The sequence below is a fragment of the Erinaceus europaeus genome, chromosome 5 (genome assembly GCF_950295315.1).
Source record: "Erinaceus europaeus chromosome 5, mEriEur2.1, whole genome shotgun sequence".
NCBI lineage: Eukaryota > Metazoa > Chordata > Mammalia > Eulipotyphla > Erinaceidae > Erinaceus > Erinaceus europaeus.
In genome coordinates, this window is record NC_080166.1 from 113,622,983 (window position 1) to 113,911,340 (window position 288,358).

The following is a 288,358-nucleotide window of genomic DNA, read 5'->3' on the forward strand; positions in this document are numbered from 1 at the left end:
TATGAAAATGAGAATAAGAAAACTCTTAATACATGGGTTTCTAGTAATTTGGGGGATATACACTGACACTTTTGGGGAATGTCTGTGAATTATTAAATATAATTTAATACTCTAAAGTGTTTGGTGGCCTTTTCACTCTCATTTATAAATATAAGTAATAAATTACAGTTGTTCAATAAGCCACCAATTGTTTTATTCTTCAAAGCATGCAGAAAAAGGTAACTATAAAAATACATAATACACATGTCTTATTTGGAAAGATAATTATTTTGAGGTGTTGTGGGCTTCTTATAACTTTTGCATGAACTTTAGTTGCACTGAAGAACTTGATGATTTCTAAATTTTTCTTTCTTGTATTTTGCTGCTATTAAGAAATGATGGTCCATTATTGTGTTGTATTTGAAATTAACTTATCAAACAGGATATATTTAATTAGTCATAATTATTAATGTTTTGTGGATCTGTGGATAAGAAGAAATTTAACTTCCTAGAATGCTGATATGGTGTAGTTGCTCTGCACATGGGCTCTGAGGTAGAAATATAATTTCTTATTGTACCAACTTCACATATAAATGGAATAATAGAAAGAATAACAAAAAATATCATATGTTGAATATTTCTCTTGTGCCTGAAATCTTACCTATTATGTTATCCTCATTAATATAAACCAAGTGATTCATTTGAAGCTAGACACCCAGCATTTACTCATCTGTATTAAGGCATTTATGATTACCTGGGGAGATTACTATATCTGGCGCTGAAACACCTCTGTATAGTTCTTGTGATTAAAGTATGGAGCAGTTTCTCTTGGGCATACCTTTTCCTAAAATTATGATTGAATAAATGTCTATATCTTAAAGAAAATATTAAATTTTATATGTTTGTATCTTAATTATAATGAGGTGGCAACTAATATTCTGATAATTCTTTATTTTATTTTTGAAATATTTCTCCAGAAGATATTTAACAGTTTCAAAAAATGTGGTTCACTGGACATTTGGAAGTCTACAAGTATTCCAGATATCTTAAAACATATGAATAAAATCATCAATTTTATTCGTTAGCTAGCATTTTAGTTAATATGTCAAAATTAAAGCATTTGTTTAAAAAAATAAATACCTGCAATCAACCCTCAAACTGCATTGCATCCCACTTGATTATAGGTAGTTAGCTCATATTCAATATAACTAATAATAAAATTTTGGTGCAATGGCCTTTTCCCCAAGAGAATTGTATTGGTAACTCTGAGTATGAGATTATAAGCAGGAAATTGTTTGGGGGGGTTAATATGTATATTCCCAAAAATAGAAGTATAAAATAGTGTTGGCATATATTCTTCTTAGATAGATAAGCCCAGGGGAAATAATGGTCATTACTACAGCAATAATAAAATGTTACAGAATAAATGTAGTTTTACCTTTTTCGGAAATTATCACTTGCATTTATGTACCTATTTAGGGACTCTGAGATAAGAGACTCAATGCTGAGATGTGTGGCATCGCTTCCTGCTTGGTTTGACCACACAATTTTGCATCTTTTGAGTAATAAATTTATAAACCTAACCTAACCTGAGGGGCTTGAATCCAACTATTCTCTAGAATCTACCATGACTTTCCTGTACTAAATAAAGTAGTTGTTGTTCCCTAAACTTAACATTTCTCACAAGTCTCCATGTTCTCAAATGCTCTTTCCATTGTTTTGGAAGATTTTCACAACAGTGTCTACTTGTAGGACTTATGCTCATATCATAAGACTGACTCCAATTGTCGCTTTTTCGGTGAATGTTGATCCTTCTCTGGAAGCAAGGGTGAAGTCATGACACCTTGCAAAGTTCAAGGAGGCCACTGAATAGAGAATAGGTTGTGGACAGAATAGATAACATAAAGGTCTGCAAAAGATTCTTGTCTGAGGTCTCAGGTTCAATTTGCACCACTATAAACCAGAATTAACTGGTAAACTGTTCAGTTTAGCTAGCTAGCTACCATTTACCTATCTTTCTCTCTGTATCTCTCTTGTTGAAATAATAAAGTATTTAAGAGAGAACAGGTGCAAGTTTGAAGTGAGGCAGGTCTCATTTGGATCTATAGCTCTATTACATATTGATTTTGGAATTTTGGGAAAGTCATTTAATCTCTCAATTATAGTTTCTCTTGGGATTATTAGTTTCTTCCCTGCCCCCAGGGGAGCTGGTATAAAAATCAAATGAACTAGTTTTATAAGACATATGTATTACAATGATGAGATAGCAACACGAATTCATCAGTTTTTTTTTCTTTTTATTTGTTTTGCCACCATTCCTCCACCACAGGTCTTGGAACCGGAACCTAAGTGGTAATTGGTCATCTTCTCATCTGCCTGCAAGCTGCTTCTCCTTTCAACTGTGACTGCAGTATTTGGTAGGTCTTGAGAAAATGTGTGAAATAGATAAGCCAGTGAGCTGAAAACTTAATACCTAATGTAAAAAAAATGAAATGATCCTTTAGTTAATTAAAAATTAATTAATTAATTAATTAATTGGATAAAGACAGAGAAATTGAGAGGGAAGGGGGATATGGGGAGGGAGAAACAAAGACACCTGCTTTACTACTCATGAAGCTTTCCCATTGTAGGTGGGACCAGAGACTTAAACCCAGGTCCTTGAACACTGTGGTCTGCATGTTTTACCTGGTGTGCCATCACCTAGTTCCTCTTTTATTGATTTTATTATCTAAAAATTAGTCTAACTAGAAAATAACAGTTATATAGTGGTTGTACATGGGATTTGCATGTGAGAGGTCCCCAGGTTTGGTCCCCAGCACCACCAATAATCAAAGAAATATGAACAATGCTGTCATCAGAAGGCGAGAGAGAGGGAGAGAGAGAGGGAGAGAGAGAGGGAGAGAGAGAGGGAGAGGGAGAGGGAGAGAGGGAGAGAGGGAGAGAGGGAGAGAGGGAGAGAGAGAGAGAGAGAGAGAGAGAGAGAGAGAGCTCACACATACAAACAATAAAAAGAAATTTGGGGCCAGTCAGTGGCACAACTGGTTAAGCACTCACATGATAGTGTGTAAGGATCCAGGTTCAAGCCCCTGGTCCCTACCTGCAAGGGGAAGCTTCACAAGTGGTGAAGCAGGGCTGCAGGTGTCTCTCTGTCTCTCTTCCTCTCTATCTCCCCCTCCCCTCTCAATTTCTCTCTGTCTCTATCCAATAATAAATAAGTAAATAAAACAGAAAAATTAAAAAAAAACTCCAGCTACAGTTTGTGCTCTTCTCACATAGTACCTGATTTTTTTCTTTCTTATTAAAAGTAGCTAAATATTCTCTTTCACTGTAGCTAAATTTTATGTAAATAAAAGAAGGCATTACAGGGCAGTATTAAAATCAAATGATGTTAATAAGAAATTTAATTAAGAAAAATTTAATTAAGAAAATAGAAGTTTAATCCTCACAATGAATATCTTAAAATATATTGAAACTACTATTTTGTGAAGCTCTTGCTTTATTCTCCTGAAGATCCTGTATTGATACATTTATTGCATCAATGCATTTATGATTGGGAAATGAGAAGTTCCAAGAATAGCCATCAGAATCTTTAAAAGATTTGAAAGTACAAGTGAATTGCACCAAAGTAAAGGACTCTGGGGTCGGGGGAGTGTTCAGATCCTGGAACATGATGGTGGAGGAGGACCTAGGGGGGTGATTAGAGTGTTATATGGAAAACTGAGAAATGTAACACATGTACCAACTACTGTTTTTTTTTATCGACTATAAACTATTAATTCCCCCAATAAGGGGTGGGGTGGGGAATACAAGTGAAAAAAAAAAAGGCAAGTCCAGGTAGTGTTTGTGAAGACTGTGTGTTAGTTCTTGTATTAATTTATGTTTTTCATTTTCATACCTGTTTAACATACATTTATTACAAATTAGTGCATATCAGTGGGTTTTTTGAATCTAAACCATTTAACATTAGAATATGTCATACATGAAAAGACATAGAAGATCTTTCTATTTAAATGTGTGAACAAGTTAGAGATCTTCAAAATTAGGGATTATCATAACTAGCATCTTATGAAGTACTATAAAGCTTGATTGGTTTTCAAGGGAATTAAACCATAAAGGATAATGTGACAAGCTAAAATCAATAATGATTTCTAAAAATAATTGTATGTAAATTATTTAAGTAAATACATTTAGATGTAATTTATTTTAAAAAATAGCTGGTCCTCAAAATTGCTTGACTTGTAAGTATATATTACAAGCATGAATTCTGTAGCAAAATTCTTGTTCTTTCAAATGTCCTTAACACTTCACATATGTTTTTTTCTATTGCTTTATTGGAGGAAGGGTTGTGGTTTACAGTATTGTTGTTGACACAGAGGTACAATCTCTCATCTCCCCTGTGATATGTGCCTGCAGAACACTCTTACTTCAGTGTTAGGTCCTTTTCCATCATCATGCACCAGGACCTACCAACCCCCCCTTCATCATATCCCTTCCTCTCCTTCCCCAGAGACCTTTGCTTGGGTGCAATATCACATTCATTGCAAGTTTTATTTTGTGCTTCCCCTTTCTGTCCTTGCTTCATAAGTTCCACCTGTGAGTGGGAATCTCTTTTTGATTTATATCACTTAACATGATTCCCTCAAGTTCCATCAAGATGAAGTAAAGGAAATGACTTGACCATTTTTAAGCAGCTGAATAGTATTCCACATCTTCTTTGCCTCATCTTGGATGGAACCTTCTAAGTCACCCACATATTAGGCATCTGGATTGTTTCTAAATTTGGAGTATTACAAATTATGCTGCTTCTGTGAACATAAGTTTACATAGATCTCTTCAGATAGGTGTGTTTGTTTTCTTTGACTAGATCCACAGAAGATTTACTGGGTCATAGAGTAGGCCTATTTTTAGCATCCAGATTACTTTCCACATGGGGTGGACAAATCTGCATTCCATTAGCACTATACAAGAGTTCTTCACTGCGCCCCCCTAGCCTCTTCAACAGTTGTTATTTCTGTCTTTTCTGATGTATGAAACTCTCACAGTTGTAAAGTGGTGTCTCATTGTTTTTATCTACTTTTTTCCAATTGTCAGTGACTCTGAGCATTTTTTTCATGTCTGTTGGCCCTCGGCCCTCAGAATCTCCTTTGGTGAAAATTCTGCCACAATTCTCTCCCCAGTTTTTAGTGAGATTTTTTTTAATTGCTGTGTCTAGTGGGCCTTTATATATTTTGATTTTCAGCCCTTGTCTAAAATTCAGCATGCAAAATCCTCTCCCACTCCATATGTGTTTCCCTGTTTTGGTGATGGTTCCTTTTCCTGTGCAGGCTTTTCAGTTTGGTGTAGTCCCATTGGTATATTTTTGTTTTAGTTTACCTTGCAATTGGACTTAAGTTATTGAAGATTGTGTATTGTTAAAAATGAGGTGCTATATTAAAAAATATCTAAACACAGCTAGCAAGAGAGCTCACTTAGATAGTATTCTTGATTTTCTTGAGTATGACTCTATCTGTCTCTATCTCCTCATCCCACCCCAGTCATTTTACTGGGGGAAATAATTGCTTATAGGACATTGGTACAGCTTCTTATCTTCACATGGTAAGTGTCTGCAGAACACTGCTACCACACACTCAGGTTTTTAGGGGTAACATTTTTGAAAATGCCTGTCATGTTTTTGTCAAATTGATTCTTCTGTTTCCTGATACTACCCACTACATTCCTATTGTACACCTTGTGCTATAAAACCTTATATAAACCCATTCTGAAACCTTAACACTCTTTATTCTCCAGGCCTAGGAAGTTAAAAATAGTCATAAAGTTCCATCTTTGATTCTTTAGCATTTGGGTGCAGATCCAAAACAGCCAGTGAAGTGTTGAACTCCTTCTACCGGAAAAGGTTCATTATCCTTTCTCAGGTACATGAACGTACAGAAATAGAAGATGTGAAAGTATGCATCCAAGTAACTCTTACGTGTGTAAAGGGTCATTAAATAAAATGAAGAATTGCAAAGCATCTGCTAATGCAAAATATTCAATCTCAGTTCTCAAAGAGTTTGTTGTAATATAAATAAACTGTATCAGTTCCAAATATAATTTATTTATCATAAGTGCCAAGGGAAAAGCACATATTGAAGGATTAGTCTTGGCTAGGAAACTGGGAGACATATTCATAGAGGGGATTTGTAAAATAATTATTCATGGAGGTGTTTAAATTAAAGTTATTCACAAAATCCTAAATGCAGGTCTGCCTAGAGACAGAGAAGATAATTAAGTTATGTATGTTTTTCTCTATAAATTATTAGGAAAGCATCTTAGAAATAAATTTAAATCCAGATCTTCTGATTTTGAATATGTTCTGCTTTTTACCCTGTTAAGATGCATACAGCTCTATCAAAGACTGACTTTCTGTTATGGGATGGAGAACATTACCTAATTTTATTTATATATTTTCTTTAATGTTCCCAATTCAAGTTATTAAAAATTTAAAGTGAAGATTAAAGGTGCTGTTGTATGATTCTCAGTATGAGTACATGAGTATGGCTGAATTCTGGTTACCTGGAATACATTCTGTGTCCCTCGGTTTCCTTTGCATTCTCATTAATCATATGAGCACCTTTGGTAACCAGTGTATAAATGGCAGTGAAGTGGATCCCTGTCCTCTTGCCTTTGACTAACATATAAATGTGGCAATGAACCCTTTTGAACTACTAGAGTCACACTGTAGTAATGGGGTAAAAGCAAGCAGAAAGAGCCTGAGTTCTGCCAATTATGTAAGCTGTACAGACTTTATATATTTTTCATTAGGATATGTAAAAATGTTGAATAAGATTGTCTGTAATGTTATAGACGCAGAACACATACCTTTCGAGTCTGTCTCCAAAGAAAATGGGCAGAAGCATTTCTGATCTTTGGTGTAAGTGGCTACTTACCAAAAGCTTCGAAGAGGGGAACTCTGGCTACTGCTAGCCAGCCTGAAGCAGAGAAGGATTGCAATACGTCAAGAAGGCTCCTTGCCTATGACTTGAGCTCTAAGTTGACTGAAAGCCTAGGAGGATTCTCACAGTCACTGTATTGTGTCAACAAATATTTCTGTACACTGAAACAACTATTAAATATGATTTTTAAGAGGCTGCCTTAGCAGGAGATAAAATTGTAGCCCCAAGCCATATCAACCAAACAGTAAGATCCAGTTCAGGATTAAAAATTAGATTAAGTGTGTTGCCTTCACACCAAAAACAATTGTTTCACTTAGCCTCAAGCTGCTACTATTAAATTGCTATGTAGGGTAGTAAAGGAACAGAGCCCAAAATTCAGTAAGTAAAAATCAGGGAAATCTTGGTTTTAAAGATCTTGCCAAAATAAGATATTTAGCTGGATCAACTTGCTCATAAAACTGATCAAAAGCAAATATATTGAGTCTATTACAATGTTGAAAGAATTATATAAACCTGCCTTCAAAAGCTGTAATAAGGTCCTGGTGGTGGCACACCTGGTTAAGTATACACATTTCCATATGTGAATACCCAGGTTCGAGTCCCCCCCCATTTGCTGGGGGGAAGCTTCATGAGTGGTGAAGCAAGTACTGCAGGTATCACTCTCTCTGTGTCTCTCTCTACCACCCCCTCCTCTCTCAAATACTCTCTGCCTATCAAATAAAGGGGGGAGGTATAACAATATTTAGATTTCTAAAGCAAACCTTGGATCCTAAACTTACACCATCAGAAGGTATCTGCAAAAGCTGTGTAGTCACTCTCCCCACTGCCCACTCAGCCCCCAAAACTATCCCCTATGGCTATACAGATATAGCCATAATGGAAATAGGCCCTGGACATCAATTACAAGAATTTATTCCAAGCCTAAAACCAGAGACCATAGAGAGGTAAAGGATGTGCAGTTTCTTGAACCCAGGGCAGGAAGTTAGATAATTTGATAATAACCACGGTTATATGATTGATTAATTTATTGATAGAAACAAAGATATCTGCATATTTCCTAGTCTTTCCTTTCTACAGGGGTGTTAATACAGGGATGCTATTTGGTCTATCTTATTATTACCTATGTTAAAATATAAGGGGAAACTGATAATGTGCTTTTAAATTTGTAGTTCCCTCTGTACTTTATAGAGACGAACACATCACTACAAATTTGTAACCAACTTAGAAAGAATTTGAGTATTGAATAGATAATATGACAGATAGCCAAGTGTCTTATCTATAATCTGTTCTCTGCTTTCTTTATAGTAATAGAATCCCAATCTTTAGGTAATAACTGGCTCTTCAGAATGAAATTGCACATCTTAGCTTCCTTGCAATTACTATACCAAAAGAATACTTGCAATTAAATGTGAGCACACATGAGATGGGACATACTTTAAGATATACTTTAAAAGCTTGCCCTTTTTCCTCTTTCCACTGGTTGGTGGACATTGCAGTGATCTTTGGCCATGAATATTAGGGCAACACGAAAGCCACAGAGAAACAATAAAAACCTCAATCCTTTCATGACTTTATGAAACAGAACCTTAGTAACAGTTTGGACTGTTCAAGTGTAAAAGAAATGAAACAGAGCCAAAATAGCCATCTTTTGTTCGTCTGCCTGCCGTTTAATAAAAAGCCATTACCTCATTTGTGCTAGGAAAGGAAAGCCTAGTAGAAAATAGGCATTGTACAATGCAGATGGGAGGGGGGCACCTTGTCCCAGATCTCCTATCCTCCACTGTCCTTCTAACCCCTTTTGAAAGGTTCCCAAGTTTCCTAATTTGAGCTACTCCGAGTCTGGGAGGCTTATCTCATGTAAATAGTTTTCCATTGTTTTCCAGATGGAGGTGGAGAAGTCAGTTTGGTAAAGGGCGCCTACTTAACCCTTTTCTGCATTAGTACAGAAACGGACATTTACGCTAAGAATTTCCTGCTAACTCAGACATTCAACACACCAGTTAAAATTGTATCTTTACTAATATAACTAGCTTAATTAAACATCCTACTAAAAGTGGCAGAAATCACTGGCAAGCTTATCAAAGAACAGAGACATCTCCTAATGAATTTAGCATTATTTTGTTTTGGAAGGCACCATTATTCTCGAATTAAAGTAAAATTAGGAAATTGAGTATACATAATCACATATCTCTCAGTTTACAAACTCATCTATATTAAAAATTATTACTTCAAAAGGGATATTTATTATAGGAATGTATAAATGTATATTACTGACCTTGATGAAAGAAAGACAATATTCTAATCTTGATTTCACATAACTTAAGGAACAAAGAACTCAAAAATATCTAGGAATGAAGGGCTGGTTCTTAAAGAGATGGAAATGCTTTGAGTAATTTCTTACTTTCTTGTTATGATTTTATTTAAACATTTTTTTATATTTATTCATTTGCTTTCCCTTTTTGTTGCCATTGTTTTTTTATTGTTGTAGTTATTATTGTTGTTACTGATGTTGTCTTTGTTAGATAGAAGAGAAAAATGAAAGGAGGAGGGGAAGACAGAAGGTGGGGGCGAAAGATAGACACCTGCAAACCTGCTTCCAGGCCTGTGAAGCGACTTCCCTGCACGTGGGGAGTCAGGGGTTCCAGCCTGGATCCTTACACCAGTCATTATGCTTTGTGCCAGCCACCTGCACTTAATCTGCTGTGCTCCCTATTTAAACATTTTATAGAGTGACTAATTTGGAAAATAAATAAGAGAGCTAGATTATTCTGAGGTCAGAAGACATATAAAATAGGGAAAATAAATAAGAGAGCTAGATTATTCTGAGGTCAGAAGACAAAAAATAGCAATAAAAAGTATAATATTTTGAATAAGCAGAGAGTCCTGAAGGTTATACTTTAAAATATTTGTTTTTTAAAATATTTATTTATTTATTCCCTTTTGTTGCCCTTTGTTGTTTTATTATTATAGTTATTACTGTTGTTGTTATTGATGTCATCATTGTTGGATAGGACAGAGAGAAATGGAGAGAGGAGGGGAAGACAGAGAGGGGGAGAGAAAGATAGACACCTGCAGACTTGCTTCACCACCTGTGAAGCAACTCCCCTGCAGGTGGGGAGCTGGGGCTGGAACCGGGATCCTAGCTGGTCCTTGGGCTTTGTGCCACCTGCGCTTAACCCGCTGCACTACTGCCCGACTCCCAAAATATTTGTTATTTATGAGGAAAAGAGAGAAAAAAACAAAAAGAGAGCGCACAGAGCATTATCCTGGCATGTGTAATGATGCTGGAGACTGAACTTGGTACCTCATGCTTTTACATCCAATGCTTTAGTCACTATGCCTACCTTCAAAGCTATCATATATGGGAAAATAGAACCATAAAATTTGTTGAATTCAAGATTAAGTACAGAGTCTCAAAGCTGTAGAAGTGAATGGGTAACCTATGAAGGTAAGATGTTAGATGATTAATCATATAAATCCAGAATAAGGGAGACCAAATAAGACAATATGGAAGTTGATTGGGGAAGTTGTTTTAGAAATTAACATGTGGATGATTTTGTTTTTCATTTTTAACAAGTCTGCATCTTCTGTGCCTTTAATGTCTTCTTCTCCTTCTTTCCTTTATTGGTGGCGTGGGGTTTAATGGCTTACAGTCAACAGTAAAATACAGTAGTTTGTACGTGTGTAACATTTCTCAGTTTTCCACATAACAATCTAACCCCCCACCTAAGGTCTCCTCTAACATCATATTCCAGAACCTGAACACTACCCCCCTCACTCACCCCAGAGTCCTTTACTTTGGTATAATACACCAACTCCAGCCCAAGTTCTTGTTTGTGTTTTCCTTCTGTTCTTAGTTTTCAATTTCTGTCTATGAGTGAGATAATCCCATATTCATTGTGGATGATTGTTAAAAGATGGTATAGATAATCTATGGCCATACCACCCTGAACACGCCTGAGCTCATCTGATCTCGGAAGATGGTATAGACAGATTAAAAAACCCTTAACAATAGCTCTTTTATATAACAGTATAGGAGCAATGATTTGGAATAGAAAAGTTTAAAATAAAGATGAGACACCCAGTAGAGAACATATGCTAGCATGCATGAAGACCCATACATCTAGTAGAGAACACATGCTAGCATGCATGAAGACCCATACATCTAGTAGAGAACACATGCTAGCATGCATGAAGACTTAAACTTTAAACTTTCTTCCCCACCTGTTTCATGAGCTTCTTGAGCAGTGGGACTGTTCTCTCTCTCTCTCCCTCCTTGTCTCCCTCCCTCCCTCCCTCTATTCTTCCTTTTCTTTCTGTCTTTATCAGAGAGAAGAAAGAGAAAGAGGGGACATAGGGAGTTCCCACCAGGAAAGGTAGAATCAACATTTAGGCACCAACCCCCAGTGATAAACCTGGTGAGGGCGGGGCAGAGGAGAGGAGAAGGTAATGACACAGGAATTCATTTCTAAATCTTATGATAACATGACTTTTAGACAAATGAGCAGCCTTCAATTAAGTTCATTTCAGGGAAAGCAATGTCGCTATACAGAAAGCTGAATTTTAGCTGAAACACAGAATTGGAGTCAATGCTCTGTGATGAGTTTTCTCATCATAATGGTCTGTGATGGAAACGTTTGGCCAGGGAGGAAGTTTGATTTCTATAAGAAGCATGAAAAATTATCTAGGAGAGAGTCTAGAGAGGGATGAGAGTGGACTGGATAGAAAAAACAAAACAAACAAAAAACCAAAACCAAAACAAACAGCAACAACAACAAAAACAGAATTGAAAACCTGCAGCTTTTCCTGGAAGATCTTAAGAAGTGTAACTAGAGAACCTTCCAAAAAATCCTTATCTCCAATTAGGTAAAGAGTAAATTCACCTCCAAGAGTCCCTTGGCAAGAATGAGTGACTTTACCTAGGGTAGGATACCAGATGTAAACAACATGAAAACTGTTCCTGATATTATTATAGAGTAAAATGATTTCTCACTGTAAAAAAAAATTAATTCTTTTCTACAAAAATAACCATCCCAGTGTCAGCTTTATAGTTGGTCTTAAATGTCAAAAATGCCTGGTCTATATCGTTTAGCTACCTGTTGCAGGGAAAAAGAAAAGCATTGCCTTCATGGAACACAACTCCCATGAGATCAGTAAAATCAATGAAAAGTCCAATGTCTATTTGTCAGTAAGGACATGTTAAGTTTGATGGGTCTTTGGGGACTGAAACACTAGTTATAGATTCTACAGAAAAATTAAGTGTAGATGCCAGAAATCTCAAGGGGTCTTTGAAGAGTGAAATGCAAAACATGGAGATAAATTTGGAGAACTTCTGGCATAGTCCTGGAATTCCAGAGGAAGAAGGAAATGTAATATAATGCAAAATAAAAAGAATAGAGAGAGAGAGGTTATTATCACTCCAGTGCAAAATAGAATAAGAAAAAAATATTCAAAACAGGACTTTACATTTTTGTAAATGGATACATGAGTGAAATTTGAAAGGAATATTTGGTACTTAGAAAAACCAAGGGAATTGGGCAGTAGCACAGTGGGTTAAGCGCAAATAGTGCAAAGCGCAAGGATGGCCATAAGGATCCTGGTTCCAGCCCCCGGCTCCCCACCTGCAGGGAGATCGCTTCACAAGTGGTGAAGCAGGTCTGCAGGTGTCTTATCTTTCTCTCCCCCTCTGTCTTCCCCTCTTCTCTCCATTTCTCTGTCCTATCCAACAATGATGACATCAATAACTAGAACAGGAAAAAAACAAGGGCAACAAAAGGTAATAAATAAATAAATAAACAAATATAACCAAAAAAAGAAAGAAAAAACAATCTTTAAATACTACTACCTTATGATAGCCAAATCTTTTGATGAATATTCATTTCAAAATTATTATAGTCTTGTTATTATTCAAACAAATAGATATTTAAACTTAGAAATCATTTTCATAGTTAATGTTTTTAGAAGTTTGACTCTACTTTAACCTATGTGCATGTGGTCTGACATTGATGTTCCTAGACCTCATTATCTTTTTTTTTTCTTTACAACCTCCCAGATCAGTTATACATTGCCATATACATGTACACACAGTGACTTCTCTTAGGATCCAGTGTGCCTTAGAGACCTCTCTTTTTTATTCACAGGTTATAAACTATAGCTCTCTTTTGTTGGAATTATTATAGAAAAACTATTACGTACTTGAAGTAAAAGACCAACTTCAAGGTAATTCTTTCGTCACATAAAATGAGCTCACCCTAGCAACTCTAAAGTATTAAGAAATTTAGCACAGTTTAAAAGTGGGTAACACAGTTTGAGTCCAGATTTTACTAGGCAATTTACAAACTGTGCAGTCAGGATGTTACAGTGTGTTGGTCACATCTTTCTGGAGGCAGGAATAGTTGTATTGCATACAGTTCTTTCAGATTTTCTAGCCATCTTTCTGTTATTGCAGAAGACATTCTTAAACCTACAATAATGGCATGCCTGTTTTTTTTGTTGTTGTTGTTCAAATACCTGGGTAACTCTAAACATGGAAAAAAATCCAATAAAAAAAAAAGATCCTGGAAAAAAATATTCAGTTTGTCATCACAGAAGTGGTAATTATAGCACCTAAGCTATGAAAATAAAGGACAGTAAGATTCCTGAGGCAAAGACTCAGGATTCACTAAAATGAGACCATTATAGGTAGAGAGAAGTAAAAGAACATGAGTATGCACTTAGTTTTGCTTAATTTTATAGGATGACCTAATTCCCAACATTGATTGGAAATCCTTGGAAGTAAAAACTAATGTCTTATTTACTTGTATTTACTGTCATGCTTGCAATTGTCTGACAATTATAATGAAAGAAATTGAGGGGGTCGGGCGGTGGCGCAGTGGGTTAAGCGCATGTGGCGCAAAGCGCAGGGACGGGCGTAAGGATCCCGGTTCTAGCCCCCGAGTCGCTTCACAGGCGGTGAAGCGGGTCTGCAGGTGTCTATCTTTCTCTCCCCTTCTCTGTCTTCCCCTCCTCTCTCCATTTCTCTCTGTCCTATCCAACAACGAATTGCATCAACAAGGGCAATAATAATAATAACCACAACGAAGCTACAACAAGGGCAACAAAAGGGGGGAAAAAAAAAGGCCTCCAGGAGCGGTGGATTCATGGTGCAGGCACCGAGCCCAGCAATAACCCTGGAAGAGGAAAAAAAAAAAAAAGAAATTGAAACAGTAGTCAAGGATCTCTCCAAAACAGAAGTCCAGGACAAGAGGGTTTTACTAATGAATTTTACAAAACCTTCATAAAGGTCCTTTTACCTATACTTTTCAAGTTCTTCTAAAAAATTGAAGTTACAGGAATACTCCCTAATACTTCCTCTGAAACCAACATCACTCCAATACCAAAAGGTGACAAAGATGCAACAGTAAAACTACAGACCCGTATATGCTTGATGAATATGGATGTCAAGGTTCTCAACAAAATCTTAAACCATGTTTGACCCCACATGAAAAAAAAAAAAAAAAGAAAACTTATGCTCTATAACCAAGTGGAATTTATCCCAAGGGTGCCAAGGATGGTTCAACATACATTAAAATGATCAATGTAATTCAACTTATCAGTAATAGATTCTGAAGAAAACCTTCAAGATTCAACATTCTTTTTTCATTAGACTAAAAGAGATTGGACTTGAAGGGACATATCTCAATCTAATTAAAACTATAGTCAATAAACCAATAGCCAACATCTCACTCAATGGTGAAAACAAACAAACAAAAAAGCTTTTGTTCTTAGATCAGGATCAAGGCAAAGCTGTCTACTATCACCACTACTGTTCAATAAAGTCTTAGAAATTCTCACCATAACAATTAGGCAAAAAGTAATAAAAGGAATTTGTATTGGAAGATAAGAAGTAAAGGTTTCACTATCTTTCTTTCTGTCTGTCTTTCTTTCTTTTTTTTTTTTTTTTTAGTTTTCACTATATTTCACTAAAAGGGGACTATGTTAGAAGTGAAGAAGTAAAGTTTAAACTGTTTACATATGTTATGTTAGTAGTATACATACAGAACCCTAAAGAATCCAATAGAAAATTCTCAGAAGTTACTAGAAAATGAAGTATGGTAGCAGGCTCTAAGAAATAAAGCAATGGAAATACAGACTGACCCCTCAGTGGACTATAATCTTTTGTAAGAAATTCAAGGACTCAGAATGGAGAAGGGAGGATTACTAAAGGGAGGTTGGGGACTTAAGTTCCAGTGTTGGAATAAGATGATAGTTTGGTTGGAAGTGAAATGTACTGTTGCCACCTATCTTGGGGAAATGTGGAAATGTACCCTTGTGACAACAGCAGTTCTGTAAATCAACTTTTCCTCAATAAAATGATATTGGAATTGGGGGGGAAAGGAATATTTCACTTTATACCTTAGTACAGCTGGCATTTATAGTGAACAATAATAAGATTATATTACTATGAAAAATAAAAAGAAACATAAAATGTTATTAGATATAGCATATCTGTGGCATTAGACTAAATAGTTTAAAATGCTCATCTTAAAAGTGAGACTAATGGCCAAAAGGAACATTTGAATTTAACTTGAAGTAGTGTAATTTTTCATTTTTATGGAATGAGCTCAGTTGAGAGCATTAAAAACTAAAAAAAATTAGATTAAAAGTAAATTGAAATTTAAGAGTTGTTTTAAAATAGAACTACCAACAGACAATTGTAGTTTTTAGAGTCTATAAATGGTTATAATACAGCAGAAGTCTTCTGGGAAGCTATAGGAAAAGTGTGAAAATATGTTATATAAACTATTATAATAGCTGACTACTACATAATAATTAAATAAATAACCAATAATTAAAAATAATTAATTTAAATGTACTTTTTATTTTTGTACCCATAACTCATGCTTGTTTTTTTGTTAGAATTATGCTTTCATTAGAAAATTTTGGTATCTTCTTTAATGTAGTTTTATTGCTATACGATTCATATACTATAGATTGACCCATTTAAAATATGTGATTCATTTGATCTTAACTACAGTCACAGGTTGTGCAACCACCACTACTAATTCTAGGATATTTTTATCAGCCTACAAGAAACACCCCTTATTAGAAGTCAGTGCCTTCCCCTACACTTGCTAGAAGTCACTAATCTGTTTTCCGTTCTATGGATTTACCTTATCTGGACATTCAAATAAGTAAAATCAGATTATGGAGAATTTCTATATCTAGCTTCTCTTATTTAGCATGTTATAGTATGTATCAGGATGTTGTTCCTTTATATAGCTATAATTTTCTTAATTAACTGATCGTATATGCAAGCAGCTAACCTCAATATAAAAGCAATTCATGAATTAATTTTTCTGTACACCCTTTCCAACATTTTCTCAAGACTTTTGGTATAAGCTATTCTCACTGGTAACTACTTATTGTAGTTTGGTTTACATTCCCTCAATATTAAGTGATGTTAAACATTCTTTCTTATGCCTGTTTGCCATATGTGTATCTTCTTTGGAGAAGGGTCTGCCCTTTTTTATGTTTATTTTTCTTTTTCAAAAAAACTTGTACTTTTTAAAATTTTTTCTTACAATTATTTATTTTTTGGATAGAGACAGCCAGAAATTGAGAGGGAAGTGGGGCATAGAGAAGAAAAAAGACATAGACACCTGCAGCACTGCTTCACCACTTGTGAAGCTTTCACCCTGCATGTGGGGCCTGGGGCTTGAACCTGGGTCCTTGAACATTGTAGCATGTGAGCTCAACCAGGTGTATCACCATCTGGCTCCAGCCCTTTTATTAATGGATTTATTTTAAAAAGGAGATATTAACAAAACCGTAGGTTAAGAGGGGTACAACTCCACACAATTCCCACCACCAGATCTCTATATCCCATCCACTCCTCTGATAGCTTTCCTATTCTTTATCCCTCTGGGAGTATGGACCCAAGGTCATTGTGGGATGCAGAAGGTGTAACGTCTGGCTTCTGTAATTGCTTTCCCGCTGAACATAGGCGTTGACTGGTGGATCCATACTCCTAGCTTGCCTTCTCTTTCCCTAGTAGGGTGGGGCTCTGGGAAGCAGACCTCCAGGACACATTGGTGGGGTCATCTATCCATGGAAGTCTGGTCGGCATCATGCTAGCATCTGGAACCTGGTAGCTAAAAAGAGAGTTAACATACAAAGCCAAACAAATTGTTGAGCAACCATGGACCTAAAGCCTGGAATAGTGCAGATGAAGTGTTGGGGGTTACTCACTGCAGACTATTGTGTGCTTTTGCTTTCAGGTATATATTTTGTCCTAGTTTATGGATACGTGTGAACATATGCTCTATCTCACGGGACCTGGTCTCTATCAAGGTTTTGGGACTTTGTTAGGAAGTGAACTGCCTGGAATGGAATTAGAGAATCCTATGAAAGGAAAGGTCTCACCTGAGTAATGAAGCTGAAGGGTTGTCATTGCACACCTGAAGTCTCTGGACACAGTCTGAAGTGAAGCATGCTGAGGTGGTACTTGTTGCGTTGATTAGGTTGTGATCAGCGGTGGATGCAATATTATTTGGTATGAATTGAGAGAAGCATGCAGGAAAGTGCACCCCACCCTAAGGTTCCAGGAGTGGGGGAAATATAGGCTCTACAGTGGAAATGTGAGGTTCCTGCTGTCTTTTTTTAAATTTTTTTAATATTTTATTTATTTTTATTTATTTATTCCCTTTTGTTGCCCTTGTTGTTTTATTGTTGTAGTTATTATTGTTGTTGTCGTTGTTGGATAGGACAGAGAGAAACGGAGAGAGGAGGGGAAGACAGAGAGGGGGAGAGAAAGATAGACACCTGCAGACCTGCTTCACCGCCTGTGAAGCGACTCCCCTGCAGGTGGGGAGCCGGGGTTTGAACCGGGATCCTTATGCCGGTCCTTGTACTTTGCGCCACCTGCGCTTAACCCGCTGCGCTACAGCCTGACTCCCTCTGCTGTCTTAAGGTTCAAGAAGACAATAGATAGTTATTGTTATAATCACATTATTTGGTAATTGGGCTAACTTTGAAAAGTCCCTTTGTTAGGATTTGCTGTATAATATCCAACATCACCATAATTTATGTCCTTTGACATTATTTGTACTAGCCCCTTTTTTAAACTATGTTTTTTGGTTTACTTCTAATCAAGTTCTATGAGTTGTTTACGTATTGGAATATTAACCCCTCGGCTGACATATGATGTGCCAATACCTTCTCCTAATCTGTACATTGCCTTTTGTTTGTGAGATGGCGTGTGTGTGTGTGTGTGTGTGTGTGTGTGTGTGTGTGTGTGTGTGCTTGTGTGTGTAAAAACCTTTGAGGGTCACTGAAGCAGTTTCCCATGCGCATGACCCAGGGTTGAGCCTCAGGATCAATGACACTAAAGGAAGGAACTTCTGTACTATGGTGTCTTTCTTGCTTTTTCTCTGTTTTTGCTTTTATTCCACATTAAGTCAGCCTGGATTGGTATAGCTCCTCTTATGACAAAGCACAAGCACACATACATACGCACACAGTTTCATTTTGGTCCTGTGGGGTGACTTTGTTGTCAGGTAGCATTGTAAAGGCTTCAGCATGGTCAACTCTGGCCAGGCAAGTGATCCTATGGTGGTAATGTATCAATAGTGAAGGACCGCTCTGTCACTGCTGGGTCAGAGTGTCCTCTCAGTATTAATTCTCTGTTCTTTTAGAGTGAATCCAGGGAATCTACTGTCATAAACCTGGAGAAATTATACTTGAAGTTGTGCAGCTTCATTAACTTTCCCATACATCTGGATCTGTACTCACAGTAACTTTTCTTGGTAGATTTCCCCACCCAGCTTTGCAGTTGTGGCCAATGTCCCTGCTTTCTACCTAGACCCTAAGTCTAGTCCCTACCATTAGGGGATGGTAATAGAAGGGCCAGAGTCTAGAACTGTTATACTGTTGGGTTGTTACAAAAGTCTTGATGCATTTTTGCTTATAAAAACAGAAAAAAAATACATGTCATGACTTTTCTGACAGCTCAATAGATCACTGAAGGAACAGGCATGCCTAACAAGAAGAAAATGGAAGGAGTTAGTGTTAGTGATATGAATTCATAATGAGAAGGAAGTGAATAAATTACTTTCAGGTAGACAAATCAAATACAGAATAGATTCTGTGTCTAGTTTGCAGTAGTGATATCCGAGTTGGATATAAAGATTTGGAAGCACAGGGTCATAGACAATTGTTGAAAGAAAATAGATACTAGAATAGGATTAACCACTGAGAACATACATGGATCTAATAGCACAGAAAAGAGTCAGACATTGAGCAGTGGTGGCAGAATCACTGAGAAATCAGCGGACAAGCTTATGTACAAAGAAGCTGAAAAATGATTAGAGGAGGTGGACAGATAGGCAAGACTGGTGTCTCTAATGCTAAGGTAAGAGTTAAGGAGGGAGTGGACATCAGTGTCAAATGCCACAATGAGGTCAAATGAGAACAGGACTTAAACTGTCATGGAGTCTGACACCTTTAGGATAAACGATGACTTTATGGGTTGATGTTTCAGGGACTAGAGTCTAATTTTAACAAAGTGAATGCATGTAGGAGCAGATGTAAAGGTAGAACCACTCTGAAATGTTTCTGTGAAGTATAGGGAACACAAATCTATCCGCCCCTCCCCCCCAATTTGTCTTTAGCAAAAAGATGAATTACATAGGAGGGACCTCTGAAGGGAAACGGAAGACTATCTTTGAGATGAAGCCTGCAGAGAGTTGGGTTTGTGGAGAAGGCACATTTACTGTTATCCAGAGCCACAGGGGTCAGATCTCACAAGAAAACTAGGAGCAGAACCATGACCCAGCACTGCCCTAGTCTATTTGAACCCTTCACTTCCTCCAGCAATGAAACTTGCATCAAGGTGCCTTCCTGGTCCTCTGATCTTCTTCCCATAGTGCTCTGTGTTAAAACTTACTGAGTTGGTGCCTGGGACCTGGTGCATAAGCTTTCTCAGAAACCATGGGACTTCCATATTTACAAGATTTAAATATATAATTGATAAAATCTCTCTTTACTTGTTCTCTTATTAAATCTGCTTCAGACTTGTGTATTATTTCCCTAGTCTTAAAGGAGCAAAGAATGATTTTTATTTTCTTCTATGGAAGGAAAACTGGAAGGGGGGGAGTGAAGAGAAGACAGAGAAGGTGTTTTGAGTGTGAATATTTATTCTGATCATGAGAAAAACTTTTTTTTCCTATACTGTCATTTTCAGTTTTGCAGCTTTGGTCAAATAAACAGGAGCCTTCTCCCCATTTCTAGACTATGAAAAGCAGTAGCACCTGCAGAGCCCTCTGTGACCTGTGGAGCATGAAAGACCTAAAGCATGAAGGTGAGGGCAGGTAGCATAATGGTTAGGCAAAGAGACTTTTATGTCTGAGACTCCAAAGTCCCAGGTTCAATCCTCCATACCACAATAAGCCAGAGCTAAGTGGTGGTCTGATAAAAAAAAAAATTCAAGGACCTACCTGATGAGATGGCAGTGCCAACAAATAAAAGGCAGTTCTTGCCTTTCACTGCTTCTGCAGCCACTCTCAGTTAGGAGAATGTGTTGGCTTTCTGTGAGCTTGAAATCAATTCTGGAGCGTGGCTGAGGCTGACTTGTCAGTCATCATGCAACCAGTGCTTCCCATGAATACATGGTCTCATTTACTAAGCGTATTAGGACAGACCACACTTGCAGGGTTATCCCTACAGTGCTCATGACCAGACTGATGACGTTAGCATTCATATCCAACTAAAGAAACCTCTCCAACTTATTCCTCTCCTACTATTGCTAGTGGCTGTTTTAATAATTTCTTATGTACCCTATAGGTGAGATAAGAGTTCAAAGCAAAAAAAAAATGACAGCAATTTATTAGTTACATATGCTCATAGCCCAGAGAGGGGGGCAAGGCAATGTGATGTTGTACTCAGGAAAGGAGTCAACAACCATCGTGGTAGAGGGCATGCTCTGTGGTATCAAGAGACTAAGGTGGGAGAAGGCTCTTGGATTATTTGAATAATCCTGTGGAGGAGCAGCTCTGAAGCTCAGGGATAAGCAGCAACTGTATTTGATTGACTATTTACCTGGTCTTCAATTTAAATTCAAAAGCAACCAGCAAATTTACTGGTCTCCACTGTGTTCTGACTGGATCAAATTTGGCCTTTCTGCTAGGAGGCGGTAATAGGGCTTGTCAAAGAAATGCCTGTGCAGCCATCAAAATAAAATGGGTTTTCTGTTTGCAGAGAGCTGATTGGTGGCATCCGATTCAGACTCACTATGTCCATTGTTAAAAGTTGCACAGGAGCTGTAGAGAAGGCTAAGTTACTTCCAGGAGAATGCTATATATAAGGCTGTTTCTCTAGAAGCCTTGTAAGTGACATTACCTTTGGCAAATTTGGCAAGACCCCAGTTTGACTCTCAGCCCTGTCAATTTCTCATAGCTGGAAAGCCTCAGGAAAGATGATGCATGGAAATCTATTCACAAGAGGACTAATTTACAGTGTGAGATATTCAGTTCTAGTTGCCAGAATGCATGTATTTCCCACTCAGGGTATTACTTTGCTGGGATTGGGACGCTCGGGAAGATAAACTAATAACCAGAGTGTTGATTAGAGAGCAAGGGGAAAGATTTTCATTAATCTGTAGCAAGACCTGATCTATCACCTCAGCTGCACTTCATGCTGCTTTCACGCTGACTAGAAAGTTCACTTTCAACACATTTGGTATTTCTCTCTGGGTTCTGTTGAATAAGAACTTATCAGTTCTCTCTTAATTCTTTATATCTTTTCGTTGAGTTAGACTTGAATGTAAACCCTATCCTTGGGCTCCTTTAAAGTATCCTGATTATCTAGAAATAAAAGTGGGTGTTAATTATCTGTTCACTTGACTATCTCCCTCTTATGACTGTAATGCTTTTAGGGTGGGACTGTAGAGCTGTCAACTTTCTTGACTTGATTACTCTGATGATTCTAGATTATTCCATTTTCATGCAACCCCCTTTTTGTATTTCCAATATCAACCTCCATTTTACTCTTCCATTCATGAGAATATCTTGGCCTCTGCTTCAAGGCTATTCTAGAGAGGAAAAGTGAAAATCTTTAGTTCTGTTCTATCCTGGGGAACATTTTTTACTCAGTGACTAATCAATGAAAGCCCTTCTCTACCAGCCTTACTCTCACAACACTTCAACTGTTTTTAAAAATTTTTTAAATATTTATTTGTTTGTTTTTTTGCCCTTGTTTTATTGTTGTTATTATTGTTGTTGTTGATATTGTTGTTGGTTAGGACAGAGAGAAATGGAGAGAGGAGGGGAAGACAGAAGGGGGGGGAGAAAGACACCTGAAGACCTGCTTCATCGCTTGTGAAGTGACTCCCTTGCAGGTGGGGAGCTGGGGGCTGGAATTGGGATCCTTATGCCAGCCCTTGTGCTTTGTGCCATGTGCACTTAACCTGCTACGCTAACGCCGACTCCCCCCACCCTTTTTTTTCTTACCATGCCAAGGACTTCCCACCATCTGGAATTATTTTCCCATTATAAGGCAAGACTGAGTCAAGTAAGAGATAGTCCTAGTAGCAGGTCAGAAGTTGAGGAGACAAAGGTTAAGATGACCTGGAAGACAGATTTAAGAAGAAGAGGCATTGAACTTGAAAGTCTGGGCCACTGGCACAGTACTGGCACAGTCAACAAAACTATTGACATGATTGTATAAATGGAGACCAAGTGTTTTTCCAGAGCTGTTCATTTTATCAAATAGCCTTTGCTTGAATATTTGCAAATAAGAACTATTTTGCAGTGCTGCCAGCTACCTACAACTTAACAGAACTGGCAAATAGCTCCACATGGAAGTGGGAGAACATGCTATATGCAAGGCTTAGTTTTTTGCTGAAGCATGATTTTTCCCATTAATATCTCAGACATAGACATTTTGATACTTTAAATTAATTATATTTCAGTAATTGTTATAATATATTCAGAAGAATTCTGATTAGTGGATTTTAGCCATCAATATCATGTTGATGGAAAAGAGAGTTGGGAGTTGTGTGGAGAGGTTCTGTCATATAAACTCTTTTATAGATGTTTACAATCACATGTATGTCATCTAACACCAACTCTATTTACTCAAAGTTTATTTTAATCCTGAAAATTCAGAGCTTGCAGACCTTCCCTTATTCTGAATACTTTGGTATTGAATTTATTGAGTGGAAAACAGTGAATTAATGACTAACAGAACCTGTTTTACAGACTTGCTATTACTGTTCTATAACAAAATTTCTTCTGGATTTAAACATAAATGGGTGTGTGTTAGAAATATATTTTTAAATACTCAAAGCATTCTTTTGGAAGGTAATGTTTCTCAGTTATTTCCTTGGTTTCAGTCTCCTGAATCAAGTATTAAAGCAATAAAAATAATTAGGTCTTTTAGGTTGTGTTCCAGTGTTAACTTTTATTGTTACTCTTTAAAATAAAATATATGGACTTTTTATTAAAAAGTGCCTTATTTCTAAGGTGAAACTCATCTTGGTAAATTAAAATCAGCTAGAATATCAACAAAGAGTAAGATATTTAATGAGCTTAAACACAATTGGCCTAAAGTAATGAAACTGCTCTGAAATGTACAAAACTGAATGAATTATATCTTTAAATTTTTTTATGTATTTATTTATTTTTCCTTTTGTTGCTTTGTTGTCTTTTATTGTTGTTGCAGTTATTATTGTTGTTGTTACTGATGTTGTTGTTGTTGGATAGGACAGAGAGAAATGGAGCGAGGAGGGCAAAACAGAGTGGGGGAGAGAAAGACACCTGCAGACCTGCTTCACCGCCTGTGAAGCGACTCCCCTGTAGGGAGCCGGGGGCTGGAACCTGGATCCTTCGGCCTGTCCTTGAGCTTTGCGCCACGTGCGCTACCGCCCGACTCCCATAAATTATATCTTATCAGTCGCACTGTTATGCTAGATTGATTATCTTCCTACTTTTGCTGCCCTTGTTATTTTATTGTTAAAGTTATTATTATTGTAGTTATTGATGTCGTCATTGTTGGATAAGTCAGAGAGAAATGGAGAGGGCAAGAGAAAATAGAGATCGGGAGAGAAAGACAGACACCTGCAGACCTGCTTCACTGCCAATGAAGCGACTCCCCTGCAGATGGGGAGCCAGCGGGGGCTGGAACCAGGATCCTTATGCAGGTCCTTGAGCTTTGTGCACCACCTGCACTTAACCCGCTATGCTATTGCCCGGCCCCGTGGGGGAACTCTTCCTTCTTTAGTACTGAATATGGTGGGCTGGGGAAATAGCATAGTGATTATGCAAAAAGACTTTCATACCTGAGGTTCCAAAGTCCCTAGCTCAATCCCTAGCACCACCAAATGCCAGAACTAAGCAGTGCTCTGGAAAAACAACAATACAAAACAAACAAACAAACAAACAAAACACCTACTAAAATAGTAACTTGCTTAGTGCATCATAAATTACAAGCAAAGATACCTGGACATTGGTAGGATCCCCATAGTCATTGAAAACCAGCACCACATTCTCCCACATTCTGGGAAACTTGAGAGAAACACGCCTAAGCTGAAGATTGAAGATAGCTGAGGATATTTATTCTGCCCCAGTCAATACCATCTGTCATGGGGATATTCTGACTGAGGGACGTCAAATACATGCCTTCTATACCACCATTTAATATTAATAATTCAACACAGTCCTTTTTCTGATGACCCAGAAATAACCTTAAAATCCTAAACACAATGCATAGTTTAGTCATGGATAATAAATCAGAGTTGTCATCTACTTAGAAGTTATTTGCCATCCTTGCTTCATCTATTGTTTTAGACATTCCATCTCCCATGGGCAGCATGGGAAAGGTAATAATTGATAGCATGAAAGATTGTTCTTCCAGAAGTTAAAGAATGAGTGCAGTGCCCTCAGGCAGAATTTAGGCTGCAGACTGATTTTATTCTAATTCCAAAGTGATTTTGTTTGTTTTTTAGAATTACTGGTTGCCACCATGAAAGCAACAGGAAATTTTATGTGGATACTTAAATTTCTCTCCTTCCTTTAAAGCTCATATTGGACAACACTGAATTTTTATTATATTCATAATCTCTACCCAAGATTATTTCATGAGGTTGTTGTGTCTTCCACTTACCCAACTTGACTCACTTATATGATGGACTTATATGACTAACTTATATGATAGACTAGTTCTGTGTCTCTGAGACCCCTCAGTCCTTCACATTATTTACCTTACTGAGTTATGCGGCTGGAAAGTGTGAGAATAGGATCTGTAGACTTCTTTCATGCTGGTAAGGCAGCTTCAGAGATTAAGAGTGAGCAATCAGATCTCCAGTAAATTAGCTTCTTCCTCTATGGTTCAGGCAGTCAAAGTAGGTCATGAATTTCTCTGCCAAAACTGAAGAGTCCAGAAGGTCAAGACCACCCCCCCCCCATCAGGTGCTGAATGATTTCATTTTGGTGAGACTGGCATGAAGTCAGCAGACTTGCAGTTGCCAATGAGATGTTATGTCTAAACAATTAATAACATTTTTGTGTGTATAAAACTAGGTCCCCCAATTTTTTAAAATGTTTTTATGATCTGTAAGTTTAGAAAAAAACAGGTATGAAATAGTTGTTTTTTGAATAAACTATCATAAGCTGCAGGAAAAGTTGAAGAGTGCTTTAAGCCCTCTTAAGACAGCTCAGTGTTCTCAGTCGCAATAGGGGTCAAGAAGGCTTAAGAAAATTAGGAATCTTATACTCTAATTCTGTATCATATTTTTTTCTTGGTTGCAGAGACATATTTATCATGGGAGATCTAAGTGCTGGTTTCTGGGTTCTTACCTTTGGCCCCCTGCCTGTTCATGCTTTCATGGCCACAAATGCTTAGTCTCGGGACCTTGACTTGCTGCACTTTTTGCCTACAACACTTTCTTCCATTAGAACTTTGTGTGATAGCTCAGAGTTCACAGATTATGAGAAGTTGTATCAAGTTTTATAGATCTCATGAATTTTGAGGGGGAAAAAAAAAACTGAGGACAGGGATCACAGAATGTGATCTTTCTAATTTCTGAAATTTCATTATTCAAAATCTGCAAGTGTAAGGAAGGATTCCTCTCAAGAAAATTAAAAGCAGATCCCATAGAATCTGATTATTCTAGGGCACCAAAGAAAAAACCCAGTGGTGAGGGGTAGACATGTAGCTTTCTGGGCCAGTGGGGGGTGGGAATGGGCGGGAGGGATGGGTCACGGTCCTTTGGTGATGGGAATGGTGTTTATGTACACTCCTAGCAAAATGTAGACATATAAATCAGTAGTTAATTAATATGAGAGGGGGAAATCAATTGTATGTCTCAAAGGTTCTCAGGAGACAAACTGAATCTTTTTAATAGATAGGCTACGTATTTGATATGCGGACTCTCTCAAAAGCTTAGACCAAGTAGATTGGAGGCTTCCAATAGCACAGCTATGTACAAGATACTGGGTACTGTACAGCAAACCATAACAAAGGGACTTTTCAAAGTTAACCCAATTAACAAATAATGTGATGATAATATTAACTATTGATTGTCTTTTTGAACCCTAAGACAGCAGGAACCTCACATCCTCACTATAGAGCCCCTACTTCCCCCAGTCCTGGCACCCATGGATAGGGCTCACTTTCCCGTATGCTTCTCCCAATCCATACCAAATAATATTGCATCCGCCGATCACAACCTAACCAAAGCAACGATTGCCATCTAAACATGCTTCACCTCAGAGTGTATCCAGAGACTTCACGTGTGGAATGACAACCCTTCAGCTTCATTGCTTGGGTGAGACCTTTCCTTTTATAGTACACTCTAATTTCATCTCGGGTGGTTCACTTTCTAACAAAGTCCCATAGCCTAGACGTACACCAGTTTCTGTGAGAGAGAGCGTATGCGCACACGTGTCCATAAACTACTGCAGAATATATACCTGAAAGCAGGATTACACTGGAGTTTGCAGTTCCAGATGCCACCAGGATGCTGGCTAGGCTTCCCTGGATTGAAGACCCCACCAATGTGTCCTGGAGCTCAGCTTCCCCAGAGACACACCTTACTAGGGAAAGAGAGAGGCAGACTGGGAGTATGGACCGACCAGTCAACGCCCATGTTCAGCGGGGAAGCAATTACAGAAGCCAGACCCTCTACCTTCTGCAACCCTCAACGACCCTGGGTCCATGCTCCCAGAGGGCTAGAGAATGGGAAGGCTATCATGGGAGAGGGTGGGTTATGGCGATTGGGTGGTGGGAATTGTGTGGAGTTGTACCCCTCCTACCTTATGCTTTTGTTCACTAATCCTTTCTTAAATTAAAAATTTAAATAAAAAAAAAAAAAAAAGAATCTGATTATTCCTACTTCTGGGTCTTTACCTGAAAATCACAAAAAAAAAATTGAATTTGGAAAAATAGGCTCACCTATGTTTATTGCAGGATTATTTGTAATAGTCGAGAACTGGAAACTACCTAAGTGTCCATTGACAGACAAATGGATAAAAGAAAACTGGTGTATACATACACAATGGATGAAGAAACCCTTCCATTTGCAGTGACATCTGTGAACCTGGAGGGTATTTATTATATTAATCAAAATAAACTAGAGGCAGGAAGACAAATTATGATGTCTATATGCATGCTATATATAAATAAGCAAACAGAGGAACTCAGTGAAATTATAATAAGCTTTGGACTATAAGACTAAGTAGTGGTTACTACAAGAGAAGGGAAATGTGGAATGTGGGGGGTGGTGGCAGGGGAGGCTGGCAGGTGTTGGCAGGTGGCAAAAATCAGGATAAAGAAGGTCAAATCAGGACGAAGAAGGGTGCACACTTTAATCTTCAGTGATACCTGAAATCTACAATACAGTGATGATTCAATTAACAAAGGTCACGAACAACCCTTGCTCTTTTGAAATATAAAACCTTTAAGAAGCGGAAGATAGAAACTTTATCTTGAAGATAAAAATGGGGGGCTGGGAAGTGGTGCACCTGGCTAAGTGCACATGTTACAATATGTAAAGACCTGGGTTTGAGCCCCGGCTCCCCATCTGCAGTGCGAAAGGCTTATGGTGGTGCTGAGTATTGAACCTGGGAGCTCAGAGCCTCAGGCATGAAAGTCATTTGCATGACCATTATATTGTCTACCCAGCCCCTCTATAGTTGTAATGAGGAGGAAAATCAACCAGTGGCAAAACAAAGCATCTTGAATCCCCACACTCCTTCCATATTGCATAATCAGTTAACTAGGAAATTGAATCTATATCTGTATAAGGATAAATGCTTAGGAACTTGCTTAAGAATATAGAAACTGTAACTCCCAAAATCAAGGTAGAGCGTGATAGATGCACTGTGTTTTAGTGAAGAAAAGTTGCTGGGTTTAAAAAAAATTGCCTCTGGTCTACTTGGAGCGGTCTGTGAACATGAATGATTTTATATTATAGGCCATTACCATTCAATGTCGAAACCTTAAGCGGCAGGTAATGGCTTTTGGAAAGATGAGAAATATTTTTAAGTGATGTGCATATCTATTTTAATATACCATGCAGTAATCATCATAAGAGGTTAACAAGAAAAAAATCAAGCATGACTATGAAAAGAAATTACTGTATTTGGTGGGACAAACTTCTGACATTCTGGAAAGATGTTATAAAAGAAGTAACATCACTGCACTAGTGTCTTTTTTTTTTTTTTTTAGTGAAAAATGTCAGAGAATAAGGGAAAATAATGAAATCCAATTATTTAAGTTACGAACACAAACAACCCTGCTTCACGACTTATAAAGTTTTCTCTCTGCAGGTATGGACTAATGCTTGAACTTTGTGTAATGTAATATGCATGCTTAACCAGATGCACCACTGCCTGGCCCCTCTTTCTGCCTTTCTTTCTTTCTGGGGGAAAAACAAACAAACAAACAAAAAAGGCCTAGAATGGTGTTCTGAGATGATGATAGATATTGTGTTTTTATTTTGTGTGTGTGTGTGTGTGTGAGAGAGAGGGGGGGGGGGGGGAGAGAACATTTCCAAATCAAACAAAGCAAGGATTAATAATGATCCTAGACTTACTTCACTTTTGGTTGTATTTTGTAGCTTTCTTTGGAAAACAAGATTTTCTGCAAATATCTTGGGATGGAAGAAACTAAAAGGAGAAAGTAAGTTGCCAAAAGATTATAAAGTATGCTTATCCTGCTGAGGAAGATTTATAGTTGGAGATTATGTTTCTGAATTTAAAGGAGCTAAGGAAACCTTAGTGGGAATATAGAAATGTCAGTCTAAGGAGGTTTCAATCTTGAGTCATAAAAAATACAGAGGAGATTCATAAAGAAAGACCTAGTAACAAGTCATAAGATGACATTTGCCTATATTGTCAACACATATGCTCAATAAAGTTGCTGTAAATTTTATGAAATATGCAAATTACACTCGAATTTGAAAACTAGAAATGTTAAAATCAAGATAATTTATGCTTCAAAATGTAAATATGAATTGTAATATGGTATGAGGAAAGGTAGAGCTATGACTCTTTTGTGTTTTTGCTCCAAAAAATAGCTTCAAAAATGATTTCTCTTGCTTGCCTTGGGTTGTGTTTTGCACCATAAACTAATGCTGTTCTCACAGAACAAGGAGCTTGACTGGAATCCAGAGACCTCATCTCTTTTCTGTTAGAAGCACGATATGATTCTGATCATTTGTGATTTTGAGTTTCAAACCTATAAAACAAAGAAATAGAGTAAGATGGCTTCTAAAATTCTTCTTGGATGTGATTCAGTGTGTTTTATTGTTAGTTTATTTGACTAAATTTAGGTAGATCTGTTCATTTTGTTTACATATAGTTATGGACAATAATACAGACTTGTTAGATTTACTTTATGAAACCAATCAAGAGATCTTCAGAAGGAGACTCATTGTATTGCCATCAGATGTCAATAATGGTTCAAGTACTTTCTTTTTAAAATCGAGTTCTAGGATATAATAATTTCAGAAATAAAATTATGGGAACTCTTCATTGCACTTAACCTAACCTTCTAGCTTGTTCAGAGGCAAACTTTTCACCCCTAGCTGCTTTAATCTCTCTAATCCTTAAGTACATTTAGTCTTTCCTATTGGAGCTCTCTTTTTTTAAAAAATAAGAACTAGACACTGCAATCATCTGAACATGAACTGAATTCACCACATACACCCTAAAAACAAAGGACTACACATACTGCCATCACCTGGATGGACCCTTTACTCTGGATCAATTTGTTTAAGAAGCATCTTTAATTTAGGCATGACTCTGGAAGCTCTAGTATACTGCTCCATTCTTGTTGGCCTTGGTCTACTATAGATCTTAAATTTATGTTGATTTATTTTTACTTGTCTTAAGACTACCCCCATTTATATGCACCCCAATATTCTCTCTCTCTCTCTCTCTTTCTCAGTCACGTTATCAAAAGCTTCCTGTTCTGGTGGTCTTAGAATCAACTACTGTCAATGACCTGTTTTTATCATAAAAAGATGAAGAACATAGGTCAAATGCAAATAAATAAAACTTAGTGTGTGGGGGAATGTCACTTAGAGACATGACTCAGCAAGTAGGGAAAAATGTCTTCCAGTACATGAGATCATTCATACAATTTCAGATACCACAGGTGAGCACCAAGAAAAGCATTAGGTATGAAAGATGGTAGATCTCCATGGGTACTGGAGCAATGTTTTAGTGTTTCCCTCTATTTAAAAATAATATTAATGGAATAAAAGTTAGGCTAGGGGTGGCTCTTTCATATTGTTTATATGAGAGACCCTGTGTTTGTTCCCCAGCATTGAAACAAAAACCTTAGTGTTCATTACACAAGCTTAACTATGAATTTGACTCTAAAAATCACATGCTTATAATTGTGCAAAGGGAGAATATATTGGATCTTTTTATTTTTATTTTTTTATTCTTTATTTTTCTTTTATTTAAGAAAGGATTAATTAACAAAACCATAGGGTAGGAGGAGTACAGTTCCACATAATTCCCACCACCCAATCTCCATATCCCACCTCCTCCCCTGATAGCTTTCCCATTCTCTATCCCTCTTGGAGCATGGACCCAGGGTCATTGTGGGTTACAGAAGGTAGAAGGTCTGGCTTCTGTAATTGCTTCCCCCCTGAACATGGGCGTTGACTGGTCGGTCCATACTCCCAGTCAGCCTCTCTCTTTCCCTCGTAGGGTGGGTCTCTGGGGAAGCGGAGCTCCAGGACACATTGGTGGGGTCTTCAGTCCAGGGAAGCCTGGCCGGCATCCTGATGACATCTGGAACCTGGTGACTGAAAAGAGAGTTAACATAAGGAGCCAAACAAATGGTTGAGCAATCATGGACCCAAAGCTTGGAATAGTGGAGAGGAAGTGTTAGGGGGGTACTCACTGCAAACTCTAGTGTACTTCTGCTTTCAGGTATATACTTTGCAGTAGTTTGCGGATACGTGTGAACATATGCTCTCTCTCTCAGAAACTGGTGTATATCTAGGTTTTGGGACTTTGTTAGAAAGTGAACCACCTGAGATGGAATTAGAATATACTATGAAAGGAAAGGTCTCACCCGAGTAATGAAGCTGAAGGGTTGTCATTCCACACGTGAAGTCTCTGGACACAGTCTGAAGTGAAGCATGTTGAGGTGGCAATCGTTGTGTTGGTTAGGTTGTGATCGGCAGATGCAATATTATTTGATATGGATTGGGAGAGGCATACTGGAAAGTGTACAAAGTATACAATGGTTCTAGGACTAGGGGAAGTAGAGGATCTATAATGGAGATGTGAGGTTCCTGCTGTCTTAGGGTTCAAAAAGACAATTGATAATGTTATCATCATATTATTTGGTAATTGGGTTAACTTTGAAAAATCCTTTTGTTAGGGTTTGCTGTACAGTATCCAGTATCTTGTATATAGCTGTGCTATTGGTTGCTTCTGATCTACTTGGTCTAGGCTTTTGAGAGAGTCTGCATAACAATTACACAGCCTATACATTAAAAAGATTCAGTTTGTGTTCTGAAAAACTTTGAGACATAGAATTGATTTTCCCCCTCTCGTATTAATTAACTAGTGATTTATATGACTACATTTTACTAGGAGTGTACATAAACACCATTCCTACCACCAAAAGACTGTGACCCCTCCCTCCCACCCATTCCCACCCCCCAGTGGCCCAGGAAGCTGCATGTCTACCCATCACCACAGGGTTTTTACTTTGGTGCCCTACTTACAATTTGGTCAGGTCCTGCTTTTAGTTTCCCTTTCAGATCTTCTTCCTCAACTTCTGTTGATGAGTGGGATCATCCTATACTCATCTTTATCTTTCTGACTTAGCTCACTTAACATAATTCCTTCTAGCTCTGACCAAGATGGGTCAGAGAGGGTGGGCTCATTGTTCTTGACAGCTGCATAGTATTCCATTGTGTATATATACCACAGCTTTCTCAGCCACTCAACTGGTGTTGGGCACCAGTTTTTGCTTCCAGGTTTTAGCTATTATGAATTGTGCCGCTATGAACATAGGAGTACACACCTCTTTTTGGTTGGGTGTTATGGTGTCCTTGGGGTATAACCCCAGGAGAGGAATTACTGGATCATATGGAAGGTCCATGTCTAGCCTTGTGAGAGTTTTCCAGACTGCTCTCCACAGAGGCTGTACCAATTTACATTCCCACCAGCAATGTAAAAGGGTTCCTCTGTCACCACAACCTCTCCAGCATTTGTTGCTGCTGTCCTTTTTGATGTATGCCATTCTTACAGGAGTGAGGTGGTATCTTAGTGTTGTCTTAATTTGCATTTCTCTGACAATCAGTGACCTAGAGCAGTTTTTCATATGTTTGTTAGCCTTTTGGATCTCCTCTGTAGTGAACATTTTGTTCATATCCTCTGCCCATTTTTGGATAGGGTCATTTGCTTTTTTGGTGCTAAGTTTGCTGAGCTCTTTATATATTTTGGTGATTAGTTTTTTGTCTGATGTCTGGCATGTGAAGATCTTATCCCATTCTGTGAGGGGTCTTTCTGTTTGTTTAATAGTTTCTTTGGATGTGCAGAAGCTTTTCAATTTGATGTAGTACCATTGGTTTGTTTCTGCTTTAGTCTTCCTTGCAATTGGGTTTGATTCATCAAAGATGCCCTTGAGGTTTAGGTGGGAAAGTGTTTTACCAATGTTTTCCTCTAAGTATTTGATTGTTTCTGGTCTGGCATCTAGGTCTTTGATCCATGTGGAGTTGATTTTTGTTTCTGGTGAGATAAAGTGGTTCAATTTTATTCTTCTGCATGTTACAACCCAGTTTTCCCAGCACCATTTATTGAAGAGAGACTCTGTTTTCCATTTAATGCTTTGAGCCCCTTTATCAAAGATTAGATGTACATAGGTGTAGGGATTTATTTCTGGGCTTTCAATTCTGTTCCACTGGTCTGTGTGCCTATTTTCGTTCCAGTACCATGCTGTTTTGATGATGATGACTTTATAATATAGTTTAAGGTCTGGGAGTGTGATGCCTCCATTTCTGTTTCTTTTCCTTAAGATACTTTTGGCAATTCTAGGTGATTTCATGTTCCAGATAAATGATTGTAGTGTTTGTTCTATTCTCTTAAAGAAGCTTGGTGGAACTTTGATGGGTATTGCATTAAATTTGTATATGGCTCTAGGGAGAATATTCATTTTGATGATATTGATTCTTCCAATCCATGAGCATGGGATATCTTTCCATTTCTTGGTATCAGTTTTTATTTCCTTCAGTAGCGACTCATAGTTTTCAGCATACAAGTCTTTCACTTCTTTGGTCAACTTTATTCCTAGCTACTTGATTGATTTTGCTGAAACAGTAAATGGGAGTGATTTCTGGATGTCTTGTTCTTCAGATTTAGTGTTTGCATAAAGAAATGCCACTGATTTTTGTACATTGATTTTTTAGCCTGATACCTTGCTATATTGCCTAATAACTTCCAGTAGTTTTCTGCTGGATTCTTTAGGTTTTTCTATGCATACAATCATATCATTTGCAAATAGTAAGAGCTTGACTTCTTCCCTTCCAATCTGTATTCCTTTGATTTCTTTCTCTTGCCTGATTGTTATGGCAAGAACTTCCAATACTATGTTGAACAGTAACGGTGACAGTGGACAGCCCTGTCTAGTCCCCAATATATTGGATCTTTAAGGAAACCTAAATTTTTGAAATTTCTTTAGTATGAGATCAAACTGGAAAAAAAAAAGTGTTCCCAAGTACAAGTACATTTTTGAGACTATTATTCCCTGAATATAAGTTAGTAATATGAAGCTCAAATGGAACATGGAGAAATAATTTCTTATATTTGCAAGACAAATATAAGCATATGGAGTTTTCTATTATCTGAGCTGGCCTAATCTAAGGAGAAATGAAAAGACTATTCTTCAAGCAATTTTCTATAGCATTACTCTCAACTAAAATTTTTAAATAAATTGGGCAACAAACCATTTGAAGTTACTCATGTATTTACTTATGAATCCTAAATACTATGAAGAGGATACAACCTTCTTAATATTTCTCTCTTTATCTTTCATCCTCTACTACAGTGGCTGCCAGACCACTCTCTCAGTTTTCCTGAAACACTTATTCTCCAACTTATATAATTTTTTTTAATGATACATGTGTTTACTTTATTTTTATTTTTTATTTAAGTTATTTAGAAAATATCAACTAAACCATAGAATAAAAGGGGTCAAAGTCCACATCTTTCCCACCATCACAGTTCCATATCCCATCCTTTCTACTGGAAGCTTTCCTATTCTTTATCTCTGGGAATATGTACCCAGAATCATTATGGGATGCAGAAGGTGGAAAGCCTGGCTTCTGTAATTGCTTCTCCACTGAACATGGGCATTGGTAGGTTGATCCATACTCCCAGCCTATCTCTCTCTTTACCTAGTGGGGTAGGGCTCCAGAGAGATGGGGTTCCAGGGTACATTGGTGAGGTTGTCTGCCCAGGGAGTCAGGTTGGTGACATGGTAGCATCTGTAACTTGGTAGCTGAAAAAGCCTTAAGATATAAAGAATAGGGAGTCAGGCGTTAGTACAGTGATTTAAGCACACATGGTGAAAGCGCAAGGACTGGAGTAAGGATCCTGGTTCCAGCCCCAGGCTCCCCACCTGGCAGCGGAGTCGCTTCACAGGCGGTGAAGCAGGTCTGCAGGTGTCTATCTTTCTTTCCCCCTCTCTGTCTTCCCCTCCTCTCTCCATTTCTCTCTGTCCTATCCAACAACAATGACATCAACAACAATGACATTAATAACAACAACAATAATAACTACAATAAGGGCAACAAAAGGGCATAAATAAATAAATAAATAAATATTTTAAAAAATGATATAAAGAAGAACAAATTGTTTAACAATCTGGAACCTAAAGACAAGAATATAACAGGTAAGATTTGGGGTCTCCATTTTGGAAAAAAGTAGGTCTATTTTAGGTATATTCCAAGGGTCCCATGACTTCACTAATTTTTGCCTAAGCCTGACAGTTAACATGTAGGTGGGCCAAAGGTATTATCTTGGGTTATGGTGTCAGAGTTGGAAATAGGACTAGAAAGCTGGATCAGGGAAGAGAGTAGCTCCCAAATATGGGGAAAGTAACTAATTACTGTAGTTAAGTAACCATTAACTGTAATATAGGCCCCATTGATTTAATCTGGGGCCTATATTCAGTGAAGGAGTCTGTGTAACCTCTGCATCCCTGTAGGTCTGAGCTCTCATTCTGTGGTCATAGCTAGGAATGTTCTACACTGTATGCATTGCCAGATCCATCTTCTTTGAGTGGTAGATAATTTTGATCCAACCTCCCTTCTGACAATGGGGCAGTCCCTACCATTGTTGATCCACATGGAGGGCTAGGTCCTATAGGAGCTCACAAAGGGTTCCATTATGTTGTTACTGATGGAGATGACCAGTAACAGTGGAGAGAGGAATCTATTAGAGGTCTAGGCCCATCATATCTGTATGGGAATCCCAGGATTCCCTGACTAGGGGTTGGGAGATGAGGTGGCCTGGTAGGTAGTAAGGCAAAGAGCCATCATTAAAGTATGCCAGTCTCTTGCCCTTATCCAGCTTTTTTAATCCTTACGTTGTCTGACAATGTTAGCCTTGGAGTGATTGAGGGAAGTGAAATAGGAAGTAAGTGGGGGAGAATATCTAGGTCTAAGTTGAAACTATCTGATTAAATATTTCATGCTATCTTTTATAGGTCTTTCTACTTGCTTGTTGCACTTATTAGGTCACTGAAATCTATTGTGTACTTTTGCTTTAAGGTATATATTTTTCCCTAACTTAAGGATACATATGTACATGTGATCTGACTCTTGGGCCCTAGTTCATATCTAGGTGTTGGGGCTTTATTAGGAAGTACACCACCAGAAATGGAATTAAAGAGTCCTATGAGCTAGGAATGGTCTCACTAGGGTACTGGAACTGAAGGGTTGACATCACAGGCCTGTCTTCTGTGTACACAGTCTGAAGTGAAACATGTGGAGGTGGTATTGGTTGCATTGGTTGAGATCAGCAGATGCAGTATCAGTTGGTATGGGTGGAGAGAAGCCTGTTGAGGAGCCATGCCCCAGAGGTTCCAAGACTGGGGAAAATATGAGTTTTATAAAGAAATAGGGAGGTTTCCTGCTCTTTTAGGGTTTAAGAAGGCAATAGATATTATTATAACCAAGTTATTTGGAAATTTGGTTGACTTTGAAAGTCCCATTGTTAGGATTTTCTGTATCATATAAGATCTCACTATGATTTATGTCATTTGATGTAATTTATATATAGCTCTATCTAATATAGTGACTCAGCTAGTTGCTTCTGGTCTCTCTGGTGGTTTTGCTTCCTTCCTTTGTTCTGTAGACTCCTTTATTCTGGCCTATAGGTTATTTATAATTTTCCACTTTGGTTCCTTTTTGACCCCTCCTTTATAGTTTATCTCCTATAGGCCTGAACATCTTGTTTCTGCTTAGAATTCCCAATATGTGCATCAATTTTGGGGGACAGTTTGTCTCCTTGCTGCTTTCAGGTCTCCATCTTGACCCCCCTCCATATAACTCTTCTATCCATTCCTCTGTTCTGATTCTGCACCATCACAATAAACCTGAGAAATAAAAAAAACAAACTTGGGAAATGCAAAATTCTCCTTGAGAGATAGGGAAGGTGATGACCTAGAGAGACTAGATCCCGTTGTTGTTTTATATTTTAATCAGAACACTTGGGATGCATTGGATCGACCTTCCCGTGGTGCATCCCATGAGTACCCATTCATTGGGGAAACTGACGATCCTTCCTAGCCGACTGAATCCACATGGATCCCAGTCACTTTCAAAGCCATTAACTGGCTACGGAAGAAGGGCAAATGCTAGAAGAAGAAGAAGAAGAAATCAGAACACTGCTTAGTTCTGGTTTATGGTGGTGTGGGGGATTGAACCTGGGACTTTAGAGCCTCAGACAACAGAGTCTTTGCATAACCATCATGCTGTTTATTCTTTTCTTATTCATCCCTTTCTACTCTATACTATTCTTTTCCCTATCCTATCCTATCCTATCCCATTCTATTCTATTTTTTTCTTTCTTCCTCTCTTCTTTCACTCACTCTCTCTTTCTTTTTTTCTTTTCTTCCACTAGCATTATTGCTGGGACTTGGTGACTGTGCAACAAATCCACCACTGTAAGCAGCCATTTTCTCTTTCTTCTTTTTTTTTTCTCCATTTATTTGACAGGGAAAATTTGAGAGTTGGGAGGGAGAAAGAGAGAGAGAGAGGGAGAGAGAAAGAGAGAGAGAGAGAGAGAGAGTGAGACACATGTAGTACTTACTTCACTACCCATAAAGCTTTCACCTTACAAGTGTGAAGCAGGGACTTGAACTTGAGTCTTTGTGCATGGTAGTGTATACATGTAACCAAATGCATCATCACCTGCTCCTGTCATTCATTTTGTTACAGTTCAGTCAAGAAGAAAACTTAATAAGTGCATTAAACTCATTTATTATTTCAAAGTTCATTCAGCAATTAATCAGCACCTACTTTGTGCCATAAAGTTAGGTTCTTCTTTAATCTCTCTAATCCTTAAGTACATTTAGACTCTCCTATTAGAGATATCTTATTTAATACTTTGGGCCCCTTTATCAAAGATTAGATGTCCATAGGTGTGGGGGTTGAGCTATCTTATTTATAAATAAAAACTATACAATGCAGTCATCTGATCATGAACTGAATTCATCACATACACCCTAAAAACAAAGGACTTACACATATTTTCATCACCTGGACCCTTTTCTCTGGATCAATTTGGTGGTAAATTTAGTTGATTGAAACTGGAGGCATAGCTCAGAGTCTCACCAATTTCAGTGACTTACTCACAGATAGGCTTAAGAAACTTTTAGAATACATAATATGCAGCAGAGAAGGGGAAAGACACAATGATCATACATACCCTCAACAGGGAATTAATTTATCACCATCATACATTTTCAATCCAAGTATACATGAACAAATAGTTAAGTATTTGAGGGTCTCCAAGATTATTCTCAATTATTTGCTGAAGGGCTCAAGGAATTCAGAGAAGCTGTTATACTTACTAATATAGCCAAAGGACACATATTTAAATAAGCAGTGACAAAAAGCTCATAGGTTACAGTCTAGGAGAAAGCAAGAATAAACTACCAGTTATTCTTTCCCAGTGGAGTCACAGTGCTTAATTTTTAAGGAAAGGTTGTGACAAAACATGATAATTACCATGTAGGGACAATAAGTCTTTGGCATCCAGATTAAAAAAAAATTATTTTATTTATTTTAAAAAGGAGACATTAACAAAACCGTAGGATAAGAGGGGTACAGCTCCACACAATTCCCACCACCAGATCTCCATATCCCATCCCCTCCCCTCCCCTGATAGCTTTCCTATTCTTTATCCCCCTGGGAGTATAGACCCAAGGTCATTGTAGGGTGCAGAAGGTAGAACATCTGGTTTCTGTAATTATTTCCCCATAGAACATGGGCATTGACTGGTCAATCCATACTCCCAGCCTGCCCCTGTCTTTCCCTAGTAGGTTGGGGCTCTGGGAAGCGGAGCTCCAGGATGCATTGGTGGGGGTCATCTGTCCAGGGAAGCTCACAATATGCCTCTTTTGGAAAAGAAAACAAAAGGTAGGGTGGGGACTAATGGTAGCCAGAATTAGTTGAGAAAAAATGAGGTCAAACTACGGTGAGAAATATGTATGTGTATGGGGTGGAGACTTAGATTTATATAATTGATACTGTTAGGAGAGCAGAGAAATATATACGGAAAGAAAGTTTTGTGAAGACAGGAGAGATAGGAGCACTGTTGTAGATAGTCATTAAATACCAAGGAATGCAAGCATACTCCAGAAATTCAAAGACCCATGAAGGGAGTCTTCAAAAAGATTCTGGGGAAAAAAGTATGAACCTCTTGCCACCTTGATTTTTAAATTTAATTTTATTTATAAAAAGGAAACATTAGGGAGTCAGGTGGTAGCGCAGCGGTTTAAGCGCAGGTGGCGCAAAGCGCAAGGACTGGCGTAAGGTTCGAGCCCCTGGCTCCCCACCTGCAGGGGAGTCACTTCACAGGTGGTGAAGCAGGTCTGCAGGTGTCTCTCTTTCTCTCTCCCTCTCTGTCTTCCCCTCCTCTCTCCATTTCTCTCTGTCCTATCCAACAACAATGACATCAATAATAACTACAACAATGAAACAAGGGCAACAAAAGGGATAAATAAATAAATATTAAAAAAACTTTTTAAAAAAGGAAACATTGACAAAATCATAGGATAAGAGGGGTACAACTCCACATAATCTCTACCACCAGAACTCCGTATCCCCTCCCCTCCCCTGAAAGCTTTCCTATTCTTTAACCCTCTGAGAGTATGGACCCAAGGTCATTGTGGGATGCAGAAGGTGGAACGCCTGGCTTCTGTAATTGCTTCCCTACTGAACATGGGCATTGATAGGTCAATCCATACACCTAGCCTGCCTCTCTCTTTCCCTAGTGGGGTGGGGCTCTGGGGAAAGGAGATCCAGGACACATTGGTGGGGTTATCTATATACCTTTCCCATATTTGGGTGCTACTCTCTTCCCTGATCCAGCTTTCTGGTCCTTTATGCAGCCATGACATCATCTCCTCAGACAATAACTTGGACTCACCTGCATTTCAGATTTCAGGTAACATTGATTTTAAAAATCAAACTTTCTGTACTGGAGATAATACATTTTGATGTTTTCAGCCAATCAATTTGTAGTACTAATAGTATGGTAACCTTGGGAGATAAATGTAGCCATTACTCTGAACTCATCCTGCTGATTGGAAAGGAATACCAAAAAGGTTGAGCAACTAGAGTAACAAAGTCTTTAGCAATCAACTTTACAGCTGTTTAAAAAATTATAATTGTGTTTTAGATGAATTAGATTCATTTACCCACAGTAACATCTCTTTATGAGTGTATTTCTTTCTTTCAATTATTTATTTGTTTTAATAATAGAGATACTGAGAGAAAGACCAGAGCACTGCTCAGCTCTGGCTTATGGTTGTGCTGGGAATTGAGCCTGGGACCTTGGAACTTCAGGCATGAATGTCTTTTTATATAAATTATGCTATCTCCCCAGCCCACTATGATTGTATTTCTCTATCTCCCCAGCCCACTATGACTGTATTTTCTAAGATACATATACATATTATCGTATCATTATTTTGTATAACTTAAATGTATATGGCTTTATTTGTCAAGTGTAACTGAAAAAAAAAACTGGGATGGTGGTGGTAGGAAGAAATAGCTTAGCTGATAAAATGAGACACTAAAATAGGCAAGTTGTCTTTTAACCCATTCAAGCATTCAATCTTTACTAATTTTACTGTAGAGAAAAACAAAAAATCCTTGAGCCAGTCAGCTACTGCTCTATAACTATGTATCCTACCAATCAGAGGCTTAGAAAAATAATTTATTATGTGTATCTGTAAGTCAGCAGGAGATCGGGTTTAGTCAGTGTGGCTCTGCTTCAAGTATTTTACATACTGACTTGTCAGCAAGATAGTTTTCGGGCATAGTTTTCTTATAAATATGGAGGAGAACCAATAGAAAAGGGTGAAGTTTCTTTAAGCCTAGAGTGGGGATTGGCACATTGTTACTTTTAGCAATGCATCACTAGGCAAGCAAATCACATGGTTTATTAGTCTAGCAGAGCTGCTGTACCACTTCACCACATACTAGGGGGCTTAAACCAATAGAAACACGTTCCAGAAGCTTAAAGTCTGAAGTCAAAGTCCAGCTGGGTCCCTGAATAATGAGCACCATGAGAGGGAGGATGTGTTCTTAGCCTCCTCTCTCCTAGCTGCTAGATGACCTTCTTCATATTCATACCCACATGTTATCATTCCTATATGTAGTTTTGTCTTCAAATTCTCTCCCTTTTTTTATTCCCTTTCGTTGCCCTTGTTGTTTTATTGTTGTAGTTATTATTGTTGTTGTTGTCATTGTTGGATAGGACAGAGAGAAATGGAGAGAGGGAGGGGAAGACAGAGAGGAGGAGAGAAAGATAGACACCTGTAGACCTGCTTCACCGCCTGTGAAGGGATTCCCCTGCAGGTGGGGAGCTGGGGTTCGAACCGGGATCCTTATGCCGGTCCTTGTGCTTTGCGCCACCTGTGCTTAGCCCGCTGCGCTACAGCCCAACTCCCTCCCTTTTTTTTTTTTTAAGTAAGGACACCTATTGTATTAAAGTGGAGCTCACTCTAATGACCACATTTTAACTTGATTACCTCTGTAAAGACCCTGTTTCTAAATAAAGCCACAATTTCAGCATCTATAGTTAGGACTTTTAATATATGAGTTCTCTCTCTCTCTCTCTCTCTCTGTCTCTCTCTCTTTCTGGAGATAGTGCATAATTCAGCTCATAATACATATTCAAATATAAAGTAAAGGGATGATAAATTGTATTCATAATAGAGACATGCAAATGCATGAGTGCAAGAAGGGGTGGGGAATGAGACTTTTAATTGTTTGAGCTTTAAATCAAGCAGAAGGGTTGGTAAATTATAGCCATGGGCCAAACTGGGCCTGCTTCCTGGTTCTTCTTCTTCTAGCGTTTGCCCTTCTTCCATAGCCAGTCAACAGCGTCAGGTTGAGCCTGATGTAAAGTTTCGAGACCTCCTTTGAATCTGGAGAGGTGGTAGGATAAAATATTAGAACACGGGAGTCGGGTGGTAGCGCAGTGGGTTAAGCGCATGTGGCACAAAGCTCAAGGACCAGAGTAAGAATCCTGGTTCGAGCCCCCGGCTCCCCACCTGCAGGGGAGTCGCTTCACAGGCAGTGAAGCAGGTCTGCAGGTGTCTGTCTTTCTCTCCCCCTCTCAGTCTTCCCCTCCTCTCTCCATTTCTCTCTGTCCTATCTAACAATGATGACATCAATAACAACAACAATAATAAAACAACAAGGCAACAAAAGGGAAAATAAATAAATATAAAAACCATAAAAAAATATTAGAACACAACCATGCTTATTAAAACATGTATTGTGTCAGCTTGGGAAGTAGTAGTTCAGACTGTAGAGCATAGGACTCGCAGGTTGATACCTGGCACTGCATATGCCAAAACAGGTTTCACTTTCTCAGTTCTCCTCTCTCTCATACACATGTGTACTCTCATAAAATGAATAAATGGAAACAAATCTAAAAATTAAATAAAATGCATTATTAGCAATGCCTGCTTTTATGCTACAAATGTAGAGTCAAGTACACATTATAGGATGCTCAGTGGACTGACAAGTCTAAAATACATATTATCTGACTCTTTACTGAAAATGTTTGCTAATACTTCATTATGTTAGAGCAGCAAGGACCATAGACAAAGAACTAGTATGCTAAAAGAGAAATAGGGGAAAATAACATTTGGAGAATGGAAGGTTTTGTCTTATAATATCAGTTTTGCCATTTGATACTTTATGACCTTGAACAAGATGTTTAACTGTCCTGTTTCTCTCTAGGAAATCAGGGAATGAATCATGTTGCCTACCTAATTTTCCTCCTTCTTAATTATACTCAGTTAATAAAGCTCCAGTTACTAAAAAGCATTGCATTACACTTTTCAAAGAAGAAACTGGCATAGTTGTAGAAAATAGTAATTTTTTTCTCAAGGGTAATAGTAATTTTAAAAATTACTATTAATTTTAAAAAATAGTAATTTTTTCACAATCTATTATTTTAATGAAATAAAAGACTTTTTTTTTTACTGAATTGGCAATCTTGCTTACAATGAAATTAAATGATATTTAAGTTCCTTTTTTAATTTTTTTAGTAATAGGGTACTACAAAATCAAATATAAAAGGCATTGAATATGTAGCATTTTTAGACAGAAATAAGCTTCAGTTGTGACAGAATTTTATTAGACCACTATTATATATTTTGGCCACTCTGAGCATCAGAATCCTGATAAGTCTCAGAGAGACTATTTGTCCTGCTATCTGTACATAATAATTAGAAGGACTTAGAACTTGTGAATGAATAGAAAACTACAACTCCACCATAAGGGAGAAATTGAGAAACAGGACCCTTATATTCTGGGAGTATCCTGGTACAGGGAGTATCTAATTTCCCATCTCTTAGAAATTTTCCTTTGTGCAAATTCTAAACCTTAGACCTTAGCAGCCTTATAGCTTTGGATTTTGCTTTTTTGGAAGATTCCCAAAGTTCACTATCTCAGTCAAATAGTCTAGGATGTTGGAGGATGAGCGATCACATAGAGGAGAACCAAGTTTGCTCAGCTGATGGCACCATGTACTGCTCTTAAGTGTGGTTAAAGAAAAAGTTCCGGTTCATCAGCGTAACTTTAAAGATGCCACATTTCCCTAGTTGCAGAGTAACTTCCCCCAAAGCTCTGCTTCAGGATTTATTTTATTATGGGTTCTCAGAAAATTCATGACTTATTTTTGCATAGGAAAACACAAAAACTTGTCATACTTTTTTTTTTTTTTTTGCCTCCAGGGTTATCACTGGGGCTCAGTGTCTGCACTACGAATCCACTGCTACTGTGGCTATTTTTGCATTTTTTTTTGGATAGGATAAAGAGAAATTGAGAGGGGAGGGTAAATAGAGGGAGAAAAAGATACCTGCAGACCTGCTTCACAGCTTGTGAAGCGACGCCTTTGCCAGTGTGGGATCCAGTGTTCGCACTAGAATCCTTTCGCGTGTCCTTGCGCTTCATATTATTTGCGCTTAACCTACAGTGCTCTACCGCCGGACCCCCAGATATGTCATCATTTTCCAACAATACAGTATAAATTGCAAGGAAGTTCTAATACCTTTTGCATTGGTTCAGATCAAGGTCTTTTTTTTTAATTTTTTTTTTTTTTTTTTTTTACCAGAGCATTGCTGAGCTTAATGTTATGGTAGTTTGAGGGATTGAGCCTGGGTCCCAGAGCCTCAGGCATGGTTTTTTGTTTTTTTTTTTTGCACAACCATTATGTTGTCCCCATTAGCTCAAATCAAAGTCTTTTAATAGTAACATTTGTATCAGTTGAAATCTATGAGAATCTTTGCTTTCTTCTAAACATTCTTTGCGAGATGCTGACTACCTGCTTGACTACCTGCTTTGTATAATCTGTGATTCACTGCAGTTCTGTGTCTCTCTAGCACAAACTCTGTGTTTTAGTTCTGTGTTCCTGTGATGAGCTGTGCACCCCTCATTGTGGTGATAAGGACATGTATACCCTTGGAGAGAAGAATAATTTCCTGCTTGTTGTCAGAGCTGCAAACACATCTTCCATTGTGCTCAGAACATCACATAAGATATCATCTTGTCTGATAACTCTGATTTGTGGTGACTGCCTAGAGCAATATTAAGAAATAATGCAAGGTCACAACCAGGCTCAGTTATAATTGATTGGTAATATCTCTAGTAGAAAGAAAAATGGCTCTACATATGGCAAGCATTGCCTACCCTTGACCATAGTACTCTCTATGAAAACAATTAAACAATTCTTTTCTAGTAGTAGTAGTTCAAGGGATTTTTCTGTATTAGCACTTCATATCCTATAGGATGGCTGAAAAAGTTATATTAACTAGTCTGGATAAAGTTTAATGGAATTAAGTAATAACCAGCATCCTTGAGGATAGCAGTCTCATCAAAAACACAGTGGTCATAGCTTTGGTTATTATTATTTGTCCATTTTTTTAAAAAATCACATATAGTGGCTATTTAATCCATGATTTTGCACTAGATATTTGAATATTTTTAAGCTATAAAGTAGGATTATTGAAAGAATTATTGGCAAACTACAGTCAACTGCTGGAAGGCCAAGTCCCATATCCTCCCTAATTTTGTAAATAAAGCTTTATTGAAATATTTCACATGTTCCAATTTTTGTCTCACCGATATACCTCATGATTTCCCTGTGGCTTTTCATGCTACAATCACCTATAGTGATAGCACTAAGTCACTATGATGGTGGCCACCTAAGTTGAGCAGTTGTGACAGAGATGTTATGATTTTATCACCCGAGATGTTCTGCTATTCAATTTTTTTTTTACAAAAAAATCTTGCCACTCCCTGGATTGAAATAGTTAATTATCAAAAGATTATTCTCCAAATTCAGAAAACTATCTTAAATATAGATAACTCTTTGAAGGACTCTTTCCTATTTAAAAAGAAGTAGAAAGGCTTTACCAAAAGTAGTGATTTTTTAATTCTGCCTGCATATTTAAACCAACTGAACAGAGTTCTTAAAACAACTAATACTGGGGCATGACTTGTGCCGTGTGGGATGAGAATAGTGAATTTTTTTTTAATGTTACTCAGCTGAATCAAATGTGTAGTATAACTCTAAAGCATTGATCAATTATTACTTTATACTTCAGTTATTTGCTCTTCTGGAGGTCAGAGGGTTTAACTGTTCAGTTTGACTTCTAGTGATTTAGATGTGGTAGAAAGTAAATCTACAAAGCTTAACAAAAATGAAAGGTCAAGGAATGTTGGGTGTTAGTACAGAAAGAGGGTGATCCCATGTTAAGTTGCAACCTAAATAGATTTCTTTCTTTCTTTCTTTCTTTCTTTCTTTCTTTCTTTCTTTCTTTCTTTCTTTCTTTCTTTTTTTTCTCTGCTAAATTTTTTTTTCTGGGGCTTTGCACATGCATGATCACACTGATCTTGAAGGACTATTTCTTCTTTTCCTTCTCCCCCTCCTTTTAGCAGGTAAAAGAGAGGATGAATGAAACAGAGAGGGAGAGCAGGGCAGAGATAGAAGGAAAGATACCATAGCCCATAGCACTGCTCTACTGCTCATGAAGTTTCACCACACAGTTGTTCCTATGTGGTGGGCTTGAACCTGGGTCCTCATGCATGGTAATGTGTGAAAGCACTACCAGGTAGGATATCTCCCAGTCCTTAGCATTTTTCTTGCTTAGTATTAGTACCAGGAAATGGACTCAAGATCTCATACATATGTAATAATGCTAAGGTGTCCTCCTGTTGTCTCTGGTGCCTCCTGAGCCTATTAAAAATGCTATTATTATTATTGCTATTATAATTATTTAGAAAGACAAAGAGACAGAGAGGAGAACCAATACAGAACGACTCCGTCATTCATAGAAATCCCTTGTTGCAAATTACGTCAAGTGAGATAAGTCAGAAACAAAAGGTTGAATATGGAATGATCTCACTCATAGAAAGAAGTTGAAAAACAAGATAAGAAGGGAAAACTCTAAGCAGAAGTAGGTGTAAAAGGCTCTGGGGTTTGGGGGAGTGTTCAGGACCTGGAACATGATAGCAGAGGAGGACCTAGTAAGGGTTGTATTGTTATGTAGAAAACTGGGAGATGTTATGCATGTACAAATTATTGTATTTTACTATTGACTGTAAATAATTAATCCCCCAATAAATAAATTTTAAAAATTCCTTATTGCCATCCATGTTACTCCCATGTAGTGTCAAGACATGGTAACACCTGTGTGTTATACCAGGTGAGCTATATCTTGCACCCCAGACCCCAAAGCATTCTTGTTGGTAGCAGTTCCTTATTTGTGAGAGATCAGCGTCTTTCTCCACAGGCCTCCAGGTTGAAAACAAATTGTCAGATTAACAAGAAGTTATTTAAGTCTACTATGTGTGTGCCTACTATCTTTATACTCTTAAATCATCCACTTCAGAAAATAAAATTCCCTGTAACTATAACTATATATTTTTGTCCTGCTATTAGAAATTTTGCTCTTATTGCAATACTTAGAGCATAGTTGGGAAATTGAATGAAATATGAAATTAACGTTTGGCTAGTTGGAAAAAAAATGATCTATTCCAACTCTAGTATCACTTTATTGAGGAAATGCTGTTTTACAGGATTATTATTGTCACAAGGATACATTTCCACATTTTCCCCCGATATCAGTATATTTCACCCCCAGGCAAGCTATCCTCTGTTCTGCTATCAGGTTTTGGTTTCCTAGCCTCCCCTAGTGCTCCTCCTTCCCCCCTTCTGAGTTTCTAATTCTACTGTGACAGAACACAGACTAGTGAGGATTCACCCAGTATTCTTTTTTTTTTTTTCATTTGTTACTTAGAGTCCATCTGTGAATGAGATCATTTGGTATTCATCCTTCTTCTGGCTTCTTTTGCTCAGCATGATTTCCTCTAGTTCCATCCATATTGTAGTGAAGGAGAATATATTCTTCTTTCTTATAGCTGTGTAGCATTCCATTGTGCATATATACCACAACTTCTTTAGCCATTCGTTTGTTGTTAGACACTTGGGTTGTTTACAGATAGCACTGCCATGAACATGGGTATGTGTAGAGCTTTTTCTTTTTTTTAATATTTATTTTATTTATTTATTCCCTTTTGTTGCCCTTGTTTTTTATTGTTGTAGTTATTATTGTTGTTGTCATTGTTGGATAGGACAGAGAGAAATGGAGAGAGGAGGGGAAGACAGAGAGGAGGAGAGAAAGATAGACACCTGCAGACCTGCTTCACCGCCTGTGAAGCGACTCCCCTGCAGGTGGGGAGCCGGGGTTCGAACTGGGATCCTTATGCCAGTCCTTGTGCTTTGCGCCACCTGCGCTTAACCCGCTGCGCTACAGCCCGACTCCCGAGCTTTTTCTTAATTTTTTAACATATAATATTTTAATATCATAGTTTAAAAAATATTTTTATTTATTTATTTATTATTGGAGATAGAAAGAATGAAACTGAGAGGGGAGGTGGAGATAGAGAGAGGGAGATTTAGAGAGAGAGAGAGAGACACCTGTAGCCCTGCCTCACCACTCATGAAGCTTCCCCTTGCAGGTGGGGACCAGGGGCTTGAACCCGGTCTTTGTGCACTGTAATATGTGCAGTTAAGTGTAGAACTTTTCTGTTGGTGAAACAGACTGGAGGTGGTGCCTCAACTGGTAAACTGCCAGACTGTTACCAGCCGCTTAATCTCTCCTTAGGCTCCTCTCTGTCCATGAGCCACAGGTGTTTGCACTCCCCGGTGACTTGGTGGGTTCCTAAAGTCCTTCTAGTCCTGTCTTACTGTGGTCCCAGGTGATTTCTTTTGGTATTCCTAGTTGAGCCGGGAGAGGAGAGCAGAAAAACACCAAGTGTAGGACTTTTCTAATAAATGCTTTTGTGTTCTTTAAATAGATGACTGGGAGAGGAATTGCTAGATCATAGAGTAAGTTCATTTTAATATTTTTAGGAATCTCCAAACTTTTTCACAGGGGTAAAAAAAAAAAAGGACTTTTGTTGTTTTTATTTTCACATGGGTGCTAATTATGATGGATAACCAGAAAGGAGGGAGTCAGGAAGTGCTTTCACAGCTCTGGTTCTAAGTATCATAAGAAAGCACTTTCTTAGTATCCTGTATTATTCACTGTTGGTGTTTATGGAATTAAATAATCATTTTAATAAATCATATGCTAAATGTTTCTATGGACACCTGAAAGTAAAAATTATATAAATGACCAATATTATATGTGGGCAGACATTATTTATGGAGAATCTCACACTTTGTGATATATTTTTCTACATATATCAATGTTTTATGAATGCGATTGAGAAAGCAAACACATGTACACAAAGCAACATTCCATTATCCAAATAGTTCTAATCTTTAAAAACAAAAAACTAGATTGTTTTGTCCTTGCTACTTTCATAGGGTGCCAGGGATTGAACCCAAGGCCTTACATATGCAGGACAGGTGCTCCATCACTGAGGTACTTCCCTGGCACTGACAGACTTATATCTTGAGAACTACCAAAGAAGATTATTGCACCACTAGTAAAGACCATGCATTTATGTTTTAATATTTTACCAATCCAGCAGCTAGTCTGAGCATATGTAGAGAAGAAAAAAATGCCACCCATTTTGCCAAAATCACACGTTCATCAGTCTGCAAAATGTGCCTTGGCCCCACCCACCTAGTCTAGTGCCAGTTCTCTTTCCTTTACTATCATCACTAAGCCTAAAATCTTTTATCAAAGCAGAACTTGGAAATTGCTCTGCTAGAGGAACTTATACAGATCCTTAGCAAAATGCACTTCAGGTAGATGAGATGACTGAATGATGAATACACATTTAATACTCTATGTTCTGATTTTTACTTTTTTAATTATTAGGGTAATGCTTGTTTTTTTACTTTGGAGAGAGAGAGAGAGAAAGAGAGAGAGAGGTGCTGATGGAATAGTTCTTGGTTAATCTGCTGCTTTGCCATGTGCGCAATTCAGGTTTGAACATAGCTTTTACTACATTGAAGGAAGCATTGATTCTATGATGTTTCTCATTTCTCTCACTCTTTCTCTCTCTCTTCCTCTCCTTTTAGAAAAGTAGAGCACTGCTCAGTTCTGGCTTGAGTTAGTGTCGAGGCCTGAAGCCGTGGCCTCTGCTACCTCAGGCAAGCAAATTGATGTTCTAGTAGATTATCTCCCCAGAGTCTTTTTCTATAGAATTGTCAGTATTACCATAGAGGCCTTTGTGCTTATCATGACTGATGAATATCTCTCCTTTTGAGACCATTTTTTTCTTTCTTTAAATGTCACTAATACTTTCTCCTTTGCAGAATAGTTAGTTTTCTGTCTGCTTCCCTCAGTTGTCCCTGTCTTGGAATAGACCACAGACTACACTAGAAGTCACATTCTCCACAGTAACATACTCTTATTCTTATACTTAGTACAGAAGCTACAATGCAAGTAAGTATGATAATGTTCACAGGAAAGAAATGAATATATCTATCCCTTAGCTTCTAGTATATGCAAAGATTGGATACACTTATTACATGCTGCTTTATCATAGTAAGAAGCAATTAGGAGGAAGATACTATTCCTACTTTGATGAGTAGATGAATTTCTCAAGGTCACACAGCTAGTAAATAGTCTGTTTTTATAGACGTACATAGCTTACAAGTAACCAGTTATAAATCAGTAGATTCAAAGTTAATGAGCTCGTTCTCATTACATTTAGATAACACTTTAATGTCCACGTGTGTCTCAAAATACGTTATTTCCACCTACACATGAGGAATAGTAGTAATTTTCCACAAATATTTACGCACAAAGAGTAGCCTCCCACGACTTCTGGAGAGAAATTGGGATCTCCTTTATGAGTTCAACCCTGTGAAGCTAGGTCTTTTTTCTTTAGTTGAAAGATGCAACTTTGAAAATGACTGCCGTCTAATGCTGTACAACTTCTTGTAGTTATTTGCAAGTTCAGACATTTTCCATAGTGAACAGTGAGTACAAATGTAGCTAAGTGTTAATTAAAAAGAACATCTTGAGTGTAAACATTAAAAATTGATCACCTTCTGTGAGCACTTTAATTTATGAGCATTAACATATTCTAAGCTGATGTCTTGAATTTTACTAGAATATCTCTGGGTGCATTAAGGGAGGGGGAGATAGACGAACCTTGAACATGAATATCTTTGCATTTCTCTTTGCTCTGTCATGGGGAGTGTTCAGATCCTAAGGCCAAAGAGACAGAGCTAGTTCAGCATGACTGTGAAGGCAGCAGCTGCAAGAGCAGCAGCAGCTCAGCACCTCCCAGCTGGCTCCTGCCATCACTCCTGCACCTCTGTAATCGATTCTGGCAAAGTGGGGGACCTGTGGCATGTCTCTGGCCAATCTTTTTCCCTTTTGGGTTCTACTAAATCATTAATGAATGCATTTATTTATTGAATGTTCAGCTTGTTCAGTAAGGTGTAGCTGAGTGTGGCGTATGAGAGAATGGAAAAACAGGATAAATTAGATTTCATAGCCAAAGTCAGCCAACTATCTCCATGAGCTTAATTAAGGGAATATTCCCACCCCCAGCCTCCACCTTAGTGCTAGGGTCTATTTTCAATGTCATGATCCTGATATTCCGTTTTGAAAATGTGACTGAGTAGTTAGTGTTGTCTGAAGGTGAAGTCAGTGAAATTTCTCCTGGGTTTCTTTTTAGGTTTTTTTTTTGCCTCCAGGGTTATCTCTGGGGCTCAGTGCACTACAAATACACTGCTCCTGAAGGCCATTTTTCCAGTTTTGTTGCCCTTGTTGTTATTATTTTTTTATATTTTTTATTTTATTTATTTATTCCCTTTTGTTGCCCTTGTTGTTTTATTGTTGTAGTTATTATTGTTGTCGTCGTTGTTGGATAGGACAGAGAGAAATGGAGAGAGGAGGGGAAGACAGAGGGGGAGAGAAAAATAGACATCTGCAGACCTGCTTCACCGCCTGTGAAGCGACTCCCCTGCAGGTGGGGAGCCGGGGTTCGAACCGGGATCCTTATGCTGGTCCTTGTGCTTTGCGCCACCTGTGCTTAACCCGCTGCGCTACAGCCAGACTCCCGCCCTTGTTGTTATTATAGCTGTTGGACAGGACAGAGAGAACTCAAAAGAGGAGTGGAAGAAAGAGACGGGGAGAGAGACACCTGCAGTCCTGCTTCACCATTTGCTAAGCAACCCTTTGTGCCTGTTCTTGTGCTTTGCACTATGTGCGCTTAACCTGCTGTGCTACTGCCCATGCCCTCCACCCCCCTTTTTAGCTCTTTTAACACTAACTTCCTTTACTTGTTTCAGGAATCTTCTGGCTCAAGGATTTTATGGTATTTCCTACCCACTCAAAGCTCTGTGGGATCTTCTTCCCAACTCTCTTTCCTTCTATGCAAGCTCATTGTTCTTAATTCCATTCTTACCTTTTTCATGACAAATGAGCCTGATTTGTTAACCCAAGCCTGGGTGCTAAGAGTGGATGATGAAGGAGCCGGGTAGTGGTACACCTGGTTTAGTGTATGTTACAATGCTCAAGATCTGGAGTTCAAGACCCTGGTCCCTAGCTGCAGGGAGAAAGCTTGGTGAGTGGTGATGCAGTTGTCTCTCTGTCTCTCTCCCTCTCTATCACCTCTTTCTCCTTGATTTCTGGCTGTCTCTAGCCAATACATAAATAAAGATAATAATTTTTTTTTTAAGAAAAAGTGGATGATGAAGGTGTAAGGAAGTAAAAAGTTCTCTGTTTTCAGATGGTACTAAGTGATTTCAACTTTGAGAGATAGGAAATATTCAAAATCACATTGTATAGGTAGTTATATAGATGGCACACAGAATGAAGCCTTTGCATGTTTTTGTTTTATTTTTTTTAAGAAAAAAATATTTTCTTACTTGATAAGATGGATAGAAATTGAGAAGGGAGGGAGATAGAGAAGGAGAGGAATAGAGAGAGGCCAGTAGTGCTGCTTTACCACTCTTGAAGTTTCTCCCCTATAGGTGGGGATCTGGGGCTCGAACTCGGGCCCTAGGTGCACTCAACTTGTGTGTCCCACTCCGCTCATTTTTATTTCATACTTAAACTTTGTTTAGGTGATATGCTCATAAGCTCAGAAAAATCATTAAACAGATTTATCTTATAACAACCAAATGTGAGTTTCTAAATAGGCTTAAAGTATTTATATATTTTTATATACTAATGAGGGTAATCTTTTAATTGAAACATAGAAGTATTTAATAAGCAATTTCAATCTATGTTCACGTGTAATAAACATCAGTATTTGTATTTAAAGTGAAGTTTTTTTTTGAAATTCTTTTTATTTTATTTTATTTTTTAATTACCAGAGCACTGCTCAGCTCTGGCTTATGGAGGTGCAGAGGATTGAACCTGGGACTTTGGAGCCTCAGACATGAGAGTCAGTTGGCGTAACCATCATGCTATCTATCCCTGCCCTAATGTGAAGTTTTTATTAATAGCTCATGAAAGTGGAAGTAATGGTCTTAGGCTTATTATAGCAGGTTACTTAGATATAGGTTTGCAAGTAAGTTGTTAGTATTATTCTTCAAACACTGATACCAAAATAGCAAGAGAACATTCAAATGGATTTTTAAAAAAAGTATTATATTTGTTTACTTATTGGATAGAGACAACCAGAAATTGAGAGGAAAGAGGGTGGTAGAGAGGGAGAGAGACAAAGAGACAGCAGCAGCCCTGCTTCACCACTGCAGGTGGGGTCTGGGGGCTCAAACCTATGTCCTCACACACTGGAACATGTGTACACAAACAAGTGTGCCACCACTTGGTCCCCTCAAGTGGATTTTGAAGAGATTAAAAATATAACAAAACTGAGAGAGTTAAGTTTTATTTGGTTGTTAAGAAAGTAAAGTGCAGTGATTTATTTTAGCATAAATATAATCAGTGAAATTTAAAGTATATTTTAAATGGCTCAATTCACTTGTGACATTTTTTTGGAAAGAGTTCTTTCTTTTTTCAGATGTGGGAGCATAACACTGAAATTTCCTTCACTGTGGTGATGGACTGGCCTCAAACCCGGGTTGCACACATGGCAAAGCAGCACACTATCTGAGTGAGCTATTCTGCCAACCTGCAAGAAATTACTTTTGTCCCCCCAAATCCTATAGCTTTAATAACCAATCTTATGGAAATACAAGTAATTTTTCTTTTTTAAAAATTCATTTATTTATTTTTTACCAGAGCACTGTTCAGCTCTAGTTTATGGTGGTGCAGGGATTGAACCTGGGAATTTGGAACCTCAAGTATAAGAGTCTCTTTGCATAACTATTATGCTGTCTATCCTGTCCTAAGTAATTTTTCTTTAAAAAGTAAAAAGTTTCAATCTTCTGTGTTTTATTTTTATATCAGAACTCCTGTATATTTAAGAGGAGAAATTTGAATAATAACAATCTTTCTGTCTATCATCTGATGGACATCTCTGTATAATTATTGCTGTGACTATTTCTAGATATTTTTGCCATATTAAAATACCATGCCCCCACTGCATTAAAAATAACGGCATGAATTAAAATTCTTGACAAATATGAGTATGCTGTTATCAATAATTTTCATCTGAGAATTAAGATCTAGGTGGGTAATAAAATTTATTCCATGATTCAACTCCTCAGGAAAAAAACTCGCAAAAATACATCCCTTTTTATCAATTTTCCTGATAGCAAGAGTAGGACAGAGAGGTAGAGAGAAATAGAGAGAGAGAGAGAGATAAAGAAACCACAGCATGGAAACTTCTTTCCATGCAGTGGGGATCAGGCTAGAATTTGGTTCATGCACATGGCAAAGTGGTACCATGTCCCTATCTGTCTGTCTGTCTATCTATCTTTCTATCATCTATCTGTATCCAAAATACCAATGTACTATTTTGCTATTTATACTTTCACAATGGGCATTTTCTAGTTGTCACCCCAAAACATGAGGGTTGGAGCAGGAGGCTGATTATAATCTCACTGTGAGAGAAACTCGATTCAGAGGGAGCAAGAATCAGAGATGTGGATTGGTGCCAGAATGACATTTGAAGTGCCAAATTATTCACTTTGCAGCTAATCAACCTTAAAGCATTACTGTAAAAATGGTGATGATGATAATACCTACTTCACAGAAATGGCAGGAGGGTTGTAGGAAACCACAAAGAGCTATCATATAAACTATCTGCAAATGAGTTATTATAATCTGGAAAACTATAGGGAAAAGAAAAAGGTGATCAGTTTTGCCTTTCCCTTTCCTTAGCACCTACCCTGCTACACCAACTTGTTTAGTCATCCTATTTTGTTTTCAATTTATTTATAAAATAAAAAACATCGACAAAACCAGAGAATAAGAGGGGTACAAGTCCACACAATTCCCACCACCACAGTTCTGTATCCCATCCCCTCCCTTGAAAGCTTTCCTATTCTTTGTCTCTCTGGGAGCTTGGACCCAGGATCACTATGGGATGCAGAAGGTGGAAGGTCTGGCTTCTATAATTACTTCTCCACTGAGCATGGGTGTTGGCAGGTCGATCAATACTCCCAGCCCGTTTCTATCTTTCCATAGTGGGGCTGGGCTCTGGAGAGGTGGGGTCTCAGAGTACATTGGTGAGGTCATCTGCTTCGGGAAATCAGGTTAGCATTGTGGTAGCATCTGCAACTTAGTGTCTGAAAAAGCATTTAGATATAAAGAAGAACAAATTGTTTAGTAATCAGTAACCGAAAGGGAAGAATATAACAGATGAGATTTAGGATCTCAAAAGCTAGTAAGTTTACTTTAGGTATATTCCAAGGAGTGCATGACTTTGCTAATTTTTGCCTCCTCCTGACAGTTAATATGCAGGTGGACTAAAGGTATTGTCTGGGGATATGTTGCCAGAGTTGAAAATAGGACTAGAAAGCTTGATCAGGGAAGAGAGTAGCTCCCCAATATGGAAGAAGTATATAAATAGTGTTAACTGTAAACCCCATTGATCATAGTTTGGAGTATTCTAGGCTGCACCCATTGCCACACCCATCTTCCTTGAGTGGTAGAGGATTTTGGTTCAACCTCCCTTCAGAGAATGGAGTAGTCTCTAGGGTTGTTGATTGACATTGAGGGAAAGGTCCTGTAGGGGCCCACATAGGGGCCCATTATGTTGCTCCTGATGGAGATGACCAGTGACAGCGGAGAGAGGGATTTGTTAGAGGTCTAGGCCCATCATGTCTGTATGGGTATCCCAGGATTCCCTGATTATGGCCCAGGGAGATGAGGTGACTGATCAGGCATTCTTTATGCATAGACCAGAGATTTATTGTGAATAGCCATGTTAATGAAAAGACTTTTAGTTGTGACTGGAAGGAACCTGTTTCATTTAAGAAAAAAATTGAATTTATTGTCTCCTGAAGCTAGAAAGCCTTAGAGATATTTAAAAAGATATCACTGGGGATTTTTCACATTTTAAAAATATCTCTTGATCATCTTCTGTCTTTATATTCAAACAAAGCCTCCCCAAATGATGCCAGCAATGGTCTTCAAATTGGCAACCTTATATGGTTTTGCTCGAGGCTTTAAGAGGACAGAGAGCCTTACAGTTCTTCTAGAAGGTCTCACAAAAGAATTCTGAGTCACCCAAGATAGATTATGTTCAACCCCATAGTAGGAAGAGAAGGGACAGTTCCTGAAATGACAACATCCAAAAGAGTGTTGGATAGACAAAATGCATCAGCTATATAGTATACAGGTGTCATGACTGCATCCTCAAGGTCTTTCAGGTATATCTTCATTCATTCATTTATTCAATTAATATATATTGAATTCTGAAACTTTAGTTTATATAGAAGCTTTGCAAGAAGCTGAGTATGAACCAGATAGACAATCCTTCTTTGCACAAAGCATAGTTTAGTAAGAATGGTAAATAATCAAGGTGATTATTATGGAATGTCAGGAGAGCTATGATAGAGAAAGAAGATATATGGAAGTGAGTAAGATGGAGATCAAGACTCACTAGTGAATTAGGGGATCTGTCCTGAGAAAGTAGTCTGAAAGTGGGCAGGGGAAGAGAGATTTGATAAAAGAATTAGGACTTGATGAACAAGTTGGAGAGAAGGATGTCCTAAATATGAATAAAGATCTAAGGTAACTGCACACACACACACACACACACACACACACACACACACACACACACACACTCCCCATTACCCCCTCTACTAGTAAATAGGGTTTTAGAAGTCACTCTCTTTTAAAGTAGATAATATAATGAAGCTCACTTGGCAGAGCATATGGCTCAGCATGTGTGAAGATCTGACTTTGAGTCACAAAACCATGTGGGAGCATAATGGATTGTACCAGGGGAAGCTCCACATATGGTAGAATGGTACTATGGTGGTTCTTCTCCTCCTTACTGGAATTAAAAAAAAAAAAAAAAGGAAAAGATAAAAACAGACTGAGGCAGAGATAGAGATAGAGATAGAGAGATAGATAGATAGAGAGAGAGAGAGAGAGAAAGAGATCACAGCACAGAAGTGTTCTCCAGTGAGATGGGGGCAGGGCTCAAACTCAAATCTTAAAAATACCATTTGTTTATGTATTTATTTTGCCACCACAGTTATCACTGAGGCTCAGTGGCAAATTCATTGCACCTGGTAGTCATTTTTTTTTCTCTTTCTTTTTTCTTTCCTCCCTCCCTCTCTTCTTTCCTTTTTTCTTTCTTCTTTTCCTTCTTTCTTTGTTTGTTTCTTTCTTTCTTCCTTTCTTTCTCTCTTTCTCCCTTTCTCGATAGGATAGAAAGAAACTGAAAGGGGGAGGGAAATAAAGATGGAGAAAGTGAGACATGCAGAGCTGCTTCATTGCTTGTGAAGCTTCCTTCCAGTAGGTGGGAGCTGGGTGCTTGAACCCAGGTCCTTGAGCATGGAAATGCGTGCTCTAAGCCAGGTGTGCCACTGCCTCACCCCTTAAAAATACCTTTTAGAATACTATTTCTAGCAAGAGTAGAGACTATCAACAGTAAAGTTATTATTAATTAAGAAATTGTTACTTTAGCTGTAGTTTCTGGATTTCTTTGGAGTTAAAATTGTCTTTGTATACAGGCTAGCCACTTGAATTGGACTTTTTATAGACTGCTGCATAATATATAATTTCCCTATTATCTTGTCTATATTATACATTTTCATCAGTCCTTTTTCTTTTTTTTAAATTTCTTTATCGGGGGATTAATGTTTTACATTCGACAGTAAATACAATAGTTTGTACATGCATAACATTTCTCAGTTTTCCATATAACAATACAACCCCCACTAGGTCCTCTGTCATCATTCTTGGACCTGTACCCCCCCCACCTCAAAGTCTCTTACTTTGGTGCAATACACCAACTCCAGTTCAGGTTCTACTTGTGTTTTCTCTTCTGATCATCATTTTTCATGGACCTGTATTCTCCCCACCCACCCCAGAGTCTTTTACTTTGGTGTAATACTCCAATTCCATTTCAGGTTCAACTTGTGTTTTCTTTTCTAATCTTGTTTTTCAACTTCTGCCTGAGAGTGAGATCATCCCATATTCATCCTTCAGTTTCTGACTTATTTCACTCAACATGATTTTTTCAAGGTCCATCCAAGATCAGCTGAAAACAGTGAAGTCACCATTTTTTACAGCTGAGTAGTATTCCATTGTGTATATATACCACAACTTGCTCAGCCACTCATCTGTTGTTGGACACCTGGGTTGCTTCCAGGTTTTGGCTATTACAAATTGTGCTGCCAAGAACATATGTGTACACAGATCTTTTTGGATGGGTGTGTTGGGTTCCTTAGGATATATCCCCAGGAGAGGAATTGCAGGATCATAGAGTAGGTCCATTTCTAGCCTTCTGCGAGTTCTCCAGACTATTCTCCAGAGAGGCTGGACCAATTTACATTCCCACCAGCAGTGTAGGAGGGTTCCTTTGATCCCACAACCTCTCCAGCATTTGCTGCTGTTACCTTTTCTTCATCAGTCCTTTTTCAATGACATTATTAATTTACTGAATATGCACAGGTGGGCCAACAAAATAGCTCACTTGGATACTGTGATGCTTTGATCTTTGCAAGACCCAGGTTCAAGCCTGATCCCAAGAACACTGAAGGAAGCTTCAGTGATGTGGTTTTTCTTTTTCAGAAAAACAGCGATAGGGATAAATAGGTATGTAAATAGACAGACAGACAGACAGACAGACAGATAGGCAGAGCTGTATTGTAGGAAGTCACTTAAATTTATGGAGGCTGAGATGTCCCATGAACCCATGATTTGCAGAAAGTCAGTGATACACTCAGTGTGAGTTTAAAGGTTAGAATTTTCAGTGTCTGAGAGCAGTAGAAGGCAGATGCCCTAGATCAAGAAAGGAGAATTTTCTCTTTCTCTGATTTTTATTTTCTCTGTTCTGCCCTTTAAGAATTGGATGACACCTCCCATATTGGTGAGAGTGGATCTCCTTAGTAAGCTGCTTAAAACGCTAATCTTTTCCAGAAACATCTTTTCAGACCCAGAAATAATACTTAGCCAGATATCTGGGCATTTCTTAGTCCAGTCAAGCTGACACATGAAATGAACCTTCACACTTAAATATACTTTCCTTTACCGTTAGAGCCTCTAAATATGTATTGTATTAGAAATGAGTCTTCTCATCCCCCAGTTTCTACATAAAACTAAATTCTATTCTATGAACTAGTTACTATATTATTCTTTTTTACATGTGTGTCTTTCTTCCATTTGTTTCCAAATCATGTGAAATGCTTATTTCTTTAAGGTGAATAGTCAGTGTGCCAACATTATTTTTTGAACTATACTTTTCACAGAGTTGAAATACTATCATTATGATAAATTTCCCTACATATTGTTATATATTTCAGGGTCTTCTACTGATTTATCATTTCTGTGTCCATTCTACATTATTTAGAGTAATTATGATTATGTTTTAACATCTAGTTACACAAGCCGTCCTCATTACCTTTACAACTAATTTTCTTGAGTTAGACATAAGTCAGCCATGTTGACTGTAATATTACATTGCCCAAACTCTTCATTCTGTGAAAATTTGAGCAGTAATTTGAAGTAAATATCCTAATTATTGATTTGAATGAATCTGACACGTTTAATAACATTAAGTACTCTTAATTCAAAGGTATATAATTACTTAGAACTACATGTGTCATTTAGAAATGTTTTATAGTTTCTTTATGTATGTTCTGGTTAAATTTATTTCTGAGTGTTTTATTTATTAATTTAATCATCACTATGAATGAAGTATTTCTGCTAGCTTTTGCTAATGAAGGGGAAAAAAGCAATTGCCTTTGTTAAACTTATGAATTCAGATATTCTAGTAATTTTTTTTCTGAATTATAGCAGAATTTTTCAGACCCAGACTCTGGGTTTCAAAGTGTACAGTAATGTGTCACCAAACAGAAGCCAAGCTTTAGTTTCTTCCAATTCACAATGAAAACTTAAGTTTTGTCTTATTGCATTTTACAATGCTAAAACAGTATTGAATAATAGTGGTGCTATCAAGCATATTTATTTAAATGTAAAGAAAAAGGCTTTCATAATTTTGACATGATATTTTACAATTAAATTTTGATAAGTAGTGTTTACAATGTGTAAGTGAATTTTTTTCTACCACTATTTTACTTAAAGTTTTATTCAGATTATCTGCTCAAATTATCAAAGGTTTTCAACACCCACCCACTGATGAAATTATCTTATCTGTAAAAGAATTATACTATATAGCTGTTTTATTCCAAGTATCCCTTTCCTAGCATACCTTCTATACATCTCCAAGTATCATTCATTTAAGTTTAAATACACAGTTATGAATTTGTCTTCAATGCTGTTTCTTTTCATCTTTAGCTATTTCTTATTCATTTTCTGTGTGGTTGTAGTTGTGTCTCCAGTACTCTTGGGGGGCTTGCACAGAACTCTCGCCCTTTTTAGCAAATGTCTTTCCTTTAACTCAGTTGGTAAATAATATCTTGGATGACATCAGGATTTTTGGCTTGCTGTTCTTTTCTTTCTAAAACAGTGAATTGTTTTCATTTTCAGGGGTTCTCTATGTTGAGAGTCTTTTTGAATTTTATTTTTTTCAAAAACATATTGAATTAACTAACAATGGATCACAGAGTTACAAGATCTCAGTAGTACTGTTTCACACATGGGTGCATATATGTCTGTGTATGTCTACAGTTCACTGTACCCACTTCCAAGGTGCCTGAACCATCCCACCAATGGAACCCTGTTGTGTCTACTTGTCCCCCATGCTTTCTGGTAGCCACCTTTTTTTTTTCACAGTCTAAGAGTAAATTTGGATATTGCTATTGTTATTTTGAAGTTTGTTTTAGTTTTTTATATCCTATAGAAAAGTAAAGTTTATTGTAACTGAAATTTTTTTAACGCTGGTCTTGAGACACGAGAGCTTGATTATACTGCATCTATCCATGTCTTCCTCCCCTTTTATGCTTTGTTGTTATTTGTAATTTCAATCTGTTTTATGATGGGTAAGCTTGCTTAGGGTTTTGTTTGTTTTGCCTCCAGGGTTATCTCTGGGGCTCAGTGCCACCTCTACTACGAATCCACTTTTCCTGGTGTCTATTTTTTCCATTTTATTGGATAGGACAGAGACAAATTGACAGAGGAGGGAGAGGTGGTTGGGGGGGAGAAATATAGATACTTGCAGAACTGCTTCACCACTTGTGATGTACCCACTGCAGGTGGGGAGCCGAGGGATTGAACCCAGGTCATTGTGTGGGCCCTTGTGCTTTGGACTAAAGCAGGTATGCCACCGCCCAACCCTGGTTTCATGTTCTTTATATTTATTTATTGGATAGAGATAAACAGATAATGAAAGCGGAGACAAAGATGAAGAGAGGAAAGAGAGACAACAGAAACACCGCTTGACTGCTCATGGTGGAGTCCAAGGCCCTTGCTCATTGTAACATGTTTGCTCTACTAAGTGGGCCATCACTGGCCCCAAGGGTTTTGTGTTCCTTTTACTCTCTTTCTTGTGAAAACATTTTCAACAGTTCTTGTAATGCAGGGCGGATGGTGGCAATGTCCATTAGCTTTTGTTTGTCTGAGGAGATCTTTATTTCTCCATCATAGTGAATGTTAATTTTGCATGGGGATTTTTTGTTGCTGAACATTCTTATGTGTTATCACTTTGAATATGTCAGCTTTTTTCTTTCTTAACCTATAGTGTATCTGCTAAGGCTAATGAGAACTTTATAGAGCTGCTTTTCTTTTTTTATTCTTTATTGGGGTGATTAATGGCTTATAGTCAACAGTAAAATACAGTATTTCTCAGTTTTCTACATAACAGATTCAACCCCCTCAAGGTCCTCTGCTATCATGTTCCAGGACCTGAACCCTCACCTCCACCCCAGAGTCCTTTACTGTGGTGCAATACACCAAACCATGTTCTACTTTGTGTTTTCTTATTTTTCAACTTCTGTCTATGAGTGAGATCATTCCATACTCATCCTTCTGTTTCTGATTTATCATGATTTTTTCAAGCTCCATCCAAGATGGGATGAAGAAGGTGAATTAACCTTTTCTTTTCTTTTCTTTTCTTTTCTTTTCTTTTCTTTTCTTTTTTTCTTCATAAATACCATTCCCACTATCAAAAGACTATGTCCCATCCCACCCACCACCCACCCCATGAAGCCAAACATCCACCCTCACCCTCAACCCAAGGTTTTTACTTTGGTGCCCTACTCCAAGTTCAGTCAAATCCTGCTTTTAGTTTTCCTTTCTGTTCTTCTTTCTCAACTTCTGTTTATGAGTGAGATCACTCCATACTCATCTTTATCTTTCTGACTTAGCTCACTTAACATATTCATACTTAATAATTCACCATTTTTAATAGTTGTGTAGTATTCCATTATGTATATATACCACAGCTTACTCAACCACTCATCTGTGGTTGGACACCTGAGTAGCTTCCAGGTTTGGGCTATTACAAATTGCACCACTGTGAAGATAGGTTTACACAAATCTTTTTGAATGGGTGTGTTTGGTTCCTTTGGATATATCACCAGGAGAGGACTTACAAGGTCATAGAATAGGTCTACTGCTAGCCTTCTAAGAGTTCTCCAGACTGATCTCTACAAGGGATGGACTAGTTTACATTCCCACCAGCAGTGCAGGAGGGCTCCTTTGTCCCCACAACCTCTCCAGCATTTGTTGTTGCTAGCTTTTCTGATGTAGGCCATTCTCATTGGAGTTAAGTGGCATCTCGTTGTATTTATTTAGATCTACTTTAAAAAAAATTACTGTATTCTTCTTTCTCTATAGTCTTCAATACTTTCCTCATGACTTTTGAAAATTTTATAATAATGTGCCTTGATACAGATCATTTTGGATTTATAATTTGTAATTTCACTCTGCTTCCTAAACATCTATATTCTGATCATTCTCCAGATTTAGAAATATTTTTAGTTATTATTACCTTGAAAATGCCTCTGCTTCTGTTACTCCTGGTTTTTTGAATTCCTGTTAGCCTTATATTTACTTTTTTATTGATTTACTTATGATCAACAAGTTATATTTACTTTCTAATGAAGTCTGATAATTTCTCATAAATTCTTTCTAAGCCTTGTTTACTCTTCTTTTTCTTCTTAGGTAGATAGAAAGATAGAGATAGAAATACAGAGATAAATAGGTACATAATTAGATAGACAGACAGAAAGCAACTATAGCACCAAAACTTCCTGCAGTGTGGTGGGGCCCAGGTTCGATCCTGGGCCAAGCATGAGCCTAAGCCAAGCACATAGCAAAACACTGCACTATATTAGTGAGTTATTCTGTTGGCCCAGTTATCCCTCTTCTTTTTTTCCTTTTTCTTTTTTGTTAAATTTATTTATTTATAAGAAGGAAACACTGACAAGACCATAAGATAACAGGGGTACAATTCCCACCACCAGAGCTCCATACCCCACCCCCTCCCCTGATAGCTTTCCTATTCTTTATCCCTCTGGGATTATGGACCCAGGGTCATTATGGGATGCAGAAGGTGGAAGGTCTGCCTTCTGTAATTGCTTCTCCACTGGACATGGGCATTGGCAGGTCTATCCATACTCCCAGTCTGTCTCTCTCTTTCCCTAGTGGGGCAGGTATCTGGGGGTGCGGGGCTCTAGGACATGGTGGGGTCATCTGCTTAGGGAACTCAGTTTGACATCATGGTACCATCTGGAACCTGGTGTCTAAAAAAGAGTTAAGATATAAAGCAGAACAAACTGTTGACTAATCATGAACCTTATGAAGGCATAAGGTTTTTTTTTTCTTTTTTAAAAAAAATATTTATTTATTTCCTTTTGTTGCCCTTGTTTTATTATTGTAGTTATTATTATTGTTGTTATTGATGTTGTTGAATAGGACAGAGAAAAATGGAGAGAGGAGGGGAAGACAGAGAGGGAGAGAGAAAGAGAGACACCTGCAGACCTGCTTCACCACCTGTGAAGCGACTCCTCTGCTGGTGGGGAGCTGGGGGCTAGAACCGGTTCCTTATGCTGGTCCTTGCACTTAGTGCCACGTGCACTTAACCCGCTGCACTTTTTAAAGTGAGGTCTCCAGTCTCATGACCTTAAAACTTCATCAAAGGGGGTTTCCCGGAAGATGGCTGACTGAGCAGCTGCTAGTGGCTGAGCTCTGACCACATCTCCTGGAAACGGTAGGATTTTCTGCTTTTAGCAGGCCAGCCAATAAGGGGTCCTAGCGGTAACACCAAGGAGGTGACTATAACTTAATTTGGGTTAAGAATTAGAGTAGGGAAAAAAGAGGAAAAAATTTTTTTTTCTTTCTTTTAATTTTCAAGCATACCTCCTTCCCGCTCCACCCCCATAACCAATCCCTGGGGACCAGCTCCTAGCAGGGTAGGGGAGCTCATTTTGTTTACCAAATTCCTGCCCCACCAGGGAGTATCATTAATTCTAAGTCTATACCCTTGTGAAACCTCTGGCCTTTTTTCTTTCTAAGTAGCCAAACCCCCCACCTCACCCCGCATAGCTAATTAAATAATTAAAAATAAATACATTAAAAAAACCCCTTTCTTTTCACTGCCCTTTTATGACTGTTCTTTTTCTTATCTTTTTCTTTTCTCTCTCTTTCTCTTTTTTTTTCTTTTTCTCACTCTAGTCATCCCTTCTTCCTTAATCCTACAGCTTCCAAAGTCACAGCCCCCAGTCCCCACACCACAGTGTGCTTTTTTGAATTCACTGATACACATTTGGGAATTTCCTTTCACTGCTCCTTAATTACAGCTCTTTTTCTTATCTTTTCCCTTTTCTCTCTCTCATCTCTCTCTCTCTCTCTCACTCTCTCTTTTTTTTTCTCACTTCTTCCTTCTTCTTTGCCTTTCTGAATTTGTGAATTATTTTTGGGAAGAAAATTGACTCAGAGTGGACTCTCTATGTGTGTATCTGTGCTCTAGTTCCCTTTCCCCTCTTGTTACGCCTAGAATATACAGTGGATAGAAGATTTGCATAACTGTCTATTCTTGCTATCCTTTCTTTCTTTTCTCTTTCTTCACTGGGATTTGGTTACTATTTTTTCACGGATTGGAGAAATTGTTTAGCTAACTGATAACGATTAAACTACTTCAATACTTACTTCAGTTGCTACTGTAATTCCTGAGGTGGGTGAGTGCAATTGTCATAAAGGTATTTAGTACAGTGTTGCTTGTACTCAAGACACAACAGCTGAGGAACAACAGAGCATATAAAAAAAGGAAGAAAGAAACACATAAATAAAAAAATGGGTAGATCAAATACAAATAAAACTGCTACCCCAATGAATGAAGACAAGAGCCCAGAAGAAACTACAAATCAGCCAGAAGTAACCATAGATAAGAAAAGTATGCAAGCAATAATAAACTTATTAGTCACAGAAATGAAAACAACATTGGAAGAAAGGAATGGCAGTATTATGGAAACAACAGTTGAGACCCCCAAGGAAAATACTGATTATCTTGAGGCAATTAGAGAACTGAAAGCTGAAATAGCTGTAATGAAGAAAGAAGCTGAGGCAAGGGAAAGCAGACTAACAGAAGCAGAAAACAGAATTAGTCAGACAGAGGATGAGTTAGAGAAAATGAAGAAAGAGGTGAAAGAGCTTAAAAAGAGATTGAGAGACACTGAAAAGAACAACAGAGACATATGGGATGATCTCAAAAGAAGTAACATTCGTATAATTGGCCTGCCAGAGGAAGAAAGAGAGGAAGGGGAAGCAAACATTCTAGAGGAAATAATAAAAGAAAACTTCCCAGACCTGAATAACAGAAAGGACATCAAGAGTCAAGAGGCCCAGAGAGTACCAAACAGAATCAACCCAGACCTGAAGACACCAAGACACATCATAGTCACAATGAGAAGAAGTAAGGATAAAGAAAGGATCCTAAAGGCTGCAAGAGAGAAACAAAAAGTCACAACAAGGGAAAACCCATAAGATTATCTGCATGGGAATGTAAATTGGTTCAGCCTCTGTGGAGAGCAGTCTGGAAAACTCTAAGAAGGCTAGACATAGACCTTCCATATGACCCAATAATTCCTCTCCTGGGGTTATACCCCAAGGACTCCATAACACCCAACCAAAAAGAGGTGTGTACTCCTATGTTCATAGCAGCACAATTCATAATAGCTAAAACCTGGAAGCAACCCAGGTGCCCAACAACAGATGAATGGCTGAGAAAGCTGTGGTATATAAACACAATGGAATACTATGCAGCTATCAAGAACAATGAACCCACCTTCTCTGACCCATCTTGGACAGAGCTAGAAGGAATTATGTTAAGTGAACTAAGTCAGAAAGTTAAAGATGAGTATGGGATGATCCCACTCATCAACAGAAGCTGACTTAGAAGATCTGAAAGGGAAACTAAAAGCAGGACCTGATCAAATTGTAAGTAGGGCACCAAAGTAAAAACCCAGTGTTGAGGGGTAGACATGTAGCTTCCTGGGCCAGTGGGGGGTGGGAGTGGGCAGGAGGGATGGGTCACGGTCCTTTGGTGATGGGAATGGTGTTTATGTACACTCCTAGCAAAATGTAGACATATAAATCAGTAGTTAATTAATATGAGAGGGGGAAATCAATTGTATGTCTCAAAGGTTCTCAAAAGACAAACTGAGTCTTTTTAATAGATAGGCTACGTATTTGATATGCGGACTCTCTCAAAAGCCTAGACCAAGTAGATTAGAAGCTTCCAATAGCACAGCTATATACAAGATACTGGGTACTGTACAGCAAACCATAACAAAGGGACTTTTCAAAGTTAACCCAATTAACAAATAATGTGATGATAATATTAACTATTGATTGTCTTTTTGAACCCTAAGACATCAGGAACCTCACATCTTCACTATAGAGCCCCTACTTCCCCCAGTCCTGGCACCCTTGGATAGGGCTCACTTTCCCGTATGCATCTCCCAATCCAAACCAAATAATATTGCATCCGCCGATCACAACCTAACCAAAGCAACGATTGCCATCTCAACATGCTTCACCTCAGAGTGTATCCAGAGACTTCACGTGTGGAATGACAACCCTTCAGCTTCATTACTCAGGTGAGACCTTTCCTTTTATAGTACACTCTAATTTCATCTCAGGTAGTTCACTTTCTAACAAAGTCCCAAAACCTAGACATACACCAGTTTCTGTGAGAGAAAGCTTATGTGCACACGTATCCATAAACTACTGCAAAATATATACCTGAAAGCAGGATTACACTAGAGTTTGCAGTGAGTACCTCCCTAACACTTCCTCTCCACTATTCCAAGCTTGGGATCCATGATTGCTCAACAAATTGTTTGGCTTTGTATGTTAACTCTCTTTTCTATCATCAGGTTCCAGATGCCACCAGGATGCTGGCTAGGCTTCCCTGGATTGAAGACCCCACCAATGTGTCCTGGAGCTCAGCTTCCCCAGAGACACACCTTACTAGGGAAAGAGAGAGGCAGACTGGGAGTATGGACCGACCAGTCAACGCCCATGTTCAGCAGGGAAGCAATTACAGAAGCCAGACCCTCTACCTTCTGCAACCCTCAACGACCCTGGGTCCATGCTCCCAGAGGGCTAGAGAATGGGAAGGCTATCATGGGAGGGGGTGGGTTATGGGGATTGGGTGGTGGGAATTGTGTGGAGTTGTACCCCTCCTACCTTATGCTTTTGTTCACTAATCCTTTCTTAAATAAAAAATTAAAAAAAAAAAAAATAAATTAAAAAAAAAAAAAAAAAAAAAGATTATCTGCAGACTTCTCCACTCAAACTCTAAAAGCCAGAAGAGAATGGCAAGATATCTAACGAGCCCTGAATGAAAAAGGGTTTCAACCAAGGATAATATATCCTGCTAGACTTTCATTCAAACTAGATGGAGGGATCAAAACCTTCTTAAACAAACAACAGTTAAAGGAGGCAACCATCACCAAACCGGCCCTGAAAGAGGTTCTTAAAGACCTCTTATAAACAAGAACATCACTACAATACTTGCATTATATCAGAGCAAACAAAAAAAAATTTTTTTTGAACAATGGCACTACAATACATTAAATCCATAATATCAATAAATGTCAATGGCTTAAACTCACCCATAAAAAGGCACAGAGTTGGGGGATGGATCAGAAAACATAACCCAACCATATGCTGCTTGCAAGAATCCCATCTGTCACAACAAGATAAACACAGACTTAAAGTGAAAGGATGGAAAACTATCATACAGGCTAACGGACCACAAAAAAGGGCAGGAACAGCCATTCTCATCTCAGACACGATAGATTTTAAATTAAATAAAATAATAAAAGATAGGCAGGGACATTACATAATGATTAGAGGATCAATCAGCCAAGAAGACTTAACAATTATTAACATCTATGCACCCAACGAGGGACCATCTAAATACATTAAGCATCTACTGAAAGAATTTCAAAAATAAATCAATAGTAATACAATAATAGTGGGAGACTTCAATACCCCACTCTCACACTTAGACAGATCAACAAAGCAGAAAACCAATAAAGATACAAGAGAATTGAATGAAGAGATCGACAGACTAGACCTCTTGGACATTTTCAGACTCCTCTACCCCCAAAAACTGGAATACACCTTCTTTTCAAATCCACATAACACATACTCAAGGATAGACCACATGTTAGGCCACAAAGAAAGCATCAGTAAATTCAAGAGCATTGAAATCATCCCAAGTATCTTCTCAGACCACAGTGGAGTAAAACTAACATTTAACAACAAACAGACAATTATTAAAAGACACAGAATTTGGAAACTAAACAACATGCTCCTTAAGAACCACTGGGTCAGAGACTCACTCAAACAGGAAATTCAAATGTTCCTGGAAACTAATGAAAATGAAGACACAACCTATCAAAATATTTGGAACACAGCTAAAGCAATACTGAGAGGGAAACTTAGAGCCATACAATCACATATTAAACACCAAGAAGCTCAAATGAACGACCTTACTGCACACCTCAAGGACTTAGCGGAAGAGGAACAAAGGAACCCTAAAGCAAGCAGAAGGACAGAAATCACTAAAGTTAGAGCAGAAATAAACAACATCGAAAATAAAAGAACCTTATAAAAGATCAATGAAGCCAAATGTTGGTTCTTTGAAAGATTAAACAAAATTGACAAACCCCTAGCCAGACTCACCAAACAAAAAAGAGAGAAGACTCAAATTAATAGAATTGTAAATGATGAAGGAGATATCACAACTGACACCACAGAAATCCAAAGAATCTTGCGAAACTTCTATAAAGAACTATATGCCAGCAAGCTAGAGAATCTGGAAGAAATGGAACAATTCCTAGAAACATACGCCCTTCCAAAACTGAACCAAGAAGAACTACAAAATCTAAATGCACCAATCACAGACAAAGAAATTGAAACCATTATTAAGAATCTCCCCAACAACAAAAGTCCTGGACCAGATGGCTTCACAAACGAATTCTACAAAACTTTCAGGAAACAGTTAATACCCATACTTCTTAAGCTATTCCATAAGATTGAAGAAACAGGAATACTCCCTTCCACCTTCTATGAAGCCAACCTCACCCTGATACCAAAAGCTGATAGGGACAGAACAAAAAAGAGGAAAACTACAGACCAATATCTCTGATGAACATAGATGCCAAAATATTAAACAAGATCTTAGCCAACTGGATACAACAACATATCAAAAAGATTGTTCATCAGGACCAAGTGGGATTCATCCCAGGAATGCAAGGCGGGTTCAACATCCGTAAGTCAATCAATGTCATTCACCACATCAATAAAAGCAAAGCCCAAAACCACATGATTATCTCAATAGATGCAGAGAAAGCCTTTGACAAAATCCAACACCCATTCAGGCTCAAAACTCTACAAAAAATGGGAATAGATGGGAAATTCCTCAAGATAGTGGAGTCTATATATAGCAAATCTACAGCCAACATCATACTCAATGGAAAGAAGCTGAAAGCATTCCCCCTCAGATCAGGGACTAGACAGGGCTGTGCACTGTCACCGTTACTCTTCAACATAGTATTGGAGGTTCTTGCCATAGCAATCAGGCAAGAGAAAGAAATCAAAGGAATACAGATTGGAAGGGAAGAAGTCAAGCTCTCACTATTTGCAGATGATATGATAGTATACATAGAAAGACCTAAAGAATCCAGCAGAAAACTACTGGAAGTTATTAGGCAATATAGCAAGGTATCAGGCTATAAAATCAATGTACAAAAATCAGTGGCATTTCTTGATGCAAACACTAAATCTGAAGAAGAAGACATCCAGAAATCACTCCCACTTACTGTTTCAGCAAAATCAATCAAATACCTAGGAATAAAGTTGACCAAAGAAGTGAAAGACTTGTATGCTGAAAACTATGAGTCGCTACTGAAGGAAATAAAAACTGATACCAAGAAATGGAAAGATATCCCATGCTCATGGATTGGAAGAATAAATATCATCAAAATGAATATTCTCCCCAGAGCCATATACAAATTTAATGCAATACCCATCAAAGTTCCACCAAGCTTCTTTAAGAGAATAGAACAAACACTACAATTATTTATCTGGAACCTGAAAACACCTAGAATTGCCAAAATCATCTTAAGGAAAAGAAACAGAAATGGAGGCATCACACTCCCAGACCTTAAACTATATTATAAAGCCATCATCATCAAAACAGCATGGTACTGTAACGAAAATAGGCACACAGACCAGTGGAACAGAATTGAAAGCCCAGAAATAAATCCCCACACCTATGTACATCTAATCTTTGATAAGGGGGCTCAAAGCATTAAATGGAAAAAGGAGTCTCTCTTCAATAAATGGTGCTGGGAAAACTGGGTTGTAACATGCAGAAGAATGAAATTGAACCACTTTATCTCACCAGAAACAAAAATCAACTCCAAATGGATCAAAGACCTAGATGTCAGACCAGAAACAATCAAATACTTAGAGGAAAACATTGGTAAAACACTTTCCCACCTAAACCTCAAGGGCATCTTTGATGAATCAAACCCAATTGCAAGGAAGACTAAAGCAGAAACAAACCAATGGGACTACATCAAATTGAAAAGCTTCTGCACATCCAAAGAAACTATTAAACAAACAGAGAGACCCCTCACAGAATGGGAGAAGATCTTCACATGCCATACATCAGACAAGAGACTAATCACCAAAATATATAAAGAGCTCAGCAAACTTAGCACCAAAAAAGCAAATGGCCTCATCGAAAAATGGGCAGAATATGAACAAAACATTCACTACAGAGGAGATCCAAAAGGCTAAGAAACATACGAAAAACTGCTCTAGGTCACTGATTGTCAGAGAAATGCAAATTAAGACAACACTAAGATACCACCTCACTCCTGTTAGAATGGCATACACCAAAAAGGACAGCAGCAACAAATCCTGGAGAGGTTGTGGGGACAGAGGAACACTTTTACATTGCTGGTGGGAATGTAACTTGGTCCAGCCTCTGTGGAGAGCAGTCTGGAAAACTCTCAGAAGGCTAGACATGGACCTTCCATATAATCCTGTAATTCCTCTCCTGGGTTTATACCCCAAGGACTCCATAACACCCAACCAAAAAGAGGTGTGTACTCCTATGTTCATAGCGGCACAATTCATAATAACTAAAACCTGGAAGCAACCCAGGTGCCCAACAACAGATGAGTGGCTGAGAAAGCTGTGGTATATAAACACAATGGAATACTATGCAGCTATCAAGAACAATGAACCCACCTTCTCTGACCCATCTTGGATAGAGCTAGAAGGAATTATGTTAAGTGAACTAAGTCAGAAAGATAAAGATGAGTATGGGATGATCCCAGTCATCAACAGAAGTTGACTAAGAAGATCTGAAAGGGAAACTAAAAGCAGGACCTGATCAAATTCTAAGTAGGGCACCAAAGTAAAAACCCTGTGGTGAGGGGTAGACATGCAGCTTCGTGGGCCAGTGGGGGGTGGGAGTGGATGGGAGGGATGGGTCACAGTCTTTTGGTGGTGGGAATGGTGTTTATGTACACTCCTAGCAAAATGTACACATATAAATCAGTAGTTAATTAATATGAGGGGGAAAATCAATTCTATGTCTCTAAGTTTTTCAAAACACAAACTGAATCTTTTTAATATATAGGCTGTCTATTTTATATGCGTACTCTCTCAAAAGCCTAGACTAAATAGATTAGAAGTATCCAATAGCACAGCTATATACAAGATACTGGATACTGTACAGCAAACCCTAACAAAAGGACTTTTCAAAGTTAACCCAATTACCAAATAATGGGATGATAACATTAACTATCGATTGTCTTTTTGAACCCTAAGACAGTAGGAACCTCACATCTCCACTATAGAGCCCCTACTTCCCCCAGTGCTGGAACCCTTGGATAGGGCCCACTTTCCTGTATGCGTCTCCCAATCCATACCAAATAATATTGCATCCGCCGATCACAACCTAACCAACGCAACGATTGCCACCTCAACATGCTTCTCCTCAGACTGCGTCCAGAGACTTCACGTGTGGAATGACAACCCTTCAGCTTCATTACTCGGGTGAGACCTTTCCTTTTATAGTACACTCTAATTTCATCTCAGGTGGTTCACTTTCTAACAAAGTCCCAAAACCTAGATATACACCAGTTTCTGTGAGAGAGAGCTTATGTTCACACGTATCCATAAACTACTGTAAATATATACCTGAAAGCAGAAGTACACTAGAGTTTGCAGTGAGTACCTCCCTAACACTTCCTCTCCACTATTCCAAGCTTTGGGTCCATGATTGCTCAACAAATTGTTTGGCTTCGTATGTTAACTCTCTTTTCAATCACCAGGTTCCAGATGCCACCAGGATGCTGGCCAGGCTTCCCTGGATTGAAGACCCCACCAATGTGTCCTGGAGCTCAGCTTCCCCAGAGACCCACCCTACTAGGGAAAGAGAGAGGCAGACTGGGAGTATGGACCGACCAGTCAACGCCCATATTCAACGGGGAAGCAATTACAGAAGCCAGACCTTCTACCTTCTGCAACCCTCAATGACCCTGGTCCATGCTCCCAGAGGGACAGAGAATGGGAAAGCTATCAGGCGAGGGGGTGGGATATGGAGATTGGGTGGTGGGAATTGTGTGGAGTTGTACCCCTCCTACCTTATGGTTTTGTTAATTAATCCTTTCTTAAATAAAAAAAAAAGAATAGGAAAGCTATCAAAGGAGGGGATAGGATAAGGAGTTCTGGTGGTGGGAATTGTGTAGAGTTGTACCCCTCTTATCCTATGGTTTTGTCAGTGTTTCCTTTTTATAAATAAAAAAAAAATAATCCTAATAATAAAAGAAAAAAAGAACATCAAAGATTCTCTTCTCCATTTAATATCAGGGTATCAGGATGTCAACATGTGCATTTGTGGGTAATGCAAGCATTCAGATCAGTGCTTTGGGTTAATAGATAACAGAGCACCAATTGTGTTTGAAGGACCATCATTTTTTCTTATCATGGAAGCTCTTGTGCATATAGCATGCTCTTGTGAATAAGTAAGCAGTCTGTAGTGAACCCATTTTATGTTAGATTTCTGTTTCCATCTAAACTATATTCTCCTAAAACTTTGTTATACCTTTGTCTCAGAATAAAATAAATAAAGAAGAAAAGCAATACATGATATGTTTTTTTCTAGAGTGCAAGTATGTTTTATATAGATTAGTTCGAATATAAAGTCTGCTGATTACTATTTTATAGAGAGTAGGAAAAGGCAGAGTATGAATTTGAACTCAGCTTTTCTGATTTCCATGTCATGTTCGTAGTAGTTTTGCAGTCATCCAAGTCCACAACAGTTACCTTCCTGACTGCCTTAGACTTGCTCTCTAATTATTGTTGTATATCTCCCCTCACTCAAACTTTCATATATCCCTCTTTCACCTTCCTTTCCTTCACAAGCAAACTTAGTGACTACATATCTATACTTGGTTTTTCCATTTCTTGTCTTCTTTCTTTCTCTTCAGGACACTGATTAATATATATATATATATATATATATATATATATATATATTTTTTTTTTTTTTACAACACTGCAATTTCAGACTTTGGTGGATCATATGGTGACTTATACACACCATATATGGTTGTGAAAATATACCTCTGAAATCTTATCATTTTGTTGAACAAGATTAAATCTCTAATAATAGAAATTTTTAAAAGATGCTGTAGTTTCTTGTCTACTCTCACCATTTCTCTGAAATTGTTTCCTCCAAGGTCACCAGTAACCTTTATAGCCCTAAAACTAATGAACTCAATAAGAGCAATTCAGTAATTTTCTTATTTTACTTCTTGGCAATATTTTATAGTGTTTGTAACACTCTCCTTTATATCCACTTCAATGAATTTTACTCTTTATTTGTCTCCTCCTTCTCTTGTAAATGTTCCTACTCTTCCTTAATTTTTTTCTTCTCTAATTTGTGGAGGGGGGGGATGGAGGGTGGTAGGTGGTGTTTCTTTGTCCTGGTTACTTGTGCTCAACTCATTCTCCCAAGGAAATTGTACCTTTGCTTTCTATATTCTGATGAGATTGGAAACCAGTCCCCCCCTTTTTTTTTAATCTAGTGCTCAGAACAAATCAAGAGTCGCCCAAATGTGCAATACCACCACTGAGCAACTCTTGGACAATCTTTTAATTATTTAGAGAGAGAAAGAAAGAAGAGGAGAGTGAAGGATAAAGGAGAGACAGAGAAAAGATACACAACACAACACTACACACATAGAGGGCCCTACTCTCTACGTATTTGGTGTTAAGGATTGAACGTAGGGCTTCAGGTACAACAAAGCATACACTCTTGATCCTGGGTCATGGAGCATGGTAATCTGTGTACTCTACTAGGCATACTACTGCAGAATAACCTGTGCAGTTTTACAGCCTCCCTGGCACTTAAAAGCCTGAAGCCTATTGTGTTCATCTTCTAATAGTTGATTGAGCTCAACTGGTGCATTGTTGATGCATTTTCAGGTCAGCTTGGACTACAGTTTTAACCCTTGGTTCAATTGAATGCACCTGGGTCTTTTGGCAAGCGTGATATATCACAGAAAAGAATATAGTGTGGTCACTGTAAACCAATTTTGGAATCACTTGTGACTTGGTTTTAAGATTACCTAAGATTTCTGTCCTCCTTGACAATATAATTAAACTTCAGTCGCAAAGGAATAGTTACACTTTGGACAGAGAATCACATTAGAGCAATTATCTTAATTTTATGTCACATTCCACATTATCTTGTCTATAGAGATTTTTGGTGGGTATTCATACTAGAAAAAGAGAATTTAAATTTCTTCATAAAAAACTTTTCATCTGTTGTGGAGAAACAGAATATGGTTAGAATGATATCACACAAATATATATATATATATACATATATATATATATATGCAGATAAATATATAGCAAGATTATTTTCATCAAAAATTTAAGTACAAAGCAAAGTTCTTCATACTTTGGGGGTATTTGAGCTTAGATACTTGTGTTTAAGTCCACCACTTTCTTAACCACTCATGTGTCTTGAATTGTACCCCTGAGGAAACAACTACCTTATAAAACATTACTACCCCATCAGGTTCTTTTTTTTTTTTTTTAACTCCCACTGCTTGGAAATAGGAATACCTCCAAAAATGATGTAATGCAGTCCATGATTGCATGTTGTTCTTTTTCCATACATAAGTAGGAGGGTATAAGACAATGCCTGAGCAGAGTATGCATTTGTCAAGTGCCTCCAGATATAACCATATGAGTAAGGAAGGACAGACAGACAAAAGGGGTAGTGTACTGACATGATAGAGGGCCTGTTAGTTTTGAGGTGGGGACACCCTAGGTATATTTAGTATTACCCCTAATGGAGACAAGCTATTGAAACCCTATCAAATAAATATTTATTAGACAAAGAAGATCCCACTCTGGGTACTAGTATTTAATTTTCCTTTTACACTTGCCTCAGTTTCTCTGGGAACATAACAATAAATACATGTTGAAGGAGCAGAGGAATGTAACATAGCAAGGTACCAAATTTACTCAGCAGTGGCCAATTTATTTTTTGTATATCCCTGAAAAACAAATTTATTGAAAATAAATGAGATTTTAAGAGGAGAACATGAGAGAAGCTAGCACATACATAGACAAACATACAAGATTGTTTCTTTTTTATATTGTTTTCTTTTTGCCACCAGAGTTATCACTGAAATCCAGCATCCAGTGAGGCTGGGGAGAAGCTATTGACAGTCTCTCCCCTAGATACATTGTCCACTACAGAAATGTGAGACAACCCCACTTAATTTACTTTTAACAACTCAAGTATTGCTGACTTCCTGGCTGCTCGTTAACATCCTAATTATCAGTTAACGCTGTAGGAGGTCTTTGTACTCTGTCAGCTGGGAGAGAGACCCAGTAGGAAGGCTGGCCTCCTGCTGGCTTATACATCCTGCATCTTTTACTCAATTTATCCTTCCAGATCATGCCCTAGAGGACAGTGGCAGTATATTTTCATATTACAAATGTGGAAATTCTGAAAGGGAACAGAGAAAATGACTTGTCTCATGTCATGGAGCTAATTAAAGGAAGAACTGCTTCTGGGCCCTGTGTCTCTGACTCCCTGAAGCCTGAAGCTTCCAGTTCTGAGACTCAGATCTCATAAGGTGGAGGAAATGCAGTCCTGAAATCCCTTCCTCCTTCTTTATCTGGTAATTGCTCTCTGAAAAACAAAATTGGAGCTTTGAAAATATCCAAATCAGTCTGAGGAATGAGATGACTCAGCAGTATACAGGTTAGTAAAAAAAAAAAAGTGTCATGCATTTTTTTTTATTACTTTAAAAGCTCACTATTAATACTGGCACTTTCAAAGACGGTCTTATTAATTCTAGGCCCCTTGGCTATTTATACTGTCAGAAATTGATTCTTTTTTTAGCTCATTCACAGAATTCTTCTTTCAAGTGCTTGGATTTCCATAGGAGACAAAAAGGTCACATTCTTATTCATAACCAAATCTGAAGTGATTTTGTGCTAACCTGTGCTGGGCAAGATAGTCCTAACTCTAATAATACATTTACCTCTGGAAAAAAAGAAATGTAGGCATCTACAAAATCTCTAAAATTGGACTGTGCTCTTTCCTCACCTCTGCCACCTTCCCCAGTGCGAATGTAACAGTTTAATAAGAGAAAACAGCAGGAACAATTTAAAGTCCTAAAAAAAAATAATAATAATACAGACAACTTTTGCAAAATACTCAGATATTTCTTACACACACACACACACACACACACACACACACACACACACACACACACACACACACCCCAAATCAGTGTGGCACCACAGTCTAAAGAATCATGACTACAATGCTTAATGATTTGCTATGAAAGCACCTAAGTGCAGGAAAATGAGGAGACCCCCCCCCAGTTGCCACTAAGCAGGGGTATTGTATTGGGGAGAATTCAGGCCAATATTGTCCCCACCCCCAAACTTTATTCAGAAAAATGGGGAACACGCACATGTTGGAGTACACATGGGTCATGAGAGAGAGAGAGAAAGAGAGCCTGAGGGCCCTTTATTCAAATGATGGCAGGCCCACCTAGCCACGCCCATAGGTCTAGTTTATATAAACATCCAAGTCTTCACCTCCTTTCTAAGCCACATCCACACCTGTTACTATGTCCATTTCCTGTGCTTGAGGAACATGTGTTCTGGCATGGTGCAGCAGTGTCTGTGTTCCCCCAGATACATCCTGTTATTTCTGATATCAATAGTATGTTCTCCCACCTTCTGCACCTGTTGGAGGTTTTAGTGATCACGTCCTTCTTTAGTGCTGAGCCATATGCTACTGTAGAATATTCTTTAATGCAGGATCCCAGAAAGCCACTATCAAACCATTTCAGATGTCATCTCTGATAATTCCTGTTTGTGTTATTGTCAAAGAATTCACAGGAACAGCTGCACAGAAAAGAAGGGGTTTGGGGCTGGGTGGTGGTACACCTGGTAGAGTTCACATGTTACAATGTGCAAGGACCCTGGTTCAAGCCCATCATCCAGGGGAGAACTTCAGGAGTGTTGAAGCAGTGCTGTGTCTCTCTTTCTCCATCTTTATATCTTCTCTCTTAGTATATTTAAAAAATATATTTATTTATTTATCTATTTATTTTAATTATAGATAGATACCAAAGCAGTAATCAACTCTAGTCTATAGCGATGCTGTAGGTTGAACTTGGGACCTTAGAGCCTCAGGCATGAAAGGTCTTTTGCATAACCATTATGTTGTCTCCCCAGCCCTCCTTCTCAATTTCTGTTTCTTTTCTTTTCTTTTTCTCCCACCACCTCCCTTGATAGCTTTCCTACTCTTTATTCCTCTGGGAATATGGACCCAGGATCATTATGGGGTGTAGAAGGTGAAAGGTCTGGCTTCTGTAATTGATGGCAGGCCCATCTAGGCAGAGACCAAACCAAAAAAGAAAAAAAGAAGATAGAGAGAGACTTCTGGGAGTACCGGATTTGTCTTGTAGGTACCTGAGCCTCAGCAATGATAACCTTGCTGGCAAGAAAAAAGAAAAAAAAGGAAAGAAAGGAAGGAAGAAAAAGAAAGGAAGGAAGGAGACAATAAATAAATAAATAAATAAATAAAGAATAAAAGAAAGGATGAATAAACAAAAATGAGAGAAAAGAAGGGGCTTATTACTTGGGGAAAAAAAACCTTGAGAGAAGCTGGGTGTTAAATTTTAAAGAAAAGGAAGTGGGAAGTCTGTTTTAGGGTAGCATAATAGTCTACACATAAAATTTAGAGTTTTCCAGGGAAAGTCATGCATACTTATGAGAGGAAAAGTAGAGCAACACACAACGATCATACAGCACAGGTATAGAAAAATGGCAGGGAAAATGATATCAGGGATGTATCCCATATGCTTCACTGAGTAGCCTCCACAGGCAAACCCTTCCCAGCCCAGGGTCTGGGATCCTTATCAGCAAAGTCTTTTTGTACTTGTCAGGCTAGTTTGTACTTCACTTAATCCAGAATTCATGTCAGTTTAGACAGATGAAGAATGGGAAGAGAGTTATATAAACTTTAACAATATCTTAACTATTTTCCCCAAATCATTAAAAATCACTTGAAAATTTTATCCAATGTATGAAATTCCTAAGTATGCAAAACTATTTTAACCTCATTGTTGAATATGTGTTTTTCTGCAAATTTTGTTGTTATAAATATAACCAGAGTAAGTATTTGTTATAATTCAGCTTTTGACCACAACTCTGGTTATTTCCTTGGGAAAATTTCTAAATTTCCTTAGAAGTGAGCTCATTAATCAAGGACTGAAAATGTTTATGACTTCTCATTTTTGTAGTTAAAAAAAAAAAAGAACTACTTTTATGAGAGGGCATTAGAGTTTTGTTTTTAGTGAACCTTTTAGCATCAACATATTTCAAAATATCAACTTTTATTTATTTATTTTTTTGGTGTTAAAAAAGGTATACCCAGTTCCTGCCTATGGGGTGGGGAGTTTCACAAGCAGTGCAGAAGGTGTCTTTTATTCTTTATCATCAAAACCAAACCAAACCAAACAAACAAACAAAAAATTAGTGGGTGTGGGGGGAGATAAATAAAATATGGCTGCCAAGAGTAGTGAACTCATACAGACCCTCCATGATTAACCTGGAAACAAAACATAAAAGTAAACAAACCAAAATAGAAGTGCATAGTTTATTTTATTTTTAAAATATTTATTTATTTATTTGGGGTAGAGACGGAAATTGAGAGGGAAGGAGGAGATTGGGAGTGAGAGAGTGAGAGACACCTGCAACACTGCTTCAGTGCTTGCGAAGTTTCTTCCCTGCAGCTAGGGACCAGGTACTTGAACTGGGGTTCTTGTGCACTATAATGTTTGTGTTCTACCAGATGAACCACTTACCTGACCCCCTTAAAAGTGCATAATTTAAACTTGCAATTCTTTCCCTACTGATTGGGCACATTATCTGTGCATATTTTAGGCTTTATTCCTACTGGGGTACTTTAGTTTTATTTATTGACTTGTATAAATTATTAGTATATTGTGAATGTAAATACTTTGTGAATGATGTTATTCCTCAGTTTTCATTTCCGGCATGCACTATTTCAATTTTTATATGGTCCAATTTGTATATATTTTGCTTTATGATTCATTTAATTTAGAAAATATTCATCCAGAGAGAAGATATTTATATTTTCTTTCAGTCTCCTAGTAGTGTAAAAAATGAAGTACATCAGATATAAGAACCAGTTTTAAAGATAATTTGGTCTATGCTGTGTAAAAATCATAGTCAGTTAACCAACCTTGGGAGAAAGTAGCCTCATATGGGCTACAATTTCACCGAGCTGGGAAATTCTTGCATTGGAATGATACTGGCCTCTCTCTGGGTCACATTACTCTAGTTTTACTCTGTGGAAACCTGAAGGATCTTTGCTTTTTAAAGACGTTCTCATAATTAAATTATCAACTCAGAATTACTACCTAACATAGTCGTTATTCATTAATACACCAAATATTTTACTATCTACTTAACAACCCATAAGCCCTCCTTCATCAAGATCATCTTATAATAACCTGCCATTTATTTACCCCCTTTTGCTTACTATAACAATCACCCTACAAGCTAAATAGTGTTTTTATGGTTTTGTAGGTAAAGTTCTAATTCTCAGAGTGGCAAAAATGCTCACCTAAGGAACATAGCATTTTATAAGATATATATATATGGAGTGTCATCATTTTCTCAGCTTCTGTTTTTAAAAACCTTATCTCATTTAGTGGCCACAGCAATTTCTTGTACATTCCAGTAATGGAGATACACATAGCTATAAGATGGTAGTCCTGGGCTGTAAACCCTGATTTCACAGTTCTCTCCCCCCATCCACCAGTTGTATTAACATGTAAGCAGCAGAGGTGAAATTCAGAGCCAGCTTGACTCTGGTGCATGCTCCTAAACTAAGAAGCTTCCAGATGTGGTGATCAAATAGAAAAATGTTTGCAACCACTAGTGAGCTGTGCTATCTCACCTTAGGAATTAAAGATGATCACTAAAGCATGAACTTTTGTGGCTGTTATAAACTTTAAAAGACAATTAGCATACACTAAACTTTTCTTACATTGTCATTTTACTTATTTTAATGCTGATGTACTTTCTTGAATGGGAAATAGTGGAGTAATCTGCTCATAAGTTTTGTGGGTTGGGCATTTTGACAGGACAAAGCTAGGCTGATTTGTCTCTGTTCAACAATGTTGGGGACTCACTGGTTTTTGGCGTCTCAACTCCTCTCACAGCAGTGATTCAAGGAGGCTAACCAATAGCTTGTTCTGTGTGCAGCAGTTAACCTTAAGTCCTGTTTAGGTAATGAGGTGAAGCACTACTATTACATTCTTTTTATTAGTTAGCCAATGGTCTTATTAGGCTATGTTTGTTTTCTAGTGAATAGGTTTTTGTTTGTTTGTTCAAATAAAGCACTGGTGTAGATCATTCCCTTGGCTTTCCTTTCTGTAATCTGAAAACAATGCACCTCTGTTAACTGGGTACAACTCTTCAATTCTAATACGTGATTTATTTCTTGTATCTCATATTTTAATGTTTGCATGTATGTAAGAGAAGACACAGGATAACTCTGGAAAGATACTGAAAGGCAAAATATATATATTTTTAATATTTTATTTATTTATTCCCTTTTGTTTCCCTTGTTGTTTTATTGTTGTAGTTATTGTTGTTGTCATTGTTGTTGGATAGGACAGAGAGAAATGGAGAGAGAAGGAGAAGACAGAGAGGGGGAGAGTCAGATAGACACCTGCATACCTGCTTCACCGCTTGTGAAGCAACTCCCCTGCAGGTGGGGAGCCAGGGCTCAAACCGGGGTCCTTATGCTGGTCCTTGTGCTTAACCCTTGCGCTTAACCCACCACGTGCGCTTAACCCGCTGCGCTACCACCTGACTCCCAAGGCAAAATATTTTAAATAGTCTTCTGAAGGAAAGGTAAATTATATGGATTAGAGTTGAATTACAGGGACTTTATATTGCAACTATTATGGCACAGAAATGGGTCACATGCGTTAAAGGCACACTCCCTGCCTAGTGAGCTATTTCTTGGCCCCAAAGATATTTTTAAAGATAGTAAAGAATTCAATGCATAGATTTGTCTCCCCATGATTTTGGCATTCAGTTCTTCTTGGGTTGTGGAGCAATGCAGATGCATTGTATTTCAATCATAATAGCTAGTAAGTTGTATTGTTTATACATATTATAAATTCCCTATCAATTTCTGCTAATTTCATTTAGTATAGTTCTTGTACTTGGCCAGGGTTAAACTTAGTTGTAAGGCCTATGTGATATAAAAGTACATATTTAAACATTTAAATGTTTAATATTTGGTTTCAAAAGTCTTACTTTCAAAGCAAATTAAGGGGTGTAGAGTTATTGCACTTGGTAAAGTGCACATGTTACAACATAGAAGGATCTGGGTTCACACCCCTGGTTCACACCTACAGGGGGAAAGCTTCCTAAGTACTGAAGCAGTGCTTCAGGTGTCCCTTTTTATCTCTCTTTCTCTATCACTCCTTTCCCTTCTGATTTCTCTGTCTCTATCCAATTAATGTTTTTTAAATCAAACCAATAACCTTAAAAAAATACTTTAGACACTAAGGACTAGAGGGTGGCTTTAGCCCTTTTACATTTACCCCATGTGGAAAGTCTTTTCTTTCATTCACTAACTAGTTAGGAAGGATCTTGTTGAAGATATTTACACAATGGTCAGGAAGAGCCCAGATTGTCCAGGGAAATTTGGCACACAATGTAAATGCCTCCAGACTTTGATGATTGAATTTCACACTGAGAAGGTCAGTTTATTTTTTCCCCTTATTTTATGATGATCAAAATGAAGAAGCAAGCACACACATGATTTCACTCTCTCTTGAAACTTGAATAGTTGCTGATTGCTGTTAGCTGAATTCTGTTTTATTTACCTAGTATTACTGTTGTTACTAAGAAACCAAGCTTCATAGTTTATATTTTATTATGGAAAATAAAGTGTCCAATTATTGCGAAGACATCTTGATGTGTGATTAGCCTTTTATGTTTGAAGTCTCTGCATGTTGTCCTGAAAGTTCTTTTATGATGAATTAAGGAACATATTTTGTTCCTTTTTGAGGCTATTGGTATCAGCCTCCTGAAGCTTATTTATATTTTATAACCTAGATAATTGATCTGTTCTTTTAAAAAGTGAAATACAAAACTATTCCAGGATGAAGATATTTCTTTTGTGAATCAATGGATGGGTCATTGTTACATGCCTCTTCACATGCTGCTGAACTGTTTAGTTATAAACCCTAAGTGATCTTCTTTGATGAAAACTGTGAGCCCTAATGCATTCTGTGTTTAATGCAAAATTTATCCTTTGTATCTGATTTACAGTGATTTTTTTTATCCTTACAATATAGCAGAGCTCTGGAAAAATACTTTATAAACGTGCATTAATTTTCATATCTGTGTTGAAATGTTCTAAAATATTGCAAGTGAATCTATGTTATTTTCCAAGCCTTTTCCTTAGAGTGAAGGATAAAAGTATCCTAGTACAATAGCAACAACAATACTTATCACTTAGATTTATATTGTTCTTTTTTTTGCCATTTTTTCCATTTTATTGAACAGTACAGAGAGAAATTGAGAGAAGGGGAGATAGCTTTCCTACTATCTTTTTTAAATTTTTCACTCCAACGCTAACCTCATAAAAGCAAGGACTGCAAAAGCTGAATAAGGGCAAGAGACTGGCATACTATAATGATGACTCTTTAGTCACTATCAGGCCACCCCCATCAGCTTGGGTCCTAATCGAGGAGGTTAGCTTTGGAGTGAGTGAGAGAACTGTAATAGAAGTAGGTGAGGAGGGTATCTAAGTCTAAGTGGACACTATTTCATTATGAACTTGATACTGAATCACTCCAGACTATTGTGTATTTTTGCTTTCAGGTATATATTTTGCCCTAATTTATGGATACATGTGAACATACGCTCTATTTTACAGGACCTGGCCTATATCTAGGTTTTGGGATTTTGTTAGGAAGTGAACCTCCTGACATGGAATTAGAGAATAGTATGAAAGGAAAGGTCTCATCCAAGTAATGAGGGTGAAGGGTTGACATTCCATGTCTGATGTCTCTGGGCACAGTCTGAGAAAAAAGAAAAAGAAAAAAAGGAGGTACCATGCTCCCCAACTTCAATCTTTATTACAAAGAAATAATAATAAAAACAGCATAGTGATTGAATAAGAATAGACACCAGATCAGTGCAACAGAATTGAGAGCCCAGAAATCATTTCACACATATATAATCACCTACTATGTGAGAAAGGGTCCAGAATCATTCAATTAAATAAAGAATGGAATAAACAAATGGTGCTGAAACAACTGGACAGCAACATGTAAAAAAATAAAACTACATCATGCACCAAAATCAAATAAAAATGGAGCAAAGATCTGGACATTAGACTAGAAACTTTAAAATATATAGATGAAAACATTGGTGAACACCGCAGGATCGAAATATCAGAGATGTGTAGAGATGAGTACATGGGCATGAAATGCAAACAAAAGTAAATAAATGGGACTATATCAAACTATATTCTGCATATCAAAAGCAATCTATCCAAGAATACCCAGGCAACCCAGTAACTGGGAGAAGATATTTGCACATCACACAACAGACAAATGATTGATAACAAAGATCTATAAAGAACTCATACAGCCCAACAAAAGGAATAAAAATAATAAGCCAATAAAAATGTGGGCTAAAGAGCTAAATAGGCAACTTTTTAAAGAAGAGATACACATGGCCCGCAGACATATGAAGAAATGTTCCACCTCACTTATTATCAGAGAAATGCAAATCAAAACTACACTAAGATACCACCTCACACCTGTGAGAATGGCCTACATCAACAAAATAAGAGATGATAGGTGTTGATGAGGCTATGGAGAAAGGGACTCTATTACACTGCTGATGGGAATGCAAACTGGTTCAACCCCTCTGGAAGACTGTATAGAAAGTCCTTAAGCAAATCAAATTAGAACTACCTTCTGATCCAGCAATACTATTCTTGGGTATTTACCCAAAGGACACACAAACATTTAACCAAAAGGACATAGGCACCTATGTGGCTATATATTCATAGTTGCATTATCTACCATAGGCAAAGACTGGAAGCACTTAAATGTCTGTCAAGAGATGACTGGTCAACGAAGTTATGGAATAGATGGGATATATCATGGGATACATTGGCAGATAAAAAAAGGTGACATTATGTCCTTTGGGACAAAGTGGACAGAACTGGAGTTCACTATGCCTAGTGAGATAAGAGGTGAAAGGTAACTAACTACTGGATGGTTTCACTCCTATGTGAAATCTAGAGAACTGGCATACATGACTGAAAAAAAAATAAAAAGAATAAATTGTCTCTAAAGACTGTGAAAACTATGGTGGTTACCTTTGGAAGGGAAGGTGGGTGAGAGCACAGAGTTTTGGTGGTGGGTGTGTTGTGGAACTTATAGCCTGTAACCCTCCCCCCTAAAAAAAGAAAGAAAGAAGAAAGAAAGAAAAGTAAGAAAAAGAAAATTTGTTAAGCCTCTAAGTTTCTAAGTGGTTTACCCTGGCCACAGTGATAATTGGAGCAGGCTCTGGCACCTGAAAGTGTGGGCAGTGCCATAATAAACTCTTCAAATATGTAGTATTGACTGTGGAACTGGGTGGCAATTGGTAGCCAATAGGAAATGTCAGTGGAATCCTCAAGTGTGGAGGCTAGTGTATGCAAACGTCTATGGGGAACAGTGGGATGGTGGTAAAAGAATACAGTACAAGAACATTCTTTTCCAAATGGTTTTTATTCCAAGTAGAGAAAATCACTTAGAAAAATCACTTAGGTTTCTTTTTGGTGCTTGAGAACAAAAACAATGTTATTCTTTGAAGATTGAGCAAAATATCTTAATTTTGGTTTACTCCTGATTTTTCATCATTGCTTTTAGCTTTTCAAAAATAGTTGCACATCTTGGATCCCATATTGTAGCTTAAACAGCCTGTTGAAGTAAGCTGATCAGTCACTACTGTGTGATCCCATTTTGAGATAAGTAGATTATTGGGTTAAGTGGCAGGCAAAAGTCGTACAATTATTGTGGACAGAAGTAATGCTACATCTGGCTTTCCTTAGTTCTGATTCCAATGAGGCTGATTTCCTGTAATGGATGGTAAAGTAACTCTTGCTACTATTTGCACAAGGGCAGGGATAGAACAAAAGCCAAATCCAGACAGAGCTCTGTATGACTCCCTTCACAATTTTTCTATCAAAATGCACGTCTGGGAGAAACAGAATGCTGCACTTGTATTGACTTGTTTTTCTTTCCTGTCCTGGGTCTTTATAGTCTGAATGCAGTTCCAAATAAATGTTTCAGGTTCTGGAGGGTTGGTTTTTGCTTCAAGAGCTTCAATATTTGATGAATTTAGAAACTGAGAAGGTGAAACACTTTCAGTAAAAGTTGCTATTAGACTGCTTGCTTTTATATTGTTTCCCTAAAATTCTTACTTAGCTCTGAATTCAGAGTAGAATAGAATACTCTGGCTCAGTTATATGTCATGTGTCTTTTCTAAGTAGAAAAAGACCACACATTGGGAGAAAACAATAATTTTTCTGGGTGCCTGATTCTTTAAGATAGTTGTCAAAGGACTACAATGTACTTTTTCTACACTTGAGTTGAGGTTAAATATTGTTATAGTTATTTAACATTTTTAGTCTTAGTGGAAGACATCATGCTGTTAGAAATAAGACAGATGAAGAGATAACTTCTTGGATCATCAAGGAAATATAGGATAGTCTCTGAATTATATTAATGTCTTTAGTTTTCTTCATTAATTTGCAATCAGGCCAGTCTTCAGCTCTATTTTTCAGTGTCTCCACCCTGTGTGGATTGCCTCTAGTAAATATTGGCATCACCTGTGGACTTACTCTAATCAGTAAACAAATTATATCATAAGTTATATGCCCAACAGTCTTGTGCCTTATAGCAGCATCCATAACACTTGAGGCTCAGGTGAGCCACATTCTGGTCTCAGGGCAATGGAAAGGCAGAAGAAATAGGATCACAAGGCAAAACTTTGCAGTGAACATGGCCAGCACAGATTATCCCTGCAAATGATGTTCTCAGGTCAATGGCACCTTGTAAACAGACAGTGTTCCACAAATGTGAACTACCAAATAAGTTGGTTTCAATAGGATGTTCCAAGGGTTGTGTGATGCCTCACCCAGTAGAGTGCACATGTCAGTGTGCAAGGACCCAGGTTCAACCTTCCCACTCCCCACCTGCAAGGGGGAAGCTTCATGAACAGTGAAACAGTGTCATTGTTCTCTCTCTCTCTCTCTCTCTCTCTCTCTCTCTCTCTCTTATTCTTTCTCAATTTCTCTCTGTCTCTATCCAAAGTAAATAAATAAATATATTCCAAGAATTCAGGCTATATCTGTGTAGTATGAAACCAACTTTTAGATATGCTTACATTGCAGTGAAGAGCAAATAGGAAGACCATGACCATCAGTAATCCCAACTCTTTGAAATGAAATGAGTCAGAAATATTTTGTTGAAAAGCACTGAAGGGGTGGCAAGCTAACTTACCTAAATAAGTATAGTTAATGAAGAAGCCAAGGGTGTCGATCCTAAATGTCAAAGCAGATTTTTCATACATATCTTTGTAGATGAGAAAGTTAAATGAAAGGGGTGTATTAAAGACTTGCATTTTTTGCTGCCTCATTATTCCCTGACTCCCTGATGAACAGTTGCAACTGCCCATGTAACCACCAGCCTCCTGGTTACAGGTGTTGGGTCAGGTCCAGACTCAGGACTGGCCCACTAATTGCTCACTAGTGACTACAACAACTAAATTGCTTTTCCTCTCTGGATGTGGAACCAAAAAAACAAAAAGAAAAACAAACAAACAAACAAAACGATAGGTCTAACAAAAAGTTTTCTTTCTTTTTTTTTTTTTTCAAAGTAGGGACAGAGAGAGAGAGAGACCAGAGCACTAAAGTTTCCTTCAGTTTGGTGGTGGCTGGACTTGAACCTAGGCTATGCACATAGTGAAGCAATACACTATCTAAATGGGCTATTTTGCTGGCCCTGAGGTTGCCATTTGTGATTATGTTTAATGTGGGCAACTAGAGCAGAGGAATGTATAATAAAAAGGAGAATGACAGAAAAAAAAATCTAAGAAGCACAAAAGTGATGAAATGAGAGATAAGAATGTGGCCATTTCTCAAATTATCATAAATTCTACTTTTGACCTATATAGTATTTTTCAGAGCTTCCTGTGATATTTTACTGAATTTGAAATAGATTCTCCTTTTCATTTTCCTCAAGTGCTTGAATGAAGTTTTAAAAAAATATATATGGCTTAAATGCAAGAGAAAGTTTATTGTTGGAGATTTTATAGCTTTTAACAGGGGTAAGGAACCAGGCACATAAATTTTCAAATCTCAAATTTCTCCCACTTTTTTTTTCTCTCAAGATACTTTTCAGTATTTACTAAGATCCTGAAAGAATGCATCAAGTTTTGTGCACCCCAAGCATCGTGGCACGCTATTGAAGAGAGCTTGAGGCAGCCTTCAAATTAAAACACAAAGGTAGCCACCTACTTTGTTAATGAACACTGCTGTTTCACTGATTTTAAGGCAAGTAGAATTTAGATCAATGCCTTGAAGAAACGTTGTAAATTATCACTTGGAGAGCTTTGTATTTGCTTTTCAAGGCAGCCCCTATTTGCAGTGTAAGAACTGTGTTTCTAGAGAGACTGTGCCTACAGTAAGTATTCATGTATAACATCATGAGCTCTTGTATCACTTGTGTTGTAATAGAATCCAGTTCATGTTTATTCTATTATACAATTAACTTGGGGGAATAAGAGTAGTTGAACCACTAGAATAAATTTAATCTATAAGAAATTTCCATCTTTAAGGCATTTCTTCTGATGTACAATATTTTTTTCAATTTCTGACATATTTGCATTCTAGATTTGAGAATACCAAAGTCACTGTCAGTTATCACTGTGGGATGCATTTAAGGATATTTTCCAATTTGATGATCACAAAAGAAATTTGACATGCATTTAAAAATTGTCAGTTTATCAGTTTGTGGTTATCACTAGTGGTGAAATGCACTCTATTTTTGAGTGGTAGAATTTATGATAAAAAGCAATTTGGCACTGACTTTTGGGTATTTCAAATATAAAGATTATGTTAAGATAAGAGACATATAATCTGATAGCATAATTTTATGAGGAATTATTTGATAAATCGGGTATGTGAACATGAATGACATGTATGTCAGATATGTGACAGAGTTTATTGGATGGTAGAATCATGCTAATGTCTTTAATTGCATCTCCTACCTTTCCATTCATTGGAAAGAATGTGGAAGGTGGCCATGATCTGTTATTTTACAAGAATGGTTTCAGAATCACAGTAACTGCAGCCTTTAGTATATGAGCATAGGAAGCTACAAAAGCATTAAATTGAGATTCAATATATTAAGTGTAATTTTGCTTGACTTTTTCTTGGTGTAACTGGAGTCTAATGCATGTGCAGTTTCACTGCCGTGCACAACTTTTTTTCATTAAGATAGAGAAACAGAGAGAGAAATAACAGTAGCACCAAAGCTTTTCCTTTATCACAGCACCTCCTTTGTCATTCTGGGCCTCAAATCTGGGTCACACACCAATGCAAGCAGCCTACCAAGTGACCTGTCTCTCCAATTCTGTTATATAACTTTTGAAAAATAGGCTGAAGTAAAATGTATGTGTGTGTGTTTTCTTAACAGGTGCTATTACTTTATGATTATTTTTTAAGAGTTCCAACCTTTTAAAAGATGGTTTTTAATGTTTTGTTTATTTTATTATTTATTTATTTATTTTTAATGAGAGAGAGAAAGAGAATGAGAGAGAGAAAGAGGAGACTGGAGCACTGCTTAGCTTTAAGTTATGATGGAACTGGGGACTAAACCTCAGACCTTACAGCCTTAGACGTGAAAATCTTTTGCATAACCATAATTCTATCTCACCAGCCTTCCTATTTTCTCGGAGATCCTTCTGGATTTGACTCGTGATAGAGAAGGAAGCATTCCTTTATTCATGTTTCCAACTAGATGGCATGAAGATGCTTCTTAAAGTATATAAAACTGAATAGTCATCATAGAGAAAAAGGTGAGACATGTTAGAGCCCATTAGAAATTAGGCAACCTGTTAGAGAATTACTGAAAAATTGAAAAGAGGAGGGATGACACTAAACTGAAGCTAATCAGCAAGCTAAACTGAAGGCCAATCAGCTAACAGAGGCACTCAAGTCTGAAGTGGAGAACTATCCCTTCTGGAGAAAATAGTTCCTTACTGCTCAGAGGCAGCATGAAGACCAAAATCACAAGGGGAAATCATTGAAATAGTTAGATGAAAGTGCATCTTCAGAACAGACACAATAGTCTTCTCTTTACCATCTTTCTTTCCTGCTTCCTTTTATCAAGTGGTACTGCAGAAATCCTAGTTTTATTCTCAGGTCAAACTCTTAGACCTGCACTTTAAGGAAATCAGAGAACGGGTTGGTAATAACACATAGGATGTACCTATCTTTTCTTTCTTTCTTTCTTTCTTTCTTTCTTTCTTTCTTTCTTTCTTTCTTTCTTTCTTTCTTTCTTTCTTTCTTTTATTTTATTTATTCCCTTTTGTTGCCCTTGTTGTTTTATTGTTGTAGTTATTATTGTTGTTGTTGTCATTGTTGGATAGGACAGAGAGAAATGGAGAGAGGAGGGGAAGACAGAGAGGGGGAGAGAAAGATAGACACCTGCAGACCTGCTTCACCGCCTGTGAAGCGACTCCCCTGCAGGTGGGGAGCCGGGGTTTGAACCGGGATCCTTATGCCGGTCCTTGTGCTTTGCGCCACCTGTGCTTAACCCGCTGCGCTACAGCCCGACTCCCTCTTTCTTTCTTTTATTTATTTAAAAAAGGAGACATTAACAAAACCATAGGATAAGAGGGGTACAACTCCACACAATTCCCACCACCAGATCTTCATATCCCCTTCCCTCCCCGATAGCTTTCCTACTCTTTATCCCTCTGGGAGTATGGACCCAAGGTCATTGTGGGATGCAGAAGGTGGAAGGTCTGGCTTCTGTAATTGCTTCCCCACTGAACATGGACATTGACTGCTCAATCCATACTCCCAGCCGGCCTCTCTCTTTTCCTAGTAGGTTGGGGCTCTGCGGAATCTGAGCTCCAGGGCACATTGGTGGGGTCATCTGTTCTGGGAAGTCTGGTGGGAATCATGCTAGCATCTGGAACCTGGTAGCTGAAAAGAGAGTTAACATACAAAGCCAAACAAATTGTTGAGCAATCATGGACCTAAAGCCTGGAATAGTGCAGATGAAGTGTTGGGGGATACTCACTGCAGACAATCATGTGCTTTTGCTTTCAGGTGTATATTTTGCCCTAGTTTGTGGATATGTGTGAACATATGCTCTATCTCACGGGACTTGGTCTATTTCCAGGTTTTGGGACTTTGTTAGGAAGTGAACTGCCTGGAATGGAATTAGAGAATCCTATGAAAGGAAAGGTCTCACCTGAGTAATGAAGCTGAAGAGTTGCCATTGCACACCTGAAGTCTTTGGACACAGTCTGAAGGGCTAGAGAATGGGAAAGCTACCATGGGAGGGGGTGGGTTATGGGGATTGGGCGGTGGGAATTGTGTGGAGTTGTATCCCTCCTACCTTATGTTTTTGTACACTAATCCTTTCTTAAATAAAAAATTAAAAAAAAAAAGAAACATGCTGAGGTGGTATTCATTGCATTGATTAGGCTGGGATCAGCGGATGCAATATTACTTGGTATGAATTGAGAAGAAGCATGAGGAAAGTGCACCCCACCCTAGGGTTCCAAGAGTGGGGGAAATATAGGCTCTATAGTGGAAATGTGAGGTTCCTGCTGTCTTAAGGTTCAAGAAGACAATAGATAGTTATTGCTATCATTATATTCTTCGGTAATTGGGTTACCTTTGAAAAGTCCCTTTGTTAGGATTTGCTGTCTAATACCCAACATCACCATAATTTATGTCCTTTGACATTATTTGTATATAGCTGTGCCACTGGTTGCTTCTGTTCTCCCTGGGCTAAGCTTTTGAGAGACTCAACATAGCAAAGACTCAGCCTATGTATTAAAAAAACTCAGTCTGTGCTTTAAAAAGCTTGAGACATACAATCAATTTTTCCCCTCTCATATTAATTAAATAGTGATTTATATGACTAGGAATTAATAGGAGTGTACATAATCACCATTCCCATCACCAAAAGACTGCATCCCATCCCACCCCCCACCCCTCACCCCCTATGCTGGTAAGCCGAATATCCACCCTCACCCTCACCCCAGGGTTTTTACTTTGGTGCCTTACTCCAGATTTAGTCATATCCTGCTTTTAGTTTCCCTTTCTGTTCTTCTTTCTCAACTTTTGTTGATGAATGGGATCATCCCATATTCATCTTTATCTTTCTGACTTAACTCACTTAACATAATTCCTTCTAGCTCTGTCCAAGATGGATCAGAGAAGGTGGGTTCATTGTTCTTAATAGCTGCATAAGGATGTACCTATTTGAGCCTGATAAAAGGACAAGATTTGGGTATGCAATAAGTGTACAAATCTTCTCCTTCTCTAAGCACCTTTGCGAAAGCTTCCTTGAAACTAGAACTCCCACTAAAGGAAACCGACTTTTGTACTTTCTGGGTGTGCCATCCATTTTCCTTCATTGATAAACATGAATGAATATTATGACTGCCATACTCCCAGCCTGCTTCTCTCTTTCCTTAGTGGGGCAGGGCTCCTGGGAATCGGAGCTCCAGGACACATTGGTGGGGTTGTCTGTCCAGGGAAGTCTGGTTGTTAATCATGCTAGCATCTGGAACCTGGTGGCTGAAAAGAGAGTTAATATACAAAGCCAAAAAAATTGTTGACCAGTCATAAACCTAAAGCCTGGAATAGTGCAGATGAAGAGTTGGGGAGGGGGGTGTCTCTGTTTTGTAGATAGCTAGTAGACATATTTTTGTTATATTCCAAGGGGCCTATGGCTGAGCTCAGATCTATAGGGATACAGAGGTCACATAGGCTCCTAAGTTGAATATGGGCCCTAGATCACATCAAATCCATAGGGTTTACAGTCAACAATATTTATACACCTTTCCCATATTTGGGAGCTACTCTCTTCCCTGATACAACTTTCTGATCCTTTTTCCAGCCATAACATCATCTCCCCAGAGAATAACTGAGATCCACCTGCATATCAGACTTCAGGCTCAGGGGAAATAAAGAAAAAAAAGTGACAATCTTAATGTATTTACCAAAATTTGTGAGCAATAAACATTTATTAAGCATACCATTTTTTTTGCCTCCAGGGTTATTGCTGGGGCTTGGTGCCTGCACTATGAATCCACTGCTCCTGGAGGCCATTTTTCCCATTTTTGTTGCCCTTGTTTTTGCTGTTATTATTTCCATTGCTGTTGTTGGATAGGACAGAGATAAATCCATAGAGGAGAGGAAGACAGAGAGGGGGAGAGAAAGAAATATAGGCACCTGCAGACCTGCTTCACCACCAGTGAGCCTCCCTGCACAGGTGGGGAGGTGGGGACTGGCATCAGTATTCGTGAGCTGGTCCTTGTGCTTCCTACTGTGTGCACTTAACCTGCTGCACTACTGTCTGGTTCTCCCATTTACCATTTTTTAAACAATGCAACTAAATCAAAGTGACAAAAAAAATAAAGAAAAGAAAAAATCTGAAATTTTTTCTTTTTTAGACATTGAGGTATTTCTTGTCCTTTTAGTGCATCAGAAACTGACCGTTTATACTTACCAGAATTCCCACTAGCAGTTCAAGCTATCCTGACAATAATTTGTATCTATAGTTACTGAATTACAATGGCTCCTAGGTACTAAACTTTCCTTGGGAATTTTGAGCACTTAATCTGATCATTAGTAGAGGAATTAACCTGATAACTATTCAGAATACTCTAGGTGAAAAGAGAGTTAAACTATCCATTTTTCTGGAGATCTTCTTAACTAGTGGATTACTTTAATAAAGAAGGCTCTGCCTTGTCTTCTACCTTCATCACTCTAGCTTTGAACATGCAGATTTCCTGTCTAATCACATTCAGACAAGATACTGGAATTTGTAATGTTCGCAAACTCGCTGAAGATTCAGAAATACAGGTGAGTTTAGAATCTTCCTCTTGGCCTAGATATAGACTATCTTTGTATTATATAATAGTGAGTATAGTTCAGAAATGACACTAGCTTGACCTTGAACTATATTTATGTAATCACAATTTCCAAATGTGTCTTTTGGAAGACATATGAAATAGTAGACTTCTCTCATTCTCAGGTGAGCTAGGGTCTCAGGTCATCTCTCTGGCTTGATTGCTGACAATTGTGCTGAATCTGATAGGATGAAGCAGCTTTTAGGGCTAGAAAGTCAACTTCTGTTTCTTGAAAGCATGTGCTCATAATATAGATAAGTAATTGCTATTAGCTCACAGCAGATTTTTACAATACATCGGGTAAATTAGTTTGACTTATAGGAACAGAAACTCAAGGATAGGAAATACATGTCAGAAGTTAATTTTTGCTCTGCATGCTAGCCAAGTGCATGCTGATATGGCTTCCTATATATAAGGGACCATTGCTACATTTCAATGAATTCCTTGATGTGATATAAAAAGTACATTTTGGTTATATTTATACTTTGCCCTATGCCCTCTGATGCTTTTGTTAAAGAGCTGCAGGAGAGTTTACAAAGATTTGATGTTATCTGAAAGTTGAAATCCAAGAACTAGTTGATTTGTCAGTATGCAATGGTAATACAAAATTATACTTAACCTAGCCCATGGATTTTTTGGGGCGTGGGGAAAGATCTACATTCTAGCAATCTTCTTGGTCATCAGGTTTCAGGCTGGGAGTAAAAATGGATGGGAATAAAATAATTCATGGTGAAAAAAATAATAATTCATAGTGGGCTAGTAAAATATCTCACTTAGTGGGCTGCTTTGTCATGCGCATGACCCTCCTCCAAGTCTGGCCCCATTGCACTGAAGGAAGAATCAGTGCTATGGTCTCTTTCACTTTTTTGCTCTGCCCCTCTATCTATATAAATTGAATGAATGAATGAATGAATGAATGAATGAATAAGCCACAACGACATCCTGTTCTTGACAATTTCTTCCACAATAGGGTCTGCCTTTCTGATAGCTGTGAATATAAAATTTCCCCAGCTTCAGAGTCTTTCAACATCCAAAATCCTATAACCTTTATGAAACAACAGACCTCCAATCTTATTTATTTTGATTACTGGATTTTTTTTTCTGTTCATAGCTAATAGATTTACAAACTCAAAATGGCATATTTGCAAGGCAGTAACTCTGTCATTTGTTGTTCTCATAGAGATATTTCTTAGCATTCTAAATAGTTGGGCAGCCAGATATTCTGTACCTCATGTTGTGATGCAATATGAAATTCACAGCATTGCCTAGGAAGCATTCTTGCCAGAAATACTTAACTAAAACAAACCAAACTTTTCTGATCTAACTACGTTTACAGAAAACACAGGGGGAAAGACAGTAAAATGACACTGTATCCACACCTCTTATAATCTGAAACTACAACATTGTCTTTCTCCACACCCTCAAACCCCTCCACTTTCCTTATTCATTATACTGGCTGACAATACGCAACTTTGGCCAAACCTGATTCTCCACCGTCTGGGCCATGTACATGTCTACATCGGAGCAGCTGTTTGTGGCTGGTTGAAAGTACATGATCGCACAGGTCAGTATTGTTTTGAATCTCTGACCGCAAACCTCAAGTGAGCCCTTGGGATTCTGGCAATTCTCTTCGCAAACCTCCAAAACCACTGTCTTCTTCCTCACTGTCAGCTGATCAGCTCATTTTTTATTTTACTGAGACAATTAAAGCAGTCATTAGGAGAACTTCCTCATCATTCCACTATGATTTTTTTTTTCTCCTGCCTTTATCTTTGCCATGAATCCAAGCATCCTGTTTCAAGAGTGAATAAACTTGACCCCTTCCTATCCAGGGCCTACTCCTATCTCATGTACTGGGAATCATCTCATCCCTCAGGACTTTGCTTCTGCAACTGCAATTTTCCTTTTCTTAATTTTTTTATTTTTCAGATTTCTTCATTAATTGGATCAGTGTCAAAAAGACCGACTAAGTCTTATCCCTTAATCCTGCTGCTTTGCTCCATATTAGCAACATTCCAGGAAAGCTTTGTTGAAATTTAGTGTGTCTGCAGAACACACACAAGGCTAGAAATGGGCCTTCCTTATGACCCAGTAATAATAATAATATTTTTTTTTTTACCAGAGCATTGCTCAGCTCTGGTACATGGGATTAAACCTAGGTCTTTGGAGCCTCAGGTATGAAGGTCTTTTTGCATAGCCATTATCTGTCCCCCCCTTCCCCTATTATTATTTTAAACTTTCTCTATTATATACTGAAGACATTATCTAATTTAAATTAGGAAGATCATTGTTTATTATTATTTTTTAATGTTTGTATTTTTTCTTTTTTTCTAGTTTTTAAAAAAAATTATTTATAAAATGGAAACACTGGCAAGACCATAGGATAAGAGGGGTACAATTCCCACCACCAGACCTCTGTATCCCATCACTTCTCCTGACAGCTTTCCTATTCTTTAAATAAACTCCTATTCTTTAAATAAACTCTCGTGTGGGAATTGGACCCAGGGTCATTATAGGATGCAGAAGATGGAAAGCCTGGCTTCTGTAATTGCTTCCCCGCTGAACATGGGCATTGACAGGTTGATCCATACTCCCAGCCTGCCTCTCTCTTTCCCTAGTGGGGCAAATCTCTGAGGAAGCAGAGCTCTAGGACATATTTATTGGTGGGGTCATCTGTCCAGGGAAGTCCGGTTGGCATCAGGGTAGCATCTGGAACCTGGTGGCTGAAAAAGAAATAACCTATAAAGCCATGCAAATTGTTGATTAATTATGAACCTAAAGGCTGGAATATTGCAGAAGAAGATTTGGGGTCTCTGTTTTGGAAATAGCTAGTAGGTCTATTTTAGGTCTATTCCAAAGGGCCCATGATGTTATTAGTTTTTGCCTGAGCCTGACATCTGATATGCAGGTGGACCCAGGTTACTGTCTGAGGGAGATGATGTCATGGCTGGAAAAAGGGTTAGAAAGCTGGATCAAGGAAGAGAGTAGCTCCCAAATATGGTAAAAGTGTATAAATATAGTTGACTGTAAACCCCCATCGATTTGATTTGGGGCCCATATTCAGCACAGGAGCCTATGTAACCTCTACCTCCCTGTAGGTCTGAGCTTGCATTCTGTTGTCATGAGTAGAAACATTCTGAGTTGCACCAATTTTAGGACCCATCTTCTTCAGGTGATAGATAGAGTATGTTATCCAACCACCCATTCAGAGGGTAGAACATTCTCTACCATTGCTGATCCACATTAAGGGCAAGGTCCTATGGGGGCCTCCAAATGGGTCCATTATGTTGTTCCTGATGGAGATGACCATTGATAATGGAGAGAAGAATCTTTTCGAGGTCTAGGCATAACTTATTTTTACCTTTCTGCAAGTATGCCATATACATATATATTCTATAAATTATTCATCCATTTACCTGTTAAACCATCTATAGCTTACTTGGAAAGTATACCTGTCTTATCATATGTTTAACCCAGGTTCAAGTTCAGCCTCCAGTGCATTTGTGGTAGCTTTAGTTCTGTGCTGTCTTTCTTCTCTATCCTTATCTTTCTCTCTGAAAAGGTCAGCTCAGAGTTGTGAAGCCCTGGTGATGGCAAAACAATAACAATAAATAAAATAAAATAAAGCTGAACACGACTGCTTGGTTCTAACCTTTTGCTATTGTAACATTGCAATGACCACTCTCTTAGTCTGTCTCCACTGCATACTCCTATAACATTCTCTGGGATGTGTAGAAGTTAAAGTGATGAATCATATTGTACGAGCATCTTTGACTTGACCAGGAATTATTTCAACTCCAAAGTGGTTTCAATTTTCACTCCTAATAGCATCAGTGAGGTGTTACTTCTTTTGTACATGCTGGTCATCTTTTTGTAATGTCATAATTCTTGGGTTTATGATAATATAATTACTGGAAAATATCTTAGTATGGTTTTACTATTTATTTCCATGATTACTCATGAGATTGAGCATCTTATTATATGTTTAGTGCCACTTTGGATCTCCTCTTCTCCAAAATACCTATTTAAAGCTCTTGCCCATTTTTCTAAGTTGCTTGTCTCATTGACATTTGGAATACTTTATATACTCTGGATATCATTTTTCTGTGAGTTATATTTATTATACATATATTATTCGAGTCCGTGACATGTTTTTCATTTTGTTTATGGTATCTTTGGAATCACAGAAGTTTAAATTTTAATGTAGTTGAGTCTTTCAATCTTTTTCTTTATGAATCTCTCTCTCTTTTATATTCTTCTGCTTCCAAAATTCTACTCAATTTTGAGGTATGTAGTATGTAAATATATTTTTGTAATTTATTCTAGTGTATTTAATATTTGTTTTGCATTTGGGAGCTCAGTATATGAGGAAGTTTTTTTTTTTAAGTGGGATTTTTGTTGCTGTTGTTTGTTTTGGTTATCTTTGGGGTTTTAATTTTCTTGGCTGACTTTTTATATATAAAGAAAGAGACATAGATAGAAATAGAGGGAAAGGCAGCAAAGCTTCCCCTAGCTCTGTGCTGACCAGGCTCAAACCTAGGTCACATGCATGACAAAGCAGACACCTTTATAGGCTGCAGCACACCATGCATTCTTTTGGGTTTTCTATGTAGGTGATTAATATCCCTTATGAATAAAAACAGCTCTTTGTCTTTCTAATCCTTATGCTTAGTTTAACACCTCTAGTGTCAGTTTTTCTCTCTCTATTTTTTCTCCTTTATTGCTAGTGATTCAATGGACTTTTATGAAATTATAAGATTTCAGGGACATATTTTCACTGACCATGTATATTTATTTTAAAAATATGTATTAGCACACAAAGTATGCTGCATGCCTGAGCTCCCAGAAGCCATAGCCCCACTTCCATCATTTCCTGACACCACTTATTGCCAGAACTGATCAGTGCCCTGGATTCTCTTATTATCTCTTTCATAAGAAATAAATCTTATGGTAATAAATGGATGTGAGGGGGATCTGGCTGCCATATCTGTCACCCTATTTATCGCCAGGATTGATTTGGCTGATCTGGCTGGTTAGGCGAGTATCCCCTTCCTCCCTCACGGCTCCATGTGCTTCCCTCGGGAAGCTGTGAGCTTGGTCGAAGAGGAAGGCCTTCCCTGAATAGAGATGAACCTGTCTTCGGTCTAGGGTATATAAGTAGCTGCGCTCCCCTGCTAGAACCTCCAAACAAGCTCTCAAGGTCCATAAGAAATATTTGTATTCACTCTCCAGGTGGTCTCATCAATTCAATAAGCTGATAATTTAGCTTTCTATCTCCTGTATTAGTCTCTCTTGAGCTATATACACTTTTATCTAATAGTCAATGCAACCTAATTACATGGATATTTAAAAGACATCCCAAATTAAAGACCCCAAACACATTAACACATTGATAAGATTCTCCCCAGCATGCCCCATTTATCTGATGCTGGGATCAAAATGCAATAGTCTATTTAAATTTCTTTTTCTCACACATTGAACATTTATTTAGTAATCCTATTGGCTTCATCTTAAAAAGGAGGGAGTTCAACTATTTTTCTGCTTCTTATTTCTTCCTTTATACTACACTGGTCTAAGTAAATATCATTCCCCACCCCCTTCACACATCTAGTTGGTCTCCAGTTTCCAGGTTGTCCCACCACCATCTATTTCCTACACAACAGTTGGATTAATAATAAAAAGCACAATATAGTTATTTATTTTTAAAAAAATATTTATTTTCCCTTTTGTAGCCCTTGTTGTTTTTTTATTGTTGTTGTAATTATTATTGTTGTTATTGTTGTCATCATTGTTGGATAGGACAGAGAGAAATGGAGAGAGCGGGGAAGACAGAAAGAGGGACAGAAAAATAGACAACTGCAGGCCTGCTTCACCGCCTGTGAAGTGACTCCACTGCATGTGGGGAGCTGGGGGCTCGAACCAGGATTCTTACGCCAGTCCTTGCACTTTGTGCCATGTGCGCTTAATCCGCTGCACTACTGCCTGACTCCCAGTATAGTTATTTCTTTCCTCAAAATGTTCTGATGACTTTCTGTGGGACTTTGACTATAATCATGTGTCTTGCTTTGGATTAATTAAGGTCTCACATTAAGAGGATATTTGGCAACTTTCTGCCCTCATCTTCTTTAAAATGATTTGTTTTTACCTGTTATACATGTTTTTTTTTTTCTTCACGAGTCACAGAAAAAGAGAGAAATGAGTTAGAGCACCACTCTGGTACAAATGATGCTAGGGATAAAATAGGTACCACAGATGCACCAGATCTCTGTATTCCATCCCCTCCACTGATAGCTTTCCTACTCTTTATCTCTCTGGGAGTACGGACCCAAGGTCATTGTGGGGTGCAGAAGGTGTAATGTCTGGCTTCTGTAATTCCTTCCCCACTGAACATGGGCTTTGACTGGTCAATCCATACTCCCAGCCTGCCTCTCTCTTTCCCTAGTAGGGTGGGGCTCTAGGGTAGTAGAGCTCCAGGACACGTTGGTGAGGTCATCTGTCCAGGGAAGTCTGGTCGGCATCATGCTGGCATCTGGAACCTGGTAGATGAAAAGAGAGTTAACATACAAAGCCAAACAAATTGTTGAGCAATCATGGACCTAAAGCCTGGAATAGTGCAGATGAAGTGTTGGGGGTACTCATTGCAGACTATTGTGTACTTTTGCTTTCAGGTATATTTATGGATATGTGTGAACATATGCTCTATCTCATGGGACCTGGTCTATATCTAGGTTTTGGGACTTGGATAGAAAATCTGGGGAATTAGAGAATCCTATGAAAGGAAAGGTCTCACCTGAGTAATGAAGCTGAAGGGTTGTCATAGCACATCTGAAGTCTCTGGACACAGTCTGAAGTGAAGCATGCTGAGGGTGGTACTCATTGCATTGATTAGGCTGGGATCAGTGGATGCAATATTACTTGGTATGAATTGAGAAGAAGCATGCAGGAAAGTGCACCCCACCCTAAGGTTCCAGGAGTGGGGGATATATAGGCTCTATAGTGGAAATGTGAGATTCCTGCTGTCTTAAGGTTCAAGAAGACAATAGATAGTTATTGTTATCATCACATTATTTGGTAATTGGGTTACCTTTGAAAAGTCCCTTTGTTAGGATTTGCTGTCTAATACCCCAAATTACCATAATTTATGTCCTTTGACATTATTTGTATATAGCTGTGCCACTGGTTGCTTCTGTTCTCCCTGAGCTAAGCTTATGAGAGACTCAACATATCAAACACTCAGCCTATGTATTAAAAAAACTCAGTCTGTGCTTTAAAAAGTTTGAGACATACAATCAATTTTCCCCTCTCATATTAATTAAATAGTGATTTATATGACTAGAAATTAATAGGAGTGTACATAATCACCATTCCCACCACCAAAAGACTGTGTCCCATCCCACTCTCTCATCCCCCACCCCCAACCCCTGCCACACCGGGAAGGTGAATATCCACCCTCAAACTCAACCTAGGGCTTTTACTCTGGTGCCTTACTCCAGATTTAGTCAAATCCTGCTTCTAGTTTCCCTTTCTGTTCTTCTTTCTCAACTTCTGTTGATGAGTGGGATCATCCCATATTCATCTTTATCTTTCTGAATTAGCTCACTTAACATAATTCCTTCTAGCTTCATCCAAGATAGAAGGTGGGTTCATTGTTTTTAATAGCTGCATAGTATTCTATTGTGTATATATACCACAGCTTTCTCAGACACTCATCTGTTGTTGGGCACCTAGATTGCTTCCAGATTTTAGCTATTACGAATTGTGCTGCTATGAACATAGGTGTACACATTTCTTTTTGGTTGGGTGTTATAGAGTCCTTGGGGTATATCCCTAGGAGAGGAATTACTGGGTCATATGGTAGGTCCATGTCTAGTCTTGTGAGAGTTCTCCAGACTGCTCTCCACAGAGGCTGGACCAATTTACATTCCCACCAGCAGTGCAGAAGGGTTCCTCTGTCCCCACAGCCTCTTCAGCATTTGTTGCTACTGTCCTTTTTGATTTATGCCATTCTCACAGGGGTGAGGTGGTATCTCAATATTGTCTTTATTTGCATTTCTCTGACAATCAGTGACCTGGAGCAATTTTTCATGTGTTTGCTAGCCTTTTGGATCTCCTCTGAAGTGAATGTCTTGTTCATATCCTCTGCCCATATTTGGATGGGGTCATTTACTTTTTTGGTGCTAAGTTTGCTGAGCTCTTTGTATATTTGGGTGATTAGTCTCTTGTCTGATGTATGGCATGTGTAGATCTTCTCTCATTCTGTGAGGGGGTCTCCTTGTTTGTGTGATAATTTCTTTGGCTGTGCAGAAGCTTTTCAATTTGATGTAGTCCCATTGATTTGTTTCTGATTTAGTATTCCTTGCAACTGGGTTTGTATCATCAAAGATGTCCTTGAGGTTTAGGGGAAAGTATTCCACCAATGGTTTCCTCTAAGTATTTGATAGTTCCTGGTCTAACATCCATGTCCTTGATCCATCTGGAGTTGATTTTTGTTTCTGGTGAGATAAGGTGGTTCAGTTGTTCAGTTTCATTCTTCTTAATATTTCAACCAAGTTTTTCAAGCACCATTTATTGAAGAGAGCCTCCTTCCTCCATTTAATACTTTGGGCCCCCTTATCAAAGATTAGATGTCCATACGTGTGGGGGTTTAGTTCTGGGATTTCAATTTTGTTTCACTTGTCTGTGTGCCTACTTTTGTTCCAGTATCAGGCTGTTTTGATGATGGTGGTCTTATAATATAGTTTGAGATCTGGAAGTGTGATGCCTCCATTTCTGTTTCTTTTCCTCAAGATGGTTTTGGCAGTTTTGGGTGTTTTCTGTTTCCAGATAGATGATTGTATTTTATGTTCTATTCTCTTAAAGAAGCTTGGTGCAACTTTGATTTATTGTGCAACTTTGATTGTATTGTGTTAAATTTTTATATGGCTCTGGGGAGAATATTCATTTTGATGATTTTAATTCTTCCAGTCCATGAGCAGGGGATGTCTTTCCATTTCTTGGTATCATTTTCTATTTCCTTGAATAGTAACTCATAGTTTTCAGTATACAAGTCTTTCACTTCTTTGGTCAGCTTTATTCCTAGGTATTATATTGATTTTGCTGCAACAGTGAATGGGAATGATTTCTGGATGTCTTCTTCTTCAGATTTACTGTTTGCATAAAGGAACGCCACTGATTTAATACATTGATTTTGTAGCCTGACACCTTGCTATATTGAGGGGGGGAGAGAAAGATAGATACCTGCAGACCTGCTTCACTGCCTGTGAAGTGACTCCCCTGCAGGTGGGGAGCTGGGGGCTGAACTGGGACCCTTACATTGGTCCTTGTGCTTTGCACCACCTTTTTATGAGAGAGAGAGAGAGAGAGAGAGAGAGAAGAAGAATAAGAAGAAAAAGAAGAAGAAGGAGAAGGAGAAGAAGAAGAAGGGGAAGAGGAAGAAGAAGAAGAATGGGAGGAGGAGGAGGAGGAAGAGGAAGAGGAAGAAGAAGAAGAAGAAGGGAGAAAGAGAGAGAGAGACACCTGCAACTCTGCTTCACTGTTCATGAAGCTTCCTTCTGCAGGTGGGGATGTGGGGGTTTGAATTTCCTAAGATAGATGCGTATGAATATTTTCTAATTCAGAATGCTGCATGAGATGAGTGAGAATGAATTTAATCTATTTTTTTTATAACTTCCTGTGATCCATGACTGAAGTGATAGAAGGGAAATCTCTGTTTTATGGATAGTCATGTCCTCAGAATCCACTGCATAGTTGCCTGTATGTTTCCCACACTGCAACTGGAATGTGAAAGAAAAGGACATATGGCTCCCTATACAATTCCTGTCTCAAATATATCTAATCATTACTGTGAGCCCAACTATGCTGCAGAGAAAAAAAATTGAACTTGCCATGAATGCTGTCTCTGTGTTTTTCAGTTTAAAGTAACATTCTATCCATAGTGGTGTCTCTGGGTATGGAGTATGAGTTAATAATAGATGCTTTTATTAATTTTTTATTTTAATGTATTTATAAAATGGAAACACTGACAAGACCATAGGATAAGAGGGCTACAATTCCCGCCACCAGACCTCTGTATCCCTTCCCCTCCCCTGATAGCTTTCCTATTCTTTAACTGTGTGGGAGCATGGACCCAGGGTCATTATGGGGTGTAGAAGGTGGAGGGTCTGGCTTCTGTAATTGCTTCCCCGCTGAACATGGGCATTGACAGGTTGATCCATACTCCCAGCCTGCCTCTCTCTTTCCCTAGTGGGGCAAATCTCTGAGGAAGCACATTTATTGGTGGGGTCATCTGTCCAGGGAAGTCCGGTTGACATCAGGGTAGCATCTGGAACCTGGTGGCTGAAAAAGAGATAACCTATAAAGCCATGCAAATTGTTGATTAATTATGAACCTAAAGGCTGGAATATTGCAGAAGAAGATTTGGGGTCTCTGTTTTGGAAATAGCTAGTAGGTCTATTTTAGGTCTATTCCAAAGGGCCCATGATGTTATTAGTTTTTGCCTGAGCCTGACATCTGATATGCAGGTGGACCCAGGTTACTGTCTGAGGGAGATGATGTCATGGCTGGAAAAAGGGTTAGAAAGCTGGATCAAGGAAGAGAGTAGCTCCCAAATATGGTAAAAGTATATAAATACAGTTGACTGTTAATCCCCATCGATTTGATTTGGGGCCCATATTCAGCACAGGAGCCTATGTAACCTCTACCTCCCTGTAGGTCTGAGCTTGCATTCTGTTGTCATGAGTAGAAACATTCTAAGTTGCACCAATTTTTGGATCCATCTTCTTTAGGTGGTAGATAAGAGTATGTTATCCAACCCACTAACAAAGCCTCAAAACCTGGCTATAGACCAGGGCCCATGAGATAGGGCACATGTACATATGTAGCCATAAATTAGGGCAAGATATATACCTTAAAGCAAAAGTGCACAATAGTTTGCAGTGAGTCAATAAATGAAGCAAACAAGTAGGAAGACCTAAAAAGACATCTCAAAGTAATGAAATAATTTCTGCTTAGACCTAAATACCCTCCTCACCTACTTCCTATTATACTTCCCTCACTTACTCCAAAGCTAACCTTATCAAAGTAAGGACTACAAAAGCTGAATAAGGGCAAGAGACTGGCATACTTTAATGATGACTCTTTAGTCACTATTAGGCCAGATGGGGCCATAGTTTGGGAATTCTGGGATTCCCACACAAACACGATGAACCTAGACCTCAAATAGATCCCTCTCTCCATTATCACTGGTTATCTCCATTAGGAACAACATAATGGAATCCTTTGTTGGCCCCCATAGGACCTTGCTCTAATGGTAGAGAATGTTCCATCCTCCAAAGGGTGGTTGGATAACATAGTCTAATAATGGATGCTTTTTAAGTATCCTAGTAGTTGCTTTGTATAAGCGAATGAAAGGAATGTGATTTGCGGATAAATGTGAGACTTCAGTGTTCTCCAACCTAGATGAATATCTTGGTAGTGGCTGTGAGTTAGGTCTTTGTGCTGCTTTTTGGTGGTCCACTTATCTCTTCCATGCAAGTGTCCCTTGTTTGCCTGGCTACAGCTTGCACCTAAACTGTCAGCTGCTGGCTTCATCTTTGCTAAGTTGCTCCTCCTTACTGAAAGGCCCTACTTGAATTTCAAGTTTCATTGCCTTTCTGGAGAAGACTGCTTCTTTGTTATTGAGGTAGCAACTCTCTGTTAATGTCAGCATATACTTCTCAACTTCTTTGTTTAATTTCCTAGAAGTGAAATACCTAGGAATAAGTAAAACAAGGAGATGAAAGACCTTTTTAAAGAAAACTATATTGTTAAAAGAAATAGAAGATGACACACAAAAAAGTAGAAGAATATCCCTGTTCATGGATCAGAAGAATAAATATCAATAAAATGGCATTTCTGTCAAAAGCAATCTATAGATTCAAAGAAATCTCAATTAAAATCCCAATGGCGGGAGTCGGGCGGTAGCGCAGCGGTTAAGCGCAGGTGGCGCAAAGCACAAGGACCGGCATAAGGGTCTCGGTTCAAGCCCCCGGCTCCCCACCTGCAGGGGAGTCGCTTCACAAGCGGTGAAGCAGGTTTGCAGGTGTCTATCTTTCTCTCTCCCTGTCTCCCCCTCCTCTCTCCATTTCTCTCTGTCCTATCCAACAACGAAGGCATCAATAACAACAACAATAATGACTACAACAATAAAACAAGGGCAAAAACAAAGGGAAAATAAATAAATAAATAAATATTAAAAAAAAAGTTAAAAAAAATCCCAATGGCATATTTCAAGGAAATTGAACAACTTACTCAAAAATTTGCGTATAACTATAAATAGCCACAAATAGCAAAAGTGCTCCTGAGGAAAAAGAAGGAAAGTGGAGGCATCACAATGCCCCAAGTACAGGTTATACTACAAAGCAATAATAGTTAAAACAGCACAGTACTGGGACAAAAATGGACATATAGACCAATGGAATAGGATAGAGAGCTCAGAACCAAACCCACACATGTATAGGCATCTTATATACGAAAAAGGGGTCAAAGCTGCTGTACGGGGGGAAAGAAGGTCTCTTTCACAAATGGTGCTAGGGGAATTGGATAACCACAAGGAGAAAAATGAAACTAGACTACCAATTAACATCATACACCAAAATTAGCTCAGAATGCGTCAATGATCTGGACATTAGACCTAAAAGTATAAGATACATAGAAGAACATATTGGTGAAACATTTCATGATATTAAGACTAAAGAAATATTTGGGAGCTGGGCGGTGGCACAGCTCTGGGCGGTGGCACTGCTGTGAGATCAAGTGCACATGGTGATAAGTGCAAGGACTGGCATAAGGATCCTGGTTTGAGCCCTCAGCTCCCCACCTGCAGTGGGTTCATTTCACAGGCAGTGAAACAGTTCTGCATATGTCTATTTTTCCTCTCCCCCTCTCTGTCTTTCCCTCCTCTCTTGATTTCTGTCTGTTCTATCCAACAACAATGACAGCAATAACAACAACAACAATGATGATAAACAAGGGCAACAAAAGGGGAAAAATTAAATTTAAAAAAATGGAGTAAAAGATTAAAAGAGAAGTATTTGGAGACTATCTCATGGGCAAGGGAAACAAAACCCAGATTGAACAAATGGAACTATATCAAATTAAAAAGTTTCTACACGGGCAGGGGTAGATAGCACAATGGTTATGCAAACAGACTCCTGAGGCTCCAAAGTCCAAGGTTCAATCCCCTGTACCACCATAAGCCAGATCTGAGCAGTGCTCTGGTAAAAAAAAAAAATAATAAAAAAGTTTCTACACATCAAAATAAAATTCCATAAGGATAAACAGGAAACCTAGCAACTAGAAGAATATATTTGCACAGCATACTTCATATAAATGGTTGATATCAAACATCTATAAAGAACTCATACAGCTCAAAAAAAGAACAAAAATGTGGACAGATGATATAAATAGGCAGTTCTCTAAAGAAGAGATACACATGATCCACAGACATATGCGTAAATGCTCCAATTTACTTATTAGAGAAATGCAACTTAAAGTCACATTGAGATACCTCCTCACACCTGTGAAAATGGCCTTCATCAACAAAACAGGAGATAAGTGTTGGAAGGGATGTAGAGAGAGAAGAACTCTGTTATACTGCTGGTGGGAATACAAACTGCTACAACCACTATGGATAACAGTATGGAGAATCCTTAAACAAATACAAATGAAAGTACTTTATGATCCAGCCATTAATAAACAGAAAACAAAAAGTGGGCATATAGCTGATGAGAATAAGTATCTTGGGGTGGAAACCATCTAGGAAGTTTATTTTAGGTATGTTCTTAGGGACTTAGTGACTTTAGCAGTTTTTGCTTGAGTTTAATAGCTAACATGAAGATGGACTAAAAATATTGTCTGGGAGGATGGTGTCAGAGCTGAAAATGGAGCTAGAAAGATGGATTAGGAAAAAAAGAAAGTTGGATTAAGGCAGAGAGTAAACCCCAAACTTGAAGACTATCTATGGGTAAAATGAATTGTTTACCCCATCGATCTGACCCAGGGCCCATATATATTCCACAGGAGCCAGTGTGACCTCTAAGTCTCTGTCAGTCTGAGCTTGCAGGCCATGGTCACTGCTGGGAATATTGTAGGCGCTCTCATTCAGGACCAGTGTTTCTTGAGTGTCAGGGTGGGATCACCCAGCCTCCCTTCTGAGAGTGGCACAATTCCCACTATTGCCACTTTATAGTGAGAGCAAGTTTCTGGAGTGGACAACAAGAGGGCTTATGCTGTCATTCCTGATGGAAGTGACTAGTGATGGTGAAGAGAGAGATCTGTTAGAGGTCTAGGCTCAAGGATTCCATGACTAGTGTTCCAGATGATGAGGTGACCTGGTGTTAATCAAAAAGGCCATTATTAAGTGAGCCAATCTCTTGCCCTTATCCAGATTTTGCAGGTTTTTTTTTTTTAATCTGAGGAGCTTAGACTTTTTAGTTTTTAAAGCATCAAATGTCACTTTTACTCAAACCATTATTACGTTTATGGGGTCTGCCTTCTTTGGACTTTTTTTTTTTTTCCGAGCTTATTTGATTAAAGTCTGATTGGTTAGAGAGTTTGTGATGCCTTCTTTAGGCCATTCTACTAAAATGCAAGGCATATTAGGTCTAAGTCTAATCATAAAGGGCTATTAAGTACTTTTCCTTTAAGTATGTGATTACCTTTGCTTATGGATACATGTACACCTGTACCCAATAGCCTTGGCCCTAGCCAGTATCTAGAATCTGTAACTATGTTACATGATGTACCATCTGAAATGAAAGCAGGAAAGATCTCACCAGATTATCGAGGAGCTGGGAGGTTTACATCTCAGACTTCGTGTCTCTGGTGACAACTCACAGTAATAAATCAGTAGCACATAACATGGTATTGCAGCTCTTATAGCACTGATTTAGTTAAGGTCAACAAGGGCGATAAGGGATCGGAGAGAAGAAACACCAGGAAACATGGCCGTAGTCCTAGAGGTTCCAGGACTAGGAGAAATAAGGATCTTAAAGAGAGTGGGAAGGTTCCTTGTAGTCTTAGAAAGAGTTTAAAATAGCTATAGTTAATTATTGTTACAACCAAATTAGTTGGGGACTTGTTTTTCTATGAAAATTCAATGGTTAAGATTTACTGTAATATACTTGACCTCACTATATTTTGTGCCCTGTAGAGTATCTATTAATCATAGTATCTTAGAGACTGACAGAGCCAAATTGTGCCATTCTATCTAATCTGAGGTTGTAGGAAACTTAGATATGTAATGTATGTATGTAACATACACACATATATATGAATATGCATATATATACATATATATATTTTCAAGCTGCTTAAACAATTTGAGCCCAGTGTCAGAATTTGACCATATTACAAATCTGAAACATTAACTGCTTAGGCTAAAGAAAATATGTATGCTCAAAACTATGATCTAGGCATTTAGTACTTGAAGTATTAAATCTATTTGAAGTATTAAATCTATTTATTAAATCTAAGTATTAAATCTATTTCCTCCCTGACATGTTGAATTAATACTGATTTATGTAGTTATAAGTTAAGAGAAGTATAATTTTACACCATTCCCACCAGCAAAGGTCTCTGTCCCACCCCTACCCCCCTAGATAGCCCCTATAGTTTTCCCATAGTCTTGGATATGGGTTGACTTTTTATTTGTTTGTTTTCAAGTTCAGTTCTCTATATTCTGTGAATGGTTGGTATGAAATCATTTTGTAGTTGTCCTTTACCTCCTTACTTGCTTTACTAAGCAGAATCTTCTCCAGTTCCATCCATTTTATCTCAAAGGAAACAATATCATCTTTTTTTTTATTTCTGAGTTATACTTCATTGAGTATATGTCCCATAACTTTTTTATCTAGTCATTTGTCGAAGGGCATTTTGGTTGTTTCCATATTTTGGCTAATGTGAATAATGCAGCTATGAACATGGGGTACAACTATCACTTCAAATTAGTGTTATTATCTCTTTTTGGGTAAATGACTGATTTTGGATAAAATCCTTACTTCCCTGGGCAGACAACCTCACCAATGTGTCCCAGAACCTTACCTCACCTCTCCAGAGCCTTACCCAAACTGGGGGTATGGATAAACCTGCCAGTGTCCATGTCCAGCAGAGAAGTAGTTACAGAACCCAGAAATCCCCACCTTCTGAACTCCATTAATTTTGGTCCATACTCCCAGAGGGGGAGAAATATTAGGGCTATGAACTTCAATTCCATCAGCACCCAGAGAGAAAAGGAAAAAAGGAGGGACATTTGGAAGTAGTGATAGGTGTAGGTGTGACTTAGAAAGGAAATTAAGGCTGGACCATCCAAAAAATGAATATATATATATATATTAGTCAGTCCATATCTGTGACCTTGAAAAAACTACTATAATTTTCTAATAGAAGGAATGGGGACACAGAACTCTGGTGATGGTAATGGTGTGAAGTTATATATTCCTGTTATGTCATAATTTTGTAAATCAATATTGTCACTAATAAAAATTTTAAAAAGTAAAAAAAAAAAAACACCAGAATTCAATGGAAACAGCAGTGGATAGAGGCTAGGAGAAGGCCCAACTCATAGGAATTGACTTACAGAAGTATCTTATTGCTTCCCTCTCTTTCCCTAGGAGAGTAATAGAATATTATTTTTTTACTAAAGCATGAATTATTTTAATTATGAATGTTTTAAAATGTGTGTTATTAATTCTTTTCTATAAATGATTAAAAAAGCCGCCTCTTTACCCTGTGCACTTAGTTAAAAGCTTTCATCATTAATGTACGTTCTGCAGAAGAGAGCGTTTGAAAGGGAAATTGTGTGTGCAGGAGATGCCAAGAAGCTATTACTGGTTAAGTAACCTGATACTCAGTGTTATTAGGATCCACAAATGCTTTATGACCAACATCTTAACAGTCACCACATGCTTTGTCAGGAAGAAAATGCCTTATTTTCAGTACAGTAGGAAGTGAGAGAGAAGTTACATTTTTGCCTTAATCAAGGCAAATTGAATATTTGAACAGAACCTGTCTTTGTAGATTTATAATCTGTACCTTTTGTATTTTACTGCTATAGGAAAAATATTAAATTTGGCTTCCATTTGAACTAGAGAGGAAAGGTGATTATTTGAATCATTTTACAATTTAGGTCTGGGTCATGCTAATTTCAATTTTGATACTTAGCAAAAGTGCAAAAAGTCTGTAACTATCACAAGAAAGTAATTTTGGATAAGATATATTTCCTAGGGCTTGTATTCACTCACTTCTTCAGGCACTTAGTTAAAAGCATTTATAACTTAATGTAAGATAAAATTATGCACATTTATAACAATGTACAGATAAAACTGTTGGAAGAGGAATTGTGTATAGGAGATGGAATGTGGTTATTGTGAAGGAACAGCTCCAGGAAAATTGAAAGTAGCTTCAGAGATTGTAGAGTTTAGGAGAAACAGTGAAGGTATCTTACCATCTCTTGTCAATATTTTTTTTTCTTGGTGGAAGTAAATTGGGCTAAAAGAACAACAGACAATAGGGGATGGCTTGTTAAATCTTGCAAGGAAAGATTTTTCTTCTTAATTTTCATTATATTGAGGTGTTAGTGGTTTAAAAAATGGTTATTGACTTATGGGAACACCAACACCCCATGTACCTTTTTACTCCCCTCCCCAGAATCCTTTACTTTGGTGCAGTACATGCTGCCCAGTCCACAGTTCTATTTGTGTTTCCTTTTTCAGCCTTGTTTCTTAAGTTCCACTTGCTAGTGTGATCATCTGATATTTGTCCTCTTTTTGACTTATCTCACTTAACAGAATACCTTCATGTGCCATCCAGGATAAAGCAAAGGAAATGGCTTCATCATTTTTGATAGCTTAGTAATATTCCATTGTATATGTATACCACAACTTTTTTAGTCACTCATCTGGGTTGTTGCTAAGATTGGGCTAGTATAAATTGTGCCTCTATGAACATAGGTAGGTATACATAGATCTGTTCGAATGGGTGAGAAAGATTTTTTTTTTAATCTTTGTATCTGAAAGGTAAAGCAGGTAGTCTGGGAGGTGGCACAATGATAAAGCTTTGGACTCTCAAGCATGAGGTCCTGAGCTTGATCCCTAGCAGCACATGTGCCAGAGTGATGTCTGGTTCTTTCTCTCTCCTCCTTTCTTTCTCGTAAATAAATAAAATCTTGACAGAAAGAAAGAAGGAAAGAAAGAGAGAAAGAAAAAAAGAAAGAAAGAGAAAGGTAAAGCAGACATTGCAGTAGAGATTTAGTATTGTTACTTCTATAACATGAAAAAGAGACTGAATTCTCTTTTTGCGGGGGGTGATCTCTTTTTTTTAAAGTTTATTAGTGATTTAATATTGATATACAAAATTACATGTCAACAGGGGTGTAAATTCATTCCACCAGGGTTCTGAATCTTCAGTTTCCCCACTGCAAGCCACCACAGTTCCCCTAAGGTTGTAGACATGGGCCAACCATCTTAAGAGACTGATTTCTAATGAGTAGGATGGGTCACTCTGTTAAAATAATATAATAGAGTCTCATTAGTCAATCAACTATATTTTTTTATATTTTAAAAAATATTTATTTATTTTCCCTTTTGTTGTCCTTGTTTTTTTTATTGTTGTAGTAGTTATTGTTGTTGTTGTTATTGATGTCATCATTGTTAGACTGACAGAGAGAAATGGGAAGAGAGAAGACAGAGGGGCAGAGAAAGATAGATACCTGCAGACCTGCTTCATTGCTTGTGAAGCCAGGGGTTCGAACCAGGATCCTTAAGCTGGTCCTTATGCTTCACACCACATGCGCTTAAACCGCAGCACTATCACCCGACTCCCAATCAAGTATTTCTTAAAGAGACACCCTACTAATTGCTGAAAAGATAAAATAAGTGATTCCTTTGAGAACACAGTTCTGTATGTGCAAAGATTCTGGAAAAATGAGGTTGAAACACATAAGTGAGCATATCACTGACTTGAATAATTTTGTGATTTTTTGTAATAAGTTAAAATTGGGCCAGCAATATAGCTCACTTCGACAGTGTGCTGCTTTGCTATGTACACAGCCCAGGTTTGACACTGGCCCCTACCACATTGAAGGAATCTTCTGTTCTGTGATCTCTTTCACTTTCTCTACTTTTCTGTTTCTCTAAAGAAGGAGAAGCAAAAATGGAAGCAGAAGGGGAAGTTAAAACTTTGGGGTCCAGTGGTGGTACACTTGGTTGAGGATACATGTTATGATGTGCAAAGACGCTGGTTCGAGCCCCCAATCCCCACTTGCAGGGGGAAAGCTTTGTGAGCAGTAAAGCAGTGCTGCAGGTGTCTCTCTGTCACTCTCCTTTCTTATCATTCCCCTCTCAATTTCTGGCTGTTTCTATCTAATCACTAAAGATAATTAAACAAAAATAAATAAAGAAGTAAAAAGGGAAGTTAAAACTTTTCATAAGCGTGCTATAATTTCCAAACAGGGTATTTTTTATTATATCAAACCAATCAACTACTAGATGTAAGAGAAGATGAAGTTTCAATAGAACAATATTCAGCCAAACTGTTCTCAGTTTATATCACATGTTTAAGGCTGAGAATGTTTGCTTACTACTTAGTTTTATCATAGCTCACATTACATCAAAGCACTAGATGAGAAAAAAAAATATAATTATGCCTTCATATAAATGTTGTGTCATGACTGATTCCTGCTTGTTCAACTAGGAGATTTGAATTTTGAGGTGATTGTGACACATCTTGTCACCTGATATATTCTTTCATAAATAACCTTTCATAAAACTTAACTATACACATTAACTGCATTCAGGTATTATTCCTACATAAAAGGATATCCGTTTATTTAACAAGAAAGGACCACTTTCTTTTCCTCCTAGAAAACAAAAGCTTGGTATACTGAAAAGGCAGACTTTGCCAATGGACTTCTGCCTCTATAAATCATCATAGACAGTGATTCTTTGCAAAACAGGTTTCATGTAATATTTATGTAAGCTGCACATGACCTTGAATGAAAGCAAGGGTGAGAAGAAACAATGCTCATATTGTTCAACAGACTGTTTCTCTATTTTGTCAAATATTATTCACTCAGGTCATATGTGAATTTGTATTTGAATAGAAAAGGAGTTGTTTATTTTAAAGCTGGGTCATGGAGATATATGCCAATTCTTTTTAGAATTAATATTACCCTATCTTGTACTTGTAAGAATAGTTCTTTAAATGAGCAAAGAGGAGTTCCAGTAGCAAATCTGGGTTTAGAATAAATGTGGGCAGATAGAATACTAGAATATACCATTATCATTCACAGAGTTGTTTCCAGAGAGAATCACTAAAGCAGGTGGGAAATACCAGATGTCTGAGAGTTACTATGTAGATTTCTGTGTCTGATAAACATATACTCTTATCTAAATTTGTAGCTCTAAAGAAAATATGCATTTTTACGGATAAGCAATGAGACTGGATTCTACCCTGGCATGGAGAATCTGTTAACTGTGATTTGGGGTAATTCATTTAATTTCTCAAAACTTTTAATTGCTCATAAAATGAAGTAGAATCTTTACTTGGGTTACTTCTTTTGCAAGGTTTCTCCTGCTTTTCCTACTTCTTTTCTAGCATTCCAAGTTTCAGTCATATTCAATTTACATCACTTTTTATATATTAAAGAACTCTCTAAAATGATTCCCCCCCCCTCTCTCTTTGCCTCCAAGGTTATCTCTATGGCTCGGTGCCTGCACTACAAATCCACTACTCCTGGTGGCTAATTTTTTCATTTTTTTGTTGGATAGACAAGACAGAAATTGAGAGGGGAGGGGAAGATAGGGAGAGGAAAGGATAGATACCTGCAGAGCAGCTTCACCACTTGTAACGCAACCTCCAGCCCCTGCAGGTGGAGAGCTGGGGGCTTGAACCAGGATCCTTATGTGGGTTCTTGCACTTTGTACTATGTGCACTTAACCTGGTGTGCTATTTAACCACTCAGCCCCTCCTTCTCTCCTCTCTCTCTCTTTCTTTCTCACGTTCTTTTTTGGTTTTGTTATTCTTCACCAGAATTTATATTTCACAACAGGAGAGATCTTGAGAATTGTTTCCCCACATACCATGCACAAGATTAAAATAAAATGATGGGCACGATCTTCACAAACAATATTTTTGTCCAACTTCATATTAGCTATCAAACTCAAGCAAAAAGCTATGATAGTCATAGGTCCCTGGGAACATACCTAAAATATACTTCCTTAGCTTCATTCCACCCTAAGATCCCTGTTCCAATCTGCTCTCTTCCTACTTTTTGGTTCCAGTTCATTAATCATGTTGTCCTGCTTTATATCTTACCACCTTTCAGTCACCAAGTTACAGACACTATCATGATTCCATCCTGACTTCCCTGAGCAGATGACATCACCTATGTGTCCTGGAACCTCACCTCTTCTGAGCCCTGCCCAACTAAGGGAAGATAGAAACAGGCTAGGGTTATGGATTGACCTGCCAATGTCCAGGTCCAGTGGAAAAGCAGTTACAGAATACAGAATTCCCACCTTTTTCACCCCCAAAATACTTTTGGTCCATACTCCCAGTGGGGAAGAAATGATAGGGGGAAGACGACCAGAGGGCTTTGAACTTGAACTCAACTCCATCAGGACCCAGACAGAGAAGAGGAAAAAGGGAGGGACATTTGGACCTAGTAATAAATGTATGAGTAACTTGAAAAGGGAAGATAGAACTACAGAAAAAAACAGACAGGGGCTATGAGATGGTGCACCTGGTTGAGCGCACATGTTACAATGCTCAAGGATCCGGGTTCAAGCCCCTGGTCCCCACCTGCAGGGAGAAAGCTTTGCAAGTGGTGAAGCAGGGCTGCAGTTGTCTCTCTCTCCCTTCTCTACCACACCCTTCCCTCTTGATTTCTGGCTCTATCCAATAAATAAATAAAGATAATTTTAAAAATTAAAAAAAGAAAAAAAAGACAAATATATGCAAATATAGATAGATAGGTGCAGAAATAATAGTTAACCTGTATCTTCAGCCTTAAGAGAACTGCTGTAGCTTACAATGGAGGGAACGGGGATAGAGAACTCTTGTGGTAGGAACAGTGCAGAGTTGTATCCCTGTTATCTTGTAATTTTATAAATCAATATTAAATCACTAAAATAAAAAAAAAAGAATGTGCAAGGGCTACAGAGCCAGCATAATTGTTATGCAAAATGTGTTCTTGCCTGAGGCTCCAAGGTCACAAGTTCAATTCCTAGCTCCACCATAAGCCAGAACTGAGCAGTATTCTGATCTTTCTCTCTGTATCTGTCTCTTTAATTAAAATAAAATAAGTAAAACATATTTTAAAAAGAAAAAAGGGGGAGGGGCAGGCAATGGCATATGTTGTTACATGTACATTTTACCAGGAGCAAGGACCCAGGTTCAAGCTCCACTTGCAGAGGAAAAGCTTCTTGGGTGGTGAAACAATTTTGCAGATGTCTGTCTTTCTATCTCTTTTTATTCCCTTCCCCCTAAATTTCTCTCGGTCTTATTAAATAAAATAAATAGATATAATTTTTTTAAAAATGCATGAGTTACTTTTGATGATAGACAACAAATAACTGGATGTAGGGACTTGAGGAGACACTTGTATATCCAAGTTTGTAGCAGCATTAGTTATAATAGCCTTAAAGGTAAAAACAGCTCAAGTGTTCAGGTATGGATAAATGGATGAACAAAATGCATGCTAGCTTTGCATCCCTGAGGCCACGGAGGTCTCAGTGCAATCTCTGCTACCATCATATGCTAAGACTGAGATGGAGTTTGGACGGTCTCTCTCCTTCTCCCTCTCCCACTCCCCTCCCTCTCCCTCTCCCTCTCCCACTCCCCTCCCTCTCCCTCTCCCTCTCCCTCTCCCTCTCCCTCTCCCTCTCCCTCTCCCTCTCCCTCTCCCTCTCCCTCTCCCTCTCCCTCTCCCTCTCCCTCTCCCTCTCCCTCTCCCTCTCCCTCTCCCTCTCCCTCTTTCTCCTTCTCCCTCTCCCCATCCCTCTCCCCCTCCCTCTTCCTCTCTCTGCTTTTCTATGTTGCTCAGTCTTGCTCTTATAGAAATAAATAAATGAATCTTTAAGACTAAAAGAAAATGTGATATATACATACAGTGAGATAATACTTAGTCCTTAAAATGAAAGAAATTAAGACACGTATTATGGCATGGATAAACCGTGAGGACATTATCTGAGTGAAATAAACCAGACACAAGAGAAGAAAAACTGTTTGGGTCTAGTCATGAACACATCTAGAGTAGTCAAAATTCAGAGACATAAACTAGAATGGTGGTTGCCAGGGGGTAGAGGAAGGGGAATGGGGAGTGGGTATTTAATGAATACAGGGTTACAGTTTTGCATGGCGTAAGGTTTTGTAGTTAAATGTTTGTGATGGTTGTAAGCACTGAATATCCTTGATGCTTTTGAACCATACACTTGAATGTGGTTAAGTGGGAAATTTGTGTTATGTCTATTTTACAAAATAGTGATCATAGTAATAATAATCCCAGTAGTATAAACAATTTGTGTAGGAATTCCTCACTTAGCTTTCACTCCCTGGAACAGTCTCTAGTTACTCTTTCACCCCGAACCCACCCTCTAACAACCTCCAACCCAGCCAGTTTCTATTCTTAAGAAAGTTCTTAGCTTAGTTTCAATGATTCTGAACTGTAGCTGTGCTACTATTTTTGGACAAATAGTTATCAGTTGTGGTGGACAGTCTTATAGATAAGACTTGAGAAGAAAATTTAGCATCATCCCCATCTAGAGGCCAATAGATCCTACTATAGGTCAATAATACCCCCTAATTCCCAAACTGTGACAAACAGAATGGTTATCAGATATTAGGAAATCTTCTAAAGGTGGAGGGTAGGTAGAAGCAAAGCTGCCACTGATTGAGAACATAGGTTAAGAACCACTAGTTTAAATGTTCTTCATACTTGGTCTGAAAGTCTGGGCTAAGAGATGCTTTGTGTATCTTACATACTTTTGCCATTGTATTTTATATTTTCCATCATGGCACTTACTATGCTCTAACAACGCATCTATCACTAGACTTGTAACTCTAGCACCTAACACAGTACCTGATGTGCAAAAGATGTGTGATAGATTTGAATTCTTGTCTTCTTCTTCAAACTATCTGATTGCTTTTCACAAATACTGTGAACAACATATAATCAGAAAAACACTGGGGCTAGGCAGTGGCACACTGGGTTAAGTACCCATAGTATGAAGTACAAGAACCGGCACAAGGCTCCTGTTTCTAGCCCAGGCTCCCCACCTGCAGGGGGACTGCTTCACAAGTGGTAAAGCAGGTTTGCAGGTGTCTCTCTGTCTCTCTCCCTCTCTATCTCTCCCCTCCCCCTTTCAATTTTTCTGTGTCCCAGCCAATAAAAAAAAAAGAACGTAAAACACTTAAAAGCATTGGGTGTTACATAGACATGAATTCACTTTATTGTTGTTATAACAAAATTTTCAGTTGTATTTAGTTTGCAGTTTTATTCTTTTGACTTTTAATACTTCATATAATTTACTTACTATACTTAAATGTAAGTCCTTTATTCTACATAGTCCATCTGTATCCCTCAGTTAGTAAATTTAGTGGCTGAATTAGAATATAATAATCCTATTACTAAGCTTACTTATAGTTTTAGAAACTCAATCAGGATGTAAAAAATGTTGAGCTGGAAATGTATTATAAGGTTGTGAACTTAGGTCTTGATCTTAGATAAAATAAAGCATATGTTTTATTATTCACAATAGCCCCAAACTGGAAGCACTTTATATGCCCATTGACAGATGACTGGTCAAAGAAGTTATAAAATATATAAACCATGGAATAGTACTCTGCAGTAAATAAAAGATAGTATTGTCACCTTTAGGACAAATTGAACAGAACTGGATGTGACTATGCTTAATGAAATAAATAAAGAGATAAAGAGATGAAAGACAACTATCAAATGGTTTTATTCACATGTGAAACCTAGAGAACTGAAATATACAATTCTGAACAAACAAGCAAAAAGCAGAACAAAAAAGCCCAACTAAGCAGACAAACAAAAATCCTGAAACAGTTTCTAAGACATTGTGAGAACTACTGTAGTTTCCATAGGAGGATGGAAGCACAGAATTTTCATGGTGGGTGTGGTATGAAACTGTACCCTGTAACCTTTTACTCTACTATTTATTACAAAAAAAAAGTTAAAAACACATGCAAAACTTAGTTTGAGATTTTAATTTTTATAAGTGTTATATACCTAATTTACTGAAGTAGATAACTGTTATATATTAGTATGTTATAAAGTTTCCAAGTACAGAATGAGAAATTAAGATTGGGTTCTATGGCCTAGGAGGTAGCACAGTGAATAAATTTTTGGACTGGTGGGCACTAGGTACCGAGTTCAATCACCAGCATTTCATGTGCCAAAGTGGTGCATAATGCTTTGGCTCATCTCTCTCTCTCTCTCTCTCTCTCTCTCTCTCTCTTCTCTTCTCTCTCTTCTCTTTTTCTCTCCACCAAGGTTATTGGTGAGGCTTAGTGCCTACTACTTGATAATGATACTACTACTGGTGACCTTTCCCCCCTTTTTTTCCTTTCATAGAGAGTGAGAGAGGGAAGGAAAGAGAATGAGAGAGAGAGAGAGAAAAAAAAAAAGGAAAGACACCTGCACCACTCCACAGCTCATGAAGCTCTCGCACCATACCCCTGTGGAGTGGGGGACCTTTCTTGGAACTGGCTCTTTGCTCATGGTAATGTGAGTGCTCTTCTGGGTGTATCACCTCCAGGTTTGCTCTGGTTCTTTCTCGCTTCCTTTTTTCCCCTCTTTCCCTCATTAATAAATAAAAATAAATATTTTAACATGGGTTCTATTTATTTATTCTGATATAAGTAACAGCATGTTTTTACATTTGAAAAATTTTGTTAGTGTTATTAATCAGAGCCAATATGCATTATAATCAAAGTGTCCTTGTTTCTATGCAAATAAAAAGGAATACAAAATATTTCAAATCTCAAGTGGAGGAAACATGTAAATAACATAAGCACTAGGAAAAAATTTAAGTATATCATGTTCTAAAGATATCAAAGGAAATAAATGCCTGAAAAAAGTAATATACACTTGATTTTTGAAAGAATAATTATATATTTTGTTAATTAAAAACAAAATTTGAGGATACTTAGCATAATATAAAGGAATTAAGGTAATAATTCTGACCTTTGATTTTTATCCATCTATCTTTATATTGCTTCATCCTATTCTTAGGCATTTATGTAAGAGGAACTTTAATGTAGATAGTTTATTACCCACTCCAAACTTCATTCATCATGACTTTCGAGTAACTAAGAGAGGAAGGCTAAGGCTACATTTCCCAGACTCCTTTGCAACTATTATTCCATTTGTGAACTGTTTCTTTAAGGAAATATAACCTGTATAAAAAACGTCTCCCTATCTGGCTTTTAGACTCTGCATGAGTGATAGTACTCTCTGTAGTTGTACAGAATATTAATCATTTGCAGAAAAAAATTGGAAGGATGAAATAGTGAGGAGTTGGTGTAAGTATGTAAGAGTGTAGAATCTTTTGGCAACCATGGTGGTGAAATCTTGGATTCTTCCAAGCTGTGCGACCTGTGCCTCCCAGGAATTTTTGTTAGCTGCTAACACCTTGTTAAAAATAGATTTGCAACTGGTGAAGTAGCTTAAATGGTGGAGCATAAGACTTGCATGCCCGAGACTTGTATGCCTGGGGTTTTTGGTTGGATCCTCTGTGCCCCCTGTTCTAGAGTAGTGCTTTGGCTCTTCTCTGTGCTGTGAAACTTGCTCTATCTCATGTGAAGTAAATAAAAGAAATTCTTTTTAAAAAAACAATTTGTAACCAACTATTCATTCTTTCTCACTGATGTTCATCCTATAGGACTTTGTAGTAGTGTAGAGGGAAACAGCAATAACTATGTAAATGTACATAACATTTTTGCTTTAATACATGATATTATAGACTAGGCTCAACCTGATGCTGTTGACTGGCTACGGAAGAAGGGCAAACGCTAGAAGAAGATAGACTGGTAATCCATCTATCAAGCTATCCCGATGTAATAAAGGCCATTGGTTTTTGTTGCTGCTGTTGTTTATTTGCTTTTTTTTTTTTTTAACCTCTAAAGCATTTTGCTGTTGTTGGAAATCTTTTTCTGTGCAGGACAAATCTGCCTATATATTTCCCCTTCTGTCATTTTAAGTAGACTCTTCTGATTAATTATTAACTAGCAGATGTATCTCTAGAACATTGCACTTAACAGTAACATATTAATGAAGATGAATTTGAGGACCTAGTCACACTTCTTGAGGGAAGGCAGCTGGACTATGCCAACAGCCAATTCCATTAATCACTTTCTGTTAGATTTACTATGTGATTTAGTTTGTTTTTCCCAGGGATTCTTTTCTCCATTTGAAAATAGATACCCACTGCAGATAAAGGAAATGCCTGTAAGATTTACAGTGACAGGAGCCATACTAATTTATAGACAATGGCTACATGGGTTACTAGCAAGAATATTTATGGGTATTTAGGTCCATGTAAGCCATATTATTGGTCTTGGCTATCACTTCATAAAATGACTCAACCTGTCTCTAGGTGTATCAAATTAATTGAAGATACCTACAGTAAAGTACAACGTTTAATTGGCTTAGAGAGCCGTTTGTCTAGCTATAGAATGCAGCTTATTAGTGGGCTATTTAATCAATTTAGTGGGCTGTAATCAGAATTTTTAAAAGATGAAATAGAAGAAAAGAAGCAGTGAAAATAATGAGACTATCATACACAGAAAAGGCAAATACTATTCTGTAAAACATGTTCCATTATGTGTATAATATATATGTATATTGTTGTATATATGTATATAATTTAGAAAAGGACTTTTAGGGAGGAAAAGAGCCCTTTTCAGTTATATATCTCATTAATATGCCAATTCCAAATTAATTCTTTATAGCTTAAAGCAGTTGAAAATAATTGAAACTATTAGGAGGGAAATTAGTTTTTATTCTTAAATCTAAATGAATACTTGGTTAAATAAGAAAGTACAGATACTCTTGGTTTGATATAAATAAATATATAACATATATATTATATATATTTGATATAGTAAATAAAGGTGTTCTAAACTACCAGGCTTTACAAATTCACTTATTTAGTAAGAATTTTATTTACATTTAAGGAACTCTGAATCAAAGATATGAAAAGCATTGACTCATTTTTTTTTTTTTTTTGCCTCCAGAGTTATTTCAGGGGCTTGGTCCCTGCACTATGAATCCACTGCTCCTGGAGGCCATTTTTCCCATTTGCCCTTGCTGTTGCCCTTGCTGTTGTTACTATTGTTATTGTTGTTATTGCTGTTGTTGTTGCATAGGAAAGAGAGACCTTGAGAGAGGAGGGGAAGACAGAGAGGAGGAAGGAAAGACAGACACCTGCAGACCTGCTTCACTGCTTGTGAAGTGACTCCCCTGTAGTTGGGAAGCCAGGGGCTTGAACCGGGATCCTTGTGCTGGTCTTTGCTCTTTGTGCCATGTGCACATAGCCAGCTGTGCTTTTTTCAGAGCACTGCTCATATCTGGCTTATAGTGGTGGTGAGACTTGAACCTGGGATTTTGGAGTCTCAGGCATAAAAAGTCATTTTGTGTAACCAGTGTGCTATCTCTCTGACCCTGAATTATAGTTTCTTTTTCTAAGTATATCTATTGATATAGTCTTCATTTCTACCATGTGTTTGAAACAAAGCTATGGTGAATTTTTTGTTCCAAATAAGTGCACGCATGCTTTTCTAAATATATCACTATAATCATGCTCCAAAGACTTCTACTTTTCATTTCTTACCCATTACTTTTTGTTTGTTTGTTTGTTTTTGTTTTTGCCTCCAAGGTTATTGCTGGGGCTCCGTGTCTATACTATGAATCCACTACTCTTGGAGGTTATTTTTTCCCCTTCTGTTGCCTTTGTTGTTTTATCTTTGTTGTGGTTACTATTATTGTTGTTACTGATACCGTTTTTTTGGATAGGACAGAGAGAAATGGAGAGAGGAGGGGAAGACAGAGAGGGGGAGAGAAGACCTGCTTTACTGCTTGTGACACGACCCCCCCCCCCCCCGCAGGTGGGAAGCCAGGGGCTTGAACCAGGATCCTTGTGCCACTCCTTGCATAGGTCCTTGTACTTTGCGCCATGTGCGCTTAAGTAGCGCTACTGCCAGATCCCCTTACCCATTACTTTAAAAAAATCAAGTTTGATATTTTCACTCTTCATTGTCTGATCTAGAATTCAGTCTTGCAACATAACAACTAAATCTGATAAGCAAATGGCTATTTCTGTAAAAGTCCCCAGGTTTATTCTTCCCGTATAACAGACAGATCATTTCACGTGTTACAACCCTTTTAAAAAATATATTGCTTCATACATATTCTAGAAGGGGAAACCTTGTTGGCATGATTATGTCATCTATTCAGAGCTGACTGGAAAGGGGTGAAGTCAGATATAAGCTGAGCCAATCAAAATGGAGATAATGTTGAGTACTAAAATAATTTTCTTGGACTAGTGTGAGAATTTTTATCATAGAGAACCACAATCATATACCTTAAAATGATTCAGAAAAGAAAACAATGATAGTTTTAAAAAGGAACTTAGAAAACTAGAAATCAGAGTAGGGAAGCCGAAATGAGGGAAGCTATGTAACTGTGAAAGATGGAAAACAATCTTAGAGCTCACCTTCCATTCTTGTTTCTTGTCCTGTGTGAACAAGGCTATACTTGGTTCTCATTCCTGGGGACCTATGATATCCTTTATGTAAGTGACTGTGAGTAGATTTTATATTTCTAAATGTGCTCTGATTAAGACATTTTTCTTTGTTAGTTTACTGTTTTTTCTACCCCAATTGCATTTCTTTATGTACCTCAAATCTGATCTTTTCTCTGGGATCCACAACCATCTTATTTCTTCTGTTACCCTGTAATTCATGCCTCAAGTCCTGTTTCTTGTCAGACCTAGAATTAGTGGCAATTATAAGAAATCAAACAAAGCAGAGACATGATCATTATTTTAATAAAAATTAAACAAATATTTTCACATATTTGAGTTAGAGAAAGAGTTGAAGCATTTCACTTATTCAATATATGGCAGTCAACTTCATTGCTTATGTCTTGTTATTTCTAGGATTTTTCCCAGGTCTTTCATAAACACATTACTTTTTGTTCAACCAAAAAAATAAGTCATATTCTCTATAAAATTAAATTGTACGGAGCAGTATAATTTTCCATTGAAATTGATTACCCTCTAGAGTTTATGTAGTCTAAGGTTTTAATCTCAGTGAGCTAATTCTACCTGTGTGGAATGGTGCCACTTAAACTTTAGTTTATCAAGTGCAGTTACAATCGGGTTTATGGCAAAGATTAGAACTGGTCTTTTAGATGAATAAACATTTATATAGAATTGAACTTCATGTACATGTGTATATGTTAATTTTCAGTTATGCACAATTCACCTGAATCTTATATAATGTTATAATCTACTTCAAAAGAAAAACAGACAAAAACAAGTTTCTTCACAATCTTTCCCAACTCAGTTTTTCACTCTACAAATAGTTGTTAAGCTGCTACTAGAACTATAGTTGGTACATAAAAGATACAATAAACATCCCATTTAGACTTTTCAATGAAACCACTATTCAAGCTGGAATTGATAATAAAGATTTCCAGATCCCACCTGTAGATCTACTTATTTTAAATAAGTTGGCATATGAAGAGATTGATTTCAATCATATTTTGATATTCACCAGGAATTACCCTTTTTCCTAATGGTTTGACCATTAACATAACAAACAGAAGAAAAATAACAATAATAAAAAGGGTATAGGAATAAATAAATTTGACCTAAAAGTTTTTCACATTCATCCGGGGATCATACCACAACCTTTAGAAGTCAAATATTGCACTGATCCTATTTTTTTTGTATCATCATAATCACCCATCTTATCTGTAACCAGGCCATATATTACCTAAAATTAAAAAAGACAAAAATAGCATGCTACTATTTTCACTCTTGGATATAAACCTCACATTTTTAAACCTAGAGAAAGAGGCGGTAGATGCACTGACAGTTTCATTGCAAATGTATGCCATTAATATACCCAGGTTTTTAATGTCTAGAAATAATGCTGTTTATTATAAAATCAAATAGGAATTTAGTCTAATTATAGTCCTTGTGTCAGTCATTTTAAAATATATCAAAGTAGCTGTAACAAAAAAACAAAAAAGAAGTGTAGATCAATGGAGGTGGGAGGGCACACTTTAAAAGTGGAAGATTATGAACTATTAAGGTGAAGTTTGGAAGATCACCTTCAAAAGTTGCATGGGGGGTGGGTTGGGCAGTAGCACAGCGGGTTAAGCACACAGGTGCAAAATGCAAGGACCAGCCTAAGGATCCTCGTTAGAGCCCCCAGCTCTCCACCTGCAGGGGGGTTACTTCACAAGTGGTGAAGCTGTCAGCAGGTGTCTTTCTCTCCCCCTCTTTGTCTTCCCCTCCTCTATCGATTTCTCTCTGTCCTATCCAACAACAATGACAACAGTAATAATAACAACAACAATGAGAAACAAGGGCAACAAAATGGGGAAAAATGGCCTCCAGGAGCAGTGGATTCATAGTGCAGGCACGGAGCCCCAGCGATAACCCTGGAGGAAAAAAAATAAAGTTGCATTGGATCTATCAGAATTTTCCTTGTGAGTCTTTTGCAGTCATTGCCAAGATTTTGAGAAATCAGAGACACACAGGCCTGAAGTAGAAAAGTCTTTCAGTTGACTAAATTCAGGTTCAACATTTATATAGCTTTCAGAGTGCATTATGGAGCTACTTGTTATTTTTATTTTGGGCTTAGATCTCAGCGCTAATAGACTCTTATCTATCCTTGCCTCTAGTGCCTGTTTGTCAGTATCCTTGTAAACAAGCAGTTGCTTTCATTTTAAATTGCTAAATCTCTCCATTTCAATTACAACCACATCCTAGTCCTTCAGAATCGTCATAATATCAATGCATATAACAAAGCCAAATAGCTTTGGACAGGCCTTTGGCTTGAAAACAGAGTTAATCTCATATCAAAATTAAATGATCTGGGGCTGGTGAAATAATTCACTTGGATAGTGGGATCCTTTGCCATGTTCAGGCCCTGGCTCAAGCCCAGGTCCCCATCATATAGAAGGAAGTAGTTTCTTTCACTGTCTGCCTCTCTAAAAAATCTTATATCATCAGTATTTTAGAGTAAAATTTTCTTCTCAATAAGTAAGTAACCTTTAAGAAATATGATTTCAAAAAATAACTCAGTATGTTGACAGTTACTAAAGTAATTATAAATGTTAGCTCTATGGGAATTTTATTTCTTTTGATAAAAATATACTTATTATTATTGTTACTATTTTTTTACCAGAGCACTGCTCAACTCTCGATTATGGTAGTGCTGAGAATTGAACCTGGGAGCTCAAAATCTCAGGCATGGAAATCTGCATAGCCACTATGCTGTCTTCCCAGGCCACTCATATAACAATAATAATAATAACAACAACAGCAATAATAGTAGTTATTATTATTATTATTATTATTATTATTATTATATCCCCCTAAAATCAGGAACTAGGCATGGATGCCCACTCTCACCACTTCTATTTTATATAGTCCTAGAAGTCTTCGCTATAGCAATCAGGCAACAGAGGCTATCAAAAGAATTCAGATTGGAAAGGATGAAGTTAAATTGTCATTCTTTGCAGATGATATGCCTTTATACCTAGAGGACCCCAGAAACTCTGCCAAAATAACTTCTGGAAATCACCAATAAATTCATTAAAGTAGATTACAAAGTCAGTACTCATAAACCTGTGGCATTTCTTTACACGAAAGATGGGCCAGAGGAAAGGGAACTCAAGGAAGCAATTCCATTTAACAATTGAGTCCAAAAAGATAAAATATTGAGGGCTGGGCGGTGGCACACTGGGTCAAGAGCACAATTGTATACTGTGTTTCTTCTAAAGATTATCAAAGTGGTGATAATAATGCTGGTACTGTCAGAAGCGATTACGAGATACATCTTAATTACTTTCTTTTGTGTAGTTATTTGAGCAGATAGAGTGATGGTTGAAAGTGAGGGTAGGAGGTATGAGAGGAGGGTGGCTAGGCCTAAGTAGTCTGATTAGATTATTTATGGTGACTATTTATGATGACTTCTTTAGGCCTTTCTGTTTGCTTTCAGAGATTAGGTGCTTGAAGTTGAATCATAGCAAACTAATGAGAGCTTTTACTTTGGGTAAAACGGTTGCCTCTAACTTATGGATACATGTATACCTGTCCCCAGTACCCTAGGCCCTAGTCTATATCTAGTATCTATAACTTTGTTAGAGAACACACCCTCTGAAATGGAACTAGGTAGTCCCATGTGTTAGGAAAGGTCTCCTCAGATTATTGGAGTTGGAAGGTTGACATCCCAGGCTTGGCTTTGCTGGATAAAACATGCAATGAAAAGGCCATGGCAACAGAATGTGGCATGGTGGCACTAGCTGCGTTGATTTGGTTGAGGTCAGCAGAGGCAGTATAACAGGGTAAGAGATTAAGAGAGATGAGGCATCAAGAAATACAAGCAAAGTTGCAGAGTTTTCAGGACTGGGAGACATAAGGAAGTTAAGGAGACTGGGGAAGGTTCTTTGCAGTCTTGGAGTTTAAGAAGGCAATTGATAATTACTGTTATAACCAAGTTACTTGGGAGCTTGGTTTACACTGAAAATCCCATGGTTAGAATTTACCATACTATACTTGACCTCACCATAATCTCAGTCATTTAATATTATCTACTAATAACTATATCTTAAATACTGACAGAACCAGATAATTCTGATCTATCTGGTCTAAGGTTGTAGATAACTCAGTATTTGAAAAAGAAAAAAAAAGTTGTCTTTTGAAATGCTTTAATGATTTAATCCCAGTGTCTGAATTCAATCAATTTACTAATTTGAAACATTTAGTGCTTAGACTAAAGATATATATACTAAAAACTGAAATCTAGGTAGTTAACAAACTTGAGATACATCCTATCTAATTTTCCCCTGACATATTGAATGAATAGTGCTTTGTAAGATTATAAATTAATAGGAGTATAATTTAATACTGTTCATACTACCAAAGGTCTGTGTTCCCACCCCCATGCCCCTGCAGTGAACCTGAGAAACAACCCTCACTGAGTCTTTTACTTTGGTGCAATACTCCATCCACGTGCACTTTATAAATTGGAAGCTGATGCAGAAACAGAAGAGTGAGATAGTACTCTTTTTGGGAAGAGGAGCTCAGTTGGAATCTTCATCGTATCAGAAGGCAGAGTTGAAGGCTAAGAAGGGTTTGGTGCTGTCTTCGATCTTACATTTTACTAGTCAATAGGCTCCTCTTTGCATGATAAACATCTACAAAGAATATTTATGTTCTCAATGAAAGCCATATTGTCTTCCTAGGAGAAGGGAACTCACTGCCTGGTCACTTTTGTTCAAACGCTTCAGTTTGTTTCTGGATGCTGACAAGGCGGGCTTTAAATTTGTGAACTGAATGTACTTTCTGGTAACCAACATGCAAATGAGCACCCCAAACATTCCTCATTCAGTATGGGTTGCCTGGAGTGCTTATTTGCATGTTAATCCCTGTGTTCTTTCTCGATTTACCTGATGGTTCCATTTTAGTTCCAAGAGCAAACTGGTGATCACTGGATAGGTGTCTCCTCTTTACCATTTGGTGACCTGCTTCTTACTTTTTTACACTATTGTAGGCACAGTTCCTGAGAAGTACTGAGGAGTTTTAGATGTCTTGGGAAAATTGTTCCTGTGTTTCCTTCCCTTCATTTTACTGTCCATTAAAGTGTAAAAGTGTAAGCACAGCTCATGGGTATTTCAAATGGCTATGAAGCATACTTCTAGTTATATCTCCAATGATTGAATAGTCCCAAATCAGGTTATTAAATAACAATTATTTAGTCAGACCATTTATGCTCCTAGAAATATCAATGTATACATGCTAGTAAAGCTTTAAAGTGTCTGTTGTATTCATGCATGAGTCATTAAGTATATGTCATCATTCTTATTTTAATTGGTTTCTGGCATATTTTCATTATACCTTTATAATCCTTTCAACTAAATGTTTCATATATTTATGATATTGTAATACACTAAGATATGTATATAAAGATATATAAAACATATATATGTGTAAAGGGATATATATGTATATATCTTCCCCCCCCCCCCCCGGTTTCTGGCAGGGCTCTTGAAAATCTTTGTAATTTCCAGAGTGACAGGGTGAGAGAGCATCTTTAGTTATTCATCCCAAGCTCTTTCAACTATACCTAGGCTAATGCTAATGAGTGATTCTTGGAAGATGGAGGCCAATTGCCAAAGGAAACAGCCAGTGATTGAAGGACTGAAACTTGCAAGTCTCACTCACTGTCCCACCTTTAGGGGGAGGAGAGGAGCCAGAGACTGATTTAATTATGAATCATTAATGATCTCACCAATTGATGCTATATAATGAACTGTCCATAAGAAAATAGTAAACGTGATTAAGAAAAGGAGACTTCAAGTTAGTGAATGTTTCTGAAGGGTAATGCTCCTCAAATTCTGAGGACAGAAACACCTGAGTTTTTTTTTTTTAAGATTTTTATTTATTTATGAGAAAGTTAGAGGAGAGAGAAAGAACCAGACATCACTCTGGTACATGTGCTACCGGGGATCGAACTCAGGACCTCATGCTTAAGAGTCCAAAGCTTTATCACTGCGCCACCTGCAGGACCACAACACCTGAGTTTAATTGTAATTTTCCTTAGTTGTCTCATTAGATGTTCCTATGTAGTCTACATATTACACTTTCTAATAAACTGATAAATATAATGAAATGTTTTCATGAATTCTGTGAGATGATATAAGAAACTGATAGACCTTGGGAGGGAGTGTTGGAGGAATCTTCCACTTATAACTAGTTTATTAGTAGTATAGGGAAGACACAACTTGGAAGAAAAAAAATTCATTATAGTTGTATGCAGGATTGACATGATTATAAATCTTGATGATAATGGGATAGGGTTTATATTTTTTTAGTTAAGAAATCGAAGAAGGACCTGGGGAGGTCAAGGAGAGAGGAGAGGGACTCAAAGGATGAGAAGATGGTGATTCATATGCCAAACACCAGAAGTTCTCAATATTTACCTGGCTGTAAGGTGTGTTTCTCTGATCAACAGTTGTTTCTGGATAGCTGGCAAGATAACACCTGGAAGTGTGCCTGCTTTTTATGTACACAACCCAGGTTTGAGCCTAAAGCCTAGCACACTGGAAGAAGCTTTGGTGCTATGGTATCTTTCTTTTTAATTTTTTTATTAGTGATTTCTGTAGTATCTTTCTATCTCTCTTTGTCTCCTTCTACCTGAAAGAGAAAACAAACAAAAATCAGACAAACAAATAAACAAACAATAACCCTGCTGGGAGTGATGAAGGCCTGATGCCAACCATGACAAAAAAAAAAAAAGATAGTTACAAGAGATTAACTTAAATTGAGTAATCTTCATCCTTTAAGTAAAAGTAACAGGTTATTTTGAAGACCACAGGGCCTCTATTGACATTAGCACTATATGACAAGGTAATGCATATTGGTAAAAATGTCTGCCATATATATATATTGCAAAAAGTCTATCTGAATATTTTACGTATCTATTTTTTGGTCAGCTCTGAAGCTTTAGTTCTCTGAGATAACATTATTAGATAGAGACACAGAGGCAGAGATGTTGGGAGAATGGAGAAACCATATCATTGAAGCTTCTTTCAGTTTTTTTGCCGTGGCAAAGGGGTGGTGGTGTTGGTGTTGGTGGCTTGAACCTTGGTCCCCGACATGACAGAACAGTTGGCCCTATGTAAATATTTTTTGAGACACATCTTGTATAGGTATTTAATGAATATCCTTTAATTTACTGAACTTAGTATTTGCTCAATATTTTTAATTATAAAATATCTTGATAACTATCATATAAAGTATACCTGTTGTGGAAATAAAGTTATAATAAAATCTAATTTCATTACATACAACTTTACATTTTTCATAATCTAAACATTTATTGAAATAGCATCAGTTTATTCTATCAGTAAATCTGGATGGAAAATATTAAAGTAAAACAAAAACCTGATCTTATATAATAACTAGTGCTGATAACTAAGCTGTAACAATTTTTATCAAACCAACAGTACTAGTCTTTTTTTCTAACTATTCACTTAATTTATATCCACTTGAATTCCTAAAATACTGTATTAATTTCATTAAGAATACATTTTATTAACATATTGTAATTATTAGAAGTTCAGTTTCTGGTGTTTTCAGTTAAGTACTTGCCTTGTTGGTCTATTTAATCATTATTTTGTCTGAGACCCACCCTGTCTGCAGGGCACTGGTTTAATCCCCACTGGTTAGAACTCTCTTTTCGATCTGCCTCCTCTCCCAGTCACACCCTGTTTTCCACTGTTTAATCCCCATTGGTTTGCAGTCTCTTTTCACTCCACCCCCTCTCCTAGTCACATCCTGTTTTCCACCCTACCACTTCCTTCCTGGAAGCTATAAATGCAGATTCTTTTCTCAATAAACATTGCACTGCTTCCCAGCTCAGCCACGAGTCCCTGGTCATCTGTCTCCTGCCCATGAAGCTAGCCCAGCATCTGGCGCTCAAACAGGGACCAGTATATGGCATACCAACATGGGACCTAACCCGCCCATCCCCCAGATAAGTAAACACCGATTGGCTACCCATTCACCATGGGATGCCTTCCTGCCTATGAGGTGGTTTCTCAAACCCTCTACTATTTTTTCATGAGATAGTTTCTCTGTCTCTGGAACATTTTGCTCTGGGCCACACCTTGGTTCCTTATGACTGTGATCAAAGAGCTTGGGAGATGCTTGGAGATTTCCCCTGGGACTCTCTGGACTCCCTCTCCCATGTTTCCCGTGGAGAAGGACTACTCTAACTTGAAGAGCATTCTCCAGTACCCTGGCAGTCCCCAAGAATGGAGACACATGGTTAGTTGTACCCTCCTGATTCAATTCTTTCTTCGATGGGAAGACATTTTTAAAAATGGGTGCCTGCAACAATCCCACAGGAACCGTCAGAAGCACCCTAAATGGAATTTTGAGGAGCTTTTTGGACTAGGACGCCCTCCGGGGACTCATGATGCAACATAGTGAGATCTAAATAATCTGGTTCAAGGTGAAAAAAAAAAACAAAAACTACCTACCGCTTGCTTTTCTCTCGCTTCCCCCCTCGTTGTTCTCTCTGAATATCTTAACTTTGCTGTCTGCTTTCAGTTACATTTCATAAGAGAGTGATTTGAATGACTGAATTTTTGTATGACATTGACTTTACAAAAAAAAAAAATGCTGGATGCAGCTATGATTTCTAGAGATATCCAGAAAAAATCCAAAAAATTGCTTTTTCCTTTTTTTGTTTTTTTTTTACGTCTTGGTATAAATGAGAAACTTTTAATCCTGAAAACTGTATGAGTATGGGTGGGGTAGATAGCACAATGGTTATGCTAATGATTCTCATGCCTGAGGCTTCTAATCATGGTTCTTCTGTTTACCTTTCCACATTTTATTGAGTTTATACTGTTTAAACAACCTTGAAATCACACTAGAAAGACTTCCAAAATTATAAAGGTACTTAATCCAATTATAATCGAATTATCAATTATAGTAAACTTCTAATCTGCTATAAGTTTTGCTTCACAAGTAAGTGAATTACAGCTGTCAAGTCTTCACATGAAAAAGCATCTGTTCATATAGAATCCCTGGAAATCCATTTGGACCCCTGTCCTCTGACATCGCCCACAAGGTGGCATGACTACAACGCACCCCCTGAAACCAATGATGTGACCTGGCACGACCTGAAGAAACAGATTCACAGACTCCAAAGCTCACTCTCTACAGAAAAGCGGAATTCCGGTGGTTGACCTTCCCCATCAAGACAGACGTGCAGTGTTTTATCCCATAGCATTTCTTCCATGGTCATCTGCTTTGGACTGACGCTTCTATTGGACTTACTGATACCCCTCTTGGACACTTTACACAACTATATAGCAGCTTCCCTGTACGCTGCTGGGTTTCTCAAAGATTGACCGCAGCAGTCCATGGACTTTGCAACCAGCTGCCTTGGGACTCTATAGGCTATGCCCTCTCGCCTTCAGGCCCTGTCTCCAGAGGCAGGAAACCCCCCCCCCCTCCTTACTAGGTCCTGCCCCAGAGGCAGGAAATGCCCTTTGAGGCATGAAATGCCCCCAGAGGCAAGAGATGCCCACGGAGGCAGGAAACGCCCTTTGAGGCAGGAAACGCCCTTTGAGGCAGGAAACGCCCTTTCGCCTGATAGGCCCTGCCCTTTGAAGCAGGAAACTCCCACTCAGGCCTCCCCTTGGCATCACACTGGTTCTTGATACTCTCCTACTTGTTCCTCCCTGTCTTGTGCCAGTTCTTTTGAAAATGACTGCACGATATAGGTTTCTGTTCATCCCACACTCCTGATACTATGGCCATTAGTTAAAAAGAAAGGGGAAGATGTTGGTCTATTTAATCATTGTTTTTTCTGAGACCCACCCTGTCTATAGGGCATTGGTTTAATCCCCACTGGTTTGCACTCTCTTTTCACTCCACCCCTTCTCCTAGTCACATACTGTTTTCCACCACTTCCTTCCTGGAAACTATAAATGCAGATTCTGTTCTCAATAAATATTACACTGCTTCCCAGCTCAGCCATGAGTCCCTGGTTGTCTGTCTCCCGCATGTGAAGCTAGTCTGGCATCTGGCACCCAAACAGGGACTGGCATTGCCTCAGAGTGGAGGTTTATTTGTAGATGTTTGATAATCTACTCACATATAATCATATTAAACTTAAAGCTTTTCCTGAATTATAAATATATTCATATGAACATATTACATATAAACATATTCAGATGTCTGGAAAAAATCTTATGCTTGTGTTAATTTTAAAAATTTCAACCATTGCTAAGTATAAATGTATAAATATAAAATTTTTAAGTTCAGATACTCATTCCTCATTTGACATGAAATACCTGATTGATCTGAGTTTGAAACATATGAATGTCTTGAACTCCCTTTTCCTGGTGGACATCAGCAAAGTGAACCTACAAAGCCAGTGAAGCTAAGAAATATTTTCTTTTCTTTTTTTTAAATATTTATTTATTCCCTTTTGTTGTCCTTGTTTTTTTATTGTTGTAGTTATTATTGTTGTTGTTATTGATGTCATCACTGTTGGATAGGACAGAGAGAAATGGAGAGAGGAGGGGAAGACAGAGAGGGGGAGAGAAAGATAGAAACCTGCAGACCTGTTTCACCACTTGTGAAGCAACTCCCGTAGGTGCAGTCCTTGCATTTTGCGCCACCTGCACTTAACCTGCTGCACTACCACCGACTCCCACTAAGAAATATTTTCAAGCATTCAAACCCACACCAGAAACAATAATTTAAAACAAACAAACAAACAAACAAACAAAAACCCACAAGGCTTTTTATCCATAAGAGCCTGGTTTGTTTGAGGAGGAGGGAGGACTCTTCAATATCAAGTGAAGAGAGAAATTTGTGCCAGAACAATTTATTAGATAAAGAAATGAGACTCACTCTGTTCTTCCCCAGAAAGATATGAAGAAAGCTGAGTTGTGGTGTGGATAGGAGTAGGGGTGGGGAGGGCTTGGGGGTAGATAGCATAATGGTTATGCAAAGAGACTCTTTTGCTTGAGGCTCTGAAGTCCCAGGTTCAATTCCCCACACCACTGCACCATCATAAGACAGAGTTTATCAATGTTCTGGTAAAAATAAATAAATAAATAAATAAATAACAATGAAAGAAGTAGGGGTTGGGCGGACTGTCCTTAGGGAAGGTTACTGGACCTAAATGCAATAGGACCTGAGTGACTACTTCTCCAATACCCCCCTGTCAGTGTCTTGAACACTGGATGGTGTCTGCAGGTTACCAGTAATTGGAATGGCTACTTCATAGTGTCACAACTAGGGAGTCAGATGTACTGTCCTTCTCTTACTTGAGTGAGAGGCTCTCTTTCCATATTTGGCTCTGCTTGTCCATCCATCCACACAAGGTTCATCCCAGGATTTTTTGAGTGATTAGCCATTCAGATCTGAATACCCTTTCACTCTTGATTGTTTTTATCTGAAGTGCCAGGGAACTGAGGATCTTGTGCATGTGAGACACCACCATTATGCAGCCTCTTTGGCCAATTTTCTTTTGTATTTTCTTTTCTCTTCTTTTCTTTCTTTTGTTCTTTTTTTAATTTTAGAGAGACAGAGAGGGGGAGAGAGACTGAGAGAACAGAAACACCTTAGCACTGCTCTTCTACCCATGGGACTCTCCTGATACCACCCATGATGTTCCCATGTGATGCTAAGGTTTGAGACCAAGATTTCACACATGTTGAGACTCCTGATCCATGGAGGGAGCTCTCTCCTAGGTCAGCATCCCCCTCAGTTTAATGGCCCAAGACACAAGGGTTAGAAGTGGGCAGGGGCAGACTGCTTTTATGTTGGGTAGTATGCCAGCTCTCCCTGGCTTCTGCTTAACCAAGCACTGGTATGCCTGTATAGGGATTGATTTGATCCCATTCAAAGCTTTGCTCTATTTACATAAATCACTTTTACATTTACATAAAGCACCACACTCCCTCCATGGCATTGGTGGTTTAGTGGTAGAATTCTCATCTGCTCCACCCCCTCTCCTTGTCACACCCTGATCTTCCACCAGTCACTTTTCGCTCCACCCTCTCTATGTCACATCCTGTTTCCACCCTACTTGGAGAGTATAAAAACAGCTGCTCTTCTGATTAAAGACACTTGGAAATTGCTTTCCGGCTCCGAGGGTTCCAGAGTGTATCTCCTGTGAAGTTAGTGTGGCACGAGTTACTGATCCCTCTCCCACGCAGCAGCCTAGATCAGCTCCAGTTGAGTTCTCTCCAACCCAGAGAGCACTAGCTCGGGAAGAAGCACCCTCAGGCTATCCCAGCACTCTTCCTCCTCCTCAAAAATGATGGAACTATAGACAAATTGTGCATGCATGTATTTGTATAGGCACAACAGTAAGACTTATTCTCATTAAGTCTCTCTGGCTAAATGAGAATAATGAAATCTTTGGATAGTTATAGAGACATTGAAGTTAATGACTATAGGATACTTTGCACAGGACCTGGCACATCCTCAGCACTCAGTAAATGATAGCTAGTAATTTTATCTAAAATGACTGTTGAAATCCAGTTATGACAACAGAAAGGGAATGTCTGGGAAGTGGCTCTTCACTGACCCAGAGAAGCCTTCCCTCAGTTTCATTCCAGCTTCAGTCACCTAACCAACATATATTGTGTGCCAAGAATAGACTCTGTGGAGGAGACATTGGTTATATAGATCCATATCCTGTGCTGAACTGAGTGTGTGGGGGGGGGGGTGGGGGAAGCATTTTCTTCTTCTCCTTCTTCTCCTTCTCCTTCTTGCAACTAGGGTTATCTCCAGATCTTTGTGTCAGCACAACTCCAAAATTTCTGTGACCTTTCTTTTCCTTTCTTTTTGATAGTGATAGACAAAGTGTGTGTGTGTGTGTGTGTGTGTGTGTGTGTGTGTGTGTGTGTGTGTGTGTGTGTGTGTGTGGGGAGGACACCTGCAGCACTACTCTATTGCTCATGAAACTTCTTTCCTGCAACTGAGGGGTTAGGCTTGAACCGGGTCCTTTCCCATGGTAACATGTGGACTAACCAGGTGTGTCACTAATCATCCCTGAAATAAGGTTTGAAAGGGTGTATTTTGTGTTCTGGGAGATGCTTAGTGGATAGAGTATATACCTTATTGAGGTGAGGCATTTGATCTGGTTTTGATCTGCATATGACAGAGTGGCACTCTAGTCTCTCAAATTAAATTACATCTTTTTAATTAATTAATTTGTTTGTTTTACCAGAATAGTACTCAGTTCTGGCTTATGGGGGTGCTAGGTATTGAACTTGAGACTTCAGAGCCTCAGGCTTGAAAGTCTTTTATATAACCAATATGCTATTTCCCAGCCCCTGTATTTTCTTTATTAATTTTTATTAGTTGGATAGAAACAGAGAGAAGTTAAGAAGGAAGTTGGAGATAGGGAGAGAGTAAAAGAGACACCTGCTCACTGCTTCACCTCTTGTGAATCATTCATTCTTCCTGTAAGTGGAAACTGGAGGCTTGAACCCAGGTCCTTGAGTATTGTAGCATATGCACTAAACTGGATGCTCCACTGCCCTACTCCTACTTTTTCATCTTTAAGAAATGTAGATTAGAAGAAAAAAAAGAGAGATGCATATAATATAGTGCAAGATAAGTGCAGTAAAAACTACTTAATAAAATAATATTCAAAACTCCTAAAGTTATATTCCCCAGCACTTTCTATCTAGCTAGATTCTAATTTTCATTTTAATGTGTTTTTCTCAAAATTCAAAGCCAGTCTGCTTTGCTAGTGGTGATTAATCTATTTTATATCTTTTGAAAAGACTTATGGGTAGGGGAGATAGAATAATGTTTATGCAAAGCAACTTTTATACCTGAAGCTCTAAAGCCCCAGGTTCAATCCCCCACACCACCATAAGCAAGAACTAGCAGTGCTCTAGGGGAAAGAAAAATTATTTGTTTTTATTTTATTTATTTATTTATTTAAATTTTTTATTTAAGAAAGGATTAGTGAACAAAAGCATAAGGTAGGAGGGGTACAACTCCACACAATTCCCACCACCCAATCCCCATAACCCACCCTCTCCCATGATAGCCTTCCCATTCTCTAGCCCTCTGGGAGCATGGACCCAGGGTCGTTGAGGGTTGCAGAAGGTAGAGGGTCTGGCTTCTGTAATTGCTTCCCCGCTCAACATGGGCGTTGACTGGTCGGTCCATACTCCCAGTCTGCCTCTCTCTTTCCCTAGTAAGGTGTGTCTCTGGGGAAGCTGAGCTCCAGGACACATTGGTGGGGTCTTCAATCCAGGGAAGCCTATCCAGCATCCTGGTGGCATCTGGAACCTGGTGATTGAAAAGAGAGTTAACATACAAAGCCAAACAATTTGTTGAGCAATCATGGATCCCAAGTTTGGAATAGTGGAGAGGAAGTGTTAGGGAGGTACTCACTGCAAACTCTAGTGTACTTCTGCTTTCAGGTATATATTTTGCAGTAGTTTATGGATACGTGTGCACATACGCTCTCTCTCACAGAAACTGGTGTATGTCTAGGTTATGGGACTTTGTTAGAAAGTGAACTACCTGAGATGAAATTAGAGTGTACTATAAAAGGAAAGGTCTCACCCGAGTAATGAAGCTGAAGGGTTGTCATTCCACACGTGAAGTCTCTGGATACACTCTGAGGTGAAGCATGTTGAGATGGCAATCGTTGCTTTTTGTTTTTATTTTATGCGAGACAGAGATCAGCATCTCTCACCTCTAGCTTATGGTATTGTGAGGGATTGAATCTGAGACTCCCAGGGCCCTAAGCATTTAAGCCTTGTGCTCTAACATATCGCTGGCCCCATCTACTTAATATTTTTACTGATCTTATTGAAGTGATCTTTTTAAAAATTATCTTTATTTATTGGATAGAGACTGCCAGAAATTGAGAGGGAAGGGAGTCATAGAGAGGGAGAGAGACAGAGATACACCTTCACCCCTGCTTCATCACTTGCAAAGCTTTCCCCCTGCACGTGGGGATCAGGGGTTTGAACCTGGGTCCTTGTACATTGTGACATGTGTGCTCAACCAGGTGTACCTCCACCCAGTCCTTAAGTAACCCTTTTTGACCATTACTAAATCAGTCTTGCAAGTAAAAGACTATCGTGGACCAGAACTTCTTTTCAAAAGTATATGGATTGTGCTGCAGAGAACCTGCAAGAATGAAATATCAGGGACTGAGTGGTGGTACACCTGGCTGAGTTTAAACATTATAGTGATCAAGCAACAGGGTTCAAGGCCCTGGTCTCCACCTGTAGTGGGGAAGTTTCACAAGAAGTGAAACTGCTGCTGCAGTGAATGTCTAAAGGAAATTACAGTGTGACTCATGCTATATAGGATTACCCTTCTCTACTCTAAAAGGAATAGTTCACTGGAATACTATTTTTCCTGCCTTCCTTAATGTCTTCCTCTACCTCTACTCTAATTTGTTGTCTTTGAAATAATTTGTAGGGATTTGTAGACTATATAGGTTTTCGGGGTGTCTCTCTCCTTCTCCGGCAGGGTGGCCTCCAGGGGAAAGGTAACGGGCTGGTTCTTTCTCGCTCACGACAGGGGTGACAGGAAGTAAAAGACACCAGGGGACTCTTAGCGTGAATCTAGAATCTGAGTCCTTGAGTCCCAGAATCCTAGAGTCCGTTTATTAGCAAAGTGGACATGAGTTAAATAGAAAAGCAATGAAGTTAATTATTGTTGAAATATGACAGAAATTACAGGTTTCTTAACAGTCAGCATGCCCCTAAGGTAGGGGGTTGGTATGACAGGAATTGATGAGATACAAGACAGTTATTCTCCATAACACAAGCAACTTAATTATCCAAAGGTATTTGAGAGAAGCATAGGGGTTAAACCTGTAGGGTGAGACAGAAAGAAGATGGATATCAAAAGGCCATATAGTTTGGAATTTCTCTTGTCTGGGGTCTGAGGTGTGTGATGAAGTGTGTGATAAGGTGTGTTCTTCTGTGATCAGAAGGTGACTTTGAATAAGTGAATCTGCAGCCATGTGGCCTGCGGTTAATGGAGGGAAGTACTGGGGTACCTGTGGGCCTGAGAGTCAAGAAGGAAAGAACCAAGTCTGAGTTTCCCCCCTTATGCTCACCTCGGTTGAGAGAGACTTACCAAGAGGTTATCTTCTCAGACCTCCATCCAAAGATGGGGGTGGTTCTCCCTAAGCTCTATCAGGCTTCCACATGTTCCCAACAATAGGTGGCTGATAGATCTAGTCCATTAACCTTTACAGTGTCTCTTATGGCAAAAGCAGCTTTGTCCTCAGTTACTGATAGTTTCCTTTACTTCTGATAAGTACAGTTATTTCCTCTCAGCTGAGGTAAAGAACAAACACCTCATCACAAACCCCTGCAAGCGTCAACCCGGCTTTGACCTAGCACGTTATGATTGGGCCCTCCTCAATTGCTATTGAATAGGCCATGGCCGGTGTGCCGCTATGTTCCATCACTGGGGAGCCAGAGACGACCCGAACTGCCCCTGCGGCTACAGACAGACTATGACCCACATAGTCAACGACTGTCACCTCTCCAGATTCAAAGGAGGTCTCGAAACTTTACATCAGGCTCAACCTGACGCTGTTGACTGGCTACGGAAGAAGGGCAAACGCTAGAAGAAGAAGAATTTCCTCTCAGCTGGTTTGAGCCTGTCAAAACTTTATGAATCTTTGTATTCCTTCTCTTTCTGCATAAAACTGACATTGACTTTAGGGTTAAAAGAAGCACAAATGGATTTGAACCTTGTAGCTTGCGAGTGGCCACTCTTGTTACATTCTTTTGGTTTTGATGACAAAGACAGCACCTTGTTGATAGGACCTGAAACCTTAAACCCTGCTGACATTTCCCCACTGTTTTTTGTCCATGTCCATTATGATCATTGTATACCTAGCCATCTCCATTTTTATTGGAAGTCTCCTGTGTATATACTATTATGTTACCTTAACCACCATCTGAAACCAGACTCCTCATTTCTCTTCTTTGACGTTTACCACCCAGCTTCCCAACCTGACTTGTCTTTCAAATAAAAACCCCTATCTTTTTCCTTCCTTCCTTCCTTCCTTCCTTCCTCCCTCCCTCCCTCCCTCTCTCTTTCTTTCTTCCAAATTTTTTTTTCTTAAAAATTTTATTTATTGGGCTGAGGGTATATAGCATAATGGTTATGTAAACAGACTCTCATGCCTGAGGCTCCAAAGTCCCAGGTTCAATCCCCCGCACCACTATAAGCCAGAGCTGAACAGTACTCTGGTTAAAAAAATAAAACAAACAAACAAAAAATCTTATTTATTTTGGATAGAGACAGAAAAATTGAGAGGAAGCTAGAGAGGAAAGGAGAGAGATACCTGCAGGTGGGGACAGGGGGTGGGGGGGGAGAAGTCCTTGCACACTATATTGTGTGTCCTCAACCAGGTGTGTTACCACCTGCCCCTTCTCCACAACTTTTCTATATAGCTATTCTATATAGAAAATATAGAATATAGAATACTATATTCTATATAGTATTCTATATTCTATATAGCTATTTCTATATAGTATTCTTTGTCAAAAATACTCTCCTCTGTTAAATAAAACTATTATTCAGACAAGGGAAACAGTAAAGAAGATTTTATTTGGGACTGTTATGCTGGGCATCAAGATTTTCACAATTAGAGAGAAAGATCAGGTTCAATTCCAAATTCAGTAAAGAAAGATAATTAGCATACCGAGGGGGATCAGAAGATAAAAATTACTGTAAAGAGACATTAGGAATAGTCTCCTTACTAAATTGATTTAACAGGATTCTTGCTGAAGGCAAGTCAGAATCACCTCCCCAGGTTGACTTAGGAGGATTTTTGTAATATGTAGAGCTAGCATCATAAAAAATTGAGATTTAGTTGAAAATAGAAGCCAAAGGAATTTGACAAAATTTTGGTTACAGTAGGCAATGAAAACAAACAAAACAACAACAAAAAACACCTTTTAAAATTATCATCAGAGCTATCGCAGAGGCTCAGTGCTTGCACAACAAATCCACTATTCCTGGAGTTTGTTTGTTTTTTTTAAATAGAGCAAAGAGAAATTTAGAGGAAAGGCAACACTGCATTACTGTTCATGAAGAATACTCCCTGCATGTGGGGGCCTGGAATTTGAGCCAGATGCACTACTGCCTTGCCAAAACCAAAACATTTTAATGCATTTCTTTTTATATCTAAATGGCAGACATAATTTAATCTTTTCCTGAAATTTATCTTTTACCACAATGAAAACATTTATTATAGCTTACCAAACACATCTAGGACATACATTAACTGAGTTTTCTTTTTAAAAACTTTGAATTATCAACACAATGAGGAAAAGGAGATAAAGTCAGTTTGTTGGGCAGCCCCCCTGCTCCATCCTCCATTGCTGACACTATGGCCTATTTACATAATCATTGTTTTGCCTGATCTATCTTCTTTCTACCTTGAGACCATCCTGCCTGCAGGGTACATTAATCCTGCCAGTTAAAACCCTCGCAACTGTTGCTACGGAAGCTTTCTGCCATCCCGCTCTTTCCTTTTCTCCACCCCCTTTCCTAGCCATTTCCTTTTCCGACTTACCACTTCCAGTTCAAAATATATAAAAGCGTTGTCTCTGATCAATAAAGATGCATTGCGTTCCCACTTCTCCACAAGTCCGGTCTCTCTCCTGCGTCGCTGAGTAAGCAGCAGCCTAGGCTGGCACAGGTCAAGTTCTCTCCAACTCAGAGAACATGTGCCTGGGAAGAAACACTCTCACGCTAGTCCAGCATCAGTTTTTGTGTCAAATTGTGTCAATATTTTCATTACTTTTAATTTTTTAAATATTTTATTTTAGAGAGAGGGAGGGAAAGAGGAAGGGGAGAGAGAGAGAGAGAGTGGAAGAAATAATTGAAAAATAGACCGCTGCTCAGCTCTGGCTTAGGGATAGAACTTGGGACCTCAGAGCCTTATTAGTCATGAAAATCTTTTGCATATCCATTATACTGTCTCCTTAGCCCAAAAGTAATCATAATTCAATGAATTTATCTTATAGACAATGAACAAGTATACTTCACTATTTTCCTTAAATATAGTCAACAAATATAACAAATTAATTTTAGTAAAAGGAGAAGACAGGGCTTGTAATTTAAATAAAAGCACATTCACAGAAGATGAATATTTCAGGAAATAGAAGGTCTTAAATGTTGATTATGCCAGTTTCATTTAGTAAGAAAATAGTTGCCATGGAAATAGAGAGTGTGTTGGTAGTTTTCACTTCCAGATTAAGACAGCTTCTAAAAGGAATGCATTTAATGAACACCTGTTCTTGACAGTCTGAACGTAGAAGTGGCTCATATAGAATATGGTATTTCAATTTAGATTCATTATGTTGGTATAACTTTAATTTTTCTCATTTTATGGTAAAATAATTTGAATAACTCTGAATTGTTCTAGGGAATCTTCCTCCCTTCCTTCCTTCCTTCCTTCCTTCCTTCCTTCCTTCCTTCCTTCCTTCCTTCCTTCTTTCCTATGCTAAGGTTCTCACACTTAGACAATTTTGCCACTAATGGGCCAAATTTTGTATTTATTTATTTATATAACCAAAACACTACTTAGCTTTGCCTTATGGTGCTATGCAGGCAGAATTGAACCTGGGACTTTGGAGCCTTAGGCATGAGAGTCTATTCAAGTAACCTTTATACTATCTCTCCCTCTTAATTTTTTAAATTTTAGATAAAGTAAGAGAGAGAGGGAGGAGAGAAAGAAACAGAGAGGCAACACAGCATTGTGCTACCTGTAGAGCTTCCTCTGGTACCACAGTATTTTCATGTGGTGCCAGGGTTTGAACCCAGGATCATATATGACAGTGTGTGCACTCTGCCAATTGAGTTAGCTCCTAATTCCTTAGGGATGTTTATAGCCAACTTGTATGTTGTTTTGCTCCCATACTTAGGTCATATTACCCTGTGATCATAGGTTTTACTTTAGAATCTCAGGTTTTGGGGTTTACTCCAAGGTGGAAACATTCACAGATTAATCAGTTAAAAAATATCTGATGAGGGGGCCGGGCGGTGGCACACCCAGTTAAGCACAGATATCACCAAACGCAAGGACCTGCACTCAAGCCCCTGTTCCTCACATGCAGAGAGTCTGCTTCATGAGTGGTAAAGCACGTCAGCAGGTGCCTCTCTTTATCTCCTTCTCTCTGTCTCCCCTTCCACTCTCAATTTCTCTGTGTCCTATCTAGGAAAAATTAAAAGGAAGAAAAAAAAAAAAGGAAAAAATTGCTACTAGGAGCCATGGATTGGTAGTGCTGGCACCAAGTCCCAGTGTTAACTCTGGCAGCAACTAGGAAACAAAACAAACAGAAGAACCTGATGAAAATATTGATTGAAATCAGAAGAGGGCCTGGTAGAGTTGCACACATTACCACAGGTCCCCACCTGTAAGAGGGGAAACTGTAAGGGGGTGACTTCATAAGTGGTGCAGCACTCTGCAGGTGTTTCTCGTCCTCTCTTCCTCACTATCTCTCCCTTCCCTTCTCTCTCAATTTATCTTTATCTCTATTAAAAAAAAAAAAAAAAACCTCCAAGAGTGTTGCACTGAGCCTGGATGATAACCTTGGTGGCAAATATATAAAGTCAGAAGATACTTAGATTGCGGAGATACAGAAGGACAAACTGGGTTTTCTGAGGGTTTCCAAATTCAAGGCTGTTCATCTCAAGTGCTCAGTTCCTCATTTAATATCATCACCACACCTTGGGTGAACCAGGACACAGGTTTTGAGCATTGTTGGCCTGACTGAGGCTGATCTGGCCTGGCCCTCAGATTTCACTGCAGGCTGCCCCCTCTCCCCAGCCCCAATTTCCTGTCTATCAGCAACACTGGTTGTGCTCACTCCAAGTCCCTAATATGTCCCAAGACAATCATGTATTTTAGCCAAGGAATATATTGATTGTGGGTAAGTAAGTAACTATTAATTTCATGATTTTAGCTCTAATGTACGCCTGGGGATAAGGATGGGCTGCTTCAAGCATGGCTTCTCTGATGTTCTAAAAAGCTTCGGAAGGCTGTTTTAAATATTTGAAAGTAAATGTCAAGTTGAGAGGTCAGTGGTAGCATAACATGGCAAAGGGGACAGCTTTAGAAGCCAGAAAGGATTCTAGTTCTAGCTCTGCTATCAGTTGGCATTGTGACTGAGGCCAACCACTCTATACTTCCCACAAAAATAAGAGAAATGGAATACTTTTCTGATATATTCTATGAATGAAATAAAGACTCTAAGTAACAAAATAATAAAGAGGAAAAAACTCAGCATTTCATAAAAGCAGTTATGTCTTAGATTGTGAATAACATCTGAATGGTTAGGGAATAAAGGAGAAAAATGATTTAGCACTTAAATACTTCTTGAATCTGTCACTTCTAAACCCCTACTGTTACTGTCTTCCTTTAGGCATTCATTTTGCTGCACTAATTACAATCCCTTAAAGGGTCTCTATACTACTATGTCTTCTTATATTCTTACTTTAAATGATCATTCGAATGCCAGGTTTATATATATTTATCTGCCTCCTAGGCATCAAGTATTTATTTCTCAAAGTTGTCAGTATACTACTCAGCATCTTCCCTGACTTGACATCCTGCTCACCTCTCTCCCAACTCAGTGCAGAACACCAGTAGCACAAAAACTTGAGTTAATTTTGACTTCTTCTACACCTCAGCATTCTTTTTTTCTTAATTTGTAGTTATAAAATGGAAATATTGACAAGGTCATAGGATAAGAAGGATACAATTCTACACAATTCCCATCACCAGAACTCCATATCCAGTCCCCTCCCCTGATAGCTTTCCTATTATTTATCCCTCTGGGTATATGGACCCAGGATCATTATGGGTTGCAGAAGGTGGAAGGTCTGGCTTCTGTAATTGCTTCCTCACTGAATATGGGCATTGGCAGGTCAATCCATACTCCCAGCTTGTCTGTTTCTCTAGTGGGGTAGGGGTCTGGGGAGGTGAGGCTCCAGGAAACATTGGTGGGATCATCTGCCCTGGGAAGTCAGGGTAACATCATGGTATCATCTGGAACTTGGTGGCTGAAAAGTAATTAAGCTATAAAGCAGAACAAATTGTTGACTAATCATGAACATAAAGGCAAGGATATTGCAGATGAAGATTTGGGGTCTTTGTTTTGGAAAAAGCTAGTGGGTCTATTTTAGGAATATTCCAAGGGGCCCATGACTTTATTAGATTTTTACAGCTAACATACAGGTGGGCCCAAGTTATTGTCTGGAGAGATGGTGTCATAGATGGAAAAAGGACTAGAAAACTGGATCGGGGAAGAGAGTAGCTTCCAAATATGGGGAGAGTATATAAATATCATTAACTGTAAAACCCACCAGTTTCATCTGTGGCCCATATTCAGCACAGGAGCCTATGTAACCTCTGCGTCCTTGTAGGTCTGAGCTCACATTCTGTAGTCATGGCTAGGGACATTCCAGGCTGCACTAATTTCAGAACCCATCTTCCTTGGGTGGTAGGCAGAGTGTATTATCCAACCTCCCTTCAGAGAATAGAACAGTTCCTACCTTTGTGTATCCACATTGAAGGCAAGATTTTATAGGGTCCCACAAAGGGGTCCGTTATATTGTTCCTGATGGAGATGACCAGTGACAGTGGCAAGAGGGATCTATTAGAGGTCTAGGTCCATCATGTCTGTGTGGGAATCTCAGGACTCCCTGAGTGCAGCCCCAGATGCTGAGGTGCCCTGGTCGTGACTAAAGAAAAATCATTAAAGTATGCTGGTGTCTTGCCCTTATTCAGCTTTTGTAGTCCTTACTTTGTCTGAGAAGGTTAGCTTTGTAGTAATTAAGTGTTGGGAACATGTGTGAGCCTGATAGAGCTTAGGGAGAACCACCCCCATCTTTGGATGGAGGTCTGAGAAGATAACCTCTTGGTAAGTCTCTCTCAACCGAGGTGAGCATAAGGGGGGAAACTCAGACTTGGTTCTTTCCTTCTTGACTCTCAGGCCCACAAATATCCCAGTACTTCCCTCCATTAACCGCAGGCCACATGGCCACAGATTCACTCATTCAAAGTCACCTTCTGATCACAGAAGAACACACCTTATCACACACTTCATCACACACCTCAGACCCCAGAGAAGAGAAATTCCAAACTATATGGCCTTTTGATATCCATCTTCTCTCTGTCTCACCCTACGGGTTTAACCCCTATGCTTCTCTCAAATATCTTTGGATAATTAAGTTGCTTGTGTTATGGAAAATAACTGTCTTGTATCTCATCAATTCCTGTCATACCAACCCCCTACCTTAGGGGCATGCTGACTGTTAAGAAACCTGTAATTTCTGTCATATTTCAACAATAATTAACTTCATTGCTTTTCTATTTAACTCATGTCCACTTTGCTAATAAACGGACTCTAGGATTCTGGGACTCAAGGACTCAGATTCTAGATTCACGCTGAGTCCCCTGGTGTCTTTTACTTTGTGTCACCCCTGTCGTGAGTGAGAAAGAACCAGCCCGTTACCTTTCCCCTGGAGGTCACCCTGCTGGAGAAGGAGAGGGACACCCCGAAAACTAAGGGACATGTAATTGGAGGTAGGTGAGGAGGGTATCTATGTCTAAGTAGAAACTATTTCATTAGGTACTTTAAGTTGTCTTTTTAGGTGTTTCTGCTTGCTTGCTGCATTTGTGGACTCTCTACAAAGTATTGTGCACGTTTGCATTAAGGTACATGTTTTCCCCTAACTTATGGATACATGTACATAAGCTCTATCTTATGGGCCCTGGTCTATATCTAGGTTTTTAACTATTGTTAAGCAGTGAACCACCTGAAATGGAATTAAGGATTCCTATGAACTAGGATAGGTCTCACTAGAGCAATGAAGTTGAAGGTTGACATTCCATGCCTGACATCTCTGGACAGTCTGAAGTGAAACATGCCAGAGGTGGTACTGGTTGTATTGACTGGGTTGGGAGCAGCCCATGCAGTAAAAGTTGGTATGACTTGAGAGAGGCATGCAGGAATGTGAGCCCCACCCTTTCAGGGTCTCTCTCTGGCGGGTGATCTCCAGGGGAAAGGTAACGGACTGGTTCTTTCTTGCTCACGACAGGGGTGACACGAAGTAAAAGACACCAGGGAGCTCCTCAGCGTGTGAACTCAGAACTCAGAACTCGTTTATTAGCAAAGTGGACATGAGTTAAATAGAAAAAAAATGAAGGGAATTATTGTTGAAATATGTCAGAAATTACAGGTTTCTTAATGGTCGGCATGCCCCTAAGGTAGGGGGCTGGTATGACAGGAATTGATGAGATACAAGACAGTTATTCTCCATGACGCAAGCAACTTAATTATCCAAAGGTATTTGAGAGAAGCATAGAGGTTAAACCCGTAGGGTGAGACAGAGAGAAGATGGATATCAAAAGGCCATATAGTTTGGAATTTCTCTTGTCTGGGGTCTGAGGTGTGTGATGAAGTGTGTGATAAGGTGTGTTCTTCTGTGATCAGAAGGTGACTTTGAATAAGTGAATCTGCAGCCATGTGGCCTGCAGTTAATGGAGGGAAGTACTGGGGTATCTGTGGGCCTGAGAGTCAAGAAGGAAAGAACCAAGTCTGAGTTTCCCCCCTTATGCTCACCTCGGTTGAGAGAGACTTACCAAGAGGTTATCTTCTCAGACCTCCATCCAAGGATGGGGGTGGTTCTCCCTAAGCTCTATCAGGCTTACACATAGTCCCAACACCACCCTAGAGGTTCCAGGCCTGAGAGAAATATGGGCTTTATAGAGAAAGTGGAAGGTTCCTGCTGCCTTAGGGTTTAAGAAGGCAATAGATAGTTATTGCTATAACCAAATTATTTGGCAATTAGTTAACTTTGAAAATCCCATTGTTAGGATTTGTTGTATCATACAAGACCTCACCATAACTTATGTCCTTTTATGCTATTTACATATAGCTATCTTATAAAATAAGATACCACCAATTGCTTCTGTTCTTCCTGGTCTAAACTTTTAGGAGATTTAATATTTCAAAGAACATGTCATTATTAGAAATGTATTAACAATTTGAGCCCACTGTTAAAATTCAATCTGATTACCAATTTGAAATCTTAAGTGCTTAGATTGAAGGGACATATACAGAGCTATTTCTATGCATCAAAAAGTTTGAAACATTCAATGCTCTCTTCCCCTCTCATATTTATTAAATATTGATTTGTGAGACTATAAGTTAATAGGAGTGTATATTAACACCATCCCTATCACCAAAGGTCTGTGTGCTCACCCCCCCCCCCACACACAAAGTGAAGCTAAACATCTACCCTTAACCTCATCTTGCACCCAGAGATTTTTGCTTTAGTGCTATACTCCAAACTCAGTTAGATTCTGTTTAGAATTTTCCTTTCTGTTCTTCTTTCTCAACTTCTGTTTATGAGTGGGATCATCCCATACTCATCTTTGTCTTTCTGACTTAGCTCACTTAACATAATTCCTTCTAGCTCCATCCAAGATGGGTCAAAGAAGGTGGGTTCATTGTTCTTAATAGTTGTGTAGTACTTCATTGTGTAAATATACCACAACTTTCTCAGCCACTCATTTGTTATTTGGCACCTGGTTTATTTCCAGGTTTTAGCTATTACAAATTGTGCTGCTATGAACATAGGTGTACACAGATCTTTTTGGTCACACACCCCAACATTGTTTCTATTCTAGTCAACCATAAGTCCAGTTAAATCTGTCCATCCTTACGGACTAGCAGGTAGCTCAGATGGTAGGTGCTTTGCCATGGATGAAGCCCAAATTAGAGCCCTAACACACATAGAGGTATTATGACACTGAAGGAAGCTCTGGTGTGATATCTACCCTCACTTCCCCACCCCTGGTTACATTATTATTCTCCTTTCCCTTCTGTAAATATTCACAAAGGTGAACTCTCAATCTATTAGATATGATAGTATTAGAATACTCCTGCCATACTGAAATGTTCTGTGCATTGACATTGAAATGATTCTGGATAATGAAAAGGTAGGTGCCCATGAGGGTCAGTGACATCCCACTGAAACAAAGTTGGATCAAAAGAGAGATTAGATATCACTCAAAACCAACCACATGTTCCTGTAGATATGCAAAAAAGCAAGAATAGATCAAACCTAGCTGAGACACCCTGCCCCAATCAATAAAATCAATATTAACGAGGTGAGAAGATGGCATAATAGTGATGCAAAAGACTCATGCCTAAGTCTCCAAAGTCCCAGGTTCAATCTCTGGTGCCACCTAAAGCTAGAGCTGAACTTGTTTTGTTTTTTAATGGTAATAGCATACAAATAAACAAGTGATCCTGGCAACACACTTTTAAAATACATGTTATCAGATATAAACTTTGACATGGAAATGAGTCAAGCAGACAACTTTTGGACTTAGTACCCATGGTTGTCCTCATTTTCTTCTCCCTCTCCCTCTCCCTCTCCCTCTCCCTCTCCCTCTCCCTCTCCCTCTCCCTCTCCCTCTCCCTCTCCCTCTCCCTCTCCCTCTCCCTCTGCTCCTGCCCCTGCCCCTGCCTCTTCTTCTTCTTCTTCTTCTTCTTCTTCTTCTTCTTCTTCTTCTTCTTCTTCTTCTTCTTCTTCTTCTTCTCCTTCTCCTTCTCCTTCTCCTTCTCCTTCTCCTTCTCCTCCTCCTCATTCTTCTCTCTCTCCTCCTCCTCCTTTTTTTTTTTTTTTTTTTTTTTAATATTCCCACCACCTATTTATCTAGGATAGAGGCAAAGAGAAATTGAGAGGAGAAGGAGAGATAGACATGCACTGCACTGCTTCAGTACTCATGAAACTTTCCTCCTGCAGGTGGGAACTTGGGACTTCACACTGTAGCTTATGTACTCTACTGGTCTTGAAGCCGACTCTAAGTCTTAGTGAGAGCACTAGGGGATGCTCACACAGGAAAAGTGTAAAGAATCTTCTGACTGGATTACCACTACTGCTAGAGACTCTCCTATTTTAAGTGGTTCTAAATGGGTTATGTCCTCTCCCTCCCTCCTTTTACTGTAAATTGAGTTGGATGCTTATATTGTTGGGTGGGGATCTCTCAAATAAAGTCCCATTTATGCCATTAGCTTGAGTCAGTCTTTCCACTTACTGGTGGGAGTTGGTACTTTGAGATCTGAATTTTGTATGACCACAACCAAGATGAAGTTATTCCCGTCATCTACCTACTAAGAAATTGTCTATGTTGTCCTTCTTCCCAGTAGATGAAGTGCAATCCTCCAGGCTCTGGTCTCTTTCTGTTGTCCCTTCTGACCTTCCACCTTACTGCTCGTGCTCTTAACTCCTGGCTGTTCTTCTAAACACAATTGTTTCAGTTTTACCAGTGCTTGCTCACAAATACTTCCTTCTGTTCTCAGCTCAAGTGGAACAGCCTTCAGATTTCTCTTTGACCACCCTACTACCCTCCCTGAGATGCTTCTATTCATGCCCTTCTGTGCTCTGCTCACATTGCCAGCATCTCATCACTCAGCCTCCTAGGTTATATAATTACCTGCAAACTTATCCTCTCCCTGACTAGCTTGTGTGTTCCTGACAATAGGGAGTGTGTTTTGTCTTCTTGCAGAGGAAATAGCACCACATCTTCTGTTGGGAACTGGGAGTTGGTAGGACAGTGGGGCTACCTGAAATTCAGTCAAGAAGGAGCTGAGTATTGAGGGAAGACTTTGCAGGCTGAAATGAAGCTGAAGAATGAGTAATAGCCAGACACTGAAAACCTTCCAAGCTGTGGCCCTACATCTATACTATTTTTTTTTTCCCTCCTGTTAGTAGAAATTGTGGCTGTGTGGCTCCAGACAACAATGAAGTAGACAATAAATGGAATGTTGTTCTGTCTTTCTAACAGAGAGGCAAAGAAAATGATTTGCCTTTTCATTTGGGGAAAAAAAAAATCAGCTAACAAAAGGGAGTGGTGGTAAACAATACAATTAATTGCCTCTCCTAGGACTATTATTTAAGGCTACTAGGTTTCATTTTAATCGTGCTATTGTGTACCTTATTTACATATATTTGCATATGTGTAGGATGCATTTAAGTGGTCTAAGATAACTTCAGCAGGCTAACACTTGCATTATAGCCTAGCATCACTGAAATAATTGAAAGAAAAAAAACTCAGACATCAAAAGGAAGTTTCTTAGGGCAGTGATGTGACACAGAGTTAAGGGTCCTTCTCTTCTTTGGGGAAGACTGGAGAAAAGAACAGATTCAGGAGTACCAGGGCCTTATTTTCCACCTTTTTAGTACTAGACAGACACTAGAATAAGCCATGAGCTTCCTTTTATGACTGACTAGAGGGCTTGTTACTTCATGTTAATATTTTCTTCCTTTGGATCAGGGTCAAGGAATAAGCAATCTCAGTCTTGGGGGGTAGGGGGTTATGTGTGGATGCAGAAGCAATCCTTGGGGAAACCACACTCAGCTTAATGTGGTTTCTTAGTGGGGAAGAAGTATTCCCATTGGGATTTCTTACTGCTAATTTAAAGTCATCTTTTTGGGAGAATCAATTGAGAAATTCACACTTTATAAGACGAGCTTAAAAACTTAGAGAAAGGCTGACTCAGTAGGACAGGAGGATATCATAGTTGTCAGGAAACATAGTAAAAGGTTTGGAACTGAAATAAACAAACAAACAAACAAATAAATTATGGTTAAGTGTTTTGTCTAGCCCACATTTGAAGCCTGTCATTACTTTTCATTGACTTTGAGCTACTCACAAGTCAGTTGTAGGGGGGCTAGTAAACATCTCTATAGTCTGTTGTTAAAATTCGGAGGCTCCAGCTGGCCGGGCTAGCTTCACGGGCGGGTAACAGAGACAACCAGAGACACACGGCTGGGCAGGGAAGCTGTATTTCTTTATTCAGGAACAACGATTCATAAACTAACCCAAACTAATCACCAAACAGAACTCTGTTGCCTCTTTCCCCCGCGGCGGCGCCAAGCACTCTCGAACTCTGGAACTCTGGAACTCTCTCGGGGTTCCTTGGGGCGGGGACAAGCTGGCCCACGAAAACTAGCAGGACTGAACCAATTTTCTTGGCAGGGGGAGAGCTAGAACAACCCAATGTAAAGCATACAACAATAGTCACAAAAATACATTTTGTCTAGTTATAAGGCAATAGATTTCCCTTCCATCCTTCCACCCCCAAATTAATTTGCTTTTGTTTGCAAACTTACTTAACATTTTTCTCGTCTACAGATGTTCTTTGGCTTTTCCTTGGATGCTTTCTGTGTATCTTGCTGATTCTCTCATTAATGAAGATCTTAAATAAAATCTTGGATACATGGTCATTTTGTATTTGTCATTTTGTATTTTCCTTAAAACACACAATAAATGAGTATAGAGTAGGAGAATTTTCAAGTGTGACCCCAAATCGATATTTAATATTATTTGGCCTGAGTAAATTACAGTTTATTTATATAAGGTTAACAAATTTAGGCTTAAATGCTGCTGAACAAGACCAGAAACTATGTACAAGTTTCATAAGAAATCTCAGGTGGCATTTTCAGTCATCTCTGTTGTTCAAAAAACTACCTGGTCTTATATTCTGATTCTAAAGAAAACACTTCCAACAAACTAATCTCAACATTTTCACATAAGTATGTACACATTCAATTAAATTGTCTTTTCCTTGAATCTGCTTGGCTCTCTGACTTCTTGGTCCTGTTTTTTCAAGCCTGGGGTCTAGTGTCTTTATCAGTTCAATGGAATTTGTAAGGTATTTGTCCAATGGTATTTGGTATTTGTAAGACAGATCTGGGTCCAATCAAAGCTGAATAATATAACTGCATGGCTTTTCCTAATAAGCTCTGGAGGCTATTTTTTCCCTTTTGTTGCCCTTGTTGCTTATCATTGTTATTGTTACTGTTGTTATTGCTGTCCTTGTTGGTTAGGACAGAGAGAAATCGAGAGAGAAGGAGAAGATATAGAGGGGGAGAGAAAGAGAGACATCTGCATATCTGCTTCACTGCCTGTGAATCGACTCCCCTGCAGGTGGGGAGCCAGGACTCCAACCAGGATCCTTTACACCTGTCCTTGCGCTTTACGCCAAGTGTGCTTAATCTGCTGAGCTGAGCTATCACCTGGCCTGGAGAACCCTTAGAAATCTTTGGTCCATACTCCTAGAGGGAAAAAGAACAGAGAATCTTCCACTGGAGACTATGGAATACAGAACTTTGGTGGTGGGAATTGTATGGAATTTTACCCCTCTTATCCAACAATCTTGTCTATCATTATTAAACACTAATAAACAAAAAAGGAAAACATTCATTGTTTTTTGAAAATAAAAGTAACATAAATAAAAAAGAATAATTCCAAGTATATTCTCAAAACAGTCACAAAATTCCAAGTATATTCTCAAAACAGTCACAATTTTCATCACATTTATTTTCATCTAAGTCTTCTGCTTGCATCTTGGGTCAGCAAAATAATTTTCTTTTTTTTTCAATTTTTTTTTAAAAGGAGACATTAACAAAACCTAGGATAAGAGAGGTACAACTCCACACAGTTCCCATCACCAGATCTCCGTATCCCATCCCCTCCCTGATAGCTTTCTTATTCTTTAACCCTCTGGGAGTTTGGACCCAAGGTCATTGTGGGTTTCAGAAAGTGGGAGGTCTGGCTTCTGTAATTGCTTCTCTGCTGAATATGGGCGTTGACAGGTTGATCCATACTGCTAGCCTGCCTCTCTCTTTCCCTAGTAGGATGGGGCTCTGGGGAAGCGGGGCTCCAGGACACTTTGGTAGCAAAATAATTTTCTAAAGAACTCTTTGCTTTTGAATTCAAGAGCATCCAGAACCAGAATTCAACATATTAGCTCTCTAATATAGTTCCATGGTTGAATAAGTAATTCTGAGTTAAACTCCAAAACCTATACCCATGAATATCTTTCTTAAAATATCATTAGTTAAGAATACCTGGTCTGGGAGTTGGGCGGCAGCGCGGGTTAAGCACAGGTAGCACAAATCGCAAGGACCTGTGTAAGGACCCTGGTTAGAGCCCTCAGCTCCCCACCTGCAGGGGCGTCGCTTCACAGGCAGTGAAGCAGGTCTACAAGTGTCTCTCTTTCTCTCCCCCTTTCTGTCTTTCCCTCCTCTTTCTGTTTCTCTCTGTCCTACCTAACAACAACAATAAAAAACAAGGGCAACAAAAGGGAAAATAAATAAATAAATAAAATAAATTTAAAAAATGTGTTTTTAAAAAAAATACCTGGTCCAACTTTTTTCACAATTCTGAGGCTGTTTTACCAGATTTCTCTCTTGATCCTTGAGTCTTCAGATGGGGAAGAGCAACAAACAAACAAAAACCCACCTGTTTGATAAGATTAACTCAAGTGGGGCCAGAAAAATATCTCACCTGGATAGTGCTCCTGCTTTGTCAGGCACATGACCCAGGTTTAAACCTGGTGAAAAGTTGCTAGGGGAAAAGTTTCACTGCTGGGGTATGCTGGGGTATCTTTTCATCTCTCTCTCTTTCTCTCTCTCTCCTCTGTGTTATCCTGCTGGGGCTAAGTGTCTGCACTATGAATCCTGCAGCCATTTTTCCGGTTCCTTTTCCTTCCTTCCTTCCTTCCTTCCTTCCTTCCTTCCTTCCTTCCTTCCTTCCTTCCTTCCTTTTTTCCTTTCTTTCTCTCTCTTTCTTCTTCTCCTTCTTCTCCTTCTCCTTCTTCTTATTTTTCTTCTTTGATAGGACAGAGAGAAATTGAGAAGGGAGATAAAGACACTTGCATACTTGCTTCACCACTTGTGAAGCTACTACTCCCCTGCAGTTGGGGAACCAGGGGTTCGAACTTGGATACTTGTTTAACCTGGTGCGCCACCATCGGTCCCCTCATTTTATCTCTTTCGACTTGCAAAGAAGTTGGCAAAACTAATATTCTCTGTTGGATAATAACAGAGAATATCCTTTTATGACAACTTTACTTGATTTTCCCCTGGGCATAAGTATGTATTGTTTATATTGAAGACATCAACAAGTCTTCAAAGTACTCTAATTTGCTTTGCAAAAGTGTAATATAGAAAACAAATTTATACTCGTAGTGTTTTGCTTGTACCTAATATCCTAAGGAGGAATGAGTGGCTTCTTTTAGTTAACAACTTTCCCCTGCAGCTTTTACAATGATGTGGAGCTACTCAAGAAATATAGCATCAAGAGCTGGGGAGATAGAATGGTTGTCTAATGCTCTGAGGTCTCAAGTTCCATCCCTAGAACCACTATAAGCCAAAGTTGAGCAGTACTTTGGTTATTATTATGATTTTTAATAATAATAACCAAAAAGAGACGCAAAAGGCTCTGGGAGGGAAGAGAAGGCATTGTGTCTTGCCGTGTGAGAGTGGAAGAGGACCTAAGTCGGGGATAAGAGTGATCTGTAGACATCTATCATGGGGAGAAGAGAAAATGTGCCCAGGCATCAATAACCATATTGCAAACCATTAATCCCATAGTAAAATGATTTTTAAAAAGGAAATGTAGCATTTGTAGGTATCAAATTATTTCTGGTACTCCTGTTTTTAAAATATGTGGTAGGTCCAGCAAAGATCTTCATGTTCTATTTTTTTAATTATTATATACATTTTTTATTACCACCAGGCTCAATGCCTGTACTATGAATCCACTGCTCCTGGTGGCGCAACCCCCCCCCCCCATTTTATTCCATAAGACAGTGAGAAATTGAAAGGGGAGTGGGGGATAGTGAGGGAAAGAAAGACAGACCTGTAGACCTGTTTTGGCAAGTGGGGGCTCAAACATGGGTCTTTCTACATAGTACTATGTTTGCTTAACCAGGTACACCACCACCCAGCCCCCAATCTTCATGTTCTTGGGTTGGAAAGATAGCTCATGGGATAGGGCAACTGCCTTGTCATGTATGAAGTACAGATTCAAGACCCAGCACCACGTGGGAGGAATTATGGCACTGGAAGAACTCCCAGTGCTATAATCTCTGTCTCTCTTTCTCCCTCCACCCACCCCCATAGGAAAGTAGCCTAGAGCACAGGCATCAAGCATATGCCTAAAAAAAAAAAAGAAGAAGTTGGTGTCTTAATAGCTGAAACTTGTAGCACGTTATTTTACATGACAAAGGGAACATATTAATCACAATTGAATTCAGAACCTTTAGCTAGAAGATTGCTGTAGATGGTTCAAATGGGTCTAATATTACCATGAGGGTTATAATAGTTCAGCTAGCAGAAAGTAAACTGTTCCTATGGAAACTTTGCTAAACTGAAATATAAAGCAAGGGAAAAATTACTATGACTTTATACCAAAAGTTTTTAAAGTGTTCCTAGACCCCTCCTCCCCACAATAACCAGCCAAGTTATATAAAATAGCACACAGAAGTGAAAATAACACTCACATCTACTAAAGGCAAGAATAAAATAACAAAACAATAAATGAACAAGGCGGGTGGGGGGCAGTGAATAGCATAATGGTTATGCAAAGAGACTCATGCCTGAGGCTCCTAAGCCCCAGGTTCAGTCTGCCACACCACCATAAGCCAGAGCCAAGCAGTGCTCTGGAAAAAAAGAAAAAGACAAAGAGGAAGAAAGGGAGGGAGGGAGGAAGGAAGGAAAGAGAGAAAGAAAGAAAGAAAGAAAGAAAGAAAGAAAGAAAGAAAGGAAAAAAGAAAAGAGAAGGAGTGCCCCGGCCTGCGGGGTTATCGACGGAAACCTAGGGTAGGGGGCGAGAGAATGGAGGGGAGAAGAGACACGAAGAACGAGAGCAAGACAGGTTTCTGATCAAGCTCTGAAAATTTTATTTTGCAGCCGCATTTTAAGCACACATCATGAGGAAGTTCTGCTAAGGTAGTGGGGGAGGGAGGTGGGTGAGCAACTTTCCAAACAGTTAGATGGTAATCGCAGTTCCAATGATGGGAATGTCCGTTCACTGGTTATGTGAGAGACTTAGCTAAGGTTTTGGCTCCCGGCATGTCCTCCCTTTTTACAATTTAAGTGAGGTGGCAATTGAGGGTAAAAGCTAGGAATCTTATCAAGAGATAAGCAGGCATTAACCAGAGGGGAGAAGTATTGACCTGATCTGATTTCTCCCGCGGGGTAAATATAGAACTGATCTTCCCACATCTTATATGGCTCTTGGTGTCTTTTTTGGGAGGGGAGGAAGAGCCACTATTTCTAAGGTGAGGAAAACTCATGGCAAAGAGTTTTGATGAATGACACCAACCTCCATGCAAATCAGGTTTGCTTCACGGGGGACTCAGAGGTGGACTATAGGGTCCTCCCCCTGCAGTGCTTAGCCTTGCACCCCTTACCAGTGCCCACGCCATGCCAAGGCTGGCGTGCATAAATCTGAGTTTTATGCAGCTCCTAAAAGAGGTGTGTCACCCTCAGGTTCAGCCAAGCCTCTGTCAGCCAAATCAAGTCTGTGATAATATATTTGTAAGGGTTTCGATGCCAAGGAGTCAATTTGTTGTTTTATAAAACCAATAATCTTATTAAAAATAAAGGGTCCCAAGATAATCATTAACAAAAGACTAATCAGGGATCCCATAAGGGGCATCAAAGTGTCCTAGCGTGCCACCAGCAAGTCTAAGGGAAGCAGTCAGTGGATGTGATGTCCAGGGGAAGAAACAGCACGTCTGGTCCTCTGGTCGTCGTTGGCACCAACTGATGAAATTTTTCTTCTTCATAGAGGGTCAGCTGTGGAACAAGCAAAACTAGGAGGCAAGGACTAGGTAGAGAAGAATTGATATGAAAATATAGGGTGGTGTTGTACCAAAACACAGACAGAGGAGGTGCATACACATTAGGTGAGGTTCCTTGAACATGAGGAATATTTTGAGAAAAGCGAGCAGTCAATAAACATGTAAGGATGAAGTCAGCAGTGGTAGGTCAGCAGAAAGAGAAGACTTGGATAGGCTGGTCAGGTTAGCTGGACTATATACTGCCATGGTGTCCTTTGTGGTAAGGACTTACCAACAGGGACTGTGGATTTTGCAAGATCAATAATGTCATCCACCATAATAAAAGGAAAACAAACATGGATATCCAGTGTTGAAAAAAGAAAAAGAATATGTCTCTATGGCTGGGAGAGTGGGTGACTTTGTCAATGAGATATAATAAATGGACAATTTGAATTTTTGTAAATATAAAAAAGGCTTGGTAAAGTTACTTCATTGACACTTTAGCCAACTGAATACTGGGGGGTGCATTCCCCTTCTTTTTTTTTATTAATTGAGCTTAAGGGCTTAAGTTTTTCTTGTTTGAGCTGTATCCCACATAAATTTGGAAAAGTATCAACTGAGAAAAAAAAAGTTTTTGTTTACTAAACATGGGCAGGTGAATTACATCAATCTGCCAGAGAGCATTGGCTTTTATCAATGGGGATTAATCTTAAAAGTCTGAATAACAGGATCTTAATTAAACAATGAAGGAGCCAGTAAAGTGCCCTCACTATGGCAGGTCAAGCGTTAAAATTTTAAGAGGCTTGTAAAAAAATGAGAAAAAATTTTAGGATATGAGTGACTTTAGGAGTCATCACACACTCATAAATAAAAAATGAAAAATGTTTAGTTTTAAATCTTACCATATGAGCAGTCAGTTCTTCATGTGCAGATGTACCTATAATTATTTACTTAGGGGAGAGAACTTGTACCAAGTTAATTGATGATCTAATGGTTAGAATTGGCTTAAGTTCTTGTATATGATTTTAGAAGGCTCTTTATTAAAATATACCAGTATGTTATAGAAAGTCAATACCTAATGTGTTGACATGATAAAATGTTTACCATTTTTTAGCATTATTTTAAACTGATTAGACAGTTTAAGCACACTATTATAACTTAGTTTACTAAGATCTTTACTCATCACAAGGCTATCATGAGTAAGCATAGATACAAAACTCTTAATATATTTTGCTCTTTAGAACTATAATATGGCAACTTAAAAGGCTAAAATAAAACCTCATAGCTTAATTGTTAAAAGTACTAATTTTGTTAAATCAGGATTTGCCAAAACAAATCTATCAGACAGAAGCACCATGTATTACCTTAATTTATCAAGAATAAACCTCTGACAGTGTCTTAAAACAAGCCAGATAATTTTTTGCTCTCTAAAAGAACTGATTAAAGTTTGACATGTAGAATATGTACTCTCAAAAGCCAATTATTTGATAATTTTTGTAGTTTTTCTTAATAGGGGAGTTATCTCAGTAACAACTTTATTAGAAGGAGTAAGTCACTGTAAAAGCAAAAGTAACTAACTCATGAGTAAGATTTAAAAATCTCTTAACAAGTTTTAAAATAAAAGTTTTAACCGGAACATTTTTGTCTATATCAGACATAAAACTCTCTTAACTTTTTACCTAGTCTCTCATGTTTTAATATCTAGAGTTCTTTTTCAGGGAAACCAGGGGCATACTTCTTGAATAAAATGTAAAAAGATTAGCTAAAACATCTATACAGCTCTACATTAGGCCGCCCCATATTTATTTGATAAGTTTTATTTGGAAAAAAAAAAATTTTTTTTACATACCTTATTTAAATTAAACCTCATTTATCAGAGCAAAAGCCTCTGGCGTTAGATAATTAACATAACCATTGTGTTATCTTTTACTAACCCAAGCCAGTTTTGCCTGTTTAGTTGAGAAAGTATTTTAAAAACAATTTTAAGTAAAATGTTAAACTTTGTTTGTTAGGATCTTTGCTTATCACAAAGCTATCACACCCTTAGGGCAGCTATGAATAAGGGTGGGTGCACAACTTAATTGATCTTTCACTTTGATTTGGATAGGTAACTTAAAAAGCTAAGATAAACCTCATAGCTGAAAATGTTCAAAATAAATTTTTACTGTTAACATTTATTTTAGATGACCATTTTACTCTAAATAATTTTGTTGAATCACATCTACCAAATGAAAAATTTTTATCAGGCCAGGAATACCATGTTTAACCCATTTTTCCTGGCAAGGCCACTGCTCTACACTGACTGGGTTATTAGAAAGCCAGTTCAAACATGGAATTAACAAACTGTGGCAGTTGGTATTGGGGTGCTGTTAAGATTTACAATTCTCACAAGAGGGAGAGAGACTGCAGGGGCATTTTACCATGCCTAGAGATATCAGAAAATCTTTTAACTAATGAATTGATGCTGATATTAGCTATCAGAAGGACAAAACTGTCCTATATTTTACTCTGGTAAAGGTGTGCCAACTTTATGAGTCGGGATCTTTAACACCACATTTAGCTTAACTGAATCTTCTTTAAAACTTAAAACAACCTTTAGTTACTTAGGGGTTAACACACATTAATGGAAACAAGATTAGCACACAGACTTACAACAGACATTCTTGGTGAAAAGAAATATTTCCCTTTGAAAAACCGCTTTGGATTTTGGATTCTTAACTCCATCCTCTACACCCCCCCCACCAGGAGGGGCCTTTGTGGCTTAGGGGAATGATTGACTGAATTTTTTGCCAATCTGTGGAGCAGTAGCTCTGTGCCATGATTGGCTGCATGGACAGAACAGGTGGGCTTAGTTTACCGCGTGGAGAAAAATCTTTGAAATTCTTTTTTCTGGGCTAAGGTACATTTTTAGAGTTTTAAAGAAACAAATCATTAAATTTCTATCAAAAGTGTGTACTGGTTCTCTGATTAATAGTTTTTAAGTTAGAGCTCTGGTGGTAGCCAGAGGGAAAACCTGGATTTTTTTTTTTTTTTTGCTGGCTAGTTTTAAGATAATGCCAAATCAAGAGCCCACAGTTCTTTAACTAATTGTAAATGCTCTAGTTTTTCTTCTACTAATTTTCTAAGGGAAGCTGTTTTTTGTGCTAGTTGAGTTTTAGCCTTGGTGGTGTCGGCCAAGTCGAGGACAGGAGCACAAAACAGAGGGGTGGTGGCATAGGGAGGTGGTCTGGACAAAGAAGAGCAAAGGGGTGGCCAGTCAGGACTATGATATTTGGCCATCTCTTCATCAAGGGATAAGGCCTCTTCAGGAGAAAGACTATCATCAGGCCCATCTTTGGCAGGGGGTCTTAAGGTTGTCAAAGAGGGGTAAATCTTAACAGGAGGGGACTTAACAGGAGCCTCAGGGATGGGGTCTCCTGAATCAGGCATGGGAATAGAGACAGACTCCCAAACAGAAGGTTATCTCTTAAACAGTTTCGTACTCTGGCCCATCTTTTTTCATCAATAGTCCCTTCTAAGGGAAACTATGGACAAACATCATTCACAAAATCGAAAAACTTTTTGAGATCCTTTTTCTTAACCCTTGTTCCTCGTGTCTTGAGGGACTCTTTGAGGCCCCTAAGAAATAAATCATGCTTGCTCAATGCTTGTCCCATAATTGCGTCGCTCTTTCTTACCTTAAAACGGATCAATCTCACAGCCGGGTAAATCTGCGGCGATCACCACACGGGATCTTCACTCACTCTGGGCTAAAGTGGCGATCCTATGCGAACCTTCACTCACTCCTTCTCTGAAGTGGTGGTCCTATGCTCCTTGGTCGACCATCGGGGAGCGACGTTCTCTCGGACCCCAGACCCAAAAAGGTCCCACGTTGGGCGCCAGGTGCCCCGGCCTGCAGGGTTATCGACGGAAACCTAGGGTAGGGGGCGAGAGAATGGAGGGGACAAGAGACACGAAGAACGAGAGCAAGACAGGTTTCTGATCAAGCTCTGAAAATTTTATTTTGCAGCCGCATTTTAAGCACACATCATGAGGAAGTTCTGCTAAGGTAGTGGGGGAGGGAGGTGGGTGAGCAACTTTCCAAACAGTTAGATGGTAATCGCAGTTCCAATGATGGGAATGTCCATTCACCGGTTATGTGAGAGACTTAGCTAAGGTTTTGGCTCCCGGCAAAGGAGGAAGGAAAGAAAGAAGGAAGAAAGGAAGGAAAAGAGAGGAGAGACAATAATGAACACACACTTGGTATAAAATTATTCCTGGAAAAAAGCTCAGAGATGACACTCTGGATGCCTCTAGAGTGACTGCCACAGACAAACACTAAATGCTGTGCTTCATTTTCTCATCTAATTTCATAGATGTTATTCAGATTTCTGTGGTTAGTGAAAACAGGTGCTAATATACATCTTACATGAAATCAAAATGGCAGAATGTGAACTTTTAATAAAATTTAATATAATTATATTAGTGATTTAATAGTAGCCAGCAAGAACAGAAGATTTTAGGAATATTGTTCTATAACACACCCACCACTAAAGCTCAAATAAGCCTATAACCAGCATACTTCTCAATACCTTTTGACTTCTCTGGCTTCTTTTTTTGCGAGTTCATGCGCTTTAATTCTTGATATTTGAGCAAAACCTTTCAATACTTGTCTTTCACCTCCTTACTTCACTAAGCACAGTCACCTCCAGTTCCACCCATTTTGTCTCAGTGCAGAATAAAGGAGAATATATATAAGGTGGAGTGGTTGGAATGTGTGTGTGCTTGAGGTAGAAGACAGGGATGCGATAATGGAAAGCAGCACTGGAATGACTTGCTTTGAAGAAGGAGGAAGAGCCTGTCACGTGTCACGCCAAGGAACAAAGGTAGACACTACAAATTATGAAAGGAAAAAGAATCTTTCTTCCCCTCACAGCTTCCAGGAACCTGTCCACATCTTGATTTCATTCTACGGCAGCTCATTTTTCACCTCTTGCCTCTGTACTTCAGGGAATACATTTATGCTATTGTAAGCCACTAAATTTGTGGTGATTTGTTGCAGTGGCAATAGCAAATGAATACAGAAAAAGCCCAAATCTTTATTTCCTTAGAGCTCTCTGGATGATCCCCAAGTTAGAATAAGTACAAAAGATACCTTGAAAATTGTTTTTCTCAATTTTAGAAGGCTAATTTTGAAAAGATAAAAATCAACAGTTGAGGGAAAGCTGGGCATTTAGTAAGAGTAAATGTCTGAGTGGATGAATACTTCTAGCTGTATTACTAGTCAAGATGACCACAGATGTATTAACATATATACAGAAATTTTCTGACATTAACTGTTTCCGTGAGGTTTAAAAAATAAACAAGGAGACTTATTATTTGTCATCACTGGAGTTTCACTGCTTTGGGTAAACTTCCTCCCTCCCTCTTCCTTCCTTCCTTCCTCCCTTCCTTCCTTCCTTCCTTCCTTCCTTCCTTTCACTCTCTCTATCCCTTTCTTTCTTTCTTTCTTTCTTTCTTTCTTTCTTTCTTTCTTTCTTTCTTTCTTTCTTTCTTTCTTTCGAAAACAGAAACAGGAAATGGCACCACAGTACTGAAATTTCTCCCAGGTGGTAGAGGCCAGGTTCAAACCTGGGTCACAAACATGATGAAGTATGAACACTTCCCTATCAGCTATCTCACTGGCCCTTAAGGACATTATTATTATTTTATTTATTATCTTTTTTATTAGATAGAGACAGCCAGAAATCAAGTGAGTAAGAGGAGATACAGAGGGAGAGAGAGACAGCTACAGCTCTGCTTCACCACTCGTAAAGCTTTCCGAAATCCTACAGGTGGGGACTGAGGGTTCAAACCCAGGTCCTTGTGCATTGTAACATGTGCGCTCACCCAAGTGAACCACCATCCAGCCCCCCCTTAAGGATTATTAAATCAATGAACATACAAAAAATTATTCTAGAGATAGGCAGTATCTGTCAACAAATAGATTACATGGACGAGAAATGATCTTTCCTATTCCTCATTCAGAGCAGACAGAATAAATACCCTAAGACCAATTTTAATGGGAAGGCCAGATTATAAATTAACAAAATATTAGGCCACAAAAGATTAATAGTCTTTATTCTTTTAAACTTATAAATTATTTAATCAGAACTGAGCCAAATTTGTAATTTTTCAGCTTTGCTTCATTGATTACTCTTGTGTTCATGGTTTTGCCCTTATTATAAACTAAGGCAACGACACCATTTCCTGTATTCCTTTTACTATTTATAGATACATTCATATTTAACCTTTATTATTATTCTAATTCGAATTCTGCAACAAGGTACTTAATTTTAACACAATATTTTCTTTTCTTCTCTATTCCTTCAGGGTTATTGCTGGAGTTTAGTTTCTGCACTGCTCCTGGCAGTCATTTTGGAGGCAAAGACAGAGAGGGAGAGAGAAAGACAGATACCTGCAGACCTGCTGCACCACCTGTGAAATGACTCCCCCCGCAAGTGGGAAACTGGGGAGGGGGCTCAAACTAGGATTCTTATGTGGGTACTTGTGCTTCATACTGCTGTGCACTTAACCTGGTGCTCTACTGACCGGCCAACACATTTTTTTTTTCTTAGAGGGCCAGGTGGTGACACACCCTTAAGTGTACATATCACCACAATTTTTTTCTTAAAAGCACTTCATTACCTCACACACAGTGATATTTCTCTGCCACTCTTGTTTTCTATGAATTTTTTTTCTCCTAACATAGACTTAATCACCTTTTTATTATTTTTTTTTCCCCCCCAGAGCATTGCTTAGCTCTGGTTTAAGGTGGTGCAACAGATTGAACCTGGGACTTTGGAGCCTCCGGCATGAGAGTCTCTTTACTTAACTGTTATGCTATCTATCCTCTTCCCACCTTCTTTTATCTTTTTAACTGAAGGGACTTATACTTAACGGGGAGAAAATGGTGGGAGGTAGAGAACAGAACTGTCAAATTCAGCATTTCATCTTATTTTTGGAAAGATTTATGCATGCCTTTTTCTATTTTTTATGAGAGAGTCAGTTGAGAGCACTGCTCAATTCTGGCATATGAAATACTGGTGATTGAAAATGAGACCTCATGCATACAAGTCCTGTGCTCTACCACTGAGTATTTGAAATTGAGTATTTTAGAAAACCCAAGGAATAAATTTAATATGACTTTTAATTTGTTGTCACAAATATACATTTCCACATTTTCCAATAGTACATTTAAAGTATTAAGAATTCAGTTAGTTGTTTAACTAATTTGAGGAATCCTAGACTTATGTAGTGGCTTATTGTTACTTACAAACCAATCAGGACAGAACTCCTTTATGAAGACTTAATTAAGTTTGATGCCACCAAGGTTATCCCTGGGGGTTCAATGCCAGCATCAGGAATCCACTGAGCAAAGCAGCCATTTTTTTTCTTTTCCTGTTTTTCTTTCTATTTTATTATTTAACAGGACAGAAAGAAACTGAGAGGGGAGGTGTTGAAGGGGATGGAGAGGGAACAGAGAAGATTTCCTCCAAGCTTCATTTTGAGATTTTTAGACAGTCCTCAACTTGGAAGAATCACGAGGAGGCAGTCGTGTTGTGCGGGCTCTTGCTCTGGGTGCCCTGCTTCCCTGGCTGTTGGGTGATGGAGGGCAGAGCAGCTCCCTAGAAGTCCTGGGGTAGCTCTGGGTGACGAGAGCAAAGTGCACAGAGACAAGCAGTCAGCTCTGGGAGAGCCTCAAGGGGTCATCTCATTTATTAAGGGAAAAATCAGGCAGATATACCCATTGCTGGGGGGGGAGGTTAAAGTAATCATTAACCCAAACACACAACAACACAATGTATAGTCACATATTGACCTGTAAACTATTTGATCATAAGTGAAAGGTTACCATACAAAGTTTGATCACAAGCTTTACAATGTATATTTCTCCAGAGGTAAATTACAGGCACTTCAGGGCAGGAGGAAGGAAGGCAACTGAGCAGTCAAGATGTTTGCAGGGTTTTCTAGTTAGCCATACACAGTTATTCATGGCTTTTGTTTAAAAGGGGGGGGGGTGGCATGTGTAGAAAGGTGCCCATGTGTGTGTGGGGGGGTTCAGCCATTATAAATTCCAGAGGTCAGGTGGGACCTGCCCTTTTTTCGACCCAGAGTTGGGAGGGCCAAGGGTCTACCCACTCAGATCCTCATGGAAAAAAATGGCCTTGACTTTCCGGATAGTGGACCCACTCTCCAACAATGTTGTATGGAGCTGAGCCATTTATAGAGAGAGTATGGGCAGAAACACAGAAGAAAGTACATGCCAGAGAAGCAAGAAGACCCCCAGAGAGAGAGAGAGAGCAATAGGCAGTCAAAAGAGATCCTGAACTTCTTTGTCTCCCAGCTTTTATAATTGCTTTTGGGGACAGGCGGGATCCTGAGGCAAGGTGTTCTATTCTTAGTCTACAGATGCTCACATCTACATCCATCTGCATTTTATGGCCTTGCAAGGGGAGTGGTTGGTGTAGGAGCTGCCTTTTGGCCATTCCTTCTCCTAGCTCAGGTGCAGGGCAAGTGTTTGTCTTCCATAAGCAGATCCTTAATAGGGGGAGATAGGGAAAGAGAAGGCTCCAAAACCTACAGCTTGTGAAACATCCCCCCTGCAGGTGGCAAGTGGGGCCTCAAATCTGGGTTTTTATGCCTGATAGCTGTGTCCTCAACCAGTTGTGTCACTGCTTGGGGCCCCTGAAGCTTTACATTTTATTCATACATTTCATGCTTAGTTAAATGTTTCAAACTCTTGCAATAAGAGGGTTTTTTTGTTTTGTTTTGTTTCGCCCTCTTCTTCCAAAAAGTCTAGTATGTTCTTATAAAAAAGCTTTAAGGGGCTGGGTAGTGGTGCATGCACCTGGTTGCATGCACATGTTACAACAAGTTAGGATCCAGGTTCAAGTCCTTAGCCCCTATCTGCAGGGGGAAAGCTTCACAAGTGGTGAAGCAAGTCTGCAGGTGTCTCTTTGTCTCTCTCCTTTTCTAACTCCCCTTCCCCCACAATTTGTGGCTGTCTCTATCCAATAAATGAAGACAACAAAAATAAGTAAATAATTAAAGCATACTTATTAAGAACATAAAAATAATAATAAGGCTCAACACTTAAGTTCTATAATGTCAGTTGTAAGAGATGGTTAGGTCTTCTCTTCAAAAGAACATGAATAGAACAACTGTTTAGTATGAAAATTCTTTTTATAAATTGATATCAGTGAGACCCTGTGGCCAGTAGTTTTGTATTCTTTAGGTCAGCTCCTTGCAGTGCTTGCTAATTCTCCAGCAGAGACCCTCAGACTCTCTTCCTCTTTACCTTGTTTAGGCAATGGGGAGATTGTGAGCCCTGAAGCCCATCCCAAGGATAGAGGAGACAATTTTGCATCATGTATAAAAAATGAGAGAAGGGTGAAGGGAGCACACTGCTGCCTGATGGCCACTGTTGGCGGCCACTGCGGCACGCCCTTTTACAAAAAGAATGAGTGCCTTGCTTCATCTCCTTATTTTTTGCCTTGACAAGTAATTTTAATTGGACATCATTTACAACATCAGTCATAGACCAAATATAAACTAGAATCACAAAAACTGAGTTAAAGCATTTCTCATATAATTATTTACCTTTATAGTGGTGTACTTCAGAACTAATCTGTGTTGTCAGGACAATAGTGCTAAAGATAAAAAACTGTATCCTCAAGCATGAGATTCCCAAGTACAACCTCTGGCATTGTATGTGTCAGAATGATACTCTGGTTCTCCCCCCCAGTCTTTAATACATAGATAAATCTAAAAAAAAAAATCAAAAAACAACAAACACAAACAAATATCTTCTGAGCTCACAAATATTGCCTGAAAAGCAAAAAATATCAACTAGCCAGAATTTCTGCTTCTAATCCATTTGGTTATCTTGGTAGGATGGCCTCCCAAATGGTCAATACCTATAACATTTTAAAATATAACTGTCTGACAAATGTAGAATTAGCAAACATTCAAGATTTATTTAACTCATTGATGAAGAAAGCAAGAGCTCGGCAAAGCTTGTTCAAAATGCAGTGCTGAGTATTTAAGGGCAATAAAAAAAGGAGATTGCTAGGTTAGATACAAAACTGATTTATGTCCAACTGTGTAATAAACGTATAACTTTCAGGGTTATTTTTTCTTCTGCACAAAAATCATTTAATTTCTATCAGACCAAAAATCTCCACTATAACTTTGGAATCTGGACCCTAATCAATAGTAGACAGTATAATGAATAAAAGTACATTTCCCCAGAAATTTAAGTAGTTCTTGCATGGGCCTTTTAGAGAATGGTTCAGTATGACATTGAATCAAAACAGTCATCTTTTCCTCTTACTTGTCAGTTTTTGTTATTTTTTTCCATTTTATTATTCTACCATTTTTTAAAAATGTGGTGCCATATATCAAACTTATCTTCCTGCATGCAAAACAGCTGCTCTACTTCTGAGATACCTCTCTTGCCCCTGTTGCTATTTCTTAACACAAGCTGCAGTTGTATACTAAATCCTAGTGAAATTGCAATAGAAATGTAAGAAGCAGGAGGTCTTTCAGTCCTTTGACAAAAACATCTATTATGTGCCAGGCCATGGCACTATGTCCTGGGACTCCAATTAGAAACAAACAAATAAAAAAAAAACCTAAAAGGGCTAATAAGATGTGTTTAAACATTAAGTAATGGAAAGTACTGAAGAGATGAATCAACTGAGATGAGGGTATGGGAGGATTGTAACTTATAATAAGAAATACATATTTGGGGTGGGGGCTGGGCAGTGACACACTGAGTTGAATGTACATATTGCCATGTGTAAGGACCTTGATTCGAGCTCCTCCTTACTTGAAAGGGTGGGGATGTCACTTCAGAAGAGGTGAAACAGGTCTGTCAGTATCTATTTTTCTCTATATCTTCCTCTCGCCTCTCAATTTCTCTTTGTCTTATCAAATAAAATATGAATACTAAAATAAAATAGCAATATAAAAAAAGGAAAAATGACCATCAGGAGCAGTAGATTTTTTGGTCTTCAGGGTTATTGCTGGGGCTTGATGCCTGCACCATGAATCCACTGTTCCTGGAGGCTAATTTTTCCCCTTTTGTTGCCCTTTTTTTTTTTTTTTTTTATCCTTGTTATGGTTATTATTGTTGTTGTTCTTATTGATGTCATTGTTGGATAGGACAGAGAGAAATCGAGAGGGTGGGAGAGAAAGACAGACACCTGCAGACCTGTTTCACTGCTTGTGAAGCAACTCCTGTAGGTGGGGAGCTGGGGGCTTGAACCGGAATCCTTACGCCTGCCCTTGTGCCTAGTGCCATGTGTGCTTAACCCGCTGTGCTACCGCCTGACCCCCTCCAGTAGTAGATTCTTAGCACTGGCACTGAGCCCCAGTGATAACCCTGGTGGGAATGAAAGATAGATTGACAGGCAGACAGAGAGGAAGGAAAGTAGGAAAGAGGGAAGGAAGGAGGGAAGGGAGGAAGGAAGAAAGGAGGAAAGGAAGGAAGAAGTAAATAAAGAAAGGAAGGAAGGAATAAAGAGAAAGAAAGAAAGAAAGAAAGAAAGAAAGAAAGAAAAAGAAAATGCATGTTTTGGAACTATATTTTTGGTATAGAGCTCCTAAAATCCTTGGAATTTCCTAACTGAGGAGAGCCTTGGAGTCTTGGAAGTGGCTCCCCCCCAGCTTTGGTTGATGGTAGTGACTGAATCTGGGATCTTGGAGCTTCAGGAAAATTTTTTTTTTTTTTTTTGCATAACCATATGCTCTCACCCCAGGAGTGGGGAGAGCCTTTTTATGTTAATAAGATGATTTACAGACACATTTAAGGATGAGGATTGATTGCCAGTGGTGTAACCAAATAACTAGTGCAGAGATGGGGAACATCCAACCCCTCAGGCTACACTTGACCCTGAAAATCATTTGGCCTGTGACTACCAAGGCAACTGCAAGCAGGACTCAAAATTCAGTAAGTCTAGGAGCAGGTTTTTTCATTGCATCAATAAGTGCTGATTTTTAAGTTGATAATTTTTTCTGACCTGCGAAGGATGTTATAAACATTCAAATAGCTCTGGGCAGAAAAAATGTTCCCCACCCTTGGATTAGAAGATTAGAACATCTCCACTGGGACTAAAGACTGGAGAAAGGGTTCAGTCACCCTTATGATTCAGTCATCCATGTCAGTATAATGAAGTCTTCATAAAACTTGAAATGTCAGGGTTCTCAATGCTTTCATGTTGGTGACTTTGTGGGGAGAATCACACAACTGGAGAGTGTAGGGAAGTGTAATGTCTTGATCCCATTCTTTGTCTTACCTAGCTCTCTTTTATCTGTTCCTGTGTTATATTCTTTTTTTAGTAAATTGGCAACCTAGGAAGTAAACAAATTTCTGGGATGCATTGGATCGACCTTCTCGTGGTGCATCCTGTGAGTACCCATTTATTGGGGAAACTGACTCACCACCCGACCACTCGTCACCCGACCTGTGCTGGATTAGCACAGTCAACGGCCAAGCCTTTCCCGCTACGAGACAAGTTCTCAAGATCTTCCTGCATAGTCATCACCGCCCAGCTATCATCCACATTGGTCTCCAGCTCCCACTGATTCTGTGCTCGGAGAAACTAAGATGGAACTTTCGGAAAGCAAACTGGCATCTGTTCAGTGATCTTACCAACAAATCTATTCCTGCAATTCCAATTAACTCTATCCCCTCTGAAGATTCCTACAGGTGCTTCCGCCAAGCCATCTTCAAAGCAGCTTCCCAAGCCATTCCTCGTGGGAGACGTGCTAACTATACGCCTTGTCTTGATGCTGAATGCGAGCAACTACTAAAGCAGTATGATGAGTCGGCTGACCATCTCATTGCCTCCCTGGATGCAGCACGCCAAGCCCGCTGGCAACAACTCACGGAAAGTCTGAACTTCACCCACTCAAGTAGGAAGGCCTGGAAGCTTCTTCACAGACTGGGTGCCGGTAGCCAACCCCCTCCCGTCTCCCATCCTCCCGTATCTCCAAACTCAGTGGCCAGTCACCTAACTCAAGTTGGACGTGCTAAGATCGACCCAGTCTGGAAAAGAGAAATTTCCCATGAGTGGTCATCCCACTTCCGTTTATCTTGTCCATCTCCAAAAATCTCTCCCTTTACACTGTCTGAACTGGAAGACGCTTTGAAGAGGGTTAAACCAGGAATGGCTGCTGGCTATGATAACATCACCCCAGAACTCATTCTTAACCTGGGCCCCACGGCAAAGAAGTGGCTCGCTTCATTCCTGTCCCACATCTTGGAATCTGAGTCTATGCCCAAAGTTTGGCGTCGTGCGAAGATTATAGCGGTTTTGAAACCAAAGAAAGACCCAACACTGGCCGCCAGCTATAGACAAATTTCTCTCCTCTCCGTGTGTTACAAACTCCTTGAGAGGCTGCTTCTGTCACGTATTTCTCATCTTACAGAGAAATTCCTATCACCCGCCCAGGCTGGTTTCCGCCCAGGAAGATCTACCTGCGAACAAGCCCTGGCCCTCTCAACTTACATTGAAAATGGATTCCAGAAGAATTTAAAGACGGGTGCTGTCTTTGTTGATCTCACAGCAGCCTATGACACGGTCTGGCACCGTGGTCTCCTAGTCAAGATCTCAAGATGCCTGCCTCCATGGGTGGCCAACACTATATCGTTTCTTCTCCAAAACAGAAGTTTCCGGGTACATCTGGGTGACAAGTCTAGCAGATGGAGACTTGTCTCAAGTGGCCTCCCCCAGGGCTCTGTTCTGGCTCCTATGCTATTTAATATTTACATCAATGACCTCCCAGAAACTTCTTCAAGGAAGTTCATCTACGCCGATGACATCTGCTGTGCAACTCAGGCATCCAAGTTCGACATCCTCGAGGAAACACTCACGAAAGACATGTCTCTGATATCTGATTACTGTAAAAAATGGCGACTAATCTCTAGCACTGCAAAAACGGTATCATCTGTTTTCCATCTACACCATGCCTCGGCCTCGAGTGAGCTTAATGTGCAGCTTGGCGATACGAGAATCCGGCATGAAGCCCAGCCAGTTTATCTTGGCGTTACTCTCGATCGCACTCTGTCATTTCACAAACATCTCATAAAAACTGCAGCAAAGGTGGGTGCGAGGAATCACATCATTGCAAGACTGGCCAGCTCCTCATGGGGCGCAAGTGCTTCCACACTATGATCATCATCTCTGGCATTATGCTATTCCACTGCAGAATACTGTGCCCCAGTATGGTTCCGTAGCCCCCATGTCCACTTGGTCGATTCCAAATTATATTCCTCCATGAGGATAATTTCTGGAACCATCCGTTCCACCCCGGTTCCATGGCTGCCAGTTCTTAGCAACATCGCCCTGCCAGATATTCGTCGGGATGCGTCATCATCTAAGTTCATTTCCCACGTCTATGCTCGACTGGACCTGCCAATATACGCGGATATCTTCGCCCACCCTGTTCAACGCTTGACGTCTCATCACCCAATCTGGTCCCCTACGCCTACACTGAACTTCTCTGTTCCAGTCTCTTGGAAACAGAGCTGGCAGTCAGCTGAGGTAAAGAACAAACACCTCATCACAGACCCCTGCAAGCATCAACCCGGCTTTGACTTAGCACGTTATGATTGGGCCCTCCTCAATCGCTATCGAACAGGCCATGGCCAGTGCGCTGCTATGTTCCATCGCTGGGGAGCCAGAGACGACCCGAACTGCCCCTGCGGCTCCAGACAGACTATGACCCACATAGTCAATGACTGCCACCTCTCCAGATTCAAAGGAGGTCTCAAAACTTTACATCAGGCTCAACCTGATGCTGTTGACTGGCTACGGAAGAAGGGCAAACGCTAGAAGAAGAAGAAGGGGAAACTGACGATCCTTCCTAGCTGACTGAATCCACATGGATCCCAGTCACTTTAAAAGCCAGCAACAAGCAGACATCAGGCTCAACCTGACGCTGTTGACTGGCTACAGGAGAAGGGCAAACGCTAGAAGAAGAAGAAGAACAAATTTCTGTTTAGAAATTTTCTGTTAGCCTCCTCTAGCAAATGAATGGAGCCCAAAGACTGGGTAGTGGAACAGGTTATGAGCAGTCTGTAAAGTGGAGGGGTGTTAGTTACTAGGGAGGGAACTCTTCTAGAGTTCTGAGTAGATAGGGACAGAAATGAGTTAAATTGTATGGCACTCAACTAGTGTCTGCAACACTGTTGGTGAGGGCAATCTCCCCCTCACTCCCTTACTGGAAATGTGTTCTCAGAACTGCAAAATAGGAAAGATGACCAAGATCAACTAAAGATCTAATAGAGGTGAAGACAGAAGGTGGCCAAATGTCCAGTGGGAAGAGAAAGGTATCAGTATTGTTGTGGACACCCTGGTAGGAGAGAAGATTTAAGAAAGAAGGGTCCCAGGATTTCAGGCCAGACAGACTTGAAGCCACAAGTGACCTTAGCACTGATTTGTTATTGTGACCATTGTGTGGTCACAGATGACATCCATACATAGAATTCACGTCTGCTTCTAAAGATGCTTTTGAAGATTTGGGCTTGATTGTGGATAGCAGACTTGGGGTTCATATTAACAAGCTGTGATTTTTCATAAAAATTATACTTGGTAATTTGAAGTCATAAAAACATGCAAATGATAAATTGCATGTCATATTCTTTTAAGGGTTAAAACATTACACAATGACAAGGATGTTAGTCTATTTCCTGTCTTAAACTCTTTGGGGAAAAAAGAATAAAAAAGAATTATCTAAAAAATATATCTTAAACTACACTGTGACTTAGTCTTTTTTCCTTTCTGTATAAATCTATCAGGAAGGAAAGTGTACCTGTTATTGACTTTGCTTTCAAAAAAAGCCCAACTTTTCCATAAGTTTACTTCTTTATTTCTGCACAAGGAATGGGTCATTTATAATATTGGATATGTCATGCAGAGAAGAGTGGAAATATTAATTGTCAGTGCTTCAGTCCAATTTGTGTCTCTGAGAAATGTCAGCAACGGGCAGTGTGGACTTGTGATGATGGTAGTGAGTCAGCAGGGTGGAGACAGCTGAAATAGAAACAACCAAGCACATGGTAGGAAATACATGATAGAAGGGAACTGGCAGAATTGGGAGAGTACTGTACCAAATAACTTGATAATATATAAATAGCATAGCACAGAAGAGTATGGTATTTTATAAACACAAGTAGAACAAAGTCATATTGAAATAAGCCCTTTTCATCTTTCTGTAGGATTTTCAGAAGCATTCAGTCACAGCCTTTGCAGTGTGACAGTAGTAATTGGTCTGAATCAGCAGTCCAGGAGGTATTTCAATTTCATTTAAAATTCCTGCTGGACCTGGGCCTCTTGTCTCTATTTTGAAAGCCAGTTGACTTAAATTCTTTGTAGCAACTAGTTGACTTTAGTTGGGCAACTAGTATTTACTGAATGGAGTAAAGAGCACTGACTCTAGTCCCATTCATGGACACTCATGCTCCGGAGTGCCTTATGCATGTTGCCAGACATTATAAAAGGCACAGCACAGGGGTGCCCAGGTTCCTGGTTTCTCCAGTTCTTGTGTCTGTGCACCCTAGAGTGGGTAGTGGTCACCAAGTTCAGGGAAGACCAAGAGATTGAGGTGTTGAAGTTTTAACAGGGCAAGTTTATTAGAAGCAGAGTAGCCCTCCTGGGAGGGAAGGGACAGGAGAGAAGGTGAAGAGGTGCTCCCACAAAGAAATGGGAGGGGGCTCCGACAGTGAGGTGCCCATACTGGGCAAGAACCTGGGGTCTTTATAAAGTGCTCAGTTGCCTCTGGTCCAGCTGGAGGTTTCACAGGCTGCACCCATATTCACCCAGTCAGCCTCTGCTATGGTCCCTCTGAGAGTTGTGTGGAAATCTTGTCCTCTGCACACCTGGGTGTTTGGCAGCTTCTGCAGCTTCCCAAGTGTTGTTTGACTCACTAGGACATTTGGAGCATGGTGTCTTTTGATGACATGGGGAGCAAAGAGCTCTTGGTTATATGCCTGAAGCCCCTCTCCCTTTCTATCTCACTCTTACCTAACCTTTTCAACAACTTCAGGAGCTAGTCTTAAAAGTGGATTTGTGACTCAGAAAGTTAAGTAAATTGTCAAGAAGCTATGTGCCCCTTATAAAGCTTACGGTTGAGGTCTGAATTCTCTTTCTGCCACATGAGCGACTCTGACCTCAGATGATCTTGGCAGTTTTTCATAAACACCTAGCAAGGCAAAGCAAGAACAAATTTCAACATTCTTGGCATATTATTATCTTAGGCTAAAGCACCAAATAAGGTCACATATGGAAAGAACCTTTAGCTTGAAAAATGAGGACTTTTTACTGTGATAGCTGTGTCCCATTTAGAATATCTTTTCATCTAAAATAAGCAATTTCATGAAGTGCTAATTTTAATCAACTTGCATCTGCATAAGGACCTCCAGCCCTCCTCACACATTCTATTATGTAATCCCCCACTTTTCAGACTCCACTGGAAAGAACTATACCCGGGTTTGTAGGTCAACATACCAGTAAAAATATCAGACTTTTTTTTTTTTTTCCAGTTTCAAATACGGAAGAGCCTTGGTAAATGTAGCAGTACATATTACATTAAGTTAACAGCCAGAGTAAATCTCAGGCTGTTGGTACCTATGAGAAAAGCTTGTTTACTGCGACTTTTTTCTCTTAATGTGGAGAAGACAATGTGCCAAAGAGATTAAACATTTTATTCTCATGTTTTTGTTTTGTTTTGTTTTCCTCAGAGTACTGTTCATCTCTGGTTTATGGTGGTGCTGAGGGTTGGAACCTGGGACATCAGAAACTCAGGCTCTAAACTCTTTTCCATAACCATTATGTTGTCTCCAGTACACTTACTGTATAGTTTGGTGCATTTGTTTTTACTGATATATAATGACCTTTTCTTTCACCTTTTGGTTTCACTGGCTAGGGATCAGGTAAGTTCCCAGTAGATGTAAAGAAAAACGTCTTTTTAGAGCAGCATCCATCTTTTGTCTAAGATGCCCTGACATTCTGTTACATAATCGGAATCAGTGTTACGTCCTGGGTCTCCGGAGCATGCCAGCTGTTCAGCACTCTTCCTACAGGGTGTCGCCCGTGGTAGCTCTGTGCTCCCTGTAAAACAGTGGCAAGCCCGAGTAATTGAGGAACAATGAAGAGCTACATACCAGGGTATAAATAGGACTAGGAAAACCAACTAAAGCTGGGGAGACTATCAGTTGGAAGAGTACTCCCCATGACAGTGCTTGTAGAAGCGAAGGCAGGGAGGGTTATGGGGGCCTGTAAGAGAAGTATCTTGCCCCATCCCCAGGAGGAGCTGTGACTTCACTAGCAGAACCCAAGGTAGAACATCTTCTGTCAACAGTGGTCTGGCAGTCATGTAGCTGTGGAAGTCACCAAGTGAACTTTATTCTCCTATCAGGCTCTGATCCCATGCTGGTACTTCCCACTGGCTAAATCCAACCAGAAACCTGATGTGATGCATTTCAGCTGAGTCTCCTGAGACCCAGAGCAGGATGAAGGTGCTGTCACAGTGCCTGTATACTGAACAAGAGCAAGCCTTTTCCAGTTGGATGCTAGGAGCTGGCTAATTCTCTCTCCTGTCTCCTTTTGTCCTCTACTCCCTTCCCCTCTCCTCCCCTCTCCTTCTTCCCCACCCCCTCCTTTTAGCTCCCCGTCTTTTCTCCACCACCTCTCTCATTCTATTCTCCACCACCTCTCTCATTCTATTCATATCACCAAAAGTTTAGCAGCATCCATGGTCTCAACCCACAAGATGCCAGTTGCATAGCTGTCCTTTGTTGTATGCTTTACATTGGGTTGTTCTAGCTCTCCCCCACCAAGAAAATTGGATCAGTCCTGCTAATTTCGCGGGCCCGCTTGGCCCCGCCCCAAGGAACCCTGAGAGGGTTCCAGAGTTCCAGAGTTCCAGAGTTAGAGAGTTGGAGAGTTGCAGAGTTAGAGGGTGCTCGGCGCCGTCGCGGGGGAAAGAGGCAACAGAGTTCTGTTTGGTGATTAGTTTGGTTTAGTTTATGAATTGTTGTTCCTGAATAAAGAAATACAGCTTCCCTGCCCAGCCATATGTCTTTGGTCGTCTCTGTTACCCGCCCGTGAAGCTAGCCCGGCCAGCTAGAGCCACCGAATTTTAACAACAGTCCTTCTCAACATGTGACAAAAATGTTTTCACACGTTACCATGCACCATGTGGGATGCAAACTGATTCTAAGTAATACCTATCAGGTTAATGGACTAATAGTGAAATTGTTGGTCCAGGGGACCATTCATTTCCTTACTCATTCTGGGAAAACTGTCTGTCCCCCTTCCCAATCTGCTGGCAAGCTGTGATGATGATCATTGAAACTATAGAGGTAAAAAGACATGATTCTGCTAGTGTTGCTGGGGAGTCACCACTCAGGGTTGACTTTCAGATCAGAAGAGAAGGAGAGGGACAGAGAGACACCATAGACCCAAAGCTTCCCCCACTGCCACACAGCTCCCATGTCGTGTGCTGTGGGCTTGAAACTGGGTCAAGCACACGGCAAAGCAGGCACCCCTCTAAGGTGAGCTATCCCACCATTCCAGATCTTGCTTTCTTGAATTTTAACATTTTTATCAAGAAAGATAAATAATCAGGCAATTATCAACACAAAAATTATAATGGGGGGCTGGGCAGTGGTGCACTTGATAGAGTACACACTTTGCCATGCACAGGGATGGGGTTCAAGCCCCAGTCCGTATTGGCAAGGGGGAAGCTTCACAAGAGGCAGAACAGTGCTGCAGGTATCTGTTTCTCTGCTATCTATCGCCCCCCCTTCCCTCTTAACTTCTCTCTGTCTTTATCAACAACAACAGCAAAAAGTTATAGTATGGTGATATTATGGAGACTGAAATAAAATGGCATTGAATCACACAGCAAAGATTCATCAGTCCCCAGTTTTCTAAAAAAAAAGGTCTGTGGAAAACAATGCTTAGTTTATTAGATAGTCACACTCTCAGTGTGCAATAATGACATAATAGTTTTGGATAGTTAGTTAAGCACAGTTAGGTTAGAGTTCTGAAATAAATCTTGATGGGCAAACTGTCTTGATAGGTAAATTATTTTTCATTGGCTCCTAGCCATGTCTTTAGGAACAAATATTTTCTGAAGAAGCAAATCACTAAGTTAGTTATTTTTGCTTATCTCAGACTTTTCTTTTTTAACACAGGCAAAGGAAAATATGTTTGGTCCCAGGATTATTTAACAAAGAGACAGGAAATTAAACTAGTTTAAGCTTCAGAGTAGAGAAAGGAAGCTAGCATTTATTAAGCATCAGTTATCAACAAGGTATAACTATATGCTTTAATCTCCCCACTAACCCTGAGGAGTTAAGTATTATTATTCCTGTTTTATACATGAGGAAAGTGGGACTAGACCACCCAAGGTCACACAGCAACTGATGATGTCAGGATTTTACTTTCCTGTGAAGGAGATTTCCCAAAGATTCTGAAAGCAGAGAATGTTGTAGATGACTTCAAAGAGGAAGAGGATTTAAACAGTTGGAAAGCAAAGCTGGTGGAAATGAAGAGAAGGAATTAAGGGAAAGGGAACAGCATGAATGAACTGCTAAGCCACCCTCCTCAGTCCCCATAATCATGGTGAATTAGAGAATCATGTCTTAGAGAATAGGCTGTAAGAAGCCCTGGGTTTGATGCCCAGCAAAAGAAAAAGGTAAAAGAAAAAGGAAAACTCTTACTCTGTCCCCACAGAAAAGTGGGGTGACTTACCTTGACAGGCTGGAGTGAAATGTGTAGGTCTGTGGTCTCTCACTGAACATGGTGGCCTACATTCTCCCTTCTGCATCTACAGTCTCTGTTAGACATCTTTATCTGGAAAGGCAGGCTTAGCTGCTTGTTTATTATCTGTACCTAGTCTAGAATAATTATTTAGCAGGTTGTGTAAACATCTTCTATGATAAATTTTAATGGAATGAGTGAATCACTCTAGGCAATAAAGCATGACCATTTTTGATTGGGGGTTGCATGAAATAGGAATGGTGTAATTTTTCTCTCTTTTCAAACATATTTGTTCTCTTATTCAGCGTCCAGAGGACTTGATAAAATTGCTGTATTAAAAAACATTCATTTGTGATATTATTTCATTATAGTTAATTATTTGCTGGGACCAGGGCCTTGTGCCTGTAAAATTTCATCACTCTGGGACACTTTTTCATTCAAATAGATAGAAACACAGAGAGGGGGACACACCACAGAACAAAAAAAGCTTCCTCCACTACCATAGCAATACCCATGTGGTTCCAGAACTTGAACCTCCATCAGGTGGTGACCATGCAGCCACCCTACCCAGTGAGCTCTCTCTTCTGTCCATTATTTTTCACCATTAGTTTGCAGAGATTTCAGAGTTTTCTACAAATGTGGAAATAGAAAGAGAGTAACCTAGGTCTCAGAAATTAACTGTATTTGAGATTTATCCTGAATCTTCCTTTGAGTCAAATAATATAGTCTCTTGTTCAAAGTGGTTCTTTAACCAAGTTTGATCCTCCCCTATCTCTTGTCCAGTGGCCTTCTCTCCCTCCCTCCCTTCCTTCCTTCCATTCTCTTCTTCCTCATCTTTCACTTTCTTCTCCCCTTCCTCCTCCTCCTCCTCATTCCTAGTACTGCTCAGTCTCTGACTTATGGTGCTGTCGGGACTGAATCTGGGACCTGAGATCTTCAGACATGAAAGTCAGTTGCATAACTCTTATGCTACTTCCTCAGACACATAGAGAGATTAGCAGGCAGGTATTCAATCTTGATCCTCTCTCTTGCTTTCTTACACACACACACACACACACACACACACACACACACACACACACATACACACACACATACACACACCAGAATTGCCTGCACTAACAGTCAGAGTGAATCACCTTGAAGGTGATTAATCTCAATTTGGGGATAGGAGAGTTTGGGGTTTGCAGGTAGTTCTCCAATGGTGGATTCTACTGTCTTCAGAGTTGCTCACTATCTTCTTGTCTAAGTATTTTTTCAACCTTTTCTTAGACCAGTTTTTGTTCCTCCCTGGTAGGGTAAAAGAATATTTATAAAGCCACCTTGGCAGCTCATTTTCAATGTAATTCATCTGTGTTACTGGAGTAACCAAACAAACAAACAAACAAATAAAAAAACATTGATCTGCTAATTGCTGGTTGACAGCATGTATACCCAAAGGTGATTTAGTCTGGTTTCTTTTTATTCTGAAGGACTAGTCATTTAACTAGGAATCTCTTTATAAAGCTTAAGACACCAACATGGCAGGCTCTTCACTAAAATTCCAAGTAGATGATGTTCTGCCAGTGTTTCTAAAGGTAGTAAAAAAAAAAAGTTAAAAAAAGCCGTACTCAATTTAGCTAAATCAGGATGGATCATTTTGAGGCTTGTCTTTATATTAGTCTTTAGGAAGATAGATTTAACTCTCCTCTCTCAAAGTGTGGATTCTTACTATCTTTGTGTGCTTACTCCAGGTTCTTTCATCACTCAGATGTAAATATTTGGCATACTACTTAAAATATTATGTTTTTATTTTTCTGAAGTTATTTTTATATTATGTGAGAGAGCAAGAGGGAGAGATGGTACCGTGTTGAAGACTAAACCTGGGGCCTCATGCATGCAGGTCCTGGATTGAGCTCCCACTGTGGTTACATCCTGGCAACAATTCAGAAAGCCCTTTTATATTAGTTGAGTTTTAGAACTGTGTAAGAAATTTAAACAATAATTTGGTTATTTTGTTTACCAAAGCCACTGGATATAGCAACTTGTGAATACACTGGGAGATGAGCCATTTCCAATTTAAATGGGTAATCATGGATATTTGAGAAAGACATTTGCCAAGCTGTGATAGGAGGATAATAGCTGTCACCAAGCATCATTAAGCATTTACAGTTTTGTTTAAAGAAGACAGTAAACATGTGTTTTCTCCATACAAATATTTATGTAGAACAAACATATCTTCATTTGACCTTTAAATTATGTTGGGTATAACATGCATTCATTTTTTATTAGTGATTTAATAATGATCAATAGTATTGTGGGGTAAGAGAGGTACAATTACATACAATTCCCACCACCAGAGTTCTGTATCCCATCTTCTCCCTTGGAAGCTTTCCTATTCTTTATCCCTCTGGGCGTATGGGCTAAAGATCTTAACGGGGTACACAAGGTGGAAGGCCTGGCTTCTGTAATTGCTTCTCTTAGACATGGGCTTTGACAGGTCAATCCATATCCTCAGCCTGTTTCTATTTATCTCTAGTGGGGCAGGGCTCCGGAGAGGTGGGGTTTTAGGACACATTGGTGAGGCTGTCTGCCCAGGCAAGTTAGGTTGGCTTCATGGTAGCATCTGAAACTGAAAAGCTTTAAGATATAAAGCAGAACAATTTGTTTAATAATCATGAACCCAAAGGTAAGAATATGGCAGGTGAAATTTGGGGTCTTCATGTTGGAAAAAGCTAGGAAGTCTATTTTAGGTATATTCTTTTTGTGTGTGTGCCTCCAGGGTTATTGCTGGGGTTCGGTGCCTGCACTATGGATCCACTGCTCCTGGAGGCTATTTTTTTCCCTTGTTGTTTATTGTTGTTGTTGTTATTGATGCTGTTGTTGTTGGATAGGACAAAGAGAAATGGAGAGAGGAGGGGAAGACAGAGTGGGGGAGAGAAAGACACCTGAAGACCTGTTTCACCACTTGTGAAGCGACCCCCCTGAAGGTGGGTAGCCAGGAGCTCGAACCGGGTCATTACACTGGTCTTTGCACTTTGCACCATGTGCGCTTAACCCACTGCACTACCACCCGGCCTGCTATTTTAGGTATATTCTAAGGGTCCATGACTACTAATTTTGCCTGAGCACAACCACTAACATGCAGCTGGGCTGAAAGTATTGTCTGGGACGATGGTGTTGGAGTTGGGAATAGGACTAGAAAGCTGGATCAGGGCAGAGAGAAGCTCCCAAATATGGTAATGTACATAAATACTATTAACTGCAAACCCCATCTATCTGACCTCGGGCCCATATCTATTCATATTTAGCACAGGAGCCTGTGTAATCTCTGTGTCTCTGCATGCCTAAACCCACATTCCATGGTCACAACTAAGAACATTGTAGGCTGCACTCATTTCAGAACCTGTCTTCCTTGAGTGGCAAAGTAGGCTGACCCAGCCTCTCTTTGGAGAGTGGGGAAATTTCTACCATTGTTGTTTGACATTAAGGCAAAGGCCATGAGTATGTCTTTTTTTAACTTTTTTTTTTTTTTTTACTACCTTTAGAAATACTGGCAGAACATCATCTATTTGGAATATTAGTGAAGAGCCTGCCATATTGGTGTCTTAAGCTTTATAAAGAGATTCCTAGTTAAATGACTAGTCCTTCAGAATAAAACCAGGGTTTATGATATTGTTCCTGCTGGAGATGACCAGTGATGGTGAAGAGAGGGATCTGCTAGAGTTCTAGGTCCATCATATCTATGTGGGAGTCTCTGGTTATTGCCCTGGATGATGGGGTGGCCTGGTTGTGACCAAAAAATTGGGGGAGGGGTTATCTATATCTTCAGACAGTTATTCTTCCCATTTCCATTTTATAGATGAGAAAACCAAGGTGTGTATATTTTATTTTCTCCTTGGTCCTTGTTTCCGAGAAGTCACATCCACAATTTGGGATTTATTGGGGTCATATGTTGAATTCTACTTCCTAATGGAGAGAAAGTTTTTTCAATAGGGTGTCAGGAGGTGGTATAATTGGTTGAGTGCTGACATTGTTGAGCTCAAGAACCCAGATTTGAACCCCCACTCTCCTCCTCAAGGGGGAAATTTCACAAGTGGTGAAGCAGTTTTGTAGCTGTCTCTCTCTCCCTATCTCCCCACCCCTCTCAATTTCTCTGTTATGACAAAATAGAAAAAAAAAAGGGGGGGGGAATGGCTATTGAGAGTGTTGGATTTGTAATGCTGACACTCAGCCACATCAATAAACATAGTGGTAGTAAACAAACAAATAAATAAAAAGAAATTATGGAAGCATTAATCCCCCAATAAAGAAATAATAATAATAATAAAGAAATGATGGAAGGAAGAGAGGAAGGAAGGAAAGAAGGAAAGGAAGAAAGAAGGAAGGAAGAGGGGTGTGGGCCATAGCACAGTGGGTTAAGCGCACATGGCGCAAAGCTCAAGGACTGACATAAGGATCCCAGTTCAAGCCCCACATGCAGGGGGGTCGCTTCACAAGCGGTGAGGCAGGTCTGCAGGTGTTTATCTTTCTCTCCCCCTTTGTCTTCCTGTCCTCCCTTGATTTCTCTCTGTCCTATCCGACAATGATGACAGCAATAATAACAACAATAATAATAACAATAAAAACAACAAGGGCAACAAAAGGGAAAAAATAGCTTCTAGGAGCAGAGGATTCATAGTGTAGGCACCGAGTCCCAGCAATAAGCTTGGAGGCAAAAAAGAAGAAAGATTTTTTTGTGTGTGTGTGTGTGAAATGCATCCTGGAGCCCTGCTTTCCCAGAACCCCGCCCCACTAGGGAAAGAGAGAAACAGGCTGGGAGTATGGATTGACCTGCCAACACCTATGTTCAGCGGGGAAGCAATTACAGAAGCCAGACCTTCCACCTTCTGCACCCCACAATGACCCTGGGTCCATACTCCCAGAGGGATAAAGAATAGGACAACTATCAGGAGAGGGAATGGGATATGGAGGTCTGGTGGTGGGAACTGTGTGGAGTTGTACTCCTCTTACCCTATGTTTTTTGTCAGTGTTATTATTATTATTATTAAAATATTTATTTATTCCCTTTTGTTGCCCTTGTTGTTTTATTGTTGTAGTTATTGTTGTTATTATTGATGTCATCATGTCATTGTTGGATAGGACAGAGAGTAATGGAGAGAGGAGGGGAAGACAGAGGGGAGAGAAAGACACCTGCAGACCTGCTTCACCGCTTGTGAAGTGACTCACTGCTGATGGGGAGCTGCGTGCTTGAACTGGGATCCTTACGCAGGTCCTTGCGCTTTGTGCCACGTGTGCTTAACCCGCTGTGCTTCCACCTGAATCCCCAGTGTTTCCTTTTTATAAATAAAAATTAAAAAGAAAAAGATATATAGGGCATAGTTCTTACCCTCTAAGAATTTTCATTTAGGTTTTAGAGATATAAAAATGAAGAAATTTATACTTTATCCAAGGTTTTGTCTTTGGTGTATTAACTTTTGTTAAGGGCTATATACAACAAATATTGTTAAATAAGGGTAATTAGTGTCTATTTGGTTTATCTCCACCACAGTGTATTAAACATGGGGCTTATAAAGCCATATGAAATACTACAGAATAAATTCTTGGGGAGATATGAAAACTTACATCTGTGACAACAGTGCTGGAAATCAACATTTTTCCAATAAAGGGACCTAAAAAAAGGAAGTGGGGTAAATGAGGATTATTGGATCAGGGTACAAACTGATTAAAGGACCATCATACTTGAGCCTTGCGGTTCAAACTCATTCATTCTCTCTCTCCCTTGGGGTTCAAACTCATTCTCTCTCTCTCTCTCTCTCTCTCTCTCTCTCTCTATCTCTCCCTCCCTTCTCAGGCTGCCAGCTAAAGGTATGCTTTTTTAAAAAAATAGAATTCTTTTTTAAAGAAATATCTTATTATTTTAATGAAGCTTACATATAGAGAAAGACATAGAGACCAGACTACAGCTCAGCTCTGGCTTATGCTGGTGCTGGGGATTAAACCTGGGACCTCAGAACCTCAGGCATGAAAGTCTTTTTGCATAAACATTATGTTTTCTCCCCAATCCTAAAAGCTTGCTTTGAGGGTCAGAAATGAGGTTTGAGGTAAGAGCTCATAGACAGGAGGGGTCCCAGGTCAGTGATACCCCCTTGCTTGTCCAGAGCTGACTTTTTCAGATACAAAGAGACAAAGGCACAAAAACAGTCCCCAGTGCAATGGGGGCTGGGCTTGAACCTCTGGCATATCCTTAATCCTCCTTTACGGTCCAGCTGCAGAGTCATGAAGCTTTCCAGGCTTCTCTCTGTCAGAACTGAATGAATCATTTCCTCCTCAATGCTTACTCTTTCCACTTAATGTCGTAACTGTTTTTCTTTGACAATTCACGATCTCTTTGAAGACAAGGAAAATGTTTGATTCACCTTTGAATGCCTCGGACCTAACATGGCTCATACTAATGACCAACAAAACTAACATGAAGTTGATGAAAGTTCTATTTCATTTCATTGTAATGGGATATAAAAACTCACTTGTATAAAAGAGATGCATTTAGTGGGTGATGTTTTAGTGACTGATAGCACTGAAAATTTCTTCCAATAGAATATTTCCTAGAGATTTTAAAATGTAATCCAGTTCTCAAAGAATAGTTACAGCTATGTTCATGGATACATCTACTGAGTAACAGATTAATTTTGAAACAAATATCCAAATGAAAAATTCGTTTTAAACATGGATTTAGTTTTATTCTTTGTTCTTTTTCAAATAGATAGTAATCATATCACTCCTGGGAAAGGGGCTTCTGACTTCATAGTCTGTGGACTCCTGTTCCGTTCTCTGGGAGACAAGTTGCATATGAGTTTTAAATTCATGAGAGCCTCTTTGAGCTCTGCATATAAATGAGGACATCACATGAACACAATTACTGACAGTAGCCTTTCCTTAAAGTCTCCTAAGCTTTACCTCATTTGAATCCTTTATCAAGACCACTAATATTCTCCATTCCAGTAATTCATCCAAGGGAAGTTTCTGAGCACAGTGTTTGCTGCTAGCATGTGAGATCTTAGTGTGCTGGGGTGGTAGACATAGCACTTCCCTGCTGGCATCCATCTTTATACTACAGTCTGCAATGAAGGCACAGAGGTTGTGCCCTGAACAGTGAGTCATCTCAACCTGCTCCTGGAAGCACGTGGTCATGTGTCTGGACTCTGGAGCTGTATACTGATACTTGTCTGAAAGTCAGATCTACCTCTAGAGGTTGGCTGGGTTTATCTTCTACAAACTTTTATTGCCTCTGTTAATTCAAATACTAATGAAATTCCATGCATTACACTTTTCACTTCTGTTATTTCAATACCAAAAATCCAAAAAGCAACCCCCCCCCACACACACACACTCCACATTCAATTGTCCAATAAACCAAGCTGGGAGGTTCTGCTGCAGGTAGTTAAGTTGGAGATAGGAGGGTTATCTCCATGATTCTTAGTCTTAATTATAATGAATACCTTGTTTTGAACATGGAACTTCTTCCTTCCTCTCTCTCTCTCTCTCTCTCTCTCTCTCTCTCTCTTTCTTTCTTTCTTTCTTTTTTCCCCCCTTGGTCTCTCTTTAATTTCAAAGAGGGGCCAGCCAGCAAGATAATTCATCTGGAATGAACCTGCTTTGTCATGCACATGACCCGGATTTGAGTCTGGCTTCCACCACACTAGTGGAAACTTTGGTGGTGTGGCATCTGTTTGCTTCTCTGTTTGTCTTGGTCTCTCTCTAATTGATAAAAGTAGGCTTAGAGAGGTGAAACCTCAGTAATGGCAAAAAAAAAAAAAAAAAAAAAAAAGACAGCCCACTTTGATCCTTGTCATTACATGTCAAGTGAAGCTCTGGTTCTCCAATCTCTTTTTCTCACTTACACAAATAAGTCAATCTTTTAAAGAAAATCAGAACAATTAGGGGATGAGTGGTGGTGCATCTGGTTAAGTGCATGTATTACTATGCACAAAGACACAGGTTCAAACTCCCAGCCTCCATCTGCAGGCAGAAAGCTTCATGAGTGGTGAAAGAGTGTGGCAGGTGGCTCTCTGTCAGTCCTCCATCCCATTTTCTTTCTATTCTATCAAATAAAATCAAGCCATTTATTTTAAGTCAAAAAGTAAAGTTTGAATTGGGGGTGGGATATTTTTCTTATTTATTTGCCACTAACATTATCACTGGGGCTTAGTGTCTGCACAAGGAATCCACCTCACTTTTTGGCTGTTTTTCCCCCTTTTGATAGACACAGAGAAAACTGGAGAGGGTAGGGGGAGATAGAGAAATAGAGACACCTGAAGCCTGGATTCACCACTTGTGAAGGGCCACATTAGACCAGTGAGTTAGAAACAGAAAACTCAGTCTTTAAGTCTTCTGCTGACTTCAGTTGGAATGGTTATTTTTTGGAAATGACTATATAGGAATGTCTGCTTCAGAAAACTGAAATTACTTTTCTTTCTTTTTGGACAATTTAGACCTGATAAAAAGGATATTTCAGTGGCTTGGGGACAAAAGTAAGAAACACTGAAGAAAATGACACAGCTCTTTTCCTAGTGGCAAGGTTTGACATGGAGAAGGCAATGGGAGATGTTTATGTGGCCCTTAGGAGGAAATCCAGACTGCAGGATCAAATGTCTATCAATGAGTCAATCAAAGTAACAGGGTTGGCAGCAAGTGTCAACAAGGTTGTCAGCCAGCATATGCTATTAGCTGTTACATTCTGTTCTGTTATGTATTGATAAGATGTTTTTATAAGAATCGTGATTCATTGAATAAAATAGCTCACTTCAGGTAAAATTAGATGATCAGGAAAGCTACTCAGCATGTTTTTATAGCACTGTTACTGTAAAAAAATGAGTTCTCATGAGAAATATGATTATCTAGAGAGAGTATTATCAATAAAGAATCTCAGGAAGTAATGTGGTTTTTTCCTTCTGGAGCCTTTTCTCCATTTACTTCTGTATAAAGCCAGTACTTCAATAACAAAATAGAAAATTAATTACTAATACCTAGGTGTGACAAATGATATGTTAAAATAAAAATAAATGGAAGTGTAAGAGTAGGAAATATTCCTATCTAAAGAATAATATAAGGTACTATGCTGTTGTTCTTTATGAAAGGTTATTATTATTTTTTGTCAATATCATTCCAAGTGTAGTTATTATATTGACATAGGAATCATTTGCTTTGTCATTTCTACTCTTTTTGACCACCTATTTTCTTCTTAACTTGTAGCTAACACCACCTCTTAACTCTACACACGTATAAAGCCTTCCGTTTGGAATCAGTAAAATTAAAATGAGAAGAACAAGGAGAATGGGAGCATTTTCTAGTTAGGTTCTTTAAAGTAAAATCTGTATTTTGGGTTAGACAGAATTATATTTAAGTTTTATTGAAATGTCTAATACATATTTATTTTTATTATTTACCAGAATTGGTAAATATTTGTTAGATATTTCAAGACCCTCACTCAGGAGAAAAGTAATCAGAAATGTGTCACTGAGGAGAAAAGTATTCTGAAATATTCTATTCTAGAGCTATTCAACACACATACAATGTAAGCCTTTTAAGTAGTTTGATATCTTTTAGTTACTACATTTAAAAATTTAAAAGTACATATTTTAATAGGACATTTTGTTTAATCCAACATGTGTACAATTTCTTTTTATTATTTCATCATGTGACTGAAATTTTAGAATTGGAGATTTTATACTTATTTTATTAAATCTTCCCTGATCATCCTATATTTCATACTCATTTACTTTGAATTAGCCACATTTCAAATACCTAATAGCATTTGAAACCACATACTAATACTATACTAGATAACATAGTTCTAGAAAATGATAAACTTAATAAAATTAATACACATTCTGTTTTGTTTTGTTTTCTTTTTTTTTTTTTTTACCAGAGCAGTATTTTACTGCTCAGCTCTGGCTTATGGTGGTGTGGGGGATTGAACCTGGGACTTGAGAGCCTCAAGCATGAAGGTCTCTTTGCATAACCATTATGCTATACCCCCACCCACACATTCTAATTATAGAAAACTATAACATAAAAACACTTCACATTTCCAATAATGTTAGCTTTGGTTTCTGAACATAAATATCTGGAGTTTAATTAGATTTTGAATTTTTTTTAATTTAACCTGTCCTTTTTATTTTATTTTACAAAATTACATGTCAACAGGGGTTTAAATCCACACCATTCCCACGAACAGAGTTCTGAATCTTCAGTCTCCCCACTACAATCCACCACAGTTCCCCTAAGGTTGTAGGCATGGGCTAACCATCATCTCTACAATTACCTGTCCATATTTATACATAATTGCACCCTTCTTCCTCCTGATTCAATCCTCTCTTCCCTTCCAAGCCACTCATGATAACATAACTACCTCCATATGTCCCTTTCATTTTCCTTCTCTCTCTCTGGGTGCTGATGGAGCTGGAGTGCAGAGCCCTCTTATCTTCATCCTATCACTTCTTCCCCACTGGGAGTATAGATCAAGGTTGGTTTTGGTGTGCAGAAGGTAGCAGTTCTGGCTTCGATAATTGCTTCTCCACTGAGCATAGGTGTTGACAGGTCGATCTATACCCCAGCCTGTTTCTGTTTTTCCGTAGTGGACCAAGAGCACTGGAGGTGCAAGGATTCAGGTCGTCTGCCCAGAGAAGTTGGGGGTGGAATCATGGTAGCATCTGTGATTTGGTGTCTGGAAGGTGGCATGACCTAAACTGAGACAAAATGGTTAATGAACAAGGAACCAAAAAATGTAAGATTAGAGTGGAAGAGATTAGGGATTTTAGGGTAGAGGAAAGCTTGGAAGTCCATTTTAGGTATGTTCCTGGGGGTGCACAACTATGGTAGTTTTGCTTGAGTTTGATAGCTAGCCTGAAGTTGGATAAGAATATTGCCTATGAGTTGGGCAGTAGTGCAGCAGGTTAAGCACAGGTGACACAAAATGCAAGGACCAGCTTAAGGATCCCGGTTTGAGCCCCCGAGTCCCCACCTTCAGGGGAGTTGCTTCACAAGCGGTGAAGCAGGTCTGTAGGGGTCTTTCTCTCCCCCTCTCTGTCTTCCCTTCCTCTCTTCTCTCAATTTCTCTCTGTTCTATCCAACAATGACGACATCAATAACAACACTAATAGCTACAACAGTAAAAAAAAAAAAAAACAGCAAGAACAACAAAAAAGAATAAATAAATATTTTAAAAAATAAGGGGAGTTGGGCAGTAGCGCAGTGGGTTAAGTGCACATGGCACAAAGCGCAAGGGCTGGCATAAGGATCCCGGTTCCAGCCCCCAGCTCCCCACCTGCAAGGGAGTCACTTCACAAGCAGTGAAGCAGGTCTGCAGGTGTCTCTACCCCTCTCTGTCTTCCCCTCCTCTCTCCATTTCTCTCTGTCTTATCCAACAATGATGACATCAATAAACACAACAATAATACCTACAACAACAATAAAGAACATGGGCAACAAAAGGGAAATAAATAAATTATTTTAAAAAGTTATAAAAAATTAAAAAAAGAATATTTTCTGAAATAATGGGGTCAGAGTAGAGAGAAGGGCTAGAAAGTTGGATTAGAGCAGGAAGTAGCTCCCGTTCTTGGAGAAAAAAAATATTCTGTGACTAAAATTAACTATTTACCTCCATCCATCTGACCCAGATCCCATATATATTTTTATTTATTTATATTTATATTTTTTATATATATTTATCACCAGACCCTGTGTAACCTCTAAGTCCCTATTGGTCTGAGCTTACAGCTCATGGTCACATCTGAGGAACATTACAGGCTGCACTTATTTCAGGACAAGTCTTTCTTGAGTGGCAGGGCAGGATACCCTAGCCTCCCTTCGGAGGAGACTGGGGCTATTGTTGCTTTATAGTGAGGATGTGGTCCTGGGAGGGCCCACAAGATGGAAGTGACCAGTGTTGGTGGAGAGAGGTATCCATTAGCGTTCTAGGCCTATCATATGTGTGTGCTAACTCAAGCATTCCGTAACTAGGTCTCCAGATGATGAGATGGTGTAATATGGACCAAAACAGCCATTATTAAGTGAGTATATCTCTTGCTCTTATCCAACTTTTGTAGTCCTCTCTTTATCTGATGATCTTGGACTTTCTCTCAGTTGTTTAGACACTGAGTATCTTTTGTTGAGCCCAGCCAGAATTAGGTTTTTGGGATCTGTCTTCTTTGTGCCTTCTGGCTTGGTTGCTCAGCTAATTTGGTATAAGTCCAATCAACAGAGAATTTATGGTGCCTTTTTTAGGCACTTCAACCATTATTGAGCACTTTGACTTTAAGTTATATAATTGCCCCTTGCTTATGGATACATGTGCACCTGTACCCAGTACCCTAACTCCTAGCTTATCTGGTACCTGTTACTTAGTTAAATGACGTGCCATCTAACTTGGGTGTAGTTAGTCCCATGTGTTAGGAAAGGTCTAACCAGATTTGAAGAGTTTCAAGGTTGACTTCTCAAGCTCGGTATCTCTGGTTACAGTTCACAGTAGGCTTTCAGTAGCAGCATAATGTGGGGTGGCAGCACCAGTAGCAATTTGGTTGAAAGAGACAGATGTGGTATGGTAGTAAGCAATCATAGAAAAGAACTATCAAGAAATATGGGTATAGTCATAGAGGTACCAAGACTAGGAGAAATGAGGATCTTAAAGAGAATACTAAGTATTTCTTATAGTCTTAGAAAGAGCTTAGAATATCAGTAATTAATTACTATTATAGCCAGGCTAGTTGGGAGTTTGTTTTCTATGATAATCCAATGGTTAGTATCTATATTAATATATTTGACTTCAGATTCTGAAATTTCATAGGTGCTAAGACCGGCGTATTATAGGTGATGGGTTAATAAAATGAATTTAACTTAATGCAGTTAATATATAGGTAGGTACAACTTTTTAATATGGCTGTATGCACATGTTAGTTGAAGACCTGTCTTATTTTTAAAAAAAGGGTTTTACTTATTTATGAATGAGAGATAGGAGGAGACACAGAGAAAGAACCAGACTTTAGTATGTGTTGCCAGGGACTGAACTTTTGATTTGTTAGTATTGTCTGCAATCTTGATAATTTCCTATTGATCTAATATATCTCATTAAATATACATTAGCAGACAAGGTGGCTTAGAGGCCAAGCACAGGACTTACATGCATGAAGTACCAAGTTTGATCCCTAGCACTACATACTCCAGAGGTGAGTATTGCTGTTTCTCTTTCTCTTATTATATAAATAAGTGTATTTCAAAAGGATATGTGGAAAGTATAAACTCAAAGGCCCACAGTTGTAGAGCCAATATCACAATATTTTCATCTTTAGGTCTTTAGTTGGATGCCCACTATGACAGGTTTGGTTTTTAATCTGCATTTAGAAACACAGTCATTTATTTTTTCCTTTGATTATATGGTCACTTTTGAAACAGATGCAGCATATTCTTCATTGGTCACATTTTGGATTTCCTTTTTAAAAAATATTTTTATTTACTATTGGCTAGAGACAGAGAAGAAATTAAGAGGGAATGGGGGAAGTAGAGAGGGAGAGATACAGAGAGACACCTGCAGCCCTGCTTCATCACTTGTGAAGCTTTCCCCCTGCAGATGGGGACCAAGGGCTTGAACGTGGTGTACGTGCTTAACCAGGTGTGCCATTGCCTGCCCCCGGTCTCATTTGTTCATTTTAATTTAGCATTCGTTCAGGTCATTTTTGCTTTTTTTTTACTTCCCTTTTGTTGCCCTTGTTGTTTTATTGTTGTAGATATTATTATTGTTGTTATTGATGTTGTCATTGTTGGATGGGACAGAGAGAAATGGAGAGAGGAGGGAAAGACAGAGGGGAGGGGAGAGAAAGACACCTGCAGACCTGCTTCACCGCTTGTGAAGCGACTCCCCTGCAGGTGGGGAGCCAGGGGCTTGAACCAGGATCTTTACTCAGGTCCTTGTGCTTTGTGCCAAATCTGCTTAACCCGCTGCACTACCACCCGACTCCCAAGTCATTTTTACTTTTAAAAACTCAAACTGATTTATGTCTTAAAACTTTTGCAGATGTATACCTAAAATAACGTTCTTAGATTTAACATAAACATACTTACATTGTTTGAGTATTTCAGATATATTATTTATTGACAGTGACAGAGAATCACAGTTTCTAGATCCTTCACTGGCTCAGAAACAAGAATGAAAATATGTCTTTGAATTACTGGGAAGCACCGACAGTCAGGAGACTGTGGCTTAGCCCAATGGTTCCTCATTCTCACCTTTGTAGTGCACTAACTCTCCCTAAGAGCAAATTCCTCATTCTCAACTTTGTAATGTACTAACTCTCCTTAAGAGTAAATTCCCTCTCCCCCCTGCCTCCTCTCCTCCTCTCTCTCTCTGTGTGAAATGGCACTGACACTTGAGTACAATTACTAGGGAGAGTTGTGAGAATTGATAAATTTTAAGTAGTTCTTCAACAGCAGTTAATGTATTCCAACAAATTGAAGGTAAGGTGGCAATGCACCAGGTTAAGTGCACATGGTGCAAAGTGCAAGGACCAGCTTAAGCATACAGGTTTGAGCTCCCGGCTCCCAACCTGCAGGGGGTCACTTCACAGGCATTGAAGCATGTCCACAGATGTCTACTTTTCTCTCTCTCTCTCTCTCTGTCTTCTCCTTTCTTGATTTCTCTCTGTCCTATCCAACAACAACAATAGCAAATTGAAGAAAATGTCCTCCAGGAACAGTGGATTCATAGTGTAGGCACCAAGCCCCAGTCATAACCCTGGAAGCATAAATAAATAAGTATATAATAAATAAAAAGAAAAGGGAAACTAAAAGCAGGACCTGACCAAATTGTAAGTAGGGCACCAAAGTAAAAACCCTGAGGTGATGGGTAGACATGCAGCTTCCTGGGACAGTGGGGGGTGGGAGTGGGTGGGAGGGATGGGTCACAGTCTTTTGGTGGTGGGAATGGTGTTTATGTACACTCCTAGTAAAATGTAGTCATATAAATCACTAGTTAATTAATACAAGAGGGGGAAAATTAATTGTATGTCTCGAAGTTTTTTAAAACACAAACTGAATCTTTTCTCAATATATGCAGTGTAATTGATATGCAGACTCTCTCAAAAGCCTAGACCAAGTAGATCAGAAGCAACCAATAGCCCAGCTATATACAAGATACTGGGTACTGTACAGCAAACCCTAACAAAAGGACTTTTCAAAGTTAACCCAATTTCCAAATAATGTGATGATAACTTTAACTATCGATTGTCTTTTGGAACCCTAAGACAGCAGGAACCTCACATCTCCACTATAGAGCCTCTACTTCCCCCAGTCCTGGAACCCTTGGATAGGGCCCACTTTCCTGTATGCCTCTCCCAATCCATATCAAATAATATTGCATCTGCCGATCACAACCTAACCAACACAACGATTGGCACCTCAACATGCTTCACTTCAGACTGTGTCCAGAGACTTCACGTGTGGAATGACAACCCTTCAGCTTCATTACTCGGGTGAGACCTTTCCTTTCATAGTATACTCTAATTCCATCTCAGGTGGTTCACTTTCTAACAAAGTCCCAAAACCTAGATATGGACCAGGTTCTGTGAGAGAGAGCATATGTTCACACGTATCCGTAAACTACTGCAAAATATATACCTGAAAGCAGAAGTACACTAGAGTTTGCGGTGAGTATCCCCCTAACACTTCCTCTCCACTATTCCAAGCTTTGGGTCCATGATTGCTCAACAAATTGTTTGGCTTTGTATGTTAACTCTCTTTTCAATCACCAGGTTCCAGATGTCATCAGGATGCCGGCCAGGCTTCCCTGGACTGAAGACCCCACCAATGTGTCCTGGAGCTCAGCTTCCCCAGAGACACACCCTACTAGGGAAAGAGAGAGGCAGACTGGGAGTATGGACTAACCAGTCAACACCCATGTTCAGTGGGGAAGCAATTACAGAAGCCAGACCTTCCACCTTCTGCAACCCACAATGACCCTGGGTCCATGCTCCCAGAGGGATAGAGAATGGGAGAGCTATCAGGGGAGGGGGTGGGATATGGAGAATGGGTGGTGGGAATTGTGTGGAATTGTACCCCTCCTACCCTATGGTTTTATTAATTAATACTTTCTTAAATTAAAAAAATAATAATAAATAAAAAAAATTAAAAACAGTGATACTTGACACCAATTCAGTTATTGGAGGTTCCATGGCTATAAAAGTTAACATCCTTTAAGATAGAATAGGATGTGTTTCTGTCATGTTCCAGATAGTAATGTTAAGTACTGTAGGCTTTACTAGAGATGTGTCATCTCTGTCAGCACTTAATTGCCATATAGCTCAAGAAACAGACATAGGCAACATGAAAATAAGTGGACATGGCTGTATACAAATAAAACTTTGTTTTCTAATTCAGGTAGCTTGACCCATGTAAGCCCAAAGTAGGAAACTAACCTTTGCAGAGGTCAGATGGGGCACAGAACTTTGGTAGTGGAGTAATGTGGAATTATTATCTTATAGTTGTTATATTATATTATATTATATTCTTGTAAATCAATATTAGACTACTAATAAAAGTATATGTTAAAACAACAAAAACAAAGGTCCAGTTGGTAACTACACTGTTACCTTTACCCTCCTGTTCTTTTAGAAATATGTATACAATGGAGATGACCTCCCAAAAGTAGAGCATGTGTTTCTAGTGCCAATCCCTATGCCTAAAGTAACTATTTTATTAAATAATGCATGGTCATGGTTGCTGTAAAAGAGAAATGAAATAATAGTATCTTAAGCAAGAGAGAGGATTAATTTTGTCACATGTAATTTTGTGTGTGTAAATAGTTGAAAACTATTATCCAGGATGTCACCTACTGATCTTCTTCATGAATCACTTTGGAACCAATGTGCTTTGCAACTAGCAAGAAGGGAAAAACACAACCTGGAAGTTTCTCTCATTACTTTTGCTCATATCCCTATCTGAAGGTTAGGCCTAATCCTAGTGTCTAGCCTGGAATAGATGCCATCTTGTTTCTATTCTTTACACAAACTCTTTTCACTTATTTTTAAAAAATATTTATTTACTTATTCCTTTTCATTGCACTTGTTTTATTGTTGTAGTTATTATTGTTGTCATCGTTGTTGGATAGGACAGAGAGAACTGGAGAGAGAAGGGGAAGACAGAGGGGGCGAGAGAAAGAGAGACACTTGCAGACCTTTTTCACCGCCTGTGAAATGACTCCCCTGCAGGTGGGGAGCTGGGCACTCGAACCGGGATCCCTGTGCCAGGCCTTGCTCTTCTCACCATGTGCACTTAACCCACTGTGCTACTGCCTGACTCCCCTCTTTTCACTTCTGTCAACTCATATACTAAAAAAAAAAAAATGTATCACTTAGATTCACATCTCACCTTCATTTGGCCAAATACTATAGCATTTAGTCACATAGTCTCATCTATCTATAACAGATACCAAGAAATTGAGTATGTATTTTTGGAAGCCATGTGCCAAACAAAATTCTAGATTTTCTGCTGTTACAGAAAAGATGAGAGAGGGCCAGGGAAAAAGCTTAACTGTAGAGTACAGGACTTGTGAATCTTAAGTCTCAGGTTTGTTTCTCTATAATGCATAAGCCAGAATTGAACAGTGCTCGAGTTTCTCATAAAAATAAATCTTAAAAATAAAAGGTGGTGGGAGAGGAAATCATGTAGCCACAACTAGCTTTCTGTTTTAATCTTTTGAAGGATAGTCTTTCCCAAATTGTTTAGACTAGATCTTCCCAAAATGTGTTACTATGTCATGCAGATTATATTTATAAGAGGTCAATTAAGTTTCTTTACGCTCATGAGAAATGTTTAACATTCCCTTAGCTGTTCAAAGATTGATCGTAAATTGGTGATATTACTCAGTTAAGTTTTTTTTTTCTATAGGAGAAACCTATTTATATGGCAGGGTAAACGTAGTTACAGAATATCTGCTTTCCATCATCTACGTCTCTCCATCATATGAATCCCTTCCACCTCTCTGAATTTCCAGTTGCTTTGTCCAATCTATATCTCCGGGGATTTTCCCTCATATCCTCCTCATTGTTTGTAGGGCCTATATCTAGGTAAAATTTTACATATATGCAATTAAATTCATTCTTTTCTCCTACTAGCCTGTCTAATGTGAATTTGATTGCTTTAACAGCTTGAGGAGAATCTAGAAGCATAGAGGAAGATTTCCTATTTATAGAACAGCTAAAGACCCCAAAGAGGTTATTTAGACTTTAAAGTTATGTGGTAGATTATATGCTGTTGTGCTATTTGGGAAGAGAAACTATTCTAAAATATTCAGGCATATCTTCAGACACAAATAATAGGTATCTACTGTATTGGTTACAAAATTGTCTTAGGATTTATGTAACAAATAGTGTGTACTTGCCGCTATGCTCCCTTTCTGAGTCTATATTAAAAATCACTAGCAAACCACAGCACTTCTTCCTAGTGAACTCAGGCTTGAATTTAGAACCCTCTGAATTCAAGGGGCAACATGATGGCACAGCTGGTTAAGTGCACACATTATAGAGCACAGAGATCCTGGTTCAAGCTCCCCATCCCCTCCTGTAGAGGGAAAGCTTCATGAATAGGGAAACAGTGTTAGGGATGAACTCTCTTTCTTTTTTTCTATCTCTCCCTTCCCTCTTGATTACTTTCTGTCTCTGTTCAATAAGTTAATAATAAAAAAAATCTTAAGAGAGAAAAGAACCCTCTACATCCTGTTCAGGACAGTCTTTATCAATCAGTAAGCATTTACCAATCATTTATTGGCTTTTCGCCATAAAAAATGTGCTCTTCTTCATTGAGTTACTTTGGACACCAGTCATATGTATGGGTGATTGCATGACTGTGAATGTACTGAATAATATTGTTTTTAACATCAAATGCTCTCTCAACTTTGTCATTTTTTTTCTATTTCTTAGCATGTGATGTGTATTTTATTTTTTTATTTTTTATTTTTTAAGACTTATTTATTTATTTCCTTTTTGTTGCCCTTGTTGTTTCCATTGTTGTTGTAGTTATTGTTGTTGATGAGGTTGTTGTTTTTGTTGGATAGGACAGAAAGAAATGGAGAGAGGAGGGGAAGACAGAGAAGGGGAGAGAAAGATAGACACCTGCAGACCTGCTTCACCGCTTGTGAAGCGACTCCCCTGCAGGTGGGGAGTCGGGGGCTGGAACCAGGATCCTTACACTGGTCCTTGAGCTTTGCGCTGCATGCGCTTAACCTGCTGTGCTACCGCCCGGCTCCCGTGTATTTTATTTTTATATAGCTCACTTCAGTCACCAGAGCCCAAATGAGATAACTTTATTTAGCCTCTTAATTCTACAAATCAGGGAGCTAATGCCCACAAGTTGAGAGGATTATATAATGGGCAGATAGCTAGATAGTGGTAGGACTGAAGCTTCTGTGCCCCTGACTCCTGTTCTCTTGAGAGCCTGTCTGTAGGTTCTAGCAGGGGGAGCGCAGCTACTAGTATACCTTCGACCAAAGACTGGTCCACCTCTATTCGGGGAAGGCTTTCCTCTTCATCAGAAGGGACGCACATGGAACAGTGAGGAAGGGGACACCCTCCTAGTCAGCCAGATCAGCCAAATCAACCCTGGCGTTCAGTGGGGTGACAGATGTCACAGCCAGATCACCCTCACATCCGACTCCTGTTCTCTTATTCTCACTTTGCTGAGGCCAAATCAGTAAATGACAAGAGTAATTAAAATAATAACTGACAAGAAGTGGGTAAGAATAAAACCATAATTTGATTATTTCAAGTTTCTGCTTCTTGCATTTGTTGTCAGGAGTCAAAAATATTTCCTCTTTCCTGTATAAAAGAAATGGTACCCTGAGCAATTCCTGAGCCATTGTTTCACTGCTTTTATGACTCTTTCAGATTTTATAAAATATATTTGTCATTGTGAACAATAGGATTTGAAGATTGCTCTCTAGGACATCTTCATTTTGGTTAGGGTATAAGGAATGGGGCAGTTGTTCCTGTAATATCTTTGCATTCCTGCTTTAATAAGATGTCTTTATGTGAGATCCAAGTGTGCTGGTTTTATAGACTATTTTTCTGATTAATTTATAATAGTAACTGTGAATTCTTTTTGGTATGTTTCTCATGGGTCTACTAACTTATCAGATCTACTCGTCCAGCTAAAATTACTTATATTCTCTCAGGCTAGGTTGTACATTTCATTTCTCCCATGTGTAAACAGATCCTTAGCAGGTGAGCTACTTATAGCTACTGTACATAAGAACCCTCATCAATGTGTAGGTGGAGTTAGATTACCCTATTTTTTTCCAGGGAAGAAATAAAAAGCATCAGTAGAAAAGTCTAAAAGAGAGACCCATCTAGAGCAACTAAATCTAACTGCATTATGCATAGCTGAGATAGACTTAAAATACACACACACACACACACACACACACACACACACACACACACACACACACACACACACACCATACCTGAAGGAACAGATTCAGAAACAAGAGCTAAATCTTTCCATGAAAATATTCAGTCTTCTAAGAGTGAAGAAAAAATTATGAACTTTCACATGGCAGAGTAAATAGGTAGTTTAGTGCAACAGATCAAATGGCATTTCTTATTATAACTATTAATTAGATTTAAGTTTAAGAGGCACTAAACTGTGTCCTGATTTCATCATTCAGTTTTGAGGGCTGGGTTTGAAAATAGTTAGATTTTATGAATATAATCTAAAGACAAAGTATTGGGCTGTCGGAAAAGCGATGATGCATTATTTCATAAAAGAACATAGAAAAACTTGTCATGATTTTCTGGCAACCCAAATAGTTTCAATGTGATGACACTGAACCTTGAATATTGGTTAGTTAGTCAATCTCTTAGAACTCTGTACCTGCAGATACAGAGAGAATAAAATCATGCTCCAATTTTTATCTTCTCCCTTTCTTTGGGTGCCTGCTCCCAGCTTTTGTTTTGCTCTTCCAAGCTGGTTCAACAAAGCCATCTGAATGGTTATATAACTACTCATATACTCATGTGGTTCCTTTAGTATGTTCATATTTAGCAAACATTTAATGTTCATATGCTATGAGTGTGATAATGTAGTACTTATAGTTGAATAAAGCCAAAAGCATAGCTCCCATAAATCCACCAACTAATGTTAAATGAGCTAGTAGTTTCAGTGCAACATGGCCAATTGCCATGGTAGCATGGAGTTCAGTCCAAGTATTGAAAGAGAAGAATGTTGAAGCTGACTGGGAGACTGTGTAGGGCAGGAGTTATCAGCTGGATGGGGTGGGTGAGTCCAGGAATTCTGTTAAAATAGTCAGCAAACACTCATTCACCTGGACACTGTGCAGGGACTCTTGGGCTGCTGACATAAAGCCAACTTAGTCCTGGTCCTTGAGGAATTCATAAAGGAGATGTGTTATAAATTATATAAAAATGAGGTCAATGCAACAATGAAAGAAACATGGAGCCCATTTGCTGTTACACATTCATTCACTAGGAAGTGAATATCAGATTCCCTGGAGAGCTGAGCAGTAGCCTGCACCTCCTGCTTGCAAGTAGCACGTGGGGTAAATGGGCCACAGATATTTGCCAAGTGGTTACAGAAATATTATATGCCAGCAATTCTGACAAGTGTCATCCAGAGAGAACTTCTCGTGCGGGACTGGTTCTCACATGGAGGGAAGAGGAACTGTATTTACCACCTCTTACACAATAATTGCACAATGATCTTGCCATGATTGAATTCTTAATTTATTTTACCCCTTGGACATTTGAAGCTCAAATCAAATAAACGGAAAGAAGGTTACCTGGGTAATGAATTATCTGAGCATTTGCACCTCTGATAATATTTTCCATATGCTTTCATCAATGATCTACAATACTCCTGCAGGAAAGTCTTAAGTTATAATTCCTTGCCCTTACAACTTTCTAGGCTCTGAGTACTATTTGCAGTTTAATTAACAGATTAGGTCTTCCTGTTATCTTATGTCAGACTTACCTTTTCTGTATGAATCTTAGTTTTTGTTCTGTAGCAAAGCAATGCTAGTAATTTCTTACAAAACTATGTATACTCTTAGTGTACAGTTCAGCGATCACAATCCTTCATACGGTGTTTACTGAGAAGAGCTGAAAATTTATGTCCACACAAAAGTCTTCCACTGGAATGTTTATGGCAATTCTATTCATAATTGTCACATTTTGGAAGCTACCAGATCTCTTCCAGGAGGTTAACAGGCAGATGGGATGCATTGGACTGACCTTCTCGTGGTGCATCCCTTGAGTACCCATTCATTGGGGAAACTGACGATCCTTCCTAGCCGACTGAATCCACATGGATCCCAGTCACTTTCAAAGCCAGCAACAAGCAGCTCCTGACAGCTTTCAACCTGACGCTGTTGACTGGCTATGGAAGAAGTGCAAACGCTAGAAGAAGAACAGGCAGATGAACTGAACTATAGCCAATAGTGGGATATTTATTCAATGCTAAGAATAAATGAGTAATTAAGCCATGAAACACTTCAATGTACGTGAGGACTTAGGCTCAAGTTCCTGACACTATATGCGAGCACTACATACAGCACGAGAGAAAGCTCCATAAATGATGTGGTATCTCATTTTTTAATCTCTCCTTTGTCTCTGTCTCTCTTTCTAAGACTGAAAAGAAGAAAAAAGCAGAAGCATTGTATCATATAGACACAAGGCCCTTCTAGGTCAAAAGAAGGTCTAATTAGGCTCAGGAGATGACAGTGAGAGAAATACATGCCTTATATACACAAGACTCTGGTATAATAACCTTCATTATGATGCTATCTCCATATCTTTTAGTCCAATATTATATATACCAATAACACACATGTTTACATACATACCAAGAGCACACATGTTTATACACACACCAAGGACACACATGTTTCTATACATACCAAGAATACACATGTTTGAGTGTTGCCACAGCTTGAATTTATTTTCACTCTACTTACGAATCCTATAAGAAAGGGGACATTGAATATACAGCTCTCTCATATAACCTATGAATTACTTCATCATGTAATAAAAATTAGCAGTATATTTAAAATCAAGATCAATGTGTTCCTACAGTTCTTGTTGTCAACAAGTGAATTTTTATAAATTAGTGCCTTATGCCTACATGATTTCACCCACACTCACAGATTGAGTTTTTAGGTCTTTATATACATAGACAAGAGAGACGGAGAGACACTTCAGCACTAGTTTCTCCTGGTGCTGTGACACTGTCATGGACTATGTATATAACTATGTATATAACAAGGCACTCTCCTTCCCTGTCAGGTGAGCTATCTCAGGACCCAGAGAAAATATGTACTTTTAAATTTTTAAGTATTTTATTCATTTTATTTTGAGAGAGAGAGAGAGAGAGACCAGAGCACTGCTCAGCTCTGGCTTGTGGTGGTGCTGGGTATTTAACCTGGCAGTTCAGAGTCTCAGGCATGAAAGTCTTTTGCAGAACTACTATGCTGTCTCCCCAGCCCTGAAATATTTTGAGTGACATATCTTTTACCCTTTGCATTTTACCTGAAACCTTATAAATTTCACCTTGTAAAATTCAAAAATATGTGGCACTTGTCTTCCAGGCATTTCCCCCAGATTAACTTTGATATCTTTTATATTTATATTTATTTTTATGATATATATACATATATATATATATATATATATTTGAGCGCTTGCTCAAATCTGTATTATTATAGTACTGAGGATTGAACCTGGGCCCTAGGGTTGTTAGGTATGGCAATCTTATGTATAATCATTATGCTATCTCCCCAGCCTTCCTAATTTTAACATTAGTAAGTATACAATTCATATATCTTGAAATTTACCCTCTGTCTCTGCACATTTACCTGTTTTGTCTGTTTTGGTCATATTTCTACAAGTTTTTTTTTGCCTCCAGGGTTATCACTGAAGCTCAGTACCTGCACCATGAACCCACAGATCCTGGAGGCCATTTTTTTTTTTCAATTTCTTGGATAAGACAGAGAGAAATTGAGAAGGAAGGGGAAGATGGAGAGGAAGAGAGACAGATACCTGAAGATCTGCTTTACCACTTGTGAGGTGACCCACCCCCCAGGTGGGGAGCTGGGGGCTCGAACAGGCATCCTTGTGCTTCACACTGTGTTTGCTTAACCTGGTGCACCACTGCCTGGCCCCTCAGCCATTTTCTTTTTTTTTTTTTTTAACCAGGGCACTGTCCAGCTCAAGCTTATGGCGGTTTGTGGGCTTGAACTTGGGACTTTGGAGCCTCAGACATTAGAGTCTGTTTGCATAACCATTATGCTATCTCCCCCTAGCTAGGTGTCTCTACTTATATAATTTAATTCATGACAATAGAACTTTAAATTTAATAGGTTCTTCTGGAAATGTCAGAATCTATGACTGACTAATGACAGATACACAAAGAGTGTTGTTTGGAGTATATGGATCTTTACATTGACTGAAGTCATACATATTATGAATTAAGCTGAACTCTGCATTGAACACAAGTTTAGTTTATGTTCATGTCCTGGTTGTTGGAATATTAGAAATTAGATCTGTTGAAATATCATAGGCTTATTGTATACACAAATATTCTTGACAATGTTGCAGATCAACAATATACCATCACCGAGAGATATTGTATCACTTGCATAAATTCAAAGGACGTTTCTTTGAAAACTCATCCACTTGGGGACGTGGTTGAGACCTTTGTTCTCATTTCACTTCTGGGTACTATGACATTGACTGTCTACTTGTTTTTCAAGTCCCTAGTGATAAGACATGCTTGGTCTGTAAGGACAGATGGTTTTAAATAAATGCACTTCATTTACCAGCTTACTTTTCTGCATTGATGGTTATTCACTGTTATTTTGAAAACAACACTAATGACTAAGGTTAATCCCGAGTGGGTTAACACCACAAAAAAATAGACATATTCATGCTTTTTAAAAGTTGTGCTCTTGAGCTAATTAACTTGGTGCAACATGCGACATCTAATAAAATTATTCAGAAGCACAGCTGTAATTGTGCTTTGAGCTTTTACATTCCCCTCTTATTCCTTTGTTTGTAGGAAGGGCAACTGATGATTTTAAGGTGAGCATATTAGCAAGTCCAACACAACACTTAGATTGAACAGCAAAGATAGTTTATAATCTGTGTACAGTAGAGCCACCCCCTTCCCCTGCAGACATGATAGTCAAGTGGTATTATGCATGCAAAGCCATGTTCCTGTGGTTTTGATGTTGTGGGAAGCAGCAGAATGTTTTCTTAATTCTCATAAGTTAAATGTTCCCCTGAAGACTCATTATGAAACATGTTAAAACGTGTAGTGTCATTACAAGATTGTTTTTGCTTGACGACACAAAAACAAAAGGAGAAAAACATTCATGTCAGTTTCTGAAATGTGATCATTCGAAATCACTCTTAAATTAATGGGATGCCAGTTTTCATGATCAACTATTTTCTTACAACTGCTGCTTAATGAAAATAGAGTAGATCCACGATTATAAGCAGTGAAATGATTGCAGAACATTCTAATCTTGAGGAAATTATATGTGGTTAAACACCCAAAGCTTTAATTTCACTCTCTTAGGGATAGTCTCCCCACCCCCATGAAAAAGTATTAAAAAAACACCTGGAAGGTGATTCAAATAATTCAGTCAACTATTTACTGTGTCTTGTTTTTCCCCATCTGTCAACTCTTTGGTGTCTTTTCTGTTTCCCAATTCCCACCTGATCTGGCTCCAATTCTGATTCTTCATTTGTGTGTCTGTCTCCATGGAGACAGACTGCTCAGAGGGAGGAGCTCTGCATAGATTCTAGCAGTGAACTCTGTGTGCTCAGCCTCTCTGCGATCAGTGTAGAAAGGAGAAGCCAGTGTATCTCTAGAGGAGCAGAGTGTGTTTAGGACCCCCAACTGCCTCCCTCCATGTGATTCTTCAGATTAAGTCTCAATGACCCAGAAAGAAGAAATGGCGTGCCAAATATTTTCCTTTGCTTCAGTGTCAAGAGCGCCTTGACCTTAACCAGGAGAGCCCAGAAGGGAAGGAGAGAGACGGGCAGAAGAGAACCATAAAGAAATTCAAGGTTTTTTTTAACTCTCACCAGAGGTCTGGCTGTGCAAGGGGAAGGTAGTAAACCAGCGATCAGGGAAATGTAGATGATATAGTATATCTGTTCCTCTACAAAGTACATACTACTGAAAATAGTAAAGAACTAAAATTCATATAAATTTGTCTCTTAATGACTAGGTTGGTTCATTAAAAATGCTTATTTTATAGAGAAGTTACACAGGTTTATAGAAAAGCTTAAACTTATTGAAAGCCTATTCTGCAGTCTCTTACACTTCAGGTATTCCAACCTTTCTATCTGATTTTTAGTATTTATTTATTTTAACCAGAATACCACTTATGCTAATACTAGGGTTTGACCTGGGGCTTCTGAGCCTCAGGCCTGAAAGTCTTTTGTATAACCCTTATTCTGTCTCCCTGGCCCCTTTTTATTTGTTCCTATACAAGTAGTATCAATAATATTGCCACACAAGCATAGCTGGAAAGTGTAGTCACTAGATTGTTAGACCTGAATAACTAGATTTTGTGATATATTATGTTTTAATGTATTAAAAATAATAATAAGTGAATGTGATAGACATTGAGTAATGCTAGCTCTTATAATTTCCGGATGTTGAAAATCTCTCTGATATTAGAGGCACCAACATTGAGTGCTGAATTATTTAGTTTTCTTTACCGAGTTGTGCATCAGAAAGGCATCATTACCTTTCTGATATTTAATGATCTCTCTGTCAGCTGATCCAACCCAGGATCAGATTGACCATCACTTGCCACACTGGAATCCACTCTCAATTTGCAGTAATAACTCCTGGGGTTACTTATTTTAAATAGGGAGTTTTCCTGCAGTTCAGACTTCTACCTCCTAGATATGCAGAAAGAAGTAGCTACTCAACAATAATGAATAGCATGCATAATTTGTGCCAGAGAATATACGTGGCTCATCTGAGTCTTACAAAAAGTCTGAGAGATGGGAATAGACATGGTCACCAAGGTCCAGAGAGGTTAAATGATTTGCTTACCATCACACAGTTTATAAGCGCCAGATCCCAAACCCAGCAGTTTTTAATCCTACACACTCGTTAGCAGCTCCTTAGTGCTAAGCATAGTGGTTTTCTTTTTTTTTTTTCCAAGAGTCACTCATCAGCTAGATAGCAAATCACTAAAGAACAGAAACAATATTTTATAGCTTTCTCAGAATAGGACCCTGCTGTGTGTTCTTCAGAATAAAGAGAATTCCCAGCTGTACTTAACCATGTAAGATATAAATATTCTTAAGACTTTTCTAGGAATATAATTGAAAATTATATTTATATGTATATTTTATGTAATCAGTTTCAGTGATTTTTTTTCATTTATGCATTTCCCATCAACAGCAAGTAGCAAGAAATAGGTGTATTTTAGAGGCCTGAGAATCTAACAAAGCGACATTCTTTTCCTTTGTGCTGATAGGTGGTGAGCAGGTATTACTGGAGACAGTCTTGTACAGGCAAGTGAATGGCTTGAAGACTCTAAGAGCTTTTACGTGTTACTGTTTAAGTGAACGTGGACTTGTCATTCTCATTCTCTGCTTAATAATGTCAATGGGCAATAAGAAGTTTGGTCCAATCAGTGATTTGTAGGACTCATTCATCATGTTATTTTCTCATTGTTAATAATTTGGCAAATGTTAATTAAATATCTACAGCACCAAACATATAAGAAGAAAAATAAACAAAAATCATTATCCTTACCATTAAAAGGATTATAGCCCATTGTATTTGCTATCCATATTAATTTATATATTCTGCCACTAGTGGCTACGTAGCTGAAATTTTAAAAGTGAGAGGCTGAAATACTGAGAATTCATTAAAACGTGGTTCTTTGGAATCACAAGAGTCAGTGGCAGAGCTAGGGAAAAAGAAAGCTACTGTGTTCACTGGGTGATCTCCACCACTTCACTTCCTTTCAAAAAATGATTGCATCATTTTAGGGTAAAGAGTTGTACTGCTGATTGGTTAATTTTGGCTCACTGTGCTTCATTATCAAGTGCACTTCCTGAGCGTCCTCTATTTCCTGGTTTAAGTGTGGCTGATGACGTGCTTGTAACCAAGAGACTCAACTCAGTTCAAGTGCTTCTCTTTGACTAATGCCAGCATGCCAAGTAAACAAGACTTTATTGTGCTATGTCTGGGGTGAAGAAAGACAAGGTTAATTCACTGGCCCACATATCTTTTAGCCAATGATTTACAAACAAGCAGCACTGTTTGAATTTTGGTAGCTATAATGGTTTAATAATTGTTGGCTTTTATTAGTGCACAGTTAACCCTGTAGGGTGTCTACATCACAGTTAAAATTCTCTTTACTCAAATGCTCACAGACTGAGGTACTCTAAGTGTTTTCATTTCAACACACTGATGATTAGTGGTGTCAAGACTTGTGATCATGTTGACAACATAGTTTTAGGTGTACTAAATACATTTTTACAAAGAATACACATAGATATGAATGTGCACATTTAACCTTTAGCTGGCTCCAAGTTTTGGGGCAAAGCTGTTGGGCTGTGGAAACCATGGGGAGATGGCAATGGAGGGAAGTTGCAGGTGGCTCATCACACCAGAGCCCCCGGAATTGAAACACTTTCAGTTGGCCTGCATGGCTGTCATTTTAAGATTATCTGACAACTATGCTTCCTTCTCTGAGGTCTGTATGACTAAAGTCACCTCTCTCTATAACACTTCCTTCCTATCCCATGGTTGCCTATTCCTGAGCTCTGCAGTTTGCTGCTGCTGTTACTGCTGCAGTTTTAGCCACTAATCCCAGCTCTAAACCAGGCCAGGCCATGAATTCTTTGCTCAGCTGTGGGTGCTCACGGTTTGATGGCTTCATATGGTACCCAAACACCACCTTTCTTGTACACTGTAAGTGCAGAGCAGGGGTTACATCTCCTTAGCATGAACAATTTACACCTGGTATTGTTCAATGTCAGGGCCCAAGACCACAACAGTTGGACACAGGCCACAGGTCCAACTAGGTAGGCTACAGAGAGCCATGTCTTTTCATCCTCTCTCTTTTTGAAGCTTTTATTTCTTGTTGTAGTGGCCACTGACAAGATTATTTAATATCCCTGTAATCTATCTTCCTTCCAAATTCTTGAAACTTTACACAAAATATAATAATTCATTAATTTCCCAAATCTGCCTGACTTCTAGGTCACTCATACTGCTCAAAGGAAACAAGAGAATTTATTTTCTCCTGAACCACGGTCCCTGTTAAACAGTATGTAATATGCAGTTAATAGTCATAGACTAGAATGAATATTAATGACCTTGAAGGTCTTTCTTGAACTTGACTTTCATTTTATTAGCTTTGTGCTTGGCATGAACAGCAAGTAATTCATAGATCAGGCTAAAAATTATCAAATTCTTGAAGACTTTTGGGATCATTCGATAAACATGAGCAGAAAGAAACTCAAATTGTTTTGTGGGTAATAGATCTTGTTCAAAGCGTTTTTCCCTGAGTGCAGCTTGAAAACCACCTGACTGTAATTAAATTATTCTAACATCTCACTCCCACCTCCCACACACATTTTCCCCTTTTGTTTTGTTATTTGCTGGTGTATGCAATTATCTTCTTTTTAAGAAACAAGCACAGCCACCCACAACTACATGTGCTAGCTCTGAATCTGAACTGTGGCAATGGGAAGGAGGCATCCTTTCCCGTTTCCTCATAGGTTGTAAACTGGCTATTCACATTTTTTGATGAGAATTTCAAGCCCTGAATATCCTCTTCACAAGCACATGTAGCAGATGGTTAGGAATATTGTGTGGTAAGGAAAGCTGGCCAATTTCTTCACTTATTTTCACCTCCTGAGCACACTCCAAAAGAAATGCAATGACATATTTTAGGGAGTGTCTTTACAAGACCTCTTTTCTTAAATATGAATCTAATTTGCTGATGTGTTCATTTTAAGATGGATTCTTTGGGGGGAATGTCTCTGCCGTAAGTGATAGTGTAGTGTTTTATATAGAATTAGACTTCTCTTGAAAGCTCTCTTGGGTGCTGCCGCTTAGGAATTAACCCAGCTGTTCCTTCACTGCACTCAGGCAGACTATTAAATAGAAAGAAATGAAACAAGATCTTGACATGACCCTAATGACCTTTAAGAATGTTATCGGTGAGGAAATACTTGGTACAGAAGAGGAAAAGAGGTTTTCAGTTCATCTGACCTATGTGACTCCTCCATCTACTAGCTTGAGGGTATTCTGCATGTTCCTTAGACTCTATATCCTTCTGTAAAGTGGGGATTGCTACTACTACCTTTTTGGGTTGTTATGAAGATCAGAATCAATTAGTAGGGCCAAGCTCTTTTTTAATTTTTTACATAGTTATGCTCAGTAGGAAGCAGCAGAGTTAGACAGTCTTGTTGATCATTATTAAACCACTAATGAAATAAATTTTAAAAAGGGAAAAGGCAGAGTCATCTAGAATACGTAACAAGCCAACTACTTGGTATAAATAGTGATCAATTACTGATGCAAATACCAATTCGGAGAGAAATATGATCATGAAGAAAGTTAAAAAATATTTTTTATTAATAACAATTTTAGTTCCACACATATTAGCAAATAGATACTTATATTTGTTTGTTTAAGGAAGGTTTCATTTTATTTCATCTCAGAATCAGCTAAGGTATTTTTTTTTATTATTTTAATAATGACTACTGGATAAGAGGGGTACAATTCCACACAATTCTCACCACCAGAGTTCCGCTTCCCATCTCCTCCACTGAAAGGTTTCCTATTCTTTATCTCTCTGGGAGTATGGACCCAGGCTCATTATTGGGTGCAAAAGGTGAAAGGTCTGGCTTCTGTCTGTAATTGCTTCTCCGCTGAACACGGGTGTTGGCAGGTTGATCCATACTCCCAGCTTGTTTCTGTCTTTCTCAAGTGGAGCATGGCTCTGGAGAGGTAAGACTCCAGGACACATTGGTGAGGTTATCTGCCCGGAGAAGTCAGGTTGGCTTCATAGTAGTATCTGCAACTTGGTGGCTGAAAAGCATTAAGATATAAAGCAGAACAAATTGTTTAATAGTCAGGAACCTAAAGGTAAGAATATAGCAGATGAGATTTGGGGTCTCCATTTTGGAAAAAGCTAATAGGTCTATTTTAGGTATCTTCCAAGGGGCCCATGACTTTACTAACTTTTGCCTGAGCCTGACAGCTGACATGAGAGAACAATGAATGGATAGCTATATACCAACCAAAACACTGCTCAGCTCTGGTTTATAGTGGTTTTGGGGATTGACCCTGGGACCTTGAAGACTCAGGCATGAAAGTCTTTTATTGAACCATTAGACTGTCCCACTCCACCCTCAACCCATGAAAATCTTTTTGCATAACCAGTATGCCATCTCCCTGTCCCACTGAGTTTTTTTTAAAGATTTATTTTTTTATTTGTGAGAAAGGGAGGGAGGGGGAGGGAAGGATAGGGAGAGATGTAGAGAGGGAGAGAGGGAGATGGAGAGGGAGAGGGAGACTGAGCAGAGCATTACTAGCTCTGGCAAATGGACCCAAATTCACGACCTCCTGTCTGAGAGCCCAATGCTTTAATTCATTACTCCCCTTCCCATGCCACATATGTACAAGTGATTTAAAGTTAAGATTTGGGGCAGGAATCAAAATCAAACTGATTTTAGCATACTCAGTCCTCCAGCACAGCAGATGAGTCTTCCATAAGAGGCAGGAGACACATTTTTGCTAATTTGATCTCAAAAGGGACGTTTTGTAAAGGAGTTGGAGACTGCACTTTCTACTGTTTATGACCAGTGACTGGTGCTGTATATTAGACAAGGGATTGTATCTGATCTCATCTGAGAGGTGCTTTTCTTGAAGAGATTTGGATTTGAGGTTAGGGGTGGCTTAGAGATCTCGTGTTGCATTTTTGAAAAAGCTGGTGTGAATTTAGTTGACCTAGCTAAATTACATTCAAGCTAATCACATTAACTTTAACTTCAATTTCATTATTTTTCATAATCTCCTACAAGGTAAGAATTTTCAATACTCCATTAAAAAACCATGACATCTTGGGAAACAGACACATTACAGAAGTGAACTGGAGAATGAAGATTATTTTCTTGGTCAGATAACTGATTCAAAGTTGTTTTAATTACAAAGATAATGTGCTAACTGCTACAATTCCTTCCCTGCTAAGAAATGAATTCATTCTGTCTATAAGCATAAAATAAATTCTTTTAAAACTCTAGAAGAAAACCTCACACCTACCACTCTATTGAGATGTGAAGTCTAGGCATAATTAAAGAGGAGGTGCCTGTATTATTACATGGTAGAATTAGTGATAGGTTGGGTTTATGTTAACTTTAAATTAAAAATGAAAGTAAGTATAGCTCTCAATATCTGCTGTATCAACCAGGAATTCAAGAACTCACTCCTGGCCTGAAAGGGCAAAAGAATAAGCAGCTAGGAAAGGAGTGAGGAAAGACAGAGGGAAGTTACCATACTTAGAAGTGACTTTTTGAAGGAAGTCAGAAACAAAAGGATGAATATGGGATGATATCATTCATAGACAGAAATTGAAAAACAAGATCAGAAGGGAAATCACTAAGCAGAACTTGGACTGGAGTTGGTGTACTGTAACAAAATGAAAGACTCTGGGGCTGGGGGGTGGGGTTCAGGTCCTGAAACATGATGGCAGAGAAGGACCTAGTAGGGGGTTGTATGGTTATATGGAAATGTTATACATGTACAAACTATTGTATTTTACTGTCGACTGTAAACCATTAGTCCCCCAATAAAGAAATAAAAAACTGACTCTTTGAAAGCCACTCAACTGTTATTGGGCATATGGTTGCTTCCAAGTTTGAACTACTACTAACTGTGCTGCTCAGAACATACATGTACATGGGCCTCTTTGGATAGGTGTATATATATACACAATGAAATATTCTGCAGGGCCAGGGAGATAGGATAATGGTTATGTAAAGAGACTCTCATGCCTGAGGTTCTGAAGTGCTAGGTTCAATTTCCTATACCACCATGAGCCAATGCTGAGCCAATGCTCTGGTAGAAAAGAGAAAAGAAAAAAATACTATGCAGCTATTAAAAATGATGAAGTCATCTTCTTTGTAATAACGTGGTCAGAATTTGAAGGTATCATGTTGAGTTAGATAAGCCAGAAAGAGAAGGAATGATATTGAATGACCATGACCACACTCATGTGGAACTTAAGATAAAAGGATAGTAAAGAGAAGCATCAGTTGAAACTTGGACTGAGTGTGGTGTGTTTCACCAATGCAAAGGACTCTAGGGAAGGAGGGAAAAGGATGGGACAAATGGGGCATTGGAGCCTTGGTGTATATTGTAGGACCGTATATAGCTTTGGGAGCTACACCTAGACACCTATTATGGAGAGATGAGGGATTGTACATATGTGTCATCAACTGTACTGAAAACCATTAAACCTTCAATAAAATCATTTTACACACACACACACACACACACACACACACACACACACACACACACACACACAACTGTTCTGATTATCACAGAATGAAAGCAATATAATACTTGTTAACAAATTTAATAAATTCTGATATCATAGACAATTTTGTGGACTTTAGTGCTGGGACGACAGCTCAGTTGGAGGGTACACCTCATTTGTCATGCACCTGATCCAGGTTTCAGTCTGGCCTCCACCACAGTGGAAAAACCATTCCATCTTTCCCTTTCTTCTTCTTTTTCTGGATCTTTCTATTTCTATCTGGGAAAAAAAGTCAGTTTAGATCAATGAAGCCCTGATGATGGCAAAACAGAAAAGAAAGGAAGAAAATAAGGAAAGAAGAAAAATAAAAGGGAAAAGGAAGGGGAAAAGAAAGGGTTTATATGAGAGTTGAAAAGAGAAGTAGCAGGAAGGAGAGAAAGAAGAGAAGAGAAGAGAAAAGAGAGAAGAGAAGAAGATGGAAGAGGAGGGGAGGGGAAGGAAAGGAAAGGGAGGGGAGAGGAGAGGAAGGGAGGGAGGGAAGGGAAGGGAAGGGAAGGGAAGGGAAGGGAAGGGAAGGGAAGGGAAGGGAAGGGAAGGGAAGGGAAAGGAAGGGAAAGGAAGGGAAGGGAAAGGAAGGGAATAACTTGCATCCTTATATGTATATGCAGTGCCTAAGATTTAAACAGAGCCTTAGGCAATCGGGTCATGTGCTCTATTCTTCTTCTAACATTTGCCCTTCTTCCGTAGCCAGTCAACAGCGTCAGGTTGAGCCTGATGTAAAGTTTTGAGACCTCCTTTGAATCTGGAGAGGTGGCAGTCATTGACTATGTGGGTCATTGTCTGTAGCCGCGGGGGCAGTTCGGGTCGTCTCTGGCTCCCCAGTGATGGAACATAGCGGCGCACTGGCCATGGCCTGTTCGATAGCGATTGAGGAGGGCCCAATCATAACGTGCTAGGTCAAAGCCGGGTTGACGCTTGCAGGGGTCTGTGATGAGGTGTTTGTTCTTGACCTCAGCTGACTGCCAGCTCTGTTTCCAAGAGACTGGAACAGAGAAGTTCGGTGTAGGCGTAGGGGACCAGATTGGGTGATGAGACATCAAGCGTTGGACAGGGTGGGCGAAGATATATTGGCGTATATTGGCAGGTCTGGTCGAGCGTAGACGTGGGAAATGAACTTAGATGATGCCGCATCCCGACGAATATCTGGCGGGGCGATGTTGCTAAGGACTGGCAGCCATGGAACCGGGGTGGAACGGATGGTTCCAGAAATTATCCTCATGGAGGAATATAATTTGGAATTGACCAAGTGGACATGGGGGCTACGGAACCATACTGGGGCACAGTATTCTGCAGTGGAATAGCATAATGCCAGAGACGATGATCGTAGTGTGGAAGCGCTCGCGCCCCATGAGGAGCTGGCCAGTCTTGCAATGATGTTATTCCTCGCGCCCACCTTTGCTGCAGTTTTTATGAGATGTTTGTGAAATGACAGAGTGCAATCGAGAGTAACGCCAAGATAGACTGGCTGGGCTCATGCCGGATTCTCGTACCGCCAAGCTGCACATTAAGCTCACGCGAGGCCAAGCCATGGTGTAGATGGAAAACAGATGATATCATTTTTGGTCTATCAGTTGAACTATCTCCTCAGTCACTCTTCTCATATTTCTGTCCCTTTTCCATTGTGTATAAAAGGGTACTCTGCACCAAGTTATATTGAATGTTTGACTACTTCTAATTGTAAAGTCACACTTAATCAGAAATGCTGGATCCACACTAAAGTAATTGACTAGCTAATTACTCTTCTGGGAAGGTGGCCTTAGATTAATCATTATAAATAATGTGAAACCAGATAAGCTTCCTTTCTTGCTTCAGAGCTTGTGTCCAAAGTAAGCAAGAGGAAACAGTATTATTTTTCTTGTGGCTTTAGCTTTCTTCACTTTCTAGATGCTGCAGCTGTGTCTTCATTGTATTTTATAGCCAGAAAAAAAATCACCCCTCAGCAGTTCCTATAATTTCAAATTTATAACTATGTCCAGGGTAATTCACCCATAAGCCAACTCAAAATAAAATAGAGGAGATAGGCCCATCTGTTGGAGTGATTTCTTAACTGCAGAAAACATTTTCCTTTCTTTAAAAGCAAAGCTGTAAAATCTGTATAAATTCCAATTCGAAAACCATGAAACTAATTTTTCCACTTCTCTAGTCACTGTGAGTAAATGATTTTGCATATGTAGGATGTCAAATATCAACAAAATGGTCCAAGGGAGTATGTGAGATTGATTTGGGCTACACGAAAGTCTTTTAAGTGATAGCAAAAAGATTATTCAGGTGTATTAAGAACAAAAAAAAAAGTCTATGATACTGAAACATTCAGTCAGTAATTTTTTCTGCTACAGAAATAAGTTTGACATCTTATTTCTTTCTTTCTAGTTAATTTTATATTCCTGAAAAATTAACCTTCCCACCTAAGTGTTGTTATTAAAATAAGATCTCACTTAGAAATGCTGATACTTTAGCCCCACTAAAGCAATTATTTAAGGGGCAAGAATTCTTTATTCTGAATAATTCAGATAAGAGTTTTGCTTGACTACTCTGGCTATGATTCGATCGCATTTCCTTGTATTCTGCCTGTGTAGAATAAACTTCAGCTGACAAAAGCTGTTTTGTATTCTGTTGAGAGTGTGACCTTGATTCCTCACTTGATAAATCCAAGGGTAGTCATCTGTAGTAGTTAACAATCAGTAGGACCTCCTCTGATTGAAGCACACACACACATATTTTCTGTAAAATGAGAGTTTTTACCACAGAGCACCACATAATGGAAGTGCTTTCATTTCCCCCAAGCCAGTGAAAGCAAACACAATGGAACACAAGTGCTTTTCCAATAATGTCTTACACCTTCACACAATCTTTCCCCATCAGTCTCTCGCCTCAATTCAATGGACAAGAAGACTGAGAAATGCCAGACAGCTTGCACCATTACTGGATTCAGACAAAGAAGTGCCACTGTTTAACAAAACTGTCATTATCACACTGAGGCATTCTGATTCATGATAGTCTTATCAAGTGAAGAGCTCTGAAACAAAGGAAAAACTTTTAGTTATACAGAACATCCATAGTCACTGAACAGTCATTTATGGAAAATGATTTTACAATGATCAGATTATTTGCTTATCAGGATATTTCTCTTTCCTATGTTCTTTTTTTTTTTTTGTCCCTTCACCTGTTCATTCCATAAACATTCCAATGCCTCTGTAATTTGGAGAATCCAGGTTATATTAGTGGAATTCAAAATGATCTGAGAGGAATTGAATTTTTTATCAGTTTATCAAAAAGAATAAATGACTTATGCATAATTGACTTGACATTATGAATTGAGCTTTAGAAATCTACTGAACTCTATAAGAATATAAATACATATGCGTCAAACTATGTTTATTTAATTGTATTTTTATTTTTCATTGCCACCAGGATTATTGCTGGGGATGGTGCCTGCACTACCAATCCATGGCTCTCAGTGGCCATTTTTCCTTTTTTTTTTTCTTTCTATGTTATTTTATAGGACAGAGAAATATTGAGTGAACAGAAGGAGATAGGGAAAGAGAGAGAAATATAGACATCTGAAGATCTACTTCACTACTTATGGAGCATTTCCCCCATAGATGGGGAGTGAGAGCTCAAACCCTGGTCCTTGAGCATGGTATCTTTTTTCTTTTTTATTTAAGAAAGGATTAATTAACAAAACCATAGGGTAGGAGGGGTACAACTCCACACAATTCCCACCACCCATTCTCCATATTCCACCCCCTCCCCTGATAGCTTTCCCATTCTCTATCCCTCTGGGAGCATGGACCCAGGGTCATTGTGGGTTGCAGAAGGTAGAAGGTCTGGCTTCTGTAATTGCTTCCCCGCTGAACATGGATGTTGACTGGTCAGTCCATACTCCCAGTCTGCCTCTCTCTTTCCCTAGTAGGGTGTGTCTCTGGGGAAGCTGAGCTCCAGGACACATTGGTGGGGTCTTCAGTCCAGGGAAGCCTGGCCGGCATTCTGATGACATCTGGAACCTGGTGACTGAAAAGAGAGTTAACATACGAAGCCAAACAAGTTGTTGAACAGTCATGGACCCAAAGCTTGGAATAGTGGAGAGGAAGTGTTAAGGGGATACTCACTGCAAACTCTAGTGTACTTCTGCTTTCAGGTATATATTTTGCAGTAGTTTATGGATACGTGTGAACATATGCTCTCTCTCACAGAACCTGGTCCATATCTAGGTTTTGGGACTTTGTTAGAAAGTGAACCACCTGAGATGGAATTAGAGTATACTATGAAAGGAAAGGTCTCACCCGAGTAATGAAGCTGAAGGGTTGTCATTCCACATGTGAAGTCTCTGGACACAGTCTGAGCTGAAGCATGTTGAGGTGCCAATCGTTGTGTTGGTTAGGTTGTGATCGGCAGATGCAATATTATTTGATATGGATTGGGAGAGGCATACGGGAAAGTGGGCCCTATCCAATGGTTCCAGGACTGGGGGAAGTAGAGGCTCTATAGTGGAGATGTGAGGTTCCTGCTGTCTTAGGCTATATACAAGATACTGGGTAATGTACAGAAAACCCTAACAAAAGGACTTTTCAAAGTTAACCCAATTACCAAACAATGTGATGATAACATTAACTATTGATTGTCTTTTTGAGCATGATATCTTACGTGCTCAACTAGATGTGCCACAGCCTAGCCCCCAAACTATGGTCTCTGTAAAGATTTGATTTTATGTATAACTTGAATATCAATTGCAATCCTTTCTCTCTGAAACTCAAATAACTGATTCACAGAAGAGTTGGGTTTAAGATTATATATTATGGGGAAAGATTCTATCAACTTCCCAGTCAGTGTCAACATTACACAAGATCTCAAGCAGCAAATGAGAAATTTGTCCTCAGTGTCTCCCAAATGTACTTCTTTCTTAAAAAAAAAAAACATTTTTATTCCTATATTTATTTATTTAATAGACAAAGAGAAATTTACAATAATGGGGAGGCAGAGAGGGAGAGAGAGACACCTGCAGCCCTGATTCATTGCTTATGAGGCTGCCCCCCCTGTTTGTGGGAACCAGGGACTTGAACCTGGGTCCTTTGCACATGGTAATGTGTGTGCTCAACCGGGTGTGCCTCTGTCAGGCTCCTATGTACTTCTTTGCATAATAAATCCTTGAAGCTTCCCTGCCTTCCTTCCTTCCTTCTTTCCTCCCTTCTTCCTTTTTCTCTGGGGCTTCACTACTTTAGGCTAACATTTTAGATAGAAAGAGAGAGGGTACTGATATAGTTCACCTAGGGGTGCCTGCTTTGTCATGCTCATGGTTGAGCAAGCAGTCTTCCCCTCTCACATACACACACACACATAAAGAACTGGGGAACTTCTGTACGGCGATACCCTACCCTTCATCCCTCTGCCTCTGTCTAACTGAAAGAGTCTGCCCACAGTACTGAAGTACCAACAATGACCAAAAATGAGATGAAGGGAGAGCTACCACAGCACAGACACTTCTCCTAGTCCTATAGTACTCCCATGTAGTGTACTGGGAGTCTTGAAACTTGGTAGCAGGCATCACAAAGCAGACACCCCCCCACACACACACACATGAGCTATATCATCAGCATTGCTTGTAGGTTCTTAGGGTCAACTATGTAACAGGACTACTTCTCTCAGGCAAGAATTAGAATCATCTACTCTTTGACCTTTTTACTTTGGTGTCCATTTATTTTTTTACCACAGCACTGCTCATCTCTGGCTTATGATGGTGCTCGGATTGAACCTGGGACCATTGGAGCCTCTAGCATGAAAGTCTCTTTGCATAACTATTATGCTATCTCTTCAACCTATGCTGGTCTGAATTTAATTCTTTCAGATCAATTTGTATGATAACAGGAGTTTAGAATAAAAGATGACCTTGAAGGACATTATAAATATCTGTATGGGGGAGATATTTGGGAGGTGAGGGCTCATTCCTAACAGCAATAAAGATCCATTTAAGTTGACTGCTTTAAGACTAGCTCTCCATAAAGCACTGACTGACAAGCTAGTTGGTAGAATGGTGTTAATTGTTCTTCTTTTTGAAATGGAGTCAATGTTTGGGATCATACAACTAGTTGTGTCTTTGTTAAGGCAGTATTTGATAATTATCCACTAAAAAACATTTGTGAATTATTGAATGATATATTATTTGTCTGAGATCTAAAAATAGTGATGGGTGTGTTTACCAGAATCATTTTTAAAGAGGAAATGACTGATGGTAATTAGAAAACAAATCACACACCAAGTACTAAATCATCAAAGGTCTTATAGAAAAGGAAACCTCTAGTAGGACATTATTACACGTGGTGCTCACACACCTGTTATTCCGTTTATAGAATCGTGTCTTTTGGAATGAGACAGAAAAAAAAAAGTTAAAGCAGGAGACAATAGGAAGTGGTAACACTTTAGTTAGCAAATGCTACTGCTTCTCCTTTGTCTCCTCCACCTCTTCTTTTGAGACAGACAGCAGAGAGAAATAGAGACCATAGCACTGAAGCTTCCTTCAGTGTGTGGGGACATGGCTTGAATCTGGGTTGTGCACACGGTAAAGCAGCACACTGTCCAAGTAAGCTATCATCCCCAAATACTGCACAAAGTTAGTTTCCTGTCACAATAGTTCTGAAGTCATTTAACTTAACAAAACTTTCTCACATGATACTTCATAGTAAAAAACCAAAAACAAAACACCTGTGCCCTATTAATTTGTATCTTTGGTGCCAGAAATAGTGGCTAGGACTTAAATTGTCATCTGCTATCTGTTGAAAACAAAGTAAGTATGAATGCTGAAGAGTAAAGCAAACTTTCTATGAATCGTTATAGGGAGAAATAATATGAGGAAAACAAAAGAGGCAGGGAAGTAATGAAATGAAGGCAATAAATTCTACCTACCTCAAAATTTAATCTAATCTCCATCATTATCTGAAGTTCCTGAGGTGGAAAAATCTCAAAGCTCTCAAATAAATTGGCATCTTAGGGTGAATTCTGGGTAGGGAATGTTCGTAAGTAATTAGATTTTCAGTAGTCAGATTATTCTTTCTTCTTTTTCTTATACACACAATTTACTAATTTCTCCCAAGGAAACAATCAACTGCTAGGCAATCATTTTGTGTTTCCAATTTCTTTAGTGTGGCACTGACACTGTAGGACAAATCAGACCATTTGGAAAAACAGGAGTAATAGTGGTAGATGTAGAAAACATGAAAAGAGAAAGTGAGACTGCAGCGGAGAATGCTGCACTTCTGGACAACCCCACTATTTAAAAATATACTTATTTGTTTGTTTGTTTTTAAAGAGGTACATTCCATACAATTCCCACCACAGGAGTTTCACATCACATCTCCTCCATTGGAAGGTTCCCTATTCTTTATCCCTCTGGAAGCATGGACCAACGATCTTTCTTTATGGGGTGCAGAAGGTAGAAGGTTTGGCTTCTGTAATTCCTTCTCTGTTGGACATGGGTTTTGGCAGGTCAATCCATACCCCCAGCCTGTTTCTATCTTTCCCTGGTGGGGTAGGGCTCTGAGGAGGTGAGGATAACCCCACTATTAAAAAAATATATATCAGTGACTTTTCTAGATGTTTGATTCCTGGAAGTCTTAAAATAATTCGAGTTTTTGGAATTATTTGAGCAACAGTAACTCTTGGTTTTTCTGCAGTCAAATTTAAGTTGCTTCTTTATCACTATATGTGTTTGTTTACACTCTTATTACAGTTTCAAAGTAATAGAGTAAAAAAAAAAAGGAATACTTGATGTTATCAGATTGTGAGTGCTCATATACCCACAGAAGACATGAACTTCCAACTTAAAAAAAAATCTTATTTATTTATTTATTTAGGTTAGAGATACAGATAACTTGAGATGAAGGGAGAGAGAGACCTGCAGCACTGCTTCACCACTTGTAAAGCTTCCCACCTACTGGTAGGGGTCAGGGCCTTAAACATAGGTTCTTGAACAATGTAACATGTGCTCTCTGCCAGGTATACCACCACCACCCAACTCCCATCTTTTTACGCTAGCAAAGTTAGGACCACACAGACAAATGGTCTATTAAGATGTGATGTGACAAATGAATACTATAGTTTATTTGTAAATTACATTTCATCTCACTAGTAAGATTTACTGAATCTATTGATGCTATAGTTTGGATTCTTAAACTTTTAAATTTAGTTTAAGCACATTTCAGTTCATAGCAAAATTTCATGTTCTGAATTTTGTTCCAAATTTTGTTCCAGATTGTTTTATAGCTGATCAACAATTCTAGTAATTTTCTTTCAAGTCATTCTTTATATCTTCTTTTGTGAATGTGGCTTTTATTCATTTTAGTAGTTAGGAATATCAAAGTGGAGAGGAGATAACAAATTACTGAGGCACTGTGCCAAATAGTTGAAACAACATGAAATAAAGCACTGAATGTCTAAAGAAGTAGATTTTTCCTTTTGGTTGCACACTATTTCTCTGAGACAGTTTTTAAAATTTTTATTAGTGATTTAATAATGATTGACAAGATTGTGGTATATGAAGGGTACAATTCCATACAGTTCCCACCAGCAGAGTTTCATATTCCATTCCCTCCATAGGAAGTTTCCCTATTGTTTATCCCTCTGGGAGTATGGACCAAAGATCATTATGGGGAGCAGAAGGTGGAAGGTCTGGCTTCTGTAATTGCTTCTTTGCTGGACATAGGTGTTCAATCCATACCTCCAGCCTCTTTCTATCTTTCCCTAGTGGGGTAGGGCTCTGGGAAGGTGGGGTTCCAGGACACAATGGTGAGGTTGTCTGCTCAGGGAAGTCAGGTTGGCATGATGGTAGCATCTGTAATTTGATGGCTGAAAAGCATTATGATATAAAGTGGAACAAATTGTTTAATAGTCAGGAACCTAAAGGTAATAAAAGTACAGCAGATGAAAATAAACCGGTGGGAGTATATCAAATTGAAGACTCTGCACAGCAAAAGAAACCATCACCCCAAAAAAGACCCCTCACATGCCATACATCAGACAAGAAGCTAATAACTTTTTTTTTTTTTTTTTTTACCAGAACACTGTTCAGTTCTGGCTTATGGTGGTGTGGGGGATTGAACCTGGGATGTTGGTGCCTCAGGTATGAGAGCCTCTTTGGATAACCATTATGCTATCTACCCTCCTCCCACTAATAACCAAAATAAAGAGCTCACAAAACTTAGCAACAAAAGAGCAAATGACTGGGGGCCAGGCCGTGGTACATCTGGTTAAGTGCACACATTACAGTGCACAAGGACCCAGGTTCAAGTCCCTGATCCCCACCTGCAATAGGAAAGCTCTACAAGTGGTGAAGCAGGGCTGCAGGTGTCTCTGTCTCTTTCCCTTTCTCTATCTCCCCTCCCTCTTAATTTCTGTCTCTATCCAATAATTAATTAATTAATTGAAATTTAAAAAGTAAAGGGCTCAATTAAAAAATGGGGAGAGGACATGAGCAGAATATTCACTAAAGAAGAGAAACAGAAGGGGCAACAGACTTATGAAAAAATGTTGCATGTCACTGAGTGTCAGAGAAATGCAAACAAGGACAACAATGAGATTCCACCTCACCCCTGTGAGAATGGCATACATCAGAAATGACAATAACAACAAATGCTGGAGAGTTTATGGAGGCAAAGGATCCCTCCTGCACTGCTGGTGGGAATGTAAATTGATCCACCTCCTGTAGAGAGCAGTCTGGAGAACCCTCACAAGGCTAGAAATGGACCTCCCTTATGACCCAGTAATTCTCCTCCTATGGATATATCCTAAGGACTCAATCACACCTATTCAAAAAGATATATGTACACCTATGTTCATAGCAACACAATTTGTAATAGCCAAAACCTGGAAACAACCCAGGTGTCCAACAACAGATGAATGACTGAGAAAGTTGTGAGATATATATGTATGTATACATACATACACACACACATACTACTCAGCTATTAAGAATAATGAGCCTACCTTCTTCAACCATTATTGGATGGAGCTAGAAAGAATTGTGTTAACAGTACAAAGTTTTCTCTGCACACTATTAAATTGCTTATTTGGGCTCTGGGTCTTCAACTTTCTATGACATGAAACTTCAAGAACTCCTTGACAGAATGATAAATTTCTAGGAAATTAGCAGAGTCAAAATTCTACACTTGCTGCTAGATTTATATTTCTTAGCTTTTAGAAGAGAAAAACGCAGGAGTCGTCTTCTTGATCAAAGGTGGAACCTCTGGCCTATGGGTCTTTGATAATCCATGAAATCATCTCATCTGGCTGTGCCACAGCAAGCTTGAGATTTAATATATCCAGGACTTTTTTTTTTTTCATAGCAACATGAAGTGCTAACTTTTAAGTTGATAATTTTGTATTCAATGCTCATAGTGTTATAAATATTCAAATGACCTTTGGCAGAAAAAATTGTTCTCTATCCCTGGTCTAGATATTTTATTGGAAATTATTAGGCACCAAACAGTTACCAGCCATTCATTCTTCCTCCACATACCTATATCTTTAGTTGACATGGTGAGGGAAAGTCAAATCAGACTTTTTTTTTTCCATTGTTGTTGTTGGATAGGACAGAGAGAAATTGAGAGAGAAGGGGGAGATAGAGAAGGAGAGAGACAGAGACATACTTGTGAAGGGACCCCCCCCTTCAGGTGGGTAGCTGGGGAGCTTGAACTGGGTGGGATCTTTGTGTAGGTCCTGAGCTTGGCATTATGTGTGCGTAACCTGGTACACTACTGCTCACCCCTCCCAATCTGACTTTCTGTTGGTTACAACCATGTCATCTTTTGAGGTGAGACCTGCACAATGACATAATCTGGGAACAATTAATATAAAGCTGTGTGACACTGTATTTACACATTGTATTGGGGGGTCGGAATTATTATAATTTGGTGAAGTTAATAAACTGTCTCTGAAGAAAAGTTGCATTGCTAGTGACTACAGAACTTTGGTAGGCAGAAGGAAGGAACACAGGCATTACATGAAGAGAAATCATTAGTAAAGGCATAACAAGCAATAAGGGAAGGGAGTTAGGAAGCAGAGTGAAAAACATGCTAACTGAAGGGAGAAATTGTCTATTGGGTCTTCTGGAAGTTTATTTTAACTAGCAGAGATTTCCCTGACTATAGATCCTTATAATATGAGCTTAGGAACTCAGGATTGATGGCACAGTGTAAAAGAGACACCAAAACTTTATAATATTCAGTTTAGATCTCAAAAATGCTGACTTCTACCTAAGTGGAGAAGTTTCACTTATGATTCAAGCCAATCATATATAACTACAATATAATCTTATTGAGGAAGTCTATAATAGAACATAAGGATATTATTTCATTGAATTATAAAAGAGGGGTGGGATATAAACCACTTGACCTGTCTCTGAAGAGTTACCAGTTACTGTGTAAGTGGCCCTTACTGTCATACAGCACTCCTATCTGACTAGTATTGCTTTGCAGGGAGGGGAAGACCAGATGTCAGAGAGACTGTCCCAGGTACATTTTCCCAAACCTTGGAAAAGGCATCAGGATCAGGAACTTGGAGTCCAGAAGGCATCTCAAGTTGGCCCTACTAAGTACTAAATGTACTTCACATTTCAAAGGTGTATTATCAGGACCACCAGCTAAGTTTTTTCATTTAGACAGTGCCTGTATAGAATTGTTCCTGTTTTTTTTTTTTTTTAAGATTTTATTTATCTATGAGAAAGTAGGAGGAGAGAGAAAGAACCAGACATCAATCTGGCACATGTGCTGCCAGGGATCAAACTAAGGACCTCATGCTTGAGAGTCTAAAGCTTTACCACTGCGCCACCTCCCGGACCACATTTTTCTGTTCTTGCCTTTCACATCTCTGTTTATGTTCACATCTTTTGTATGTAAGCAATTGCATTCTTCTTTTTTGTATTTTTATTACTGATTTAATAGTGATTTGCAAGATTACAAGGTAATAGGGAGCAATTGCTTTTTAGAATTGATAGCCTAAGTAATTCTACTGATATTTTAATTTCCTCCACCTCCCTGTTAGTCAAGGTCATTGCAGTGTTAATACAAGTAACATATCAGTCGTGATCATTAGATACTTGTAACAAGGTTATAACAGGAAGGTGATATGATGAAAATCATGTATACAGGAGACCAGTGTGGTAGAAAAAAAAGATAACTAGAAATAGTCTATGTCACTGTTAACAACCATGTTACTTTTTATAATAAATATCAAATATACCACATGCACTAAGTATGTCCTTTGATTTCACAATGTTTTATTTAATAGACTACCAGTCTCATTTATCTAAAACAGAACAAACACTACAATTTCATATGCCATCTGTGAACTCCAAATGGTCATAATTAGCAATCCCAAATGTTCTACAAAGGTGATATGCTAAAAATAACCTTATCACACTTCTCAGCAGGCTGCTTCTATGACATTCAATGAAAGACCATGACATTCAGTGAAAGAATGACTACATGTCTTATGCTTTCATATGTCTATATTTCTTGCACAGATTATGAAGCTATGAAAAGGTGCCTTTCTAATTAAACATCGTGAGGTATAATATTGTGCCTAGTGGCTTATAAAGATGAAATAGGAAGAAAAAAGTGAAATGTATGTTTTCTTCAAACATGATCTAGCTGCTGTAGTGTCAAGAATATAGTAACTGTCCTCCAAAATGCTCATTGTAGGTAGAAAAAAAAGTTAATGACTGGTTGCAAATGTAAAGGGCTATTTCCTTTTTATTTCACCAGGCAGTCTCATTCGCCTTTATTCTTTAAGAACTGCATAAAGAAACTGTGATTTTGTGCTAAGGAAGAGTGACTGTCTCCACCTTCTCCCAGTGTGCATGCAGAGGTTCTAGAAAAGCTTGATGATGTCATCAAGTTAGAACTGAGACTTTGGAGTTTAATTTTCACTACTGAAAATGACCATCATTGTTATACATAGTTATGGCCACCTCTCCAGATTCAAAGGAGGTCTCGAAACTTTACATCAGGCTCAGCCTGACGCTGTTGACTGGCTACGGAAGAAGGGCAAACGCTAGAAGAAGAAGAATGGCTGTCTAAACTGTTACAGTTAAGTAGAAAAGCAGTGGGCAAAAAGTGCAGTGAATTTTATCAAACCAAAGATGCCACTGATGGTTAAGATGCACTAGTATTTTGTTTACTACTAAGAAAGATTAAATTAAACCACAGTTCAATGTTTCTGTCTGATTTGCTTAAAATTTATTCTATACTTAAAGGTATGAAAAAAAAACTTTTGACTTATTTAATGTAGCTTAATCAAGTATTGCTCTTCTCAAAGAAGGAAAATATAAATGATATGAACTGGTTAAAAGATTCCTAAATTCCTTTATATCCATGCTTTGTCTCACACCCACCAATACCTGTGCTCTCTTTACACACCCATCTGTCTCCCTGCCATTAAGAACCTTGATGATGCAACCTTTTCTTTTTTTAAATTTATTTATAAAATAGAAATACTGACAATACCATAGGATAAGAGGGATGCAATTCCAAACAATATCCACCACTAGAATTCTATATATCCCATCCCCTCCCTTGACAACTCTGCTATTCTTTATCCTTCTGGGAGCATGGACATCCAGGATCATTATGGCGTACAGAAGGTAGACTTCTATAATTGCTGTCTTTCAGTCCCCTAGGTGATGGCATTTTGTTGTTCTTGCTAGAACTTTTTAGATTTGTCTCATAAAACATCAAGAGGTAATTCTCTTCACAGGTTACTTAGTGCTGCCAGGCCTCTTTCAAATTTAACCTACAGTTCTCCACCTATTCAGACCTCATGTATCTTATTTGAAGGGATGTGATTTTTTTTTTTAGGGGAGTAGCAGGAGGGTAGATCTTATTCTTAGACTGTGTGTGTGTGTGTGTGTTTTACAATTTAAATATGGAGCCAAACTTTCGGCCACTGGTAACTTTGCATATTATCACAATAATGTTATATTTTACTGCCCAGATTAAAAATTTCGACTTTTTAGAATTTGATAATAGTAGCAATATATCTTAAAAAGTATATCAGTTTATTAAGACTTCATTAGTATTAATATTTCTGATTCAACTAGACCAAAGTTCACATTTTTCTTAATTAAATTATTTGTATTGAAATTAAGTGTCTCCCATTCAAAGTCAGAAGGGAGTCTCTGACAAAATACTGTTTGATTCATAAATATTAGTCCCATTGGTTGTATGAATAACTCATCTCAGCTTCTCATTTTTTGAAATGTATTTAATTTACTCTGATAATTTCTTCTGCCTTCATATACATTGCTTAGGTGTTATTGTTCATTCTTTTCTTCCTTAGCTCAGTAACAAAATCAACATAGGTACATTTTGTTTTGTGGTGTTTTCCTTTTTTAAATTTCTACAATGCACTTGGTTATTCGTTTTACAAGAATATATGGAATAGTTCTAATTCCATATTCTAATTCTAATAATTCTAATGACAGTATTTTGCCTTCCTAAGACCAAATTTATGTCCCATTGTTACTCCTGTTCTTTTTTCATAAACAATAGGTTTTCTTTCCAGTGCTGAATCACAACATAATCTTACTGAAGGCATTGTACTTGAAAATTTAACTCAACATGTTTACATGTAAGTCACTTAACTGAAGTTGATGACTACTGCTTGAACAACACTGATTTTCTTTTTTTTCTTATATTTATTAGTAACTTAATAGTGATACTCGATTATAAGATAACATGGGTATAATTCTACCCCATTCCCACCCCCCAAATTTCTGTGCCCCACCCACCTCTAATGGTAACTACCATTGCTCTCTCACAGATATGGGTTGACTATACACATTTCTTCCCCAAATTCACTTGCTTCAATTCTTTATATTTCATATGTGAGTGAAATAATCCACTAGTTGTTCATCACTTCTTCCTTACTTCACTAAGCACAGTTACTGGCAGTTCCATTCATTTTGCCCCAAAGCACACAATATACTGTTTTTAATTGCTGAGTAGGACTCCAATGAGTATGTAGCCTATTACTTTTTCCTTTCTATTCTTTTTTTTTTTTGTAAGAATCAGATGAATGAGTTATATTCCATTGTTAAAGGCTCTCTCCCCATTCCTCATAGGATTTTTTTTTAATCTGAAAAAACTTTAAATTTTAATCCAGAAAATGAAAAAGCACATACTAGAGAAGCACATGGGCCATTTGGGCAAAAGTGGGTGACCTCATTTGGAAGTTGATTGCCAGGCTAGCCTGCGGGTGTTTCTTCCCAGGCACCTGCTCTCCAGGTTGGAGAGAATTGGACTGGAGCCAATTTAGGCTGCTGCTTACTCAGCAATGCAGGAGAGGAACCAGGAACTCTCCTGGCTGAGCGGGGAACCAATGCAATGCTGGCTTTATTGATCTGCATTTATATCTTCCGAGGCAAGCCAGAAAAAGGAACTGGGTAGGAGAGTGGGTGGAGAGAAGGAAAAGAGCGTGAATTCCATTTAACCAGTGGGGATTAAACCAATGCCCTGCAGGCAGGGTGGGTCTCAGACAAAACAATGATTATATAAATAGGCCACAGTGTTAAGCAATGCAGGGGGCCTGGCATAATAACCAACAGGGGACATCTGTTATTTATTCATTTATTTTATTTCTAAGGCCCCACTTTCACTTCCTTTCTAAGCCATGCCTACATCTCTATAACTTCCAGGTGTGTTTCCTTTATTTTGTTCCCTATCAGGTAAGGGAAACTGGGCCTGACTTCCTCAGGTTTTCTCCAAATTCTCTTCCATCTCAGTGATGGGCCAAAAAAAAAAAAAAAAAGTTCCTTGTCCCAAAAATTCCAGGTCCCATTAGAATTAGGGTTCAGAGTCATCTTCCTCTAACATTTCCCCCTCTGAGAGTGTGGATCAAAAAATTCTTTTTGGGGTGCAGAAGGAAGGAGTTTTGCCTTTTATAATTGCTTCTCTGTTGGAATTAATGTTGGAAGGTTGAGCCATATCCCAGTCCTCCACTGACCAAATTTCTAAGGCACAGCTATACCACAGTTGGCCAACATTTGTTCTAAGTGATCATTGATGTCAGACTTACAATGGGGCCTAGGAACTTCCTATGGAAAATAAAGGCTGAACCACACCAAAGAAGAGAGAGTGGGTGAGTCCCCTGGGTTGAGAATATAAGTCAGGCAGTACAAGCTAGGCGACAGGAAGAGAGTAAAGTCCCTGTAAGAGAAGATCCCATAGAGCTTTCAAAATGATTTATGACTTCTTACTTCCTCTGTTATAACCAGACTTAATAGCAGGGAATAAGGGCTCAGTAGTGAAAATCTAGCAGCTCTGCTATATAGACACCTCCACTCTCCAGCACAGAAGCAGCTAAATTCCCCACATACTAGTATGTCAATAAAAGATAGATAGCAGCTGTGACTATAGGTAACCCAGTCTTTGCAGTTTCAAAGTGCAGGCTGGTAAGAGCATCCTGATTTAGGTCAAAGCAGGTCGGTGGAAGCCTTACTCAAGGATCTGGGTGGATATACAAATAATTATCTATTGAGTCTTCCTTCTGTGTAGATGCTCTGTTTTTTAAAAGCACCAGAATCCTAGGGAGTCGGGCGGTAGGGCAGCGGGTTAAGCGCACGTGGCGCAAAGCGCAAGGACCGGCGTAAGGATCCCGGTTCGAGCCCCCGGCTCCCCACCTGCAGGGGAGTCGCTTCACAGGCGGTGAAGCAGGTCTGTGGGTGTCTGTCTTTCTCTCCCCCTCTCTGTCTTCCCCTTCTCCCTCCATTTCTCTCTGTCCTATTCAACAACGACAACAATAAAACAACAAGGGCAACAAAAGGGAATAAATAAATAAAATCTTAAAAAAAAAGTACCAGAATCCCTACATAAACCAAATTCACTATAAATCTGGTGAAAGTAAACATATAATGTGTCCTTCTATGTAGTCATGGAATGGTGATGCTTGAGAAGAGCTCACTTTTTTTCAATATTAAATCTCAAAATTTACAGAGAGCAAAAAAAAAAAAAAAAACACGTGTCTTTATTTTCTTCTCAAAAATAGATTTGCAATTAAATCACAAAATTGTGTGCTACCTTTATATAGGAGGGAGTCATCACAGATTTATGGATAAATAAGAAATCTTCAGACTCCAACATGTCTTTCCCATTGATGTATTAATAAGTAAAGACCACAACTGATTCTCATGAAGTGTGAGTAATAAGTGAGTAATAAGCCTGTGTTGTAAGATTCTTTTTTTTTTTTCACTCAAGCATAACCTGGAGTGCACAGAAATTATTTTACTCTTGAAATTAATCACAAACCTAATGTTCACTATGTGTTTGCCAAAGGCTTCTGCCTTTCATCATTATCAAATTAGCTGTTATGATTAAGGAAAGTCAAGTTCATTTAAAAGTGTTATTGAATTCACTTACAGTGTCTTATCCTGTATTTTTTCTGAACTATTAATATTAAGATATAATTCCTTCATCTTGGGAGTGAGGTGAATGCTTGTTGTCATCTTTGAAAATGATCTATGGGTTTTTCTCACTTAATCTTTCCATGTAAATATTTTCTAATATTAGTGTTAACATTCTAGGATAAGCTTTATTTTGCCATAGTGTTTTATTATGTAACAGAAGGGTAAATTTAATTTATTAATGTTTAAATTATTTTACATTTTTACTACATTCATAAGTCATTTTAGTCTGTGATTTTCCCTCTTGTTCTTATCCAGTTTGGGCGTCTAGGTTGTGTTAATCTTGAAAACACAGTGGGAAAACTGTCTTGTTAAGTTTTATGGAATAATTCTTTTAAAGTATTTATTTATTTCCTTTTGTTGCCTTATTTTTGTAGTTATTATTGTTGTTACTTTTGTTGTCATTGTTGGATAGGACAGAGAGAAACGGAGAGAGGAGGGGAAGACAGAGAAGGGGAGAGAAAGATAGACACCTGCAGACCTGCTTCACCGCCTGTGAAGCGACTCCCCTGCGGGTGGGATCCTTATGCCAGACCTTGTGCTTTGCGCCACGTGTGCTTAACCTGCTGCGCTACCGCCTGACTCCCAGGGAATGATTTTTAATATGACAGAAGTGATCTATTCTTGGAGTGAGTTCCTTTGGATAGTTATTAGCTAGCTGACTTTTCTAATATTGTCGTATTTAAAGACCATTCAGTTTTCTATTTCTTTTTAAATCAACTTTGATAATTTGTATTTCTTAGCAGAGTCTGTAAATTGCCTTATAAGTTTGGTAGTTCTAATATGTAACTTTCTTGTTCATTTTAATGAAATGTTGTACTAGATTTCCTCTTTATTCCTAAAACTTCGTAGTAGAGTTTTTTTTTTTTTTTTTTTTTAACTCTCTGTGGTCTGGCCAAACTGCTCCATACCCCCTGACCTCCTGATTATTTTGTTTAAGACCCTGTGGTCTGATAATAGAGCCATCAATACTATAATAGAATACCTGTTAACTTTTCAAATATAAGAATTTCACTTTAATAATTAAGCAAATATGCAATTTTCAATAGTTTTATTTTGAAACTTGTTAAAGGTGGATAAGAAGACACTATGCACAAATTTAGGAGTATGTTTAAATAAATCTGAAAATGCTGAATCATAATAGAACCTAGTAAATTTATAAAATAGTATAACATATCTGGGGTAGTATTTAATCTGTTTACCAGGACCTGATCTTCATCTATATGCAATGGTTGTGTGACTTTGGATTCAAACTGACAGGTTGGAAACTGCTACTCCAGCCTCAAGGCTTCCTCTTTTTTTTATTTATTTTTTTTTTATTTATAAAAAGAAAACATTGTAAAACCATAGGATAAGAGGGGTACAACTCCACACAGCTCCCACCACCAGACCTCTGTGTCCCAGAGCAGAGATCTAGTCTTATCAACCCTTAAGTGTTTAATATGCTATTGTTAGCTGCAATCATCCACATTAGATACCAGAATCTGGTCGTCTTATAACTGAGAATGTATACCCTTTGCCAACATCAACTTAAACATGGCAGAGTGATTACCATAAAAATAATAAAGACATAACCAATGTAGACAAAAGGGAGCCCTTGTGTGCTGTTGATGGGAATATAAATTGGTATAGCAACACAGGAAACAATATAGAAGTTTCTCCACTATCATATGATCTGCCAATCACACTACTGGGTCTATATCCAAATGACACAAAATCAAGATCTCTAAGAGTTTCTGCACTCTCATGTCCACTGCAACAGTGGAAAGCTCCTTTTGTTTCCGTTATCTGTGTCCTAGGGGCCTTCTCAACCTATATGAACTCCTCTTAAAAGTCTTCTCTGACCATTTCAGTTAACCAAAACTGCCCACATTCCTGACATTTTGTTATAATCTATTATACTTAATCCAGAAAGTCAAACCATCTGGTATCAATAACTTTGCAGTGATTTTACAGCTCTATGTCCTGTGGGTTTAAAAAAAAAACTTTAAATGTTAACTATAATTATTCTTAGATTAAAAAAAAAATCAAATGCTGCAATAGTTAAGAATTCATGGGAAGGGAGTCGGGCTGTAGCGCAGCGGGTTAAGCACAGGTGGCGCAAAGCACAAGGACCGGCATAAGGATCCCGGTTCGAACCCCGGCTCCCCACCTGCAGAGGAGTCGCTTCACAGGTGGTGAAGCAGGTCTGCAGGTGTCTATCTTTCGCTCCTCCTCTCTGTCTTCCCCTCCTCTCTCCATTTCTCTCTGTCCTATCCAACGACGACAACAACAATAATAACTACAACAATAAAACAACAAGGGCAACAAAAGGGAATAAATAAATAAAATAATAAAAAAAAGAATTCATGGGAAAAGCTTCTTGCCCACCTTCAGGTCTAGCTTTTTTTTTTTTATTCCCAGATAATTTTGTTGGAGGTAGGGGTGGGGGTGCAATAATAGGCCTGGCTCTTCTTAACTTCTTGCCATCTACTAGACCAGAACTATGATTAGACTAGTTATACATAAAGGTTTTTTTTTTTTTTTACAGATTTTCCTTTGGTTCTGTAGTTTCTTTTATTACAAAATATTGATTTATTATTAGTGATTTATAAGATTACAGTGTATAGTTTTATACTGAAACCAAAATTCTGTGATGGATTCCCAAGGATAACCAACATATCTACTGAAATTTTTTATGCTTTGTTTTTAAATTTCTTCTAAGTCAGCTGGAAAATTTAGCCCATGGACCAAATCTTGCCTACTGCCTCTTTCTGTACAACATGTGAGCTAAGAATGGATTTCACATTTTTAAGTGACTGAAAAAAAAGGAATATTCCTTCTAGACACATGAAATATATATAATGCAGTTGTAGAGTCCAAAATAAAGTTTTATTGGAATATAGCCACACTCATTCCTTTACCTCGTGTCTGCGGCTGCTTATATACTATACTTCAGGGTTATATAGTTACAATGGAAATATATAGCCTGCTAAACCTACAATGTTTACTATCTGACCTTTTACAGAAAATATTTGCCAATGCCTGTTCTAAGCACTGACAACAAATTTCACAAACATCTCATAAAAACTGCAGCAAAGGTGGGCGCGAGGAATAACATCATTGCAAGACTGGCCAGCTCCTCATGGGGCGCGAGCGCTTCCACACTACGATCATCATCTCTGGCATTATGCTATTCCACTGCAGAATACTGTGCCCCAGTATGGTTCCGTAGCCCCCATGTCCACTTGGTCGATTCCAAATTATATTCCTCCATGAGGATAATTTCTGGGACCATCCGTTCCACCCCGGTTCCATGGCTGCCAGTTCTTAGCAACATCGCCCTGCCATATATTCGTCAGGATGCGGCATCATCTAAGTTCATTTCCCACGTCTACGCTCGACCGGACCTGCCAATATACGCGGATATCTTCACCCACCCTGCCTAACGCTTGACGTCTCGTCACCCAATCTGGTCCCCTATGCCTACACTGAACTTCTCTGTTCCAGTCTCTTGGAAACAGAGTTGGCAGTCAGCTGAGGTAAAGAACAAACACCTCATCACAGACCCCTGCAAGTATCAACCCGGCTTTGACCTAGCACGTTATGATTGGGCCCTCCTCAATCGCTGTCAAACAGGCCATGGCCGGTGCGCCGCTATGTTCCATCGCTGGGGAGCCAGAGACGACCCGAACTGCTCCTGCGGCTACAGACAGACTATGACCCACATAGTCAATGACTGCCACCTCTCCAGATTCAAAGGAGGTCTCGAAACTTTACATCAGGCTCATCCTGACGCTGTTGACTGGCTACGGAAGAAGGGCAAATGCTAGAAGAAGAAGCACTGACAACCATTAAACATTGTTTTTAAAATTAGCATCTCTCATGTGAGCTGACAAGGTTGCCAGACTCCCAACTGGTCTCTCTTCTTTCAGGCTTGCTTTCCACCTGCCCATTCTTCTCTTGGCAGCTATAGTTATCTCACTAAAACATCACAGAGTCATTCATGTTGTTCCATTTGAGATAAATGCCCAAAGCTGAGGAACTTTTTTGTAAAGAATATCCCCACATCCAGAAAAAAGTTCTAGTACATTTTTAGCATATGATGACTCACAAATTCAAGATAGAGGCTGTTAGTCTTGCTTTCCTGATCCTTAACATGACTTGCCCCACCTTATGCAGCATTGGAGGCATATTTTTCCTGGAGGGAAAATAGTTTGTTTATTTTATTTTGTTTTACCAGAGTACTGTTTAGCTTTGGCTTATGGTGGTGCAGGGGATTGAACCTGGGACTTTGGAGCCTCAGGCATGAGAGTCTGTTTGCATAGCCACTATATTATCTACCCTCCACCCAAAATAGTTTGATTATTTTTCTTTCATCATAACACAAAGGTTGACCAGCTTACCTTTCCTTGTTTGTTGAAATGAAAGCATTTTGTCTATGAAAATGGCCTTAGCAGAGTATAATTGAAATAAAGAAAATTTTAGGTCACTTCCAATTTTTTAAGAGTTCAGACACTTTTTTTTTTAAAGGGCCTGATACATAACAGTATGTATTTGGTCAAATTCTGTGGGACTGTAGAATACAAAGAGTGTAGAATGCAAAGCAGCCTAATGTAACCTATGGACTTATATTAATAGTAGTGTGTCAATACTGGTTAAACATTTGTAAGAGGCATGCTATATTAATGAAGAATGTTAATAATAGGGGAATTCTCTCTCTCTGTCTCTGTATCCGTGTGTGTGTGTGTGTGTGTGTGTGTTAGAAGAATAATGTATATGGGAACCCCATGCATTCTGATGAGTTTTTCAGTAAAACTAAACCTACTCTAAAAAATAAAGTCCATTATAAAATTAGATTACATATCCAAAGCAGGAAACACTCTTCTTAAAAAGAGATCTATAACTGAGTTACTGTGATTCTACATCAAGTTTAAAAAAATGACTGCATTCCATTACTTCTGTTGCAGGTGAGTGTATTTGACATAAGAGTCCAGCTCAAAGAGTTTCAAGTGGAACTCATTTGGAAGGAATAAGGGCACAGCTTTTTAAAAGGAGGGGAAACCCTGATGGCATCCTCTAGGTAGAATTGTTGCATGAAGAACCATTGTGTGACCATGAGTCAAGGCTAGGTAGTGTATGAATTACCAAAGTAGATTCCCTTGGGTTGCTGCACTCACCAACCTTACAGATTTCATGAGAAAAAAATAACCCAGTCCATTATCAAGCTGTTGTCAATTTTCCAGTGAGGGATCTGGGTGGTGGCTCATCTGGTAGAATGCACACATTACCATGCACAAGGACAAGGGTTCAAGATCCTTGGTACCACTTGCACATGGGGAAGCTTCACAAGTGGTGAAGCAGTGCTACAGATGTCTCTTCTCTCTGTATCTCTTTTCAGTTCTCCCTCTCTATCTCTGTAACCCTCTATCAAAAAGAGAAAAAAATAAGACCACTGGGAACAGTAGTATCATGTAGACACTGAACCCCATTGGTAATCCTGGTGGTGAAGCAGGAGGAGGAAAAGGAGGAAGAGGAGAACAAGAAAAATAAAGTGTTGTAATGAATTCACATATCATTGAAACTGTCTAGTGTTAACTTCACTAGTGTATCCCTGTGACTGAATGCAAACCTGTCTTGGAGGTGTAATGGGAAACCCTTTGTGAGCAATGGCCGTCTCCCTGCTTCAGGTGCACTGGCCCTCTCACTCACACATCCTCCGGCCACTGTGACCAGTGTGATGTGTGTCTGCTAATCCAGGATTCATATTTCCTTTTTGTAAAAATGTGGTGCCAAGACCTAGCACATATGTGACACACATAGAGGCTCCAGGGCAAACTTTTTTTTAAAAAAATAAGCCTTCTTTTTTGTTTTTTTAAAATCTTTATTTATTCGACAGACAGCCAAAAGTCTAGATGGAAGGGGGTGATAGAGAAAGAGAGAGACACCTGTAGCACTGCTTCACCACTAGCAAAGCTTTTCCCTATGGGGTCTGGGGACTCAAACCCAGGTCCTTGCACATTTTAACATGTGCAGTCAACCAAGTGCACCACCACCTGGCCCAGGTCAAATTTTCTTTTTTAAAATTGCCATCAGGGTTATTGCTAAGGCTTGGTGCCTGTACAATGAATCCACTGTTTCTGGTGGCCATGTCCTTTCTTTCCTTCCTTCTTTACTTCCTTCTTTACTTCTTCCTTCCTTTCTTTCTTTTTTTAAAATATATTTATTTATTTTCCTTTTTGTTGCCCTTGTTGTTTTTTATTGTTGTTGTAGTTATTATTATTGTTGATGTCGTCATTGTTGGATAGGACAGAGAGAAATGGAGAGAGGAGAGGAAGACAGAGAGGAGGAGAGAAAGACAGACACCTGCAGATTCGACTTCCGGAGGCGGAGCTACGAGCAGCAGATCGCTTTCTCTCCTCTCCTCTCCTGGATCAACTAGGAATACCAAAGGAGACCACCCGGACCGAAACAAGACAGGACTAGAATGACCACAGGAACCCAGTAAATCACCCGTGAGTACAAACACGCATGGCTGGTGACAGAGAGGAGAGAGGGGCCTAAGGAGAGATTAAGTGACTGCTAACAGTTTGACAGTTTGTCAGTGGAGACACCACCTCCAGTCTGCTCCACCAACAAGGGGACAGCTGAAGGGAGGAAAGGACTCCCCAGAGACTCACCAAGTGCAACTCTGAGTCTCCATTGCTACTACCCTCAGAATCTGGAGCAGCAACAGGGAGGGACACCAGGGTACAGAGATCTAACCGGGAAACTCAGGAGAAGACCTATACCTCGATGGCATAGCTGAGGGGCTGTGAAAGTCTCTTTGCATAACCACTGGATTATCTCTGCCACACCCTGCTTTATCTCTTGGTCAGGAGTCAGTGATTGAGCCAAGAAGCCTATTGATAGTTTAAAAGCCCTCAGGCTACCATAGCCTACAGGGGAAAAAAAAAAAAAAGGCTTTTACACCATTGAACTCCAACTCAGGGATTGAAAAAACTGTTAACTTATATAAAATGGTTAAAACAACAAGAAAAAATAATGGAGACTCGAACCAGGACAAGAATCCAGCTAAAAGTCCTCCAGAGGGCGAAGCACAAAACAACGAGTTCAACATCCAAACATTAGCTAAGGAAATAATAACAGGAGTGAGTAAAGAATTTGAAAAAATTGTAATCAGAACTGCAGGAACAACAAATGAGAATATGGAAGAAAATTCTAATTATCTCATGGTTATTAGAGAGCTGAAAGCTGAAATTGCTGAGCTAAGAAGGCAACTAGCTGAACAAGCTAAAACAGTATCAGAGCAGGGCAACAAAATAGATGAACTCCAGAAAGCAGTAGAGGGCAGAGAGAATAGAATCAATGAGGCTGAAGACAGAATTAGCAAGATTGAGGATGAATTAGAGACAACTAAAAAAGAAGTAAGAGATCTCAAAAAGAGATTAAGAGATGCTGAAAACAACAACAGAGTCCTATGGGATGACTTCAAAAGAAACAATATACGCATTATTGGCTTACCAGAGGAAGAAAGAGAAGGGGAGGAAGAAAGCGTTCTCCAGGCCATAATAGCTGAAAATTTCTCTAGTCTAGACAACACCAAAGACATAAAGATTCAAGAAGCCCAGAGGGTCCCAAACAGAATTAACCCAGACCTAAAGACACCAAGACATGTCATACTTAGATTGGAAAGGAATAAGGATAAAGAAAGGATCCTCAAGGCTGCAAGAGAAAAACAAAGAGTCACCTACAAAGGAAAACCCATAAGATTAGCAGCAGACTTCTCCATACAAACACTACAGGCCAGAAGAGAATGGCAAGATATCTATCGAGTGCTCAATGAGAAAGGCTTTCAGCCAAGAATACTATATCCTGCTAGATTGTCATTCAGACTAGATGGAAGCATCAAAACCTTCTCAGACAAGCAACAGTTGAAGGAAGCAACCATCACCAAGCCTGCCTTGAAAGAAGTTCTGAAAGGTTTCCTATAAACAACCAGACCACCACAAATAGAACATATATCAAAACACTCTAAAACTCTACAAGAATGGCGTTAAAATATCTTCAATCTTTGATATCAATAAATGTGAATGGCCTGAATTCACCTATTAAAAGACACAGAGTAGGAAGATGGATCAGAAAACACAACCCAACAATATGTTGTCTACAGGAAACTCACCTAACGCAACAAGACAAACACAGACTTAAAGTGAAAGGATGGAAAACTATCATTCAAGCCAATGGCCCACAAAAAAGGGCAGGAACAGCTATTCTCATATCTGACATGATAGACTTTAAAATAGATAAGATTAAAAAAGATAGGAATGGACACTACTTAATGCTCAGAGGATCAGTCAATCAAGAGGACTTAACAATTATTAATATCTATGCACCCAATGAGAAGCCATCTAAATACATCAAACTTCTACTGAAAGAGCTACAGCAATATATTAACAGTAACACAATCATAGTAGGGGACTTCAACACCCCACTCTCTCAACTTGACAGATCATCCAGGAAGAAAATCAGTAAAGACATAAGGGAGCTAAATGAAGAGATAGATAAACTAGAACTATTGGACATTTTCAGAGTCATTCATCCCAAGAAACTAGAATACACATTTTACTCAAATCCACATGGATCATTCTCAAGAATAGACCATATGTTAGGCCACAAAGACAGCATCAGCCTATTCAAGAGCACTGAAATCATCCCAAGCATCTTCTCAGACCACAGTGGAATTAAACTAACACTTAACAATCAACAAAAGATTAGTAACAGTACCAAAATGTGGAAGCTCAACAGTACACTTCTTAACAACTTCTGGGTCAAAGAGGAAATCAAGGAAGAAATCAAAATGTTTCGAGCGTTCAATGAAAATGAAGACACAAGCTATCAAAATATTTGGGACACAGCTAAAGCAGTCCTAAGAGGGAAGTTCATAGCTATACAAGCACACATTAGGAAACAAGAAAAGGCACAAATAAACAGCCTGATTGCACATCTTAAAGACCTAGAAGAAGAACAACAAAGGAACCCTAAAGCAACCAGAAGGACAGAAATTACTAAAGTTAGGGCAGAAATAAATAACATTGAGAATAGGAAAACCATACAAAAGATCAATGAAAGTAAATGTTGGTTCTTCAAAAGAGTAAACAAAATCGACAAACCTTTAGCCAGACTCACAAAACAAAAAAGGGAGAAGACCCAAATAAATCGGATAGTAAATGAAAGAGGAGATATCACAACAGACACCGCAGAAATTCAACATATCATGCGAGGCTTCTATGAACAACTATATGCCACCAAGTTAGAGAACCTGGAAGAAATGAATGATTTCCTAGATACCTACCAACTTCCAAAACTAAGTAAAGAGGAAGTGGATAACATGAACAGGCCCATCACAGCTAATGAAATTGAAACAGTTATCAAAAATCTTCCCAAAAATAAAAGTCCTGGACCAGATGGTTTTACAAATGAATTCTACAAAACTTTCAAAGAAGAACTAATACCTCTACTTTTAAAAGTCTTCCAGAAGATTGAAGACACTGGAATACTCCCTGCCAGCTTCTATGAAGCCAACATCACCCTGATACCAAAAGCAGACAGGGACACAACCAAAAAAGAAAACTACAGACCAATATCTCTGCTGAACATAGATGTGAAAATATTGAACAAAATTCTAGCCAACCGGATACAGCAGTATATCAAAAAAATTGTTCATCATGACCAAGTGGGGTTTATCCCAGGCATGCAAGGTTGGTTTAATATACGTAAATCAATCAATGTGATCCACCACATAAACAAAAGCAAGACCAAAAACCACATGGTCATATCAATAGATGCAGAGAAAGCCTTTGACAAAATACAACATCCCTTTATGATCAAAACACTACAAAAAATAGGAATAGATGGAAAATTCCTGAAGATAGTGGAGTCTATCTATAGCAAACCTACAGCCAACATCATACTCAATGGTGAAAAACTGGAAGCATTTCCCCTCAGATCAGGTACTAGACAGGGCTGCCCACTATCACCATTACTATTCAACATAGTGTTGGAAGTTCTTGCCATAGCAATCAGGCAGGAGCAAGGAATTAAAGGAATACAGATTGGAAGAGAAGAAGTCAAACTCTCCTTATTTGCAGATGACATGATAGTATACATGGAAAAACCTAAGGAATCTAGCAAGAAGCTTTTGGAAATCATCAGGCAATACAGTAATGTGTCAGGCTATAAAATTAACATTCAAAAGTCAGTGGCATTCCTCTATGCAAACACTAAGCTAGAAGAAATTGAAATCCAGAAATCAGTTCATTTTTCTATAGCAACAAAAACAATAAAATATCTAGGAATAAACCTAACCAAAGAAGTGAAAGACTTGTATACTGAAAATTATGAGTCACTACTCAAAGAAATTGAAAAAGACACAAAGAAGTGGAAAGATATTCCATGCTCATGGGTTGGAAGAATTAACATCATCAAAATGAATATATTACCCAGAGCCATCTACAAATTTAATGCTATCCCCATCAAGATCCCAAGCACATTTTTTAGGAGAATAGAACAAATGCTACAAATGTTTATCTGGAACCAGAAAAGACCTAGAATTGCCAAAACAATCTTGAGAAAAAAGAACAGAACCGGAGGCATCACACTGCCAGATCTCAAACTATATTATAGGGCCATTGTCATCAAAACTGCTTGGTACTGGAACATGAACAGACACACTGACCAGTGGAATAGAATTGAGAGCCCAGAAATGAGGCCCCACACCTATGGACATCTAATCTTTGACAAAGGGGCCCAGACTATTATATGGGGGAAGCAGAGTCTCTTCAACAAATGGTGTTGGAAACAATGGGTTGAAACATGCAGAAAAATGAAGCTGAATCACTGTATTTCACCAAATACAAAAGTAAATTACAAGTGGATCAAGGACTTGGATGTTAGACCAGAAACTATCAGATACTTAGAGGAAAATATTGGAAGAACTTTTTTCCGCATAAATTTTAAAGACATTTTCAATGAAACGAATCCAATTACAAGGAAGACTAAGGCAAGTATAAACCTATGGGACTACATCAAATTAAAAAGCTTCTTCACAGCAAAAGAAACCACTACCCAAATCAAGAGACCCCTCACAGAATGGGAGAAGATCTTTACATGCCATACATCAGATAATAGTTTAATAACCAACATATATAAAGAGCTTACCAGACTCAACAACAAGACAACAAATAACCCCATCCAAAAGTGGGGGGAGGAATTGGACAGAATATTCACCACAGAAGAGATCCAAAAGGCTGAGAAACACATGAAAAAATTCTCCAAGTCTCTGATTGTCAGAGAAATGCAAATCAAGACAACAATGAGATATCACTTCACTCCTGTGAGAATGTCACACATCAGAAAAGGTAACAGCAGCAAATGCTGGAGAGGGTGTGGGGTCAAAGGAACCCTCCTGCACTGCTGGTGGGAATGTCAGTTGGTCCAACCTCTGTGGAGAACAGTCTGGAGAACTCTCAGAAGGCTAGAAATGGACCTACCCTATGACCCTGCAATTCCCCTCCTGGGGATATATCCTAAGGAACCCAACACATCCATCCAAAAAGATCTGTGTGCACATATGTTCTTGGCAGCACAATTTGAAATAGCCAAAACCTGGAAACAACCCAGGTGTCCAACAACAGATGAGTGGCTGAGCAAGTTGTGGTCTATATACACAATGGAATACTACTCAGCTGTAAAAAATGGTGACTTCACCGTTTTCAGCCGATCTTGGATGGACCTTGAAAAAATCATGTTGAGTGAAATAAGTCAGAAACAGAAGGATGAATATGGGATGATCTCACTCTCAGGCTGAAGTTGAAAAACAAGATTAGAAAAGAAAACACAAGTCGAACCTGAAATGGAATTGGAGTATTACACCAAAGTAAAAGACTATGGGGTGGGTGGGTGTGTGGGGAAAATACAGGTCCATGAAAAATGATGAATGAAATAGTGGGGGTTGTATTGCTAAATGGGAATCTGGGGAATGTTATGCATGTTAAAAAAAAAAAAAGAAGTAGAAACGCAAAGCAGAAATTGACTTGAGTTTGGAGTATGGCACCAAAGTAAGAAAGCAGAAGTATACTAGAGTTTGCAGTGAGTACCTCCCTAATACTTCCTCTCCACTTTTCCAAGCTTTGGGTCCATGATTGCTCAACAATTTGTTTGGCTTTGTATGTTAACTCTCTTTTCAGTCACCAGGTTCCAGGTGTCATCAGGATGCTGGCCAGGCTTCCCTGGACTGAAGACCCCACCAATGTGTCCTGGAGCTCAGCTTCCCCAGAGACCCACCCTACTAGGGAAAGAGAGAGGCAGACTGGGAGTATGGACCGACCAGTCAACGCCCATGTTCAGCGGGGAAGCAATTACAGAAGCCAGACCTTCTACCTTCTGCAACCCACAATGACCCTGGGTCCATGCTCCCAGAGGGATAGAGAATGGGAAAGCTATCGGGGGAGGGGGTGGGATATGGAGATTGGGCGGTGGGAATTGTGTGGAGTTGTACCCTCCTACCCTATGGTTTTGTTAATTAATCCTTTCTTTAATAAAAAAAAAAATTTTATTATCTTTAAAAAAAAAAAAAAAAAGACTGACACCTGCAGACCTGCTTCACCGCCTGTGAAGTGACTCCCCTGCAGGTGGGGAGCCCGGGGCTCGAACCGGGATCCTTGCTCCGGTCCTTGTGCTTTGCGCCACGTGCACTTAACCTGCTGCGCTACCCCCGGACTCCCCCCTTCCTTCCTTCCTTCCTTCCTTCCTTCCTTCCTTCCTTCCTTCCTTCCTTCCTTCCTTCCTTCCTTCCTTCTTTCCTTCCTTCCTTCCTTCCTTCCTTCCCCCTCCCTCCCTCCCACCCTCTCTTTTTTTCTTTCTCCTTCCTTCCTTCCTTCCTTCCTTCCTTCCTTCCTTCCTTCCTTCCTTCCTTTCTTCATTTTTTTCTTTATTTGATAGGACAGAGAAATTGAGGAGGGGGTAGGTAGAGAGGGAAACTCTCCCTCTGCAGATAGGGAGAGTTTCCTCGAACCTGGGTCCCTATGCATGGTAATGTGTCCATTTCACCAGGTGCTCCACTGCCCTGCCCCAGCTTTTAATTTTAGATTGAGAGGGAGAGAGAGGGAGAGGGACAGGGAGAGGGAGAGGAAGAGGGATGAGAAGGAGAGAGCGAGAGAGAGAGAGAGAGAGAGAGAGAGCGAGAGAGAGAGAGATGATACATCAATACTACTGCCCATGGCATTTCCCTCAGTGCTATGGTACTTCCATATACTTCCATGTGGTGTCAGGACATGATGCTTGATAAAACCTGTGTTTATAACGTTACTGGGTGACCTATCTTCTGTCCTTTCTTTCTTTCTCTTCAGTTCTTGGGCTTGTTACAATACATTATGAAACATGCCGTTCTTGGACTTAATACCTTTGGTAGAACACGTTTTAAAGTAATATTTTATATATGTGTAAGGGAATTTTTATTGGAGTATATATGTGCTTGTATATGAGTTTTATTTATTTTAATTAACTAACTGTTTAGCTAGTGGCAGAGAGAGAATGAAAGAAACCACAGCACTGAAGCTTCTCTCAATGCGGTGCAGCCAAGTTTTGAACCTGGGCCATATGCATGGCAGAGCAGTGCACTATTCAAAACTTTTATTTTGTGTTTTTATGAGGGTTATACAGAAATTTAGTTTCAAACTTTCATTTTCAGAATGTCGAAGATTTTGTATACTAGTTGTTTGCTTCTTTTATTGTCAACATTGTTATCATTGGAGCTCAGTGCCAGCACTATGAATCCACCACTCCTAGCAGTTAATTTTTTTTCTTTTTCATTCTATTTTTATTAGATAGGACAGACAGAAATTGAGAGGAGAGCGGGAGACAGAAAGGGAGAGAAATAGACACCTACAGACTTGCTTCACTGTGAAATTTCCCCATTGCAGGTAAGGAGCAGGTTCTCAAACGCAGGACCTTTGCAAGGCAACTTGTGCACACTCAGCTGGACACACCACCGCACGGCCTCCCTATCAGAAGTATTTACTGATGCTGCAAGTTCCAGAACCCAGTGTTTCTGATGAGAATTACGACGTCAGTTTGAGCTTATTCTTTTGAAGAAATTAGTGTTTTCATCTTCTCACTGGAAGCTTTTAAATTCTTGTTTTATCTTTGATACTCTGAGATTTCATAAGAATTAGTATAGGATGCCTGGACTTATCCCCTAGCTCAAAACCTCCTTTTTTTTTTTTTTTTTTTTTTGCCTCTTGGCTCCAGTACCAGCTAGCACTTGAAGTTCAAGAAAAGTAGGGCACCACATACTGCCAAAGAAATAAGTAGCCAGAGATTTACATTTGCTTTGTGGTCAGGAGAGAGAGATATCAGTGAAATTGTAGGGACCCTTTCTGGAATTTGGCAGCACTGGGATTTAGCTGTGAGTGTTTTGTCTGAATCATGAATACCCACTGCTGAGTCTGCTCTGTGAATCAGGAATGACAGGTATTTTAGAGCAAGCCTAAGGGATAGTCTTGCAAAAGAAAGAACTGCCCAAGAAAAAAGATATCCAGTGGTATCCTATGGAGAAATCCAGTGAGACTCAGTGGACCCCATGATAGGATATCTTTTTATTTAAAACATTTTTAAAAATATCTTTGCTTATTGAGTAGAGACAGCCAGAAATCAAGAGGGAAGTGGGAGGCAGAGAGGGAGGGAGACTGAGAGATACCTGCAGCCCCGCTGCATCACTCATGAGGCTTTCCCCCTGCAGGTGGGGGATGGGGGCTCAACCTGGGTCCTTGAGCATTTGTAACATATGCCTTCAATCAAGTGCACCACCACCCAGCTCCCCCCACGCCCATGATAGGATTTCCTTTGCTTCCTGAAGATTCCTAATCCAGCTCTTCCTGATTGGGAGAAGTGGCATGCCAGGTTTCCCCTAGTAGGAGGACAGTTTGTTTATTTATTTATTGCCCCTAGGGTTATTGCTCAGTCTCAATGCCTATGCAATGTTTCCACTGCTTCTGGCAGCATTACTCCTTCCTTCCTTCCTTCCTTCCTTCCTTCCTTCCTTCCTTCCTTCCTTCCTTCCTTCATCCCTCCCTCCTCCCCTCCCTGCCTCCCTTCCTCTCTTCTATTTCTTTCTTTTCCTTCATTCCTTCCTTCCATTTTTATTTGGCAAGCAGAGAGAACTTGAAAAGGGAGGGAGACATAGAGAGACTTGCATTATAGTTTCACTACTTGTGAAACAGATAGGACCAACAGATAGGACCAGGGGTTTGAGCCTAGGTCCTTGCTTATGGCATATGTGTTTAACTGTGTGCTTCACTGACTGCCTGGTGGAGAATTAAAATAAATAAATAAATTGAATATTTATTACTGAAAGTTGGATAGTATGCCAGCCCCCCTCCCCTTAAAGCCTTTGTCTCTAATCCTGCTTAACTAAGCACCACCATGCCTGCAGGGCATTTGTTTAATCCCACTTAAAGCTGTGGTCTATTTACATAAACCACTGTTAACTAAGCACCGCCCTGCCTGCAGGGCATTGGTTTAATCCCCACTCGTTCATGATGTCTTTTTGCTCCGCCCCCTCTTGTAGTCACCCTGATTTCCACCACTCTCTTTTTGCTCCACCCTCTCTACGTTACATCCTGTTTCCACCCTACTTGGCGAGTATATATACAGCTGCTCTTCTGTTTTGTTTTTTCAAATTAATTAATTAATTAATTAATTAATTAATTTTTATTGGGGAATTAATGTTCTGTTTTAACATACTTGGGATTGCCTTCCGGCTCCGAGAGTTCCAGAGTTTATCTCCTGCGACGCTAGCTTGGCACGAGTTCCTGATCCCTCTCCCACGCAGAAGCCTAGGTTGGCTCCAGTTGAGTTCTCTCCAACCCAGAGAGCACTTGCTTGGGAAGAAGCACCCTCAGGCTCTCCTGGCAAATGGTGCCCTGAACAGGGACTGGCAACTGAATATATATAGAGAGAAACTGAGAGGGGAGGGGGAAACAGAGAGGGATAAAGACAGAGAGACCCTTGCAGCTCTACTTCTATTCCTCAAACTTTCTTCCTGTAGGTGGGGACCAGAGATTTAAACCCAGGCCCTGATTCACTGTTCTGTGTGCACTTAACTGCTGCCTGACCATTTCCCCCCCTTTTGTTGTCCTTGTTGTTCATCGTTACTATTGTTGTTGTTGTTGTTATTGCTGTTGTTGTTAGATAGCACAGAGAGAAATCAAGAGAGGAGGGAAAGACAGAGAGGGGGAGAGAAAGATAGACACTTGCAGACCTGCCTCACCTCCTGTGAAGTGACCCCCTTGCAGGTGGGGAGCCAGGGGCTCAAACTAGAATCCTTAGGCCGGTCCTTGCGCTTTGCACCACGGGTCCTTAACCCCAAAATCATATTTTTTAAGGGGAGTAATGTAATACTTTTTATATTTGCATCCACTATAGTAATGGCACCAAAAGTGCCATCTGAGACTTGGGTTTGAGTCTTAGTTCTACTGTTTGCTAGATATGTGGGTACAAATTATCACAATTTTGATTCTCAGTTTTTTATTTGTTTGTTTGTATTTTTTTTGTCTATAAAGAACAGATAATACCTGCTTGTCAATGATGTTTTGTGAAGCTGGGGTCTCATACATATAGGATTCCACTGCTCTAAGGGCCAACTTTTTCATTCAGGTAGAGAAACAGAAAAAAAAGAGAGGGAGAGGGAGAGGGAAAGAGAGCTATCACAACACCAGAGTCTACTCCAGAGCCATAGCATGTGGTGCTCAGGGGCTGGAATGGCTTGCTCACATGACAAAACATGTGACCTACCTGCAGAGGCATCTCTTGGCCCATTGATACTTTAGATGACTTTAAATTCCCAACACTAAGAAATTAAAAGGAAACTGCTGAGGATGATGGGTTTTTGTGGCAAAGCTTTTTCATGACATAGTGTGAGTGAAATTTCATCAAATTAATCCTAGAATTGATCATTTAAATTCTCTTGTACTGGGCTGCTGGGCTGGTGTTTTTCTAGGTATTTTCCAGTTCAACATTCCTGCCATTCCTAGCTTTTCTAGCCACATAGATGACAGTGAAAAGGTTAAATCAGACTTTTGTCTTCACTAGTTGAATTGTTTGCCTCCAAGTATATATAACCTTTCTTTTTGAAGAAAAAAAATTTCAATGAGGGGAGGGACAAGAGACAAGAGCACTGCTCAGCTCTGGTTTATGGTGGTGCATTGGGATGGAACCTGGGTTCTCAGAGCCTCAGGCAAAAAACTATTTGCACAACCATTATGCTACCTTCCCCAGCCCTCTTATTTCAATAGTGAATCCATCTAGTAACCAGTCAGCACCCTTTGAGTATGTGTAAAGTGCAGTTAGTATGGATAATAACTATCATTTTTAAACACTATGTGACAGGCACTCTACCAAGAACTTCAATTGTTTTTATTTATTTAGGATTCTGTGCTTATTTTTTAAAATAACAACTTTATTTTTTAAATTTTTATTTATAAAAGGAAATACTGACAAAAACCATAGGATAAGAGGGGTACATTTCCCACCACCAGAACTCCGTATCCCATTCTCTCCCCTCATAGCTTTCCTATTCTTTATCCCTCTGGGAGTATGGAATAAAGTATGGGTTGCAGAAGGTGGAAGGTGGAAGGTCTGGCTTCTGTAATTGCTTCCCCACTGAACATGGGCATTGACAGGTTAATCCATACTCCAAGCCTGTCTCTATCTTTTCCTAGTGGGACTTCAGGACACATTGGTGGGGTCCTCTGCCCAGTGAAGTCCAGTTCGCGTCATGGTAGCATCTGGAACCTGCTGGTGGAATAAATAGTTAATATATAAAGTCAAACAAACTGTTGACTAATCATGAACCTAAAGGTTACCTAAATAGTTTTACCTAAATAGTTCAGACGAAGAGTTGGGGGCGGGTCTCCATTTTGTAGATAGTTAGGAGGCCTATTTTAGTTATATTCCAAAGGGCCCATGACTATATTAGTTTTTTTTTTTTTAAATCTCTTTCAAATTTAGTAAATGGGGCTGCTATTCATCCCCATTCCATGGAAGAGAAACTTGCACATACATTGATAGAAAATATTATAGGAAGAAATAATGAAGAATCTTATTTAGTTTTTCCACTTGCATTCATTACATACTTTTCTTCTTTAAAACCTTTTTACTGAGGTTAAGTTGTTTTACGGGTCTTTTGTCTCAGTGGTACAACTTCACATCTCAAAATATCTATCAACTTACCTCAACCATCACTGAAATGCTTTTCTTCCCATCCTATCTCCATCAACCATGGGGTCTCCTCAAAATTTCTCCCCCTTCTTCCTTAGTAACCTGAGATCTTCAAACAGAAGTCAAGCATTTATATGTTTCACCTTGTTTACTCCTTTGCTCTATCCCCCCAAACCCAATTTAAGTGGAATCATATTGTACTTATTTTTCTCCTTCACTTAGTATGATTCCCTCTATGTTTTCTTTGTTATTAGCTTTATTTATTTATTGGATAGACAGCCAGAAATTGAGGGGGAAGGGAGAGATAGAGAGGGAGAGTGGCAGAGAAATACCTGAAGCCCTGCTTCACCACTTGTGAAGCTTTCCCCCTGCAGGTGGGGACCAAGAGCTTGAATCTGGGTCCTTGTGCACTGTAATGTGTGCCCTTGACCAGTTGCACCCCCCTACCCCCCTCTAGTTTTCAACAACAGTCCCATCTTGTAGCAAAAAACAATTTATTTTTTTTTCTGAATTTTGATCAATATTCCATAATATATATATCACAGTTGCCTTCTCTACTTATTTGTCTTTGGGCACTTGGGCTGTGAAACCAGATTTTTAAACTGATGATCTTATTCTAGATTCCTCTCTGTTACATATTTAATATTTTACTTCTGTTGAATGTATTGCCCTTGAATCACTTGCATTTGGGGTAATTAAGAGAAATAATACAATAACTATTTTTCTTTTTAAAAATATTTTTATTTCTTTATTTTTGAATATAGACAGAGATAAATTGAAAGAGGAGAAGAAAATAGAGAGACACCTGCAGTACTGCTTCAACACTGGTGAAGCTTTCCCCCTGCAGGTGGGTACCAGGGGCTTGAACCTGCGTCCTTGTGCACTATGATGTGTGTTCCTTAGTCAGGTGTGCCACTGACTGCTTTTCTTTTTAAAGTATTTATTTATTTGAGATAGACAGAGAGACAAAGAGAAATATGTAGACCAGCACTTCTCTGGCATATGTAGTGTCAGAGATTCAATCTAGGATCTAATGTACCCAAGTCCAGTGCCCTACCTGTTATGCATTACATGGTCACAATTTGTTTTATTTGCGTTGGGAGAAAATGATATTATTTTTCAAGGGATTGTCAAGACCAGTTGCTTATTCAGTTTGTGCTGATGGTTTTATAACCATAGCACCATTTTCTTTCCATACACCACGCTTGTTTCTCATGATAAATAGAAAAAGGTATTGCTCCCAGAAGGACTTGCATTATGCAGAGTAATGTGGAAATTTTTTACTTTACTTAGTCACAATTGAAAATAGAAGAGATAAATAAATTTGTTTTTTAGTTTTTAAAAAAAATCTTAAAAAAATTTTTTTTAATATTTATTTCCTTTTGTCGCCCTTGTTGTTTTATTGTTCTTGTAGTTATTGTTGTTGTTGGATAGGACAGAGCGAAATGGAGAGAGGAGGGGAAGACAGAGAGGGGGAGAGAAAGACAGACACTTGCAGACCTGCTTCACCGCCTGTGAAGCAATTCCCCTGTAGGTGGGGACCCGGGGGCTCGAACCAGGATCTTTATGCTGGTCCTTGAGCTTTGTGCCATGTGCCCTTAACCTGCTGTGCTACCACCATGTTGGTATGCATGAGACCCCTTCTGTTTCATTTGGTTTAAATCCCCCCTGCTTAACACTATTCTATTTACATAACCACTTCATTCTATTTACATAACCACTGTTAACAAGTTCCACACTCCCTCCAGGGCATTTGTGGTTCAGTGATAGGATTCTCGCCTAATCTGCCCCCTCTTTGTCACACTCTGATTTTCACCAGTCACTTTTCTCTCCACCCTCTCTATGTCACATCCTGTTTCCACCCTACTTCGCAAGTATATATAAAGACTGCATTGTGAGTTTTACAGTACTTTACCTTGAGTTTAGCTTAGCTCGGCTTAGATTGTGCTGTGTCCTGCATGAATAAAGAGATACTGCCTACAGCTCAACCATGAGTCCCTGGTCGTCTGTTACCCGCCCATGAAGCCAGCCCGGCAAAAACAACATAGCCCGGTGAAAACAACACCACCAGACTCCCATTTCTTAGGAGCCTGTTAATGCCATTGCTCTGCTTATACAAACACTACTAAATGAGATGATTCTGAAATCTTCAAATTAAAATCTTCTCACTTAACTCAGTTATTTTCCCACTGTTATGTTTGAAAACAATTCCCTTAGGTTTAGCCAGAAGCTTTCACAATCTAGCCAGATTTTTTATGATTATCTCATAAGAACCTTATTCAGTTTACCAAGTGGAAAATGGAAGTTACTGGGGATTTCTGACATGCTCAGGAATGGTCAGCATCTTGCTTTCTGAATTTTGCACACCAGAATTGTTTCTAAAATGTGGAGCATCGCTCTGTTGTATAGTGTTGACTTTCCTAACATCTTGTTTAAGACTTTTTACCAGCCATGCAAGAATGGGAAGGGGGAGGTTATCTTACAATTTTTTTTTTTACAGATTGAACAATAAATTAAAATGCCATAGTGAGGAGTTTTCACACTGGTTTCAATGAATAATTAAAGACACAGAGTGCAAATGAACAGTTCTATAGGTCAACAACATGCAAGTTGCAGAAAAAAACAACACAGTAAATTCTAAAGGGTATTTTTATAAAGAAGAGATAAATAAATTTGTTTTTTAGCTTTAAATTCAGTAGCCTTCTAGTTTTCCACTACAGTATTTTATGTATTTGAAACTGTGGGGAATAAATAAACTTATTTATAATCATTCTTTTTCCAATTGTGTGATAATAAGTAAATAAAACAATTAGATATTAATATATACTGAGGAGGAAGAAACATAAAACAAAGTTGTATTTATTGAATATGAATGAATACTCAAGACAGTAACTTAATAGGATATTAATAACTTATCATAGTATTTACAAAACTTACAAAACCAGAGGAAAATGCTCTAACTTACAAAGTTTTGATTCAAGAACTAGACATAAATGCCATATTCTTATTTAAAACTATAATTAAAAAGTTTTATACTTGAGTTTGTTTTCATAGTGAATATGTCTTTAGAATGAGATTTGGTATTTATGAAAGCATAATCATTACCTTATAACAGTTAATCTAATTTTTGAGGTAAATCTTAGTTCAGGCTATCAATAGTCTTCTTGATTTTTATTGTTTTTTTAAAAATATGTCACTGTTACCTTTTCAGAATACATAAGACCATGGTCTTCATTCTAATTTTTGTACATATTTTATTTTAATGAGAGAGGGAGGGAGAGAGAGGGAGAGAGAGAGAGAGACCAACCAGAGTGCTGCTCTGTTCTGGCTAATGGTAATGCTGTACATTGAACCTGGGACCTCAGAACCTCAGGCATTAGAGTTTTTTGCATAACCAGTATGCTACCTTCCAAGCCCTCTACCCATTTTCTTTTTCTTTTTCTTTTTTCTAATTCTTCTTTTCTTTCTTTCTTTCTTTCTTTTTTTTTTTTTTTTTTTTTTGCCTCCAGGACTTGATTCCTGCACCATGAATCCACTGCTCCTGGAGGCCATTTTTCCCATTTTGTTGCCCTTGTTGTTGCGCTTGTTGTAGTTATTATCATTATTGTTGTCACAGCTGTTGTTGTTGTTGGGCAGGACAGAGAGAAATTGAGAAAGGAGGGGAAGACAGAGAGGAGGAGAGAAAGATAGACACCTGCAGATTCTTATTTTCTCAATTGCTACCAGGGTTATTGCTGGAACTTGGTGTCTGCAGCATGAATCTACCTCTCCCCAGCAATCACTTTTTCCATTTTGTTTTTTTATTTGAACTGATGGGATAGGATAGAGAGGAATTGAGAGGGGGCAGGAGAGATAAGGAGAGAGAGAGACACCTGCAAACATGCCTTACCAATCATGAAGATCCCCATCTGCAGGTGGGGATTGGGGTCTTGAACTGGGGTCCTTGCACACGGTAACATGTTCACTCAATCTGGTGTGTCACCACCTGACTCCAGGCTTTCATATGAGAGCAAATCAGCATACAAAGCAATCTGCCACAACTTCAAGTCTCTTCCATGAAAGTCAGTGCATGATTAGGATGGTACTGTTAACTAGCAGGGTAGATATGCATATAGATAAGGCCATAAACATACCTTCTTGGTTTCAGAAGAAATGACCCTCATTTCATGAATCAGAGAACATATTAGAAGATGCTGGAGGTAGGAGAATGTAAACAATGAGTTTCATTAAAGCATTGCTCGCTCGAGTGTATGTAACCTGATGAACATGCAATTCCAGAACAAAATAATGGTTCACATATGTATCAGTGTGCAAAACAACGCAAGCTAGTCTAATAGGATATCAGATGTGGCATTTCTACAATATACATTTTAAAAATATATTTTGGTGGAGAAAAACAATTTGAATAAAGGGCTGGCTGTCTTGCTAAGGATTTGGAGTTTATGTTATGCAATTAGCTTTGTTGCTAGGCAGCCCCAATAGCAGTTTTGATGTGTAATTTGCTTGAAACTATTAAAAGGGCTTTGCGGAAGGTTTAAAATTATCTGAATTAGCCTCTGAGAGTGTTAGGTGCTGCTATTTTAATGAACTGAAGCTATGCATTTGAGATTAAGTTCAGTGAAACCAAAATAATTTGGCATTTTGGGAAATGAAATATGTTGAACAAAGTTGAGGGTAATTTAATATTTACTTTATCTCCTCAAATGTCCTAGTCTTCACCCACTAGGGCCTATCTTAATTTGGGAACATTATTTCTGAAAGTGCATGCTATACCTCTGCTGCTTCTTTTGTTTGCATCTACTCTGTCTTTGCTTCCTTTCCCCTTATAGTGGAACTACAGACACCATTAAGAGATGAAGTTCTGGTGGTGGGAATTATGTGGAATTGTACCCCTCTTATCCTATGGTTTTGTCAGTGTTTCCTTTCCATAAAAAAAAGAGAGTGAGCGGGCAGTCGGCGGAGGGAGCGGGCGGGTGAAAAAAAAAAAAAAAAAAGAGAGAGTGAGCGACAAATAAGAGGATTTCAATTCTTCTTTCAACCAATCCTTTGTGCTTTCTTCTTAGTCCTTGAAGTGGCTACATCAACTTCTTGTATAAATTTTTCACCTCTGTCTAAGCCTTTGATTTGATGCTAGAACTAGACACCTAACTTCTGATTTTCTGGGAAGTTGTCTGTGATCGCTATGATTTTGTATAAGGATTCTTTCTTATTGAGGACTGGGTGTACCCAGGTGTGTGTACACAGTATGGTGCACAGTGAATAGGGGTTCAAATCCCAGGTTGCCACCCACAGGGGGAAGCTTCAGGAGTGGTGGAGCAGTGCTGCAGGTGTCTCTCTTTCTCCCTGTCTCCCCTCTTAATTTCTCTCTGTCCTATAAATTAAGAGATAGAAAGAGAAAAAAGACAGAAAGAAGATAGGGAGGAAGGCCACCTGGAGCAGTGAATTAATTAACTATCCAGGCACCTAGCACCAGCAATCACCCTGTGGCAATGAAAAGGTTAAAAAAAAGTTGAGAGAGGAGGAGAGAAAGATAGGCACCTGCAAACCTGTTTTACCACTTGTGAGGTGACCCCCCTGCAGGTGGGGAGCAGGAGGATCAAACTGGGATCCTTTTGTGGGTACTTGTGCTTGGTACTATGTGCACTTAACCCGCTGTGCTACCACTAGGGCCCCCAAAAGGCATTTTTACCATATCCACTCAAGTTACTTATGTGCTCAGTTCCCAGAATCCCAGCCCAGGGCTAAGACCTAGACTTTGGATATTTCAAAATTAGTTTATTTCTGATTTATACTAGAAGACTATTTCTAGATAATCCTTGGCCTTGGATGATCTGTAAACACTCAGTTAACATAATTTCGAATCTGAGTGGTAAATGGTTTGGAAGATTCTTCATCAGTCAAGTGTTGTTTTGTATTCCATTACTTTCTTCTTGAGATTATTATTGTTTTTATTTTAGAAGAGCAACTAAATGAGCTAGAGACTATCTGCTACTATGATGGCCTTTTGCTGTATTAAGGTTGAAACTTATGACATTTAAGGGTCAATTATAGTCAGGACATGTGGATATGTAGTTGATTAGGGATGTGAATTGATAGAAGTATTTTTATTTGGTTTCTTGACTTTTTTTTAGTTTTAAATTTTTATTAGTGATTTAACAGTGTTTTGAAATTTTATTAGGATTCAGAGAATTTCATACTGATATATAACCAGTGTAAGTCACCACCCAAAGTTTCCTGTTACAGCCCTAGTTTCCCTGTGAAAAGGAAACATAGATGTTGTTTAGGCATAAACAAACAAACAAAAACAACTTAGAGTCATTTTCCCATTGTTACCATGATTTCTGATGGTAATAATTTTACATAAAATAATAATTTTATTCTGTTCTTATGAATTATGTAACACAAATATAGCTGACTAAAAATTTTGTTTCTGAATTTATGTGGCTTAGACCAATTTAGCCTAGACTGAGTTGAAAATGTCAAAGTATTTTGATAAGAACAAACCAGGGAAGGAATATTTAGAGTTAGAGATAAAACCCAGTTAAAGCTTGATACACTAAAATTAGTGACTTATAGTAGCAAGTTTAAGCTGTCATTCCTAAAGCAGTTTATTAATGTGCATATCCAAACTGAGAATATCCTAGACAACAAGTCATTAACTTCTTAGTATGGAATTCACATATCTGATAGTTTTCCAACAAGAATTGGCTGTGATAGGATAATACACACAACTGGTAAGGGTTGAAATGACTGTAAGAGTTGGTTGGTTCATGTTTTATTCTTATCTTTGCCTTCTTATTAATTTTTTTCTTTTTCTTTTTTATTTATAAAAAGGAAACATTGACAAAACCATAGGATAAGAGGGGTACAACTCCACATAATCCCCATCATCAGAACTCTGTATCCCATCCCCTCCCCTGATAGCTTTCCCATTCTTTATCCCTCTGGGAGTATGGAACCAGGGTCATTGTGGGGTGCAGAAGGTGGAAGGTCTGGCTTCTGTACTTGCTTCCCGCTGAACATGGGTGTTGACAGGTCGATCCATACTTCTAGCCTGTTTCTCTCTTTCCCTAGTGGGGTGGGATTCTAGGGAATCGGAGTTCCAGGACATTGGTGGGGTTGTCTGTCCAGGGAAGTCTGGTTGTCATCTTGGTAGCATCTGGAACCTGGTGGCTGAAAAGATAGTTACGTATAAAACCAAACAAATTGTTGACTAATCATGAACCTAAAGGCTGAAATATTGCAGATGAAGACTTGGAGGGTCTCCATTTTTTGTAGATAGCTAGTAGGCCTATTTTAGCTATATTCCAATGGGCCTATGACTATACTAGTTTTTTTTTTTCTTTTTATCTCTGAGCCTAAAATCTGATATGCAGGTGGATCCAAGTTATTGTCTGGGAAGATGATGCCATGGCTGGAAAGAGGACCAGAGAGCTGGATCAGGGAAGAGAGTAGCTCCCAAATATGAAAAAAGTGTATAAATACTGTTGACTTTAACCCCCATCTATTTGATCTGATCTGGAGCCCATATGGTCCATCCTCCGAAGGGAGGCTGGACAACATATGCTCTCCTCTACCTGAGGAAGATGGGTCCTAAAATTGGGGCAGCTTGGAATGGTCCTACTTATGACCACAGAATGTAAGCTCAGATCTACAGGAATGCAGAGGTCACATAGGCTCCTAAGCCTTCCTATTTCTGATTGTATGTTGAAAAGAGGTATTTTATTCATATTAAGGGTTTCATACATTATCTCTTTCATTCTGTAAAAATACTGAAAACCTTTTAACACCAACAGTCAGAAAGGGGCATGATTCATGATCTTGGCTTTATGCAAACAAATTTTTAACTTTCCAGCTTGGTTGGAGTTTAACTTTAGCAATCAACATGTATTGCCATTTTTATTTATCTATTATCCTACTGTGAACTTCTGGGAATCCATATTTGGCATGGAACATTTTATATCCACCTGCAGCTCATAGTAGATGTTTAATAAATATTTGTTTGTTGTGTTTTGTTTTTCCCCAGGGCACTGTTCAGCTCTGGCTTATGTTGCTCTGGGCAGGTTAAACCTGGGACCTAGGAGCCTCAGGCATGAGAGTCTATTTGCATAACCATTATGCTATCTCCTCCACCCCCTAGTAAACGATTTTTATTTGTTGTTGTTTGCCCAGGTGAATTTATAAAAGCTATATGATGCTGAGTCAAAGGAATTATAATGCTGTGTTTCTTTTCCTGTTAAAACATCCTCAGTGGTAAATAATTATACTTGTTTCTAAAATACTCTTGTTCAAAATATCTGCCCAGAACAAGTCAAACTCATCTTTAAGTTGGTGGCTTAGTTGTTCTTCAAGAAAACATCTTTATGGTATAATATAAATACAGGTAGAGCTTGATTGTCCAGCTTTTAAAAATGTGATGAATCACCTTTTTCTGTGAGGGGTGAATAAATCATCACAACCTTATAAATCTTAGTAATCAGTTTTCCTCTTAGATTTAGGACTCTCCAGGACTAGTGCACAGGAAGGTGCATTAAACCAAGACAGGAGAAGAGAAATAAGGAACAACAGGAAATGAAAGCTGAAATTAAAGTGAAAAGTGAAGAATGTGTTTGTCTTTGTGTGCTCCCTACTGACATGAATGTAGCATTGTCTCTGTGTCATCTTTGCTACATGGTGTTTAGAAATAGACACCTAGAAGGAAAGGTTTGACTGATGAGTGCTAAGTAGAATGATGAATTAAAGAAGCAGATATTTTCTTTCTTTTTATTTTTAAATAATCTATTTTTAAAAATATTTATTTATTTATTATTGGATGGAGACAGAGAGAAATTGAGAGGGGAGGTAAGGTAGAGAGAGAGAAAGGGAGAGAGACAGAGAGACAACTGCAATTATGCTTCCCACTTGTGAAGCTTTCCCCCTGCAGGTGGGGACCAGGAACTTGAACCCGAGTCCTTGAGTACTTCAACGCATGCACTTAACTAGGTGCACTACCGCCTGGCCTCCAGAAGCAGGTATTTTCTATCTCTGCCGAGCATGAGGCTCTGGCTAGATGACTTCAGAGGAGTTTCCATCCTCTCCCCTAGGAGGAACAACCACCCACATGAACAGTGAAACCTAAAATCAACCACTAGAGTTCATTCAAATTATTTAGCATAATATATATATTTTTTATAATTTTTATTTGTAAAAAGGAAACACTGACAAAAGCCATAGGATAAGATGGGTACAACTCCACACAATCCCCACCATCAGAACTCTGTATCCCATTCCCCCCCCACCCCCCATAGCTTCCCTAGTCCTTATCCCTTTGGGAATATGGACCCACGGTCATTATGGGGTGCAGAAGGTGGAAGGTCTGCCTTCTGTAATTGCTGACCTGCTTCTGAACATGGGTGTTGACAGGTTGATCCATACTCCTAGCCTGTTTCTCTCTTTCCCTAGTGGGGTGGGGCTCTGCAGAAGCAGGACTTCAGGACATAGTGGTGGGGTCATCTGCCCAGGGAAGTCCAATTGGCATCATGGTAGCATCTGGAACCTGGTGGTTGAAAGAAGAGTTAACATATAAAGCCAAACAAATTGTTGACTAATCATGAACCTAAAGGCTGGAATAGTGCAGATGAAGATTTGGGGGTCTCTGTTTTGTAGATAGTAGGCCTATTTTAGTTATATTCCAAAGGACCCATGACTATAGTAGTTTTGTATAGTCATATAATGTGACCTCTGAATCCCTGTAGACCTGAGCTCACATTCTGTGGTCATGAGTAGGAACGTTCCAAGTGGCCCCAATTTCAGAACTCATCTTCCTCAGGCAGAACATAGAGTATGTTGTCCAGCCTCCCTTTGGTGGATGGAACATCCTCTGCTGTTGTTGATCCAAGTTGAGGGCAAGGTCCTATGGGGGTCCACAGAGGGGTCTATTGTGTTGTTCCTGACAGAGAAGACTAGTAACAATGAAGAGAGGGATTTGTTTGAGGTCTAGGCCCATCTTGTCTGTTTGGGAATCTCAGGACTCCATTTTTTTTTATTTTACTTTTTTAAAATTTTATTTAAGAAAGGATTAATGAACAAAAACATAAGGTAGGAGGGGTACAACTCCACACAATTCCCACCACCCAATCTCCATATCCCACCTCCTCCCCCGATAGTTTTCTCATTCTCTAGCCCTCTGGGAGCATGGACCCAGGGTCATTGAGGGTTGCAGAAGGTAGAAGGTCTGGCTTCTGTAATTGCTTCCCCGCTGAAAATGGACATTGACTGGTCAGGTCGGTCCATACTCCCAGTCTGCCTCTCTCTTTCCCTATTAGGGTGGGTCTGTCTCTGGGGAAGCAGAGCTCCAGGACACATTGGTGGGGTCTTCAGTCCAGGGAAGCCTGGCCGGCATCCTGATGACATCTGGAACCTGGTGACTGAAAAGAGAGTTAACATACAAAGCCAAACAAATGGTTGAGCAATCATGGACCCAAAGCTTGGAATAGTGGAGAGGAAGTGTTAGGGGGGGTACTCACTGCAAACTCTAGTGTACTTCTGCTTTCAGGTATATATTTTGCAGTAGTTTATGGATACGTGTGAACATAAGCTCTCTCTCACAGAAACTGGTGTATATCTAGGTTATGGGACTTTGTTAGAAAGTGAACCACCTGAGATGAAATTAGAGTGTACTATAAAAGGAAAGGTCTCACCCGAGTAATGAAGCTGAAGGGTTGTCATTCCACATGTGAAGTCTCTGGACACAGTCTGAGGTGAAGCATGTTGAGGTGGCAATCGTTGTGTTTGTTAGGTTGTGATTGGCGGATACAATATTATTTGGTATGGATTGGGAGAGGCATATGGGAAAGTGGGCCCTATCCAAGGGTTCCAGGACTGGGGGAAGTAGGGGATCTATAGTGGAGATGTGAGGTTCCTGCTGTCTTAGGGTTCCAAAAGACAATCGATAGTTAATGTTATCATCACATTATTGGGTAATTGGGTTAACTTTGAAAAGTCCTTTTGTTATGGTTTGCTGTACAGTATCGAGTATCTTGTATATAGCTGTGCTATTGGATGCTTCTAATCTACTTGGTCTAGGCTTTTGAGAGAGTCTGCATATCAATTACACAGCCTATATATTAAAAAGATTCAGTTTGTGTTTTGAAAAACTTTGAGACATACAATTGATTTTCCCCCTCTCATATTAATCAACTAGTGATTTATATGTCTACATTTTGCTAAGAGTGTACATAAACACCATTCCCACCACCAAAAGAATGTGACCCATCCCTCCCACCCACTCCCACCCCCCACTGGTTCAGGAAGCTGCATGTCTACCCCTCACCACAGGGTTTTTACTTTGGTGCCCTACTTACAATTTGATCAGGTCCTGCTTTTAGTTTCCCTTTCAGATCTTCTTAGTCAACTTCTGTTGATGAGTGGCATCATCCCATACTCATCTTTATCTTTCTGACTTAGCTCACTTAACATAATTCCTTCTAGCTCTGTCCAAGACGGGTCAGAGGAGGTGGGTTCATTGTTCTTGATAGCTGCATAGTATTCCATTGTGTATATATACCACAGCTTTCTCAGCCACTCATCTGTTTTTGGGCACCTGGGTTGCTTCCAGGTTTTAGCTATTATGAATTGTGCTGCTATGAACATAGGAGTACACACCTCTTTTTGGCTGGGTGTTATGGAGTCCTTGGGGTATAACCCCAGGAGAGGAATTACTGGATCATATGGAAGGTCCATGTCTAGCCTTGTGAAAGTTTTCCAGACTGCTCTCCACAGAGGCTAGACCAATTTACATTCCCACCAGCAATGTAAAAGGGTTCCTCTGTCCCCACAGCCTCTCCAAGATTTGTTGCTGCTGTCCTTGTTGATGTATGCCATCTCACAGGGGTAAGGTGGTATCTCAGTGTTGTCTTAATTTGCATTTCTCTGATAATCAGTGACCTAGAGCAGTTTTTCATATGTTTGTTAGCCTTTTGGATCTCCTCTGAGGTGAATGTTTTGTTCATATCCTCTGCCCATTTCTGGATGGGGTCATTTGCTTTTTTGGTGCTAAGTTTGCTGAGCTCTTTATTTATTTTGGTGATTAGTTTCTTGTCTGATGTCTGGCATGTGAAGATCTTCTCCCATTCTGTGAGGGGTCTCTCTGTTTGTTTAATAGTTTCTTTGGATGTGCAGAAGCTTTTCAATTTTATGTAGTCCCATTGGTTTGTTTCTGCTTTAGTCTTCCTTGCAATTGGGTTTGATTCATCAAAGATGTCCTTGAGGTTAACATTTGCCTTTGGCGTATGTGGATTTAAGATTAATATTGCTATGTGATGCCACTCAACTAGGATACCAAAAAATGTTTATTTCTTTTGATATCTCCTTTTTAATAGTGTGTTGGATGCTGTTAAGACTAGTTTCTTAGAAGTGGGGAAGAACAGTTAATACATAGTGTGGACTGGAGAGACAACATGGTTGTGCAAAGGACTTTCATACCTGAGGCTCTGAGATGACAGGTTCAATCCCCAGCACAATCACAAGCTATAGCTGAGTAGAGCTCTGGTCTCTCTCTCTCTTTCTCTCTATGTCTCTCTCCTCATTATAAATAAGTAAATTAAATTAATTATTAAGGGCTAGACAGTCTTGTACCTGGTTGAGCAAATACATTGCCATATGCAAGGATCTAGATTTAAGTCCCTAGTCCTTACCTGCAGGAGAGAAGCTTCACAAGTGGTGAAGCAGGGCTATAGGTGTCTCTCTTTCTCTTTCCTCCTCTATCTCCTTCTTCCCTTTCAAGTTATGTCTCTGTCCACAATAAACAAATTAAATATATATTTTTAAAAAGTAGTACATGTTACTAATAAATTTCTGTTTTAAGAATGGAAGAAAGGGAGAAAGGAAGAAAGGAAGGAAGAAAGAAAGAAAATTCTAAGTTCATGGTAACTTTTCTCTGCTTACATGCCTCATATTTATTTGCTTATGATCTAATGCTAAGTTCATTAGACACCAAAATACCTTCTCATGTAGCATCATTTATATATTCTCAATAACCACTAATTTATTTATGATAATAGCAGAATTAAGCTAGAAAGCATTATTAGTCGAGAATGGGAATTATTTTGCTACATGTTTAAGTGATACTCTTTTTTTAATTTATTCCCTTTTGTTGCCCTTGTTGTTTTGTGATATTCTTTTATCCTTCAATAATATTCCTTGAACAAATGCATATTAAGAACTTACTATGTGTCAACTTCAGTGAAAGGCACTGGAGATTTAGATGTAATTAAGAAAGATTTCTCATTTACTCCACCATCCCTCTTAATTTCTCTCTGTCCAATCAAATAAAATATAAAGAAAAAAGAAAAAAAAGGAAACTGATGGATTCATAGTGCTGGCACCAAGATCCAGTCATAACCCTGGTGTAAAAAAATAAAATAGGGGGTCAGGCGGTGGCACAGTGGGTTAAGTGCATGTGGCGCAAAGCGCAAGGACCAGCATAAGGATCCCGGTTCGAGTCCCGGCTCCCCACCTGCAGGGGAGTCGCTTCACAGGCGGTGAAGCAGGTCTGCAGGTGTCTATCTTTCTCTCCCCCTCTCTGTCTTCCCCTCCTCTCTCCATTTCTCTCTGTTCTATCCAACAACGAACAACATGAACAATGGCAATAGTAATAACCACAACGAGGCTACAACAAGGGCAACAAAAGGGGGAAAAATGGCCTCCAGGAGCGGTGGATTCATGGTGCAGGCACTGAGCCCAGCAATAATCCTGGAGGGAAAAAATAAAAATAAAATAAAATAGTGAAAGAGGCCTGAGCACCAGAGCAGTATGCTATCCAAGTGAGCTAGTTCACCCGCCCGCTCAGACTTTCAATTTCATCTGATATATACTTGGTGCTCAGAAGATGTTTGTTAGATGCTGACTATCTATGAAATAAAGTTATGATGGGAGAAGCATGCATGCCTGGGTGAACCAGGGAAGTCTTTCCTCCCCCACTTTAATTGAGGTGTAGTTTACAAAACCAAAACAAAACCCATAAAAAGAACTGTAATATTTAAAGTGTACAACCAATGCAATCATTGGTTTCTTATGTTCTCATGTTACTAATTAGTGTTCTTTCTTTTCAGCATGAAATACTCCTTTCATCATTTCTTAAAGAGAAAAATCTAGTGGCAATTAACTCTTTCAGCTTTTGCTTGTTTGGGAAGGTCTTTATCTACATTTCTGAGGGTGGTTTTTCCAGGCAATATATTCTTGGCTTTAGGTTTTCTCTTTCAGTCTTTGAGTGCATTCTCGCTCTCTTTTCTGACCTTCAAGTTTTCTGCTGAGAAACCCTCTGATTGAAAATTAGGGTTCCCTTGTATGAGAGGAATTTTCTTTTCCTATTGCTCCTTTTAAAATGCTTACTTCATTGTTGAATTTTTATTTATTTATTTTTCTTTATTGGGAAGATTAGTGGTTTACAGCCAACAGTGTAATATAGTAGTTTGTACATGTGTAACATTTCTCAGTTTTCCACGTAACAATTTTACCCCCTCTTGGTTCTCCTCTGCCATTGTGTTTCAGGACGTGAACACTCCACCTCAACCTAGAGTCTTTTACTCTGGTGCAAAACACCACAACGTTTATGTTAGACAGTGTTATTGTAACATATCCTAAGGCAGATGTTTTTGGGTTTAGATTTTGGTGAGGTATCAGAAAGTATAAATCTCAAATTTAGTAAGAACATAATAACTTCTTTTAAAATATATATTTTATTTAAATGCTATATCATTATAAATGTACATGTATATACATATATAGGATATATATGCATATATAGAGAGAGGGATAGAGAGGGTGTGAGAGAGAGATAAGCCAAATCACTGTTCAGTTCTGGATTATGGTGGTGCTGAAGATTGAACCTGGGACTTTAGAGCCTCACACATGAAAGTCTTTTTTGCATAACCATTATGCTATGGTATCACCCTAGCCCAATTATTTCCCTCTCTCTCTCTCTCTCTCTCTCTCTCTCTCTCTCTCTCTCTATATATATATATATATATATATATATATATATATATATATTATCTTTTACTGTCTTGTCTTCCGAGACTGCATTGATGCATAGAGTGTTTTCTTAATGGAATCCCAAAGTTCATGTTGGCTTTTTTTTTCCATCCTTTTTTCTTTGTTCTCCTCTGACTGAATAATTTCAACTGACTTGTCTTCTACTTCACAAATTCTTTCTTCCACTTGATCCAGTGAATAAAATGAAATGGCATATTTCATTTTATTCGTTGTATTTTTTCTGCTCCAGAATTTATGTTAGGTTCCTTTTTAAAATAATATTATAGTTCTGTTAGCCTTAACATTTTGTTCATGTATTGTTTTGCTAATTTTGTTGGATTGCATTTCTATACTTTCTGGTTGTTCACTGTACATTATAAATATTTATTTTCAATTCTTGAACAAGCAAATAAAAAAAAAAATCTCCATGTGGGGGTGTTAGTTACTGGAAAATCAGTGTTACTTTGATAGTGCCATGTTCCCTTGAATTTTTTTCCCATCATCTTTGAAGTCTTACCATCTTTGATTTGTATTATCACTTACCTCCTCCAGGTTTTACTGACTGACTTCTGGAGAGAAATATCCTGTTAGGTCTCATAGATATTTTTAGGCTTTCTTCCCAATGGATAGTTATTTCTTTTTCCTTATTGGAGGGGGAATTCTTAAATAAGACTACATGCCTTCTCCTGAACCCACCAAATCAGATAGTCTACTTACTGACAGTCTGTTGGTTGCTTTTCCTAAGGTGGTGCTGACTGCTCAAGTCTATGTATTCTTTTTTTTTTTTAATTTTTTATTTAAGAAAGGATTAATGCACAAAAACATAAGGTAGGAGGGGTACAACTCCACACAATTCTCACCACCCAATCTCCATAACCCACCCCATCCCATGATAGCTTTCCCATTCTCTAGCCCTCTGGGAGCATGGACCCAGGGTCATTGAGGGTTGCAGAAGGTAGAAGGTCTGGCTTCTGTAATTGCTTCCCTTCTGAACATGGGCGTTGACTGGTCGGTCCATACTCCCAGTCTGCCTTTCTCTTTCCCTAGTAAGGTGTGTCTCTGGGGAAGCTGAGCTCCAGGACATATTGGTGGGGTCTTCAATCCAGGGAAGCCTGGCCAGCATCCTGGTGGCATCTGGAACCTGGTGATTGAAAAGAGAGTTAACATATGAAGCCAAACAATTTGTTGAGCAATCATGGATCCCAAGCTTGGAATAGTGGAGAGGAAGTGTTAGGGAGGTACTCACTGCAAACTCTAGTGTACTTCTGCTTTCAGGTACATATTTTGCAGTAGTTTATGGATACGTGTGAACATAAGCTCTCTCTCACAGAAACTGGTGTATATCTAGGTTATGGGACTTTGTTAGAAAGTGAACCACCTGAGATGAAATTAGAGTGTACTATAAAAGGAAAGGTCTCACCCGAGTAATGAAGCTGAAGGGTTGTCATTCCACATGTGAAGTCTCTGGACACAGTCTGAGGTGAAGCATGTTGAGGTGGCAATCGTTGTGTTTGTTAGGTTGTGATTGGCGGATGCAATATTATTTGGTTTGGATTGGGAGATGCATACGGGAAAGTGGGCCCTATCCAAGGGTTCCAGGACTGGGGGAAGTAGGGGATCTATAGTGGAGATGTGAGGTTCCTGCTGTCTTAGGGTTCCAAAAGACAATCGATAGTTAATGTTATCATCCCATTATTTGGTAATTGGGTTAACTTTGAAAAGTCCTTTTGTTATGGTTTGCTGTACAGTATCGAGTATCTTGTATATAGCTGTGCTATTGGATGCTTCTAATCTGCTTGGTCTAGGCTTCTGAGAGAGTCCGCATATCAAATACACAGCCTATATATTAAAAAGATTCAGTTTGTGTTTTGAAAAACTTTGAGACATACAATTGATTTTCCCCCTCTCATATTAATTAACTACTGATTTATATGTCTACATTTTGCTAGAAGTGTACATAAACATCATTCCCACCACCAAAGGACTGTGACCCATCCCTCCCACCCACTCCCACCCCCCACTGGCCCAGGAAGCTTCATGTCTACCCCTCACCACTGGGTTTTTACTTTGGTGCCCTACTTACAATTTGATCAGGTCCTGCTTTTAGTTTCCCTTTCAGATCTTCTTAGTCAACTTCTGTTGATGAGTGGCATCATCCCATACTCATCTTTATCTTTCTGACTTAGTTCACTTAACATAATTCCTTCTAGCTCTGTCCAAGATGGGTCAGAGAAGGTGGGTTCATTGTTCTTGATAGCTGCATAGTATTCCATTGTGTATATATACCACAGCTTTCTCAGCCACTCATCTGTTGTTGGGCACCTGGATTGCTTCCAGGTTTTAGCTATTATGAATTGTGCTGCTATGAACATAGGAGTACACACCTCTTTTTGGTTGGGTGTTATGGAGTCCTTGGGGTATAACCCCAGGAGAGGAATTACTGGATCATATGGAAGGTCCATGTCTAGCCTTGTGAAAGTTTTCCAGACTGCTCTCCACAGAGGTTGTACCAATTTACATTCCCACCAGCAATGTAAAAGGGTTCCTCTGTCCCCACATCCTCTCCAGCATTTGTTGCTGCTGTCCTTGTTGATGTATGCCATTTTTACAGGAGTGAGGTGGTATCTTAGTGTTGTCTTAATTTGCATTTCTCTGACAATCAGTGACCTAGAGCAGTTTTTCATATGTTTGTTAGCCTTTTGGATCTCCTTTGAGGTGAATGTTTTGTTCATATCCTCTGCCCATTTTTGGATGGGGTCATTTGCTTTTTTGGTGCTATGTTTGCTGAACTCTTTATATATTTTGGAGATTAGTTTCTTGTCTGATGTCTGGCATGTGAAGATCTTCTCCCATTCTGTGAGGCGTCTCTCTGTTTGTTTAATAGTTTCTTTGGATGTGCAGAAGCTTTTCAGTTTGATGTAGTCCCATTGGTTTGTTTCAGCTTTAGTCTTCCTTGCAATTGGGTTTGATTCATCAAAGATGTCCTTGAGGTATATGTGAGAAAGTGTTTTACCAATGTTTTCCTTTAAGTATTTGATTGTTTCTGGTCTGACATCTAGGTCTTTGATCCATTTGGAGTTGATTTTGTTTCTGGTGAGATAAAGTGGTTCAATTTCATTCTTCTGTATGTTTCAACCCAGTTTTCCCAGCACCATTTATTGAAGAGAGCCTCCTTTTTCCATTTAATCCTTTGGGCCCCCTTATCAAAGATTAGATGTCCGTAGGTGTGGGGATTTATTTCTGGGCTTTCAATTCTGTTCCACTGGTCTGTGTGCCTATTTTTGTTCCAGTACCATGCTGTTTTGATGATGATGGCTTTATAATATAGTTTAAGGTCTGGGAGTGTGATGCCTCCATTTCTGTTTATTTTCCTTAAGATGGTTTTGGCAATTCTAGGTGTTTTCAGGTTCCAGATAAATGATTGTAGTGTTTGTTCTATTCTCTTAAAGAAGCTTGGTGGAACTTTGATGGGTATTGCATTAAATTTGTATATGGCTCTAGGGAGAATATTCATTTTGATGATATTTATTCTTCCAATCCATGAGCATGGGATATTTTTCCATTTCTTGGTACCAGTTTCTATTTCCTTGAGTAGCGACTCATAGTTTTCAGCATACAAGTCTTTCACTTCTTTGGTCAACTTTATTCCTAGGTATTTGATTGATTTTGCTGAGACAGTAAATGGGAGTGATTTCTGGATGTCTTCTTCTTCAGATTTAGTGTTTGCATAAAGAAATGCTACTGATTTTTGTACATTGATTTTGTAGCCTGATACCTTGCTATATTGCCTAATAACTTCCAGTAATTTTCTGCTGGATTCTTTAGGTCTTTCTATGTATATTATCATATCATCTGCAAATAGTGAGAGCTTGACTTCTTCCCTTTTAATCTGTATTCCTTTGATTTCTTTCTCTTGCCTGATTGCTATGGCAAGAACTTCCAATACTATGTTGAAGAATAACGGTGACAGTGGACAGCCCTGTCTAGTCCCCGATCTGAGGGGGAATGCTTTCAGCTTCTGTGCATTGAGTATGATGTTGGCTGTAGGTTTGCTATATATAGACTCCACTATCTTGAGGAATTTCCCATCTATTCCCATTTTTTGTAGAGTTTTGAGCATGAGTGGGTGTTGGATTTTGTCAAAGGCTTTCTCTGCATCTATTGAGATAATCATGTGGTTTTTGGCTTTGCTTTTATTGATTTGGTGAATGACATTGATTGACTTGCGGATATTGAACCAGCCTTGCATTCCTGGGATGAATCCCACTTGGTCATGATGAACAATCTTTTTGATGTGTTGCTGTATCCGGTTGGCCAAGATGTTGTTTAATATTTGGCATCTATGTTCATCAGAGATATTGGTCTGTAATTTTCCTTTTTTGTTCTGTCCCTTTCAGCTTTTGGTATCAAGGTGATGTTGGTTTCATAAATGGTGGAAGGGAGTATTCCTGTTTCTTCAGTCTTATGGAATAGCTTAAGAAGTATGGGTATTAACTGTTTCCTGAAAGTTTTGTAGAATTCGTTTGTGAAGCCATCTGGTCCAGGACTTTTGTTGTTGGGGAGATTCTTAATAACTGTTTCAATTTCTTTGTCTGTGATTGGTGCATTTAGATTTTGTAGTTCTTCTTGGTTCAGTTTTGGAAGTGCATAGGTTTCCAGGAATTGTTCCATTTCTTCCAGATTCTCTAGCTTGGTGGCATATAGTTCTTTATAGAAGTTTCGCAGGATTCTCTGGATTTCTGTGGTGTCAGTTGTGATATCTCCTGTATCGTTTACAATTCTATTAATTTGAGTCTTCTCTCTTTTTTGTTTGGTGAGTCTGGCTAGGGGTTTGATAATTTTGTTTAATCTTTCAAAGAACCAACATTTGGCTTCATTGATCTTTTGTATGGTTCTTTTATTTTCGGTGTTGTCTATTTCTGCTCTAACTTTAGTGATTTATGACCTTCTGGTTGCTTTAGGGTTCCTTTGTTCCTCTTCCTCTAAGTCCTTGAGGTGTGCAGTCAGGTCATTCATTTGAGCTTCTTCTTGGTGTTTAATATGTGATTGTATGGCTATCAGTTTCCCTCTCTGTATTGCTTTAGCTGTGTCCCAAATATTTTGATAGGTTGTGTCTTCATTTTCATTAGTTTCCAGGAACATTTGAATTTCCTGTTTGAGTGAGTCTCTGACCCAGTGGTTCTTAAGGAGCATGTTGTTTAGTTTCCAAATTCTGTGTCTTTTAATAATTTTCCGTTTGTTGTTAAATGTTAGTTTTACTCCACTGTGGTCTGAGAAGATACTTGGGATTATTTCAATGCTCTTGAATTTATTGATGCTGTCTTTGTGGCCTAACATGTGGTCTATCCTTGAGTATGTGTTATGTGGATTTGAAAAGTAGGTGTATTCCAGTTTTTTGGGGTGGAGGAGTCTGAAAATGTCCAAGAGGTCTAGTATGTCGATCTCTTCATTCAATTCTCTTGTATCTTTATTGGTTCTCTGCTTTTTTGATCTGTCTAAGTGTGAGAGTGGGATATTGAAGTCTCCCACTATTATTGTATTACTATTGATGTATTTTTGAAATTCTTTCAGTAGATGCTTAATGTATTTATATGGTTCCTCGTTGGGTGCATAGATGTTAATAATTCTTAAGTCTTCTTGGCTATTGATCCTCTAATCATTATGTAATGTCCTTGCCTATCTTTTATTACTTTATTTAATTTAAAATCTATTGTGTCTGAGATGAGAATGGCTGTTCCTGCCCTTTTTTGTGGTCCATTAGCCTGTATGATAGTTTTCCATCCTTTCACTTTAAGTCTGTGTTTATCTTGTTGTGACAGATGGGATTCTTGCAAGCAGCATATGGTTGTGTTATGTTTTCTGATCCATCCCCCCACCCTGTGCCTTTTGATGGGTGAGTTTAAGCCATTGACATTTATTGATATCATGGATTTAATGTATTGTAGTGCCATTGTTCAAAAAAAATTTTTTTTTGTTTGCTCTGATATATTGCAAGTATTATAGTGATGTTCTTGTTTATAAGAGGTCTTTTAGAACCTCTTTCAGGGCCGGTTTGGTGATGGTTGCCTCCTTTAACTGTTGTTTGTTTAAGAAGGTTTTGATCCCTCCATCTAGTTTGAATGAAAGTCTAGCAGTATATATTATCCTTGGTTGAAACCCTTTTTCATTCAGGGCTCGATAGATATCTTGCCACTCCCTTCTGGCTTTTAGAGTTTGAGTGGAGAAGTCTGCAGATAATCTTATGGGTTTTCCCTTGTATGTGACTTTTTGTTTCTCTCTTGCAGCCTTTAGGATCCTTTCTTTATCCCTACTTCTTCTCATTGTGACTATGATGTGTCTTGGTGTCTTCAGGTTTGGGTTGATTCTGTTTGGTACTCTCTGGGCCTCTTGAACCTTGATATCCTTTCTGTTATTCAGGTCTGGGAAGTTTTCTTTTATTATTTCCTCTAGAATGTTTGCTTCCCCTTCCTCTCTTTCTTCCTCTGGCAGGCCAATTATACGAATGTTACTTCTTTTGAGATAATCCCATATGTCTCTGTTGTTGTTTTCAGTGTCTCTCAATCTCTTTTTAAGCTCTTTCACCTCTTTCTTTGTTTTCTCTAACTCATCCTCTGTCTGACTAATTCTGTTTTCTGCTTCTGTTCGTCTGCTTTCCCTTGCCTCAGCTTCTTTCTTCATTACAGCCATTTCAGCTTTCAGTTCTCTAATTGCCTCAAGATAATCAGTATTTTCCTTGGGGGTCTCAACTGTTGTTTCCCTAATACTGCCATTCCTTTCCTCCAATGTTGTTTTCATTTCTGTGATTAATAAGTTTATTATTGCTTGCATACTTTTCTTATCTATGGTTACTTCTGGCTGATTTGTAGTTTCTTCTGGGCTCTTGTATTCATTCATTGCAGTAGCAGTTTTATTTGTTTTTGATCTACCCATTTTTTTGATTTATGTTTTTCTTTTTTTTTATGCTCTGTTGTTCCTCAGTTGTTGTGTCTTGAGTACAAGTAACACTGTACTAAATACCTTTATTACAATTGCACTCACCAACCTCCTGAATTACAGTAGCAACTGAAGTATTGAAGTAGTTTAATTGTTACCAGTTAGCCAAATAATTTCTCCAGTCCGTGAAAAAATAGTAACCAAATCCCAGTGAAGAAAGAGAAAAGAAAGAGAGGATAACAAGAATAGACAGTTAAAGAGTTGTAATTAAAGAAGCAAGGAAATTCCCAAATGTGTATCAGTGAATTCAAAAAAGCACCCTGTTTGGTGGTGTGGGGTATCCTGCTAGGAGCTGGTCCCCAGGGACTGCTTATGGGGGATGGGGGAAGGAGGTATGCTTGAAAATAAAAGGAAGAAAAAAGAATTTTTTTCCCCTACTCTAATTCTTAACCCAAATTAAGTTATAGTCACCTCCTTGGTGTCACCGCTATGGCCCCTTATTGGCTGGCCTGCTAAAGGCAGAAAATTCTACTGTTTCCAGGAGATGTGTTCGGAGCTCAGCAGCTAGCAGCTTCTCAGTCTGCCATCTTCTGGGAAACCCCCCCCTCCAGACTTTTTTACAGGATTTCTTGAAAATGAAAACTAGCTCCAAGTCCTTTGATCCAATGAGAGCTATACTTAAGAAGTCTTTGGATCTGCCCTCAGGGTCGTCGTGGTCCCTGGAGACTCCCAAGAGAAATCCCCCAAGTTATAGTGCTCCCTCCGGGTCCTCTGCCGGCTGCCCAGCAGCACTCTGCAACCGGCGGAGTAGCCGCCTTCCCGGGCGGAGGACAATGCCCGGCGCACCCACCTTGCCCGCCGCCGCCTGGGAAGTCTGGAGCAGCCCTCCCGCTTGTCCGTGCCACCTTTACTCTAATTCTTAACCCAAATTAAGTTATAATCACCTCTTTGGTGTCACCACTAGGACCCCTTATTGACTGGCCTGCTAAAGGCAGAAAATCCTACCGTTTCCAGAAGATGTGATCAGAGCACACGCTGATAGAAGCTTCTTAGTCTGCCATCTTCCTGGAACCCCATCTATGTACTTTCTTACATCAATGCAGATTTGAGCTAACTTCCAGTGTTTGCTAAGTAGCCGTTAGCCAAGATTTTCTCTCACTACTATTGTCCTCAAGATTATGTACAGTAGCTGGTCATAGGAACAGTGTATTTGTGTGTGAAGTATTCAGAGCACTGGGGGAGCACAGGAGCCAGTTGGGTAGTCAATGAGATTTCCCTGAATTTTTCAGCACCCTTTGATTGAATTTATGGCAATGAACTACAAGCAGAAATAATGAAAATCACTTCCTGGCCAAGGCAGTTAAGAACTGTATATCTCCTCCATTACTCTTGTCTTTTTGTGTCAACCTTAGAAAACATGATTTATGATGTAGTGCTTCAGATGAAAAGAATTTAGTCCTTGAATCCCTATGTGGAGAGTCTCATATATCCAAACAGGAATTCCTCTTTTTGAGAAGTATTTATGTTGCTACCAAAGGTTTTGATGTTGTTTACTATAGCAGTTGGTGCTAACTAACCAGAACAACAAAATAATGGCCAATTAAGACCATGTTCATGTAAGAAAATATAATAAGCTTCTAATGATAACAGGGAGGGTAAAGTTAAACTCATTAGCTTAATAAATGACAAGGCTGAATGTAGCCTTTCCATGAAATTGCATGTAAAATTTAGCTTAAAAGCCAACATAATTTTAAAATGAGAATTTATATATTCAATGAATATCTTCAAGAGCAAGTTTATCTTTTCAAGCTGTTCTCCATGGCTCCCTTTTTCTCCAGTATTTTTATATACTTCACAGAAGTGAACCATGAGGTGACATCACTCTAAAGATTATACCTTTTCAACAATTTTTTTTGAAATCAGAGATAGAGAATTCTGTGAAGGTGACCAATTTGCTCATCAAAACTCATAGAACATTTATTTAGATATTTACTGCACTCATAGTCCTTTGTGTTTTTTCTTGTTTGTACACAGTGACTGTTTATGTACCTGTACACACATGCAGAGACACATGTGGATTATCTACATATCTTGGTGTCAGGTAAGATATGTATGATTTTGATACTGTGAAAACATCTTGGAGGATCAGTGTAATAGCTCACTTGGATAGTGTGCTGCTCTGCTAAGTGCATAAATAAGGTTCAGACCTAGCCTCCATTGCACTGAAGGAAGATTTGGTGCTACAGCCCCCCCATATTTAAATAAATAAATATATACATATACATATACACACACATACATATATGAAAACAAAAAAAAAACTGGAATTGGATTGTGATGGTTATATAATAATGTAAATGTACCTAATGCCACTTAGTGTTACATGTAAAAATAGTTAAATTTTAATTATGTATATTTTACTCCCCCACAAAAAAATACTGAAGAGTACAGGTAACTGCAGTTAACATGTGATAAATACCCTGGAGTTAGGGCAAGTTATTTGCCTTCCACTACCAAATTTCATGCTTTGAAATTTTGGGAGGGTGGCAGGGTTAATTTTACATCTTCTATTGACTCTAGGTCAATATAGTAGAAAAGTAAAAAAATAAAATAAAAAGATCAATGGAGAGCTTCTAAGCACTTATCTCACCATTAAACATTGATTGCAAAGATAAAGGGAAAAAAAATCCAACCTAGATAAAGCATTGTCCATTGTTTACTTCATAGCCAAATAAATTAGGAGGTTAAGTGAGATGAGAAATATTTCATTGATAGAGTATTAATCATTAGATAATAGACACCATGAAAATAGCTCACTGAAATTCATTAAAGTTTTATTAATCCACTTTTGGGGCAAGATTCCTTTTGATTTGAAAAGTAATGATCTCTTAAAGCATTGTCACATACTGCTATGCTGCATAAAAAAGAAAACAGCTCTGGGATATAAGACACAGTAAGTGGGGTATTCTGTGAGTAGTCGTTCAGGTGCTGTAGACTTGATTCTTGTGCTTCTAGGGGGTGACATCTGTATTTCTCTCTGTAATATGTTTTGTTGTGAGATTCAGTAGATCACAGTTTCTGGTGTCAAAGAGTACAAATCAGTAATCTAGGCATGAAAACCATGCATATCCTCTGGGAAGGTTTATTTATTTAGCTACCAAAAGGGAAAACTGTCAATACAAACCTTTGCCAGTATCTCTAGTTTCTCTTGTATGCATTTTAATTTTATTAACACTTATTACTTTATTTGACATTTTAGTGATTTAACAATGATTCATGAGAGTATAAGATTTAGGGAGATATTTCCATATTGCACCCATCACCAACATTCTATGCCTTCCCTACCCTCCACCACCCAATGACAGCTACAACAGTTCTTACAAAGTCTTAGAAGCAGTTTGACCTTCTCCTCCTCCTCCTCCTTCTTCTTCTTCCTCCTCTTCCTCTTTTTCTTCTTTTCTCCTCCTCCTCTTCTTCCTTCTCTTCCTTCTCCTTCTCCTCCTCCTCCTCTTCCTCCTCATCCTCACCCTCACCCTCCTCCTCCTCCTTCTTTTTTTTTTTTTGTCTGTCAAATTCATGGGTTCCACTTCTCTATATTCCACATGAGTGAAACCATTCTGTAGTTGTCTTTTTCACATCCTTAGTTACTTCACTAAGCATAATCATCTCTTAGATACTACTCTGCAATTAAAAAAAAAAGATGCTAGTGTGTTCTTTGAGATAAAATGGATAGAACTCAAGAAGACTTATTTATTTATTTAAGAGAACATTACCACTCACCTCCACAGACAATGGTGCCAGGGGATTCTGGGATCTCAGGCATACCAGTCTTGTGTTTTAATTTTGTGTGGTTGCCCCAAACTTCCAAAATGTCTTATACATAGGTGACTATCCTCTTTGGTCTTGTACTAGACTGTTTTTTCAGTTTCTATTGGCTTACTAAAATCCTAGTCTTCTCTAAAGACTTGCTAGTGACATTGTCAGCACTGTAACTTCTTGTATGCTAGCTTAGTTCCTATTTGATGTCCTTGTATAGGTCCTATTTTCTGAATCACTCTTTCAGAATTATAATTCACTGAACTTGCTCATTTATCTACCACTTGTAAGGATCTGTTGTGATAACCACAAATAATACACTCCTTGATTTTTCCTCATTTGTTTCCTCTTCTCTATTGTGTCAAAGCAGATATATGTCTAGTAGTGTATGGCAGAAGTGGTAGCATGTCTTTTCTGATATTAGGTTATTAAGAGACTGTGACTTCTGTCTTTGGTGTTTGTTTTCTGTTTCTCTCCCATGGACTATTTTTCCTAAGGGAAGCCAACTGTCCTGTCATAAACCCACAACCCACGGAGAGGTCCACATGGCAAATAACTGAAATCTCTTGACAGCAGTCAGGGGGAATCTGAGCCCTGACAATAGCTGTGCGGTTGAGCTTAGAAGTTTCTCACCTAGGGAGTCAGGCGGTGGCACAGTGGGTTAAGCGCACTGGAGCAAAGCACAAGGACCAGGGTAAGGATCCTGGTTCGAGCCCCCGGCAGGGAAGTCGCTTCACAAGTAGTGAAGCAGATCTGCCCGTGTCTGTCTTTCTCTCCTCCTCTCTGTCTTCCCCTCCTCTCTCCATTTCTCTCTGTTCTATCCAACAACAATGACATCAGTAATCACAACAATGTTAAACAAGAGCAACAAAAGGGAAAAAAAAAGCTTAAAAAAAAAAAGAAGTTTCTCACCTAGTTGAACTAGAGCCCTTTGGCTCCCCCAATGGATGACTTCACTACAATCTTAAATATTTTGTTTTTAATTTTTAAAAATAATTTATTTATTTATTCCCTTTTGTTGCCCTTGTTGTTTTACTGTTATAGTTATTATTGTTGTTGTTATTGATGTCATTGTTGTTGGATAGGACAGAGAGAAATGGAGAAAGGAGGGGAAGACAAGAGAGGGAGAGAGAAAAACAGACACCTGTAGACCTGCTTCACTGCCTGTGAAGTGATTCTCCTATAGGTGGGGATCTGGGGGCTCAAACCAGGATCCTTACTTCGGTCCTTGTGCTTTGTGCCATGTGCGCTTAACCCACTGTGCTAGTTTTTAATTTTTTTTATTACCTTTATTTATTGGATAGAAACAGCCAGAAATTAAGAAGGAAGGGGGTTATAGAGAGGGAAAGAGACAGAGAGACACCTGCAGCACTGCTTCACCACTCCCAAAGCTTTCCCCTGCAGGTGGGGACCGGGGGCTTGAACCCGGATCCTTGCACACTGTAATTCATGCACTCAACCAGGTGCGCCACCACCCGGCCCCAATCTTAGATATTTTGAGGCACATCCAACCAGGCAAACTTAGGTCTCAGGTCTTTATATGACAAGTGTATGAGCTGCTAAGTTTTTTTTTTCTTTTTTTGAGGGGAGTAAATTGTTAAGTAATATTACATAACCAACATAGCATTTTTCTCTCCCTGACTATAGACTATTAGCTTTATATATACAAATTTCTGAGACTTCCAGGAGGTGTAGCTATGAAGTAACAGTGGATAGCAAAGACTTTCCCCCCAAAACAATAAATGTTGACAACCACAGAACCCACAAACCTAAGTAAACTGTATCTGGGACACCTGTAGACACCAAGGCCTTAGGTGGGTGCTGATGTGCATGGATGGGGGTGTAGGATTGAAGCCAAGCATGTGGAAGTTGGGAGCTCTGGCAACATATGGCACCATTTTGCCTCTGTGCAACAGCAGTCAAGGCTGCACATGATGCTAACTATGAGAGGGGGTAACTCCTGAGCTTTGGCCCATGGCCTTGGGGGTGAGAGTCTGCTGAACTGGTGGTAGGGTCACACCACACTAGCAGGGGATTTGCCTGACTAGTCTGGTCTGCCCACCACACTAAGGCACACATACAAAAAGGTGATTTGTGGCAGCTGGTGGTTACTGATGGCCACATGTCCTACTTCTTCAAATACAACTGCCACCTAGTAGCAAAACCCCATAGCTTGAACTCAGACTGAAATTCTATAGAGAAGGCATATATACACACAATATAGAGTATGAAACAGTTCGAGGAAATAAGAAAATATATAACCCCAACCTCCAGTCCCCCACTACCTAATAATTATCATTTAAATGTATGAACAGTAGAGAAATAGCAAAAATAAACTTCTGAAGGTGACAGCTCAAAAAGCCAGAAATAAAACAGAAGGACTCAAGAAATTTAGACATAGAAGTTCTATCAGAGAAAAACTATAGAAAAATCATTATGAAATCTTTCCAAGATCCTAAGCACAGAATTAGAGTTAAAAGAGTATCTCATGAAGGAGTTAGGGAACCTAAAAAAAGAAATTCCAAACAGAGTTTTCCAAGAAATTAGAAAATATGAAAGACGAACTTCAACCAATTCACTAAATAGTTAGAAAGCATGAAAGAAAAACTTCAAATAGAATTGCAGGGTGTGAAAGACACTTTGAGTACAGTACTAGATCAAAAAATGCCTTTGGAATTAGACTCACTCAGACAGAGTAAAGACTATATGAAATAGAGGGTACAATTAGTCCACTCTTTCAATTAAAGGATGATGAATAAGAAAGGCTTAGAAAGAATGAAGTAACTTTCTGGGAAACAGGGATGGTTCAACATCTGCAAGTCAGTCAATGTAGTCCACCATATCAACAAAAAGAAAGATAAAAATCCCATGATCTTATCAATTGATGCAGAAAAACTGTTTGATAAGGTCCAACACCCATTTATGATAAAGGCCCTAAAAACTGGGAGTGAAAAGAAAGGCAATATATGACAAGTGTATGGCTAACGTCATTCTCAATGGAGAAAATTAAAAGCTTTCTCCCTCAAATCATAAACTTGGCAAGGATGTCCTCTCTCACCAGTACTATTCAATATAGTCCTAGAAATCCTCGCCATTGCAACCAGGTAAGAAAGAGACATAAAAGGAATTCAAATTAGAAAGGATGGCATTAAATTATTATTATTTTGCAGATGGTATACTATTATACCTTGAATACCCCAAAAACTCTGCCAAAAAAAGAGACTGGAAATCATCAATAAATTCAGTCAAGTAGCAGGATGCAAAATCAACACCCACAAATCTGTGGCATTTCTTTATATAAAAGATGGGCCAGAGGAAAGGAAACTCAATGAAGCAATCCCATTTACAACTGAATCCAAAAAGATAAAAAAAATCTAGGAATAAATCCAACAAAGGAGGTGAAGGAACTTTGCAATGAAAACTATAACACTTTGTTAAAAGAAATAAAGGATGACACAAAGAAATGGAAGAACATCCTCTGTTCATGGATTAGAAGAGTAAATATCATTAAGATGACAATCCTGCCAAAAGCAATCTATAGATTCAATGCAATTCCTATTCAAATCCCAATGACATATTTCAAGGAAATTGAACAACTTACCCCAGAATTCATATGCAACTATTAAAAAGCACAAATAGCAGGAACACATTTGAGGAAAAGGAATAAAAGTGGAGGCATTACAATTCTTGACTTCAGTTTATACTACAAAGCAATAGTAGTTAAAAAACAGTGTGGTATTGGAACTAAAATGGATATATGGAGCAATGAAACAGGATAGGGAGCCCAGAACTAAACTCACACATGTGTAGGCACATTACATACAATAAAAGGACCGAAACTACCCAGTGGGGATAAATGCTGGAGTGGATGTGGAGAGAGAGGAACTCTATTATACTTCTGGTGCGAGTGCAAACTGGTGCAGGCATTCTGGAGAACAAGATGGAGAATCCTTAAACAAACACAAATGGGAATGCCTTATGAGCCAGCAATTCCTCTCCTAGGCATTTACCCACAAGATAAAAGAACATGAATTGTACCCCTCCTACCCTATGGTTTTGTTAATTAATACTTTCTTAAATTTAAAAAAAAAAAGAACACGATTCAAAGGGGCATATGCACCCCCCCCACCCCATTTTCATAGCGGCTTTATTTACGAAAGCAAAAATTTGGAAACAACTAAAATTCCTTTGGACAAATGACTGGATAAAAAAGTTATGGAACATATAGAGTCAATTGAGTATTACTCAGCAATTAGAAAGATGATATTGTGTCCTTTGGGATAAAGTACATGGAATTGGAGAAGATTATACTTAGTGAAGCAAAGTAAGGAGGTAAAGGACAATTACAGAATGGTTTCAGTCATATGTGGAATAGAGAGAATTGAATATATGTTGTGGAAAAAAATGTCAACTTATATGTAAGACTGTGGGAGAATATAGTAGTTATCTGTGGGGGTGGGGATAGGGACACAGATGTTTGCTGTTAAGAGTGGTAAAGAAAAAAAAAAGACTATACTGTAAACCATTAACACCTCAATATTTTTTTTTCCAGTGGGACAATTCATTTATTGAAAGAAAAAGCAGGTAAATATAGACCATAACTTGGGGGGAAGGTTTGGGGTATTCATTAATCCAAACACAGGGAAACACAATGCATAGTTATATTTTGACCAACAGACAGTTTGATCATAAGCTTTACAATGTACATTTTTCCAGAGGTAAATTACAGGCACTTTAGAGCAGCAGGAGAGAGGAAAAAGGAGACAGCTTGAGCAATCAAAATGTTTGCTGATGGTCTTAAAGTTAACACAGTAATCCATGGCTTTTAATTTGAGAAGGAAAGAGGGGAGGTGGCATGTGTAGGAAGGCACTCATTTCTGGGGGTCCAGCTGTCATAAATTCCAGAGACCAGAGGAACCAGCCCTTGTCTTGACCTGAAGGGAGAGTTGGAGATTAATTTACTCGGACCTCATGGGAACAATGGCCTGGACTTTCTGGGACAGAGAGCCCATTCTCCAACATATTCTCCTTTTTCTTCCTTCCTTTCTTTCTTTCTTTCTTTCTTTCTTTCTTTCTTTCTTTCTTTCTTTCTTTCTTTTTTCTTTTTAAAATGAAGGGGTATAAGTGATAGTAGAAATATTTAGAGCTCAGAGTCAAAATAGGGTTGCTGGGGGTTGGTGGGTAAAGGCTTGTAGGGGTGAACAAGAGCCTGATTAACAACTACTCTGGTCATATCATGAATGTGAAGCTGAATGAACTTAAGCAGAATCAATAATTATTTTTTAATCCTGGCTTCCTAGACTTCTCTTAGTGTTATGTGTATATGCTGAATTCAAGATATAGACAAATACTTTTATCTACTTGCTTAACTTTTTTTTTTCACAAGTACTAACTATTCTGAACAGTGTCTGTGAGGCTGGTAGCAGAAAACAGACACTACTAAAATCCCATTGCAATGTAAATGAGACATAATGAAGAACGTAATCTTACCATGGGCCTAAATCTTATTAGCAGATTAGTGTCTTCAAACCTTTGCATTCTGTACCATCCCTGGAAGTTTGCGGGTAGCTGCTTCTGCTACTGGAGCTTCTGGTTCTTTTGCGGGCAGCTCTGTCATTAGCCTGCTCTATGGAATTCTTGCGCTCAAGGCTCTGTATTTCTGGAGTCTCAGCAGCATCACCTGCAGACTGAAAAATGCTTGATTAGGAACTGTTACACCATTTATTTATTGATTTAGTTTGATGTTGGTACTGTAGTTTCAGATGAAGGTAACATAACAGGGCTATTATGAAAGGAAGATGAAAAGGAAATGCCTTGTCATACTGAAACGCTACAAACTAGAAATGGAAGAGCACTCTCTTTGCCTCTCTATCCCTAGTAACCACGCACCAAGGTACTTTGACAATAGAGATATTTTTGGGAGAAACAGCCACCAATATGAAGAACATGTGCTGATTTTCTCCATCCATGAGATATAACCATTAACAGATGGATGTTATTTATAAATGCTAACATGTTTATCCTGATTCTTTTGAACTCTTTTTCTATTCTGGGTCTATCAGCTGTCACCATTTGGATAATTAATCACACAACCAAGCTTACTTAAAAATTTGAAACTTACATTCCCTGTAATCTGCATATTGAGTTTTCTTGTCCATACTCGTGGGTCTTTCATGTACCACTTATTGCCTGCAGCACACACACTGTACCAATCAGTATTTAAAACTTCTTTTGTAGTTTTTATTTTGTTCTTTCTAAACCATCCCCTACCTCACTGACTATATTCATTTCAACCTAAAAACAGAACCAATACAAAATGTGGTTTGCTTTTTAGATAGAAATATTGTTTTTTTAAAAAAACATTATTTGCTTAAAATTAGTATTTAATCATATTTTTTGAGTGACTAGAGAGGTGGCTCAATGATAGAAACCCCATTATGCAATCTTAGTGCCACATATGCTGGAGAGGTACTCTTGTTTCTCTCTTTCTCGCAATAAATAAATAAATAAATAAATAAATAAATAAGTGGTGGGGCACCTGGCTAAGTGCATTTATTATCATGTGCAAGGACACTGGCTCAAGCCCCTGGTCCCCAACTGTAGGGGGAAATCTTTAGAAACAGTGAATTGGTGTTGTAGGTGTCTCTGTCTCTCTACCTCCCTCCCCTCTCAATTTCTCTGTGTCCTATTAAATAAAGTTTAAAAAGAAATGAATCTTAAAAAATAATTTCTGACGGTATTTTAAAATAATAAAGCTGTTGAGCTATCTAGTCTTAGATGAATCCAAGATAGCATTTCATTCTTAGCTTCTTACTGTAAATAGGAATAGAACAGGTTTTTTTTTTCCAGTCAGTAAGCAAATTAGCATTTGAATAAGAAACCCAAACTGTCCAGATAATCAAGGGAGGGATAGTAAGAAGAGGCCAGGAACCCTTTATGGAGGGAAGGCAACGAGGAAGGATGGACAAGGAGAGCTGCTTTGTCATTGTGACTACACGTGCACAGTCATACTATAGTCAGTACAGTAGAACAGGAACTCCCCTAATAACTTCTAAAATCAAGACTTTCTTCAGGACAAAGTGAGTTAGACTGAAAGAAGAGTATTAAAATGTCACAGAAGGCCAGCACAGGTTTAGCTAGTTCTGACTGGTACTCACCCTTCGGAATTTCTTTCCTATTTTGAAATTTTCAAAGGCTATCAAAGGAATAACTCTTATGTTCCCATTTATATCCAACTGCCTGCAAAAATGCCTGATGTGAACCCACTAATAAAGGAAAAGGAGTCTTATTCAGCTAGAGTTCTGAGTATTCAATCATCAGCAGCATTAGAAATTTAGATATATAAATAGCCATGTAGAAAAAAATTAATATGTCATTTATCTTTAAAAATAATTTTATCCACACCTTGAAAATCATGCATCAATAAGATTAATTTCTGAAATGATTCTGTCTGAATAGTGATTTAAAAAAAATGCAAGTCAATCTTTGCATCTGATCAATACAAGTCAATCTTTGCATCTGATCATAATTAAAGTACACAAAGAGGGTTGGGCAGACTTGTATGTTTAAGGTCCCAGACATCCTAGGTTCAGCCCCTGACACTATTAAATGCCAGATCTGAGAAGTGCTCTGATCCCTTTCTGTATACCTCTCATTAAAATAAATAAGCAATTTAAAAATAAAACATAAGCCCATTCATTTATTTAAAGAATTTCCCCCATCCATTCATATTCTGTTACATTCCATTCCATTTAGGTTTTGAACTAATAGAAGTCATTTTAAAACAGCAATGCATGGGAACAGAATTTTAAAAATTCAAGACTTAACAAAATCCTTGCCAATGATCACCAAAGCTTTTTGCATATAATGTATCAAAATAAAAACTCCTGAATAGCTGGCTATGAGGTAGGAGCCATTTCAGAGAACTCTTCTGAAAAACTAGAAAAAAATAGCAGAAGATCTCCTGAAAACTCAATGAAATACAACCAGGGGTTATTCAGAAATGCACTAAGCTACAAACACCAATTTGGAGAAGCTACTATGATTTCATCCTGAACTCCCTGGGCAGACGACCTCATCAATATTTCCCTGAACATCACCTCTCAAGAGTCCTATCTCACTAGGGAAAGATAGAAACAGACTGGAGGTATGGATCGACCTGTCAACACCCATGTCCAGCAGAGAAGCAGTTATAGAAGCCAGACCTCCCAACTTCTGCACCCCAAAGTTAAGTCATGGATTCTAGAGTCAGATTGTGTCATCAGTCAAGTCCAAGCTTTACCTATTATGTGCTTTGTGATCTTGCATATTTAACTTAATCTTTCTGGGCCTCAAGTATAAATGATAAAGTCATAATAAGTATATTCTTTTTAGAATTACTGTGAGGAATCACACAAACATTATTTACAGTAAAGTTTTGACACACTGGTGAATTCAGTCAGTGGCTATTTGGTATAATTATGAGTTTTTAAAGATTTAGATAAACTTCATGAGTGATGAAGTAATTCTGTAGTTGTCTTTCTGTCTCTCTCCCTTTCTATCCTCCCACTTTCCCCTCTTTATTTCTCTATCTCTATCCAATAAACAAATAAGTAAATAATTTTAGAATTGGGAAGATTCAGAGGAAATCCTTTTACATCAGAATACTAGTGGCAATGGTGGCTGAGAAGTAGGCTACTGAGAAGGTAAATTCCTTTTGCTCCCAAAGAAAATTTCACATAGGAAGTCAACATATACTTAGATAGTTGTTTAATGGTAATCTTACAGTGTTTTGTAGGGTATATTCCTAGTTATTGAGACCCTTACAAGGGTCAGTGAAGGCAAGATTAGTTTTGTAATGATATTAATAGGTAATCTGTGGGGCCACATGGTGGCACACCTGGTTGAATGCACATGTTACAATACATAAGGACCCAGGTTCAAGCCCCTGGCTCCCACTTGCAGGGGGGAGGTTTCACGAGTGGTGAAGCAGGTCTGCAGGTCTCTCTCTCTCTCTTTATCACCCCCTTCCCTATCAGTTTCTGTCTCTATCCAATAAATAAATAAATATAGATAATAAAAAAATTTAATAGGTAGTTTGTCTATTTACCCAGCCAGAAGTGTGCAATGTGATTTTCAGGGTGTTAATATGTGTCATCATTCTGAGTGCTAATGTTCTATTTTGCATTTATTTCTTTTCTAAGTTTTAATTTTTACTATGGTAAACATAAATAACTATAATCTATATAAGAGAAAATCTCTCTGGGAATATAGATCATTTGTCATATATTATTTATATAGAGAGGGACAGACAGACGAGAGACAAACCTGGGTGGCACATGGCAATGTAACGCACTATCCAAGCAATCTGTTTCACTTGCCCTCCCCCTTTTATTGGTATAATAATGATCAACAAGACTGTAGGATAACAGCAGTATAATTCCACACAATTCCCACCACCAGAGTTCCATATCCCCTCCCTTGAAAGCTTTCCTATTATTTATCCCTCTGGGAGTATGGACCCAAGATCATTATGGAGTGCAGAAGGCGGAAGGTCTGGCTTCTGTAATTACTTCTCTACAGAACCTGAGTGTTGTCAGGTTGATCCATACTCCCAGCCTGTTTCTTCCTTTCTCTAGTGAGCCAGAACTCTCAGGAGGTGGGGTTCTAGGACACATTGGTGAAGTCATCTGCCCAGGGAAGTTAGGTTGGCATCATGGTAGCATCTGCAACTTGGTGGCTGAAAAGCATTAAGATATAAAGCAGAACAACTTGTTTAATAATCAGGAACCTAAAGGTAGGAGTATAGGAGATGGGATTTGGGTCTCCATTATGAACAAAGCTAGTAGATCTAGTTTAGGTATATTCCAAGGGGTCCATGACTTTACTAATTTTTGCCTGAGCTTGACAGCTAACATACAGGTGTGCTGAAATTATTGTCTGGGGAGATGGTGTCAGAGGTGGAAATAGGACTAGAACGCTGGACCAGAGAAGAGAGTCACCCATATTCAGCACAGAAGCCTGTGTACACAGGAGCCTTTGTAACCTCTGAACCCCTGTAGGTCTGAGTTTGAATTCCATGGTCATAGCTAGAAACATTCTAGGCTGCACTCATTTCAGGACCAGTTTTACTCGAGTGGCAGAGTATGTTGACCCAGCCTCCCTTCAGAGAGTGGGGCAGTGCTCCACATTGAGGGCAAGGTCCTATATGGAGGACCACAGGAGGGCCCACAATGCTGTTCCTGATGGAGGTGACCAGTGGTGTGGAGGGAAGGATCTGTTAGAAGTCTAGGCCCATCAAATCTATGTAGGAATCTCAGGATTCTCTGACTAGGTCCCCAGATGATGGGGTGGCCTGACAGGAACCAAAAGAGCCATCATTAAAGTCTCTTGCCCATATCCAGCTTTTGAAGTCCTTAGTATATCTGACTTAGCTTTAGAATGATTGAGGGAAGTGAAGTAGGTAGTAGGTGAGGAGGGTGTCTAGGTCTAAATAGAAACTATCTCATTAAGTACTTTGTGTTACCTTTTTTAATTCTTTCTACTTGCTTGCTGTACTTATTGCGTCACTGCAAGGTATTGTGCACTTTTACTTTAAGGTTTATTTTTTCCCATAACTTATGGATACATTTGTGTACATGTGCCCTATTTCATGGGTCCTGGCTCTGTGGCTTTGTTAAGAAGTGCACCAGCAGAAATGGAATTAAGGAGTCCTATGAATTATAAAAGTTCTCACCAGAGTGACAGGGCTAAAGGGTTGACATCCCATGCCTGGTGTCTCTGGACACAGTCCAAAGTAAAACATATCAAGGTGGTACTGGTTGCATTTATCTGGTTGAAATCAGCAGATGCAATATCAAATGGCATGGATCCAGAGAAGCATGAAGGAAAATGGAGCCATGCCCCAGAGTTTCCAGGACTGGAAGAAAGACGAGTTTTATAAAGAATGAGGAAGGTTCCTACTGTCTTAGAGTTTAAGAAGGAAGTAGATAGTTATTGTTATAGCCATGTTATTTGGGCATTTGGTTTACTTTGAAAATCCCATGATTAGGATTTGTTGTATCACCTCACCATTTATGTAATTTAATGATATTTACAAATAGCTGTATCTTCTTTACTGACTAGATCAGTTGCTTCTGGTTTCCCTGGTCTAAGATAATAGGTAATTTAATATTTCAAAGAAAAAGTCATCATTAGAAATGTATTAACAATTTAAGCCCACTGTTAAAATTCAGACTACCAATTTGAAACCTTAAGTGCTTAGATTGAAGGAATATATACTCAGAACTGAGGTCTGTGCTTCAAAACAGTCGAGACATTCAATCTATTTTCTACTCTCATATTGACTAAATAGTGATTTATAAGACTATTAAGTTAATAGGAGTATATATTAATATCATTTGTCTTTTATTTTGGTGCAATACTCCAAACTCAGTCAAATTCTGCTTTGCATTCTATTCCATTGAGTATATATACCACAACTTTCTTAGCCACTCATCTGTTGTTGTTGGGCTGTTTCTAAGTTTTGGCAATTATGAATTGTGCTTCTACGAACATAGGTGTGCACTGCTTGACTCCTTAGCATATAACCCTAGGAGAGGAATTATTGGGTCATAAGGAAAGTCTATTTCTAGCCTTGTGAGGGTTCCCAGACTGCTCTCCCCAGGGGTTGGACTAGTTTACATTTCCACCAGCAGTACACTTGCCCATCTTTTTAAAGATGTAAAAGGATCTGAGACAACAGTGGTTGAGGAATACTCATTCAGGATAATGAAATTACCTTATTTCTAGAATGGGATCATTTGTCAGCTTTTGTCTGGAGATACTTGATGCTAGAAACTCTCTTGAATACTCTTCCACTTCTCTAAATCTTTGCTTTCACATTTTTCAGATTTATTTTTGAAGACAATTCTAGTTCCATGGACATGTTCTCATACAAACTGCAACACAGTTGATGAGACACTGTTATCTTTCTCCACAGTCACTTCCATGCCTTCTAAGAATACATCCTTGTCAGTTTGATTGAATTGTAGTTATATTATGGTATTCCTGACTCATTTTTTGATACATTCTGTTTCTCTAATCATTGCATTTATAACCTGTTTCTCTGGGTGGGCCATTATACCCATCTCTCTGGGTGGGATTTTTTCTCAAATTTTGTCTCCAAGTGTGTACCAGTCTTTCAAATTCTAAAGGAGCCTCATCACTATACTTGTATGTACCAAATGCATAAATAGTAAAGGCTTAGAAGCAAAGCAAATATGGAATTTGTTAAAATTGTTCCAAGTTAAATTTGGTACTTGTTCCTTGCTATTCTGAATTGATGCAATCATAAAAGTCTGGTAGAATTATTGAGACACATGAAATGACATCTGGAAAACAAAACCGTGTTACTATTCATTTGAAGTGCCTGTGAATAGCTATTAAAATGAATAATGTGAAGAACTTGGAAATATATTAAGGCTATGTAAGGAAATTATGCAAATTAATATAGGCCTATAGGTCCTAGGTCAAATTGGATAAGGTCCAAAAGAAATTTGATTTTGAACTAGTAAGAATTTTAATGAATCTTAAAACATTATTCATACTTATTGGCCACAGAAATGTACTTTTGCTACATATTTTCTTGACTCTATAAATTGGGGGGAAAAGGTAAAAATTTTGGACTTTTATAAGTTTATATTCTGTTATAAATTATTTAGTAATTAATTACTTATGATCATATTTTATACTTGAATTGACTTATTTTTTTCTTTAGTTTTTGTGTGACTACTGGCCTACAAGTTTGAAGGTTATCCTGTTGAAGCTCTGTTAGCTACAAATATCTATTTTTAAAAATGTATAGTATAGAAATAACATCCTTTCACTCATATTGTTTTAGACACAAAATTATTCATGAATGTTCTAAAACTTAGAGATCTCGTTAAGTTCTTTCTAGGAGAGATTAGACTTGAACTTGAGTTTAAATTCTGTTTTTTCCTCTTACTGGATTATTGACTGTGTTATTTTAGATATGCCATTTAATTTCTCTGAGTCAGTGGTATGAAATGAAAGTGGGTATGTTCTGTATATATTTTTTTAGTAAAGTGCTGGTTATTCTCCCTGCATCTTGAATCTGCCCTCTAAATTCTTTTTTAAAAAATATTTATTTATTTCCTTTTGTTGCCCTTGTTGTTTTATTATTGTTGTAGTTAATGTTGTTGTTGTTGTTGGATAGGACAGAGAGGAATGGAGAGAGGAGGGGAAGATAGAGAGGGGGAGAGAAAGACAGATACCTGAAGACCTGCTTCACCGCCTGTGAAGCGACTCCCCTCCAGGTGGGGAGCTGGGGCTGGAACCAGGATCCTTATGCTGGTCCTTGCAGCTTTGTGCCACGTGCGCTTAACCTGCTGCACTACTGCCCGACTCCCTAAATTATTTTTATTATTCTTTTTTTATTTATAAAAAGTAAGCATTGAAAAAGCCATAGCTAAGAGGGGCACAACTCTACACAATTCCCACCACCAGAACTCCGTATCCCCTCCCCTCCCT

At 38.8% G+C, this 288,358-nt stretch overlaps 1 long non-coding RNA gene across 2 annotated transcripts; it reads left to right on the forward strand.

Annotated features, from left to right (window-relative positions):
- The first annotated feature begins 2,071 nt into the window (after positions 1-2,071).
- Positions 2,072-235,849, forward strand: LOC132538724 (uncharacterized). Of its 2 annotated transcripts, none has more exons than XR_009550080.1 (3): positions 2,072-2,396; positions 29,005-29,066; positions 235,780-235,849. It is a non-coding gene; the product is annotated as an uncharacterized LOC132538724 (long non-coding RNA). The 2 variants fall into 2 exon arrangements; XR_009550081.1 differs by lacking the exon at positions 235,780-235,849 and adding an exon at positions 203,697-203,746.
- The last annotated feature ends 52,509 nt before the right edge of the window (positions 235,850-288,358 follow it).